The sequence below is a fragment of the Sander lucioperca genome, chromosome 8 (genome assembly GCF_008315115.2).
Source record: "Sander lucioperca isolate FBNREF2018 chromosome 8, SLUC_FBN_1.2, whole genome shotgun sequence".
Taxonomy (NCBI): Eukaryota; Metazoa; Chordata; class Actinopteri; order Perciformes; family Percidae; genus Sander; species Sander lucioperca.
The window spans coordinates 8,904,083-9,160,212 of NC_050180.1; the positions used below are offsets into that span (position 1 = coordinate 8,904,083).

The following is a 256,130-nucleotide window of genomic DNA, read 5'->3' on the forward strand; positions in this document are numbered from 1 at the left end:
ATACTGAAGGTGTGTCTGTGAGTTTGTGGCTATGGATTACTCATGATTGTTTTTGAGATTACACACACACACACACACACACACACACACACACGCATATAAACGCAGCAGTTATACCGGCCACATTACAGTAGTAGCTTTTCCTCTTCCACTTCCAAAGCAGTAAATCCACTTAAAATCAAGAGAGACTATTGTAAACAGTGGCTTCATCTATCAAACTGTACTTTTTATTCAAGAAAGTTCGCGAAACGGTGATGTGTGCGCTAGAAACCAGAAAGTCAAAATGTCTCTCAACATGTAAAGAATGTTTCACTTATTTGCTTTAAGTAAAACCAGATTTTATGTTTCAGCAACAGAGTGAAGAGCTTATTTCTTTATTTATTTCTGAAGTATGTTTTAGCTCAGTTTTGCTGTTGCCAAAACCATTTCCCTATATGTCTTTTTTAGCTCTTCTTGCTCTTTCTAGCAGATCTGGGAAGCTGCTTATCAGCAGAGGAAATAGTCGATTTGATGTGGAGTTCCTGTGGCTTCACAGATGAACCTGTATGGAGGGAGAAGCATGCATACTATTTGTAGACTTCTATTTAAGCAGCAGCATGGCATTTAATAATATTATTTATTTTTTAGTTAGGGATTGATCCCTCCACTACAATAATTAACACATCTTCTGAGTAAGCGCTCATAGGGATATCAATTTTATCAGCTACATTTTTTTTGATTTGTATGAATGCTGCTGAATCAACAATTCACACAATTAAAATTGATGATGATTTTTTAATGGCTTTTCTTGACATACTATACTATGACTTTTAATCACTTTTCTCGACATACGATACTATGACTTTTTATCACGTTTTCAACATACTATGCTATGACTGTTTTCAACATCTGTTATTTGGTTGTGTTGTATCTCAGTGGATAGCACATCTGTGTAAATTAGGCAGAATCTGACCCCTGGTTCAATCCCCATTCTAGACTTTTATTTTTTGTGTGGAGTTTGCATGTGCTTCCAGACTTTCTTTGACATACTATACTATGATTTTTTCGACATGCTACACTATGACTTTTTTTATCACTTTTTTCGAAATACTTTACTATGACTTTTTTATCACATTTTTCGAAATGCCATACTATGACTTTTTTTCGACATGCTGTACTATTACTTTCTATCACTTTTATCGACGTACTATACTATGGCTATTTACGACATACTATACTATTACTTTTTTATCACTTTTTTCAGCTATACTACGACTTTTCGATATGCTATACTATGACTTTTTATCACCTTTTTCGACATACTATAACATGGCTATTTTTGACATAGTGTACTAGTACTTTTTAATCACTGTTTTTGATACACTATACTATGGCCATGACTTTTTAATCACTTTTTTCGACATGCTACACTATGACTTTTTATCACTTTTATCAACATACAAATCATATGATTGTTTTCACCTTCTGTTTCTGTTGATATGGTGGCTCAATGGTCAGCACAGCTGCACAACTTTTTTCGACATGCTATACTATGCCTTTTTTATCACTTTTTTCAACATACTATGCTATGAAGATGTTTTCAATATACATTATTTACTGGTGTGGTAGCTCAATGGTTAGAACAGCTCCACAAAGTAGCCAGAGTTGGTCCCAAGTAGGAAGAGTCTTACCCCTGGTTCAATCCTCAGGCTGGGTGTTTCTTTTTTTTGTGGAGTTTATATGTGTTTCCAGACATTCTTTCACAAACTATACCATGACTTTATTATCACTTTTTTGATATATGATATGATTACTTTTTTTTAATCACTTTTTCGACATACTATACTATGACTTTTTATCACTTTTTTCGACATACTATGATATGGCTATTTTCGACATGCTATACTATGACTTTTTTTGGTATGCTATACTAAGACTTTTTTCGACAAGCTAAACAATGACTTTTTCTGCATGCTACACTGTGACATTTTTCGACATACTCTATGACTTTTTTTTCACTTTTTCGATATGCTATACTATGACTTTTTATCACTTTTTTCGACATACTATACTATGACTTTTTTTTACATACTATAATATAACTTTTTATCACTATTATTGACATACTATGATATGGCTATTTTATCACTTTTTTCAACATGCTATACTATTACTTTTTATCACTTTTTTTACATACTATACTATGCTATACTATGACTTCTTATCACTTTTTTCAACATACTATAATATGACTTTTAATCACTTTTATCATGCATATACTATGGCTATTTTTGACATACTATACAATTACTTTTTTATCACTTTTTTGACATACTATACTATGGCTATTTTCGACATGCTATATTATGAATTTATCACTTTTTTCAACATACTATACTATGACTTTCCATCACTTTTATCGACATACTATACTATCACTTTTTTATCACTTTTTTTGACATACTATACTATGAATTTTTTATCACTTTTTTCAACATGCTACTATGACTTTTTTCGACGTGCTATACTATGACTTTTTTCGACATACTATAGTATGACTTTCCATCACTTTTATCGACATACTATACTATGACTTTTTTCCGTGCTATACTATAACTTTTTTCGACATACTATACTATGACTTTCTATCACTTTTATCGACATGCTATACTATGACTTTTTTTTACATACTATAATATAACTTTTTATCACTATTATTGACATACTATACTATGGCTATTTTATCACTTTTTTCAACATGCTACACTAGGACTTTTTCGACATACCAAACTACGACTTTTTATCACTTTTATCAACATACTATACTATGGCTATTTTCAAAATACTATACTATGACTTTTTTCTCTGTGCTATACTATGACTTTTTTTTTTTAACATACTATACTATAACTTTTTATTACTTTTATCAACATACTATACTATGGCTATTTTCGACATACTATACTATGAGTTTTCGACATGCTATACTATGACTGTTTTGGACATACTATACTATGACTTTTTATCACTTTTATTTTAACATACTATACTATGACTTTTTATCACTTTTTTCGACATACTATACTATGGCTATTTTCGCCTTAGTGTACTAATACTTTTTATCACTTTTTTTTATATATTATACTATGGCCATGACTTTTTTATCACTTTTTTCAACATACTATGCTATGACTGTTTTAAAAAGTCATGTTTGCAGGTGTGGTAGCTCAGTGGTCAGCATAACTGCACATATTGGTCAGAGTCCCAAGTAGTAAGAGTCTTACCCCTGGTTCAATCTCCATTTTGAGCATTTCTTTTTTTCTGTGGAGTTTGTATGTGTTTCGAGAATTTTCTTGACAAACTATACCATGACTTTATTATTACTTTTTTGATATACAATATAATTACTTTTTATAATTTTTTTCGACATACTATAATATGACTTTTTATCACTTTTTTTCCACATGCTATACCATGACTTTTCAACATGCTATACTATGACTTTTTTAATCACTTTTTCAACATACTATGCTATGACGATGTTTTCAATACTCATTATTTGCTGCTGTGTTATCTTAATGGTTAGAACAGCTCCACAAAGTAGGCACAGTTGATCCCAAGTAGGAAGAGTCTTACCCCTGGTTCAATCCCCTGGCCGGGTGTTTTTTTTTTTTTTTTTTTGTGGAGTTTATATGTGTTTCCAGACATTCTTTGACAAACTATACCATGACTTTATTATCACTTTTTTGATTTATGATATGATGACTTTTTTTATCACTTTTTCGACATACTATTCTATGGCTATTTTTGACATGCTGTATGACTTTTTTAGACATGCTACGCTATGACTTTTCAACATGCTATACTATGACCTTTCAACATGCTATACTATGACTTTTTTCGACATGCTACACTATGACTTTTTTTTTTACATACTATAATATAATTTTTTATCACTTTTATCGACATACTATGGCTATTTTCGACATGCTACACTACGACTTTTTTCGACTTACTATACTATGACTTTTTATCACTTTTTTTCGACAAACTATACTATGACTTTTCGACATGTTATACTATGACTTTTTCATTACGTTTTTCGACATGCTATAATATAACTTTGTATCATTTCTTTCGACATACTATACTATGACTTTTTTCGATGGTTAGCACAGCTGCTCAAAAGTAGGCAGAGTCAGTCCTAAGTCGGAAGAGACTGACCCCTGGTTCAATCACCAGTTTGAGCAATTCTTTTTTTCTGTGGAGTTTGTATGTGTTTTGAGATTTTCTTTGACAAACTATACTATGACTTTATTATTACTTTTTTGATATACAATATAATTACTTTTTTTTATCATTTTTTTCGACATACATTTATCACTTTTATCGACATACTATGGCTATTTTCGACATGCTACACTACGACTTTGACTTTTTATCACTTTTTTCGACATACTATACTATGGCTATTTTCAACATACTATACTATGACTTATTTATCACTTTTTTCGATGTACTATACTATTACTTTTTATCAATTTTTTTGACATGCTTTACTCTGACTGTTTATCACTTTTTTCGACATACTACTATACTACCAAGGTGCTTCTGGAAAACCGTTCGCCACCTCAGGAGGGGGAAGCGGGGAACCATCCAAGCTGTGTACAGTAAGGATGGGACGCTGTTGACCTCAACTGAGGAGGTAATAGGGCGGTGGAAGGAGCACTTTGAGGAACTTCTAAATCCAACTAATACGCCCTCTATGGTAGAGGCAGAGCTGGAGGATGATGGGGGATTGTCGTCAATTTCCCTGGTGGAAGTCGCTGAGGTAGTTAAACAACTCCACAGTGGCAAAGCCCCAGGGATTGATGAGATCCGTCCAGAAATGCTGAAAGCTCTGGGTGTGGAGGGGCTGTCTTGGTTGACACGCCTCTTCAACATTGCATGGAAGTTTGGGACAGTACCTAAGGAGTGGCAGACAGGGGTGGTGGTTCCCCTGTTCACAAAGGGGGACCAGAGGATGTGTGCCAATTACAGGGGTATCACACTTCTCAGCCTCCCTGGTAAAGTCTACTCCAAGGTGCTGGAAAGGAGGGTTCGGTCGATAGTCCAACCTCAGGTTGAAGAGGAACAATGTGGATTCTGTCCTGGTCGTGGAACATCGCTGCTCTTTGCAGATGATGTGGTCCTGATGGCATCATCGGCCAGCGACCTTCAGCACTCACTGGATCGGTTCGCAGCCGAGTGTGAAGCGGCTGGGATGAGGATCAGCACCTCTAAATCTGAGGCCATGGTTCTCAGCAGGAAACCGATGGAGTGCCTACTCCAGGTAGGGAATGAGTCCTTACCCTAAGTGAAGGAGTTCAAGTACCTTGGGGTCTTGTTCGCGAGTGAGGGAACAATGGAGCGGGAGATTGGTCGGAGAATCGGCGCAGCGGGTGCGGTATTATATTCAATTTATAAGAGCTGAGCCAGAAGGCAAAACTCTCGATCTACCGGCCAATTTTCGTTCCTACCCTCACACCTCATGAAGGCTGGGTCATGACCAAAAGAACAAGATCCATGGTACAAGCGGCCGAAATGGGTTTCCTCAGGAGGGTGGCTGGTGTCTCCCTTAGAGATAGGGTGAGAAGCTCAGTCATCCGTGAGGAGCTCGGAGTAGAGCCGCTACTCCTTTGCGTCGAAAGGAGCCAGTTGAGGTGGTACGGGCATCTGGTAAGGATGCCCCCTGGGCGCCTCCCTAGGGAGGTGTTCCAGGCACGTCCAGCTGGGTGGAGGCCTCGGGGAAGACCCAGGACTAGGTGGAGGGATTATATCTCCAACCTGGCCTGGGAACGCCTCGGGATCCCCCAGTCGGAGCTGGTTAATGTGGCTCGGGAAAGGGAAGTTTGGGGTCCCCTGCTGGAGCTGCTACCCCCGCGACCCGTTACCGGATAAGCGGACGAAGATGGATGGATGGATATACTATGACTTTTTTTCGACATACTATACTATGACTTTTTGACATGCTATACTATAACTTTTTATCACTTTTATCGACATACTATACTATGGCTATTTTCGACATACTATACTATGACTTTTTTATCACTTTTTTTCGACATACTATACTATTACTTTTTGACATGCTATAATATGACTTTCATCGACATACTATACTATGACTTTTTAATCACTTTTTTCAACATACTATGCTATGATGATGTTTTCAATATCCATTATTTGTGGTTGTGGTAGCTCAGTGGTTAGCACAGCTCCACAAAGTAGGCACATTCAGTCCCAAATAAGCAGAGTCTTACCCCTGGTTCAATCCCCACACTGGGTGTTTAATTTTCTTCTTTTTTTTGGAGTTTATATGTGTTTCCAGACATTCTTTGACAAACTATACCATGACTTTATTATCACTTTTTTGATATATGATATGATGACTTTGTTATCACTTTTTTCGACATGTTATACTATGAATTTTTTCGACATACTATACTATGGCTATTTTCAACATGCTGTACTATGACTTTTTTTCAACGTGCTATACTATGACTTTTCGACATGTTATACTGTGACTTTTTATCACTTTTATCGACATACTATACTATGGTTATTTACGACATACTATACTATTACTTTTTTATCACTTTTTTCAACATGCTATACGAGTTTTCAATATGCTATACTATGACTTTTTATCACCTTTTTCGACATACTATAACATGGCTATTTTTGACATAGTGTACTAGTACTTTTTAATCACTGTTTTTGATACACTATACTATGGCCATGACTTTTTAATCACTTTCTTCAATATACTATGCTATGAGGAGTCTTTCAATATTTATTATTTGCAGGTGTGGTAGCTCAGTGGTTAGCACAACTGCACAAAGCAGGCACAGTCAGTCCAAAGTAGGAAGAGTCTTACCCCTGGTTCAATTCCCCAGTCTAGGCATTTCTTTCATTTTGTGGTTTGTATGTGTTTCGAGACTTTCTTTGACAAACTATTCCATGACTTTATTATTACTTTTTTGATATACAAAATAATTACTTTTTTTTAATCAATTTTTTCGGCATACAATACTATGGCTATTTTCGACATGCTTTACTGTGACTTTTTTCTACGTGCTATACTACGACTTTTTTTTGACATACTACACCATGACTTTTTATCACTTTTATCATCATACTATACTATGGCTATATTATCACTTTTTTCTGACTTTTCGACATACTATACTATGACTTCTTTATCACTTTTTTCGACATGCTATACTATGGCAATTTTCGACATACTATACTATTACTTTTTTATAACTTTTTTCGACGTACTATACTATTACTTTTTATAATTTTTTTGGACATGCTATACTATGACTTTTTAAAATATTTTACTATGGCTATTTTCAACATACTATACTATTACTTTTTTATAACTTTTTTCGACGTACTATACTATTACTTTTTATCAATTTTTTTTACCTGTATACTATGACTTTTTTCAAATACTATACTAAGGCTATTTTCGACACACTATACTAGGCCTTTTTGATATACTATACCACAATTTTTTTCGACATGCTATACTATGATGTTTTTCGACATGCTATGCTCTGACTTTTTTGGACATGCTATACTATGGCTATTTTCGATATACTATACTATGACTTTTTACCACTTTTCTTTAATATACTATAATGTGGCTGTTTTAGACATGTTATAAACTATTACTTTTTTATCACTTTTTTCAACTTACTATACTATTTCTTTTTTATACATACTATACTATGACTTTTTATCAATTTTTTATACATACTATACTATGGCTATTTTCCCCTCTGATCCGAGTCTGAATCTTGCATACTTCTTTTATTTTACTTTTAACTTCTTATTGATCCCCAATGGGGAAATTACAATTGTTTTACTCTGTTATTAGAACACACGACACACAGGCCTGAAATACACACACATGCTCAGGTCCTACACATGCACAAATGGAGAGATGTCAGAGTAAGGGGGCTGCGACTGCTGGAAAGGCGTCCCAAGCAGTTTGGGGGGGGGGATTACCTTTGGTAATCCAGCCTTGGGTCCAAGAGGGTTTAAGTATGAAAATGAATGTGGCAATTATCTGTCAGTAAGTCAGAAACCTCTTTATACTGAAATTATACTTACAAATAGTAGGCCTATATGTATTTAGATTGTCTGTTCTGTCAAACTGCCCCCCTAATGCACAGTAGAGAAGTGCGTCACTGCCAGCTCCCCCACACCAAGTGATCAAGTGATGTTGTTCTGCATCTGACATCTCCTCTCTCGGGGGAGGCAGGCCCCGTTTTCCATGCCCGCAGGTTTCAGCTCTGGTGTGGGATTTCCAAGGCCTCAGGAAAGCACAGTTTACAACATTCCCACAGTGGTGGCCACCGAATGACTCTCTTCCTCTTCTCCGCTCTTCTGTTGAACTTGGGTTTCTTTTTGCCCCATGTTGTTGTCAGGCAGTGGTTTGGAAAGCTGCCCAATGGTTCCTGGTTCATTTAGTGTGGGGGACAAGGGGGAGAAAGAAGAGGAGGAGACCCACAGTCCCCCCCAACCCTACCGTCCACGACAGCTTGGCTGCTTTGTTCCCCATCCAAAACACCGCCTCCCACTCCTAACCACGGGTTCTTCTCAGTGGCGGAAAATCCTTCCCATGAGCAGTCCGGCTCTACGGAAGTAATTAAACATGGGTAGTTTGGTGTAATGGACATTGTCATGCTGCCATTAACTGATCCCCAGGCTCACAAACTCAGCATAATGTTAGTAGCCCACTGATGAGCAAAAAAGACGGTGTGTTCCTAAACCTACTGTTCGACATGTAGCAGAGCAACAATCAGTCATTTTTGCTAGCAGGTTCATCACTTGTGTGTTTCAGGGCTCGATAAGCAGACAGTGTGTGAGTGATTCTTTTCACAAGCACCAAATGGGTCAGGGTTTGGGAAAAGAATCCAATACAATAATTGTCAAGTTTTAATAAATCACAAAATATTTATTTATCTATTGCACAGAAATCGATCTGCAGAAAAGTTGTTTCAGTAGAAAATGGCCAAAATATGGCTAAAAAATGGTAGAAAAGAAGTACCCCACAAGCCAATCATAACAGTGGGCATTCTTGTGCTCTATGAACCAATCAAAGCAGTGGCCTTCACATGAATGCTTGCAGTTTCTAGTTAGCTAGAGGGGAAAGCCGACTTTGCTCCCTCATGCTCCATCCTTTCCAGTTTTAGTCCAATATTTAGATGCTTTCACCTTACAATAGTAACACAACGCAACACGTCTCAAAACTCTTCTCACATCAGCTAAGTTATTATGGAGACCCAACATGTTCCGCATAAAATAGATAAATAAGACATTATGAAATGATTATCAAATAATAGACACAATATGTAGCCAAATATAAACATTAAATAGTGAAATAATCCCATCAAATTTAACAGACCGACCAGAGCTATACCGCTAGCAAGGCTAAAACTACATCCAATTTAGAAGCATTAATGGACTTTTTCAATCATCAAATATCTCAGTGTCCGGTTACATGTAGTTGCAGCTGCTTGATTAGGTGTTGAACCAGCACATTTTTCATCAAGCTGTGATTCCAGTAATGAGCTGATGATGCTTCATAAAGCCTCATTAACAGTACCTGAAGTGAATTATTATAACAGGGCAGCAAGAACAGAACCAGACAATCACAATGGCTCTGTTTTCCACGCCAGGCTCACAGTCCACTTGCTCATTTCCCATCATCACTGCTAATGAGTGATTTTTAGTCCGAGTCACCCCTTAAACTTTATACTGACAATAGCTTCATTGTTCTTGAAAGTCAGACCATGCGAGAAAAGCTGTAGTACTCCCGCAGTAAGGAAACATCACTCAAATGAGAGGGAACTAATTAAGTATAAGCGCCAAGTTACAGACTGTGACAGTAATTACAGAAGCAATGACTGACATCCTTCCTGCCCTTGCCACATTTCACAACTACCGGCTCTTTTGGAAAACAGTCAAATTAAGCCCCATTAAGCCCCTTTGAGGTATATAATTAAAACACACTTTTATATGTAAAGACTCTTTCAATGTTTCCAACCATATACTCCTTAATTATATCAATAAAGCTGAAGAAATCCCCTGTGCGTGCGTGCGTGCGTGCGTGCGTGCGTGCGTGCGTGTGTGTGTGTGTGCGCGTTAGAGCTCTGATTGTTAGGTTTATAGAGCAAGACGGCCTTAATAGAGGAAAAGTGCTTCCGGACGTGCCTTTGTGATCCACATGTGCTGCGTTACAGTATGACACAAAAATGAAACAATGATCAATGTTTTCAGACTGCTAGATCCACACCTAAGCTTTCCTGTTCAATTGATCTGACGGAGCTCAAACGGAGAAGGCTGCTTTTCTTGGACGGCAAACTCAGTTCCATGTCATCTCTGTGAGTCATGTAAACTGCTCTGTGTTTGGACAAATTCCACTGTGCTTGCTGTGTGGTGAAAAAAATGAGAAAGGAAAATAATAAGGAGCTTGAACTTGATGAATCTTGAATTGCACGGGTACAGAATACCTGTGTGCGTGTGGCGGCGGTATACACGCAGTGATGTGGTCATTGGAGGAAACTAAGAGTTCCGGAATGCCCGAGGAATGAGCTCATTCAAATTAAAGCGCGTGGCAATTACCAAATGGTAACAACAGGCTACTCAGCAGTGCAAGTCCAGGAGAGCAGGCCGCCTGACAAAGAAGCAAACACAAAGTGATTGTGGTGGAACTACTCAACAACATACAGGTGAGTGTTGATCCAAACAAACGTGACTTTTGCTCTCTTTTACACAAACAGGTTCTATATTTTGTTAAGCAAACACCACTAACATATTCATACGCACACACGCGTGCGCGCACGCACGCACACACACACACACACACACACACACAAGAAGAATTTTATATGAGAACACAAGATCCATGGAAATAAACTTTAATCCACGTCTAAAAGCTGTGGTTGCCTTATGAAGCGAGCTGCACTGCATTTAACATCCCTTGGCATGCTGGTCCCCCATTGAAGCGGAACACTGCGGTGATATTAGCTGAAGCTGTTGAGATTTTGATTGCAGTTTGCGGTGCAAATAAAGTTGGGAATGAACAACACCATTCAGTTTTTCCAAGCTCCCAGTGATGTTCAAAAGAAATAAACCTTTCTACCATCTGTTTGTTTTTCTTTGCAAAAGCATGACCAAAGGAAATCTCTTTAGTGTTAAAGTATTGTTAATGCTGATCGTGATGTAAGTTTTCATGTACAAAGCAGCCAATAGATCTGCTGATCTTTAGCATTTAGCCAGAGCCATAGGCGTAGATTTCAGGGGGTGCAGGGGATATGTCCCCTCTAGTATTTAGAATATTTCTCTTTCGCTTCCTCTGTGAAATGAAGCTGCCTTCAAGTGCAGTCGGAAATGTTTAGATCTATAAACGATCTGGCGGAAAACAGTAACTGCGTCTACTTGTGCTACATCGGGGGGGGTTAAAGAACACAACAGGGCCGTGAAAAATAAATATGTGATTTCTTGTCTTTTATGTAGATTTAAACTTTGGAGCTCATGGCTTTAACAAGGTCTCATTCTCTACAAGATTTGTTGTTCAGATGTACGTGCTTCCTAAAAACAATCATCCCGAAACACGTGTGATGTTTTGAATATGCAGAAAGTTTAGAACAATACAGGAGAAAAATAAATAATAATAATAATAATAATAATTAAAAATAATAATGTCCTTTACATAACGATATTTGCACCATATATTGATGCAGAAAAGGCACAACATGTTGCATAAAATTCACCAGAATGCAGAAAACACAGTGTTTGACGCTCAAAATGTTCTGGGAGAGGATCACCAGACCCCAAGGTTATGATGTGCCCCCCCCCCCCCAATGTGGAAACAAAACCTTCGCCATTGGCCAGAGCGAGTCTGTGAAAGACCTCTTGTGCTATAATTTTGTTCAGGTTTTTACTTCTGTAGTGATACCTTACTTTGGAATAAAACTCTTCATGCGAAATCCCTCTTATAACCGTGAATAAATTGTAACATAGAATAAGTTTGACTTGAAAGAAAAGTCTCTCGCAATGGAAACTACCCACAGGATGATAGTGGTTTACCAAACTGTCCAATCACTGCTTCACTCCGCACTAAATGCGAAGGAGTGTGTGTGTGTGTGTGTGTGTGTGTGTGTGTGTGTGTTCTGTTAATGAAAGACTTGCTTCAATGAGTTCTGAAAGGATGAGGCTCTTGAGGACACATGCTGAGGTCCATGGCTGAATCCTCTGAAGTGAACTCAGAAGAGGCTGACATAGAAAGGAAGGAAAGAGAGACAAAAGCAGAGATGGGGAGAGAAATGAGAGGAAAGAGAGTAAGGGAAGAAGAGACATTGGGAGACACAGACGTCTGCCATGCTTGAAAGGAAGACAGTGCCATCTAGAGACTTGATGTGACAATTGTGAAAGAAACTTCAATTTTCTTTTGTTGTTATTGAATTGTCAAACATTTCTAATAAAATAAAGTCTCATTTATAAGTTTAATGGATCATTTAACTGTCCCATGGGAGCCTTATTTGCTGTTTTAGAGGCTTTTCTACTCTGAAAACAAGGATCTGATTTGATTTGAAACATGTTCGCAGAAAATCTTTAATCCCCCCTTGGCTTTTTCAGAAAGTACACTGTCCATCTTCTCCAGTTTTTTTTTTTTAAGAACTTTTTGGATCGACAGCCCTCTTCTCCCTCGGCCCTTGTGCCTCCACTCAAGTTTCCCAGGCTCGGTATTTTCCATGGGGCTAGTTTGGGTTTTCACCAAATTGTGGTTTTCTCAAACTTCATGACATCTTGGCTCATTTATCAGCTTCACAACAATAACAAATGTCCCTATCCAGAGCTCTATCACACTCGTATTAAATTGTATTACTCTCTCTCTCTGGAGGACGTCACAAGTTACGAGACAATAGGGAGAATTAGACAACAACAAGACAGCAGGCGTTCGAGAAGAGAGAGATAGATGTCAATCGGTTGAATGATCAATTAGCGTGCAACACATTAGGACTGTTAGCTGGGTTAAAAAAGATAATGTGTTAGCCCATGAAAAATCCTGTCATTTGAGAGAAAGTAGCCCTCTTTTACACATTGGAGCAAGGATTAATGAACAGCTCTTCTTCAATATCCATAGAGGGGCAATCTGCTCACCTTCACTGTATCCGTTTCATTTAAGGACACATTTTTGGAAACTTAACTATCCCTGGTTATGAACCTATAAAAAGGATACATAATGTACTGTATACGAGGGGAATTTTCCTCAAGAGCTGATTAACTAATAGTGCGCTGAAGCTTTGCTGGACCAAAAGGCAACAGCATCTGCGGGTTGTGTTGCCCTGATATCGACAGAGGGGTGGTTTTCTTCCATTAAATTTAACCGAACCTATACTCCAGAGATTCGGTCCATGACACTGGCTCAGATATTTTGGACTAGAACAAATCCTGGAAGGAGTTGTTAGGAAAGTAGAGGGAATCATTCTCTCATGTTCACTGAAGGAGATGGCTAACAGAACAGGAAGCGTGGAAAGGGATCGTACTTTTGAAGACCCGCTCTGCTTTCTGAGAGGTTTTAGATGATACAAAACATACAGGAGAGAATATAGAATGATTGTAAATTTACTGCATGCAAACAAAGAAGAAACCATGCACTGACATTTCATGTTGTCCAGTAACAATGTGTGAGAAACGACACAAAGCTGTGCAAGAGACAGGCACAGAAGCCAATAGGTGCAACAGACTCACGGAGAAAGCAGCTTTTTGTGCAATAGATACAAAGTTATTCTATTCAACATGAATACATTTCATTCAGAGAGAGTTTTGTTGAATATGCTTAAACGGTACAAGTTTTTCACACAACAGTAACATGTACATTTGTAATTAGACCCAGAATGTAAACTTTTCTCCTAGCAGTGTTTCCATTGAGACCCAGGACCTTAAATTGCTAATTTTAAGCTTTTGTTCATTTTTCTTCCTTTTTTCCTGGTCTGATCAATCATTGAGGCCATTTTCCAAAACTCAATGTTAAGGCATGCCCAGCATCAAATGTAAACAGAACGACGAATAAAAGTGCTTAATGCATCATAGAAGCGGAATTACAATACATATCTTATCTAGAGGGCACTTTTTAATCCTTGCACTTCACGCTAGTGATCACTTCAACTTAAGAATACAGGAATGCTGCACATTTTGCCACATTCGCTCTGGCTGAGAGTTGGTAAAAGGGTTGCAATCCAAGTTTACATAAAACAGATAAATGAGCAATTCAAGGAGCTGGATCTGGGTAGTTTTCCTCTGCATCTGAACAGGATATTTAATACCTGGCATGTTTAAGTCATTGCTTCAAACCAAATGACATCCTTATTATGGCTCTTAAGATGAAAAGTGCTATTTGAAGCAAAACCGGAACACACCCCGGTGATTTGGAAAGTCACAAGGCAAACACTTATACATACAGTTACCACAAGTCAGTACTAAGGCTTCATGATAAGTTAAGAACCACTTCAATACATTATTACAGTAATAGGAAGATTAGAGTATTACATAACTGTTAATTTCAAAATGTTTGAAAAATAATATTATTAACGGTTTACTCTTATGGCATTTTTCCACTACATGGTACCTGCTCGACTCGCCTCTACTCGCCTTTTTTGGTTTTCCATTACGAAAAAAAGTCCCTGGTACCTGCTAACAGGTACTTTTTTTAGTACCACCTCCGTCCAGCTCCATCCAGCTCCTCCGGTTCCAAGCGAGCTGAGGCGATACCAAAAGACTACAGAATGGTCACTAATCACTGCGTCATCATTGCTAGCGACAGACGGGGGGTGTCCTGACCAAAACTGCCATTTTTAAATAGTTTAGCCAGCAGCGTTTTTTTTGCTGCCTCCAGCTTCTTTTGAAACAAATTTTGTCTTCTGACTGTGGCAACAGCCACATGCCAAGAGTAAAAAACAACACACCTTCGAAGTTCTGTGTGTGTGTCACGTTAGGTCACGGCAGTTTCGCGCGGCGTCGCTATGACAACCTGCCACGCTCGCCTCAGGCATGAGGCGGTACTAAATCTGCAATGGAAAATGGAGGACGGGGCACCGCGGCCGAGTCAAGTCGAGCCGAGTAGAGTAGAGTCCCTAACCCAGGTACCATGTAATGGAAAAACGCCATTAGAAAATAATGAGCAATTAGCAAATCGGGTTCACAAAATGCTCTATTTGGGGGATTGGTCTTGGGATTGGCTGAGGTTTTTTTTAAGGTTTGGGTTGGAAGAGCTCTGTAGAGGAGGAGAAGGTGGATGGTTGTCAGTTTTGGTGAAGCAGGAAGTTCTTGATGGGTTGTGGTAGCGGTAACGAGGGTATGTGGTTTAGGCGATTTTTACCCATCGCTCTGCGGATCCTGATGCGACAAAGGTGTGTCAGCCTGCGAGGGAATTCTGGGAAGAGACAAAGCAAAGAGCGGATCTCCTCAGCAGCTGCAGCAGAAACGTACTAGAGGGTCAGGTGAACCCCGATCACAAGTTTATAGATCTGTTTATTTCTCAATTGATCACTCAATTAACTAAATCTGAACCTTTTTACATTGTTCTTGGCCAGTCATGTTATTAGTCTTTTATTGTCTGAGCTGTCTACAAATTGTGAGACACAATGGATATAAGTATAATTCTAGCATGCATAAAGAGGTACCTATGGCATGTAAAGGCAGTTCTATTTCATTCTTACTGACCACCAGAGGCAGTGCTATACACTGAATATCTTCCATCACGCGCACGCACAGGTGGAGTACTTCTATCCAGTACTTCTATCCACAGACCTCAGGATGACCCTGGGCTCACGTATAACTTGCGGTGTCATGCACGAGATCATTCCTACAAAATCTTCTTGCGAGTTCACGAGATTCCGAGTGACTGAAAACCCTGGCGGTCATCCAGGATTCACAGCACCGTAGTTACATTCGTAACTCTCGTTATGTTTCAACTAGAGATATTTCAATAACATTTTGTCCTTCCCCGATACCGATTCCGGCACCTTAAGTATCGGCCGACAATGAGACATTAGCAAATACATACAGAGAATTAATGCCATAGATTTTCTTCGGGACTAAATTATGTGGTATTGGATCAGTGCATGGAGTCGCGTACTCGCCAGTACCGACACCAGCAATTTAAGCAGTATTGGAGGCTTTTCCGATACTGGTGTATCGGTACAACTCTAGTTTCAACTTGAAAAAAACAGATTTATTATGAAAATGTCTAAGTTTATGTTTATTGAACCAAATGGTAATACACTGGAAATGCTGTCCTATTTTGAACAACTTCTGTCAATGTGCCATATGGGCCTTTTTCACAACAGGCATTTATATTTAGTTAAAGCATAGGTGTTACTAATAACATTAGTAACATCTCTGCTCTGTTCAAGGGTCATGACAGTGTGACAGTGAGCCAGCATGCACAATATCAGGAGCCTGAAACTGAAGCTGTTAAATAGAATTCAGCCATAGTTAATTTTTACACCGGTGTCTACTGTAGCATGCCAAAATGTCTTTTTAGAAAGGACCAATGGTGCATGCTAATTAAACCACAGTTGCAACATAAGTCATTTATTAACTCAGTGAGATTATTTGCTCTTTACAGGTGCAGAGTGGGACTCACTATTATCCTGGGGGTTCAAACAATGCAGAGTGGCCCACTGATGTAGAATAGTCGATAGAAAGAAGTAGGTTGCTTTTGGCAGGAATCAACCAGGCCAATAAGCAATCAAGGCATCTCCCTAAAGGACCTCTGCGCAAAATTTGTATGTTTTTTTTTTTTTTTTAAAGTGTATATATTTGTTAGAATTCTATACTGCACGGCGAACAAAGGAGAAATGATTAGAATCAATAAAACTCAAAACACATTCATTTGACAATTAAAAATCAACTAAATTACATTGAAGTTTCTTAAAAAATGATTTCAACTTGTTAATAGTAATCGGCCTGGAGTAGTGCTCGCTGGGATTTTTCCTGAACTATCTCCTGACTACCTCTAACTGTATAAAACCCTTCCTTGAACTATTGGTTAGTAATATACAGGGTGTGATTTGTGAAAAAAGCAGAGGGGGGGATGTTTTTTGATCATGCACAACTAAACAAAACATGCACGAATTAAATCCCCCTTAATACCATGGATATAGTGCTAGGCATGCCAAAACACTTATTTATGAACTTCAATATTCAATGGAAAATAATCTCAAAATGAAATAGCACAATGTGGTGTCGACATAAAAAACAGAGCTTTCAAGTTGCAAGTTCACTTCGCGGTGAAAACAAAATACTTTCACCCGGGAAATGTGTGGTCGTTCCTCGGGAGTGTTTTAATCCAAACCCCGATCTTTTTCCTAAACTTAACTAGTCGTTTTGGTGCCTAAACTTAACTGTAATCACCGCATGACGCTCACTTTTTCTGGCTTAACTGTAATAATAATAATAATAACTCCTATGGCCCCTGAAAGGACCGTCATCTGGCTGTGCCTGTACCCGGCTCACAGTCACCTATTGGCGGATAAACAACTGCCGCTGGTAGCCGGCTCCCGGAGCTCTGTAGCGGCTAAATACAACCAACAACTGCCACTCTGATTTTATCGTTCTATGGCACTATGTGTTCACATTACAGCGCTTTACTTATATAATATATAATAATAATAGACTACTTCTATTTTAGGTATATACTGTAATATAATGGTCTGAATATATAATGGTGAAGTAGCATTGATCACTTTGAGGGGGGGGGATACATATAATAAAAATTATTCAGCAGAGGCAGGGATATGTCCCTACCATACCCCCTCTCCCCACCGCACCCTGGTATTCACAGACTTTACTCACTCCTCGCCTCCAGGAGGACCCTGAGCGCCTCCGGATCCACCTTCCTCCGATTAGGACCCTCCAGCTCTGTCCCATCACAGGGCACGAGGGCCGGGTTGGCCCCGTGGTCTAGCAGCAAGCGGATGAAGGCCACCTCACATCCGTGTCGCAGCACAGCATCCAGCAGGCAGGAGGCCAGGCCGCGGGTCAGGGCCTCCTGGCAGACGGGCCCTGTGTAGTTGAAATCAGGCTGAGCGCCGGCCTGGAGCAGCAGCTTGAAACAGTGCAGGTGGTGGTAGGCGGCGCTGATGTAGAGAGGACACACCACCAGAGTGTTCAAGGTGCGAGCACTTAAAAGGAGCCGGGGACCCAGCTGGTGGTCCATGTCTACATCAGCATTGAACCTGGACGGGGGGGAACCATGGATACAGTTTTACTTTTTTTTTTTTTTTTTTAAATCTTGATGCCCTCGGAAGAAAATACATATATGCTAAAAAAGTAAGTAAGTAAAGTTTATTTATATAGCACCTATCACAGACAGAGTCACAAAGTGCTTCACAGGCAAAATAAATAAATAAATACATTAAAATAAATCGATAATCATAAAAAGCACAATAAATCACAGTAAATCAGAGTAAAACATAAAAGCATAGGATACAAAGTAATACAGTCAAACAAACGCCTGACTAAAAAGATGCTTTTTAAAGATTTCACAGATGCCGTCACTCTTTAAACCTGTGGCAAAGCGTTCCACAGTCTAGGAGCGACTGTTTCCAAAGCTCTGTCACCTTTAGTGTTCAGCTTAATACGGGGAACAGCCAGTAAGCCCTGATTGGTTAATAGCACTGAAGATTATCTTGAAATAATATTTGAGAAGGCATTCTTTGCTACAAATGTATGGCTCACATTTTGCCAATATATTGTGTCTAGAGCAGGACAATTTTTTTTCCTTTTTATAATGTTTTTTTTTCATGTCAATGTGACTACTGTCCCATGTGGGCTGCTGTTGTTGACCTGTGGGACCCTATGATTTGATTTTGTGCATTCTGAGAAAGATGGAAGAAGCGGTCAGGAAATAGCCAAACTGCTGCCTGAAGCAGTGGAACACATTGCATCACAGAGCAGTTGATCAAAATGCTGACCTCTCGACAATCCACTGTAAACAAAAAATAAAAACAGTACTTGTTATACCTTTTTTTAAAAGGGAAGCCTTAAAGATGGACTTGTTTGGCATGGAGGATTTTGGGGCTGCAACTACCGATAATTTTCATAGTCGATTATTCTGTGGATTATTTTCTACATCAATCGATTAGTTGCTTGTTCTATAAAATGTCAGAAAATTGTGAGACATGTCTATCAGTGTATTCCAAAGCCCAAGATGATGTCCTCAAATTTCTTGTTTTGCCCGCAACTCACAGATATCCAGTTTACTGTCACAGAGGAGTGAAGAAAGCTTAATTTACCTTAACTGAACAGCTTCGGAGTCATTAGAATAGTTATATGACTTTTTTTCGGGTTGAATGGTGGTCGTCTCACTTCCCCCTAGCGCCTGTGAGCGGAAAAACCACCCTTGCAACTTTCGGCCAGTGAGCCCCCGGCCTCAGTGTCAGGAAGTATGGCGTGATATCAGGTCTCGCGATGTAACAAATTGCTTCACGGCACTGCACACATACAGGAACCGGATAACAAGGTAGCGATGGAGTTTTTCACACTATCGTCATGGCTGAGCCATGCTCTAAAAAGAAGCAGAAAGCTAGGAAAGCATTGTCGGAGGAACAGAGAAAGAGGAAACGGCAGAGTGACCGAGAGAGGAGTCAGAGACGAGTAAACATCGGACCTGCGTTTTCAGAATGGGGAGCACTGAGCACACAAGCCTGCAAATCCGATACTGACCTGGCGTTCTTGCTGTTGCACTTCTAAGTATCTTTGGGATAAACTGTTTAATCTTTGTATTTCTTGTTATTGTGACCTCAGGATGTTTGCTATTGTCTGTAAAGGTTTTTATTATGATTGCTGTCTGTTACGGGCTTACTGGCTAGCTAACTAGCTGTCTACCTCAGTGGACATGGCTCCGTGCGTTCGCCGGCTTCTATGAAAACAAATGCACATGACCAGAGAGAGAAGATGGGAGGGGGGAGAGTCGCCAACAAGTTTTTACAACAGTGTTTCCAAATATCTATTCTGAAGCTGTAGGGGGAGCTCTATAGAGAAACCTGCCAGCAAAAAGCGAGAAAACTGCGAAGAAATGGCCAAAAGCTGCATAGCGCCCCTTTAAGAAGCTGGAATCAGAGAATTTGGGGGTTTTTTTCATAACAAAATGACTCAAACTGATTAATCGATTATCAAAATAGTTGTTGATTAATCGATTAATCTTTGCAGCTCTAGAGGTTTTAGACTGATCCTCTCCTAAACTCACCTGATGAGTTCCTGCAGTACGTCCAGTCTTCCCACCCGGGCAGCGTGGTACAGCGGGGTGCTGCGGTGGTGGCGACTTCCGTTGGGATCGGCTCCGGCTTCAAGGAGGATCCGGACGCAGTCCAGGTGACCGTTCACCACAGCTACGTAGAGGGCTGTTTGACCTTTTACATCAACTAGGTCCACATCGGCTCCCTGGGCGATCAGAAAGGCCACGCAAGCAGCATGTCCCGCTGTGGCTGCGATCCGCAGAGGGGTGCAGGGCAGACAGCCACAGCACCAAACAGACTTCTCATTGATGCGCCTGGCACAGTGGGAGAGAAGGGACTGGTTATTAGTTGTATCCTTAGATCCAACGTATTGGATTTGTCATGCTCGCTCTTAGGTTTTTGATGATTTTTTGAAAAATAAGGGCATACTAAGACCTGGCCCAGTTGCCTTGAACCGTCCCCCAGCACGCCCCCTCCCCAATCCCCCGCTGGCCTGCACACACACTGCAATAAAACATTGAGGGCCACAGCACGCTTACAGTGCGGCATTACATTCCCGAACTCGCTGACTACAATTCCTGTTCATCTCTTTAGGGAAGAACCAGACCTGGGCACGTTTAGCGATTACACTGAAGCATACCTTACCCGAGTCCAACCGAACCGTGCCCTGGCCCACCTCTTTCACTGCAGGGGCGGCTGTGGCTCAGGTGGTAGAGCGATCGTCTGCCAATCGGAAGGTTGGTGGTTCGTGTAGTAAAAGTGCTTTGAGTAGTCGTTAAGACTAGAAAAGCGCAATATAAATACAGTCCATTTACATTTCAAGCGGGCCCGGGCAAGGTTTTGCATACTGTGCCCGGGCACTGCACAGAGCAGACACACTAGTCAAACGAACCGGACTTTGGGGTCAAACGTGCTCGGGCACGGTTTAACTGGGCCAAGTGTGAGTACGCCCTAAAAGCACGCCAATGACCATAAAACCACATTAAAAAGACTAATGTCTTAAAAATATCATTGCTGTGTGGTCATCACAAATTAAATATTTACAACAGCTACCTGCTAAAATGTACTGCTTTCAACACTACTGCCTCCAGCATGTTGGGATAGGCAGGGCAGGGCGAACCCTATGAAGTAAAAAACGTGTTTTATTGAAATAACAGCATGTTGTAAACCACGTGGAATGGAGATGGACTGCCCTAAGCCAGTAATAATGGGTTGGCTGGGTGTGGAGTATGAGTGCTGCATACAACCACAGTGGGATTGGGGTTAAATGAGTGCTGACCACTGTACAATGGTCCTGCCTGGTTCTGATAAGTTTCAGTACCTGTATGGACGGTATCCCAATGCCAGTGAAGTGTTTGAGTCTCACTGTGGCCACAAACTATCAACCACGATTCACACATTGAGAAAAAGATGTGTTTGGTTATAGCACAGTAAGGCAATAAGGATAGGATATGGCGTATGTTATGCAGCACAAGACTGCTTTGTGGTAGAGATGTGTAAGGGCATATTCTGTACAGCATATGTGTCTCTCAGGCTGTCACTCAGCAATCCTACCGAATAAACCCACACAGCACAGAAACCACAAACCACTTAGTGCCACACATGAACACTCTGGACAAAAGCTGCCAGTTCTGCAGTAAGATGGAGCACACAGTACAGTGTGACCGTTGAGGGACAGAGACAATGCTAAACGTCCACAAGAACAAAATAAAAATAAAAACACTTTGTTAACAATAGTGCTATACTAATGCAATCAAATTATTATATTTATATTTTAAGTATTCCTCCCTCCCACCGTCTGAAGCCGTCTTCCTGCAGCAGGTTCCTCAGGGTGTCCAGGTCTCCGACGTAGGCCGCATTGTGCAGCCGCATGTCATCCTGCTCCAGAGGTTTGTCGCAGAACTGCTCCTGGAGCCATTCCTTTAGGTTACGGCCTGGTGAGGACACACAGATAAGAAACTGCCAAACTATGGCTTGTTGTGCAATCAATGCAAAATACTGACATTGCTATTTGCTAGTCTACAAAGCACTATCATATCTTTTAAATAAGCTAATGTATGCTATGTAGTTAATTGCTTGTTTTCAGCACATATCTCCAAATGTTTTCATGTTTTAGACTGTATAGTAAAAAAATACACCAAGCATACTGTACATGTTTGAGAACCCTGCATTTCAGAGGGCTTTTCTCACTGCGCATTATTTTGTTGCATAACTGTACAAATGCCCCTGCTAAATATGGCAAGAATTAGTGATTCTATCAGAACTAAATCCAGAGCCCTCTCACACAGTCAAGCGATTTAACATAAACTTTCCAAATGTAGCTATTGCCGAGCTGTAGTGTTAACTTGCATTTTATTGTGCAGGTGTTACTATTTTTGTGTCCAACACTTGTAGTAAATATGCATTCAAGCTCTAATGGTCAAACCTTTGTCTAAATCCATTCATTATAACAATGTGTAGGCTATGACAACAAATACTCCAGACATAGTCCTGTTGAAGATGTTTACTGACTCCATGAGCCACACCTCATTACACAGGCAGGAGTCACCCTCAACAACACCACATCTGTGTTGACATCTGTGTCATAGGTGTTGCTATGAGTGCATAAAGTTAGTCGCGTGGATTGTTGTTGGGGGGGGGGATTCGAATAATTGGCCCACCACCTATCTCTATGGGCCTGGTTATTGTTGTCTTCCTGTCCTCTTACACACCCTGCACATGCAGGATACATGCTGATGAATCATTGAGCCATGGTTACCTGCAGCAGTGGCACTGGGCAGATCAGAGACAGTGATGAGCGGAGGGAAATTGATACTGGGCGGCTCGTCAACATCCGCCTCTGGACCTTCGGCCATGCTCCTGAAATGTCACACACCGTCAACCTGGAGCTAGTGCTTCGGCAGCGGATCGACACTGGTTCCCACAATAACGGAAAAGCCGACCGAATCAGAGAAGAGACATCATAACACACAAACGTGACTGTGTTGATGACGGCGCCTGTGCGAGTTCACTGCGCAACTTCCTGACTGCGCTCAGCTGGACGGGTTTAAAGGGGCGACGTCGCTTTAAATGCCCGAGCCGACCATGACAACAGTGAGGGGACACATGACACTTTTGTTTTTGGTCTGGATACTGCCACTGGAAACTGTTTTTAACGCTTTAAAAAAGGTAGACAAATTAGTTACAGATATTAAATTAAATAGATAATATAATCTGTTTTTTTTCTATAAACACTGTATTGCATGAAACCAGCCAGGGTTTTAGAAATGCTGATGTCAATTTAACAAAATATGTAGATATTATTTGTAGACTGTATTAGTATTTACCAACATGAAGGTCTAAAAGTTGTTTTTAAGACAAAATTCAGTGGAAATACTCATTTGGCAATATTTATTTGGCCTAAAACTAGTCCAAATACTATGAAATATACAAGTATAGTCTACACATTGTAGAATCAGCCTTTAAATTACCTAAGATGTGTAAGTCTTTTTTATTGTAGAATGTAACACAATTATTAGTAGTCCTAATAGTGTGGTAGTTGTGTAGTAATAACATACAGTAGGCTGTTATAACTTATAAAAGTGATAGAAAAATCTGTTTGAAAATACTGAAAATAGATACTGGAATAAAGGACAATTTGGGTCAAGTTGCACCTAAAAGTGTCCACAAATATATATTATAATTCCGTGGCACATCATGATGTGTTTACTGCTATGAATAAAGCCCACCTACCATAGGATCATATTAAAGGTCAAAGAGCAGTACCGAAAGGGATCCAGGATCCAAGGAATGGAGTTTGGTCTTATTAACTCCTACAGCTCCTACATACTGTGTGTCCATGTTTCTGTGTACACAAAGGTTAGGCATTCTGCTTAGCTGCTGGTTGCATGTAAGCAGTTTGGGTCACTGCACAACGTATGCCTAAAATGTTGTGTCAATCGTCTTTCAGACTGTTCATCTGTGGGGAGTCATTTTTGGGTGGGTAACATACACCAGGGTGGCATGCAGCCATGGCTCTATGCTGCCTGATAACAGATGAACCTTTGACACTGAGGCCCTGGTGGTGCTCTAAATTCATGGACAGCTCAACTGTGCCACGTGTGCCCATAACTGGACAGGTCGCGTACAGACTTCCAGCTTTGTAAAGACAGGTTTATTTCATGGAGGAATATTAAAGGCAATTCTGAAATTCAATTGTGGATAAACAGATTTCATTTTAGCGAGCATTGATTTGCAATTATAATTTTGAGACACACAGCCTTACTTATTGAAAGTATGCAACCAGGTTCAAACCCATACTATCACAAGACTTGGGAACATAGTACACAGCTCATCCCACTGATTGCAACACTCAGAACAATAAGCATGTAATAGTACTTTCATTAACGTAGAATATAAACAATGCCAGATTGGAGAGGATATTTCACCACTCCAAACCCTGGCCATGTATTTTATGTGTAGTTCATCTTCAGAGTTAAAGTTAGAAAAGTGACTGGGACTAGAATAATAAGTGGGTAACTGTAGACAACAACAGTGAAACATGTGGTCACTCATTAGCAGCATGATCCACTGTGAAATTCAAAGGGAAAAAAAAATCAACTGAGTTATTTTTTGAAACAGTGGAGAGGCAGTCGTGTTTTAAGTCACTTCTTCTTTGTGGAGCCCTACATTTAAAAGGGAAACGCAGATGGACAATGGAGCCTTCTTTGGATTGTGCTGTAGTCTTATCTTAATCCACCTGTTGAGACTGGGGCCAGCGTCTTTTGTCCATGCCTTCTGCTAGGGGCCTTCGGATAAATCTCTGACTTGCATAATAATGCTCCATCTTCAATCCAAATCTTGCTTAATAGTTGCTAAATGGGCTTCCTAATATGCTTTGTGTGTGTTGCAGCTGTTTCTTGGCTTGCCAGAGAAAAGCTGCTGCTAATGTTACTTGAGGGTCTTGAAAAGAAAGTTAAATGTCTTACTTCTGTCATGTCAGACTGGGCTTCAAAAGATACGAGTCTCGTCGAGTGTGACTTGGCCGTGCCAGACGCCAAGGGCTTCACATAAACTCGTCAAAATCCCAAACCAGGGTCATTTATCATTTCGCTCATAATGAAACTCAAGCAGTCCAGACCTCTCATTAATTTTCCATTATGAGGACAACTTGACTTTGAGTCTGTAGCTTTCTCTCAGCAACAGTCACTACTCTCCATTGACTCTTGAAAACAGGAATACACAAATATCTATTGCAATGTAACCATTTATTTCACTCCACTACAAAATTATATACTCATTTGAACTATGATACAATCTCCACATATACATAATGTACAGTTTAAAGAGAAACAAAGGATATTATACAAGTAGTTTACATTGTCCTTTTATATAAGACATATGAAGACACAGGTTCTCACTTTTTTCCACAAGTTTTGTTTTAAGATTTTTTTTAAATTTGACTTTTCAATAGGTTACAGTATATTTGATGGACTAAATATAATACTGATATGAAAATGGAGCTAATCAGACTAAATGAGAGTACATTGTAACTGTTGAATCTTCATAGTGAATACCTCTCATAAAGATCAGATAAATGAATAGCATTAATATAGATATTTCCCACTGAAGCAATGTCGTTTTTAAAAGATATATCAGTGTAATTTTGCTCTTTCCGTAGCTGGTGATGCCAATGATCAGTCTAAACAAACACAATTGGCCAGTCAGAAGCTATACATTTCTTCCCACTGGCAACTACTAGCTGTATTGAGATGTTGTCTGGTCCGGTCTGACGAGGCAGTCAAAGTTGAAACCCATTTTTGGGCAGATTTTTTGGAGGTCTGTGCAGAGAAGATAAAGTCTAGCTACAGTATGTACGCTCATCACATTCACATCTGGAAAAACTAGTTTAGATACAACTGGACATTATAAAAAAGCATTTAAAGAATGGATTACATTCATCAATCCAACCAAGTGTGTGTGTTTTTTGTTTTTTTTACAGTGCTGTGTAAATGCTGGCAGTCTACATGTATGTCTGCAGTAGAACTAACCAGAGGTAGCAACTGCACTTGTACAAGTTAAAATTAACTTTTGTACTATTACTTAAATATGGTAACTGCATTGTATGTGTGTATTTCACACACACATGGACTTCAGTGAGATGGCATTATTGGAATTTTGGGGAAACTGGGACAGTGGTTTCTTTCAGTCTCACATCTCTATCCAATCTCAGCCTAGTATTGCTTCATATTTTCTTATTAGCTACATATGTAAAGCACATTTTTTAAAGTCACAAAAGGAGCTAGTAAAATAGTTTTGTATTATTTTTTTTTATGTATAAAGAATGGAAGGTTCTCACAAAAAGCTGCCATCTGACCAAACATTGTCTCCATTCCAAAAAAGAAACAGTTTGGCAAATCCTACAGTATAAATAGAGTAGAGGGACCTTCCTGACGGCAGCTGTCCTGTTTGCTCACTGACTGCAGGGAGAAAGGATAAACGCTTACGTTTCCCTGAAAGTAAATTACATGAGTGTGCATATGCTTTATAAGATGGGTATGCGAGATAGAAGAAAGAATTGCAACACTGCCACTGAAGGTACGCCTCCACTAATCACTCTTATCAAAGTGCAGCAGTGCTTCAAAAGTGGAACAGTGAAATAACATACAGATAAACTGTGAGTTTTGGTTTTTACAAGATGGTATAAGGTTGTTGTAAGCACGGGAAAAGGTTTTTGTTTGTATGAAAGGTAGCTTGAAGGAGGAAGCTTGAAGAAAAAGGTTTAGAAGAAAAAGAAAAGATCAGTACGACATGTTACAGGTCCCAGGGCAAATTCAAATCAGGGCACCACAATCATGTAACATGTATTACAATCGATTAGACCATCAGGACTCCCCACATAAGTCCTAGATATCTCCATGCAAACTCAAGAAACTTTCACGTTGAATGTGAAGAATATGTATTCATTGTTGTATAGCTAGTCCAATAGCACTATAGTAGATGTAATAATCATAGTTGAAAACAGCAAATGAATCAGATTACAAGCCTGCTTATTACTCCAATCAAATTGCAAGCCCTGTGGACAGCAGTGGCTAAGTCCCAAGTCCTCAGAGCCAGGAAAAACAAGAACTGAGGCAATGAAACTAAACTAAACAAAATGTGCCACGCTCCAGGTTGCTAGCTTAATTAAAAAAAAAAAAATACAGGTTTTAAAATTTGGACCAGGGATTGCTGGGTGTACAGCAAATCAAACGTTCATGTTAATTATTGGTCATTTTAAAATAGGCGTTTGATGAATTCACCCAGCATTAAATATAACTATTTAGTCTAACTTGCAAGTCATTAACTGTGCACTGGCTCATTCCACAAAGGCACCATTACAGATAAGGGGTAAAGTTAGTGTGCAGAGCAGGATGCTTTGTATTTATTTATCTGTCAGTCACAGCAGATGCTAGATTAAAGTCAGACCTTCAAGCCATCATATAGAGCTTTTATTTACCAATATCCCACTGATATGTTTGGGTCCATCTCCTTTTCTGACAAAAAACCCTAAAGGTGCAGTGTTTGGTCCTACCCCACATAATCTCCAAAAAAAAAATGGTCTTACCATTATTCTGAACGAGACACTGTTCATCCCTAAATCTTCAGTGCATTTTTAGGAAAGTTTTATTTCGTCGACCTCGTTTCTCACTTCAAGTTCTGGCGGAGAAGTTGATTCCAGTCACCATCTTCTGGATCTTCTCTTCATTCTTCAGTATGTTGGACCTTACAGCGCAAATCTTGTCCTGCTGGTCCTTGATCAGCTGCTCCAGCTCAGCTAGTTCTAACTTAAGAGGTTCCACTGCCCTGTCTGTCGCTCTGTAGCGCGCACACACACACACACACACACACACACACACACACACACACACACACACACACACTATTTGATTACATTATACATAATATAAAAACAGGTTGAGAAATACTCCACAGTAATCAGCAATACAGTAACGCAACACTGAGCTGTTAAAAAAATCGTATCACTTCACACACACGTCACCCAATTTGTAATTATAGCCGCATACACTGTATGACCTGTGTTTTAAAAGAGAAAAATGAGTTTAACAGAAACGGTTAGGAATATTATTGTATATTAATATTCCTTTCTTTCATCATAGCAAGACAAACAAAAGTAGCCTTATTTTGGAAGCAGCACTGAATATGATATACTGGAATCAGTAAATTAAATAGAAAGTTAGCATTTTTCATGAGATAGCCTGTAAAGCTGTGCTGGAAATAACATTTCAATTGTGTTGTTTATGCGCCAACCCCACCTCTGCTCCTGCAGCAAGGCCTGCGCGTGCTCTTTGTTCTCCCGCCGCCAGGTGCGCAGTTCAGCCTGCATGGCGTCCATGTCCTCCTGTATGTAGTCCATGATCTTACCCAAAGGCAGGGTGCTGCGGCACACCGTCTGGATGGATGAGCGAAGCCGGTCAATCTCCCGGGTCACCATGTCCCGCTCTTTCTTGCGTGCTGCTTCAGACACCACGCTCTGGAAGTGGAAGTGTAGAATACAAATGGGTTAGGTTTTGGGGATGAAATCTTTGGTGCTGTCAACTTGCAAAGATAATGAACATTAAATAAAGTTTGAGGAGTGTGCATGTTGGTATTTGAGGAATGATTAATTAAATTGCATAAGCAGGTTTTTCTAGATCAAAGTCTTAACCGGTGCAGAAAGAAAACTAAGATGTTTGCATTTCATCTGCATGATTTAAACTAAACGCTGTATCAAACAGCTGTATGAACATACACAAAAATCCCACAAAAATCACTTGTGTGTCCCTAGACCAAAACATAATAAACCCTCTTTAGGAATTCTACCTTTGCCAGCAAAGTCTCACATGCCCACAACCAGAGCAAGGCTGCATTTAGTGGTTTAAGATTTCAAGGCTAAAAATGTTAGGCAGGAATTCTACCAACCTAGCTGTATATATAAAGATCAAACGTGCGGCTGAATTGTGCTGGCCAAAGTTAGGGGACTGGTTGATGAGGGCCTCCAGTGTATGGTGTGTGGTTGGGGGGGGGGGGGGGTCACCATATCCAAATTACACTCAGTCCCTCGATGGCGAAAAGGTATCAGGGAAGGACCTCCCTTGGCAGGGATAAAATCCAAGGATGTTTGCTCAGCTGGGCTTCGCAAGGCCTCGGAGAGTGTGTGTGTGTGTGTGTGTGTGTGTGTGTGTGTGTGTGTGTGTGTGTGTGTGTGTGTGTAATGCTAAAGCACTCAGTATTGCAACCCTAAAGCCACACACATACACACACACGCTCACACACACATACACCAAGCAGGGTTTCAGCATACAGTGGACACACAGAGCCCCTCCACACTCTGTGGTCTTTAAGTCTTGTTTATTTTAGTAACAGGCTGTGGCAGTGGGGTTATTTTACTACAGTATTGAGTAACAACTACTACACTTATGCCTCCTTTCAAGTTCAACTCTTGGCCCAATTTATTCTATTTGGCTCCACAGATGGGAGCACCTGCCTTCACGAGGCAGCAGGAATCATATTTGCGACAGCGTGGAAACTAAATGACAGCTTCCTCTTCAAAACACACAATCTGTCACATATGCTTGCGACAGCTGGCACATTTAGCATTCGCCTTATCAAGCCATCTCCTAAAACAAACCAAATGGCTCAGTAATTACAATTCAAAATGGCAGCTTGACTAGACAAGACCACACTGCAGAAATGACATCAAACATCACGGTTTGCCATCGTGTCTTTACAGGAAGCAAGTACACATTTCTGACAACCTCACTCTTTGTTACCTATCTGTGGTTTGTTCAAGAGTGTGAGGGTTGAAACGCCTTGGCCCAGCGGTCCCCTGACATGGTGGGTGGCTTTCCACTGGGCGCTCTGAACCCTGCAGCTAGACAAACACTCTACGGCTCATTCGGCCTGCCTCGCTGCGGTTTGGTCTGCACGGCCCAGACAGGACCCATGGCTTCATTCTACTTGCCGTCCCCTTGCTACCTCCCCCTCTCCTTCTCTGTTGGAAAATTTAAAAAAAACTTGCCGTGAAAACATGACCCCTGGTTCGTGTGCACTCTGTCCAGGTGGATATAAATCACAGCTTTATGGAGGTCTCTGACACAGGTCTACGAGACCTGTGTGCTCCTAGTTTTCCTTTTTCTCACCCAGATCATAGAACAATATTTAGACGTGGTGACCGCAGGAGTAGGAGGTGAGAGAGGAGGAAGGGGTGGAGACGGGACAGGTTTTCCCATTATCTCAGACAGTGATGAAAGCCCCAGGCAATGGGGAAGACACAGCCTCTAGCTGGCGCTAGAAAGGGCAGTTGGACTAATACGGGGAGGTTTTATACAGTATCGTCTTATAGATTGAGAGGTCTCTTTTTTGTAAAGTACATAAATAAATACTTTAATCTTGTTTTCATCAGCATTTATATTGTTGGATGGCAACATACTTCCTAATCTGAAATCTTTTATTTTAACTCTGCTTGGGTCTCCTTCACAGGAGGTACAACAGAATGAAATTAGCGTGGACATATTGCAAAAACACTGCAATGTGAAATTAACCCAGGCATCACATGCCTAATCAGCTTAATTAGGTAATGCGTGCAAATATGTGTTTTATGGACTGCTTATGAGGATTTTCGGAGTCAAGAGGAAGACATTCTTCAGTCTCCTTTGACAAGAAAATGGCGTGCATGCATGGAAGCTGTCAGCGGCAGAGCAACCTCTAGGGTATCATTAGCTGGGAAAACAATCCTTTTGACGCTAGTTGACAGCGAGAGATTATCTTCCGTCATATAAGGAGAGAAGCTTCATTCAGTCATTACTTTAATCAGCTTTACTTTGGTCAAAACCGGAGGATGAGAGACAAATGAACAAAGCTCTCATTAGAGCTGCTTTGCCCACAATCAAGTTGAATCCATTTAAGTTCACGTTATAGTGGTAAACAGTAGGTTGTGGCACAGCAAGCTCAAACGCAACTCTTTAGGAACTCAAGTCAACGGCTCTTTCATCATCACAAACACAAATTTGTCAAAGGACGTATAGATGATTGAAGACCACATGTAACAACTTTAGAGCTTCTGCGAACAATTCTACTGGCTACTGGTGACCATTTGAAGACACTGATGCGCATCCCAATGGTTTTTACAATGTGTTCCTGTAGAAGATCTGAGATGTGAGACAGGGAGCAAAGCATAGAATGAGAATTGGCTCCATGCGATGTTTATGGTCTTCCTCGCCATTTTTCATAGAAGGCCATTCAAAAGTCTAGCTGGATCATAAAAATAGCTTGGAGTCAGTGAGGTGAGCAGAAAAGCTTACAGCCACTGAGGTTACAGGATGTTGTTGCAGGGTCACTGTAGTCCCTTGGGGAGACAACTGAGATCACCACCCTGGGCTACGGGGGGGAACTGAAAGGAAACTTTCAAAGGGATCTCTGGCTTTACTGCAGTAACTGAAATGGAAACTGTATTTTTTTTTTTTTTTTTTTAAAAGGTGGCTCTAAATTCAAACATTCTCATGGAGAGAAAAAGCCACTTTGAAGGCTTTGAATATATGAAGTCTGGTCATTGCTGTTGTCAAGGTTGGTCTGGTAACAGAGTGTGGGTGCTTCAGGTAGGTACTCCTCAAAAACCTTACCAAAATCCTTTAACAAGTCAATATGACCTCTACAAAAGTAATATGACTAATGGAATGCCACAAGGCCATTTCCTAATGTTTCCACACACAAAAACGCTGGATGTTTATAAAGACACAGAGGTCTGCAGAAAGGAGTATTTATTTTCTTGACAATTCTGCAGAGTATTCAGGCCCTTCTCCTCCGTGACTCTCACTCAACAGCCATCCATTTGTATGCCACAGGGTTTATTTATACATTACAAACCTTCATCAAGGCTAATTTGATGGGGGTAAAGAAAAGAGTACACAAAAAATCTTATGAAAACGCAGCTGCTGCAAGGAGCAGATTCTGTCTAAATAAAAGGAGAACTATCTTGGAATAATATACAATACCGCCGAGGGGTCATGAGGAAGGGCATCCCCATAAATATACAGCAGATTCTTCAGTCACACACACTGTGGTGGGACATGGCAAAATACAACCATTTGACTGTTTAAGATTTCCCTTTATTTACATCAGAACAGCAATGGGGCAGCTAGGCACTGGCATTAACAATAGCTAAATGAATTCAGAAATGACAAAGAACACAAATTACAATGGGGATAATAACATTTAGACTGGATTTTTATAAAATATACGAAATGGTCCAAAGGGCAACATTTTTGTACTGAACATGATGTCGGATCTTAAATCAAGGGGGTTTGTGACTCACCCAGACACAGTGTTTTGATAAACATCGGCATTTAAGAAAATGAATAGCGGCAGCTGAAATTTCAAACCCGTCATACCACATAGAATGAGGAAGCTCAATATTTACATTATTGACCCTGCGTGTTTTACCGTGATTACAAGAAAAAAAAAAACGACTCCATTAAGCTGACCTCTCCACCCTTTCATGTCAGGAAGGAAGTCATTATAGTTCTTTATACAGCTGACGAGACAAGGCCAATAATGATGGAGAGGTGGACTGAACAGTTCCTATGTGCAGGCATACCTGTTATAAGATGCCTGTGCAGACCATACAGGATATTCTGAAATTAAGGTTTGGAACCCCTGAAAACTGAGGAGGCTCCATTAAGAAAATTAGTTTAAACTCCACAAGCCTATGCTCATGTTACACAAAGAGCTCTGCTATTTTTGTGGGTTTGCATCATTTTTGTGAAATAAATTCTTTTTAAGTGGTGTGCAAAAACTACAATTAACACAGACATGTACAGTTGGTTAAATGCTGGGCCTACAAATTCCTGTCAAGCTATTTCAGTTTACTGGTGGGTAAGCTGAGACGACTTCAGGTGTGAGTTATGAGGGATGATGTCTGAGGCCGCAGTTGGGAGGGGATGGATCAGGGGCCTTTTTTGCATGAGTGACAGTCCAAAACAGTGCATCCATCAGAGTCAGGGTGGTCAGCTAGGAAGGGATGCCGGGAGAGTATGCTTCAGTGAAGAGGACCACCCAAAGCAGACAGTGTACGCCACCTCACACCATGGACTACAGACCAAACTGTAAGCTTCACACCTATTCACACTCTAAATAATGATGAAAGGCCGCTCTCTCTCTGGCTGACAAATAAGCAAACCGAGGGGAATTGATGAGCAACACCAGTAATGTGTCACCTTGAAAAAAAAATCTAAATCAATGACAAGATGAGAAGAAAGGAGGAACTTTAGAAGAAAATCTGACAACTGTGCATTGGAGTCTTAATAGAGGACATTTAGAGACAAAATACGGCAGGACTGAAAACCTCAAACTGGTTGTGCATTGTCTCTTTTCTGGAATGACCTAAGTCCACACAAGGGGAAGGAGTGTTAACAGTCACAATAAGATTGTAAAAGCTAGTCGCCAAGATGACAGATACCAAACTCGAACTGTACATAGAACAGAGAAATCTGAAATCAAAACAAATTAAGCATACCTAAGATATTGAGCAACCCGAGAAAAAAAGGCCAATTTTGCTCCAGACATCTTGATGTGTGTCTAATTGTGTGTGTGGTCTGTTGGAGGCCATACTTGCTTGTCTGGTTATTAGCCCTTCAGCCTCACTGAAGGGTAACATTCTTGTGGTTTACAAGGCGGTGCAATTACACCTCTCTACTCCATTTGTTTATATCTTTCTTTTGAGAATAGCCAGTATTGCACTGGGCCTTTCACTGCGGTTAAAACTTTGGCCCTGGAGAGCAAACCTTCCAGGAAGAATGGCTGATAAAACTAATGGCAATATAAAAAAAGGGAGCTCTGAGTCAGTGATAAGGATGAGTTAAAGTGAACTAGGCTGACACTGCCCTCTAGAGGAGAAGCAAAAGAACTACTACTATCACTGTACATACCTGTTCTTTAGATTTGGGGGAGGATGGGGACAATTCATAGTCTTTCTTGGTCTCAAGGATCTTTTTCACAAGGCCACCTACAGTGAGAGAAACAATGAGAGGAATAGTGAAAGGTCTGTTTCCTCAAAGTCTGGCATTATTGCTCCTTCCAAAATAAAAAAATAAGGGGGAACTAAAAAGAGAAAAAAACAAAACAAATACGACCGTGTACCATGTTTGTCTTCACTGTCGAGTTCTTGTGCAAGCCCCTGTAATAGAAGAAATAGTAGATCACTATCCAATGTTTCCCATGGTATTTGAACAACATGTTGTTCAAGTCACTTACCACATCCATCTCAGGAGAATCTGAAGGTGGAGGCACCTCCACGAGAAATTGCTCATCTTCATCCTCCTCATCCTCAGACAGCATCTTCCCATCCATGATGACTGGTGCTGAGGGCTTGGCACTGGACAGCCTGGAAGACAAAGAGCTTGACTCATTTCTGACTGATGCCACCTGCTTCTATTCATCTTGTTGACACCTTTATCCAATAACTGTTGACTGGTTAGACTAGCTCTCCTTGCTCAATTATTACACAGTTACAAACCCCATCTTCATGCAGTGTGTTTACTGCTTTTTGTTTAATAATGTAAGTAGTGAGCCAACTCTCCCTCTGGCAGGGACGAGACCTGTGTTCACACTAAGAATGTATTTACAAAGAAGAGAAGGATTTTTCTGTTGTGACTATAAATTAGACTTATGACATGAGTGAATATGTGCGGTGAAGTCACCTCTCAGCTGGGGTCACATCAGAGTAACTTTCCTGTTTCTTGACTCGGGGAGGTGCTGGCCGAGCGCTGCTGGGCCGTGGTATTCTCCTGTTGCTGTAGATTGAAAGGATTTTACACATTACTGAAAAAAAGCGGTTAAACTAACCCTTTTGGAACGGAATATTTTAGCATTTTTACAAGTGATTTTTATTTTTTACTTGACTCCTTTAACAAGCCAAGTGCTCTGTTAACAGCTCTGTGACATGCCAAAATGTCTACTTTGTGACAGCTACACTGACTCATTCAGATTTCAGGATGATAATTGTTGCTTGGAACAATAAACAGTGACTATATTAATAACAGTATCACCGCTATAACACAGATGTCCAGCCAATCAAATGTCACTGATTAGTCAGTTAAAGAACAGAGCATTCATAATTATCAAAATTAAAGGCAATTATTCAACTGTGTAATCTGCTGGAACTGATCGTGGATCAGGCCCAGGAACAAAACTAAGTTTCAAAAACAAAACCACCCTGAATCTGAAAAAAATAACGCAATACAATACCGTGCAATGTAATAACATTAGAACTACACCCTCAGCTTGATCATATTGTGTCAATCCTGGTATATGTACCAGTAATGGAAAAGGAGATATTTTTTGATGTGATGAACAGTTAATGGGAGCTGTGTTTTTTTGTAAGTGAAGAATAAAGTTTGATGAGTCCAGTACCTCAGCAAAGTGTTTGCAAACTGAGTGAAGGTTCAGTGTTGACTGTACAGACCTGGAGGCCATGTCGGATGGCACTGAGGAGCCTGCAATGTCTCCATTTTCCAGGGGGGCAGGTCTCTGGGCTAACAGAGCATCTCCGTCTGTGAAAGGCAATGATTTTTAGTTAGCTCAGTATTATTTAGCAAGGATTAGACCTATCCTTAGCATGGTGGACATTGACACTTAAGTACACACCTTTATAACAAGTGCGTACCAACGTCCTTTACTCTGGCTTTAATGCTAGCACTCTGACAAAGCTACAGCTAGTTCAAAACACTGTGGCACAAGTGGAAACTCAGCCATGTAAACTCAGCTCCAGCCTCCTTGCATTGACTTCCAGCCCATGATAGTCTGATTTTAGCGTTTCTTCTAAAACTCTACACATCCCTTCACATACTTTAAATCTGACAGGAGATTTGGGATTGATCGGAAGACTTAATAAATAAATGATATCCTTTTGGACTGGACTTTTCTGGAATTTTATACTTTTTGTTCATTTCTGCCTGTCCATGTCCTTTTTCCCCACCTACTGCTCCAACACAATTGCACACCTATCCTCTGATAGGTTTAGGCTGGGTCAGGAACCGTTGCCATTGTAAGTCTGTAAAGCCTTTGAGACATTATATCTGATATTGGGCTTTACAAATAAACTTGTCCAACTTGCTCAGATTTTTTAACAAGGAATATCGTTGCCCTAAATCACTGAGTCACTGAGTGTCACTCAGTGAGGGATTGCACTCACTTTGTGACTTGATGTGGAGCCTGAACCCAAAGGAGCACTCTGACATTTTGAGAAAGACACTTTGCCGTCTCTGAGTCAGATGAGAAGATCATTCTCACGCCTTGTGCTTTCAGTACTGAGGTAGTAGAGCGCCAAGTTAAATGGCATAACCAAATATGGGTTATTTTTCTAAAATCCTGGAAATGCATTTTAGATCAAGTGCACCAACCCTCAAGTTGACACCATTTCCACATGGAAAATACGAAGTTAAAACCTTCATACTTTCTTGCATACAACTGCACACTCACCTCCTTCGCTATCAGACTCATCTGTTGGAGAGCAGAAACATATATCGTTAGTTTCCTTTCTAATACAATTATGAAAATCATTATACAGACATGTGACATGCAAGTATGGAGTATGGAAAACAGATAACCAATATCTTTGTAATATTTTTAGGAAATGTATTTTTGGAAAAACCTTAATGTCAGTTCAATGAAGCTTGTATTGCTTCTGCCAACAGGAATCCTGAAGAGTCACTCCTACCTCCCACTAAGGGAAACTATTCTGTGAATTTTTTTTTTTTTTAAGATAAGTGGAGTGCAAATAGAAAGCTGTCAACTGTAAAATCAATTTAGATGTACTTCAGAGCCCTTCTGTCAATGATTAAAGTGCAGCTATTTTAGACATCTGTATTAACTATGTGAGATATGCCTCATTGGTGTTCATTGGGAGAAAGCGTTGGGAGAGGGTTACCTTGACCTCCAATTTTTGGTCTCCGCCTCTGCCCTTTGGCAGATGAAGGCCGAGGTATTCTAGCTGGACTATCAGACTGTGAGAGTAGCAAAGACAAGCAGGAAAAAGACACACCTTTAGGACAATAAGCACTAAAAAGCAACATATTACTTATTTCCTGTTGGAATGATTTGAAGAACCCCTGGCATGTACCTCTATCTATTGTGCTAACCATCATTTTCTTTGGTAAGCTTGAGGTACATTGAGGTATGGTATATTGCCATTAAGCAGCAATAAACATGGAAAATTAACTTTTTAACCATGTATACAGACAGACCTATCCATGCAAAATACAAACATTTTACAAATACAAAAACATTGGAATTTAATGAAGAAGTGCAAGAAGAAAATGAATGAAGAAAAGTGTGAAGCGTAGAGTTAAGTTCTTACCTGGTTCTCAACTGCTTCTGCAGGCTGCACAGGCAAATAACACAGCATTACACCATGCACTAAACAGTCCCATTTATCAATTATACACAGGAAACAAGACCTCACATGTCTGCTATACACTATAGCCCAGAAATTAGCGCTAAACCAAGTAGCCAGCCACGCCAAGGCCGTTGCAATAGTCACTATATTCTAACACAGGGATCTTCAACAGGGGGTCCATGACCCCTAGGGAGTCCACAGAGTCAATGCAGGGGGGCCTCCAAATTATGGTTACATTTTTTAAAGTTTTTTTTCAAAAATTAGAAATGTCCTAAAAAATTAATCCAACATATTATTAGCAAACTAGCCTATTTATAAAATCATTCCAACAACTATTATATTATAGTAATAGCTTAGTATCCTATGCAAAAAAGGTATGTATATAAAGTAGGGCTGTCAAAATAATGCGTTCATTTCGATTAATTAATCTGAGAAAAAATAACGCGTTAAAAAAAATAACGCAGATGTTTGACCCGGAGCCGTTCTAGCCACCATTGGACTGTAAAATGAAGGAGGAAGACGAGAATGTGCTGCCTGGATCATTAATTGGAACATTTACTTGTAAAAATCTTCTTCCTGCCAACCCTGGCTACCGAAATCTGGTGCCACTGATATGTCTGCACTTCTCTCTGATGCTCTGAAGACGATACAGGCAACACAAACACCGCTGCATGTGACGCTAGTGTAACACTATACTCGACAGCAGCTAACGTTAGCCTACCGCTACCTAGTAGCTGGATTAAACACGGTTAAAATGCTGACAGCTAACGCTAAACGGTGTAAAGTTTGACTGTGTTTTACTGTAGAGGATTCAACACCGGTATGTAACAATCTGTAGCTACCGTTGGAAAAACAACACAGACGGTGCGTTCAATGAAACTGGTAAACTACAGCTTTGTGGTGCATTTGAAGTTATTGTAAATGTCCTTTTCCCATCTGGTGGTTGTTTTTGTAGTTCAACAGCAATTTACTAGTGAAATAAGTTATTGTTATTGTTATACATTATTATTAAATCATTTAATTTTGACCATATGGCCTTAGCAATAAACAAGCCGTTCTTTAATGTCACAAACTGTTGTTTAGTACCTTTTTTTCTCTTTTCTTTTTTTATTTTCTTGAAAAGTATCGGTTCAGGCACCGTTAATTATGTATGCGATTAATTTTGATGAATTAATCACAGAGTATGTAATTAATTAGATTAAAAATTTTAATCGATTGACAGCCCTAATATAAAGGCTTTAGGCAGCGCTACATGTTATTGTAGGCCCAGTTTAACATGCAACATTTTATACAATATATGTAGTAGGGGGTCCCTGCTCCGTCTCTATTCCAGTTAAGGGGTCCTTGGCTTAAAAAAACGCTGAAGACCCCTGATCTAACACTAAAATGCGATTTACTGTAAAGTTCTAATTTTCTACTGATTGTTTCTGCAGGGTTGAATACCTCGTCATCTGGGTTTGGTTCCTTGCAAGAATAAGAGGCACAATATTTAAAAAAAATAGAAAATACATTTGATATATATATCTTCTTTTTTTTTTTTTTCAAAGTGCAAACAACATCAAGTTTAATTTAACAAGTAAAATCAGTCACCAACTCTATGTTTCTTGAATTTGCTGACTTGACATACAGTCAAATTTCTGCCAAAAAATAGAACTTACTGCTGGCACATGTTTGGCTGTTTTGCTCGGCTCAGGGTTGGGTTTTTGCTGTGGTTCCTCTGATACTCTGGCCTAAGCAACAACATACACACAGAATGTAAATAATGCCATTTGTTGCTAACATTTAAGATGTGAGTGTGGTTAAGGCACATACCTTGCTATTGCCACTCTCTCCACTTTTCTTCCTCTCTTCGCCCTCTTTGTGTCGCTCTCTCTCTTTCTCCCGCTCTTTGTCTCTTCGTTTCTCCTTGTCTCTTTCCCGGTCTCTGCGAGAATCCCTATCTCTTGTCTTTTCTCTGCCTTTGTCTCTCTCTTTGTCTTTTTCCCTTTCTTGGTCCCTCTCTCTGTCCTTCTCTTTGTCCCTATCTTTGACTCGTCCTTTGTCTTTATCCTTGTCTCGCTCCCGGCTCTTGTCTTTGTCACGGTCTTTGGCGTGGTGGTCCTGTTCACTGCGGTGGTGCTTGTCAGAGCGCTCCCTGTCACGCTGGTGCTCTTTCTCCCCATCTCTGCGTCGGCTCTCCTGCTCTTTGGTCTGGTCTGGGTCCTTCTGGTCCCGGCTCCCGCTGCGCTCTGTAATCTTTTTCTTCTCCTGGAAAAGTTCATGCCAACGCATAGGGTGAGGGTTTAATGCCAGTCATGGCTATATACTGGAAAACTCGTCATTTGATCATCAATTTTGTAAACCAAGCCTGCAGCCCACAAGGCTAAATGCTAACACAGACAGTTCATTTCGCACTAAGTGCAGTGTCCAAAATCTTCTTGGCACCATCTACTAGCCAAATGCTGGTAAAATATGCAAGTGGCTGACAGATTTGCTTCACTCACCGGCCAAAAAAAAATCAATGGTTATCTATTGAGTGGCAGGTCAAATTTGAACATTCACTAGTCATTTGGCTGGTGGACAAAAAAGTTAATTTTGGACCCTAAGTGGAGGATTGAGCAGTGTGTAATTCCATTATTGAAGTGGGCTGAGGACTCTCACCTCTCTATCCAGATGACGTTCACGTCCCTCCCTATTTTCCTTGTCCTGGGACCTGGAGGTGCTGGCTTTGGTCTTTATGTCCACCTTTTCTCCTGCGAGCACTCGCTTCACTGCATCGTCACTGGACATCTGTAAATCAAGTGAAGGAGAATGAGCAATATTATCAATGAGCAATATTGATCGTTGAATTTTTAACAAGGAGGGTTGCATTTTTTTATTGGATTTACCATGAAGCATGTAGCACATATTTGACCAGTTGCCTTGTCTGACTGACTTACCCATTACATTACAGGGCTAAACGAACATTGGTGATATTCTCACGTTTCTTTATGAGATTTTCATTACTTTTAATTTTATTTCATACTGAAGAAAAGTATTTTTGCTATTATAACCAGATGTCTTCAAAACAGAGACAGCAAAAAAGATGCATACGATCTGAGAATACATACATTCTACATGACATGAAATCAAAATACTGTTACTATACTACACTCCATCTCCAGGGTTCAATTAAAATATTTCTCCCTGAGAGGTAGCTAGACAGTTTTCACAAGAGTATAATATTTTGATGTGAAAAATAACACAAAGTGAATGTTCTTTTTATGTAGTGCCACAACTATATTGTGTTTCCAGAATGGAGACTGGAAACATTGGAGAATTGGAGAGTGAGCGTTTTCAATTTCTCATTCATCTTTTCAGTGTGTGTGTGTGTGTGTGTGTGTGTGTGTGTGTGTGTGTGTGTGTGTGTGTGTGTGTGTGTGTGTGTGTGTGTGTGTGTTGTGTGTTGTGTGTTGTGTAATCTCCCAAGAACACAGACCTTATTGATGCAGCACTTGGCCATGGCCTGCAACAGCTCATTGGTTTTCTCAGGCTCATGGCCAGCCACAATGCGTGCTGGCTTTGCCACCAGGGGCTCGCCACTCACCAGCATCACGACATCTATCGCTTTCTGGAGGAAGGCTATTTTAGAGTCTTTATCCTAGAAAGAAAAACAGATGCTGTGATGAACAGGAGAGTGCACAGGAGAGAGAGACGTGTTTGTGTAGGGTAGGGTCCAGTGGGAGTTTTTTTTCCAACACATTTTAGAATGATTGAACCCTTGAGATGTGCATATCCTTACAGAGTTCAGCACCAAAAAAGCTGCTTTCACATACAGTCAGGTGGTCGGGCAAAAACGCAAGTCTTCCCATTCATTTTGAATAGGGGTAGTGTGTTTAGGCTGCACCTGTGGGAGCCGCAGGGGGAGCGGGAAAACAAAGTTCCGACATCACCCTGCGATGGCCAATCATGTAACCAGCGATCAGACTTGTCAGTTGTTTTAAGGTGGTGTGAGAGTCCCGTACACTAAATAACTAACTAATAAACCTCACTGCCTAGTACTGCCAAAAGAAAGTTTTAAAAAACTATGAGGGTAAAAAAAAAAAAAAAAAAACACAGGCACTGAACTGCCCAGGAGTGTCTGTAACAACTGATTGTTTCCTGCAACAAGCTCCAGCACAAAGCACAGTCGCTCCATCTCTTTTCTGTCTCTTTCTTTCTCCGTAAAATAAAGCTGCTTTTAAGTGAGGTGGGAAATGTCAAGATCTATAAACAATCTGACAGAAAAAACAATAATTGTGAAAAATAAAGTCAACTTGTGCTACATTGGGGGATTAAAGTACGAATGAATCCTGATTAGACCTGAGATGAAAATAGTCATGCTTTCCTCTCAGGTCTATCCAAATCAAGTCATGTATCATCAATTGATTGTTGGTTTTCATACTGATTATAAAAATCAGTTACTAGTTCATAAAGTAATAAATGGTCTTTCACCAATGTACTTGTCTTAATACTTTTTATGTATGAACAGAGAGGGCCCCTCAGATCCTCTGGCACGAGCATTTTGGTTGTTCTGAAGAAAAGGGCAAAAGTCTGTGGGTGGTTTGTCTCTCTGCTTAATACCTACACTTGTCAATAACCTTGTTGCACCTTCTAGAAAAGGTCTATGACGAAGAAGTACATTACGAAACAATGTTAAATTCTAAATGCAAAAAAAACACAAATTAACATTATTTAATGACAGTCACGTGCCTGTTGTAAAACATCCAGTTTCCGTAACAGTGACATTTATCAAAGCGTAGCATCTTTCTATCAACTATTAATTTGGGGTCAGCTCTCAAACAGCAGACTTGAGTTCTGACACCTTGGCAGGCGCTCTTAGTCATGTCCTGCCAGATACTCTCACAGGCAGCGTGTAGAGTTACTTTCACACAGACGCCCCAGACTGTCCCATGTAACACACAGGTGATCTTCCCTGCCACAGTCAGACTGATGGCAGAAACAAAATAAAACACTGAACAATTCACTGTGATTAAATAATCCTCCTACTACTCTAGGGCCGCACAATATATCGTTTTTTTATCGTTATCGCAATATCAACTGGCGCAATATAGCCTACACATCGCAAAAGGCTGCGACATATCGCGATAGGCACTCAGAGATTCTTGTGTTAGTTGAAAGAAAATATCAGTAGAAAATTACAGTTTAAAAAGAAACTGTCATTCTTTTTTAGTGGAGCCTTTTATATTCAATTCAATGTTTAATTTGTTAAATAAAATAATGTTATGTTAATTATTTCCTTTCGTTAGTTTTAAATTCAACAGGCTATTTGTTGTATTTTAGCAGCATACTGAAAGCTGCAGAAATGCAGAACTGAGTACTAGTAGTAATAGCTGTTTATTTATCACAAGAAATATCGTTATCCCGATATTCAACAACCTTGTCGCATATCGCATATTTTCCTCATATCGTGCAGCCCTATACTACTCTACTGTGAAATACTACTGTGCAATATTTGCAATATTTATGCTCGTTACAAATGCAACATCCCCCATAGTTGTAGCCTCCAGTTACAGTATTCATAATTTATTGTATTTTTTGCACACTTTTGTATCTAAGTTTTTTTTGTCTTATTTTATTTAAATGTATTTACTTGTATAATATTTTTCTATTTTAGTCGGTGTGCTTTTCTTTGCCCTAAACTCTTTTGACCCTTTTTACTTGACTCAAAGAGCCTGCACAAAAATTCCTATGTGCCTGGACTGTTTGGTGTATGCACAAATGGCAAACACAAATCTTGAATCTTATACACAAATAAGGGTGCTGCTTTGGACATAAATACATATTACGTTATAATCAAGCAAATTAACAGAGACAAATGCAGGGTTTTCCCGACCATTATAAGGCTTAGGTGCAGCACCCAAGCCGTTTTGGGCACCACCTAAGCCGAACAAATGTAACCAAAATACTTTTCTCACATGTAATGATTGTAGTTGGTCTCCAGTAGACTTCTTTAGCAAGTTTTGTCTTTAAGCTTTTTGAGTGTTAATTTGTATTATGTGATCTAGCCTTTTTAGACATGGATATGGTAATAATGGTCCAAAAGGATGTGGTATTTTTTTTTTTTTTTTTAAATCAAAAACATATTTTCTTTAGAGAGGACCCCTAAACCCCCTGCCAAATAAGTGCACCTAAGTCTTCCACAAACCTAGGGAAAACACTGTGAAATGAATATAAAGGGAACATTATTAACCAAAGAATAGTGATATCAGTTTTTAGGAGAGCAGAGGTTACAGAAGTTTAACGAGGTGGACAGCATGTGGTGAACTTACCTTAACATTATCTGACTTCATATCATTTTCTCCATACAGGCCTTTCATAAAGCCAGTGGTCCTGATGATCTGAAAGTTGTGAGAAATACAGGTTTCACACTCAGTTGGCAGATAAAGTGGCTGATGCACACATCATGCAGTCCTCAATTCTAAAACATATTTATGAGATGTTCCAGTATGTAGCACTATTGCTTTTCTAATGCATGCTAACATGCATTTTTGATAAACATGAATTAAAACTTAAGCATAACACACACAGGTGAATTGTGTACAGGTGTAATTGTACAGTAATTGTACAGGTGAATTATTGGAGGTGTGGGACAACAGACAAAGCCTATCCACATGTAGTTAATTCATACATGTTTGAAAATAATGTTCTGGCCTTAGTATTCCAGTTCAAAAGTATATGATTTAATATCAATGGTGAAAATTCTGTTGTTTGATAGTCGATGCCCGCAGTCAACACAATGCTAAGCAGAGGAAAGGAGTCACACATGCTGACACTCTTCCCTTTATCAAATATACATGAACCTAAGGTGAAATATTAGACAACTCAACAGGCAGAGAGTGAGAATGAGATCCTACTTGTTTAGAAAAGTGAAACAGATTTGCTTGACACCTCATGTCAAAGAATTCTATTGTGTGGATAAAGGTAGTAATGAAAAAGAAAGAAAATGTAGCTGAGATAAAGCTGTTTAATCATACGGATTGGATTTTGTTCTGAGTACTTCCCCAAGTTATTTTATGTAGCACTTCTAACTTTGGTACCACATCTTTTTTGATCTTGTTCTAATGCTACCTAGACTACTACTACAGACAAGTGTTTGTGTTGATAAATTGTTCATTGTTTCAAGTTCAGTCTGATATAAATTAAATGACAGTGTAACACAGTAAAACACAGAAGCGGTCAATATAAAGTTTCCAAAGATGACCAGATCATGGTGTGTTGGCATTATCAAATAAAATCGCAACACAAGTTTTTGTTTTAACCTTCATAGGGAACCACTTGTCTGAAGCATCCTAATGCCCACATGACTATACAATCTGTATCAGATATTTTCAACTAAGGGTATGTACTTTTCATATATTTTATTTACATTCTCTACCTGTGAATAACAACTTTCTTCACACCATATAACTCATCCAAGCCCTAAGTGGTATATCACCTCTTGTACACCAAGTAGATGAAAACAAATGCTTGATATTAGTAGGTAGCTACAGTAAAAGCTGACCCAGGTCTGTACCTGACCTGACAGTAACAGCTGCTGTGGCTTGCTAAACTGAACCCAACTGCCAAGGGATCAGACATTTGACTGTGGAGTCCACCTCAGACCTTCCTTAAATCACCCAGAAAGGCTTTGAGTATATATGTAACCTGCTCACATATGTGTCCCTCATGTCTTAGCAGACACAGACCAAGAACGGTAACAATGTTTCACATTTACACAGCGATTAGCTAAGTTAATTATAGTACGACGTAACCCGCATTATCAAACAGCCCAGCTGCAATAAGCTGCTCAGCATCCGTGATCTCAACGTGACGGACTCGGAACAATCAAACACATTTAGCCAACTTAATACTCACAATCATGTAACTCTAGTTAAAAGTGGACACAATTGGTTTGCCCACTGTGCGCTCAGGTCGTGCCTAGCAACTAGCTATACAACGCCGTATACACGTCTAGCTAGCTAACCCAGTATTGTAACGTTAAAGAATCTTGGCAGAATATTGGCACCCGAACAATAACATTGAAATGCTAGTTAATGTTAGCAACTCTTTCTTTTGTTGAAGGTCTACCTTGATGGTTTAGCACTACTTTGCCAACCTTATTCGTACAACGGCAGACACATTGATGGCTCGAGAAAAGCTGCGGAGGGCAGTAACGTTACTGCGGAGTTAATGTTAGCTAACTTACTTGGTTAGCATAGTTCATGCTAACGTTGGTATATTAGCCAGCTAGCTAGCTAACTAACTGATGACATAGGTCTTGCTGGCGTCAGCCTTCTCATATAGCTAGCTATATGGGCAAAAGTGTCTCATGGTGCTAGCTAGTTAAACAACCGCCAGCTTGATAACGTTATCGTAACGTTAGCATATCAGTCTCACCTCACTGAAGATGTCGTGAAGGTATCGAAACGGTGGCTTGCTTAGCAGTTTCTCCGTGAGAGGCGGTTTCTTTATTACTTTGCCCAGCGTGTCCTGGGTCTTTTTTACCACTGTCCCATTCATGGCAGCCGTCGAAAGTAAAGCTAAGAAGCTTAAACACAGTAAAAGACAGTTAAAACTCTGGTGGCTCTGTCGCCTGGTTGCTATGTCAATGTTCTGCAATCCCACAGTGCATCATTAATTACGACTGCGCATGCGCTGAGTGTTACGGTTGCTAAGCGCTGCTTGTGTCCATAGCAACAGCTAACAACCTGCAACAAAGGCTGAAAGCTGCAGTAGTCTCTTATTATACATCCATGGCAGTAGACAGACAGACAGACATCCATGGCAGCAGACAGACAGACAGACAGACAACAGACAAACAGACAGAAAACAGACAGACAGACAGACAGACAGACAGACAGACAGACAGACAAATTGTGCTGTTTGTGAAATGACCCCTGAATAAAACAATGACCCAAAACTTATCTATTCCTATAATGTTAACGTTATTGTGTTACAGCTCGGTTATCAATCAGTCTGTTCCTCTCTCTCTCAGTTCTAGCAATTCAAACAATGTGTGTGATTCAGTGAGTGATGTGTCTTCTTTATGATATACCTGTTTGGTGAGTTCAGTTAAAAGAAAACATCTGACAAAAGAGGTATAAAAGGTAGCCGATATTGAAGGGTAAGTAGTAGGCTGCACATGCTTTTGCTTCATGCTGTCAAGGTAAGACAACTAGCCTACTATATACGACTTTAGAGGACAGAAACACTTGAATTATGAATGACCTTTTCTATAAAAATTGTGTTTTCATAATAGAGTAAAAAAAGTGTGTTACTGAAAATGCTGTGAAAAATTAATGTTGTTTCCATCCTACTTTTTGATACAGATGTGTTTTTTTTTTTAAGTTATAGCAATGGTAGAGTGATGTGTTTTGTTCAAATCATAATAATAATCAGTTAGTCAGTCAGTATATCAACAGTGCAATAAAAAGTTAGCTCTTTTATTTTCATTACAAAAACCTGATTAATATGTATAGAATAATTACAACATGGTAGCAGCTGGAGCTAGGAATTGGGTGGATACAAAGACAACGTTCAGGAATTCTTTATTACTGTACATGCAGCCGTTTGAAAACCAGCATAGCGTGTTTGGTGAGTTGGTATTGCCAAGAAAACATGAACTGCAGATATCTGTAGTGTGCGGTTAGAAAACACTGTGATTGCAGTGGGTCAAAAATTGCCTTTCAAATTAACATATCTGAATTTAAATCTTATCTAATTGCCAACTGTCATTGCAGTTCTCTCAAAGGACAGGAAGTGATGCTTCGCTGGGTCTTGTTTGCTTTGTTCCTTGGTATCTGTGCCAGTGCCGGACAAGAGAAAAAAAGGAAAGCACAGCCTCAGTCCTTCTCAAGAGGTGGGTGATCGTCTTTTTTTTACGCCTTCACAGCTGTAGTTTCCATTTTAGGAATCATTGACTCACTGAATGTATAGCTGTGAGACACACACATAAAGTCCTGAATTTGAATTGTGCTTGTCATTGAAGTGATTCAGTCAGTATAATGGAACCATAAAGCAGTGTGCCACATATGTTGCTGTTGACTTCAGCGCTTTTTGTCCTGCAGGATGGGGGAATAGTATTAGTTGGGTCCAAAGTTATGAAGAGGGCCTGTCACAGATGGTGAAAAGGTAAGACTCTATACCTTGATAAGAGCCTTGAATATTTGTTGAATCTGTTTGGATATGGGTTTTGGCAGTGAGAACAGAATGTAAATGCGAAATGGCAATGTGTGCGCTTTTTTTCCTTGATCTGCATCCTAAGGGTATAGGCCGTACACATGGCATGCATATGAATTACTATCGCCTATAGCTCCTAAAAATATTGATTTCTACCTTTGAAGAGTCTTTGCTATTTTTCAACAGTTTGAATAGAAAAGCACAGCATTATGAGGAGACTTGAGGTTTGGAAATACATCTGATCTATTACTAGTGGCATATAGCAAAATAAAAAGATAAAATTACATTTTATTTGTCATTACTATTCTTTTTAAATCTGGCATTGGGGCTGTGACTTCTCAGGGATTATGTTGTGTAATACTGAGTTCCACACCCATCATTGTGCTTATTGTGTTAAGGAATGTGTTGAGTTGTTTCTCTGTTATTTTGCTCTCACAGTCAGAAGCCGCTGATGGTCATCCATCATAAAGTCGACTGCCCGCACAGTGAAGGTACTGCAGTCACTCTGGGTTATCACAAATTAAAAATATTGATTGTAAAAGGCTTGCACATCCTGCGCTGTTCTTCTAACCCACACTTGGGCTTGGTTTCATGGGGGACACAAGGGGTGCATTCGTGCCAAGCAGGGAGTGAAAATAGATCAGAATCATGTTCATTAAACTGGACATAGATACTCTACAGGTCCCACCTGCAGAACTTGTTCAGTGTATTACCTACGTTACATGGTGATCGGCACACGCCCAGTTTGGAGAAGCAGGCAGGAGAGTTTTTTTCTATGGTCTACTGTAGCTAATACACTGACTATGGAGTCAGTCCCTAAGTACCTCATACAACCCCACTTCAAAAAATCTGAACTATCACTTTTAAGTGAACATGACCACATTTACTAATCATGCATGCACATGTGTTCCTTTTTTAATCTTTATACTGTAGGTGGGTTGCATTTCAATGGTTAATGTCTTGGGAGTATAGCAAGTAATGGTCCCTTAAAAGCCAGTTATTTTAATCTCAAATCTAAGCTAAACTGAATTATTTTTAACAGCCCTGAAGAAGGCATTTGTTGCTGCAAAGTCCATCCAGAAAATGGCCAAAGAGGATTTCATCATGCTCAACCTGTTGGTAAGTGCTGTAACTAATATATATAAGAGGTTATATGACGACATTGATTTCTCAACCAGTATTTTGGTCCCTTCTTTCGGTTCAAGCATAGCATTTTATCAGTCTGTATGCACAATTTTTCAGTACTATGTCAATTGATTTGCAATGTAAATTAGTCAAATATTTTAGGCACACTGTAACAATATCAGGCAATTAAAGATTTAAAATGATATGCAAAGAGGAATAGCATCTAGAAGTAACCATCTGCTAAACACAATTGTTTTACTAGTAGTTGACTAACTTGCTGTTTATATTATATTGTTTTTTACAGGAAGAGACTACAGACAAGAATATGGCCCCTGATGGCTACTATTATCCCAGGATCCTCTTTGTTGGTAAATACAAATAGGACAGTCAATTGAAAACATTAATTTCCCCTATGGATGGATGGATGGATGGATGGATGGAATTTCCCCTATGGTGCTTTGCGATTCGTTAAAGGCTTGGTCAAAACTTACTTATACAACCCTCTCTCTTTCTTAGCTCTCTGGCATCATTCTCCCATCTTATGAGCTCAACACAACTCAAACTAAGAATACATTTGACACTTGAAACACTCAGGACAGATTTTTGCATCATTTTGACACTCAAAATCTTACAGTAGTTTTTATTTTTTTGTATTTTTAGCAGAATAATGATTTAAGCATAACATATTGCATGGCACTGATGATGAGGAAAGGAATACAGGCTAACAGACTCAGTAGTTAATTGTTGTGTTGTGTTGTAATTGTAATGGATGCACTGTGTTGGGCAAAAAAGTAAGCTGACTGGTATCAGAATTAGATTTAGAAAAGGATTTATTGCTAGGTGCATACATAAAACATATTAAACATCGATATGAAATAAGCAAACAATAAATACAGAAACAAATATGTACATATAACTGTTTAACAAATAAAAAAGAGGCTGTATGGATTAGTGCAGGATCTGCAAAAATCTTGAGGGATGTGCAAAAGTTCAGGATATTTGTGCAGGGGACAGGTAGCTATATCACTCTAAAGTCGGCCATGTCGTATACGATACACTATAACTATGTGTTATAATGTAATATTGAATAACTCCAGATCAATACAGTGTAGAGACTTACTTTTGTTCTTCGTTTAGAAGCAGAGAAATGCATCGCTTTAATGAGACTCTAACAGTTATAGGCCATCCAGAAGCTTTTTTAAATGATCGTGGAATTACAGTTTCTTTGTTGTTTTATATCTATGGTCTTTGTAACATAAATACATAATTATGAATCAAAAAATCAACTCAACGTGACCTTTCAACCCAGCGTCACGGCTTGTTTTTTATTTTAGTTATGTATTATTAATAATAGTGTGGAAAGTGTTGGGGAAACTTGGACCAGAGATTCTGTTTTTTTCCCACTCAGTCCCAAATAACCGCTCATTTGGCTGAGATGTCACCACATGGCTGCTCACTGAAACTGACACCTGTCATCGGTTTGTTTCTCTTTCTTTCTTTCGCGTCACAACTTTCTTTTACCTTCACTGCTTGCTCTCCCTCTTTGTCATTTTTTCCACTGCTAGTTGCTTTTCATGACTGTTGGAGAAACACAAGCATTTATAGTAACATCAGCCAAACAGTCATTACGATCAGATAATGTTGATCCTCAGCTGTCTGTGTATGTGTGCAACATGTCTTTCTGCAGATCCATCTAAGACTGCGCGCACAGACATTGTAGGAAAGTACAGCAACCGCAAATACACCTACGAGCCTGGCGACATGGCATTCTGTGAGTGACCGTCTACTCTCTCTAATGGGCTGGTGGGTGGGTTGCGGGGAGGTTGGGGGCACCTCACCTGTCAGCAGCATGAAGACAGACTGAGCCCCTAATGGCTTTTAAGTCTCATCTTCCTCGCTCAAATATTTTGACAGAGATGAGAAACTTTTTTGACTTTTGCAGGTTTTAGGTTTCAGCAGGCGGGCAGTTGAGGAGGTGGGAGATTGCAGCTGCCGTGCTCTTACTGCTTTTTAGAAATATTGTGTAATTGTCAACGCATCCTTGTGTCCAATTTGCAGACATTTTTTTTGGTTATAGAAACAGAAGGCAGGGTGCTTTAATGACAATCATTAATTAACAATGACCAAATTACATGGCAAACCATTCAATCGTTGTTTTTTTTGTCAGCAAGGAAAACATATGTATGGTATTTATTCTAATTTGTTGTCTCTTTTTCCAACAGTGGCCAAAAACATGAAGAAAGTCAAAGCCCTGATGCACACTGAACTCTAACATGGCTCAATCTGATATCTGTCCACCCTCCAGTCATGCTGGGTGGTCAGCACTGACATGTTAACATGCTCTTCAGAGCTCAATAAAACCAAAATAAATGAATAGAAAGTAAAGTGTCTGATTTTCTTTACACCATATTGTGCTGATAGAAACCTGGGGGTATTGAAGCCTGTTATAGCTGTAAGTTTAACTTTTCTTGCGATAAATAAACAGCTATTAAAGTGTACTCAGTTCTGCATTTCTGCTGCTTTCAGTATTCTGCTAAAATACAACACATTGCCTGTTGAATTTAAAACAAACGAAAGGAAATAATTTCCAACATTCTTTTATTGAACAAATTGAACATTGAATTGAATATAAAAGGCTCCACTAAAAAAAGAATGACAGTTTATTTTTAAACTGCAATTTTCTTCTGATATTTTCTTTCAACTAACACAAAAAAGAGAGAGTGTCTATCGCGATGTGTTTATTGCGCCAGTTGATATTGCGATAACGATAAAAAAAAACAATGCATTGTGCAACCCTAATTTTAATGATACTGTATATATTTAATTTAAATCTATTTTATAATTTATAAACATGGTAGTATTGTGCTTAGATCTTTTAAAGGAACAGTTGAACATTTTGGGAAATATGCTTATTTAGCTAAATTAAACGTCACCCATTCCCTGTTTCTCTTCTCTCTACTGTCAGTTGCCCTTTTTTTAAATTTACATTTATTAAACAGTGGACCTTTTGAAAACATAAGGAACACAAGAACCTGTCAATTGGAACGTGATACACTATAAATATATTTAGTATAAGTGAATGTTACTTTAGATAATTTGTGTGTAGGTTTTCAGAAGAACTATGGACAAAAAAATGCTGTGCTGAAGTATGTTAGTGATGTAAACAATCACAGGGGAGTTCAACCAGTAAACGTCTCACAGATAGCGGCACGTTTGAACCACTAGGTGGCAGTATAATATAGAAGTCCAAGGTCCTGTGACTTTTTCCACTGAATTCACATTTGTGCTAATTGTTGTAAATGCTATTTAGCATATTCTATATTTAGAGCATAAGCACAGCACTGCATGTAACTACACACATCACACATACAATCCACTCTGTAAGCTTCCATTCTTACAGTTTATAAACAGTATGTATGTTAAGTGTATTCTACTGTGTCAAGTCAAACATCTGTTACAAGATGAGTGTCTCTTTTTGGAGCTTTCCACTCATTATGTTGTTGCACTTGTAGTTTTTAGATAATTCATCAAAGACGTAGCCTACATTATTTGGGCTGCATCTCTGTTTCTGTTGAATGTTGTTGAATGGTCTTCCCTGAGACCCTGACAACTGCAAACATAATATTTCTGAACAACCCAGGCCTCGACAGAATTAGACCGTCTGTGCTGCAATACCACAAATAGCCCAGATGGGTTTTTTTTCATTGTCATACTGGATTAATGTAGCCTGGTCCTACCAGACTCTGGTACATTTCATTTGTACAGAGAGTCTGGCCCATGGATGTATTAAGAGAACGGTCTGGCCACTCTCCATTGACAAGTGTTAACTTCCTTGAAGGTGGGTACTCTGTTGAAGTTTAAAACCAAGACCAAGACCAGACCTCAACAGTCCCGCCCCTCGTCCGAGAGACCTTGGGTTCCGGAAGTAAAATTCCCATTCATTTTTCCCATAGACGTCTGGAAAAATCCCTACATAAAGAGTTTTAGACCATGCCTTAGGCTAACCAGATGGGACGTGACTCATAAACATACAACGTATCATTTCAAGTGAAAAAACGAACAGAAAATTCAAAAAAAGTCAAAGGTACAACACTGTGTACATATCGTCATCTCAGAGCGAAGGAACTACTCATCCAACCACCGCGCACCACTGAACAAAGGAAGCTAACGTTAGTTTAGCTAACAGCTAATTCGGCTAACCACTAGCTGAGACAGCATGTAATAACTTTAAAAGACCCTCAAAATAAAACCTGAAAATAACCGTTAACATATATAACGGCTTATGTAGCCGGCTTTACCCAGTGTTAAGTTTGAGTTAACGTTATTTTAGACTGAATCAAGCTGTCAGCTAGCGGTTAGCCGAATTAGCTGTTAGCTAAACTAACATTAGCTTCCCGGTGGAGGCTAACGTCAGAAGCGTGGAACTGATCGTGATTCGTGCAGTGTCGTAAATCCTCGTGACAGATCGTGCAGGCAGCTCCCCCTCCCCCTGGGATTGTTCAGGATTATGGGTAATGAAGTACTTATCCAAGACATCGCGAATAAAAGACATTTATCTCTAAACAAGGTTAGTGCCCCATTATTTTTGGCGTCTATATGAGCATATACAATCGCTTAGTCATGTCGGCAAGCTGGTTTTAAGTCTACCATCGACGGTTACGATTTTATGGCTTATACTGCAACTGTCAATAGAGAAATTGCATTGTATTTTTACTTCCGGAACCCGCTGTGGGCGGGACTGTTGCGCTCTATTGGATCTGCCCAGAGCCACTCTGGATCTGCCATAACCAATCGCTAATGTTTGGTCGTGACGTCGGCTTAGCATTGCTAGCGTTAGCCTTAGCCAACTCCTTCACCACTAACGGAGCGAGCTGGAAAATCAAACTTTTCCTGAACCCCGTGGGGAGGAGGGCTACAACGTCATGGCCACCAACAAAACTCAGCAAAGATTATTCTTGCTCGGGCTTTAACTTCTGGATATTCGGCAGCGTAGCCACAACGGACCGAATGGTTTCGCTCTCTTCTTTCTCTGCCGCCATTACGGAACTACAACTCAAACTAGCGCACAATCTCAACGTCATCGTTCTCAGCCACTCTGTTTGCTGATTGGACAGGTAAAGATTTGGCCGGAGAAATCCCGCGAATATACAGCGAACCCAGACGTAGTACTGAAGGAAAATGAAAATTGAGTGGAAGTACGTAGGAGGGCGGAGCCAGGCTAGGGTTAATGAGCTGTTAATTGTGACGGATGCACTGTGTTGGGCAAAAAAGTAAGCTGACTGGTATCAGAATTAGATTTAGAAAAGGATTTATTGCTAGGTAAGTAATACTTATAAGGAATTTGCCTGGGTTGTTGGTGCATACATAAAACATTAAATATTGATATGAAATAAACAAACAATAAATACAGAAACAAATATGTACATATAACTGTTTAACAAAGAAAAAAGAGGCTGTATGGATTAGTGCAGGATCTGCAAAAATCTTGAGGGATGTGCAAAAGTTCAGGATATTTGTGCAGGGGACAGGTAGCTATATCACTCTAAAGTCGGCCATGTCGTATACGATACACTATAACTACGTGTTATAATGTAATATTGAATAACTCCAGATCAATACAGTGTAGAGACTTACTTTTGTTTTTCGTTTAGAAGCAGAGAAATGCATCGCTTTAACGAGATCCTCTAACAGTTATAGGCCATCCAGAAGCTTTTTTAAATGACTGTGGAATTACAGTGTCTTTGTTGTTTTATATCTATGGTCTTTGTAACATAAATACATAATTATGAATCAACTCCGTGACCTTTCAACCCAGCGTCACGGCTTGTTTTTTATTTTTAGCTGTGTAGCGGTTAGCTCCAGCTTTCCAGCAATGTGTTTGGTGTCTTTGTAGCCTTTCTAGAAGCTTAGCTATCCAACCGAGAAGACCGCGGAGACCTTTCGGAGACTCTGATGAGTAATTTCAAAGCGATAGATCCATCTGAATGGCTATTTAGCATGCTATTTAGTCATCGACTGACGGGTCTATGGACCAATCACATGTTGGTTTTCAGATAAATGTGGCGTTTAGTCAGCCAATAGAATCCCCTAGCAGGAGGGACTTGTATAGAGCTCAACAGTCCCGCCCCTCCTCCGAGAGACCTTGGGTTCGGGAAGTAAATTTCCCATTCATTTCTCCCATTGACGTCTGGAAAAATCCGTACATAAAGAGTTTTAGACCATGCCTTAGGCTAACCAGCTACGACGTGACTCATAAGCATACACCATATCATTTTGAGTGAAACAACTAACAACTAACTAACATTTTTGAATAAAAGCGTATGGGCTTTTCTGGGAAAAACCTAAATAGTTTTATATTTTTGTTAGTTACAGAGTTTATTTTTGTTTCCCCCTGATTGCCAACACCTAGAAGAACGCTTTTCAAAAGCCAAAAGGAAGTCATAATTCTTCTCTGTGTAATTTCAATACATTTCTGTGATGTTTCATTTCCGTTTAGTCTTTTCTTTTTTCTTTATAGTCATATAACAATGTATACATTCATGTAGCATCCCTGCAGCATTCCTATCCTGATAGCCCAGGTTCTCCTGAAAGAAATTATGTCTATAACTTGATGTGCATCACAGGGTTGAGGTAATACAAGCATTATTACACAAGGAGACCAGGCGAACCAAAGACTGGAAAAAGGGCTTAGACCTCAGAGGGATATAGTCCAGGATGTAGGATTAAGAGTCAATGTCAGACACATATCAGCAGAAGTGACTGTTCTGCAGACTCCAAACCTTATTATTACTAATAAGATGCATCCTGAAAACCCATTTATTTTGCATTTCGTTGAATTCGGAGAAAAGCCGAAAACAGCAACATTTTAAGTAGGTCAGCAAGTTTCATTCCTCAATATTATTTTCTTTAACATCTACTGAAGGAACTGATCACTGAGGAATGATTAAATTATTCACATTTTCCTTTTTCCATGTGTGCCTGCTCATCTCTCATGTTTTTCAGACTTCAGTTGGACCCAAGATGATTCGTCAGAAACTCCTGAGATTTTCAACTATTCCCCCCCCCCCACTACTTTTCTCTAGAAATAGGTTTCATAGGCGTACACTCTTGGGTTCATAACAAATGTGTTTTCTACTCAGACTTATCCTGGGCCTGACAATTCCCTGTCTGGCTGTTTCAGTGCTCTGTGAAAGAAATTCTGCTTCCAAAATCCTTTTCCAGCCTCCAAACAATTGTCATATTGCTTAAGGAATATGAAGTATGTCTAACATTACTTGACAAAAAAAACTACAAATCATTGTCTGTTAGTGGAAATACAATTAAAAAAAAGTATTTACAGTTAATTACCAAGACAACGTTTCTAAATAAGAAAAGCTTGGCAGGTTATATGTTTTACAATATAGCACACATGCACACACAACCAATGCATGTGTGGAACCACATGTGTGTATTTAATAAAGATTTAAAAAAAAAAATGTTTTTTTACCATGCCTAAATTCTCTCTAGGTTCCCTCTCAAACATCCCTGTTCAACACCTACTGCAAGCCTGAAGGTTTTCTATGAAGTACTTGGTAACACTTTAGATTACAGCCCACAATGTACAGTGTAATTTTTACCAATTTACAGTGTCATATTTTGTTCTATTACCAGTACAGTAGGCCTGCATACCGGTAGGTACAAGGGAATGTGGAGATGAGATGTAGAGATAGAGAAAAAGGGAGTAACAATGTTGGAACTTTATTTCTGTAAGTATTTTTTAACAAGTTCCTGTCCTGTTATGACGGGGTACAGTATGACGTGCTGTGCAACAATCTGCCGTTTGGGAGGAATCTAAGGAGAATGTACACTGTAGGCCTAAGTATTATAGGCCTGGCACTATAGCCTGGGAAAACCCCATAGACAGTTAAAGAAATGGACCAACAGATCCCGTTGCTCTGGACGGAGACCAGTGAAGGATATTAGAAGCACTTTTCCGGTGAGGACTGAGCGTTACTGCGCAACCTCCAACTGAGCTTGACGACGTAGGTGTGACGTGAGCAACGTGTCTGAAAGTTGTAAGTCTTCTGGTAGCTGTGCCAAGAGAAATCTCAATCATTCTCAATCTTGCAGAGACGGAGAGCGTAGGTATATGTAAGGAGATAACATGGACACAGGCTAATTATTGCTAATTAAAATGCTAGTTAACATTAGTAATTACACTTAAACAGCTAATGTAAGTCCAAACTGCCTGCGAGCTTCTCCTGTACTATACGGTAATTCCTCTACTATGCGACAGTAAGTCGCGTGGTTATGACACAATCGTTAGCCTATTTTTACAAAAACGTCTGCTACGGAGCCATAACTTGAGATACAAGGTAATGGAGCCTTTTATACATTGTCGTGTTTCTTTAGAAATAAACAATGACAAATAAAGTATTTAAACGCTTCAGAAGTTATTCGCTGTCAAAGTGACGTCAAAATGAATGGCAGTCAATGGAATGCTAACGGTGGGTGAGTGCTTGTTAGCATCAAAATGGCGCCATAGGAGCATAGCTTGCCAGACACTCGCTTACCTCCTTGGAAAACCCTGACGAACTTCCGGCAAATTTGAGATTTGCTCTGCAAGTCAGTCTGGCCAAGAGCCCATTCAAGCCCATTTCCAATTTTTCCAAATCGAGGCACCAATCACAACCGTTGAGGCGGGCTTTATACGATGACGATAGCGTAGTGACGGCGAGCAGCTTTTTGTTTACATTCAACTTGACGGCTACCGAACATTGATGTATTAAGAGAACACTACCGAAGCGCAGCAACCCGTTGATGCCGCTGTCGCTGCTACGTCACCCAGATCGTTGGTCTGATTGGTTGAAGGACTATCCAATGCGCCCAGAGGCATTTGAGCGGCCCCTTTGGAAATGAGCTGTGACTGAACCTTGCCCAGACCCACTCTCAGTTACAACTGAGAAGGGTCTGGTGTCAACCAGGCTACTCGTACCAGGTATCCATTCTAATATGAGCATGAGCATCCTTGAGTGCCGCACACAGGTCACAAACAAACGTCTACCATCAGCGTTCAGTGATGAAGTGAGTGACAGCTGAAACTGTCTTCCATGGAGCTGTTGTTAACGGACGCTATAGAGATGTTTTGTAGATGTTCTGTATAACTATTGCCTGTGCCCTTGGCATCTGGACCTCTGTTTGTTCCAGAGTAAAAACAGAAATGCACCTCATAATTATTTATGAATTATGTAGTTTGCCTGTCCTTATTTTGTTATCATCTGTTATCTGTCTCTTAACCCAAACCTCCAGCTTTGTTGCCCAGTAATGGTCATACTCCACCCTGTAATAACAGAATAGGCATCCATATACCTGCAGAATGAATTCATTTTAAGTTCCCACATTGTTAACCCCTGATATCCCAACCTTACATTGTGTAGGCTGTAATTGGGAACAATTACACTGCATGTTGTGGGCTGTCATCTTAAGTGTTATCGGGGGTCTCAGCAGAGTGCCAAAACACGGAGAAGTCCTGCCCTATGCAACAGAAAAACAACTAATGAATCATTTTGAACACTAATATACAACCTTTGCATTTTTGCAATATTGTTGAATTTGGCTTTCAATAATGGAACAATTTTATAAAAGAAATGGATTCATATTGAAAAAAAGTTCCTGTAATAAATATCAAAAATATGAATAAAGTTAGCTTTATCTTATCATCACTCCATGTTACTATTTCTACTTTTGTAGCCTTGGTTAGGGGATTACTTACTAAGCGGCCTGAAATAAAGCCAACCAACGCCCTCTGGTCCTGTAGTCATCCATTCTTCTCATCTGGCCCGCAGTAAACACATTTCTTTTTTTTGTGGTCAACTCTTTTTATTGGCACCTTCAGACATACAAAACAAATTCCACAAAGTGTGACTGGTAATAGCAGACGGTGCACAGAACAGATAAACACAAATTCAACAAGAACAAAAACCCTCTCCCACCCCCCACCCTCTGCGGTCTCGAGAAAAACAAAACAAACAAACAAACAGAAAGAAACCACACCTTGCCAAGTCACTCTCCTCTAATTCTTGTGGCGCTGAGGTCATTAGGTCTGATATTTGTGCTGCTGATATAGGTTCATAGTCGATGATTTGGCTTTGTTAATCCTTGCTGTAGAGAGCTCAAGCATAACTATGTCTACAAAATACGCCAACCACTGTTTTATACAAAGCGAGTGGGGGGGGGGCAGTAGACACATCTCTGTCGTCATGGAAATCCTGGATGTTGAGTCTCAGTCTTCTGCGTCTTGTGGATCGTTACAGCCACCTTCCCCTAACTAACCCTAAAAAAACCTAACCCTGGTTTGTTATGTATTTAATGATTGCCTTTAGTAGGCACTTTCTCGTCGAGTGAGATGCTTATACTTACCTTTTCTCTCACCTCGTTTCATGGGCTTTATCAGCCCTGCCAGGGGCAAAGGTTTTACAGTTTAATAATACTGCAGCACACAGGGCTGTCAGTCCTAATCCCAGTCTCTGTCACAAGTCCACATGAGGTACTGGAAAGGATCTGTCCAGCATCTTCTGTTTGTTTAAAAAAAAACACACACACACATTTTATCTTTTTTTGTTTAATCCTACAAACTGGTAAGTGTAAAAATGACCCATTGTAGTTTTACGGGGCTTTGCGTGTCAGACTATTTCTTAGAGTAGTGAGTAAGTAAAATGTATTTATATAGTTTCTTTTCACAGATAAAAAAAATCACAAAGTGCTTGTAGGTAGGTGTTGAACTGATTTTTCAGTCCACAGAGACAGCAGACCGTATCGGAGGAGGCAGAGTGTTTCAGAGTCTCGGTGCTACGAACTCAAAAGAGCGGTCCTAACGGGTCCTAAGCCGGGTGCGAGGAACAGTCAGGAGATTGGACCTTATAGGGGGCGTGCTGATAAATAGGGTTGCAGTAGGTCAGCCACGAGGGCAGAGGTATGTCTTAGGTATGTTATCCGGCTGCAGGTATGACAGGTTGGGTTCCCACATCATTTAGGATTTCCCAAAAAGCTCAAAGAAAAGGGGAGACGCCTAGCGCACCTAACTCTTGCAGATGCCAGGGATTCACGCAAGGCATCATGGGGCCAGGATTAGTGAGGATAGCTCTAACTTGCAAAAGTTGTCCTTTGACTACTTTACTAAAAGAAGTCACACCAAAGTGGACATTATAAAAACAAAGCAGGATCCCTTGAATTTACAAAAATACTGTTACTGAGCATGCTGTTAAACACACACACACAAACACACACACACACACACACACACACACTGAGTTACAAGGTTCATCAGTTTGACTTTGGCGGTGGGGCAAAGGCACTGGGCTATTAGTCCTCGTTTGCACACTGCTTGGGCAATTTAGCTATTCAAATAGAGCCCGCTTACTGGAAAACAGCTCCTTAATGAAGAGATGGGCTGGGTAATATGCCATGAATCTATTCTTTTATTCTTTCCCACACACATAAAAACACACTGCCTGTACGCGTGTGGAACCACCTACGTGTATCACTCTTAAACACAAACTCAAACGCATAGTTTTACACACAAACACACACTCCTCCCACACACATACAAGGGCAGATTGATATTATAATGTGTTCTGGAGGAAACTGGGAGCAATTTTCGCCACGTAAATCAAAAAGGTCAAAATGCAAATGTCAGCTTTTCCTCCTCCTTTCCTTTTTTTAATTATTCTGTCAGGTTCAAAGAGTCTTCATCAGAAAGGAGCTGTTCTGACAAAGGAAGGCCTGAGCTTGCAGATAAGCTGAATCTGCGTCTCCTCTTGACACTTTCTTCTCTATACTTAGCCTATCTACTCTCCTCTCTCACACACAGCGGCACTTAGCATTACCTCAAAGTAAATTACCATGTATCAGTGTGAACACGGTGCCAAAGAGATGCTTTAGCAATTACCAGCTGACTGTGGATGTTGAGTCAATTAATTATTGGGGGGTTCAGATCATATAGAATAGAGCCAGTTCCAGTTTATAGATCTGCTCTATATTATTCTGCACAAAAGGAAGGATCCTCTGTGCTCTTCTACAAACAAAGACACCGGCCTGTGAAAATTAACTACAAGACAGAGCTTTTGTGGCACACTTTAATTTGATGCTCCCAGATGAAGGCCACAGCACGGCCAGACTGTGTTAGTTATTTTTCCCATTTTCTTTTGAACTAATTGTCTAAAATGTCAACATTTACGTACGTGAGCATCTCTTTCCAAAGGAAATTCTTATACTGTACTATCATCATTTCCATATTTAAAAAAAAAAAAAAAAAGTGTAACCTTTCAAGTTGGAAAAACATGATTACATATACAGATCTCTGTGTTATGTACAAAATCTTACATGGACCGGCTTCTCCCGTATTGAATGGTTAACACAGCACCAGTGCAGCAAGAGGTGACTGCTTTGTCCCGTTAGGGAAAAGTGCATTCAAGTGGAACTCAATTTTAAAACGTATGCTCTTTTATTTATTTATTCATTTTAAGATTATTTTTTGGGCTTTTCCACCTTTAATGTACAGGACAGTTAAGTGAGAAAGAGGGGGAAGACATGCAGGAAGTTGTCACAGGTTGGACTCGAACCCTAGACCTCTGTGTCAAGGAATAAACCTCCATGTATATGTGCACCTGCTCTACTCACTGAGCCAACCCTGCCACTAAACATATGCTCTTTTAAAACTTATATTAAAGAAGTAGCTAAACAAGTGCGAGTGCGAACACATAGGAATAGCGCATGTGTTACGTTGCACATTATGGCAAAGGGCAGGGGACATGCAGCTCGTCATACGTTTCCCCAACGTATATGTGCCAATAAAAGAAAATAGAAATACATGAATGAATTTAGATTTTAAAAGCAATAATTGCATGAAAACAGGTTGTTGACGAGTCTCGAAGCTCGAGTCCGAGTCAAGTCTGAAGTCTTTTGGGTCGAGTCGCAAGTCAAGTCTGAAGTCAGCTGTTTGTGCGGCTTAAGTGCGACTCAAATCTGAGTCTCAGACTTGAGTCCCCATCTCTGCCAGTCACCAGTCCAGGGACAGCAGATGGCTAATTCTATTGTACTTTGTATCATATTGTGTTTTTTAATGTTTTATTAGTGTGCATTGTCCCTGCTCAATAAGCACTGCAACCTTTAATTAAATCATTTTGCAACTGAACTGAGTATAAACAGACTTTATGAAGCATTAAAGCCAATGGGACTGTAATTGCTAGTTTACCTTCAGTCCATGAATTAATATTTATATTAACATAAAACTTTTCTTTTACTTGTGATCATGAACTAAAGTCACAAAATGCTGTTTTAAGTTGACCTGATTGCAGGGACCTCAAGCCTGAATCTGCTGCAGTCTGTCCTACTGCAGCTCATTATGTGCCTCTCTCCGTTTCACACCAGTCAGCATCCATCTGTTATCAAACTATATTATTTGGTATTCATTTTCCATGCATTTTCATTTTTTTGTCATTACCAAAGTTCAGACTTGGAAAGCTACAGCAGTGAAACCAGGCCGGGCTAGTTGTTCACTGTACCTATACGGCATTTCTGTAAGCAGGTCTGCCAGTGTAGTCCATGGGGATCAGCCAGGGGCGTAGCACAAAAGTCTGGACCCTGTACACAAGCATCCTCTATGCCCCCTCCCCGCATCCACGGCCTCTTCACATGAGGGCCCTGTATACTCTACATATCTCTACACTCTCTATACTGTATACTAGGGGTGGCCAACCAGTTAGGTATAAAGAGCCACAAAAAAAAACGCACCATAGCAAAAAGCCACACAACACATGCACGTCCACACTACAACAGCAACAGTGTCTTCCAGATCTAATGACAGTCATAATACATAGCAGTTTTCATAGTTTTTTTTCTCACTTAGATTGACTCAGTGGGAAACCTGACAGTCTTTGTTATCCACAATCCTTTTCAGGTCTTGCTTGAACTCGGTTGTGGCCACTCGAAGAACTCTCTCACTCATTTCTCACTAAAGGGGCTTTCAAACAATCGGATTCAGCAGTGAAAGGGTTAACGAGGAAGGTGATCTGTGGCCGCTGTTTTTCCTCAGGTTGCAGAATCTGTCCTCAAAACTCTGCTGCATTATTTTCCATTTTAAAATAATTGGCAGATGTATTGGCAGATGCATTCAAATGTGTTTTTTTTTTTTACTTATCTGAAATACTGTATGTTTCAGAAAAGTTAAAAACAACAATCAACCAATGACACAGCCCCCAGCCACACAGTAAGAGCCTCACAGGAGCAGGCAAAGAGCCGCATACGGCTCAAGAGCCACAGGTTGGCCACCCCTGCTGTATACTGTATAGTTAGGCAAGTTTCATCTTCTAATAGACTACTTGATTCTTCATTGTCCGCTTATATTATGAAACATGGATATTATTTTCCCGTTTATAAACCCACTTCTGCCCAGAGACTCTCTTTACTTGTCTCTTTGCCTTGGACTCAGTGACAATGGGCTGGATGCTATCAGTGTATAGAACTCTCAGAGACACAAGGTCACAGAGAAACTGGAGCCGGTGAATAACAGGAGGCTTGAGCCGGCCAAGGTGGTGGTGGAGAGTGGTCTTGCCATGTTATTTGCCACATACATCAACTCTGTTGAGCAGAAAATTGAAATGGAAATGTGGGCCTTGAAAGAGTGTGGCTCCCATTTACCCCTGGACCAGAGCTAATGATTAGTCATTTCTCTCAGGGGCACAAGCTGCTGTCCTCGCTCTCACACTCATGCTGCACCACAGGGCTGGCCAGCCTCACCATCCTCTCTACTGAATATGTATGTGTTTACATATTCAATTGCATATGTGTGCTGTATATGGTTTCTATTAAACATAAAATCTAGCATGGCGATTTTGTTGAAAATGTGTGAATACTTTAAATATTTATAGGAATATACTCATTTTAACAGTTCACAGCGTGATAGATAATCCACAAAATGGCGCAGTCGACTGCATTCACTAAGCACTTCAGACCCGGGTCCAATAATAACTTCAGAGAAGTCACTTTTTACTATGCTTGCTTTAGTGCATCATCAGAATAATTTTGATCAAATAAGGTGTGCGTGTCACATATTTATTAATATAAAAATGATATTTGCCTATGTTTTTTTACATGTTAAATGTCGCTTTTAAACTCCACAAAGCTGATATTTAACACAAGCCAATACAATGTCTGACACAAATAATTTACACAAGGCATACATGGCTACTGGCTATTGTAAACAATATATGGTGTTAAATGTAGAACATGTTTCCTGATCGATGTGATTAATGTTATGTAAGTGGCTGTTAAGACTCAACAGATGGGTGCTGAATTATTGAAGACGAGAGTGTCTAACATGTTTTGGTCCAGGCTGTTATGTTATGACTGTTTGAGTCTGCACTTTCATGAGCTTTCATCATGTCAATGGAGTTTTGAACACACACACACACACACTCAAACGCACGCACGCACGCACACACACACACACACACACACACACACACACACACACACACATACACACACTTTGGAAAATATTCTCTATGGACAACATGTCCGCCATGATTTCTACCTTTTACTGTTTAATATTACAAACCTTTCTCAGATCTTAATTTATTGATGGAATTTGAGGATAGCTTGAAGGTTGGTGTTCAGTATGTTATACAGTGATCGCAAGCTAGGTCAAATTATAGTGAGTCAACATTATTAAAATACATAGTCGTATTCAAAAGTACTAATTTTCTTTCAGATTGACAAACAATTAAAGATCTTAAAGTATTATAAATGTGTTGGTGATTACATCTAGTTTTTTTTTTACTCCTTACCCTAAGTACTGTAAAGACACACACACACACACACACACACACACACACACACACACACACACAAACACAGAAATCTTGACGACCTGACTGACTCCGTGTGAGTTGAAGATTAAAAGCAGCAGTAAAATGCATGAGACGCTTCCGTCTGACTAATTCAACCTTACCTTGAGTCTGATTGACACCAAACACTTTTGCAAATGGTGTCTGCTAAAATGTTCCTCTCAGCAACGAGCTTCTCTACTAAACATGGAATGTGACAACTGCAAGAAATATATTCGTAATATATATTTCAGACTATTTCAGGATGAGCACTTGTGTAATTAATTAATAAACAAATGTTCCAGATGCAGAGATCCTGAAGTGATTCTAACGATGATGACAGTATGCATTTAAATAATTATAAATAAATAAATAAATATATATATAATTAATAATAATAATAATAATAAATAATTTCTGTATCGACTTTCCTGCACCAATAGAGATCTTCAGTAGCGCTGGATGGATAACTTCAGTCAAACAGAGTGACACATCAAGCTGCATTACAACCACGTTGAAAACTCCTATAGAGCTAATTAGATTTCTTCCGATACCGATAACAGTACCGGAAATGCCTAAACCTGCCTAAAATGCTGGCATCTGTATCGGCAAGTACGGGAGTCTATGCACCAATCCAATACCATTTAAAGTAGTTTATTTATGTATTTTTCCCTTATGACTGACAATGTAGACAATAAAAAAGTTCTATGGCATTCATTCTTTGTATGGGGTTTAACCTAAGACATGCCAACAATGATAGCAACCATATCATATGCATACAGGGATAGTAATATACAGCTGTTAAAACATAATAATTATATAGATATATACTCTGTAACTGCCAATTCGCAAGTTCAGGTATCAAAATTGGTTTCGGAAAGGAAAAAATAGTAGGGGAACATCTCTGAAGCTAATGTACTGTATGTTTGAAATGTTCAGGTATGTACTGTACAATTTGTTGACGATTACTTTTTTATGAAAGCTATTTTACCGTCCTTACATTTACATGTCATCATCCACACTGGCCGCGTTGTTGATTATTGCAGACGCCAACGATCTGTTGCTCTTCTAAGTCCATGCTGTCCAGTGGGTGGGTGTGCATACAGTAAGGACGTCCAGTGGTGGAGAGTCAAGTACTGTACTTAAGTACAATTTTGAGGTACGTTCCATTTTATGCTATTTTATACTTCTACCTCACTACATTTCAGAGGGAAATGAATTCCACTACATACAATAAAAAATGTACCCAGTGGCTCCCAACATTTAAGAAATAAATGAAAAAAGTGAATGCAAATTTGTGTAGCAAATTATATTTCCTACCCTAGTAATCATCTGAGCCCTTAGATTTAGCTTGAGACCCTTGGGAGGGGGCCTGACCCCTATCTTAGGATCCACTTGTGTCAAACTACCTAACTGTATATTGTATAGAACAGTTCCACCTCAACCAGCTACAACAGTGAAATGCTGCTTTTGCATTGACGCATCAGTATAAACAATCTAATAATGTAATAATAATAACACTGTAGCATATTGAAATAGGCAGAACAAGTACTCTTCCTTTGCTATTTTAAGTACATTTTGCTGATACTTTGACATTGTTTTATTAATACTTTTACTTGAGTAAAGGATCTAAATAGCCTACGTTTTCCACCACTGAGGACATCTGCTTTCATCACATCCTTGTTCCAATCACAGCAATGGCTATTTCGGCAAACTGAAGGGAGAGAATGCATTAATTCTGTCATGATGACCCTCATAAAAAATCTTTATCTTAAAATAAAGGTTAAGTGTGGTAAAGCAGCCACAAAGCATCAGGGTGATGATGCAAATCATTTCAGTCTTCATTTAGTACACACAAAACAGTTACTATACGTGGATAAATGAAATCCCAAAGCATCTTGAAGCATTCAGTCTGCACATTTAATTTTCTCAATTCTTAACAGCCACACACACACACACACACACACACACACACACACACACACACAATGTGATAAGAAAGAATTCCAGCCATGTGCAAAAGTAAACTAAGAACTCTTTTATTCTTTTTTGTTCATTTTATATATATATCTTTAGCTGTTTTGTTTTTTCTACTCGAGTCCTTTAAAAGTTTGTCATCATGCTAGGTGCAGCTTCAGTGTTGGTAGTACATGCAAGGGGGTGGGTTTGCTTGTTGGTGGAGTTTTTCACACATCGGACAACTGGAGAGAGGGAGAACGGGGAGCGGTGGCTCTGAAACTCAGAGTGGAAGAACACTGACCACTCTGGGAGTCACCGAACAATAAAAATAAAAGAGAGAATCCACTACTGCTGCAGGGCGGGGGGTGGGGGGAGGTGGGGCACTGGCCATCATCGAGGATTCACAAAGGGTTAAGCGGAAGCAGTTCAGTTTCTTGCTGTGATAGTTGCCATCCAATCCATAAACGGGGACGGTTTTTTATCATGACATCATCAGTTGACATCTTTAGTGCAGTCAAAAGAAGAAGAAAAATCTCTAGAAGCAGGCAGTCTTTGGGGTGTGTGTTGGTGCTCAGACAGCTTTGCAGAGAGAGGGAACAGGAGAAGAACAAAGACTGGAGGGGCAGAGGGGGAGGGAAACTTCAGACTCCTGTTTGTGACGGGGTGACATTAAAGGACACATCAGGAGTATTGCTCATGACTTTGGTCTAGGTCTACCTGTTGGGGGGGAGGGGGGGGGTCTGTGATCCACATTTCAAATATTCTAGTAATTCAACTCTGGTGGAATCCCCTTTCCTGCTTATCTAATACTGACTGAAATAGAAGTAAAAAAAGAAAAGGGTACATACAGTATATGACATCACATGTGCCAGCTTGTGGATGCCACTTTTAGCTGAGGCACCTTACAGTGCATTTTCTTTTTTTTTTTTAAACATTGGTGGCTACAATGGGGATGAAGCCTGTTAACCCCGGCAGTGTTAGTGCCATGCTTTATGGTGCCCAGTGAGTCACAGAGAACCACTAATACTTTACATCAACATCTTCACAATCCCAGCAACAGGGAAAGAGTCAACACTGTTGTTAGGATGGGATGAACTGATTGTACAGGGAACAGACTTTTTTGTTGTTCCTTATATACAGAGAACTACTTTTACTGCAGCAATGATGATCGCAGGTCACAATATACACGTGGCCACTGACAGCTAGAGATGCACTAAAGAAGAAGCCTGACAATCAAATGTCCCCTGTATCGAATGGAATACACAGTTTCTGTAGAAATCAAAAGTAAATAGTGGAAAAATACAGGGGCAGAAACACACATGGACATCATCTTTGGTGAAGATTCCACAGAGTATAGACGTCTGAGCACACACATACTGTAGATTGCACACACAAACGCACATACATTTCCTACTGCTGGGAAAAGGAATTAACTGCAGTTACTTAGAAACATGTCCTGTCCTCATTTACAAATTGCAAACACGAGGACATTTATGCACTCAGGGTGTAAAGGTCAGATCACAGAGGTGCTCTTGAACTACTAACATGTTCCTGTAGATGGAAAAGAGAGGACGACTAAAATGGCATCACACTGTAATACATTTGGTTGTAACCTACTGGTAAGAGTTTTTCGCAGATATTAGCATACGTCTGTTCGTGGCACGTCACTGTTCCTCTCGCTGAGAATTATGTGGAGGGGTTACGACATGTTTAAATTTCAGACTATCACTACAGACTGGCATAATGTGGCATCCAGTGAATGTAACTTCACGTACTGTCTGTGGCACTACAGCACATAGACCATGCCTTCTACTAATAGTTCAATTGACAGCTATCATGGATCCCTGCCACAACAAAGTGACAAGATCTGAGAGGTCTGTGTATCACCATTTTCACTGCAGTAGTATCCCCAATCCTAAAATGCCCAACTTAAAGAAAAACAAAAACTGTCCCCATCCCTCCCCCCTAAAACAAATAAACCAACAATCACAAGAAATCTAGAAAATAGAGACAAAGATTCAAAGCTGCCTGTGGAGGAAGATGCTGGCATTCATTCAAAATCATTCACTGATGGGCGCACAGGGCTCTCCACTGTGTGTTTTCTGCTCTGTAGGCCTCTCAGTTCAGTTCCCATGCAAAGCCATGGCTTAAGATCAAGGAAAAATACAACGTGCAGCACCTCCCAAAGCTTGTCCCAAGACCCAGGCGAGGGGAGGAGTCGGAGAGGGGTGTGGGGGGATGAGGCTGCGATGCTCTCAACATGACACTCCCCCCCATTGTTCAAGTATGAAATGAGAGTGACATAATATAACTTACAGAACATATGCACGAATTAATGAACAAGACAAAAAATCAACAAAAAGTGTACTAAACTTCTATGACTCCTGGCCTGTACGGTATATTCTTTCCAGTCAGTGAATCAAACAGGGTCACAATATTTTGGAACATTTTTCATCTTTAATACAGGATCTAAGAACATGTAGTCTCATCTAAGGAACGGACCAAGTAACACACACTAAAAGTTATATAACTATTTTATGTTCTCTTACTTTTTTTCAGCACTAGATTTACATCCTGAAGATTTATGCATCTTTAAATTAAAGTTCGTCAAAAGTCATTCATTTTAGCAAGTAGATTTGTTTTTCCAGGTCCATACACATTGCTTTTAGTTAACAAAGATCATGTGTTTTCTCGGCTACATTTCACCCTAAACTGGCTACACTCGTTGATCCAGAAAATAGACACAACTGCATAATTTTAACTTCCACATCAACGGCATTAAAAAACATGGATTCCAGTTTTAAAACAGAAAACAAGTAAGATGAAAAAAAAACACCATTAAAACATCCATTAAAATCAAAATGGACAAAAATCAACATAATGAGAAAAGACATGGTGAGGCTGAGGTCCTCTGAGGAATAAGAATGATGAGCTATGAACGGTTTGTGAAACTACGCACGTTTGTTTCCACGAGTACAAAGTGCACGTGCGCGCCGACACACCGGACGGAAGTAAGTGTCTCTGTGGGCTGGTTGTTAATAGGGGGCTTTCTCGCTTTCAGCCCTGGGTTGGGGGGTGGGGGGTGGGAGGAGTGGTGGTGGTGGTGGTGTGGGGGGGGGGGTTTAGGAATCCCGGCTTTGGTCACTTGACTCCCTCAGGAGCAGAGGGTGAACTGGTCTTGCTCAATGGGCTTTTTGACCCAGGCCCCCAGGCCAGCCTTGTGGAAGGCCTTGATGAGCGCCTGCTTGGCAGAGTGGTACTCTGTGGCGGCCTGCTTGGCTTCATGGTAAGAGCTGGGCTTGAGCACTTTGATCCACAAGATGGATGACAGCTGAAAAAGGGAAAGAGGGAAGAGAGGTTAAGCTCTGGCTGATTTTTCTAAGTGCGTATGTACAGCTCATGACATTGACTGCAGCTCGGTCTAATCGCTATTAGTCTACATCGATGACGTTTAATTTCCGGGATTGTTCAGGTGCCGCCGGAACTTATGCCGGATGTCCCTCATTTGGCAGCGGCACCGTGGCTCTGGCCGGCGCTTAGCACCGCCCAAGATGATTGTGATTGGTTTAAAGTAGGGCTGTCAGCATTAACGCGTTAATCGCGATGCTATTAAGGGCCGAGCATAACGCGTTCATTTTTTTTAAATCGCATTAATCGCATGCCGGCATTTATTCATTTATTTTACACTTCACTCGGCCTCGCGTCATGCCTAACAGGCTACTATTTTGACCCTTTGCCGCACCGTTACTTATCATCAAGCTGCGATACTTCCTCCTGCTGCAGGCTGCAGGCATGATGGAGAAAGACAGTAGCAACACAGTTCTGAATGGCGCTTTTTATTTTCCAAACGTTTCCAGACGTTAACTTTCACCTACAGTGTCAATTGTTGACGTTTCAGTTCATATTTGATTAAGCAGATCTCTGTATGGGGTCTGGGAACAATCATGTTTTTTTTTTCTAGCATGATATCAAGGTAAGTAGCCATGATATGCATATTAAGACCCACTTTTACAAGATTCTTTATTTGAAATGAGTCAGCTGGAAACTGTCATGTTTGTGTTGTCTTCCCATAGAGTCTATGGGAAGACAACACATGTTGTGTGGTCTATGGCATAGACCATGCAACCTTTAGTTTTTCTGGGTCAAAATTTAAAGTTAAAACCTCCAGACACTTTTGTCACATTTCCCAAAGTTCTTTGGACATTTTTGTTGTTGTTTTGACCAAGTTTTTGAAGATTTCTCTGGCATTTTTTGTCACTTTTTGATGTTTTCTCACTTTTCCCGAAGTTCTTTGTCACTTTTTCCAATGTCTTTGGTGTTTTTTTCTGCGTTTTTTTGGGACGTTTTTTTTGGGAACATTTTTCCCCCTACATTTCTGTCACTTTTTTCAGTGTTCTTTAATCAATTTTTCTTTTTCTTCAAATGATATAAAATGAAATAAAACACCCAAATTCAATGAAAATAGTGAACTGATCAACATCCAAAAAAATAACGTGGATGGTTCCATACAACGCTATTTTTTTTTGACAATTTGGTTGAAGGAAACCCAAATTTCTGATATAAAAACTTTTTGAAAATGGCTCAAATTTGACCCCGAGGACAACAGGAGGGTTAAGTCAGCTGGTAAGATCTGCCAGCGACATTTTTCATTTCAGTAGGCAGGATTGACGGTGGCCGGCTATATCGGTGCGTTTAAGAACCAAATGTGATTTAATGCAAAAAGTTGTTTTAGTTGTTTTAGATCTCGGTATGTGGTCTAGGAACAATCATCATGCTACTGCTGGAATTCAACGTCCTGTTTGACCTAAAAGATCTCTCAGTGATGCCCTACAGGTGGGTACCCCAGCTCCTTCTACTTAATCCAGCTTTTCAAGGAAGTACGATTTGAAACTTCAGGTTTGCTTCAGGCAGCTTAACGTGACATGCTGCAGCTGGGTCACACAGGAGCAGTTTGCAAATTCTTCAATTGTTATCCAAACATATGATTGATTCAACAAAACCTGGGCTGGATGGTAAGCCAATGGAATGTGACCAAAACGACAGCAGCCCACATTACTGATGAATATGTCTGGGTGTAAAAGTGCTTTAGAATATGGACGGAAACTAAAATGCTTCGTAACACCCGAGTGCAGTGTATCTACCTTGGAGTGCAGGCGCACCCAGCGGCTGTAGAGGGCGTGCTTGCAGAGACGTGAAGCGCGACCCATGTCGTCCTTGCCTGTGGTTGCATTGATCACCTCCAGGGCCTGATCCCCCACCGTCCAGTTCACACTGAAGTTGGGCGCCTTGCCCGGCTGCCTGGCCTCTGCATTACTTATACCTGGAATCAAAAACAAATGAGGGTAAAAGACTGAGCAGCACAACGAGCCAAAACTGATTGCTGCCGTCCAAAACAAAAACATGTATCCATCCAAAAACATGTAAATAATTTCATGATTTTAAGGTAATCGGATAAGCTTCAGCATTCCTTTATGGGTTGTGAAAATCCTGCTTCTTATTAACCTGAATACACCATGTAAATACTCAATAAGATTACCAGAAAAATACATTGCCACACAGCTGAAAACAAGTTGACATGTTGGAGGTTATCACAGGACAGCGATATGTTATCCCAGACTAAAATACTGGATAAAATGTTTTCCTGTCGCAGCACTGTCCACATTTTAAGAACCCTTTTCCCAACGTGTTGGGAAAAGACCCTAAACACATAAAATGTCTTCAAGCTTTCAAGCAGAAAAAGGGACTGTAATACGATAATTATTTTCTTTCTCTGTCCTCCAAAGCTTCTGTGGGAGACACACAGGAACTTAACCACCTGCTACCCTACTGCATGGATGTATTAAACAATGGATCAGGTACCAAACATGGTAACCCATTCTTTCAAATGACAGCTACTCCCACAGCTCTAACAGCAACTTTTTCCTTGCTTTTCTTTTGTTTTTGCTACTGAGTGGAGACAAAATACGATCCACCCAGGGGGACTATGAGGTCAGAGCCTGCTTTCTTTCAGCACACTACTGGGCATCAGCCTCCACTGTATCTAAAGCATAAATGGAAGATATATGGATGCTATAAATCCCGGTGTCTTGCTCTTTGTGTGTGTGTGCGTGTGTGTGTGTGTGAGAGTGTGTGTGTGTGTGTGTGTGTGTGTGTGTGAGTGTGTGTATTAAGCTTGTCGGTTCCATTTGGCAGCACTTGTGGCAGAAGATGATTTAAAGGGGATGAAATCCTCAGCGCTCTAACGCCACAGCCCTTCACCGCTAAAAACTCTCTAAAGCGGAAAAGGTTAATAACCCCATACTATTATCTCTTTTACCCGACATTTAGAGAGCAACCAGGGAGGAGGAGCAGGGGGAGCTGCATATAACTCCAGGCCCTGTGAGAAGCATCACTTTATGATTTATTTGAAGTAGTTTTTGCTGTTGTCCTGTGCTGTTATTCTTATTTGTTAAAATGTATGACTTGCGAAACTCTAGCAGTTAAAGGTGCTCTAAGCGATGTTGAGTGACGTCACTTCTTGTTGATGTTCGAAGTATTGTCTAGGGTTGGGCGATGTCCCCTAAATTGGCAGTTGACGATGCTTACAGTAAAACATGGCGATGGACGATGATATCGTCGTCGGGGGGGGGGGGGCTGGTAGGGGCAGTTTTTTACAACTTGACCTACTTTCACTTAGCTAACTATGGTGCAGTAAAGTCAATCAGATGTCCGTGATCTGCATAACGACAGTACAGTGGGACCTAATATACCATCATTACTGAGATTAAACTACATTCTTGGTTATGTTTGCACTGAATAACGCATTCAATAAACAGAAACATAACTCTTGCAGCGCACATGAACAGATGCGCAATATTAACTCACACATAAAATAGCACCCTCGTGAATTAGCTAGCCTACTGTTGCTAACGTACATTCATAAATCCTGTATAACATCGTCCTGTACCTACAGGACATCAGACTTACTTATTGATGCACACACACAGTAGTGTCGACAAACTTAGTCCAATGAGGGGAGAAAGGAAAGTGTGATAGCGTTCCACGTTAACCCTTTATTCTCTCTTGCTCGAGACCGCTGTGTCCGACGTTACTAGCAGGTAGAGTGAGTAGAGCAGGTAGAGGGGAAAAAAGTAGCTTCCACTTAAGGGGCCCATCTTGCACCCTGCGCAGCACAGCACAAAGCCTGACGCAAATGTCTTTGCTAGTTTAAGACCGACGCATTTGTTAATTTCCCGTCCAGCGCCCGCGACTAGGATATTAGTGTGTGTCTGACAGGGTGGGGCGCGTGGCATCACGATGGTGGCTCTCCATTGTGATGTCGGCCAGCCATCACGATGGACGATGATATCGGCACAACCCTAGTATTGACAAACAAAACGGAGGCTAGCTCGCCCCTCCCTCCTCCTCATCCCGTCCCCTCCCACCCCCTTCCGCGCACTAATCCCACAACCCCCACCCCCAAATCCTTCTTGTCGGTTATTGGCTGGAACACTGTTTGTTATGTTTGGTGGTGCAGGTTGGTGCAGTTTGTTTTTGTTGGCGTTTGTGGAGCCTGGGCTATCTACAGAGACCACGTTTTTTTTTTTTACAGTGTTCAGGGGACAGGCAGCTAGCGGATAGTGAGGAGATGTTTGCTGTATGTGACAAAAAATGTTGTAGCCTAAAAAACACGTGACATCGCTTAAAGCACCTTTAACACAAAAACTGACTGCAATGACGGCATTGCGCCGTCTTTTGTTATTGTTTTGATTGAGAGACCCCTATGCGGCAGAAAATTACATATCGTGCATTTAAGAACCAAATGTCATTTATGCAAAAAAAATTTGACAAACCTAACACTTCTTCTTCTGAACAACCAGAAGACAAAAAATGAATGCTACATCTAAAAATAGAAAATACAACAAACAACAACAAAAACAGCAGGAGCCCTGGTCTATATGGCCTTTTTAAAAGGACAAGCCAATGCTGGAAATTTACACAAAATGATAAAGCTATTCAAATTCCACAGGAACTAGGTAAATGTCAGCTCAGCTGTCTTTATGCTGTGGACTGACCAGTGAGGAGGATGAATGTGTTTACTGTCTTTCTCTCTGATATTTAGACAGCTAGAGTTTGATTGCCGAAGATTACCAAGGAGATCCCCTTAAAACATGACAATGTGAACATGATCATGCTTTTACCTCAGCCTGAGGTCTTGTTAAGTTTAGTCTACAGTATATCATCGACGTTTTATTTCAGGGATTGTTCAGGTGCCGCCGGAAATTCTGCCAGATGTCCCTCATTTCGTCTGGATGTCCGTTTCCTTCCGCTTTCTTTGTGTTGACATTTTAAACTCCGGTGGATTGATGAGGACTATGGTTAACTGCTCCTCAGATCTCTGCAGGGTAAAAATCTGACAGCTAGCTAGACTATCTGTCCAATCTGAGTTTTCTGTTGCACGACAAAAACAACCTTTGGACATACACATGTTCCACCAAAACAAGTTCCTAGGCTATTTTGCAGAGGCACCGTTGCTCCGTCCGATGCCCAAGATGACTGTGATTGATTTAAAGAAATGCCAATAAACCTGAGCATGTTTTTCTCCCATCCCATGTGGACTCGCCAGACCCTCTGCCGCTACGCTGTGGAGGAAGGTCTGGCAATGCGCAAATAAGTTAAGTTAACATGTCAGCATCTTTCAGCAGAAATCTGATGTTATTTCCCCATCTAGTCCACATCAAAGTAGGCACTCACCACTGAGAAGAGGCCTGTTGAGGGTGAACTGCTGGGGCAGGTCCTCGATATCTGCGATGCGCTGGTACATGGCCCTGGAGAGGTGGTCGCCATGGTAAAGGCTGCCAAGGATGATGCTGGAGAAGTAGATTGGCTCTGTGAAGTAGCTCATCAAAGATCCCTGGATGCCTACCACATTCCACCTGCAAAACACACACACACAGACAGACAGACAGACAGACAGACAGACAGACAGACAGACAGACAGTTATTCAGAAGACAAATAGTCTCATCAGACCAAGCCAAATACCTTGGTTTACTTCTCAACACTTTATACACATTCATAAATATCAGAAAAACATCTAGTTCACACATTCAAACAAGTTGCATGAAGCACACCTAGATTCCACAGCAGCCAGTTGCATTAGCATTAACTGTTAAACACAATATGTATCTGTAACACCAGCTTTTCTACCAATGTTTTTTTCTCCTTTTTCATGGTTATTACAAACTGTCCTATTGTCCTGAACATGAAAATATGCTTTACAAAAATCCGGATGACTTTCAATGGTTGACATTAGACAGTGAAAATTATTGTAATCAGCCTAAAAAGTGCCCGGAGACGGTATGACAAACATGAAAAGGAGATTAAGTTTCTTCAGCATCCAAAGCGTTCGGGAACTGAGTATACAAAAAAAAAAAACCCTGTAGGATAATGTGGTACGTGCATAAGTGGACACACACATACAGCCGCATAAGCAAAAATATATATTGGTACATAGCCAGCCAATGCAATCCACCACACACACAATCACAACTCTACAGTTGTATACATTCTGAGGTATCCAATTTCATTTTCCACAAACTTCTTTGTATTTCTATGCTGTGTCATTAGCCATCTCTTCCCAGTCATTTTCCCATTGACATGCTCTGTGAAGCATCGCCTGCACCAACCCACTCAGAGAGAGAGAGAGAGAGAGAGAGAGAGAGAGAGAGAGAGAGAGAGAGAGAGAGAGAGAGAGAGAGAGAGAGAGAGAGAGAGAGAGAGAGCAGATACAGACAAGAAAGAGGGATGGAGGTGGAGAAAATATGAGAGAGAGGAAGGGAGAAAGATGACAGAGAGGGGTAAGGAAAATGAGAGAGTAGACCAAGGGAGAGAGCAAAAGTTCCATAGAGATGAAAGACTTAAAGACTAAAGGTTGGTGTATGTTTCCACTGTACCCTCTGTGTGGCATTCAACTCCAAGCTCATTTATTCCTACAGTAACAGTACAGTAACAGTACACATCTTCAAAAACAAAAGCCACAAATAAATGTCAACATACAGACGCTTGGTCAGGACCCCTTGCCGTCACTTCCTAACTCTCTGGGTCCAGCCCCTTTGATGTCACTTTTTGACACTCAGTTTTCAACATGTAGGATAAAATCATGTTTAGGGTTAAAAAATGTACATTTAAGTGAACCACGGGACAAGAACGGGACACAAACCCCGGTCAAACCCCAGGGTGAAAGTCCTGTGCTGTTTGACCTATCCACCACCCAAACCTACCTCCTTCAGCGGATTTTCGGTCTTAAATACTACTCCCTACCATAATTGCTCTTCATACTACGCCATCTTACAGCGCTGTGGTCGAGCAGCTGCTCTGCCTGGTGCGACCTGTCTATATCCACGACGTTCCATTTCTGGGATTGCTCCGTTGCAGCCGGAAAATCCGCCGGAATTCACAATTTTCAGCCGGATGTCCTTTACTAGGTGCGTCCCAACAGACGCTAAAGGGTGCCTTGTGTGTTGGTATCTGACGCTGAGGGCCAACGACCAGGCATCAGGTATGTTGACAAGGTGGGAGTGAGAAGGGCTTGCACAAATACACAGTTTATATTTAGTTTTTGTTTAAAAAAAAAAAAAAAAGAGGCTAAATCATTTCCTATTTTCAAGTGCGATTAACACACATTTGGTGTATTTACCAATTTACGGCAACAGGAAGGTGTACTGTATATGGGATTGACTCTAAAAAGCTATAGGGCCCATGTTCATGGTAATTAAAAAAAAAAGTGTCACCCAGAGCAACAGTGTTGCTCAATGTCTTTTTTTATTACTTTTTGGACAACAAATAGAGCTCAATGGCACATCAGAATGAGCTATATGAGGCTTCGGCTACACATGCAATAATTTCACTTTCACAATGTTTTTATTCCCCTCATGGACACAGACTCTCACAAAGTTTTTTTATAAACAATTTTTCAAGCACCTTGCTTTGCTTGCACAAATTGTGAAAGCAGAGACACTGGTCTATAGTTGGTCAGGCTTTATCTCCCGTTTTAAAAAGTGGGATGACCTTTGCTGTTTTCATCTTATCAGGAACTATACCTGTACAAAAGGAAAGATGGAAAATATAACTAAGAGGTTTCAGTATACAGTCAACAGTTTTTTTCACTACAATCACGTCCAACCCATCACTATCAGTTGATGTCTCGTTCTTTGGTTTGTTTTGCTACAATTGATCTTATTTCATTTTCACTCACTTCTCCTCAAACCATGCACTGCACCACTTTACTGTCCCCATTCCAGCCACCTTCAAGTTGTAGATCATTACTTTTATTAATGTCATGGTTTTGAGTTTTGAGTTTCTGTTCTTGTTTTCTTGTTGTGTATTTGTTCTGTTTTCTGTTGTAGCCCGTATTTCCTCCCTTGTCTTGTCTAGCTGTAGTTCCTGTCTTGTTTTCCCGTGTGTGTCTGTATGTTCTGTTTCCTGTTTTATTTTGATAGTCTGGTTTTCTGTCTTGTCTTGTCTGGTTTTACTTCATGTGTTCCCGCTCTTGTGATTGTCCTGCCCCGCCCTGAAGTGTTCCACCTGCTGTGTGTATTTAGTCTTTGTGTTTCGCTTGTCTTGAGTCAGGTCATTGTTTCTGTTTTGGAGTTCTGTTTGTTAGTCTACCCGGTTTGTCTCAGTGTTCTTGTTTCCTGTGATTCCTATTTTTGACTGCTACCACCTTTTGGATTATGTTGAGAAATAAATCTTTTGCTCAACTTACCTTTGCCTGCGCTCTCTGCATTTGAGTCCACCTTTCCCTGAAGATTGTGACAATTAATAGAGTTTGCCAAATTGGGCCCAACATTTACAAAATAGGAGTTCAATTCATTTGCCACTTCTTTCCTGCTTTTTATAACCTTATTGTTGTCATTGATAAAATTATCCTAGAAGTTAGTAGGATGAATTCATAGTTTGTTGGATTCGTTGAAAAAAATATAGATTAGCCTTTATCTATTAAGGACCACTAAAAAAAAACCCAAAAAACAAGACACTGACAGCGTGATGATGAGCTCTTCCCGTTCTCCCTTTTCGCTTCAGGCAGACTGTTGGAGAGTGTGTGAAATTACCAACATGGACCCAGAACAATGAGGAATATGCAAGCATAAGACCCCAGGCTACTCAGAGATGCCATTGTCTCCATATGCAATATTCTGTGTGTGATATAGTGTGAAAATGAAATCTCGAAATTGCATAGCTGCGAGCATGAAGCACACATTCAGCACACATTCAGCACACATTCAGCACAGTCAAACAGCCTTATAAAACTGTGCAGTAACTCACACACATTTTTTCATCACAACAGGGTTACACAAACACACCTGAAAACACTCTAAAAGGCACACGCAGTACATAGAAAGAACCACAAACAAGCACACACACATTTGGAGTTATGTTTTCAGAAGGCATTCAATTTCATTCCTGTCAACCATCTCTGTATTTCTTTTGTTTTTATCTTATTCAAAGAACAGGGTAAAAACAAGTCAGTAGGTTTACGTGATCAGCTGTTAAAAGATATACAGACAGGAGGAAAAAGGACAAACGGAGAGAAATAACCCATAAGAGCTTTGGCTGTTTGTTAATGAGCTCATTCAAATAGCACTAAAGGCAGAGAACTGCTTGTTCTCACTGAAGCTGTGGAGTTGGGCATGTAATCAAAGGAAAACGAGAGGAGAGAAAACATTGTGTAAGCAGGGAACATTATACGCATGGTCAAAGTGTGCCATTCAGTTGCTGTATTAAATAGCAGGCCCGCAGCTAACAATCACTCACACGAGGGCAGAAGCAGGTGGGCAGCAGATTTCTCACCTGGTTAAAAGCTGTGTCATGAGGGCAGAAGGAGACGCCTTGCATATAGCAGTCTTTCCCTCACAGTGGAAGAGATATACTCATAATACCAATCCCTTATCTTAACTGTAATGGTTTGATTTTCTGATGCTCTATATCAACTCCAAACCGCAGTCAACTTTAAAATATATCATGTTTTTCTGTGTTTTCTAGTAAAGCTTGGCCAAAAAAAAAAAAAAACACGACAAAATGTAAGACTTCCAACCTATTTTGTCCTCTACTGACTTGGATTGCTCCACTTTGGACAACCGCAATCATAAACCTGAATTGCTAGCACCAGCTCTGACATGCCGAAAGGGCAACAAGACTTCTAACACGGTGCAAACAGCGTCCGCTACTCAATCGACATCTCCCTCATCAAATACACTCTGTGCGTTCAATCACTCTGTGCGTTCAGGCAAGGTATTACAATCCTGGACGGATGAGGAGGAAGAGGAGGAGGAGGAGGAGGAGGAAAAAAAGGGGCTTGAGAGAAGAGTTATGGAGAAGTTTTATCGTTCGTCACAAGGGAGGCACAGTGTTGCCTTGAACATGGACAGAGACTAAAGACGCTATGATCTGCCTGCAAAAATGCCCCAGGGACAGAGGATCCATCAATTCAGCTGTCCCTGAAACTCCCTGAAGAAAATGATAGGCTTGAAATGACAAAGCGAGGATATAATGCAATTTATTGCAGTATGAGTAAATAAAATGCATACAACGAATATCATGAAACGATATGGCTAAGTGTGCTTTAGGTATAAAGTTATAACATGAGAATGAAACATATTAATGTGTAGTATATACAGCAAGTACATTTCGCTTATTTTAAGTTGAAAGTTGCAGATTTTTGAACGGATTAAATGTGTTAATTAATGAGCTTTAGAAAGGCTGCTAGGTAGGGATGTAACGATTACCGGTGTAACGGTAAACCACGGTAAAAATGTTTTCATTTAAAATATCCTTATTATTGCGGTGGATTACCATGGTGTGGAAACCCTGTGTTTAATCCTTCCCAGCTTCAGCTGAGAGAGAGAGATTATCGCCTTGATAATATTGCTGTTGCTGTGTTTCTTATTGCCTAGCTGATAGATTTGCAGATTGTTTAATATTATTTGTGCAGCCACGTGTTGATATTCAGGTTGTGTTTGCTAGCAACGTGCAATCTCCAGTAAACAGCCTAGCGCTGTGGAGCCACGTGCTTAGCTATTAAAGGTGTATTACACTGTTTGCTCCGTCATGGATATGTGTGCTTTAATAGATGTGGCTTATTCTCAGTTTTTGTTACTGAGGAATATGTTACATTTATGTTAATTATTACAGAGAAATGAATGTAATTCTTAGTATTGTTTCTGTTATATGCTGGTGGCTATAACATTTAGTTATGGTAAATAATGTTCATAGTAAGTCAGATGCTTATTAATGTGCATTATTATTTGCTTATATTTCAGAACCACATCCAACTTCACATGTAACGTCATATACAACTTCATAGTTAACTTCATGTTGGAGTAGTAAATAAATCTTCCTGGATCTCAAAGTCAGACATCTCTGGTCCAAGTTCTTACCGGACCCCCTACAGCGGGCCAGTGTTTCAGCAGCCAGTTTTCAATAGTTTTTACAAGCCTATTGCCTATATATTTGTAATATAATAAACACTGTTACACTTTTTGAATCAATTTCAGCTTGTGTAGGCCTATCAGTGCTTTCTGAACATATTGAACACACTTTTAAAAATACCGCGATAATACCGAAAACCATGATAATTTTGGTCACTATAACCGTGAGGTTAAATTTTCATACCGTTACATCCCTACTGCTAGGTAGATTTACCTGTGGAGAGAGCCAGACTAGCTGTTTTCCCTCGTTTTCAGTCTTTATGCTAAGCTAAGATAAATGGCTGCCTGCTGTACCTTTATATTTAGTATATAGACACAAGAGTGCCAATCTTCTCTCTAACTCTAATGCAAGAAAGTGAATAAACACATTTCCCAAAATGTTCAAGCGTTCCTTTAATGATTTTCTGTGAAATTTGAAGAACAACACAACACAAAACAGCTGCTGTTATTCAAACCGGTCCAGCTGCATCCTTTTTATGGAGCTTAGGCAGTATTGGTTTTATTTACAGGGCTAGTTGCAGAGATGATTCATGTAGGATCAAGTCATCGGCCAACGGGGAAGACTCCATAAGAAAAGATCTGAGCTGCCACCCCATCTATGGAAACACACAATCTTCTTTTGATTTGTTAACTGGAGTCTGTGTTCTAGTCCAACAAAGGGCTAGAGAACAAAACAGCTGCTGTTATTCCAAAAAACAACCCCACTCAATCACCACTCAATAACTAATGTACTGATTGAAGTGATGTGGCTGTGTCTGTATCTGCAGAGACCCTGCCCTCAGCCTGTATTTTTCGATTTTCTTTTTATTTGTCTGTGTGTGGGACGTATATGGGCGTCAGCAAACCTCTGGGCCTTACGTGGGTGTGTAACCCCTAGCCAATAACAACGCACGAGTCTAACTCACACACACACACACACACACACACACACACACACACACACACACACACACACACACAAACAGACAGGATGAAGCTCTGCATTCACTCATAATCCAGCAATGTGGCACCTTTCCGCAGAGGCGTGGGAGTGTTCATTTATGCTTCAGAACATAACTGCCGTGAAACAATCAGAAAATAAAGTTTTTTTTCTCTGATTCACTGCTTTGTTCGGCGCTCCCTCTCTTATTCACTCTCTAGCTCGCTTGACCACAGCTGCACTCTCTCTCTGGCTCCAAGCCGGGGAGGAGGGGCCAACTTTGAACGCTGTCGCTGAGGGTTTACAATACTAACTACATAGTATTTTTACTATAATAGAAATCACAAACAGTGTCTGCAGTCACATTTTGTAAGGGCTATAACTGAACTAGGTTTGAACCAAACTACCTTGCGATCTTGTCACTGCAGGACATGGTGAGTAACCTCTCCCCCTGCAGCACCCCGTCCCAGGTCTGGATGGTGTTGCTGGACCTCACAGGGATGGTGCCCTCTCCTGACTCTATTTTGGTCCTTAATTGGCCCCGTGCTTTCCGGTTGGGATGTCTGTCTCCTTGGTCTGAGTGAGACAAAACAAGAAGAGAGAAATATAAAAAAGAGATACATACATAAAAGCATAAAAGTGTAGAATAAATCATGGATTATTAATGTGCAAAAATCTACAAAACGCCCCTAAACATAAGAAAACAGATTCCAAGAAAAGAAAAATGGAAAAATGGCTTTCTACAAAAGCATGACCTATTATTTATTATTATGTTATCAATGTTTTCTGCTGTTCCACCAGCAGGTGCCATCTATTCAGTGACTAATTGAATGTGGCTGTTTTCTATTCAGTCTGCCATGTGCAATGGAAAACACTTTGACAAGAGTAAGAGGGAGGTTAATCAGACAGACAGTGTGGGAGAAAGACTGATAGAGACAGACAGCAAATGACAAAAAGCTCTAATTACTAGAGCCTTGTTTAAATGTGTCAGTAATGCGTATTTGGATTCGGAATAAAATTCTAATTAAATGAAACCAATGATAAAAGGACAACCTACAAATTTAATTAAAAAAACCCAACATCGCTGTTGCTGAAACTGAATTCTGAACTAAGACAAGACCAAATTAAAAACATGTCGGCTGAGCTGAGGCTGTTGTGAGGCAGCGAGCGGATGCACTGCGACCGCCGTGTACCTTCAACTCCGGCCTCGTGTGGAGAGAAGATCCTGGCGTCTCCACAGGGCGAGGTGCTTATGTAGAGGTGGAACTGAACGTTTTCCTTTAACCGGTAGCCTCCCTTGTCACACTGCATGAATATCGACTTCTGCTGGTCCTCTTTGCTGTGGTTGGGACGAAGATTCAATAGGCACATTTAATTCGGGGCTAACAAACAGCAATATAGCTAATTTAACTGCACTTAAAATGGATAGAATTAGATACAGCAAAGAGCAGTCTAAATACAATAATTAGATTATCAATAGGACTGAACGATAAATCGTTTTCAAATCGGAATCGCGATTTGAAAGAATTTGATTAGCTAATTGTGAAGGCCGCGATCAATCGAATGTGCAATATTTAGTTGAATGTTTGGTCTAACATTTGGGTTAACATTTTTTATTCCTCTTTTTATTATTATAATTACTGTTTGTTCGTAAGATAAATGCTGGAATAATAGTTACATATCAGTTATTGCTGGAAAGTCATATTTATGTTCCTCTCATAAAGATACTGAGCAGTTTTGTTGGTGTCTCATGTTATAATGTTCCATGACATGTTTTATCTGTTACACAGACAATATTGAACTTAAGCTAAACTTTAAAAAAAAAAAAAAAAAACGCAAATCAAACCGTAATGGCAATATCTGGCAGAAAAATCGTTCAGCCCTAATAATCAATACGAGTAACCTCCCGACACTAGAAACTAAACAGAATTGATAGCGTCCACTGACCTGAGGAAGAGCTCCAGCTGAGTGTAGAGGTACCTGATGAGCGAGCGTCGGGCGATTATCTCAGCGTGGCAGTCATTGAGTGCCAGGCCGCGGTCGCTCATGTACTCACCGTTGATGCATTTGGTTCCCGTGGAGACACATATTACCTGTGCTTCCTTCACATCTGTCCCTGTTGGGGGAAGAGGGAACAGAGACATATCAGGTAGTGGACACACACTCTTAAAGTACATACTGGACATATGCCACTGGTCCAAATTGTGTTTTAATGGCCTTGATGGGACAGAGTGCAATCCTTTGCAAACTTGTCTGTCACATTGATCATTTTCTTTTCTTTTAAAATCCAACCTCTAACTATTGTCCTTGTCTAACCCTGCAGGGTGTCCAGACAGAGTGACTGTTCTCACATTCATCTGCTGAAGGGGTTTCTCTGTGCTCACCTTAAATCTCAGTTCAACACGTGTACCTACAGTATGAGCATGATTTTGTGACATCACACAATTTGTAAGCCAATTGTGGTCCATGATGCAGCTTACACAAATGTGGAGGTGGAAACATGAAGCCACTTTTCAATGAAGTAGGAGAAAGGAGGAGTAGGAGTCTTGTATCCAGCATTTTAAAAAAAATTTTTTTATCAAAGATATTTAGCACTTTGGCATTGACTTTTCAATGAAAAGTGCTCTACAAATAAAATGTATTATTATATGATAGTTTGAGTTTTTGAAAAATATCTACATAGATTGTTTCAGGCTTTTTCAGTGAGGAAGAAAAAGTTATTTTTTACTTCGGTTTAAAACTTTTTGGTCAAACAAACTATTCATCAAAGCAGAGTTTGTCTTAGTTATGTCATAAAACATGTCAGGAGGAGATATTAAACTAATTCATATACTGTTGTGTTGTCTAATCTATAACAAGGCATCATATTTTCTAAGATTATCATATTGTTTTGCGTGCAAAATCCTAATTTAGACACTAAATTAAGATTGTACATGCAAACATATATGATGAGCTTATAAAAAAAAAAACAGTGAGGTATAAAAAGGCAAAGTAATGAAATTAGGAAGTACAAATACCTAAAATACTTCAGTACAGTACTTACAGTAAATGCATTTCCACTACTGGTTATAGAATTGAAAACAAAACAGTGGCTGTTGTTTAACTCATAACTGTTGTTGCATATGCTGAAAAAAATAGGCCATTCATTTCTCAGTGAAACATTATCAGACGGAGCAAATTTATACGTGAACTGTAAACATTGTCAGCTTTTCTCTATGAGCCTTGCAACCTACATTTTCCTTTTAGTAATACTTGAGAATTGACTGTCAGTGCCGTATTTTGGAAGCATAAAAGCACCAACCACCTTTCCCTCTCGAATCTACCTGTTGTCATGACGACCCCTGCTAGGACTTTTCGCCGTGCATGGGGGGAGGTGAAGTTTTCTGTCAGCTCACTGAACTTATCCACCACCAGGCGAGAGACTGCATCAGCCAGAACCTGGAATCACACACACATACACATACACATACATACACACAGCCAGACAAAACGCAAGCTTGTGTCAGATATGTCAGTTTACAAAGCGCGTCTGATGTGCACCATGTACCTGTCACAGTGTTCGCATTCAGCTCCAAACAAGCGTCGAAGCGCAGAAACGGCAACAAGTGAAACTGGGTTGACCCCCTGAGGTATACCAAACCCTCTTTTAAGCAACACTGTTGTTTGAGTTTGGCTTGACAGTTATAATTTACCATCTCTCTTGTGACAGTGAAGCAAAAAACCAAACAAGTAAACCTGAGCATCGGTGTGAACAAAGTGTTTGTCGACATTTCACAAGGTTTAAAACAGCAGGCTAAACTCCGGGGGAACCTCAAGTGAACTTCACACTTCTTTTGTTATTGGACAGCCGCCTTCTCTTGCTGGCTCTTTATCCATTGCTAATGTGATGGAAAATGACGACAACCGAGAGGAGAGATGACGGCTGGATGACCACGAATTAAAGAGATTAGTGTAATATTACTTCCCTGCTATACTTTGGAGTCACGCACTCGAAGCCAGATCATTTGACTTTCCAATGCCAAGGTCTTCTCTGGTGTAGAAATGACTTGATTGAGATTGAGTTAATCTCTACGGGTACAAAAAAGTGGAAGTACCAATCACTCAGACAAAAAATACGTATGTCCGGAAAAATATTTCCTTTTGGGAGTGAGTAAAAGAACACCTCATTTTCTCAATATGCGCCAAAATATGTTTTGGTTACTTTTATGGTTTGAGCGTCAACAAAACTACTCAAACTATAAAAAACTAAGCTAAAGTTGACATGTTTTTTGCAACAGCAATTGACTCCGACCATTTGTCCCCATTAGTTCCTTGCCAGATGGACACAGGCTGCAGAAATCAAATACCAGGCGACAGAGAATAAATAGAGCAATTAGTGGGGGCACTGTTGTTAAAATGGGGTTCTTGTCGGATAAATCAGTTGACAAGTGGAGAGAGTGAGTAAAGAGAAAAAAGAAGGCTTCGGGGAGGGGACTGCTGACAGTGTGCTGTGCTGATTAGCTTTGCCGACTGTGTTATCTCTCTCCACACAGTGGCGTGGCTCTGACAGTCACCTCTACAGTGGCATCAAAAGCAACAACCTAGCGTCCCTGCACACCTGATGTAAATGAGGTTTTAAAGCTACAACAGCAGAGTTTGACAGGTGGATAAAGACTATGTTAAACAACAATGCTTTCTAGTTTAGTTCTGGCCACATCTTCTGTCAAGTCTCTGAGCAGTAACTGACCAAATGATACTATGATTATATAATATCATCAGCCTTTATTTTTTTAGGAAGAGGGGGTACAATTTTGTGCTTTACCAAGATTTAAAATGAACATAACCTATGGAGAAGTAAGAGATGGAGCAGGCACTGGCATCTTGAGTATCTGCGTGACAATGATTATCTGATCTGGATCAAATGTGTAGTGTTAAAAAAAGAATGTACAGCACCCTGCACTTCTAAAACCCATCGCAGTCTTTGTGATTTCAACTTCTGTCATATTCGACTCTTCTTAAATTCTAATTACTGTTTCAAGCCTACGGATGATTGTCAAGATCAAGTAAATGATCCAAAGGCAGAATTTGATAGTGAAAATGAAAATCTGTCTGAAATGTCATTGCATCTTTTTAAAAGCAAGTTGATGAGATCTGCCGTTACTCCCCCAAAAATGAAAAGAAAATTCTCACAACTTTGGGAGTTACTTCCAGTGATTACCATTTCGGTGTCTAGAATCTCTTACAAGCCGAAAGGTTATTTCAGTGTGTCCAAGACTATTGAATGTCTTCAAATTTAAAAGCCTTACATTGCACATTTTTGCTTTTAAGGGCATTCTAACAAAACTGTATTATGAAAAGCTTTCAGGCATGATGCATCCTATAAAACCTTATACATGCTGTAACTTAAGATCACAACCCCTTTACATAGGTTTCTTTGGCTTATTAAATTCACAAAAGAATGTGGCCACTCATATTTGATTCATACTTCCAAGGCCTGTAAAACTGATGTTGGGTCAACCAGAAAACTCAGTGACTTCACAAAAGAAAATGTAAAACAAGGTAGACCTTATTCAATACACCGCTACTGAAGAAAGCATGTGGCTGATGCATTGTGTGGTCCCAATTGTTCAACATCTTGGTGAAATAAAATTTCATCAGTTTCTGATCTGGTGAGAATCTCTACAAGAAGAGAAACATCTTACCTGGGGTAGGTGAAGCTGCAATCCCTCTCTTGGTATGGGTTGCCGGGATGGAGTCTGGTCTAGCTGCATGTTGAAGAGAGCTGAGAGGGCGGCCTGCGCTGCCCGGGCTTTAGCCAGCTTCTTGTTGCGCCCTGAGCCTTCAAACGTCTGTGCATCCACCGTTACTGACATCACAAAATTCTTGGCATGACTCTCCCCGCTCTCTGAGACAAAGTCATATTTGAGGCCTGGCCTGAGCTCATTGAGGATCATGACTGGGTTTTTGCCACTGGAGGGCGAGCTGAATGTCGATGGAGGGGGCAATGGGGCCTGGACAAGGTTGCTGCCAGGTGGTGTGGGCAGTGGATACTCCCCTAGTAAGTTTAAGGAGCTGCTACCATTAGAGCCTAGATAGAAGGATTCTTCAGGTGCGGCTGGTGTCTCGAAGCCATTGAAGAGCATGTCTGGGAAGTCAGCTTGGTCAGATGTAAAGTCTGTGTTCACTGTCAGTGTTCGACCCATTGCCAGGTGTGCCTCAGAGGCATTGGGGAACTGGACGAAGGAACGCAGTGCTTTCTCAGCTGCATTTAGTTTAGCCTTCTTCTTAGTTGGGCCCATGCCCTCAAACATCTGTCCATTGACCTCCACAGTCATGACAAAAACTGGGGCATGGACTGGTCCTGTCTGAGACAGCAGTTTGTACTGTAGACCCGGTTTGATTTCGTTCAACTGCATCAGAGCATTCTTGGGCAGGACCGGCCCCGGGGTTTTCTTGCGCTTCTTGGCCCGGAACTTGGAGTGTGTATGTCCATTGTTCCCCTCTTCCAGGGGGCGCTTTCGACTGCCCAGGCCACTTCCATTGGGGAGCTGTTCAGCCACTCCCACCCCGTCTTTGCAGGACACGTTGTCCAGGTTTCGGTTTTCCTTAACATCTGTGCTGCTCGAACCTGCGGTGCCCAGAAAGAGTAACTTACAACGCCTTCGTTGCAGGATCTTGTAAATGCAAAATTTATAGATTCCTTTATCACTCTTTGGAACTGAACCAATGATTTGTGTTCCTTTATCAAAGCAATAGAAGCTGGCTTTTAATTTGATTGAACATATTAACCTATAGTCTATTGATATTACTACAAATAGTAGAACATCATCAGTACATCTACTGTTGTTAAATGTATGCCAAGTTCTTAGAGATGGTCAACATTTAAAACAGTAAAGGGATTTTTCTGGAGTTATATTTTGGTTATATGGTATTTTATTTTAAAATTAACCTCTTATATATCTTTATAATTAAAGTTGTACTTATGAAGGCTTGCTATTCTCATGTTCAGGGTAAAGTGGGAGAAATATATTTTCAACAACTACTGTACACTTCAAAGGTCGCACAGTGTTATGGGCCTCACACATAAATGCACAACACTCAACACAGACGCACACAGAGCTATTCCTCATCCACTCTATCAATATTAATCACTTGAGTGCCCACAGAGAAATTAGGTACATTTTAAATGTTCAGCTTGAAACTGCGAGTCCTGAAAAATACTCTACTGGGGAACACATATCACTGAAACCAGTTAGCAAAGTGGATGGAATATTGGCAAAAATTTTCATTTATAACATCCTTCAGCAAAGGCTTGATAGGTTACTCCTTGCGGTACTCAGGAGAAAGAGAGGCCGCAGTGTGCATGAGTGGGATTGTAGGTTGGGTTGAGGGAGTGCAGGGGAGGAGTGCAGGGGGAGGAGCTGAGAACCAGGCAAACAGGAGGATACATCAAAGAGGCGGAAGGAGAAGACTCCACCTACTGCAGGATCCTAAAGTCTTGACTGGTGACACGGTGGGAGGTTAAAAAGCTGTTTACCCGTTTTACATAAGATTTTGAAAGGAATGACTGTCGTATTTAAAATGAGGAAAATCTGAATTAGAAATCTGTATCTAATGAGGTGCCATTCATAAGACCCTGCGCCTCTGAGATCCCCCCCATGGAGCTTGTCAGAGAACACAGCGTTTTAGGTTGCGAAATGTGCTGACATGCCGTTACCATCTGCATACTACAATTGACATGTCTAAAGGCAACAAGAAAGACACTTATTAAGATCAAGAACACAAACTGCATATCCTTCAATTCATGAGCAATATCAGCACTGAAAACATGCAATATATTTTGGTGTTTGCATGCATTCTGCAAACTGGTGATTGGCAAATAAACAAGGGAAAGGAGAGACAGCCTAACTGTGCACAAAACAGCCAAGAAGAACTATCACCTATCAAAATGCTGATGGGTGAAATGTGTGTGTTGGACAGTGACACAATCTCAGCCAAGAACCTTTAACTACCACAGATGCTGCAGCATTAGTTGAGAAATCTTAGCTGTGGTGGAAAATTGTACAAGTTGAACGAGGACATGGACTTTCTAAATGAATTGTTTTGAAATATACAGCATGTAGTACTGTAGCTCATTACATTTCTCTACAAAGGATAGAATTCATAACACTTTCAGCTACTGCAAATTGAGGAGTCCACTGAATTAAATGCATAATAGTCTTAAATACACATGTTGAGCAAGCGATCAATACCTCTCCTAAAACAGTCATATTTGTGGGGTATAGGGACCAATAAGCCAATCACAAAAATGTAATCACACCCTAAAAAACCCTAGCATGCTGCTCAGACAAATACAGTGAATACAATGGCACACAGGAAAAAAAAACTGGAGCTTTTTTTGCAGGATGATATCCAGTAGTACTCCAGAGCCTAAGACCAGATCAGAGGACAAAAGCCATAGAGCAACAGCCACGACACCATGCATTGAATTATTGCACACACATGCAGTTGTGGTTGTTATCATGCTAGCGTCTGTGTAATCAGCACCCATTATTTATGCAAAGACAAAACATCCCATATGGTTGGATCTGTCAAGAGTTTAAATTCCCTGTGAGGGTTGCGTGAACCACATAACGCAAAAAAACCCAACTTTTAATACAACTTCATTTAAACTTGTTTGTTGGGCTTTTGATATGGAATGATTCATGTGATTAAAGAATTTCAAGAACGGCAAAGGTTGTCACATAAAAGTTAAAAATTCTTTCATGTTTTCCTCTGGTCTTCCCTTGGTATTAAAGAAATTGCGTGAGCTTGGGCTGTGTTTTATCTTCAAATATATACTTTGACTGGCAATAGAAATGTAAGAAAGATGCTTCAGAGGCTTTGAAAGACAACAGAGACCATTTTGTAACTCTTCTTATTTGACTTAACACAACAAAAACAGAGCATAAACACTCAGCATGACACTACACTAGGAACTGCTTGTTTGTATTGCGGGTTAGGGCACTGCTAGGATGACAGCTTTCTTTGATTGTGAGTTCATAATCGCTAAGGTGTGGAGGAAACACATTCAATCCTGTCGTTCCGTGCCTTCTGAAGCTCAGTTACTGAGTTCAAACCAAAATGTCTAATTAAAGTTCAATAAGCTGGAGTGAAGAGGATTTTATTCAGAGAGAAATGGAGGTAGAGGGAATCTGTAGTATGACCTGAAAACTCTCAGATGTAATGATTAGTTCTTCCTTAAGAAGTTTCCGTAAAATCAGCTGTGTGTGTTTGTGTGTGTATGCTCTGTTCTGTGTCTTGGTTCAGGTAAGGGCATATGATGGCTGGTATCATGCTCATGGAAGGGCAACTATTGGAATTTAACTAGCGACAACACAACATATATAAACAGTAGTTTCTGTTATTCAGACATACCTTTTGGAAACATATTTGTATGTACAGGTTAGATTTGCATTACGTTTTGTGTTGTATTGCACTTTTTTTCTATGAAATGTGGGCTAGGCAGACACTATGCTAATACTTGTGTAACATAGGTGAGCAAAATGTGTTCACACTGATTACACATCAGAGGACAGGAGGCCACACAAGGGAAGACATGCGGGTGCACAGAAAGGAGGGAAACTAAAACACAAGCAGACATTTAGAAGTAGAGACTAGCTATTGCTCGGACAGGAAGACAGACAGAAAAATGAGAAAAATCAGAGTCAACTCACTCATATTCTCCTCCTCATCCACATCCATGGCCACAGGTTTGTTCTGACCTGAGAGAAGGCTTGCCCCCACTGCACCTGGGGACCAGAGGACATAAAGGTGGACTGCATAAGCAGGTGCAAAGTGACACACATAAACACATTCAAAGACCTTGAGTGGCTACAGCGGTGATACATATCTTGATGCACCGGCACGCACACAGAAAGAAAATTGCACATATTGCACTGTGTAAGTAGGCCGTGATGTAGGCTTATAAATATTCAGAAACTCAGAGATATCAAGGTGAGAGAGGAGGCCAGGGCTGACAGGCCTTAATAGCAGGAGCAGTCTATTGTGACTTTAATATCCCTCCGATTAGACCTAATTTCCCACTGCCTGCTGAGAGATATACAGCTAGTGACATGGCCAAGTTACTCCATTACCGCACACACATACACACATGACTTATCCCAAGGTGGAGAGTGTGATTAAAGCTCCATTAAGCAATATTTTTCACACCAACACAGAATCAAATGATTTCCTGCAATCTGAGATATTCGCTCATACTGCCAATTGCACTGATAATGAACACCCAACTCTGAGGCCATATATGTTTTGTTTTTTTGCCATTTTACATGTATTTGTTGAATCCAAAGCAGCAAATGAGTGGCTCATTAAAAAATCCAAACATACAGCAAACGTTTTCCTCTAGCCTTCTTGAAGCTATTGGTCAGTGTTATATGGTAATATAACACTGACCAACAATGACTGGGGGATACGAATGTCAACTTGGTCATCACTCTCCGGATGTGAAATGCCAGGGGGTTAAAACCACATCCGTCAAGGCTGAACTTTTAAAACATTCATTCTTTTTTTTTTGGCCATTTGATAGCAACAAGGGAACAATCATTTCCACATCCAGCAGAGGTGGAGCAACATTCATTTTTTGAGTCTTGTTTTTTGGCCACTTCATGGATTTAAGTCTGATATTCCCTCTCAGCTCTGTTTTTGGTACCAACTTCTGAGGGAAATATCTGGCTCTTTAGCTGCTAAATTCTTCCCTGTGTTCACCAGCTAGTTGCTGACTGTGTCTGTCTGTTGTTTGGTGCTGGGCAGGTAGTGAGTGGCAGTAAGCGCTATCTATATAAACGTATCCATTTACCATCCATTTAACCTATAACAAAGTGTTCGAGTTTGTGTCAACCATAAGGTTTAGGCTACTTTTGATAATCATTACAGCCTGCTGGTTTTCAAGTTTCAAATTCAAGTTTTCATCATCATCATCTCATGCACAGGAAATGCAGAAGCAGTCGTCACTTAAAGTCTTGGGTCTGAATTTAATGATCTCCAAAATGATCCCCTTAGAGAAGGGGCTTACTTGGAAAAGTTGCACCATTGGATCACCCTACACTGCTAATTACAGAATAGTTGTAAGAAAGTTTCAACTGCACGACTGCCCCCATTGTGCTCCCCCACCAACCACTTGAAAAGTCATGGCGCGACAAAAAAATATTGCTGAGAGCAGGGCAGATGAGTGCCGACTGATGAAACAGACTAACAGAGTAAGTTAGATGAGAGAAAGAGAGGGTTAAAGCAGCAAAGAGGGAAAAGGCAGAGAGGCGACCGACACAAAGAGACAGAGAGAAAGCAGGAGAAAGATGGCATTGTGATATAGACCAGATTGTGCTGATTCTACTCCTCTCTCCACCCGTCTTCCATCAGTGGCCCCATTCCTCAGCCAGACACTTTCTTAAGCTAAACTAAATGAGCTAATTAATCTGGGCTAATGGTGGGTGACAGCAAATATGCTAGCACAATTATCACCCTATTAAAGATTCATATTCCAACCCATAATTGAAAATGAAAAGGTGGGGTGAAGGGAGGATGGGTGGGAGTAGGTCCAACAGAGTGGAAGATGAGAGTCATTTTTCTCAGGTAGCAGGAGGCAGGTGCCCCCGGCCCCCGCACACACTCATCCAGCAACTCACAACCCCTAGCACTGCACGCACGACAAGTCACACTACTTACAGGTTGTTACTTCTGCAGTTCATGGTTCTGTATGATTTTATGTTAAATTATTGGATTTAACTTGTTGGCAGTGAATAGTTTTAACATCTTAAATTGGTCTTTCATTGGTCTTTCACTGTTAAATAAAGCCTATTGTCTCTTCATGTTAATGGTGTGGTCAGATGTGGGCAATTGTGGATAAAAGAATTATATTCAAAATAACTAAGTGTAAAAGTAAATATAAAACAAGACTGTGCTTTTGCTCGCATACTCCTTCCTCCTCCTTTACTTCCTCCAATACACACTGCTGTGTAGTCTCATCAGCACGCAATGCAAATGTGGCTGTCAGTTTTGATTTTTTAGATGAGACCGCCTTGGTCATAAATCTGTAACTATTCCTGAAATCAGGTGCAATCAGCAGGGAGAGTCCCACAAAGGATTTGTAAAATGAGTGTATGAGTGTGCGTGTTTGTGTATGTGTGTCTTGAGAAGTAATTCTGGAGGTAAATGGATACGCAGTCCTAAAGGGCACTGTGCTTCAGAAAAAAAAACAAAAAAAAACCTGGTCACTGCATTCTGTTATTAAAAGTGAAAGCTCATATTTCTGTGCTGCCTGAGATTCATGCTCCTTATTAAAATCATTCTAATTTTTTTTTAAATACACCAGGGTCAATGAGAAAATCAGTATAGTTCCGGAAAATTGGAAAGACATTGTAATGGAAAATGTACTACAGATTCTGTGAAATATTCTGCAACCCCCCCCCCCCCCCCCTGTTTGTCTTGTTTGACTATATTGTCTTGTTTGTATTCTGGAAAAAATAAAAAATAAAAAAATATTTAAAAAAACAAATGGAAACGCGTGATGTTTAGGCAATGTGAGTGTACCTCCAAGGTCAATCCAGATAAAGTTCAGCCAAACAAGTGACAAATAAGAGAGATCTAAATCCGGACTTTAAAAAAAAAAATCTATCAAGTTGACTAATCGTTAATAAAGGAAAAGAAATTACAGTATGCATTGCCTAAAGGAATACTTATTAGGCTTAAACAGCAGTAACCTTATCTTCAATATGGTCCATTGCCTGATTCCCCCGAGGTGTTATTTTAAGATTTGTAATACGGCCATCAAAAATATTCACAGGTATATAAGCTGCTTTGTTGAAATGAAAATGATTTCAGAAGCATTGAGTTGAGCTATGCATATACTTTTTGGAACAAAGGTATGTATTCTACTACTGATATTAGTTAGGAATGTCTGCAATGTCTGAAGTAAATTTCTCCACTATTAGTCGTAGCAAAATGGTATCTATGCACTTTGAATATTCAGGAATGACAAGTTACCACTGATGACAAAGATGGACATTTTCTGAACTCGCTCCAGTATTTTTCATTAAAGATCAGCCAATTTTGGCCATTAAAGCCTGCAAAACTAATTTGGACATTTGCATGCATGGAATGTTATACAACAGGATCCTTAATAGATTTTGGTATTGACCATTTTTTTAATGCACACAACTGAAGCAGTAGATTTAAAAGTGAGTCACAAGAATCACCGGTGAGCGCTGACGACTATCTCCCATCACACATGCATAAATGATACTGCGTCATCAAGTTGTGAGACAGCTTGGTTCCAGGTAAATCTGAGTGGACGCCAAGGGAGGCAGGGAAAGGAGAAAGATGAGAAAGAAGATGAAAAACCTCAAATTCAATCTGGCACGGTGAGAGGGACTGAGGGGAAATAAGGTGGTTTTGATTTGTCTCTCATCCCTCGCTTGCGCTGTGACGGAGCGATAGAGTATCGCCACCACCAGCAGCGGGCAACTGGCGGGAGGAGGTGGGGCGGGGTGGGGGGTGGGGGGTGGGGGGGGATGGAAAGGTAAAGGTGAGGGAAGAATAGAGGATGAGAGAGATAGAAAATGCAATCTTATTCCAAGTGAAAGAGAATCATTATCTCCTCTAAAACAGAAGGCGATGGAAAGGTCTGCCCTTGGCAGGCCGTGGGGTTCAAACTGTCTAAAACAAACTGCCTATGAAGGCTAGTGTAGGACGTAAGATTCTCAAATCTCAAAATCATTTCAGACCAACTGCAGACCTTATAGAAAAAAAATGAATGGATGAAGGGCTAATCCCTTAATAATTAAAAAAAAATATATAAATAAACGTAAAATCTATATTGCTCCCTCTGCAACTGGATTGTTAAGAGTTCTAAGCAAAAACCTGAAAGGTAACCTGTCATGCGAACGTCACTAGCAAAAAAATATATTGAGTTGAAAGGTCCACTGGTGCAAAGACTGACCATTAGAACTGTAGCTATTGCTGAGTTCCCACAGAACGCATTCTCTCAGTGCGTTTACATTAATTACATGTTATATGCCTCGCTCACTGTCATGATGTAGTTATTTGGGATGCTCACTGTGCTTTACTCATAAGGTAATGCCTGCTTTTTCTAGTCTCTGAAGCACATGTACCTGACCTTTCACTGCAAACGGTAAGAGACAGCTCTTAAAAAGCTTAGGACATGGATCTGCCTTGACAAGGAGGGTAGCTTTCACAGAGTGCATACCTCAACTCTGAATAATACTGAGTTCCTCTTTTTAGTCTCTTGTATTGCTTCAGATTCTAGGTTTCTTTCTACATTCAGCCTTTTTATTTGGTGGCCAGTCAGCCTTAATTTGTGAAGCCGGTTTCATCCACTCCAGACTGGTGCATCAACTCCTGATACTGTCACTGGTAGTTTAGTGTTCTGGCTTTCATAAGACATTGAGTGCTGTGCTTGATTTCCAACAGGCAGTGTAATGTTTTCAGCATGGCTAAAAACTCCAGGGTCTCGTTTTTAGCTAAAGTGGTTGAAACAGATCTGCCCCCACTGCTGAAAAAAATCCTAAAGGAAACACTGATTGACTGTTGTTATGTCAACTTCCTGTATACATGCGAACAATAGCTTAGGCAACTTTGTAGTGCAAACATTTTAAAAAAGACAATGTATTTCAGATATAGCAGGCAATACTACCAAAAGGGACAAAGTCAACACAATTGTAATTTGTATCAGTGATAACATGGCAATTTTCCCTCTGATTTTATGATGGCGTCTAATTGGTCCTTTGACAAGATGATAGCCTGTGATTGGCCTGACTGTAACCTCAAGTTTCTAGTGTCATCTGACGTAAAAGGTTTGCTCTTTGGTGTGATTATACAGACACTGGGGAAGGCACTTGGGCTTTGAAAACACTATCTTTACTTTCACTTTGGCCTTTCACTCAAGCTATGCAGGGTCCAGTGCCTTTGAAAACAAACCTGTTTTAACGTGTTACGGCCACAACCAAAGAATTTGGCTCAACCTTGTGACAAGCAACATATTAGAAAAAACACCATGGCAGTTTGGTTTTTAATTTAAATTGTTTATTGCCAAACAAAACAACATATGTTGACCTAAACTAAGAGAGTCTGGAGGACTGGAAGACGCCTGGGCCAACCCAGAAAGGTCCGTAGGACTAGGGCTGCACGTCATGAGGAAAATATGCGATATGCGATAACGAAATATTATTGAATATAAAAGGCACCATCAAAAAAGACTGACAGTTACATTATAAAGTGCAGTTTTTTTTACTGATACTTTCTTTCAACTAACACAAAAAATATCCGAATGTCTTTTGCGATATGTCGCAGCCTTTCGCGATATGTATATTGCGGCAGTTGGTATTGCGATGACTATAAAAAAAAACAATATACTGTGCAGCCCTATGCAGACCCATTGTATAAACTATCTAAGAAATAAAGCTGTGAAAACTCGACTACCAGACCTCCATCCTCAGAAGAAATACACACAACAGAAGGAGAAACAAAAAAATACACTAAAGGGTAAGAAGGCTGCTTTAGTCTGAGAGTGATCCTTAAGTACAGGGGCACCCACTAATGAGCAGGTCAGGAGCACCTGAGAGAAAAGCGCCGATGGGGAAGAAGGGGAAGAAAACAAAAAGGGGGGGGGGCTCATTATACTCAACTCTAATGAAAATAAACCACTTGCATTTAACCTTTTGGATGGAATTACTTGTGTGCAATTCATTCAGCACTTCCTGCCTCCCATCATTTTTCAGTCTACAGGGAGTGTCAGTGACGTTTGGGCCAAGCGAGAGAATCTACCACTGTCACCCAGACTACATTAACAGCATATTATAAAAGACAACAGCCTCCTCCTTTAAACTTCCAGAAGCCTGACATGCTGCTGTGTTGACAGGACCGAGACAGGCTCTAAAAACAGCTCCCGCTTAGCTCCTGTCAAAAACAGGCATAGAGAATAAAACAAAGCATGCATCGTTGAACAAATACAGCCATGTACATACTTATCTCTGTGATCTTAATGTTCCTCTCCATGCTGCTGAAGGAAACCAAAAGCCCAACTCCCTCATTCCCGGGTATTGTACTGTTGCCTAGACACCTTAATGATTTTCTGATATTTTTTACACACACTGAATCTGATTTTGATTCGGATTGAGAAAAAAAAACAACCTTTTTCATAATTCACTCATTTAGCTTTGTCAACTAACTCAGCAAAGTCAAACAAACTGAAAATCACAGGAACAGGTTGGCACATTCAGCATGGCTAACCTTTGCTGTAATACCAAATTTTAATAATACATCATTTTCAAAATAAGGTAGTTGGGGACAGAAGCCTCGTGAATGAATAACCAAATGAAGATTTCATATAAAGAAAGCATGTTAGATGTAATAAAGTAAAAACAAAAAAACAAATAATAATAATAATAATAATCAAAGCTAAATCTGATTTGGCATTTACCTTTCAAACCTTACTCTGAATCGACACTACTATGAAAGGAAATTACTTTTCAAAAAAAATCGACAGACTTGAGTATCGCAATATTTTATTTTGCAATAGTGTATCGATTTTCAAAAATACAATATCGATTTTATATATATATATATATATATATATATATATATATATATATATATATATATTATATATATTTTTTTTTTTTAAGTTTATGTGCAAAAATATTCATGTAAGACAGTGGTTGACGTTTATGTTGTGTTTAAACCCCCTACCGCTAGATGGCTATGCTGAGACACACCACTAGTGTCCTTGCCTAACAGTGCCTAGCAGGGCCTGACTTTTTGCTAGAAGCTAACAATGTAGCTATGGCTGAACTTTGGCCTACTTTAGCATATAAAAATTTGCTCACTAAGAACCTGTGAACCACAATCCCAGACTGAATTAGTTTTTCTAAAATTATACTTTAAAAAAATCCCAATATATCGCCTTATGCACAGTATCGAAATATATTGCAATATATTGAGTCGTGACCCATGTATTGTGATACATATCGTATTGCCAGATTCTTGCCAATACACAGCCCTAATATAGACAGGTCATAAATGGGTTATAACAAACTAATAATTTAATGACTAATTAATTAAAGTTTTCGAAATGTGTATCAAAGCCTATTTGAACTAAAATTTACCTTTTATTTTTTGGAGTGTACCGTTTTATGTTAGAACCCTTAGAATAAAAACTAAGCTTATGCAAAAGCTGTATTGATATTATTAAAAAGTGAAAATGCTCCACTTAAAGACGCAAAGTGCCAGTCATTATCACATCCACAGCATCAAGTCCTTGGTCATTTGCTGCAGATGACTTGCTCGGGCAACAGTCTGCTTAACTGACCGCTTGGTCTGCTGGCTGGCTCTCTGGGGTGGTACTGAGGTTTGCAGTAGAACGCCGGGACTCACTGGGTAATGGACCAGTACTGAGGCTCAGCTGGGGGTTAAGATGGAAAAAATGGGCAGTGCCCTCACACACAGACTATCCCTTGAGCCCCTACGGCACAGCTAATTCAGTGGTGCACTGCTCGGATTTAGCCTTGGAGTGTGTGATTTATCTTACAGAAACTGTCCTACAATGAAAATACAAAACCCCAACACAACTTGTATGTCACTTACAATTAATTGGAAGAAGGGCTGCAACTAACGATGATTTGGATTGCCAGCTAATCTTTTGATTATTTTCTATATTAATCTTATATTTAGGCTATGTTTAGACGGACACGATCTGAAGACAAAACGCAAAAGTGGCGTTGCGTTCTCACTTTTTATTTCGCGTTTAGACGAGCGTTTTGGGGGGGGGAAATCTGCGTGCATATGGTGACGCAAAAGTGTGTGAAATGTGATGTAATATGCACACCAGGAGGGTAGGTGGTAGTGTGAAGCACTGCCACACAACACCACCGCGCCTGCGTAGAACCTTCCTTCTACTTCTCTCCCTAGTAGCGCGACGCGAACAACAAAACAATTTTGTCTGGACAGACGAGGAGGTGGAGTTATTGCTCCAAACAATGCACACACACATGTGGCACGCACGCACGCACACGCACACACACACACACACACACACACACACATGGCGCACACACACACACACACACACACACACACGCGGCACACACACACACACACACACACACACTCGCACAGTGCGTTTTTACCCTTTAGACGGTAACGCGACGGTGGAGTGTTTTTAAGATTTCCACTCTGGAGGGTGGTTTCACTTTTTTGCGTTTTTAAGCCCCAAAAATGCTGTCACCGTCTAAACGAAAGGCACATCTGATAAAATATTTTTACGTTTTCACCCACAAGCATATTCGTGTAAACAGGGCCTTATACTTTTCCGCCCATAAAACAATTAAAAAATAGTGAAAAATGCCATCATAATTTCTCAGAGCCCAAGGTGATGGCTTCAAGCTGTTTTGTCTGACTAACAATCTAAAACTCAAAGTTCTGTAACTTACTATCATATATGACACAGAAAGAGAAGCTGGAATCAGTTTTGCTCTAAAAAAAATAATGAGGATTACTCTATGATCAAAATACTATGATTTAAACTCTGATTGAGAATCACAGAATGGATGTTTAACATAAAGGCTGTAAAGTTTAATAGCGAATTGCACTTTTATTATCTCACTGTGGATGAGAAGCTCGGCTGAATGCCTACAATTCAGATGTAATGCACCTATATTTAAAGAAAAAATGAAAATTTGTCAAAACTGAGAAAAAAGAATTACACGGATGTAGAGGTGTGGAAAGAGGAGAGAATCAGTCTTTTACTGTGTTCCAGACTTTAATATCTGACAGTGGGTCGTTTATCATCATGGACCGCTGATGGTGAGAGAAGGGAAAAGGTGGAGAAAGCAGAGGCAGAGAGTATCAATATGAATTTTTTATTTGATGGGTTTTATGGGGAGATTGCATTTCAGAAGGCTGGCAGAGTCAAGGTTCATGGAAGAGTGAGAGCAGAGAGAGAGCGAGAGGCCAAGTCTTAAAGGATAGGCGAGAAATAATGGTGTCCCTGCACATGAGGAACACACACTTACAACATACTATACCCTACTCCCTGCTATGTGTGCATAAAAAGCTCTAAATCAAATATAATTTAGCTTGAAGCTGAAAACCCCCTGATGCATTTTCTTTAAACACACCCCCACACACACACACACACACACACACACACACACACACACAAACACACACAAACACACACACCTTTTTACTATCATACTTATATACGTATCTATCTCTAACACACACACATAGTACATACAGTACAGTAGTCTTTGTTACTTGTCTTTTTCTCTTTCCCCGCAAACACACACACACACACACACACACACACACACACACACACACACACACACACACACACACACACACACACACACACACACACACACACACACACACACAAAATTCTACAGCTGGCTTCAGGTGTGGTCATAAATCATCAGTGAGTGATTCCCCCAGCGCCAGCAGAGCCAGAGCCAAGGGGTTGGAGGGGGGTGGAGGGTGGAGAGCAGGGCTGGTGGGCCAGAGAGGAGGCTGCAGCTAAATGGCTGCCCTCACTTCCTGTGTCCATCAAGGCCAGAACGAGTGACTGCTCAGCCTCTGGGCGCGACACATCGCAGACGGCCGACCTCAGTGGCACAAACACACATAACGGTGTGAATAAACCCTTTATGATGGACACACACAGACAGACAGACAGACAGACAGACAGACAGAGACACACACACACACACACACACACACACACACACACACGAGAAGATACAGAGGTAGCCAGAAAAAAAAAAAATTAGATACTTGCTATGACATCTCCTGACTTAAAGGAACACGCCGACTTATTGGGAATTTAGCTTATTTACCATAACCCCCAGAGTTAGACAAGTCCATACATACCCTTAAGGGCTGTCTGACGGCTCCAGCGGCAGCAGGCCAGCACAGAACATGCAGGTGAATGGTTCCAGCAATCCTACTGCTCCCAATAAGTGACAAAATAACGCCAACATGTTCCTATTTACATGTTGTGATTTGTAGAGTCACAGCCTGTACAAAAAACAATGTAACATGAGACAGCCATCTTCTAACCGTAAACAAACCGGGAACTATATTCTCAGGCGGAAGAATATAGTACTTCAGCGGAATGATTTGCTTTGCAGCAAACCTGTCTGAGAATATAGAATATAGTAGTATACGGTGAATAAGCTAAAGTTGGCGTGTTCCTTTAACTTCCCACATACAATGTATACATTTTTGAAGAGAGCCATTTAACTGCTTCCCAACCCAACAATCCCATGCACATAGAGTCTGTCAGCTATTCTTTTCATCATCCACTCTATTTAAAAAGAGAAACGCAGTACGACAGACTGTGTTTGAGGTGGAAAATGAGGTAAGGACCGACAACTTCCACCTCCAAGGAAACCAGATCAAACATCTGCCTGTAATGGCTTTATATGGTCTGGTTTAAGCTGTGCAGTTGCAACTGGTGTGGAGTTTGACACATAGTAAAGTGAATGTCAGAAAGATTAGATAACTGTGTTGTCTGGCATAAGACTATCGCTGGAACATATTTGAAAGTTAGCTGAGTACATATCATATTTTCTCTAAACCTATTATGGTATTTAAATCCAAGTAGAAAAAAACTTTTTCTTTTACTTTTTTTGACTCAGGCCTGAACCCTGACATTCCCATCCCTGGTTCTGATATAAGGGTCATATTTTTGCATTAGAGGTAGCAACGGGTATCTAAACAAACTGGTTTATTTATCAGAGGACATACTTTGTATTCTTGGTTGTGTGAAGATATTGATTTACTGAGCTGAGTTCACTGTTTGATTTATTTGTGTATTGACTGAAGAGTTCCTGTGTTACATATGCATTGTTCATCTGGCCCAAGGCTTTTTTTTTTTTAACCTTTATTTAAGTAAATAAGTAAGTACATCGATTGAGAACAACTTCTCATTGCAACAACGACCTGTCACATTCACACACTTCCGCATTCGTACCTGGAAGCTGCCCAGTAAACCACACTGAGCACCGAGCAGCTCAGACTTCTGAATCTGTTGCCGTGCCATATATATATATATATATATATATATATATATATATATATATATATATATAGGCAGGATTAAAGCAGCTCTCCACCAATTTACACATAGTAAGTATGTTTGTAGATCTTGGGAAGTACTACTACTTACTTACTACTACTGTACTATGTAAAGAAAAAGTTGTATAAATATGATATTGGACCTGTATTCTGTCACTTGAGATAATACAAAAATCTGGAGTGTGAAGTCAGAAAGAAGTGAATGATATGATGAATGACAATGTCTGCAGGATCTCGCACTCAGAAATAACAAATGGCGGAAATTGTTGATTAACCAATCACAGTTGAGTATTCAACAAAATTGGGCGATGAACAAAACACCGACAAACAAACAAAGCCGGTACGAAGTGTCTTTCATTAATTAGTCAATGACTACTTCCCATTGCCAGAGGAAAAACAACTCGTTTGCCAGGAGGAATAGTCGGAGTAAAGAGAGGAGAAACAGATCGAACAAGACTGAGGGTCCAAAATGAGGAATCGAAGATGAGGGGGAGAAGGAGATGAAAGGAACACAGAGGGGGTGAGGAAAGGGAAAGGAACTGGACAGAGACAAATGGCCATTGGAAATGGCCGGTGCAGGAGAGCCCGCCTATGAGACAGCCCTCTCAGCAGCCCTAACACAGACTGATAGGCCCACCGGGCTGTGCTACCACTCCAATCCATTCCGGTCCTGTCTGATTCTTCCTTTATTTAAAAAAAAAAAAAAATAATATATATATATATATATATATATATATATATATATATATATATATATCACATTTCAAGCCATATCAGGCCTACCTAACTAACAAGAATGTAGTATTAAGCCATGTGTTGTCACTGTTAGCAGGAAGGCTGCAGCCCTATTTGTTATTAATGTGAATAGTTCCATTACCGGGGGATAGGAACTTTTTTTCGCCGTGTGATCTCGTCTGATGAGTCTGTATAGTGATACAGAGCCATGAGGACTTCTTGCTTTCACTGACAAACAACAAATCAGCAAACAGGCTTTCAGTTTTCCTTTCTGTTGCATGCCGTTCTGTGGTTTCAACAGAAAGACAAGCACAGGAAAAAAAAAAAAACATTGCTACATCCTCCTCTATTTACTCCTTTGGCTTATCTTTCCACTCTAATGACTCCACTCACTATTTTGATTCATTCTGATACATTTCAGGTCATACTTTTATCCAACCCAGAAACTGTTTGTATTGGCTAGAAGAGATTGGATCTGTATAAAAGGGCTAAAACAATTACATTTGGACTTTTTTCCCCCTCTACTTCTTAAAAGCATGCATTTGATAATCCTGTGTGTGCCAACATGGTCCAGACAATTTCAGATGTTAACCAGCTATATGATCCACAGTCATGCACATTAAAAGACAAAGAATGAATAGATGGGTGAATGCTGCCGATGCAGCTATGAGACATACAAGTTGAGAAGGAAGGAGTGGAATAGGAAATAAAGACAGAGAGAGGGATACAAGGAGGAATACGGGGATCATTCTTAACTGTCCATGTATGCGGTTAGGTAAGTGAGTGCTACTTTCGTCATCCCACAATCCCATTACTTTCCCCAATAAAGCTTTGGCAGTCCAGTGATTACCTCGAGAAGGCGACAGAGAGGAAGAATCTTAATAGAAATGGGATCAGGGGTTTTCTGTGAAGTCAGAACCTTCCTCGTCTCACTCTCCCTCTCTGGTGCTTCCTCAGGTGATGTCTCCAGGCATTGACCAGGTAATGCACCGTAATAGAGTACACGTGTGGGTGCCGCTGGCCTAATAGAGAGGGGTCGTGGCAGCGAGGGGAGTGCCTGTCGTGCTGCCTGATTGAAAATGATGGGCCAAGGTAAGGGTGCCATGGAGTAGGGCCACCCAACATGGCCCTGCCTGTCACACACACACACCCACCCACTTCAGTCCATTATTCAATTTGGCCCTTCTAATGACCAGTGAATTACGCTGCCAGAAGCGATTTTCCGTCTGAGCCCTACTGCTGGACGTACATGCTTCTCCCCACTCTGCATATTAAGGAGCAGCCATTTTGACACTGACATCCAATCAGTAACTTTAGCTGGAGGAGGAAGGCATCTGAGACAATGAACACTAGCAAGATTTAGAGGTATGGTGTATCATCTGAGATTGAAGCTAGAACAAACACTCTACATGAATCCCCCTTGCTTTTTAGATAAGAATCAAACATCCATGTAATAGACGTGTGAAGCTGTGTGGTACAACTGACAGGACACAAATATGCCTAATAGAGGTCGACCGATTAATCGGCCGGCCGATTAATCGGCCGATTTTTGGCAATTTTTTACATAATCGGCATCGGCCAATATCAAGCTGATTAATAAGCAGGCGCATCTGCGGGCAGCCTAGTGTTAAAAACATGAATAGGCGACATTTTTTACAGCGCGCCCAGACCAGCTGCCTCCAGCCCCTCCCCTCGTGAATTCTTGCGCAGTGTGTCTCGCGCAGCCACTTCAGGTTCAGACGCTACCGTTAGCAGTAGCATCTTGCTGGTGCTCTTGCCTTGGGATTAACTGTACTAATAAAACCGTACAAAACGGCCACACCGCTGTGGAAGCTCCCCGAATATCATTTATCAGAGTCTGGTTGTTACCCCTGTCCGTGGCAGTCTCATCCACTCCTATAACGGAGTTAACTGGAGCTAACCGCTAACGGAGCTAATCGTTGCTAACAGAGCCTTCAGTTCTCCGTTCCTGTAGGCTATCCATTAACTGCATCTATGGACTCGAGCACGAATAAAACCCTTAATTTTATTAAATTGGCTGGATGAGTTTTAAATTACAACTAAGAGTTGTTTGAATGACAGAAATCTGCTCAGATAAGATCCTAATGAGGTCAACAGGACATGTAGCTAGGCTAACAGTAGGGTCCCCAAAACACAGATAAAACACTTACAAATGAACAATGATCTAACAAACAAGGTGAACAAGAATTGACTTTAGAGAGCCCTAGTCTTATGTGATTCAACAGGAGTTAGGAGGAAATAGTGTTGAGATTAATAATATGACACTTTGTGTGAAGCAGATTTGTATTCTCAGAAGTTTAATAAATGCTGATAAGTGCACTAAACTTTATTTTTTCATTGAAAGGTTTATTTGACAATGTTTATTTTCTTCTTACCGGTTTCGTTTATTTTATATATTTTTCATACATTATAAAATATAGGCTACAGTATGTTTTTACATTATACATTTTTAAATGAAGTATAGGCTACAAGTGTAGATTGGTGAAGTGTTCAATAAATGTTTTTGTTGAGAAATTCTGTGTATATTAGTGTTACATTTTATCTTTCAAATAGAGGTTTAAAAACAAGCACATATCGGCCAAAATAAATCGGCAGCATTAATCGGCAATCGGCTGACCCTGATTTCTAAAGATCGGCATCGGCCAGAGAAAAACCATATCGGTCGACCTCTAATGCCTAACATTATGGCTTTCATCATAAACCTGCATTGCCCTTACAATAAATGGCACATAAAACACTGGCCCTTGGCTAAAACTAATGGCCACCACTGTTTCAGGTCATTGATGAAGCAAATCTAGACACCTGCTTGGTATTTATGTTTGCTATAGACAGTGAAAAACATGAGCTTAGTGTCTCAGATGGAGCAAACAAGTCCTTAATCAATTGCTTCTACAAGGCTAAAGTACAGTGTCTTGTTAATGACTTAATAACCATATAGCAACAAACAACTCCACACCAATTTGCATACAAGTAGGGAATAAAATGAACTTGTTATCAGTTGTGAGGCCGGCAACACAAAGCCTGAGTCGCTGACTGGAGCCACGTTATGTCATGTAGAGACAAAGGACGCACGTGGAAGTTAGGACCGAGTCTGGTCAGCGATACATTGGCAATCAGAGTCCTGCTAATGCCAAGAGACATAAAGAAAGACTGGCACCTACACCAATCTGTTCTGAACTCCTAAGCACAAAAAAAAAAATGATACTTTTTCTGGCTCAACTTTCTTGCATACTGTGCTCAATCTTGCATCATATCTCACAGCAACAAAGCTACACTGCATCTGTACAACATAACAGTCTGAGTCATGATGAAGCCAATATGGACAGAGAAACATGTCAGGATGGCTGTTGAATCTAAAGAAAGGCTAAATAAAGAAGCCTAAAACGTCTATGCTCAGTACACAAGTGTTTTTGCTTCTTCCTCCTTCCTGTAGATTCCCTGCTTAACTGCTGACGCCTGCCTCACTTTTGCATTTAGCCCGAGAACAATACTGTAGTAAGATTAGAATTATTCGATTGTCAGGTCAGTGCAAATTGTGCCATGAGAATGAAACAACAAAAAACATCAAAATTCCTATCATATGGCCTTATTGTAAACCAAGGATTGTACTGAGGGGCTGGTCAATGCAGTTCCACATCACCCCACCAAGAAAGTGAAAAACTGTCCCCTCATTCTTTATAGATTCCCTAGGTCCAGTTATCAAGTTTAATAATAATAAAACTCCTCTACTTTTGCTTTCTTCCATCTTTTCAAGGTTGTTGGGTGGCTGCCTCTCGTCTTTTCACTAGGAGCTGTAAAATCTATTTGACAGCTCTGATTTATGACACAGCATAGGCACTGAGCGCCTGTGGGGAAAAGAGAGTATGTTTGAGTGTGTTTGGAAGTGTGTGCATGTGTGTGGGTGTGTGAGCATGCCCGGCTCAGAGGACCACCACTGCTGCGCTCAATGTTCAAGCGCCCCACAGCGCACACAGGTAGGGAACTTCTGAACACTTGCATGTGCACACAAATACTTAAAACACGTGTGATCGCATGCAGTGATGGAAGAAGTATTCAGATCCTGTACTTAAATAAAAGTACCAATACCACACTGTAAAAAAGTCCTGCATTGAAAATGTTACTTAAGTAAAAGCATGTATCGTCAGTTAAATGTAAAAGTACTCAATGCAGAAAAATCCTCACATTTTAGAAACTGGAAACGTTCAAAACAGTTCTGTCCATCAAATGTCTGTCCATCGATGTTTAATTTATAATTACACGTCGTATTTCATAAACTACATGTGTTTTGTGTGGAAAAATCTTAATGTGTAAAGTAACTTGTAACTAAAGCTGTCTGATGAATTTAGTGGAGTAAAAAGTGCAATATTTCTCTCTGAAATGTAGTGGAGTAGAAGTAGAAAGTGGCATGAAAAGAAAAGACTCAAGTAAAGTACAAGTACCTCAACATTTGTACTTAAGTAACATAATGAGTAAATGTACTTATTTACATTCCACCACTGATCTCATGCACACACATCAACTGAACTAGCATTCATAGGCAGAGCGCAGTACATATTAAACAATCTAAGAAAAGCTACTGTATGTTCACTTGGAAGCCAAAACAGCCTAAAAATATACATTTTTATATTAAGTTTTCTGATTCAGGTAACTCTGACAATGTCCTAAAAATTATGCATTTCTTCCTAGTTTGTGGATATATATATATATATTTTTTTTTTTTTTTTTTTTTTTTTTTTTTACAAAGGGCTAAACAGTGTTGTTGTGTTGTTTGAGAATATCCACAAGAGCCTTGGGAACTCTTGGGTGTGCATGCATGGGGCCTTTTTTCAATGCAGCGGCTTGGTTTTGGAATTTGAAAGTGGTTTAAATCCCCCCCCCCCCCCCACACACACACACACACACACCCACCCACACACACACAATCCTCTCCTCTGTCCTCCTGTCCTCCTCGCCTGGATGCCCAGGGTGCTTACAGCTGACACCGTTTGTCACATTCAAGGCCGGGTTAGACGCACCGGGATCCCGCTCTGCAAGGAGAGGGATGTGTGCGGATGTGTCTGTGTGTAATATATATGGGGGCGGGGGAAGAAAAAAAGAAATGCTGCGCAAGCACATGAACGCATCCATGTAGATTGGTGTGCGCCTGCACCTGTGAAACTGTCATCTAGGAGTTGAATTTCACACTTTGTGCCTTGGACAGCAGGGGGAGGACATGACAGGGTGGGGGTACTTCTGCCTGATGAAAAAGGTTGTGGCAGCTGACAGAAGAGGGAGAGAGAAAGTGTTCATACACCCTAAGAGGACGAATGTCAAGAAGTGGGAGGGGAGAGGATGGGGGAGGACAGATGTGTAGTCCGAGACTGAGCAGAAGAACAGTGAGGGCTACACTATATCACAAAAAAGCAATATGAACTGTAATGGAGCTCTTTCTGTGCTGATATTCTAAAGTTTGAATTTAATCTTGCCTCTGTATTACTGGCAAGGGTTTCATATTTAGTTGGGAAAATCAAATATTCATCACTGTATGTCCTGTTCCATTACCTTGAAGGAAATTCCTCTCCACGTACCACATGGAAGCAGTGGAATAACCAGCGCAAATGGCAAAACATTTCAATATCCATTTGGATCTACAGCGACTATGAATACATATGAAGTTTATCTCCGCGGCGATGAAGGGAGCCGACATTAATCCCTGCATACATCTCCAGGGCCATGGAGTGTGTCTCCGCCAGCTAAACGCACCTCGGCGGTTAGTGCATTCTCGCTCTGTCAGCCTGCTGCAGCCGTTAGCAGCATGCTAATCAAGCCTAATTACATTGAGACAGGCAGACACAACTCATTTCTTATCATGACAGAGTGCCGCTGTGCCTGGAAATGTTGTGACAATAAATAAGGCACTGCTCATAATCAACAGCCTTTTTGTTGCTCGGTAAATGAATGTGAGCATGTTTTTTTTATTTGATTTCCATGGTTACTGTTGTCAAATGTTAATCGGTCTGTCTGAGCTTCTTCAGAGGCTGTAAATCAATTTTTTGTGTCTACGTGCATTAGCTTAGATTATTCTAATCTACAGGGAAGGAAAACGGCAACATCATTTATGAAACCGTATCAAGTATTGTGCTGCAGATTATTCCAAATGCTAATGATGATTTCAAAATCATTTTAAGTCAACCAATGTATGAATAAGTGAATAAGAAAAGTGGGAAAAGAACAGAAGGATTTGGAAGAAAGGGGAAAGGAAAGAAAGATGGTGTGTGAAAGGAAGGATGTAAGGTTATCTGAGAAGAGAAAACGCGAAAGCAGAGTCTTGTTGTAGGCCAAGTCTCTTCCACTCCGATGGATTGTGAGCGTCTGGTGGTGCAGATCCCCCTCTCTGCCCCTCTCTGCAAGTTACAAAAGCTCATTTTGGAGATTTTGCTGGCATGGCAGAAAAGGCCTCTGTTCCCCATTTTCCATATTTCATATACGGCCCATTGGCAAGCATCGTCTACGAGTGTCATGGCTTGGCACATTTATGAGAGATGCATTGAAGAACTTATCACTTGGAAGATATGCTTAAGTTCTGCATTTTGAAAGTCACTGTGCACTCTATGAGAATTCACTCATATAGCAAAGGTAAACTTTGATCCTCTACATGGTTATGCCATCAATAAATACGGGTCCTACAGTATATACAACTGAAAAAGGTTACACTAAAAATAATACAAAAGACTAACTAAAAGATTATTCAAAAAGCAATGTAACAAAATATTAGGACAAGGCAAACAATAAACTAGGGAACAAGGATAAGATAAAATAAATAAAGATACGTTTTTGAATGCAGTATTTGTACCTGTAACAGTTGTTTCAAACTGTAGTATTGTAAGTAAAGTAAAAGGTCTTAATACTTCTTCCACCACTGTGTAATACGACATGCTAGGCAACATCACAGAAAAAGCTCCATCACCATGTGATTTGAACCTCAACTGTATTGACAGTACCATGCATGTCCTGTCAACACTAAATTGGATTCAAAAAGGTAACAGCCAACCTGGTTTAACAAAGCCAACATTTTGGGGTTATGTGGAAAACAAATTGGTAAGAAATGTACGATGTGAAACTGAGCTACACTGTCTGAGTATGGTCTTGCTACTCCACCTATCTATTCTGGGATAGGGGACAAAACGCTCTGGCTTGTTTTATATTTCTTTAAACTTATTACAAGCGTCCGGAGCGGTGCTAAGCCCCGGATGCAGTGACGGCGCCCTTGCAAAGAAGATCCCCGCACTGTACATCTGTTGATCAAGACTAAGGCATAGGGATGTAAATACATAATAACACACTATTTCTGAAGATGCTCTGATTTTGCCTAATTAGACCTCTCAGTACAGTGTCCGTGTGTACAGATATTGCTTGATTGACATCTAACACAGTCTCCAGTTAGCTCTGTGGCAGCTGTTAGGGCAAAATAAAAAAATGACACTTGAATCCATAGATATATTATGCTTGTATCATTCTCATTAGTCCGGTGACATCACATAATTCCCAACATAGCTCCACCCACATTTAACCTGATCTAATTAAACAAAATAATTGAAAACACCTGTGCTAGTGTGCAAATGTTCCTAAACTGGGTAAAGAATGACTGAACCCCTTTTGCATGTAAGTCGTTCCATGTTATCAGCGCAGTAGCCATGTGCTTGAGTCAAGTTATTCAGGTACTTGAGTCAAAATATTCAGGTACTTGAGTCCAGTTATTCAGGTACTTGAGTCCAGTTATTCAGGTACTTGAGTCAAAATATTCAGGTATTTCAGTCAAAATATTCAGGTAATTACTGTAAGTTTGAATGAAAGGTAGGACAATTTGCACAAGCAGCTTAAGGATCATGTTCTCTTTGTGTTCATATGTGCCATTCAACAGTCACAGACACATGCAGACTTTCCAACTGAGCTGAATTACCATAGCATTTAATCAAACGGAGCTCTGTCAGCGGGGCTACACACGTAGTATTTTAGAAGCTCATGCACATTAGGAGTTGTGTTCAGGGCTGCAGTGTGGATTAGTGGTTCATGGCACAGACTCAAACAGCTGACTGTGGTCAACCCCCTGCATCGACATGTTGAAGTGTCCTTGTGGAAGACACTAATCCACACCTAATGGACTACCCAGTCCAGTGGCGCTGCGCTGACTGTGACCTCACTGACAAGGAGATTTTTCTTGAGACATTATTTTACCGAGGATTGTCTTAAGTAAGTGCGTGACTTCGTCCTCACAGCTAGCATTAGCTGCTAACTCCAACGGGCACCAAAGCAAAAGTACTATCAGGAGGTGTTCCAGCCCGGGGCATTAAAGCCGACTCAGAGATCAGGTAGAGCAACGTTGACCCAAAGTCCCGCTTTGTCATCGCTTCTGGCAGTATGGTGAAAAAGTCCCACTCTCACTCCCGTGGTGATAAGGGAGAGTTAAAAAGGCCGGAATCAGACCGGTGTAATGCTGATGGACGTAGTCGGTACCTGAGTGAGCGGGTCTCGAGTGCGAGTCGAGGGGCTAAAAATGCAGCATCAGCAGTGGTGGATTTACGAGGATGAATAGACTCGGCGAGGAGGGTGGCGAGCGGGGTGGGGGAGGGGATGGGTTGGAGGGTGGTGGGTGTCAAAGCAAGTGGCTGAGACATGGCTAATACTGCCAGTGAGCTGTGGCCACCTAAATAAATACCTTTGCTGTTGGGCTAATCCCCCAGAGCCGAGCAGCAAACTCAGACTCAGGAGAGAAAAGCTTAGAGGCTCTGTGGGGCTCCCGTCCCGTTACCCGACATCAATTACACAGAGACATGGACCTGACTCACTCAGAGAGAGAGAGATCACCTTTACTCAATAGATACATAATTCTGAGGCTTAAAAAAAACACAAACAATGTTTAATCAAAACAGATTGAGTAAATCTAGGGCTTCAGACTTTCTTCTTTTTTTTTTTTTTTTTATAGAACTGCAGCTTCCATCGTCCATGGATTATAGAATGGAAATGCATCCAAGAGTCACATCATCGAAAAAAAATAATTTGTAACCTAGTCTTTCCAAAACTGATTGACGTTTTCAATACACATGATAACACTGGAGTCAAATTGTTACTGTTTTCTGATGGTGCGTCCCGTTAGTCTACTGGTTAAGACACAGTGATTGTAATGTCCACGGTGAGACTCCATCCCCATCTCTCTCTCTTTATATAGGTTTACATTTTTTTGTGTACGTTCATATAAGAAAAACAAAATGTGTATTTTTTTAAATTTATAGCTATGTTTCTTCAATTATATATGTGAATTACACATGCATTGGGTCGTCAGCTAGCAGGGGACTAAATATCGTGAATATATGTTTCCTAATTTGTGGAATAATAATATAAATCTAATTATATTAAAAAGAAATATATAAGACTCTCTCTGACAAAACACAAACATTAAAGGATTGCTTATTGAAAAACCACATATAAACCATATACTGACTTCTTTTTTTTTTTTAAATCAGTGATTACCCGGGTCAAGTATAATGTCCTCTGTAACAATTGTCTTCTACACATTATTGACATTATTATTACATGTCATTTAGCTGACGCTTTTATCCAAAGTGACTTACAATTGCTATGTATCAGAGGTTGCACACCTCTGGAGCAACTAGGGGTTAAGTGTCTTGCTCAGGGACACATTGGTTGATGTATCACAGTGGGAATCGAACCCAGAACCCCCACACCAAAGGCATGGGTCATATCCACTGCGCCATCACCACCACCAAAAGGTAACGCCATTTTGACACATTTTCGATGCACATAAAAAACTTCAAATTGCAACTTAAAATAAACTGTCCATTTATAAAGTCCATTTATAAAATATGCTACAGGTTCACTACCCACACAAAAAAAAAAAACATACTGTGAAGAATTAAGAGCTTTTTAACTTTAAAGCATCGTCAGTGTTTCAGAGCAGTCTGCTGCTGTTAACAACTTCAAACTTCACAAACAAGTGAAAAAAAAAAAAAAGATTTATCACAGCCTATGCACAGCTCTCTTCTCTTGCTAGTTACTAAACATTACAAAGTCCACAGAAATCCAGCTCAGCATCCCTCTCTCTGTGTGCGAACAGCTGCCGTGAGGGGTTACCTTTGCGTTCCGAGCGTTTCTTGCGCCTCCTCTTGAACCTGCGTCGGATCAGGCAGTAATAGGAGCCCAGATTCTGCGCGCCGTTGGTAAGAAGGGCCATGGCTTGGTCAGCACTTACACTGTTATTACAAAATCAACTGAACAGCTTTCTGACAGTGACTACACTAACCTGGAGCAAACACAACTTCGGCTGCTGGGATCTCACTGTGAACACCTGGTCTACCCTTCACTCTTGTCCAGTTTGTGCAGTCAAGCTAATGCTATTCAGAACTCCACACACCTGCAGCGTTTCTTTGTTTCTACTTTAGTCCTTCCCTTGTATCCGAAGTCTCTTTCCCTCCCTCCCTCCCTCCCTTTCCATCCTCTGTTGACTCCATGTCTGCCCTATCAGTAGTCAGAGAGGGGAGGCGATGGGGTGGAGTGTGAAAAAGGAGGGGACTAGCAGAGGAGAGAGACTCGTGTTTTCATGCGGTTGTGAATTAACACAGGGAGCAGAATTAAACTCTCCACCTGTCTAATCCCGTCTCAAAGTAACCGACGTCTCCGACAAGCAAACACAACCTCTCGCAACCTCGCCAGCGAAAACACAGGTGTGTGTACACTGAATACAACTCCACTATCCTTGCAAGCACACACACATTTGCATGTGTTCACACATACCATTGAAACCTGCTTGCCCCTTCAAGATTTATATTTCTTGTACTTGTATTCCATCTCTACTCAGGTACCTCACCGCAGTGTAAGGATGAGAGAGACATCTCAGAAAGAAACACTCTGCCTACCTCTAGTGGTAATCTTTTGTAATTACATCCATGATGGAACCACATCTTCCAAGCAGCACATTTAAAGCCACAGGGAACTCACTAATGCTTAAGACAGTGATCATTGTGGCTGATTGATGATTCTTAAAAGATATGGTGGTTCTGTTAAAAAAAAAGTCTATATTAAGCCACTTCCACCAATTGTACAAAAGTCCATATTAAGCCATTTCAACCAATTGTGCTATAAACAAAGCCAGAAAGAAAAAGAAAAGAAAAAAAGTAAAAGAGAGAAAAAAAAGAAGATGTTCCAAGTAAGTAATCAGCTGAGCTGCTGTCTCTGTATCTGGATTAGTGACAGTAACAGTGTGTAACAGATGTGGTGAAACCAAGTTAGTGGTAGATACAGAGGGCAAGTAAAGGTACACCCAACAGATTCACGCTCCATTAGTGGGGATTATTAAGCCATGGTTTCCACAACAGCTGGTCTTTCCCGGCCATACACTGGCTGAATTGTTCCAAAATGTGGCCGGTTGCAGCCATTGTTGAAGTAATGGCATGCAGGTTTTTCCACCAGTGTGACTGGATCTATTAAATTAGCTGGAAACTGTTATTTTTTCCTAATTTATTCATTGCAATATAACCTGAGTGCAACAGTGCTTCCATGTAGGCTGCATCTGGCAAATACAAGGCACTTATTAAGAAATGCAGTGGTTTATGTAGCCAACCGTGACATAGAACATTGATTCCCAACCAGACACAATAAACATATTACTATTATTGTTATAAAATGTGTTCCCTGAAAAATGTAAAGGCTAAAGGGCAACAAAAGTTCCAGACATCAGCATACCCTAACTGTCAAAGCTATCCGTGAACATCAGACAGCTTAGTTATTTTTTCCTACTAACCGATGCGACTTCTAAGCCTCATACAATTTGACCAGCCAACTAGAATTTTAGACTAGACACACACCGGTATTCCTATTAAGTGATTGATTGGTTGACAGTGTTTATTTTGAATATGTGAAGACTTGTCATTACTTATAATTTCTCATGGGGGCGACAGAAACTACGCGCTAAAGCTTTAAAGCTGTGGTTAGAATGCAAAAACAAAAGACGGAATTTAAGGTAGAGTGAGACCTCGTCCTGCAGCTCTCCCTGTTCCCTCTCTGTCACACGGCCATATGCAGGCACAGAACAGCCAACAGGAACACGCTCTCGCTCTCTCTGAAATGACCTGTGATTGGCCAAAGTCTCCCATGACGGGTTAGATTATTGATTGATTGATATCTTTTATTTTGAACATGTAAATAAAATAAAACATCAGAAAAAAATTGTAATTAAAAAAAAAAGTTCAAAAATAAAATAAAGTGCCTTTAACACTCTATAGTCTTTCTGTTAGATACAGCAGTTGGGGATAGAGATGATGGTAAAAGAATGAATTGAAGAGGGGAGAAGAAACAGAGACATAAAAGTTTGAGAAGAGTAAAGGACGTAGAGGGGAGGATATAGAGAAAAAAAAACTTGAGTGAGAAGGTAAGATAAAGAATGAGGAAATGAAGAGTGGGAGATGAAGTTGGATTGAAGTGAGAAAAGGTAAGATGAGGTGAGGTAGAATCTTTCCATATGAAAGCGAAGAGTTTTCTCCAACCACTGGGGAAGCTTAAGGTCAACGAGGCTGTCTTCTCTACTTCCCAACTCCACCACAGCTTCCTTCCTGCTGCTCAATATCAGATGTTCTTAAAAAGCAAATTAAGAGAGCTTTTGGCTAGAGCTTTGCCAATTAAGCACATGAAGTTAAACTGAGCAGAAAGACAGAGAAAGGCAGGAAGAAGAAAGCGAGGCAGCGACTGAGAAACGGTCAGACGGAGAGACAAATTGAAGATAATAAGGCAGATGGTTAGAGTAAAAAAAAAAAAAAAAAAAAAGAAAGCCAGCCAAAAGATTCGGGATAAGAGTTGTGGTGCAGAGAAATTCAGCCTGAGAAAGCAGATGAACTTAAATGTTCTCCAGATGCAAATTCATTCATGCTTCTATGCGCAAGCCAATGATAACTATGGCTGGCCAAGTCTCACCACAACTGCCTTTGGCTGGGTGACTTGTTTTTGTTTTGCTTAGTTTTCTGAAAAGGGGAGACTAGTCAGTCCACTTCCCTTTAGTATTTGAAGTTATGGAGCCAAAGCTGCAGACATGGGAGAAGGGAGTCAGTGCATGGTCACAGGCAGATATTTTACCCACTTCTATCCCTCTCTTGGCATTTTCAACACTGAAAGGACAAGAGGAAAGAGGCTGTGGTTACACAGGCAACACTCAGTGGTTATCCAGCTTGAACGTGTCCTGCGATGCCTGAATACCTGAACCTGAAGGCAGATGAAAAATGTCCCGGAAGAAGTGGAGTTTCATTGCCTTGTGAGGAAGTCTTCACACGTTCCTCGAGCAACACTCACTGAATTTCGTGTGGTGCACAGAGTTTGGCAAAGACTTACAGAGAGGGAAGGAGAGACTGTGTTTGAGAGATTAGAGACATAGAGGAGAGCCTTTTAGAGCTTTGGGAGTTGAGGTTAAGTGTAGAATATGTGTGGGGTGGTCATACTAGGGTCTAATAGTCTTTCAAGACTAGAGTAGAGAGTTGGGGGGGAGGGTCCTCTTATGAAAGAGATCCAAAAGTCAACTGCGGGCGATAAGAGGAGTGCGTGACTGTAAACCTCGACTCCTGGTCTTCAGCCAAAAATTAGGCCAATAGCTCGGTAACAACTAGCCACACACACACACACACACACACACACACACACACACACACACAGCTAGCCAGTGTCCTGAGAGCCATTTAACGCTCCCCGTCTTTGTGACCTAGTTTTTTTCTCACACATGCATACACAGGGACACAATTTTAATTAATCCATCATTTAATTAACTGTGTGTGATCGTTCTGTGATTGATTGTTTGTGTGTGTGTGTGTGTGTGTGTGTGTGTGTAAAAATGCAAGGGATAGAGAAGCTGGATCCCCATGCACTATTCTTCCTCCCTTGTGAAGGTCTGACAGTGTTGTTGTTCTACTGACACTCGTCCAGCAGAGGGCAGCACTGCTACAACATGATTAAACATTATGCAGCATGTACAAAGAGAACTGTGAATGTTTTTCATTTGCTTGCACATTTTAATCTAATTTCCATGCGTACTTCTGTTCTGTTCTGTTCTGCTCACATACATTTATATATATTACACTGCTCTATCCTTGAAGGTAAAATCCGTGATTGGTAGGGAAACGTGTCTATTTAGTAAAGTTTTCAGTGACGGTCATGGCCAACATGGGGATGCATTGTGAAGCACAGTTTTGCACAATCAGTGGAAGTGTACTTAAGACAAATTTGAGTTTAATAGGCCAACAGAAGGTGCTGACTAAGAGAACACATCAGATCAAGCACTCTCATCACATATACACACTAAGGCCTCGATCAGACAGAGTGCTTTTTTGCAATTGTTTTCAATGACAGTGAAGCTTTTTGCTTGCGGTTTTCTGCTTTATGCGCCTCATGTTTTGGCATGAGCGCTCTGAACACCCAATCGGATGATTTGAGAGGTGGTTACCTAGCAACAATAAAAAAATAAATAAAAAAAAAACATTTTCAGCAAAAAAGGCAGGGCAGTGCACCTCACATTTTGCAAGCTGCAAAAATCGCTGTCTGATCGGGGCAGAAGTTGGTTTTAGAACGGCTGCCAGTGCTCTAAAAAAAAAAAAAGATCACTGTCCTGGCAGTTTTGTCTTTTGAAATAAGAAGCCAACAACCCACATACTGAATGTATTGGACAAAAATGGACATTTTTCATTTTTTTGTCCTTTGATTAAAAAGATGTTTTATAACAGGCTATCAGCGAAGATTTTAGTAAAACGTGACACCTACTAGACATTTTAGATTAGATTAGATTCAACTTTATGGTCATTGCACATGTCACAAGTACATAGCAACGGAATGTAGTGTAGTGTCTAACCAGAAGTGCTTAAGCAGTGACTAAATAACATATTAAATAGCATGCGATACAGTATGATTAAAGAACATATTTACTTGGCTATATTTCCTGCATGCTTCTGTGGTTTCCCTGCAATTCTTTCCTGTATTCATATCAACATTCTGTGCACCGTTTTAAGGGAAATATTTTGTGATTCTAAAATTCCTGGGTAGTCCATGTTGGACTGCATACTGTATTTCAGTGCTGTAATCATTTATGTGATGGGTTGAATTCACAATGCAAGGGATTAGAAGTGGCTACACATTTCTAGTCCTATTTGATAGTGCAGGGCTCTAAGGATTTGGTATTGCCAAAACCATTTTGGTTGCAGGAAATTTAAGAAGTGGCACGGTCTCTAGAGGCTGCACTGCTTTGTTAAACATAAAAAATGATACATTTCAAGGTTTACGATCACAGAGAAAACTGTATTCAATCCCTGACAGAGAGGCTCGTAGCTTGGCTGGGCACTCAATCAAACACATTTGGCAGTGTGGGAAGCCAGTGAGGGACACAGCACTGGTGGTACCAATTGGTTGGTTAGGGCTCTGTGAAATGAGGTGGAATCTGCAGGGGGACAGTGTGAACCTCAATATTTGTTATGCCCTCTTGATGATGGTGACAGTGGCAGGTGAAGAAGCAGCTGGTGGCTCCATGTGTATCAGAGGGGCCACATGGCTGTCGACAACCTCACCAACAGTGAATGGCAGTGATTGCTTTGTATGAGGAATAGATATTCAAAATTCGGGAGAAAAACGGGAGAGAATGCCATGAAAATGAGTAAACAAATACCTTAAACTGTAAAAGTGCACCAAGCTAACAAGTGGCATTGTGAATTACCCCGTTGTGGGATTAATACAAGATTTTGTATATTGAATCTTAGAGCTGTAGTGTGTATTCTATGTTGTCTCATTGCAGGTAGTAAATATTGGCTGATATTTTCAGCGTTAGTGAGGCTAAACAAGGTGGGTTGCCTTCTGAAAAAAACACATATCTAATGTGAGGCAACACACACACACACACACACACACACACACACACACACACACACAGTACCACACGACCATCTAAGAATGATCTATAAACAAACCAGACTGGCAAATAACCTTGTGACTTCTAGTAGCTTCCAAAAATCAGATTATCCACATCATTTCAGAAACCCCATTGCTTATTTTGCATCATTTACCAGCCGCTATATTTTATTAGTCTCTCTAAACAGAAGCCTGCTTCTGTTCGAAATAAACGAGGGCCTGTAAATAGGAATGACTTAATTCTTCCTATGGGAGTTCCCTTTTAGTTCCCAAGCCTGCCATCAGCTCCCACTGCTGGGTGTGGTCCCCTCCTTAACAAGACTCCGGCACTCCGCCTGACAGATCTGCTTCACTGCTTGTTGGCTTTGGGTTTTTTTGGCTGGGCCTTGACCAGCAGTTGTGGTGTGCGGTGTACGTATGTGTCTTGTGTGCATGTGCGATCACGTAAGCAAGAGGGGAACAATGGGCGGCTCTGTGTTAGCCCCTCTGGAAACAAAGGCAGGGTGGGATACAGTAAGGGCAGTGGAGTTCAAGCCACACAATCTACATTCCCAGTGCAGGTCCTAATGATTGTTTATGAAGTGATGCACTCTATTTTATAGGGTTTAACCTATATTTCATACCTAGATATAAACCCACAGGATGGAATTACACACATGCACAGAGTGCCCATAACAAAATGCATCACATCCCTTCAAACTCCTGTGCTTCTCCAATTTTCTTTGAGATGTGACCAACAACCTGAGGTGAATACCAATCCAGGTGAGCTGCTTTGATTTTGTTTCACACTTGTCATGTTGTTCCTCATGTCAACTCTGGCTCAGCCGGGCTGCTGCAAACAACACATTTCGACATCAAATCCTACAAGATTAGCATGTTGTCATGGCAACACAGACAATATCTAAGTTGGTTTTCACAGTCCAGTTGCAGGTAGGCTGCATGGATGGAAGTTCAGGGAAGAAAGCACCATTGAGATACTCCAAGTTACAGTGTGAACATAACACATACTTTGGCCAGGAGATCAAATCACATCAAATGACCTGACATTGTAATTCAATAATTCAATTGTAAATTAATATGATGATAAATACAGTGTGGCTGGCAGTATCCCTGAATACTGTGTGCCCCCCTCCTACACTAAAACACACACATAACGCATGTTACTTGCTCATAATCTACAACAGGATTAGCCTATCCTGCTTTCTGTCATGCTGAACCACGGTACAGCACGTTCTCCTATGACGAATGAGTCTCTTTTCTCAGTCAATTTATCTTTCTACCCTGCTGTGCGTGCCCTTGTTGACGGCACAACCTTCCATTTCCTGTGTTATGGAGAGAGAAGAGGGGAACTTGAGGTCACAGGGAAAAAAAATAGTTCTGGTCGCAAAGGGGGGGGGGGGGGAAACAGAAAATAAGGGGTGTGTAATTAACGAAGCAAGGACAGACGTACTGAGGTGGAGTGAGATGGACAGGGGAATAAGACTGACAGGACAGTAAAATATTAAAGATGCCAAATAAAATCCCAACTCCATAATAAGCTGCTCACTTTAAAATTCCAGAACTATCCTCAGATAGTGAAATTCAAGCCAATGGAAGCCTGCCCTGAAACTATTGGATTGACAACACAACACACACACACACACACACTCAAAAGGTTTTTACTGCACTGCAATGCGGTGTGACATTGAGGATAATGACTGCACTCACGCACCCACCCACCCACACACACCCACCCACCCACACACCCACACACACACACACACACACACACACACGAGACTGCAGAAAAACACCTCTGAATCACAAAGAAACGTGGAAGTGGTCAGGCGTGGTCATCCATAGTTTAAAAAGACATTTCAGTCCCCACACTGCTGAAGACCCCCATTACCATTTCTCAAAATTATGTATGTGAGTGTTTTCCATGGATGTATGATGAAACCTGGTTACAGCGTTCGAGGCGGAGCCCCGTTAGTTCCTATGAGAGTTGCTCAGTGGTGCATAAAGCCATCATGGAGCCAAAAATGACCCGCATGATCAGGTGCTGCTTCCGCACTTTGCGGCCCATGGAGCAGGCCTGCGCACAAGAGACCTCCGCCGGTTTAGCGCTCTGCTAACTCGAATGGGGATTAAATGATTTGATCGATCTTCTAGACTTTCCACCATGTTACCGAACTGAATGGATCAAATTCTGGTAGTGAAACAAGTGATTTCGCAGGGGTTGGGATGATCAAAAAAAAGTATCACACAATGTATCAACACACACGTGAGCCCCGTCTCTGCGCGTAACGTAGAGTTTTTCTTACCTCTACGAAGTGTAACATTAGCCAATTACCAGCATGATTAGATCTTGGTAGAAGCATGGTGCATGCCTATTGGCTCACTGACACTGATGAGTTTTACTCATTAGGTATCAAAATTTAGTATTGAATGAGGAGGAAATTTTCAATCCTCAAAAAATGCAGAGTTAAGTCGACTTAACGTTTTACTTAAAGTGCTCATATTGTGCTTTTTGGCTTTTTCCCTTTCCTTTATTTTGTTATATATCTTTTTGTGCACGTTATAGGTTTACAAAGTGAAAAAGCCCAAAGTCCACCCCAAAGGGACTTACCATCTCCAACAGAAAACACTGTTCACAAACTGCTCCAAACAGCTCTGTTGTACTCCAGCCTTTACTTCAGAAACAAACGTGGTCACTTTGTAACACACGTTATAATGCTCGCCTAGCTGCTAGCATGGCACGCCCTCATACTCTGCAACTGACAAGCTAGCAGTACTTACTGCGCATGTGCGACTCCCAACAAAGATGGAACAGAAGTGAGAGGTCTCACTCTGTAGCTAAAACAAAGAGCTCAACACACAGGGTGAAAAGAGGAGCTGCAGCAATGTGCAGTACAACAAATATATGGTGTTTTCTGAAAATTAAATCATATAAACCTATTCTGGTACAACCTCTAAATACAATTATGAACCTGAAAATGAGCATAATATGAGCACTTTTTACGATTTAATAAATGGTAATAAAGACTGGTATGTCTTTAAGAAGGTGCTATTTTTTGTAAGTTACGGTCACACTTTATTTTACGGTACACTAATAAGATGTATAAGTCATACTTCTATTCTATACAAATAATGTGGTCTTTATTAGACAGTAAACAAACACAGTTATACCCTAATTATACACCATATACCTTAATTATGATGAAATTTGAAACTGCATATAATGCCGTATTAGACCCAAAATATACTATATTTAGTAGAGATGCACCGATAGACCGGCCGGTGACCGGAATTGGCCAGTTTTCATGTGCTCGGCCATGACCGGCGACCAGCAGGTCAGTCTGACATATGCCGATTTCATGCCGGTCAACGCTACAATTAGCTGACAACATAAGTTATACGAGTTACAGTTCTCAAGGACGCACGCACACACGGACGCGACAGCACAGTCTCTTTCTCCTTTCTCTCAACTTTTCCGCCGTGTGTCGCGCATACCCGCTTAGGTTAAATAAATATTTGTGTGTGCTGTAAAGTGGTTAGAAAAAATTTAATCGGAATCGGCTAAAATCGGTATCAGCCGGCCTAACTCAATGAAAATCTGAAATTGGAATCGGCCTAGAAAGTTGTAATTGGTGCATCTCTAATATTTAGACACAATTATACAACATTATTGATTACATTTTTTTTTTCAACTTCATGTTCAGAGACTTTTATTTTGAAATTGAGGGCTTACTTTCGCTTCCCTTCCCACTCCGCAGAGTTTCCGCTCATCTTTTACATGCAGAACAATGACTATATTATCTGTATTTCATAACATTGCAATGTTTAGTCGATGTTAAGTGTATTCATTGTGCCGCGGTAAAGACTTATTTCAGTAGTTAACCTAACCTCGCTGGGTACTAAGCTACCTTTTTACTTCCTCTTGTTCCCACTCAGTCCATGAACTCGGTTGTTTACTTTTCCATCGAGAGTAAATAATTCCCATGTTGGCTAACTATTACAGATTGGGGAGGAGAAAACATTATTAAAGTGATATTGCTGATACTTCAGTATTGAACATTTCTTAGCAGTAGGTCTAATGATTAAAGTCCAATTGTGAGAACAGGAGGCAGTGTATGAAATGATGGTCAGGTGGTTTAGACTTTTTCAAACTCTGGTTGCCAAGTCCCAACTGTGTTTGCCTGGGTCTGAACAACCATTACTGTCCAGCCCTGCATATATTATGGACCTTGTGCAATATGCAAACTGTTGTAAGACTTGGAAGTCGCTGAACAAACGCATAATATCCGATTATTGATGTGTAGTACGCCTTTAAACAACAAAGAGCCACACTCTGATGAAACTTTGCTGCATCAGGAGAGTTTGAGGTCATCCCAAAAATAAGCCCATTTCTGGCTTATTTTTCTCCCTCACCTGCTCTGATGGTGCTGCATGAGCATCCCTGTGCGAAGGGTGCCCACGCAGGTGTACATCAGAGTGTGTGTGTGTATCAAAGAGAGAGAGAGTGTGTGTTCCTCTCCTCTAGCTGTTACTATCTGGGTCAACCACCTGGGGAGTTGCCAAGGCCTTGGTAAAGTGGGCAGCTGGCCATCACAGCTGGCCAGCAAACGCAAGCGCACGCACACGCACGCGCACACGCACATGCACACGCGCGCGCGCACACACACACACACACACACACACACACACACACACACACACACACACACACACACACAGAAAAGCGTAGAGCCACCAGGTAACATCTGCATTGCCACCATCCAGCGCTGCCACCTGAACCCCCATTATGTTTTCTGGGCGTTAAGGAGTGAAAGTGAGAACTTTGTGTGTGTGTGTGTGTGTGTGTGTGTGTGTGTGTGTGTGTGTGTGTGTGTGTGTGTGTGTGTGTGTGTGTGTGTGTGTGTTAGGACAAAATGATTGAAAATGACTGTAATCATAGGGGAATGTGTGAGTACATGTGTGCGTGTGTTTATGAATGTGTGCATACATGGACATGTTCCTCCGCCACTGGGTTCATTCTCATTGAACAGGAATGTGGAGTCCCAGCTAATTAGCCACTTCCAAGATGAAGACTAAATCCAGCCTGCAGAACCGCTCCAGCCTCCTTTTTCTTTCAGCCTTGCTGTTGTACAATGGTGGTTCAGGCTTTCCCACACTGCTTTTATTCAGTGGTCGCAGATAGGATTACAACAGCGGTACTCAAAAAGTAGGCCACAACATGGTGTTATTCACAATTCTGAATTGTACAAAGTGAGTGAATGGGAGAGTATGAGATGACAAAACAAGAAATCAGGGTATCCAGTTAAGTAGGCACCTGGTAAAATGAGAACCATTTGTGGGAAGCCTTTCTCAGTAAGGCGTGTTGCCGAAAGACCGTACCATGGCCCTGAGAGCTTAATGCACCGTGAATTAAGAAAACACATGCATATGGACACAACGCGAGCAAATCAAGAAACATCTTCAACAATTTGACAACAAAAGAAAACATGAATTTGACACATAAGCAGCATTTAGAAAAAGCGCTACAAATAGAGAAGCTCACAACACAACGGAAACAGTTTCCAGGGGGCAGTAAAAAGTGATGCCCACGGCTAGGACACGCTTGTTGTTGCCATGGTTTGTGGCATATTAAGTTATTGAAGTCGACCATCCGTCATTGTGATCGAATGATTCAGATAAACCAAAAAAACAAACCAAAAAAAAAAAAAACCGTAACAACATTTTAGCTCATTTTACAACACCACTGACGGATGGCCAGCTTCAATAACTTCATAATCCACAAACAGTAACAACAAGCGCTGTGGCAATACTGTATCGATACACAGACGCCAAGTATAGATCTATTATTATATATGTGTTGGTCAGTTTGTCTGCTTGACAATTCCATTTTGCAGCAATAAAATTGAAGTGAGATGGACAAACAGAGAAATGTATCTTTTTAGATAAAACAGATGTTGACAAAGTTTCCTTTTGGGGACATCATTTGAAATTGGGAAAAATTTTAAGTTGGAAAAAAGGTAATAAATTGCAATATATCGCAGAATATAAATCGCAATAATATCATATCGTGATATAAGTATCGTGAGGCCCCTGCTGATTCCCACCCCTACCGCACACATCACTTTTTAATGTTCCCTGGAAACCGTTTCTGTTGCGTTGTGAACTTTTTGCAGCTTTTTTTTTTTTTTTTTTTTTTTTAATGCTAGTGTCCTCAAATTGATGTTTTTGTGTGTCGTCAAGTTGGTGAAGAGGTTTCTTTATTTGGTTGTGTTGTGTCTATTTGCATGTGTTTCTTTATGTGCAGTGTGTTGAGCTCTCAGGGCCACCGTAGGACCAGCTAATGTGTGCTTCCAAAACCAATAAATGGTCTTAAGACATTTTATAGCCTCTTTCATGGGCTTGACCTTGCAATATGACATTTTTTAGTTTGTCTGTAAAAACAATTAAAAGGAAAAGTGCAGCATTTCCAGGTGAAACTGGAAGAACTGACTGGAAAAGGTTGTGACTGCTCTGCATAGCCAGCCAGTTCCACATATAGGCCAGGTGCAGGATAAGCACAAACTAAAGCACAAATGGAATAATATATTTAGACACTTACAACATAATCTTTTATTACAATTGTGGCTTTCATCTGGTAATCCCTGACAAATTACTTTAGAGTTATGTTTGCTCCGAAGAATCAAGAGCTAAAGTCCAGCGCGTGGATGTATTTTTTTCACAGGTGTTGTATATAACCGCCAGCTGGTTTTCCTGTAAAGGGACTGGGTTGCATGAGTGACCCCACATTCATACTAATAAAGTCTCAACAGTTTTCCAGCTAACACTCGGGGGAATAAATAAAGCAAGATCTGTAGCAATATGGCAAAGCTACCAGACAGTTTTAGTAATGCGGTCAATTCAACAACAACTCTGTAACAGTCTCCCCTCCCAGAAATAAAACCACTGAGATGTCACAGAATAAGGCCTATTTAACCCCGTAACTGCTCCAGTAAGTCTGCCAACCACTGCTCGTTTGGGCACTGGCTAACCTTGAGTTAATGTGGAGCAGAACGAGGCAACAAAACCAAATAATTAGAGGAACTCAAGCTAAAGTATAATACTCTTTTGCATAAAAAGCCATCAACAATCCCACCCCTGAAAGAACTTGGTATTGGGAAAGTAACAATACTACTGTAAATAAAAAGAAGTGACAGCCTCCTGGCATACATCAACCAATGTGTCCCTGAGCAAGACACTTAACCCCTAGTTGCTCCAGAGGCGTGCGACCTCTGATATATATAGCAATTGTAAGTCGCTTTGGATAAAAGCGTCAGCTAAATGGCATGTAATGCAATAAAAAGTATGCAGCCTCGATAAAACACACATGAGCTGTAGGCAGTGAGTCAGTACAAATGCGATGGGATGGTGGGACATCTTTCTGGGATTACCATCTGGCCATAGCTGCCTTACGCCTGCTCTACTGTGGACCAGTGAACAAAGCCGGCCTGACAACAATATGATGGTCGGTACTATGCCATCCTTCCATCGAATGATGCAAATTATTCAAACTGAGAAAAAGTTCTAATGTAACACCACTTCAACACGACATACTAAAGCTGTGTTTCGAAACCATTCCCTACCACAGAAATAGTGCACTATATAGTGTGTTTGCCATTTTGTAGTGGTGTTTGATAAAATACCCCCAATGCACTGCTAATTTGAGTTCTCCCGGAGGAGAAGAAGTAGGAACACCTGCGAAAACTGAAAAGGAAAAATGGAGCAGGCATTCGTTTCTAAACAGCGTACATGTAACATGCAACATATATAGTATACAACATTTTACTATCCTCCTGGGTGCTCGGTTTATTTCAGGGATGTATTAGAAGTGGTTTGGTTACATAATGCTGGGCGCACCGCCTCAATCACACAAATAACCGGCGCATCTACTGACGCAACGATATTTTCAGTGAGTGTCCAAAATCTGGTTTGATCGTTCCCTATATAGTTTACTATTTAATAAACACTATATAGGGAATAGTGAGTGTGGGAATGAGGGAACAGTTTAAAACACAACTTTAGTCTCTCTTCATCTCTTACTCAGAGGATCATATTTTTTTTATAAATAAACAAGACCATTGTCAGCCAAATTGTTGGCGTTTTTTCTCTGATGTTCTGTTCTCTGCTTGTTTAGTTGTTGCACTCGCAGAAAGCGTTAAAGCCATCACGCTGCAGAACTGCATTTGCCATCACCAGGCAAAGGCCATGGTTACATAAGGGTTACAGCTAATGGCCACTTTTAAAGTGCACTCCAAACAAAGACTGCTGAGAGACAATATGCAAGATTTAATCATCCGGATATTCTTTCGTTTTATTTATTGATTTCATACTTAATTAAGTGTTTCCCAAAGGAGTTGTTTAGACTGGTGGGGGGACCTTGGGGGCATGCTCCCCTGAAGAAAATGTACATTTTTAAGTTAAATGCATCAATCTGATGCAGATTCAGAGCAAAATTAAAATGCTAGATCTATGAAGAAATGTTAGCATTTGTAAACAAGTGTGTGCTTTACTAAACAATTTAATCAATAGCATATTGGTATAAAATCGACTTAAGGCGGGCGCCTGGGTAGCTCACCTGGTAGAGCAGGCACCCAAATATAGAGGTTTATTCCTCGACACAGCAGCCGCCGGTTCGACTCCGACTTGCGGCCCTTTGCTGCATGTCATTCCCCCTCTCTTTCCCCTTTCATGTCTTCAGCTGTCCTATATAAATAAAGGCCTAAAAATGCCCAAAAAAGAATCTTAAAAAAAAAAAATGAAAAATCGACTTAGGCATGTATTTGGAATATGTGGAAATGGCAGTATGAGTAAATATAGATTTAACGTAGAGAGACAATTCACTACATTCTTATTATTGTGACCCTTTCGCTTTGGTTTGTTTAGTATAAAAAAGAGTGGGACTTAAAAGCAGTGACCAAATAGGTACAACTATCATTAGGACATCTGGACTTACAGCATCTACTACTGTTGGTTCCATGACCAGATAAAGCTGCCATCGATATAAAAGACACAAAGACAATGTATGTTTTTAATAGCTGATGTTACCAGGGATTTCACGGGACATGCCACACCACTATGTATTGAAAAAAGAAAAAGAAAAATACTGCAACCCGGTGGTTCCCAAACTGGGGAGCACTGTAAAAGCATAAAGGTGCCCTGTGGGCTTCTCTTGTAAACAAACATTATGGGTTATGTTTACATTCAGTTGTTACGCACCAAAACGCATTGTGTCTACCCCTTAGGTCTTACAAACAATGCATTGGATTTGCAAAGCCTATTTTTGGAAGATTTTAAATCATTCATTGTTAACATCTATGGTTACTAGCTTGCAGTCTTCTTTCCCGCCTTTGCTGGTGCACTTTAGTGCCTTTGAGTCAATAAGCGGGATAGTGTGAAACCTGCAGCAGATATGTGTACTGTATCACGTTGCCAGCCTGCATGTGGGTCCTCAAGCATGATACAATAAAAACGGGGTCCCATTGTAAAAACATTGCTCCGTAACGCTACAAGTGATCAAAAAACCCCACAGGGTACCTTAACGCCTTGACAACACTCCCATTTGGGAACCATTGGCTTGCATTACTTGCATACTTTTTTGTCGTCACTTCTTCAAACACAGTGGTGTGTCCTCTGAAATCTCTGGTAACATAATCCTGTTTTTTTTTTTTTTTTTTGTCTTTTATATCAGTGGCCACTATCTTCACTAAATTTCAGGAAATGCACGCTATGGTATTTTGTAACTTTTTAGTGTTTTGTGCCCTTTTTTGGTAAAAAAAGAAATATTTAAACAAAAACTTCAGCTTTGTATTAATTTCAGGCAATATTGCAAATGAATTGTATGTAGGAGGTTGCAGCAAAGGTAAGTGTGTATTAATGTGTGTATTTTGGGACAAATATTTCTATTCACAGATTTAGGACCTGACAAAAGAAAGTTAGGCTACCGATGTAAGCCAAAGGCTCGACTGCTTTGAAAAAAAAAAAAAAATGAAACGGTCTTAATTAGGGCTGGGCGATAAGGAGAAAATCAAATATCACGATATTTTTGACCAAACACCTCAATGTCGATATTGTAAGGTTGACAATTGGGGCTTTCACAAAATATCTTCCACATTTAGATTTTAGATAAATAACCATCATAATTTGGATATAATGATTAAGTGGTTAAAGGCAAATAATAGAACAGCTAGAACAGTCTGGTAAGTTCAGAAAATGACATCACTTTACTGTAATGCAGCCTTTGAAACCATGAAAAGACTATTACTATTATTAAGATATTACAATTCTTCAAAATCTAAGACGATATCTAGTCTCATATCACGATATCGATATAATACTGAAATATTGCCCAGCCCTAGTCTTAATATTTCAATTTCAATGTTAAAATCAACACTGAAACCCGACCCATCATCTTCTTAAGCGGAGCCTGTTCAATACAAATGGCAAATACATGTCTTGAAACCTGCAAATTGCACCTTAAAAGCTTCATTAGAGCTATAATGGAGAAGCTCTCCCCTTCTTAACAGTGTCGCTGGAGATGCGCCCCATTTGCTCCAAATTCTTTTGTCAGGCATGGACGCTTCGTCCAACAACAGGAAACAACACATTAGAACACATGAACAGCACCAACGCACGTTTCTACACTCACCTAGGCTCAATCCTTTGCCCTCGTTCTCCTCTCCAGTTTGCTTTGGTACAAAGTGATATCATTGATATTGAAATATTTCAGTTAAGTGTTTCTGTACAGTAAAATGACACTGTATATTTGTCAAATATCTTGTCTCTCTTCATCTTTCAGTTTTCATTGTGTTTTCACTGCGCACATGACAGCATACGGATTCCACTGGAATAGTCATTTGAGCCCAATTTGCATGCAAGCCAGATCCACTGGATTGATAGAACAATCAGTTAGAGACACTTCCTCCATCATCTCCGTTTAAGCACATCATCACTTCACTTATGACAGTCTAATCAATTCAAACAGACCATCTCTTGGCTTTTGGCGCTCATGTGTATGAGTATAATAGCGTGTGTGTGTGTGTGTGCGTGCGTGTGTGTGTGTGTGTGTGTGGTGTCGGGGTATTCGTGGCACGGAGCAGCAGCAGATGTGAGAGGTAATTTGGAACCCTGAGAGACGCTCTCTGATGTGTTACAAAGCATTATGGGTAAATGTGCTGTCATTGAACTTGAGTGGACTTGAGTGACAATGTTCTGTTCTCTCCTGACACACATGAGACACATTTCTTTTTTAGCTAGCTTTTGACTTCTGGGTCACATGTCTGCGCGATGGTCAGATTCACCTTTACTGAGGCAAAAAGCTTTGTTGTTATTCACTCGTGCGTTCACTGTTTTTTTGCATTTGGTGTGCACTCACTCCTTAACTTCTATTCTAAATCCCAAATTCTGAATGGAAACTGACACAGAGGTCGCACTGAGTGTACACACTGTACACTGTGTGGGGCACAGGCTGGCACTTGTGTGGTAAAATGCTCGAGGCCATGCTTATATAACTAGTTTCCTAACATGGGAATGGGTCACACACACTGCAAATTACGACACATAACACAGCAGAGAAATAGACACAGAGGGAAAGAGAAATACAAAAACAATGTGTACTTAAAATGCTAAAATGAACAAGGTATGATTTGGAGCATAAATGAAGAGTGGGCGTGATACACTGTTGATATCATCACACACAAATGGTGCTTGTAATTACAATAGTGAGTGAGAGAGAGAGAGAGGAGAGCATAGCAGAGTTGAAATGACATAATGGGACAAACTAACATCTACAAGGTGGGCAGGGACAGATGCAAACAGACTGATTTTTGACATGAACAGCCAATGAGGTCATGGGTCACAGAGGCTGTTTTTTGTTGTTGTGCTCACCCAGGGCTTTGACGGCACCCATCCATAGCGTAGCTTTAGCCTCGATTGACAGGCCCAAACGGAATATGCATATTTCTTTTTTTTTTTTTACAGTTTTCAACGGTGATCCAGAATGAAAATCTGCAGAATTCAGCGGACTATTTTTCTGCTTCTGAGTATAATTTAGATTTTTTTATTTTTAAATCTGCGGAAAATTCTGCGTTGGCTGATTGCGTGTGACCCTGCATATTGGAAATGGCTTACTACAGGTCGTTGATACCAACTTGTATTTCAGCTTCTCTCGATGAATTCCTCTTTCACCCAAAGAGACACTAAGGTAATGATGTTCACTCCATATCACATGGAACTATGCACAGACAAAAAAAAACCACCAGCACTGGCCTGGGGGAGGTACAAAAATGGGGGCAGGGGGGGAAGGTGCAGTTACATCCAGTGTTTGGCAGGGACAAGAAAGATGATTCTCTCCACGGAAACAAAGGAGTAATGCACTTTGTCCACAAAAGAAACTTCCCAGTGAGGGGTTTGTAAAGTCAAAGACAGAAGATCATCTCCGCCGTTATATATGTATTATGATCGTGTTTCCGTCAACAGTCACCCAATGGTACATAATGTCATCTGACTGCTTTGAAGTGCACTAACACATGCCAGCAATTTCTGTCCTTTTCCTGCATGCACACTCAAGAAGAGGCCATTTGTCATTCTATCACATCAATTTTTCATGTATCGACTGAGCAGTCACAAATGGCTTGGCATTCAACTACATCACGACATGTAGTGCAGTACAGCACATATGTTTTAAAGTGAGCCAAGAAAGTATGGTGGCAAGGGAAAGTAGCCATGCACTGCCAATCGGTTAATATAAAATAAAAACAGATAAAATGTTCAAAAGAAAGTGAGTTAAAGCTATAGTGCGTAGTTTCTGTCTCCCCATGAGCAATTCTAAGTAATGACAACAAAACTGTCGGCGCGTGCACATGATACAAGCTTTCCGTGACTGCGCACACCCCTTCCTCCACGCAGTTGCTAGTAGCCAAGGAGGACACGGATGGTTAAAAATACATGGACTCTTCAGAAGAGGTCATTATCTTCACTCGAGTTTCTGCGCGGTAAAGTCGCCGAACGACACAATCTTCTGAACATAGTTATACTGAGACATACAGAGAGAGTTGTGTGGAGCTGATAGTCTTAATTAGCTTTGTAGCAACTCATTTGGCAATGGCTTGAATGTAACGGACGTTCATTAATATCAAGTTACGCACTAAAGCTTTAAGAAAATAAAATGTTCTTCAATACTTCAGGTGTTTCCTCTGAAGGACAGTTTGATCCTGGCATTGACATCTGGAAAAGTGATTCAGCCAATGCAATTTGTTTTGCAATTTTCATTTATTGCAATTCTAGAAGTACTGCGATTTTCTTTTTCATCTTAAACAAAAACAAAAGTTGAATAATACACTTCTAGAGACAATTTATTAGACATTTCTAAAAATGAATTGTTTTCTAAGAAGAACACACATCACGTTAGTAAGTACATAACATGTATTTTCTGCTTTCGGTCAAAAAAAACGTCGGCGGTACAGTATAAACAGAAAATATTTAGGTGAATCATTAGTAAGAAAATAAATAAAAAAATATTGATTCTAGGGAAAAGAATCCATTTAAAAAAATGGTTGCATAACAAATCACGACACATACATATTTTTTCCACCCCTATAATCTGCTATATAAATATCAGAGCTGATTTTTAAATGAACTGTTCTGTAACAGCTACACAAAGCCTGACTCACTTTGATTCTTTGTTTATTGTAACCCATCGGGCTCTAAAAACGGCTCCATGATGCTCTGTTAAAACCCCCCAAACATTTTCCTGATGCGCGCATTGCAAGTGTGGAGCGACATGAAGAAATAAACTGCAGGAGGCACTTTCAATTAAGGATAACCGCAGCCAGCAAAGTAAGCAGAGCCGCTTTGAGAAAGAAAGTAGTCGTCCCACTGTGTTTGGCTCTATTTCAGTGACACTCAGCGATGCAGCATGCCTCTAAAGTGCTGCTGTCCAAACCTTAATGCAACAACACCTCCAGAATGACACTCCTCTCCCCATGGACACAGTACAAAACACTATAGGAAACCAGAACAGTAAAGCTGGCTCTATTTGCTTGATTCAGAGCTACTCAGCTGTATCATATCCTATATAAATTGCAAATTAGCTTCACCAAAAAGATAGCAGCAGCTGAAAAACAATTGTCGTGTTTGTCCAAAAGAAAACCCCAACATTTTTCAATCAGTGTCCTGATTTTGCTTTACAGCACTCTGACAAATGCAGCAAACTTGATGTAGAAAGCTGTGAAAAAGAATCATGACCGCACAGCTTCTGTTCATCACGACAACAAACTGAAATCTCACACGATTATTTTCTTTGTTTACAGCATTTGCTTTCCTGTAAATAGAAGACCCGAATAAGCAAAGCAGCCCACAACAAACCACCTCCTGCCAACATACACCAAGCTGATAATGAGTGACTCATCAGTGCTAATATGCTGTGCTAATTTTATCAGCGAACTTCACAGGCTTGGAGAAAACCTCGCTATGGCAGAATGGGCGAACAGCATGAAGTTAAACACCAACATGGTCACACCATCAAAGCGCTGCCGTGTTGTGCGTGCGTGTGCTGCAATGTCGACGCCTAAGTGCATATCTTTTGTCATCGCAACACCACTGGTCATTGTAAGGAAGAACACAATATATCTGTGTACATGGGATGCTTTAATTCAGAGATCTTCAACAGGGGGTCCTCAGAGTCAGTGCAGGGGGGGCACCACATTATTGTTAAATTTTGAAAGTTTTTTTCATAAATTTAAATGTCTTGACATGAATCCAACATATTATTAGCAAATATAAATCCCACTGATGATAGGCTTATTGGCATATAGGTAAGGTAGTCACTAAGGTAGCCACACACAGATACAGTTAATCCTAAAGATTCACTGTGCCACAGGTATGTTTAACATTAAAGGATGACTTATAAAATCATGCCAACAATTATTATTTTAATAGCTTAGTATTCTGTGCAAAAAAAGGTATGTGTAAAGGCTTTAGGCTGCCCTACACGTTATTGTAGTTTAATATGCAACTTCATTTTATACAATGTCTGTAGTAGGGGGTCCCTGCTCCGTCTCTCTCCAAGTTAAGGGGTCCTTGGCTTAAAAAGAAACGTTGAAGGCCCTTGCTTTAATTCAAGTTAGCGGATTGTGAAAGCTGTTGAACCAATTACAACCGAGCTCACCTACTCTTTCTGCGATCCACATTAATCTGAAAATAATGAACTTGGCTGTTAAACTTGACATATTGGCAACCGTCTTGTCCAAGGAGTATGGCTCTGACTGCAGCGCCAGCCAACCAGCTGGAACGTTTGGAAATATGCGTGTGCATGTGTGTAGCAGTATGTCAGTATTTGACATAGCTGTTCTGCTTATTTCCGTACTTATATCATTTCTGAAAATGCGAACTCATGCCATGCAGGGGGGGGAATACACTTTGAACTCTCCCTTTATAGACTACTGAAACAACTGAATCATCTTTGGAAATAATTCCAGATGGATGTGGAGAACTTTGAAAAGGTTTTCTGCGCTTGTTGTTATCTGAGCATTCACTTTGATTGTGCTTCAGTCACAGACTGATTGTTCTTACTTTTTTAAAGTTACAAACACTACTCAAGGGACACCATGTACAGTATACTACATTACAAGCCTAATGGTGCATTTTTATATTATTAACTTTAGGCAATGTTTCTTTATTTTCAGCATTTCTCCAAGGTGTAAGTTTAGCATTGCAAGACCTTCCTCCACAGCGCTGCGGAGGAGAGTCTGGCTAGTCCCCACAACATTCTGGGATGGGAGAAAAACGTGCTCTGGTTTATTGGCATTTCTTCAAACCAATCACAATTGTCTTGTGTGGTGCAAAGCGCCGGACGGAGCCTTGGTGCCGCTGCAAAATAACCCCCTGGAAGTAACTTGTTTTGGTGGAAGATGTGCACGTAGAAAGGCAAGCTCTGGAATTAAAAAGATAAATTTGATTGTCAGCTCTAGCTCGGAGAATGTTTCCTGAATCGACCGGAGTTTAGAATGCCGACACAAAGAAAGCGGAAGGTGAGGGACATCCGGCACCGGAACTATCCCGTAAATGAAACGTCGTAGATATAGACTGCCAAGGTGTGAATAAAGTGACCAAAGGACAGATTAAAAGTCATTACCTTAGGACGTTAGGTGAAGCAAATGTATTTCTTTTGTCCAATTTGATCCATGTTTCTTTGTTTTCTTCCTTCTCAAAAAAATAAAATATAATCTATTTCAAAAGTGTCACACTCAAGTTGAACACTGCCGCTGCGCTGCAGTGCATCAACAGAAGACCACACAGCATGGGATATGCCATTGTCTTCATAATGATGGAACTGTGGGTCGGATGGCCCGGGATAGAGCTGGGCAATGTATCAATTATATCGATATCGTGATATGAGACTAGATATCATCTTAGATTTTGGATATCGTAATATCGTGATATGGCATAAGTGTCTTTTCCTGGTTTTAAAGGCTGCATTACAGTAAAGTGATGTCATTTTCTGAACTTACCAGACTGTTGTAACTGTTCTAGTATTTGCCTTTACCCACTTAGTCATTATATCCACATTACTGATGATTATTTATCAAAAATCTCATTGTGTAAATATTTTGTTAAAGCACCAATAGTCAACACAACAATATCGTTGCGGTATCGATATCGAGGTATTTGGTCAAAAATATCATGATATTTGATTTTGTCCATATCGCCCAGCCCTAGCCCTAGAGGTTGGAAATGTTGGTGGTGTGAAGTGTGCCCCTAGCGGTGTGGGGGTTATTTTGTTTTGACAAGCACTGTACGGCGGCGTAGTATTTTGGCCTTTAGGGTTTTTGGCAATAAGAACTGGCTCACTAAGCCCCAGAAATATTTAGCCATCTCAACTATACAATTTAAAAAAAAAAAAAAAAAAAAAAAACTGGGCAGTTTTGCTGCATGTTCAACAGTTAAATATCCTCCGCAACAAATAAATTGCATTGGAAATTCTCCTAAACACTAGCAGTACTGCAGTAGGTAGTGTGAGAGAAACAGGGAGACAATGACAGTGGGGGACGGTGAATCATATCGTTTGAGGCACTGTGTGTTTTAACATCACCTACTGTATGCGTGAGAGTGATCTGCCACGGTGTTAGGCTGGGGTTTTCCCTGCCAATCTAAATGGAAGTTGGCTAAATCTGAAAAAAAAAATGTGTTTTCATGTTTGTTTGTTTGTTATTAAATTCATTTTTAAAAACTAAAAGCTCCACATAAAAAGCTAACAACAACAACACTGAGCACAAGCATAACACGCTAGATATTAGCGAAGTTTGACTTAAAGTGAGAAAAAAACACAAAAAAAAAAAAAAAAAATCTTACTAACATTATTAACACTCAGGGGTTTTTGCAGTTAGAGCATCACTTTTGGTCTGGTATGACCAGTAGCCTATGGTGGCTAATGTTAACTAATGTATGTTAGAAATGTAAGACAAATTTTGACGTGCTACTGAAGTCAGTTTGTGACTCTATGATTCTTCTTGTTACTTTTTCCACTACGTTGTACCATTTACCATTATCCCATAATTGTCACAGGCAAATTCTATGGAGCAGATTATGCATTAGTATTAAGAGGTTAAACGTGCGACATTATCCAAAACATACTGCACCTAATAGTAATGTGTTGAATAAAAGACAAAGTAAGGAGTTAGTCAATGGAGTGCTAAGATGAGATGTTTTGTTATTAGTTTGTATTTACTTTTAAGTGTATTTTTTGTATTTCAACGTATGCCTTAGTTTGAGGTTGCTTTTGCATTTCAGATGTTTTCTTTAAAAAACAGAATGTAATATGGCACTTGAATGCACTAAATGGGTTCAGTTTTTTGACAGATATTGTATGCAATTTAAGCAATAAATATGTTGTTTTTTATGAGAAGGAAACCACTCTTTTGAATAGTTACTACTGCTCTTCAATAAAGCAAAAGTATTTCTTATCCGATTACACGATTAATCGATGGAATAATTAGTAGTATACTCGATAACTAGCTTGAAAATTATCTTTTATTTCACACGCCAAGCTATAATAAAGAACATAACCTGCAGATCATGTTATATTTAGGACTTTTTGAGAAACAGAAAGGATATGATACGTCACAGCTCTTGTGGGCCCGTGACAAAGAAGTTGAGATAAGGTAGGGTTTGGCACTATAAGCCCTGCCACCGAGGTCGCTGTAGCATCTACGGAATCTATTTAAGACATCCTGTCCATTTAACCTGCTCCCCCATTCTGCTTGGCTACACTTGGTCACTGACTAAGAAGTTTGCTGTGTGGAGGTAGGGGGTGCTTAGCTTGTTGAAAACCTGGAGTGCACACAAATAGCTCATGCATGCACAATGTCTGATATACACTCCATCTCTATTAATATTTGAAATCCTGCAGTTGAATCTCTTGTCGCTTCCTTTCTCCCCTTCTACTGCTGCTCTGAGAACAGCTCCATGCTATCCATCTTGTATGTATCGCCTGCTCCCTCAGTGATTCATTTAAATGTAAGTGGAAATCTCAGAATATGTCATCATCCATGGCTGCAAAATTTTTCATGCTCAATTAGGACAGAATTTATATTCCAGGGGTTCGTGGGAGGTAAGCCATGTGGCTTTGTACTGTACCTGCATGAGCAGGGAATTGTAATTGCCCTTACCATCATATGGACGCTCCTCTTCGGGTTAGAGATGGATAAAAAGATGCAAACAAATTGGACACTCGGGAGAATGCAACTGATGCCATTTGGCAGCAAAGTAGGTTCGTAGCAAATGACAAGTGACAGCCACCAAATCTTGATAACACTGTGTGTAAGACTTGCATGCAGACGGTGGCAAGCAGCAATGGAAACACATTTCCATTCCCATCTGAGAACCATTCATCCACAAACTGCTATACGAATGAGCTTTTCGTCAAACTCAACTGACAAGTCCGAATCCATCCAACTACCAACAATTTGTAGACATTTGGAAAACAGTGAAATATTAAAGGAAGAGTGCGGGGTGAGAAATCTGTACTTGTACATGCAGTGAAATACACTCATGTTTAACCATGTGTGTAAAACCCTATCCCTTCACGTACATCTGAGTTAGTACCTACATACCTCAAACAGTAAATGCTCTCTCCACTAAACTTTTTTGTACGACAAATTGACAAAGACAGAATATATTGGGGTTTTTTAGTACACAAGTCAAATTCCTCTAGTGTACTTTTGTTTTACTGCAGCATGCTAAAGATATTTAAGGGCACTCTTATTTCTGCTATATAATCTGTGTAACAGTGTAACATGTGGCTGCTTTTATAATGTGGTTGATAATGTTTGTATGAAGTATCTATTATAAAAGTATTGCTTCTATGGGAGGAATTTTTTAAATCATCAACTGTAATTACTAGGGGTGTGGCGAGACACCCAGTTCACGAGAGGAGACAAGACACCAGATTGGGTTCACGAGATCGAGACGACATTTTAACACTATTTCACAGAAAACTACAATGAAGAAATAAGACTGGAAAAAAAGTACTTTATTCATTTGAAAGTCACAAAATGAAAATCGAGCACTGAAAGGTTTTGCCACAAACTCAAATGACTGGCTTCTCTCCTGTATAACCAACAGTTACACCGTTACTTATTCTATATGTGTGGTGGAGAGAGAGTCTCTTCACTCAGAGAACCAAGGTTACAACATAACCAAGAGTTTTCTGGCAGTAGTTGAGACCAAATGTGTTGTACTTGAATTTGTCATTGTACAGTAGACAGAGAGAAATAAAGCTGATTTTACTATTGTTTCACATTGATTATCTTCTAAACCACAAATAAATTACCATCAAACATTCAACAGATGATTTTTGTGAAGACAGATGCTCTTTTCTCCTCCTCTGCATTTTAATAATTGCAGTACTAAACAAGGAAGTAGGCTACTCTAGTACTGATTTGTGACCATCATAAGACAAACGTAGAACATTTTCTCTGTTTAATATCATTAAAAGTAAAGTTAGGTTTTGCTGTCAGTTTCCCGACTCATTTTAACAGAGAAAGAGAGTGGTCTGCGCGAGACAGAGAGAGAGAGAGAGAGCGGCGGTACTCTCTAACGTAGGGGGTGGCTGTGGCTCAGTGGTAGAGCGGTCGCCTGCCAATCGTTTATCTGATGAGCAGGTAGCAGCAGGAGAAGCGCTATATAAAAACAGTCCATTTAACGTTCCAACGCTGGGTTTTACAGGCAGTTTTTTCTTCCGCTATCGCTCTGAAAAAGTTAACTTGGGAGTCAACTTTGGAGAACCGGAGGGAGATCTTCTATGCTAATTTCAAGGCTGCTGCTCTGCACTTGTGTACTGATATCGCAAGACACTTTTTACCTCGACGAGAAATCTTGTCACGTTTAATCTTGCGAGATCTCGTGGGGACGAAATCTCGTCACACCTCTAGTAATTACGCAGATGACACACACATTTACCTAGCTCTGTCACCTGCTATACTATAGCTCCATAGAGCCTTTCCGCAATAATTATGTTGTTATGTTGTTAAGGTTTGTTGATTATCATCTTAAAAACATAACAGCAAGTCAAGAGTCATATATAAGTGTGACATAAACAATAACTTCTCCATGCTTCTACCTTCGACTGAATCTCACCAGCACTCATTATTATCCATCTTACTTATATATTATATTATATTATACTTACCTTTCATTTGTTTGTGTATTTCTAATTTGTGTTCTAATGCAGTACTGCTCTTTGAATGCTTCTGTGTTATGTACTGTAAAGCACTTTGACTTGCGTTTGTGTATTAAATGTGCTCAATAAATAAAACATTGCATACAGAAGTTTAATTGAGGTATAACATGTGGAGCTATGCCAGAGACAGCAATATCCCTTTGCACAGCTGATATTAATGGATGGTGATTGATTCAGTAGGTAGGCCCGAGAGGTTAAAAAGATTAGCAATGAAGTTATTGCACACTGATGAAAGCTTAGGCCAAAGTGTCCATGTGAATTACACTCCCCTGTGTATGATTTGAGTAAAGTTAATAAAATAATAAAATCTCAGTGTCTTGAAGCTGGGTTTCCCAGCTCTGGTGTGTATACCACTCTGCTTCTTCTGATGTTCACACACTGATTCTCTGAGGATTTTAATGATAATAAGATGAGTATTATTATTATTTTTAAGGCCTGAGTCGATTTCACTTTCAAACCACTTCAACTACGTCTTCTTTATTGCTGTTAAACACACACACACACACACACACACACACACACACACACACACACAAACAGTCTCCCTATATCCAGAGTGCTAATAATAGCTTGCCCATTAATCAGCGACGGCTGTAATTATACTAATTCCAGTGTGTAATCTGATCAAGGTGAGGAAGATCAAATCACAGCCTTTTCTCTCTTGCTAGGCTTAAACAATCTGATTCGACTCGGTATGGTGGCTGATTAGTGTGGCATGTGTGTAAATAAAGCTATCTCTGTTGTCTGCAGGCCATTCGGGCTGCTAAATTGCTTTTTATTAATTCAACAACGTTATACTGTTAGAATCAAACAAGACCTACGAGGAATGGTTGGCTACCTACACGAAGACAGCCACTACAAGGTTTTTATTGGCTTTGACAGGAAGCAGGAGGTCCCAGTGTTTTATGAAGAAATAGATTGCATTTCAGACGTATTTTATTCTCATCTATGCTGCTTGTCTAGTCGGAGACCAAAAAAAAGAAAATATAATTAAATACATATCTCTACCAATGCAAGGGTTGATATAAAAAAAAGAAGAAGGCAAACACTACACACAAACACAGGGCAGCGGTCCCTCAGTCCATAGGGACTTGGCCTGGGAACCGGAGGGTCGCCGGTTCAAGTCCCCTTGAGCAAGGCACCAACACCCCAATTGCTCGGGCGCCTTTAATGGGCAGCCCCCTCACTCTGACATCTCTCCATTAGTGCAATTTTAAGGTCCTGTTTGTGCATGTGTTTGTATTTCAGGCCTATGTGTAATATACATCAACAGAGTATAAAAATGCAATTTCCCCCCTGGGGATCAATAAAATATCTCTTCTTCTAACTGCAAATGAATATACTCATTAATTTTGTTTTTTTGACTGGAAACTACAGTTGATCTTGTGATGAGCCTGACAGAAATGGTCTGTTTCATCAGTAGAAAGCTAATATGATATTCCTCACTCTTATGTTATGTGGTTTGTGTTAGTTGAGAGGCTGTCTGCTATTATTCAATGAATAAATATGAGAATTTCAGTGCGCTATGTTCAAATGTGTGTGCGTGCAGCTCTGTGTGCTCACATCTCTCTGTGTTGTTTGTGTGTGGCTGACTGAAGTTCGTCTTTTATCTAGACTTGTAATGATCTCCTGGCGATAATCCTTTGGGGTGCTTCCATAAGTAGCGATGCACGGTTTCATCTGTGTGTGAATATTGTGCGACCTGGGTGTCAGATCAGATGGTCTGATCTGAGGTAGACACATCTGTAATCATCTTGCCAAGCTGGTGTTAATTGGCTTCAACACATTCTGTCGAAAGTCGATATGCGTGAATGTTTATTATTGCAATATAGAGCAGCTTAAGTCTACACCAAAAAAAGAAAAAAAGAAGACTCAAATTAGTAATGCCCCGATCAACTATCTTTGGCCCCGATCCAGATCTGAGTCCTTTAATATTGGGTATTTGCCGATACAGAGTCCCATCCGATGAATATATATACCTAAATGTTGATTAAATATGCAGCTCACACACTGAAATAACTAAATCTAAAATATAAATATCTAAATTCTGCCCACCTTACCTTTCACAAGCTATTTGATCCAAATACTGGAGGTCCACTCGCAGCTGTACAACAGTGTTGAAGAGTGATGCTTTCTTTTTTAAAGACAATGGCTTGCAAAGAGCAAACACACCCGACACACACTCCCGACAACAGACCAAGTTGCCGCCCGCAACGCTTGTCATTTTAACTGGTGAAAGTGGCGGTCAGCGCCGGCTTAAAATGAGAAGCTGCTAGCTGACTGTTGTGTAAACCGCTGTTTGCTAAGAGTGAATCCAAATTATGTGTCACATCTATACACTCTAATATTCACTTGCATTTGGAGTGAAATTCCCACAGTGTAGTAGGGCTGTCAAAATTGGCCAAAATGACGTTCGAATATGCGTTCTAAAAAAACATAAGGTCTACAAGAGTTCAAAAACAATACAAAAGGAGACGTAACTACTTGTGCAATGTTAATCCTCTCTCCCTCTCTCTCTCTGGAGTGTGCAGGAGGCAGGACAGGACGCGGATTACACCGCCGTCCCGTCCCGCCTCTCTGCAGTTAAAGATGTACATTAGCGTCACCCTCGTTGTTTGTTCACTTACGGTAGCCGCATGATAAAAACGCAATCAACACGCTCACTCACTCGCTCTTCCGGACTGGCTGAGCTCAATCAGACGGGAAGCTGAACGTTAAGGCAGCAGCGGCCCGATCGCGCGAGGCAGAGTGCCGCGGTAGTGACGTTTCTTTTTACTTAAAATTTTATAATTTCTTATAATATACATTTTTATATTTGAATTTCTGTTTCTTTTTACTTTTCGAAGATATATTCAAATTTAGAATATCCATTGACAGCCCTACAGTGTAGAAGTCTTGGTCTTGTAAGTGCTATGTTAGCGTTACGACTGTAGTAAGCAAGTTAGCCGTGCAAATGTTTTGCTTACTTTAGAGTTGCTTGGATTTTTGCTGTAAGTGCTTTTACTGCAGTTGTGATAGAGCGGGGGCGATATGGAGAAAATCAAATATCACGATCTTTTTGACCAAATACCTCAATATCGATATTGCTGTGATATTGTAGGGTTGACAATTGGTGCTTTCACAATATTTTCACAGAATAAGATTTGTGATAAATAATTATAAGTCATGTGGATATAATGACTTACAGTAAGTGGGTAAAGGCAAATAATAAACGTAGTAATAAATGTAGCAGTGTTTTGCCATTGAGAACGAGCTAGCATGCTAACGGTTAGCCCCCCTAGGCCCCTCGTCTCGGCTAGTGACGTAGAAAGCCGTGCAGATTTTGAACAGCTCACCCGGAGACTGAAGGCAGGACACATTCAGAAACCGTATCTCACTCTAAACAGCATGGATGTTTTTTTTTTCCAAAGTTGGTATGCGTGTGGAAGCACCAGAGACACAAAATAACACCCCAAATCCCAGAAAAAGTGATTTTTTTCATAATATGGGCACTTTAATATTGGAATTGGTATGGAGCTTAGACATGATGTATCAGCCAGGCCCTGCTGGACACCGTGCTTGTGACATACTTAAAATGCCACAAATGTATAATCACACTCATACTGTATACACACACGTCAGCACCAAATAATGACACCTAGGGTCATCATTCATCCAAAAAGTACACAGAACTGATGTTAGAGTACAGAAACGTAAACACAACCCTGCCATTGCAGTAATAGGACGTTCAAATACTGATCCAGATGCTGCCTCAACTCCTATCTGTAGTTTGTACAGAGTAAAACAGATGTCACTGAGACAGTAAGCAGACTTACTCTGCTGGGCCAAATCTACTTTATCAGTGGTAGCAGCCTCTGTTACGGCGAAATGACTACATTGTTTTCACATCTGGTCACCGCTTCCACTTCCTGGTTCCAAAACAAATGTGGGCTTTGATACCGGCTCCACTCGTGTCCTATCCGGTCACAGGCATGGATGGATGGAAACCAGTGTACATGTACGATGCACTTTTCTATGGCAGCTAGCAAGGGTAAGGAAAGAACTGAGAGAGAAAGTGAGAAACAGATCATAGTGGCATAGTGTGGGTGCCAAGTGTGAAAGAACGCAGGTGGATTCCTCTCGTATAAATACATGCTAATCAGTGTGATACAGTGCTGTGAAGCACTCTGGCTTCTGGATCATACAGAACATATGGTGTTGGAGCGCCTGAAGAGAGAAGCCAAACTACAGTAACATAATTCTATTAAAACATAACACACCATCTATTTTAAGATATTTAATAATGCTGACGTTGATTCACATTAGACTACATGACTACGTGCTCACCAGAAAAGAGTCAAAATTAGCAGCTTTCCAAAAGCAACATTAGAGTGCAATAATTTATGAGGATGAACATATTAGAAAAGATGATTGACGTTAGGAGTAACTCTTTAAGCGAAGCCGAAATAAGGCAATTACGTCTCTTTTCTACCAATAAAACTAATGCCATTGTAGCTTTGCTTCACATTTGATTCACCTTGATTTTTGGTGATCACATATCAGCTTCATCGACCAAGGCACACCTCACCAGCTGCTCTGAGTGAGGGCTTCAAGCCCAAAGTGGGAAAACATCTCCCGCTTTTGGACTCCTGGGGAAATTCAATCAACTTTATATCCTAACTGAACAATGGAGACCACGCTTGCTTTCTGTTTGTAATTTGGGAACCTATAAAACACATGACCATCTGTTACATCTGATCAATGCTGGAGGGGTCAGAGCCCCTGGTGTGGGACAGAGATTTTCAAACTATGAGCGGGGAAGAAGAGTTGCAAGGGGGTTGTGAAGGGAGAGACATGAGGCAAAGATATTGTTTGCCGGTGTGGTGGAAATAACAGGAAGTTAATTATTGTCGTACACACAGCTCATGAAGGAAATAAGGTTCTTTAAAACCTGTAGCGCACGCTTCCTCCAATTCGTAACTCATTCAAATCTGAACATGCAAGCATGGTACACATATTCTTAGGTTCAAGGTGACTTACACTTTCCAAGGATGCCATTATCCTTAGAACTCTAGAACTTGTTTGAGAATTATCACGTCCCAGTGATAGTTGTCCGTCCATGGGTACAATGCTAATAGCTAATTCAGCATACTTTGAATGGTGCCAGTGTGGTGGCCAAAAAGTACAGGTTGTCTGAGGTGAGACCCATAGTGTTCAACTTTAAATACCACTGTTGTGGGACATTATTTGCAGGTACTCATTAAATGTCAAATATTAAAAAAAAAAGGATTACGGAGGGCAATATAATTTGCTACTGAACATTATTAAAATCTTTTAATCATTTTAGAAGGCTGGAGCCCAATAAATGCTTCAGTAATAGAATCCCAAGCAATGTGGGGGGCAGTTTTAATGGTCTTTCACTAATGTGGGTCAGTCCAGCAGGTTTGCTATCAAAATGTCAACAGAACCTCCATATTACGTGACAGAGGGGTTAGCCTAGGCATTAAATACAGTATATAAGCTAAAATGTTCTCTGGTGCAGTATTTTAAAATGCCCCAGCTTGAAATGCTTGGACTAAAGTGAGAGACTGAAACAACATTAGCTAACAACTTGCCTAACATTTTAGCAATGGCCCTGGTTGCTGCTGATTGAGCAAAACACCGTGGTAATAGGTTCATAATATGTGGAGCTAAACATACAGTAAACACAGTGTGTGTGTGTGTGTGTGTGTGTGTGTGTGTGTGTGTGTGTGTGTGTGTGTGTGTGTGTGTGTGTGTGTGTGTGTGTGTGTGTGTGCCAATGTGTGTGTCTTCAGACAGGGGAAAAAGTAAAGATAAACTCAGATCTCAATTCAGACTTGTCCAGCGACACACAGTAGCAGCCCATCTCTCAGCTTTATACATGACACCTCAACACACAATCCCGAATTATAAATCCTAGCTGTGGGACTAAGGTCACCTTTCCAGCAGTTCGCATTTCATTGGTGCACTGCTTAGAAGCACACAAAAAAACTCTGGCTCATGACACGATGAAATATTACTGGCCTAGTTCCTGGTGGTAGAAAGATTAAATCATCTGAGGCCGCCGCCTTCGTAGCAGCAACAAGAAGAAGAAAAGAAAAAAAAAAGATCAAATAAGGTGTGTTATTATTGTACACGGCTCTCATCTTCCATCACTCAGTGAGGACCTGACACTAGCGTATCACAGTCATCAATGTAACCTGCAACAATGACACCAAGCAAAGTGTACTCAGGGCTGCGTACATTACCAAAAGCTGTTTTTACAGTGGATTTATGAAGTGGATGCTCTAAATGCTCAAAAGTACCACAGAAACTGTTGAGGGATTGGCCGCTTCTCAGTTTTCCTCTCCAGATTTCCCCAGCTGTTTTTGCAAAAATCCTGTCCAACCAAAAAAATCTGCCTCGTCTTAATACATTTATAAAAATATACCACTGGAGTGCCACAAGTTTGTCCAGTGTCCGTCTCACTCTACTACCCAGCAGCAACACAGCACACTGTGGCTGGATGAGCGCTGGCTGTCTCGCCAACACTGCACTAAATATTCATTACAATAATGGAAGCGAGGTGGACGCAGGAGGGCAAGATGCCATGTGCGGTGTGTTTCGAACCACACAGGCCACATGAATGCCGCTGCCTTAAACACACACAAATGTCAGCGCACACAGAGAACAGGACATTGGCTAAAAAGTCAGCATAACAATTAGGCCCTAATGGAAATTAGCAGCAGGATTGGCTCGCATGTCTCCATGCGAAGGGCTGTTTTGCAGTTTGATGATGTAAGCAAACAAATGTGGGGTTACATCGCCAAATGCAACATACGTGGTGTGTGTGTGTGTGTGTGTGTGTGTGTGTGGGGCTGATACAGAAGCTAATGCTGTCATGCTGTCTGTGGTTTAAGGATGTCGGCTTTCTACAGGAGTGGCGGATGAGGAAGACAGGCTGAGCTGACCACTGAACTGAACACTGTTCTATGCCTTTTTTTTATACTTTTTCTCTACCTTTACCCTGGGAGAAATAAAAAAAAAAACAAAGAAAAGTCCTAACAAGGACGGCATGGTGCCATCACCTGAGCGCCACTGAGCACAGCCCCCATGCAGCAACCTACGGTGATCAGAATCATCTCAAGGCGGCGCTCCTTCTCTACCTGACAGTTCCTTCCCCCGAGCACCCAGCAGGAAAATGGAGACTATTTAAGAGGACTGCGAGCAGGGTGATAAATGTCTCCTCTTGTCAATAACACCACAGGTGTCTGAGCTGTCCCTGGCTCTCCATGAACAATAACTGCTCCATTAAAATGTTAAAGACTCAGCCAAAGGGGTACGCGAGGGATTTAGTATTGCACTTTCTTAAAGTTGAGGGGCTTGCGAGAGACAGAATAAAAAAAGAATAGCCAAAGGTGATGCAGAAGAGAGCTAGGGCTGGGCAATATATAAATATTTTATCAACATCAATATATGAGGCTAGATATCGTGTTCAATTTAGGATATCGTAATATCGTGATATAACAAAGTGGTGTCTTTTCCTGGTTTTAAAGGCTGCATTACAGTAAAGTGATGTCACTTTCTGAACTTACCAGATTTACTGGCTGTTTTATTATTTGCCTTAACACACTTAGTCAGTGTAGCCACATTAGTGGTGATGATTTATCAAAACTTTAATTGTGTTAATATTTTGTGAAAGCACCAATAGTCAACCCTACAACATCTGCGCAATATCGTCATCAATGTATTTGGTCAAAAATATTGTGATATTTGATTTTTTTCCATATCGCTCAGCTCTAGGACAAGACATTCTGACTTTTGGTGCCTAGCTTGAGCAAAGATTCTCTATAACTAAGGACACTTATACACTGTATACACTTCCTGTCTCCTAAATGGCCGTGGCCTCGTTTGTAAGAGTAGTGAACGTTGTGTGGATGGATGAAAAGTTATATTTGCATAATTTATTTCTATTTTCTTTTACAAACATTAGATATTTACGCAGCTAAAAGCCACAATCAGCATTACAAAAATTTGTTTGTCACAAAGTTTGCTAACGTTAGCTGATGTTATCTTATCCATGTTGCCAGATCTCACAAGAGTTTGTCCTGACAGAAAGAGGTCTAAAACTAAGGCAATTTTCTCTGTAATTTGTCCCCCTGAAAAATGCTGTTTTAGTGTCAGAATGTTCTGGAAATATGTAGGCTTGTGAAAAATGGGTCGCTTATTTACCTTGGTGACTATGTGGCGAAAGAATTGGTCATAATCTGTGTCCACGTTCACTTCTCCCATTGGAATCGATACACTCAGGACCTGCTGCTAGTCTCCTAAAGAGGCGTGGCATGACACATGACACAGATACAGGAAAGTACTCCGAGTTGGGGCGTCTCGGTTCTAAAACGTCTCTGGTTCAAGCTCCAAAAAACACAAGATCCTACACACGCCATATTACAACTCTATAGCGCCTATTATTATACCCACCCTACCTGATAAACACCCACGTCTTTAGAACTCTACAATCACAGTTTGTGACTTTGGCGTTCGGTTAAAATCTCAAGCCCAAGCTAAGATAAACATGATGACATCCCTATGGATCATCAGGGTTCTTTTTTTCAGACTTTAGAAAGCTCCTCCAGAGCCACAGAGGATACAATATTATACAACCATGTTCACAGGCCGAGTAGTACTCCCAGTCATGAGTAAACAGATCGTCATCAGAATGAGTCACTATATGCACATGTATTTCCATACCCCATAATCAATCATCCATACACAACAGAGCAAGGGTTTTGAGTAGGGCTGTCAATCGATTAAAAAATTTCATTGAATTAATTACATACTCTGTGATTAATTAATCTAAATTAATCGCATACATAATTAACGGTGCCTGAACCGATACTTTTTAATAAAGTAAAAAAAAAAAGAAAAAAAAGAAGGGTACTAAACAGTTGGCGAGATTAAAGAACTTGTTTATTACTAAGGCCATATGGTCAAAATTAAATGATTTAATAATAATGTAATCACTATAACAATAACTTATTTCACTAGTAAATTGCTGTTGAACGACAAAAACAACCACCAGATGGGAAAAGGACATTTAACAACAACTTCGAATGCACCACGAGGCTGTAAATTACCAGTTTCCTTGAACGCACCGTCTGTGTTTTTCCGACGTCGGCAGCTACAGATTGTTACATCCCGGTGTTGAATCCTCTACAGTAAAACACAGTCAAACTTTACACCGTTCAGCGTTAGCTGTCAGCATTTTAACCGTGTTTAATCCAGCTACTAGCTAGCGGTAGGCTAACGTTAGCTGCTGTCGAGTATAGTGTTAACTAGCGTCACGTGCAGCGATGTTTGTGTTGCCTGTATCGTCTGTTTCAGAGCATCAGAGAGAAGCACAGAAATATCAGTGGCACCAGATTTCGGTACCCAACCTTATTCAGGAAGAAGATTTTTACAAGTAAATGTTCCAATCAATGATCCAGGCAGCGCATTCTCGTCTCCCTCCTTCATTTTACAGTCCAATGGTGGCTAGAACGGCTCCGGGTCAAACGTCAATATGGAATGGATTAATCTGCGTTATTTTTTTTTAACGCGTTATTTTTTCTCAGATTAATTGAAATTAACACGTTATTTTGACAGCCCTAGTTTTGAGATTGAACCGAATTGGGGGTAAGTGGAGGAGACAGGCAAAGAGAGACAAAAAGAGATGGAGGAAGAGCCCAGGATCCCCTGATATCTCAGCCAATCTAAAAATAGCCACACTGGAGCAGAGGTATGAATTGTACTCCTCAAAGTCTTCAGACAACAAAGGAATGTCAGTTGGCATCAGGTGAATGTATTAGTTACACCGCTGTTTATGAACTCTGTCTCATACTTAATATGAACCCTCTTCATTTCTGAGTGATTGGTAACCTTACTCCTCATTTGGCTCAACTGTCACTGGAGTACCTCCAGGGTTGGAAGAGTCATGTAGTCAGCACACTGCAGCTTAGGCACAATTCTGACTTTGTTTTGCATATGAGATAGCAACGGCTCTCTGTTGACAAGACTAGATTCTGTTCTCAATTATCGGTTATCCTGTTGTCAAGTGTGCACAGTATATCAGCAACAATGTCCCTTAAAAAACCTCTTCAGCACATTGTCTTTTTTCCATTATTGTACTTTTCTCTTCTTAGATCATACTCCCTGAAATGCATCCATGTTACGATTTGTCTGCAATGTTGCTCATCTAGTAATCCCACGGTTGCACTTGTTCGTCACATTGTTGTATACTGTGAGGTAAGTGCAGCTAAATGCCTGAAATACCGCAGTTCTGAACTCACCGTTCCACTGAGTAGTCGAGGGGGAAAGCTGTTTTATTTGCCAATCCTTTAGAATCCCCAAAGGCAGCACACTGCACCTGCAAGAAAGAAAGTAGATCATTAATATATGTGTGATGTGGCTCTATATATAAAAGTATTATGAACTAGGGCTGGGCGATATGGAGAAAATCAAATATCACAATATTTTTTACCAAATATCTCGATATCGATACCGCAACGATATTGTAGTGTTGACTATTGGTGCTTTCACAAAATATTTACACAATGAGATTTTTGATAAAAAATCATCAGTAATGTGGATATAATAACTAAGAGGGTAAAGGCAAATAACAGAACAGTTACAACAGTCTGGTAAGTTCAGAAAATGACATCACTTTATTGTAATGCAGCCTTTAAAACCTGGAAAAGACAACACTTATGCCATATTACAATATTACAATATCCAAAATCTAAAACAATATCTAGTCTCATATTGTGTACCTATGTATCTATATCACGACATCTATATAATATCGATATATTGCCCAGCTGTATTCTGAACTAGTTCATAGAGTATGAAGTCTATGGAGTACGTTAAGGTCTTCAAAATAAATATAAATAATAGCTAAATATATATCTGAAAAAATCTTTCTTCGAATATGGCATCAAAAAATAGTGAATTAATGTATATGAGTCTGGTTTAGAGTCATTCTGCATAAAATCCTCTATACTCAGACACCCTGCTTTTAACTGTAGTGCTGAAATAAGGCTTGACCAGTGTCAGGCACAGGGTGTGTGATTTCTTAAAAGGAGCTGACATAATGACTTTTTTGAGGCACATTCGACCCAAAGCAGCAATGAAACAAGGCCAAGAATCTCCGCAGGCAGTCAGTCGGACGTCACGGCTCACCACTACATCAGAAGAAACCGCTGGCCAACACCCTCCTGACCCTGCCCCGGGCAACTTGACTAAAACCAGCACCAACCACATCAATACCACAACAGAACAGAGTGGCAGTAAATGACCAAGACAACCACAGAGGTGTGGGGGAAATGAAGCAGATGCTGCCCCGTTGTCCAATCACATTAGTGATAGTGATCCACTGTCACAGGCACGAGGACAGAACACTAAAAAGGGAGGTGACACTGGCAAGGTTTAGCATGGAGTGAACCTAAGTCGGACATTTATGCGAATACCAGTAACAGTAACAGTATAAGAGCTCATCAGTATTATCATTCAAAAAAACTCAGAACAAACTGAAAAACGTCACGATACCAATAAATCAAGATTCTCTAAATCAATACCTTATACTTTACTTTAGCAGGTTTACACTGAAAAGAGTTGGCTTGTCCCTTTGAAATAAAAAAACCCTGTGGGGTGATTGTTGCAGACCATATGGTATCTGCTTGGGCATATGGGCAACTTGGTTGTAAAAAAAAAAAAAAAAAAAAAGACACTGTCTCCCGCATCCTCCTATGTCCTGTGGATGTGTGTGTGTGTGTGTGTGTGTGTGTGTGTGTGTGTGTGTGTGTGTGTGTGTGTGTGTGTGTGTGTGTGTGCGTGTGTGTGCGTGTGTGTGTGTGTGTGTGTTTATCATCTGTATTCAAGACATCCACCAAGGTGCTCTACACCTCTCGGAGCTGCCACAAGGATCTCTTGCACAGAAGTCACCTACTTAAAAGTTATCTTCAATTTACATATCTTGCCTTGCAACATGTGCATATGGCTTTCAAGTGAGTTCAGAAACTATAACCAAGAGCATATAGGGCTTACATATTTTAATCATACAGCGCACACAGCGCTTCATGTTCACACTCATATCTCTTAAAGGTATCCGGCTCACACATCCTAGCTTTGATGTAACATAGCTAAAACTGGCCTTGGAAGGATATACCAATATATGACGAACGTCTTTCTTTTCTACAATCTTGTTTCATTTTCTAACCCTACACAGCATGTACCAGCTTTTGCAATTAATTTTTTTCTTTACCATCGCTTTCCAGTTGTATGGCTTGATGTGAGCTCAAGGCAGCAATGTCTCTGGATCATCTACGTACTGTATTGTTGGGACCGTCGAGGAGGTTAAACATAATCTTTTTCAAGCAAAGGGTTTTCAGCCAACATGTGACTCAAAGACAAAAGACCCAGAGACCATGTGGTCTTTCAGACAAAGGATCTTGGCCTACAGTAGAGTCCACATCCCTTGCTCCAAACTTCTAAATGAAGAAAAGGAGAATAGAAAGACGCAAAATGGCGTCAGGGAGGGGCCTGCAGATAAGGTTCGACACCTTCAGCTTCACTTTGACTCTCCCATTGGTTCAGAGGTACCATAAACACAGCTAGCTCCCTTCCTTCTGCTCTTTTTGGAAGGAAAGCTTCCTCTGATCTGCTGACGAGCAGACACGGACCCCCGTTTCTTTCGTGGAAACCTACGGACAAACGGACTGAACACACAGTAAGAAGGCTTACGTCTGGGCAGAGATAAATAATGTGTTTTATTAATGAGTAATTTGCTATTGCTGCTACTTTGTGTTACCATTAATGTGATCTGATTAATACAGCGCTACTGCTGCGCATGTAATGTATTAATCTAGGATTGTGACCGCTGAGTCAAATCTATTCTGTGAATGTACTCTAATCACGATGCATTGTTGATATGTTGTGTTGAATATAATGTAGCTAGGGTAACTGTAAATGCTATATTGCTAGCTCCTTCCACGGAGTTTAGGTGCTGTATACCGGAGTGGTTATAATGAACATCCCCTCAGTCAGACGAAATTCTCAGAGTCTGCGCCTAATTCCACTTTAGTCCAGACGTGAGTTGACTGAGAGGGTTGGTCATTATCGGTAACCAAGATCCAAGTAAAAATATATCTCTTTTTCTAACCTTTCTCTCACACACACATGTATGAACACATAGCTAGTTACACACACGCGCTAAGGTGAACAGCTGGCCAAACAGTGAGTCACATAAACTGCAGAGCGCGCACCGCTCCACAGTTCTGCGCTCCTGTGTGTCCCTCTTGTCAACCACACGTGTGCAGACATGTAAGCTTAGCAGCTAGCCTATTGTTGGTAGCACATAGCTTAGCCTGAATGAGCTAACGGCTAATCTTGGGCCTAGCCTATCAATACCGCCCTCTTGGGGTGAAACAGTTTTGTGTAGCTCACAAGAGTAGCCATTTTTGTAGTCTTTGGCTAGACTACACCTCGTCAACCCCCCCTAATCTTTCACACACACACACACACACACACACACACACACACACACAAAGAGGATCTCCCCACATGCTGTTTTGTTTTTGCTTTGTTTTGTTGTACTTAAAAGAAACGTATATTGGTTTTAATTGATCAAAGGATTATTGATTGGCCATTGATAATTTTGAAGTTAATAAATTCTACTATACGTTAATTAGCAGTTGTTTGTGATTATTTGTGTACTTATTGTATTAATTGCTGGTTAAACACAGGTCAGTGCTCGGATTTTACCCTTCCACTGACAAATGAGACTATTCCACAGTTCAATATTGGCCCCTGAAGTTTCAGGGTGGTGCCCCGTTTTGATTGTTTGTTGATTTGATAAAGTTATTAATAACCATATTCATAACTTTATGAATATTGATAAACATCTTTGATAATATGCCAATAATTGAATCTGTACCCCTACGAGTACCCAACAGTATGTACAAGAGATGTGGTTGGTTTTTGTTAATAAAATGTACATTTGTTACATAAGTCAGCTGTGAGTTGTGCTATGACTTACCTTGTGTTTTCTCTCTCTCTCTCGTGTCTTGTGACCAAGTAATGCAACAGAAGAGGAGGACGGGCTACGCTAACAGTCATGCAGCCTAGTCTTTAAGGGCATAAGCGTGCACTGCTAATTAAGCAGTAGTGAATCCACATCCATTTGAGTTTAAGAACATTCAGCCACAACTACTATCTGCTCTGGGGACTCTGCCGTGCCTCCCCCACTAACTATCAAGAGCAGAGGAAAAAAATGAATCCAAGGGGCTAGTGGTGACAGCAGAGGTTGCTTGCTCTTAAACTATAAGAAGGTCTGAAGTGAAACAACCCTGTAACAAGGTGAAATCTCATTATAACACTGCATCAAGACGCACTATTTTGCTGAAATGGAGGGGAATGACTCGTGTCCCATAGATGACATTTGCTTCCCTCCAGCAGTAAGCAAAGAATCTGCATTATGTGGTTCATCCTGACAGTCGTTTCCACTGTGCCTGCTAAGTCTGTTTAATAAATCTAAAAATCCTCAGCAGCTGCAAGTCTTATTGAATTCAGCCCCTGATTCAGTGGTTTTTACACAGACTCTGCATTCTCTCTAACTACCGCTGCTCTTCCACATGAGCAGCCAAACACGGTGGCAGATGTCAATCACGATACATTAAAGACAACAGTCGGTAAGCAATTTAACGTTGATGAATCAGGAACAAAACGCTTGGGTTGCCGATTCTTAAATTAGCTCTGCACGTCACGTTGCTTCTTAATTTGTGAAACCTGAAGACAAAACTGTTGTTTTTTTTCCAAAGTGTCGACTGCTGTTAATGGAGCCTGCCCTAAGCTAATCCAAACTTTCAACACAGCGCAATTAACCCCGATTCCAGAGAGTGAGAAAAACAGTTCACTTGCATTTCTGTTCTGCCATCACATTTCCCAGGGGAAGAAACCCAAAACATTGTTCAATGATCTGTGTTTCTCGCTTTCAGTTAGTTAAGAAGAGCTGCTATTGCTACCAATTAGAAAACAAAATTGCAATATCGGTTCATCAATGGGTTCATTGTAGGCTACATCCTCAAATCATCTGCAGTCTCACTTAAAGTGCTCATATTATGCTTTTTGGCTTTTCCCCTTTCCTTTATTGTGTTATATCTTTTAGGTGCATGTTATAAGTTTATAAAGTGAAAAAGCCCAAAGTCCACCCCAAAGGGACTTACCATCTTCAACAGAAAATACTGTTCACAACTTCCGTGATGAACGTGCGTCACTCTGTAACACACGTTATAATGCTCGCCTAGCTGCTAGCATGGCACTCCCTCATACTCTGCTTCTGACTGGCTAGTAGTCCTTACCTAGCTACTGTCAGGGCACGCCCTCATACTCTGCTTCTGACTGGCTAGTAGTCCTTATCTAGGTACTGTGCATGTGCGACTCCCAACAAAGATGGAACAGAAGTGAGAGGTCTCACTCTGTAGCTAAAACAGAGAGCTCAACACACAGGGTGAAAAGAGGAGTTGCAGCAATGTGCAGTACGACAAAAATATTAAATTAAATTAAACCATGTAAACCTATCTGGCACAACCCCTAAATACAATTATGAACCTGAAGATGAGCATAATATGAGCATTTTAAGACTGTGGTTAAGCCTCTCTCTTGTTTTGTTTCTTTCTGTAAGGTTGAGAAAATAAAACAATGATAATATCTCACTGAGATCCTATTATACCACTAGACTAACTGTTTATTGACTCTTTACACCATCTCAGAAGTGATATGGACTCTCTGTTCATGTATATTGCACATCCATCGACTTACTTACACCTCACTACGTGCCGGTATTGGTAATGCCCACTTATTCTGCACTTTATGTAGCATACTGTATTCTGTATTCTTGTACTGTATTGAATGTGAAAGTATTTCTTGTCTTGCACGCCTACGCTTTTCTTGGCCAGGTCGCCGTTGCAAATGAGAACCTGTTCTCAATGGCCTACCTGGTTAAATAAAAAAAATACCATGTGGTAATAATAAAAAAAACTAAATAAAGATGCATATTTTACAGAACACTCTGCAGACCAAACTGATAAAAAAAAATGCAGTCAGTGTTACACTCCTCTCTTCTGACATTTTGACAGTACGATTCAGTGAAGGAAGACTTGCAGTATATGTATGTTGTCTCTGAAGCATTATCTCATTAATATGTATACAGGATCTTTTTTTGAAGTCAAAATGTATGTTTGCCCTTTTTACAAAGTTGCTGACTCCTCCCTCTGAGTGTTACACGCTTAGGGTCAACACTGGTCTAACAGCACGTATCTCCACATCACAAATCTTAATATTCTTGGACAATTATGTACAATAATTACTTAAATTATCAGCTACGTGTGCAAAGCATGTATTTATTCACTACTGCTACTTATATTCACACTGTACTTATTCATGTTTGTACTGTATTTATGTTGACACTGCACTACAATAGAATTTGTACAATCCATTTGAAGCAATCTTTTTAACCTAATCTCACTTACTTCTACTTAACATTTTTATTTATTTCTTACTGTAGCTATGTTACTTTATACACTTATTGACCTGCTCTTTTCTTACTCATATTTTACCTTGAATCAGACTGTGAGCAACTGCAACTAAATAATTTCCCTGAGGGGATCAATAAAGTATTCTGATTCTGATTGCTTGCTATAATTGGTTAGGACTTGCTATTATGATTTTATGTTCAAATAAAAGAATAAAAAAACCATAGAGGTGCTCCAAGGCCGCGCCCAGATGTCCACAGATGTTCCACAGCAACAACAACAAAAAGTCATCCGCAATCTGAGGTATTTCTAACTGACTGGTATTGGCAGTGGCTCTGTAGAGCTGGTTTTATTCCTGATCCTTAGTTTATGGTGTCCTGTTGCACTCTGGGTGCACCAGCGATCAAAAACACAGTGACCTTCTTTAAAACACTGGATCTCTTTCCTAACAGACGGTGTTAGTGAGCTGGCAAATGACTCGTGGAGCGCACAAGTACAAAGGCAGACTTCAATTACAATTAATGATGAATGACAGTGTAAGCTGGCCAGCGTAAACTTCCTTTAATTTTATATGACCTCTTTCAGTGACATCTCAGTGACCCTGACAGTTATTATCCACTGTTGCATACAGATGTATGTGTGAGAATGATCACCCACTAAATGTTGTATCTACTGTTCTCCTTTCAAATCCCTCTGAAAGATGCCACTTATTTTGACATCCTACATCAAGATTCTGTATTGAAATTAGTGCTAAAATTCTCTTTGTAAAGTGCAACATATTTCAGCAGTGAAAGTGTCGGGCCAGATGATGCTGTGATGGTGATGGATGACTGCAACAAACTTCAGCACACTTCTATATCATTATGCAGATAGCGTGACAGCTGATGGCTTTTTGGGCCTGTTGCCTGCCAAAAAGCCTTCACTTCTAAAAAAACTGAAATCGGGGATTAGGATGAAAGTCACATACTGGGGAGGTTTGTGAGGGAGAGAGGCGAATGACTCACTCTCGCTTACTCAAAATGCTGCAAAGGTATCTTTGGGGAATTAACATCTAGTCAATCCAATTGAGCTGCTCAGCGGCCAATATCAGAAAGCTATAAATGTGAGTGGCTGCGGGAATGTAAAGTGTGCAAGGCGGTGCTACGAATAGGCCTGCATGGTCAGCAAACCTTTCCTGGTTAAAAAAAGTTTTTAAAAGAAAGGTTGCAGCATAAACCCCTCTGCAATTTGAATTAAAGGCTTGTGATCAAAGGTGCCCTGTTAGTGTCAAAATGTGACATGAGCGCAATACCGATGCAACACTAGTTTGAAGTGTGATGTGTCAACTGAGAGTCATAATGAAATACTTTAAGAACAAAGCACTAAGCCAAGTCATTTTTTACAGGAATGAACCATCCTGAGGATGAAGGAAATGAGGGATTCAAAACTCAAATGCATGTTTGCAACACTTTTTTCTGTAGCCAATGCAGTTAGCACCCCAATGCCTATCTTATTTCTTTCTCCTTTGCGACTGTCTACCCATGCACCTTTCTTTTTCCTGACCCATCTTCTTTTCTTGCTTGCTCCAAAAAACATTTGACTCTTTTGACACCTCTGTTGACAGCTTGGTGCATCTTGCCAGTGCACAAGGCAGCAAAAGACACGTTTCAGCCCAACCCCCACAAGGAGCTACAGAAGATTCGGTTTCAGCTGATGCTTTACTAAAAGCCAAAAGAAGGCATTGACAAAATGTAGGGCCAATAGTCTAAAAGCTAACAGCCAACACTATATCAACCATTTTATTGACTTATAAGAAAGTGAAAACAACCAAGAAGGTCCCTTTTTCATTCACATAATTAACGTTTTGCATTTTTGATTGTTGATTGAACAGAGGCTTAGCAATGCGTATCCACGATCGAAAATCGGCAACTTTCCCTCTTTAGCATTTAGCTTAACGCAGCGCCACTGCAACCCTAAAAAACACCGGCTTGGCTGCTTCATTCTCCCCATTCTCCAACCTCCCATCAAAACTCGTCACGTCCGGTTTCAAAACCGAGATGCCAAATGCAAAGCTTCAAAGCGGCAGTCCACAAACCAATGGGTGACGTCGTCGATGCTACGTCCATTATTTTTACAGTCTATGCCAGTAGCGTACGGTGGCTAATTTTAGATGGTGTTAGCAAACTTTTGATATATGTTAGTTGCTGTGTAACTGACACCATTGAGTTAGTTTGTTGACTTTATAAATAGTTATCTACTCGGGCTACTATTACACTACGTTTTAGCAATTTTTCTATTCCTGTATTTGCCACTTGTGGCCACAGTGCTACTGATGACACAAGTTAATATCATCACAACTAGCTCTTTTGACCACTGAACACCTCTTGCATTTTATAATCTTTGGTATAACAGCTACTGTTGTCATTGCACTATTAAAGTATTGTCACAACAATAATAACTCCACAGTATTTCCTCGAAAGCACAACTGTTCATTACACCTTGTTGTACACCTCGATATTGAAGAGCAACTCTTGACATTACTACAAAAGGCTAAATGTTGTGGAGACACCCCATCAAGAGAAACTACGTATGTCTGAGAGCCACTTTGCATTTTTTCAGTCTGACACGGACTACACATACTGTACACACACAAACGCAAACACACATTCAGCCTGATTAACCCTGCGGCTTTGGTACACAGTATAGATTATGAGTCACAACCACTCATTAGAAGAGGACTAAACAGAGCGGCTGCATTAAACGAGGTCACTCTTGGTTGACTGACTCCATCACATACATTGTGACCCCACATTGTCACCGTGGGCAAAAGTGTTCGTGCATCTGTGTTTGCGTGTGTATATCTGTTAAGGCCATGCATAAGACCCATGTATTTTGCTTTGAGCCCAGGCAATGAACTTTTTAAAAATATCTGGATATCAGTAGTCGGGTATACGCCTTTATTTTGCCCTTCTGTGTTTATTGCAGATTCTGCAATAAACCCAAGCTGTTTTTATTTTAACCGTGACTGTATGATAGATAAACTAGGCAACAGTAATAAAAACTGCAAATGGTTTGTCGTTATGTCGTATTATTTATTATTGCACAATTAGTAGAATAAGTTTATTTTTGTTTCAGAGTAGGTCCTGCTGCCAGTCATGTGATGGTGACACTGTTGAGAAAAACAAATATCTTCATCATTGTCAATTAAACTCAGAACAAGACAGAGTCTACAGCCACGCTTGCTCTAAAGCCCCTGACACACTAACCCGACGGCCGACCGTTGGCAGAAAAGGCAGTCGGACTGATCAGTCGGCTCCCCAAGGTCCAAAAAGTGCCCCAGAACACACCGAAGCTTGAGCGTGTAATACGTCTCCATAACAGCAGGTGGCGACAATGTGTATTGTCGGCCAAAAAATTAAAACCGGCAGCTGATAGGACGAATGCGTCACGTGGGTCTGGTTTCTCCGGAAATTCAAAGCCAGACTGTCATGGCGGCTTGTTCAGAATACGATCTCATATTGTACTAACATAGTTCACCGAAACGTGTTTCTGAAAACATTTTAAGCGAGAAATAGGCCACGCAGTTGCTGAATCTGTCTTCATTTCAGATCGACAAAGGTCAGTTTAAAAGATTTTTGTCAGATTTTGAGAGGCTCTAGTCACGCTCATCCTGCTCGTCATTTCCGGGTTAGCACTCCACCAATCAGATTGGTCATGGAGTCCGACTGCCCGCCCTCCGACGCAACATGTCAGGTCGGCCAAAATGAAGGCCGACAGCTCCTCGGACGGATGACGGCACGGAACACACCGAACAGACTAGAGTCACCGACCTCGCCAGACTGTCCGACGGCCGATTATCGGGTTGGTGTGTCACTAGAGCTTAGATCGGTCCAAAAAATCAAGCCCGAACCTGCCCGAGCCCGAGCACGTTGCGTCCGAGCCCGGCCCGGCCCGGCCCGACACATTAACTGTAATTATGAGCCCGAGCCCAATTTAAACCCGACAATTTTTTAATACGTGGGCCGTTATAACTGACGTTCTCAACTACAATTCAGAGTTGTTTGAACTACAGAAATCTGTTTAGAATAATACAACAAGGACTAAGCCTGTAAACTGCGCTGTTTGTTTAGAATGGAACGGATCGCAAATGGATCTGAATGAAGAAACGTAAAAAAAAAAAGAAACAATGATGAACAACATATTGTTGTCACTGCCCACGACTTGTTTAAACTGCTTCCATACCTCCGACTTTCCTCCACACTTGCTCAAAGTTAATTCTCCTGTTTTTCTTTTTTTCTTTACATCTTCAAGCTCCCGGTGTGATGCTTGCGAGAGGAGGAGACTCTGCGCATGACACGACGCATTTTGTAACTGCAGCCTTGCAGACTTTTGTACACATTTGTTACTTTTATATAGCCTATATATATTTATAATATTTCTGATTATGGCATAGCTTTCTCCCCACCCAAATAGGATAATACGGTAATGGATAAAAAAAAAAAAAATTGCTTGATCAAGGGCCCGGCCCGGCCCGAGGATGTGGCGAAAAATAACGGCCCGAGCCCGACCCGAGGTCCGGTCGGGCTCGGGCCGAGAATCTAAACTCTATGTGTCACTGCCTTAAGAGGCTGCACTTAGGCCATACAGTGCTTTAAGCTAAATGCTAATGTCAGCATGCTAACATGCTCACGATAACAATGCTGACATTCTGATGTTTAGCAGATTTAATGTTTACCATGGCCACCATCTTAGTTGAACATGTTAACATGCTAACATTAGCCAATTATCACTAAACTCAAAGTACAGATGGGAATGTTTTGCAGACATAGGGTCGTGAACATAAAGTATTATGAATAAAATTGTGACCTGATGATGGAGCTAGAGCTAGAGGAAAAGTTGATGAATTTGTGTAAAAATCTTTCATGGCAATCCATTTAACAGATATTTCAGTCAGGCCCAAAGTGGTGCACCAAACAGCTGACAATCCCATCCCTAGAGCCCTGCTGCTAGCATGGCTAAAAACAATACCACTCTATGACAAGAATGGAGGCAAAAAACCAAAGCATGGAACCTGTACTTTCCACTTTGAAATTTAAATATTGAAATTTGTTCTGACTCAAAGTAAACAACTTTCTGATTAGCATGGTATACACTTGGCAAATACAACAGATGGGTTCAGTTAGCCAACATCCTCTGTGGCCTGGAGGGTTTAGCACTCGCTCTTCCTGCACAAATACCACATGTAAACACAGACAAATAAGGTCCTGAACTAATTCAAATATAAAACTCATGGGCTCAATGGATTAGTGTGTCTGAGAAAACATTAACATCATAATCAACAAAACCAAGAATACAAAAGATAATGGGCTGAAAGCAATATTTGTTGAAGGCAAAATATGTCGAACCATTCTGAATGAAGTATTGTGGTGCTGCAGAAACGTGAAGAAAAAAGCTGTTCGGTACAGATCCTCGCAAAAATCACACTATAATTATTTTAATTTTCTTTTCATTTTAATAATTTTCAATGAAAATCATCATTCCCTCCAATATCGTGAATCATACCATTATTGCAATATCAGTCAAAAATAATCACAATTAGATATTTTCCTAATATCATGTGGCCCTATTAAACAAGGTTACAAACAAGTCTACAAACACATCAAATGTTGGAAGGGCTAAAATCCCTTTAGAATGGCTTTTATTAGGACCCATTTCAGTCATGGTCATCAGTTTTTCCAGGTGACACAACCTTTCAGACTATACAATACTCATTTCACTATGACGACCCATCGACCTAAATTTATAATGCTGTTTGACAGCAGTGGACCGCGTACATAGAGCTACCTAGAACACAATTGCTGGGTGTTGAACAGGTGAGCTAACTTTAGAAGAAAGTCAAAAAGATATAATTCACAGAGCGGAGACAGGGTCAAGTCTCAATTTGATGATCAAGAGGAGGACGGAGAATGAGGAAGAGAGGTATACCGTAAGCAGTGAGGCGACAGAGTTCTGTGCAGTAGAGAAATAATGCTTGCATAATACATTCAAGCTGTAAAGCTACTTAGGGCACATTTTCTTTACCCCTCTCTTTCGTCACCTTGACTTCTTTTTTTCTTATATATCATATTTTGCATAGGCGTGTGTAATTTCAAATTAACAAATGTGTTTAGGAATCTGTCCATTGGAATTTATGTGCTCATACAGTATGAAGGTCCGAGAACATCTACTGTTGTGAACATGTACATCGCTCCCATCCACGTCTATTTAAAAGAAGCAGGAGTTGCCTTTGTATACTGAAATAGTAAAGTAGTTACTTTTACTGACGGCTTTTCTAAATGCTTGACTTTGGGTGGCAGCCAAATGCAGAGAGCATCAGTTGGGATTGAACCATTTCCTAAAGTTAAAGGTCAGCACAAATGTCAGAGTAGAGGGTGTAGGTTGGTGTTTTATTTTTGTCAAACTTGGACAATCTGACGATGCCAAGTCTAAAAACGTATTATACGTGACTGAACAAACAATGAATAAATTAATCTTTACTGTCCGTATAATACAAGCTATACGAGGCAGACATAGACACAGATCTGAAACATTGTAAAGAATGGCCTCAACCTAATGGAAACCACATCATATGAAAATCTACATGTAACCACAGTATTAATCATCATATCATATCAATCCTATCCCCAACTGGACCATCCCAACAAACACTAGTAATGAACATTCTTTCACAACAATCAATAGGTAAACGTTAGCGAAGAAGCTCACGAATAGCGGTTCAGCCTGGCTGCTGGCTTTTGCAACTGACCAAACATAATATGCTTTCATAACTAATAAATCTGATGACAAGGCTCAGAGTCTACAGCCGAGCTAACACCTCTGTGAGGCTGTACTTAGGCACAGTGGTGCTAGATGCTAACATCGGCATGCTAACATACTCGCAACAGCATGCTAATGTTCATGTTTACAATGTTAACATGTTAGGATGCTAACATTTGGTAATTAAGACTAAACACAGAGTACAGTTGATGCTGATGGGAATGTCATTAGTTTTGCAGGTATTTGACCATAAACCTAAAGTATTAGGAAAATTGAAATTTCTACCTGATAATGGTGCTAGATGAAACGTTTTCTGAAAATTCATCCTGATGAGGCCCATTCGTGTGTGTATCAACTTCATGGCAATCCATTCAATATCTGTTAAGATATATTTTGGTTCGGATGAAAGTAGAGGACCAACCAAGGAAGTGACTGATAGACCAAAGTTGCTTTCTCTAGAGCTGCTAGCATGGCTTGAAAATGGGTTCTACATCTTGTTAAAAAATGGCAAATCAAATGTCTAATTATTGTAATTATGAAACATTTCTTCAGATGTTCCAGGCACTGAAAGTGAATTTGTTTTGATCTACATGCAAAACTGGGAGCTGTGTGACAGCGTAGAGCATGGTGCCAACGGAACATATGGAAACCAGTAAGGAAGAAGGAGCAGGGAGTTGTGATGTGGCCTGGCTGTGGTGACGCATCATGTCTGGGAGACTATTTTCAAACAGCTTCCATTTACAACCCAGCCCCACCCTTAACATCCTTGCCAACTGCACTGGCCACTAGTTAGTGACACAGATTCCTTTGACTAGGGTCTCTCACCCAGTCAACAACAGACCCTTTGTCATTATTATCAGCTTTACTGTGATTTCACAACTGCCAGCTATAGGAATGGCATCCCAAAATGTGTCAAGACACAGAATAGAAAAACACTGAGTGTTTTGCAGGTGAGAGGGTAAGAATATAATCTGTGCATGTACGCCACCCATAAGGCATGCCAAAGGCGAAACCATGGCTAGTAATGAATAATGCAGAAACACAAAAATAAACGTGAATGTGCACTACGGGTCAAGGGGGTAAAGAAGAGGGTGGTGGAATTGAAGCAAACACAGGAACCACGAGTATCAACTACAAATAGGTGGAGCTGCACAGATTGATGAAGGACAGATTGAAACCTGGAGAGGTTTTATGTTTTTGTCCTCATGTCCACTCTCAAACCCTGAAGAATTCTCACTGAGATAATTCCCTTAAAGAGAGTGTAATGCAGCAGGGTTTCCTGAGCCATCAGCTTTTTCTCCCCTTCCCTCTCTTCTTTCTTTCTTCCTTTCTTATTCATTTGATGTGCTTCCTCCTAATCTTCCCTGGGCTGCTGACCTCACAGAGACAGAGGACACACTCAACCATTCAGCCATTGCTACGCATTCTCATAGCAGTGAAAGCTCTCCTTGTTCACTGTGCTTAAGTGTTTGCCCCTGTGTGTGTGTGTGTGTGTGTGTGTGTGTGTGTGTGTGTGTATTTTTAACAGTATAATTTGCTGCATGATATCAGAGTCACCAGCTACTATGGGAAGATTTTCTACATCCAATCCAATGCGGTGCTGAATTACAATTCTGTAACTGTGTGCAGTGCTCTGCCCAGCTATATTTTGCTACTCATGAATGGGAAACATAGTGATTCAGCAATGAGTGTTGATGAGTCAATAGCTTAAAGTGAAATGTCACCCTATTTCTCAAACAAATCTGTTTCCTCCCCCCCCACCCCCCCCTTGGGACCACCTGGCCCGGCTGGATCAGGTGAAATGCGTGTGATGCGTATGTGGCATGCTCATCAATGCAGTACACAATGAAATGGCAACATGACAACAGAAATATGAAGGCACCTTATTTAACAGCATTTAGCCCAGGGAGCTTACATTTTTTAAGTAATGCTTTTTTTTTTAAGAAAAAAAAAAAAGTAATTATGACTCACAAAGTTCTACTAATATTCTGTTTAGCAAGGATTTTGTGCTATGTGCACAGGCATCTCCTGCCATCACCAAGGTAGCATTTATTTTTAGATTATTTACCCCAATTTTTGCAACCTTGAGTGTCTGAACTCAGAAATCTGTTAAACAAAGCCCCTTCTGCCTGAGTCGTGAGCATTTAGTCTTTCCCTAGCAGCCACATTTTTCTGTGTTGTCATCGTTATGGTTGATGTAGCATATGTGCACTCATTTTCATCCCCTGCCATGAAGTCTAACTGAACTCTGAGTAAGATTGGTGGCTGTTTGTGAAACTCAAAAAAGTAGTCAACAGAAATTATTCGAGTCACCTGAATGGAGACAGTCAAGCTCTCAATTTGCATCATATTGCCTGCTTGGTGGCTGTTAATGACATTAAGAAAAGGTGCATAGCTGCCTGTGATCTGACACAACTAGGCAATTTTGCCTCTGAAAATGGTACAAACGTCTTGCCTATAATTACAATACTCCTTGGTTTGGTAAAAGGGTAAGCAGTATTAAATGTAAGTAAAGCAGACACATAACAAGTGGTTCAAGTCGCAGGACCAGCAGAGAAACTCCAGATTGGAAAGGTCAATCAGCAATGCCTTGGTGGCCTTGAATGAAACAATTCATACTAACTGCTACAGAGGAGCAGGTAGAACATTCTTATGCGTGGCTCTATGCACTAACAGTTAATGATTGTATGAAGAGAGTTGCTGGAAAAGAACATGCACATGGTATAAGAATGTTGCAAAGCCTTTTCCTATTCTGGCCACAGGCTTCTGTAAATCCCCGATATGCAACGATAAAATGCATCGTTCCTCTAAGTGCTTTTAAAGTCCAGTCAGCCATGTCTGAGAGATCACTTGTGACACATGGACAAACAATGGAGAACACCCTCGGGCCAACTGGTATAATTATAAAAATGCCAGGACAGAGTGGTAGAAAATAATCAGTTCCCATGGGTTTAATTAAAACATGATCATTAAGATAGCGTGTCAAAACAAAGTAGCATACAGTAATTTAGTTCCATTCCTTAAAGAACATAACTGTTGTGTTGTGGAACAAATGCTGTGACGTGACTATAATATACTGTAACCTACTACTGGAAGAGGAAGTTGAAAGTTGTAACACGAAAGAGGCAGGGAGAAGAGAGGCAAGTGAAACAGCAAGTGACTGAGCCCTCAGAGGACAAACGCACCACTGCAGCGCCAAGCGCTACTTGTCATTTATTTCCAGCAACCATAACCGAGACATGTTCCCCAGCTGTGGGCTTGTGCCATGGGGACAACCATTCAATCAGAATTACCATCCAACAATGTGTAGTGCCTTGAGTGTAAAACACAAACATGATAATTAAATCAATTAATATCAATTAGTGAAATGCACTGTACACCCTCAGCCACGAGCCAATCACATATAGAACTTTAATTTGTACCTCAAGGCAACATCTCGGCATGAAAGGACATGTTTAACATGTGCGTTAACAGTATCAATAAACTGTAGCTGTTGGATTATGCTGCAGGGAATCATGAGCCAAGTCTATAGGCTATAGTCTGGGTAAATGGGCTTCTCAGAGGACAAGTCAAATGAACTATACATGGCTTTCTATTGTTCTTGCTGAGCCATTACCAGTGGCATTGTTAAAGGTGCTGTAGGTAGGATTGTGAAGATCCAGGACTTAGCCAAAAAATTTGAACATCGACAACTTCTCAGTCCCTCCCCCCTTTCCGCTAAAGCCCAAAACGGTCTCCTAAGCCCCTCCCTCCACAAGGGAGAATGAATGCGTGTGCATGAGCAGTGATTGACATGCAGTTAAGACACCCCCCCCCTTTTTTGCTTTGTCTTTTGGATCCTTTTGTTTAGGCACTGGAACCATTTAGTCCATGTTAGCCGTTACAGTACCTGTCTATGCGGAGACATGTCTTGGGAAATTCCACAACTTTCATCTGTTTTGGGTCAGACCAGTAATCACAATAACACCAAACCAACAGACAGGAACAACATCTTCAGCTGAAATTACAAAAAGTTGTGTGACTACTCTCTCCACAGTTCCTGAACTAGCCATCATCCCAGACGTTTGCTTTGCAACATCCCTGCCCTTAGGGATGTTGTAGGGATGTTAGACTGCAATCTGGATTTGTTAAAACTGGAAGGGGTTGGACATTCCACATGGACACACACCTGACTTGTGTAAGAAGATGAACTGTATTCCTTCATTTAACACATTACATTATGCCTGTGTACCTTGACTAATTCTTCTGTCTGTACAATGCATTCAGAGTGTACTATGACCATCACTTCTCATGAGTGAAATTACACATCACTCCGGGCGGTGTGTGTTGCACGTTATCCTTTTAGACCTTTTCCATACAAGTTCAAAATATACGAGTTATCTTTCGATTATTGAATCAGGGTCACACTGTGTTCGTCAGTATAAACTTTGGGGTCACACGGAGGTTTTGTGCTTATGCTAAAAACAGCATTACTCCAATATTTACTGTGGATGGATCCTGTGCAATAGGAGGGAATAAAACATATAGAAATGGCCACTGAACCTGATTTACAATTGCAGATGAACCACTGCGGCAAAGGAAACTGCATCAGGCACACACAGAGGAACAAACATTTAAAACCACTTGGTGTTTAAAACAGAATTGCTGTAGCAAATTAGGTGATGTGTGTAAAGTGCAGGAGTACAAAAAAACGTAATTGTAAAACCAGTGGAACATCCAAAATGTATTTATTGGTTTCTTCAACTAGTATTTCGAGTTCGGTGGCAGAAAACACACCTCCTAATTAGGGCTGAACGATTAATCGCATTTGCAATAATATCACGATATGTTAAAACGCGATTTCCTAATCGCAAAGGCTGCGATTTGGTTACGTGACTCGCGAGAGCAGACTGCACTCCGCAGAGAGAGCATCAACTTGGCACGCTAACGCTACGCCGTACCTTGACCTGTTGTACAATGGCCTCAGGCTATATATACAGTATATATATAATTTTTTTTACTTATTTAACTGTCTAGTAAAGTTCAAAGACAGTGTTTAAAAAGTGCAATCCACATGTTTACATATGTTTATTACAGTAAATAATAATTAAATAATCTAAATACTACTAAGTGTGGTAAAGCCACATATTTGTTTTTATATTTCTGCAATCTGCACTTTAGTTTATGTGATTTGTTCACCTAATGTCATCATCACATACATGCCTGGCCTCCAGGAAAGAACAGTTTGTTTAATCTATCTAATCTTGTGCTGTTCATACTATACAATGATTTATTGCTCGTCTTTGTTGAATAATACAGAAGACAAAGAGCTTAAAAAAGAATCGCATATTAAATCGCAATCGCAATATTAGTGAAAAAAATCGCAATTAGATTATTTTCCAAAATCGTTCAGCCCTACTCCTAATGGGGAAAAAGTTAACACAGTCACATATACACTGGCCGACTCCAAAGGAAAGCCAGCTGTATCATGAAGGACCCCACTCACCCTGGATATCACCTGTTCTCCCCCCCTACTCTCTGAGAAAAAAAGATACAGGACAATCACAGACTGATCTCATGAAATGGCGTATGTATGACACGCCAATTTGTATGCCATTATTGGCATGTTATAAAGATACATACTCGCTTTTTAGCGTATTTATCAACGCCGTTTGGCCTCCGTTGACTTACATTACCTTGCGATTGCGTGCGAACTGACGCCGTAGGGAGTAGTATGAAACGGCGAAAATTTTCTTTTCCTAAACCCAACCGGTTCTTCTTTTCCTAAACTCAACCGTAGCTTTCTTCTCGCGATAACGCGGCAAGATGGCGATAACTCGCCACGTGGCGTGTATGTTTACGTCCGCTGTATACAGCGTAGACATACACGCGGATAGCTCAAAATGCGTACAGATAACACACCACTTGGCTTTAGAAAGTCGGTGTGTATGTTTACGCGAAGTCATGATGCCATGTTGACAATCAGATCCAGAACCAACAGACTGAAAACAGCTTTTTCCCCCAGGCAGTCAAAAGCACAAACCCTCCTCTCCATCTCCTCCCTCTATTAAGACTTGTGTGCAATAAATCCCAATAACTGGAAGTGCAGTACTATTATGTGTATATAGTGTTTATTTATTTATCTTGATTGTTATATTTTACCATTTAAATTTAGTAAAATAAGTTTGTCTGTGCTTTACTGTCATATTGAGAGCTGCTAAACCGTGTTTCGTTGTTGAAAACAATGACTATAAAGATCTATTCTAGTCTATTCTGTATCAGGTCTTACATAGCAGCACTGCATACAAATTAGGTGAACTGCCGCTGAGCTTACTGACATCATCATTGCTACAACTTTAAATACCCCGTTGAAATGAAAACATGTGGTGGCATTAAAATATTGCAGCCATGGCGGTGATTTGCGATTGCAGAATCAACCCCTTTGCATCTTCTTTTCTTGCCTAACAAGCTATTTATTTCCCAGCAGAAGGTGTACGAGTCTTTCCTGCACACGCTCTTACATTGGACAAGAACTTGTTCTGAAACAGTCTTAGGATGGTTATAAACATGCGTTGTCAAGCCCCCGTTGAATTGTACTCTGGTGTGATTTCCCTCTCGGTACAATTTGTTTGGGCAGATCTGAACACAGCAATGGTACTGGAGTCGGGGGCAGACCTTTATAGCTGCAGTTGTACAGATCAGAGGTTTTTAAAGTGTGATTAGCACTTTCTGTGGATACCATGTGGAGTCATTAATTCCGCTTAGAAATCGTAAAAGATGCTCTTATTGAATCCAGAACTTGATGTCTGTACATCCATGGGTAATCTGCAAACACTAACTGCTTATTTGTATTAAAAAAGTGAAAAACATGATCTGATTCCAGCTTCTTCAACGTGAATATTTTCTAGTTGATTTACTTGTCTGTGACAGTAAACTGAATATCTTTGAGCTCTGGACAATTTTCACCATTTTCTAACATTTTATAGACCAAAGAAACTAATCGATTAATCAAGAAAATAATCGACAGATTAATCAACTACTGTATGGAAATAATCATTAGTTGCAGCTCTACATGTAGCTAACGCATTCTGGTTATTTGGGCAGATAGGACCTTTCTATCACTCCTACCTCAGACACATCTAACCAATGAGCAAAGTGAACGTTCTCACGTGGCTTCTATTGAAGCGTTATTGTTTGTTATAGTTTTTTTCAGTATGAAACGAAACAGAACCAAGGAGAAAGCTCAACAAGTTAACCAAGTTATCCAGTGATGATTCAGACCAGAGCAACGCCATACTTCAATGAAACTGGGTTTTCCCTGAAAGTTGCCTCAAGGACACAGAACTTACAGCAGTGTCGTGATGAGAGCTGCTCTGCCACACCTCTCTGATTTATCGGCATACCAATAATCAATCATCGAGCAACGGCCAGCTCACTGATGACACAGGACATATAACTGTCACTAAGTAATCAATCAAAAGCTTTTGTCTTGGAGTTTATGATGGCTATGCTGAAAGGGTCGTGTTTGACTGCAGGAGAGGGGGGGGATGCATTCGTACGGAAGTGCGGATACACACATAGAAACACACGCACACAGGACCCAGCTCGCTGGCTCACTAACCACAATCCCATTTATCTCTGCCATTGAGCGATCAAACAGTGGCCTCATGAATCATAAAAGCTGTCATTGTCTGTGCTCCTGTTAGCTGCCCACAGAACACAAACAAGTGGAAGGAAAATGAATACTATAACAGATATGAGATGTGGTCACGAGTCGGACCTCCACCAGCATTGCCGAGATAAATATTTCATCCTCTGTGGTCTTTTCACCAATACAGCGGTGTGTCCGAGGTCTGGAAAAACAATGGAAGAACGACATGCCAAAGGTCTAAAGTGCAAGCAAAGAACTCATTTGCATCGATTTTGTGGAGGGGAAAAAAAGAAATCAATGTTTATTGAACTTCCAACATTTCAATATCTAATTAATATAGGAATAAATCAATGGGCCTCATTCATGACGCATTCATACGCACAGACGAGAGACCGCAAGTGACACACTCGTTCGGCCAGGCTCGATGTTTCTCTGGGCCTGTCTTTCCACTGTTTCCACAAAAAATGAGCACTTCAGCGGCAGTTCATACTTGTCAGTTTGTCAGGGCCGTACAGAAGCAGGGCAGCCAACGTGACCTTTTCCGTTGGAACTTTCTCTAGCTTGTCCTTGGGGATCTATGTGACTATGTGAGTGTTGTCCTCCCTTCAATGCACAATTATGAGTCGATTTCTTTCTATATTCTGATGTATACTTTCCACAAGAAGATGGTTTGGACACAGAATAAGGAGAATAGGTATACTTTTTTTTTTTTTGCATGTTCTTACATGATTTAATACTGTTATTAAAACAGTTTGAGTTGAGCTGTTTGGAATATACCTGTAGGATATACTTTAACTGAGTTATCTGTTACACGTCATGGTCACAAATCTTTCCTGAGCTTTACTTTAACATCCACTCCAGTCAGATGAACAGACGCCCATCCTCATTTACAAGGCGCAGGCAGCAGACGCAGAAGCACTTGTCTATGAAAAATGTCTCCTCAATTTAAATGGTCAGAGCAAATTGAAAAATACAACCCTTGAGAAAAACTCACAAATCTGCATGACAATGCATCTTAGAGGAAATTCAGTTTTAATTTTTGGCACTTAATCTTCATCACAATTCATCGGGTAAAAAAAAAAAAGATCTGTGGCCGTGGTATGGATGAGCAAGGTCTGTCCTTGCATGGAGTCACGATGGTGAACTATTGAAAGGGTGACACGAGGAAGAGATGGGAAGATCAAGATGAGTACGGCCTGCCAGAGGCGCAGGTTAAGCTCCAACGCTATTCCCCTGAGATCTATATGAGGAGTCATCCTCCTTGCTAAAAAGGTCACTCTAACTCCATAGTTGGTTCAAGTTGAGCAATGAAGACAGGGTCAAATGGCGGACAAATGGCTTCAGTTTGACTGCAGCTGAAACTTCGGTTGAACTGACTGCCGGATGCAAGTATTTGATTTACAGCATGCCATCGTCAAACAGACAGCAAAGCCCCCGAGGGTGATGAGCGTACTTCCACAAGATTGTACAATGAGTCAACACCAAAATTGATGAGTGCCAAGGAATTCTCCTGTTAAGTCTGATTTATGGGTGGGGGAAGGGTGTGTTTAGGCTTGCCAGGCAGCACCAGTGTTTTCCCTAAAATAGGCCTGGGCGATATGGCCAAAATCTTCTACAACAATATAGGTAATTTCTTATCTTGATAACGATCAAACTTAATGGTATGTCCTTCTATGGATATAGAACGACATACCATGTTTTTTGGTAATTGAATAAATGAAATAAGCACATTATAAAACCTATTTTTGTAGAACCCTGTGTGAATTAAATACTTCACAAATGAAAAGTACTTTTCTTATTTTATTAAGGACTTAAGTGCAAAATGAACATAACGTGCAAGGAATGTAAAGAGTAACGCAGTTCGGCCGCTGGTTTTTACATTTATTAGATTTTTTTTTTTAATGTGCACAGGTAAAAAAGAAATGCATAGTTTAGGATTTATTCAAGAAATAAAATTCCCCAGCTTGTGGCACATAAAATCAGTTACAGGAAGGCTGATTACAGCCTTGCATGAGCTGTATCTGACATCACAATTACTTGATGAACTTGCAGGTTGTTGTTCTCTTAAAGGGGAACTATGCAGTTTTTTTAGCTTAATTTACCTTAACTGAACAGCTTCGGAGTCATTGGAATAGTTATATGACTTTTTTTCGGGTTGAATGGTGGTCGTCTCGCTTCCCCCTAGCGCCTGTGAGCGGAAAAACCACCTTTGCAACTTTCGGCCAGTGAGCCCCCGGCCTAAGCGTCAGGAAGTATGGCGTGATATCAGGTCTCGCGGTGTAACAAATTGCTTCACGGTACTGCACGCATAAGGCCATTCAGGAACTGGATAACAAGGTAATGATGGAGTTTTTCACACTATCGTCATGGCTGAGCCGGCTAAAGAGAAGCAGAAAGCTAGCAAAGCATTGTCGGAGGAACAGAGAAAGAGGAAACGGCAGACTGACTGAGCGAGGAGTCAGACAGAAATAAACATCGGAGCTGCCAAATGTCTATTCTGAAGCTGTAGGGGGAGCGCTATAGAGAAACCTGCCAGCAAAAAGCGAGAAAACAGTGAAGAAATGGCCAAAACTGCATAGCGCCTCTTTTATTTCTTTTCATTTTGTGTTGTTTACATACTTTTACTGCTAGCTAGGTAAATATTACGACTGCCTTCGGAGTTTCCTATATTTGCATCCATGTTGTCAACATAAAACATGTTGCGTTAGTGCTCTTTTTGTACCATAATTTTATTGAATGATATGTGATGTTAAGTTTTGCTCCTACGAGATGGGTGGGTTTTTGTTACATACAAAGCTAACTGGCTATAGTTAGCCTGTATGTATGCTAGCGGAATTAGCTAGCTAACGTTGAGTAACCAGCCAGCAACTTTGGCAATCGGCAGTAGTTTCGGTGAGCTAACCACGACAGTATTGTCGCCCACAATCAACCTCTGCTGCTAAAAGCAGTCAACCTGCAGTGATGTTTGAAATAGAGACGCTTGTGGATGTGTTAGCTGTCGTGGTTAGCTCGCCGAAACTACTGCCAAAGCTGCTGGCTGGCTACGCAACGTTAGCTAATTCCTCTAGCATATGCACAGGCTAACTATAGCCAGTTAGCTGTGTGTGTAACATAACAAAAACCCACCCATCTCGTAGGAGCGAAGCTTAACATTTCATTCAATACAATTATGGTACAAAAGGAGCACAAACGCCACAGGTCTTATGTTGACAACGTGGACGCAGATATAGGAAACTCCGAAGGCAGTCATAATATTTACCTAGCCGTCTAGGTTAACGCTGTTGCGCTAACGTTAGCAAAACGTTGGCGTAGCTTTAGCTAGCTGTCTAAACTTGTGAAAAGCCGAACAGCATCCCCATCCAAGTAATAAATAAACACTAGGCAAATATGTTGTTACTGGAGCTAGTAGGGTCCATCAAAACGTGAGATATCTAATCGAAAATGTGTTTACAACGTCGGGGGATTTCACAGGTGGGACTGGCAAGTTAGCCCATAGCTAACATGATGCCTTCTATTTCTAGATCTAGCTAGATTACCAGTACTTATCTGAACTAACGACATGATCACTGTCACTATATAAAGAAAACATTGACTTTCACTCTGTGCTATTCACTGACAATAAAAACACCTCTTCCACCTCTAACTCATCCCAGTCAGTCACCATAGTTCTAGTACCAGGCTGAGGCACGTCTCCCCAACGGGACGTCATCACCGAATTGCGTTAAAAAACCCAATAATACCAAAAATGACAAAAACTGGCCTTTAACACTATTTGGAGACATTTTTAACAATGATATACATATGTTGAGTGCTTTATGTACCCATTAATCAATAGTGGTGGTTAACCTGCAACATGGGCTTTAAGACTCAGTGAACGAATGATGGAAATTCAATAACGGGAAATGGCGCTCTTCGCATGCAAAGTGAAAGAAACAATGTGTCTATGTGGACAGGACTTTCATTATCCGAATACCAATACTATTGAGTAAGCTCTATTACTACCAACAAGTAATTCACACTGGGCTGAGGGGGAAAAAACATCCTTCAAACAGCCCTAAGAGGCTGCTCTGCTCTCAGCAGAACTAAGATGTTTCAAACTCACCAACTTTGTCAATGCTGTCCTTTTTAAAGCATTACTTGGCAGGCACGCCGGAAAAAAAAGCTCTAAAAAATGTCATTCAACTCTACTTTATTTATCCTGGTTTACTCTGCCGTGAATCCATCTCTCCTGTACAACCCAACAGCAATCATTCTGTTAGAAACAGCATGCTCTAACAGAAACCCCAGCAGAAAAAAACTAAAGCGGGGAACTAATGGGCACTTAGATCCAAATTAATTTTCCACCAGCGCATACCGCAATATCACACCGTCACGGAAACAACAAGCATTAGTTTTCTTTTGGGACAGTATGCCTTTGTATCCTTGGGCTTGTTTTACCTGACCTAGCTATATTCACAGAACCAAAGACTATACAGTGTGTACAACGGTGCAGGTGGTAGAAGATGCTGAAATGGTCTAACTCACTCCTGTTAATTTAATCTGATTTATGGATTATGGAGGGTAGCGTCGACTTCTGAGCAGAATGGCATGGGCAGTTTTGTTGCACTCTGCAGAGCACAGAGAAGGGCTGGTGGTCAAAGCCAGAACTTTATAACTTAAGCAGTGTTTCCTGCCAGGCCAACGGGAAACCCCACCATGCCAGAATTGTATAATATACATTATCTATTGTGTTTCCCCTGCATTCATTCAGCGTCGCACTGCAGTGAGTCGAGGCAACTGTCTGTGGTTAGTTCACGTCTGTAACAGCAGGACGGTCAAGTGTGTTATCTAACCTTAATTGCTAAAGTCAGTAGAACAGGTGAAACGAAGATAATGTTGTCGGTAACGGTTACAAACAGGCTCGGTTATAAACGACACGTTCACGTGCTGGCGGATTCTGTGCTGTGTTTTTAGCTGAGCTGGACCAGAGAATATTCGGTTAAAACAGTTGGATGACGCCGTTTTGCCCTGATTGTTCACCGTGAAGTTTGCTGCAAGTGATGTAATGTAGCGTTTTATGTGGAGCGAGCACTGCACCGGACTCCGTTTTAAAAACAGCCTTTTAAATGCTACATTGCTTGTAAGAAAATATCGGGAGTAAAAGTGACGTATTTTCTTTTTAAATAAGTGCTGTGCGGTGGATCCAATTCAATATGTATGTGAAGGGTGGTTCATGTGGATTTGAAAATTCCAATTAAAAAAATCACAATATACGCAGTTGGCAGTGAATGAGACACTGTCTATGAGGGACTTGACACTCTGCATGAGCAGTGGATGAGCTGGATATCAGCTACAGATTAATTCCAAAATTCTGAAGGGATTACCTGTTCTGAGCCCAGCCAGCTCCAGACAGTCAAGCATGCAGGGAACTGTAGGCAGTGAACAGGACTGTATCCTCTGCAGATCAAGTTCCTAATTCTGAGAGCTCGGTTCGGTTTGACTTCTACATTGCATGGGCTCATGAGAGAAATATATTTCTTTATATACATGAATCTTTTGCGTGGGTTTGACTCAGACGACAATAGAACAATCTATGGCCTTCACTTTATTGTCAGGCTTTGTAACAACTACCACTAAACAAGAAGTCAAACTATTACAAACAATGACCTTTGTAACACATTGTGCTCCACCCTGGGCACAGAACTACCACAAAGGGAGCATGGGAGGATAGGGGAGGGTGCCAAATGTTCCCACTCTTCTCTGCCTTATTAGTAATTAGGGTTGGGGTTCGTTAGCATTCTATCAATCTGAATCCAGGATTATATCCATTCATCAAATCTGAATCCTTTTGAATCCTTTATTGAATCTCATTAAGTTCAGCTTTCATCATTTGCAAGTAACTAAAGTTATAAATAACTACACCTCAGATTAAAACGGGCAACAGTCAGCGGTGGCTGTAAAAGAGAAGCTGCTGTCATTACCTTTTAACATTGGTCTTTGCTAACATGAGAAAAGATAAACGGTTCGTTAAGAGATTTGTTAGCATTGGAGCTTATCAGAACCTAGTCTGGATCGACAACAGTTCATTTACCGGATACTGTAATTGCCGGAAGATCCGCCGGATGTCCGTTGCCGTGCAAAACTCTGTTCGTTTCAGGAGACAACAACAAACCTCGAGCTAGCAAGCTACACGCTGAAAATTTGAATAGTGCAACAAGGCAGGCTTGCTTGGTTCTTTAGGGTAATAATTGTAAAGATTTACAAAGAATATTCTTAACGTTACAGCATTTATCTAACTGGGACATTTTGGGCCTGATTGTGGCAGGATTGCTGTGGATGAAGTAACGTTACACAAGGCGATACACTGGTAAGGGCAAATTACATTTAACCATGCATCCAGCTACTTCAAATAGCTCACGTTGCTGTATTGGGTGAACAGTTAACATCATTTAATATTGTATGTGGTGTTTTCTTTTATCAGGGTGCAAAGGTTCCACCAAAACAAGTTCCTTCCAGAGATCATTTTACAAAGCCACCGTTGCTGCGTCCAGCTTTGCGCCGGCCAAGACAACTGGGATTGGTTTAAAGAAATGCAAACAACTAGGGGTGTGACGAGACACTCAGCTGACGAGACAAGATAGGGTTCACGAGAACAAGACGAGATTTTAACACTAGTTTAAAGAAATCTTAAATGATGAAATATGCCTGGTCTTTAATTCAATCGAAAGTCACAAAATGAAAAATGAGCACTGTGAATTGTCATTTTTTAAGCTGGTTTTATTTTCATGACCGTTTTTAATTGCTCTTTAATGTTTTATGTAAAGCACTTTAAATTGACTTGTTGCTGAAAGGTGCTATAGAAATAAAGTTGCCTTGCCTGTACAACCTCAGCCTGTCAGTCTCAGCTTTTGTCTCGTGCCTGTCAGTCAGTCACCAGTGCCTGTCTGTCTCGGAAGTTAAACATTACCTGCACTGATCTCGTTATTATATTATATATATATAAATGCTGTCTGCATGAAGTTTTAAAAAGTGTGACCACACTTGCGCCCTCATTACTGCCATTGCCGTGTCTCACTGTGACCTGAACAGACTGGAGAGGCGGCGTAATAGTACGTGTCCATTGTCAGCGTCATTTCCCTGCTTCCCATTCATTTCTATGGGAGCAGCCGTGCAATGCATTCTGGTAGCATCTTGGGGACTTTGGAGAAGCGGGGCATCGAGTTGCCCTTCTTCTCATTTGCATGAAGTTGAAGCCAGCCAACTTTATGCAAATGAGGAGCGGCCGGCTCGGCCGGCTCGGCTCGCCACCTCTCAAAATCTTTTAAACTGACCTTTGTTGATCCGAAGTGAAGACAGATTCAGCAACTGCATGGCTTATTTCTCGCTTAAAGTGTTTTCAAAAACACGTTTCGGTTAACTGTTTTCGTGAAATTCCAGATCGTATTCTGAACGAGCCGCTATTATGGTCGGTTTTGAAATTTGGGAGCAGCCAGCCGTGTTCGTCCTATCAGCTGCAGTTGTAGGAGGGCAGAGACTGTTTTCTTTGCTTGTCAGTGGTCGGAGGAGAGAAACTGGTGGCGAGCTCACTAGCGTGCAATGCTGGGAAGCGGGGCGATCCCATCTGTGAAAACAACGCATATATGGACATGTACCATAACTTTTGCTCCGTCTGCACCGCACCTCTGCGTGTGTGTGTGTGTGTGTGTGTGTGTGTGTGTCGGAGCTGAGTCCCGCTCTCTGTGAAAGATGCAGAGAGGAAGCTTGCGCTCTCAGGTACCGCATTTTGGCACCGATTGATTTACCGTGAATTGATCCTCAGTAGTACTGACGTAATTCTGCACTTGTGTACCGATATCGCGAGACAACTTTTAACCTCGACGAGAAATATCGTAACGAGGGACAAGAACTCGCCACACCTCTACAAACAACCCAGAGCATTTTTTTCTCCTATCCTGCAATGTGGGGCTGCACGATAATTTGTTTCATCGTCTACATCGCAATGTGTGCATGCGCGATAGTCACATCGCAGGACATTGCGATGTTGACGCTAAAACTTTTTTTCTGTTTGATAAAAAAAGTTAACTTTCGCCGTTCTCTTTTTACATGACTGTTAGCGGCCGACCCTTCCCCTTTAAGACAGGTGGCCACTTCACGTGTGTATGTGACGTAACGTTAGTCTGACGGGGTTAGTTATGGGAAGTGAGGCTCTCCCGTGTGTAGAAAAGTACCGTAAGCAGCAGCTGCCGCTCACACAGTGATGCACATGCTTTTCCATGGGTAGTGAAGCTACAGTAGTCAGTGTTTTATGTTCACTGCAAAGACGAACTAAATCACCTGATAAATGCAACGTTATCACGACATCTCCCGGCCATTTTTCACCGCAGAAAGCTGCTACCAGCCACGCTAGGGCTGCACGATTATGGCCAAAATGATAATCACGATTATTTTGATCAATATATTGATCACGATTAATTATCACGATTATTTGTTGATTTTAACCAAAACACATTTTACTGTCAAATAGGCTAATTATAACTGCTTTCACATCCATATTGTGCTACATTTCTCCTTTGTTGAAGGATACTATGAAGGAGTATGCCATTTCAGCGGTTGTGCGACCGCTTTCCAAACATGTGCGTTTGCTGTGAAAAGATACAGGCAACGCAATTTTCTGTTCACGTTAACGGCGCATGTTAAAATCTGGTGCCAATAGGGCACCGGTGCCCGGTATCTACCAGACGAAATAGCAACGCGGATTACGGGTCCACTTAAATGTCTGCGTTGCGCTCTGATGCTCCAAAACAGACGTTAGAGGCAACAGAAACATCGCTGCATTTCACGCTAGTAAACACTAATAACACGTTACACAGCAGCTAACGTTAGCCTACCGTTAGCTACAGTAGTAACTGGATTAAACACGGCTAAAATGCTGACAGCTAAACGGTGTAGTGTGACTGTATTTCACTGTTAGAGGATTCCAACAGCGGGATGTACAACAGTCTGCCGCTAAAGCTATGAGCTAACAGACTCAAAACTAGTACTGGTCACTGCTGTTGTCTGAAAAACAACTCAGACGGGACAAAATGTTGCGTTTACTGGTAAACTGGTAAACCTCGTGACGACTTATGACTGACTGCTATCTGTTGTGGAATTTTTCTCACGTTACTCTGTCCTCTGTGACTGTCTACATCTAAACTAAGCTGCGCGGTGCAGGGAACCACTCTGATTGGCTCATGGAGGCACGTGATCAGACAGTGGTTTACAGAGCTTGGAAAAAAAAAAAAAAAAAACTTTGATACAGAGCGTTCTATGAACGGAATGAAGCATTTTAAATATCGCTCGATCAGGTGAATTTGATCGTAGGAAGCCAAAATCGTGATCGTGATTAAAATTTAATTAACTGTACAGCCCTAAGCCACGCTAAAGCTTATATAGTTAACCTAAAGAAACAAGGCGTCTGTCCCAACTAACGTTACAGTTCGGAGCCGCGACACTGGAAACGTAACACTAATCTACAACAGCAGTCTATGTCTGATATAACGTAATTCACACTGATTTAAGTGTTCTTGTTGCTAGTGTGTGACATGCAGGTATGCATGCACAGCCAACCACCAATCACAATCAATGTTGATCAATTTATCAAACAAACAAGCATGCATGCATTATTACTATCATTCACTTTAGCCTGGATTGATAGTATTTTATGAATACAATGGCGTCATGTCAGTCAACCAGTGTATTTAACTACCGAATTTCCCTCTCCAAAATCATTTCAGAAGAGTAGTCACAGCTTACTTGCTTTGGTGTTTGTAAAGCATTAAAGTTCAACAAAGAATGGTTCACATTAGAAAATGTCCTTTTTCATTTTTATTTTCTATGTAGATGCACTCCCTTACAAAATCACCCCAGTAGTCGAGAATGAGAATTTGTCTTTTTTCATATCGCAATATATATATCGCAGGAAAAAAAATATCGCAATGTCAGTTTTTTTCCAATATCGTGCAGGCCTACTGCAATGTATGTTTGGATGAACCAGACCTTACTCTGCAGCTCTGTGGAGATAGGTCTGGCAGTGGGAGACTAATCACAACCAAACCCTATCAGTAATAGACAGTCATCAAAGCTGACTCTCTAGTGAGTGGCAGTTAGTCCAAACCAGTGTTTGGAAACCTCTCAAGTGGTTGTTTGCCTCATGCTGTCTCTAAGTACCAAAGCCAGCTCTGATTTACTTGTACCCAGAACCATAATTTGCAGTTCTTACAGCCCTGAGAGATGCTCCTGCTGCAGCAACAACACTTGATACTCAATGACACACAGCAAGTCCCCTGAAAATGTCATTCCCTTTTTTTTTTCTAGACTTCAAAAGGCAAGTGGCTGCCACTTGTACAGTTTAATTAAATCAGTGGGTTTCAATGGTCTTAGTCAAACACACGAAAAAACATATCTGACAGGACCTTGTAAGTCAGTACATATATAAAACATGCTTGAAATTGCGAAACCCCCGCTGATCTTGTACCTGTGGCCTATGAAATTCCATCTGTTTGTTACAGATACGTGTCTGTCTGCTTCCTGTGTGGTGCTGAGTTTTATCTGGTGTTATTTTTAAGTCATTAACCTAAATGACATAAGGACCAAATATAGATTCAGTTTCTGTTTAGTTTGACTTTCTTACGGAAAAAAACTTACTTTGTAAATTAAATGTACATCCTAGTTTTACCTAGGAATGGCTAAACTAGACATCGATTTGGTTTAAGGTAAAGGGGGAAAAATACACAGAGAACCAAGTCATACACGATTTATGGACAAGCATGTACCTGCAAAATATCTGCATTTTGTATGTGTTACCCTATGGTGTTAACTTATTTTCCAGTTTGCCCACTGCTCTAGCGTTAAGGTGTACATAAGGTTCGGCAAATTGCTTCACAAGAAAAACGTTTACCACGGGGGGTGTTTGGCCTCTGGATTAGCTGACCCAGAGTGGCAATTGGTTGGATGACCCAGTAATAAAACATCTTTACGTAGTGTCACCTTGACCTCATGCCTCCTGCGTGACGTGCTCAAAAAGGCCCTGGCCGCTAATTGGTCTGTGCTTTGGTGTATGTGCACATGATCTGTTCTGCTTGAAAAAAACATCAGTGAAGTCACCCTTGCAAGCTGGTTTTCAAGTAGCAGGTGATTCATGTATCCTCTGTCTTGATCTACAATCAGTATTTAAAAAAAACAACGACAATAACAAGGAGAGACTCGAATAAAAGGATAGGATGTTATGTTATTAAATTAAATTAAGATGTCGGTGAGGGGTTGTCTGTTTTTGCAAGCTATCATCCCTCTACAACTGAAACCTGGATCAAAAGCTTTTCTATACCCTTGACAGGGGATGTTCCTCAGCTGGCATCTCCTAGACAGTTTCAGTATAAAGAAACTGTGTAACGTATATAATAACTGTGTTTCCCCACATAACATTTTCTGGGCGGCACATCCAAACAGATTGCGTCATTTGGGAAATTGTGCTTGTATTTCACGGAAGAAAGGCTATGATCAAAACGCCACAACAAAGTAGTTAAAGTTTATAGCTTGTCTTTATTTTACAGGGGGTAGTGTATTTTCCCAAAATCTGTATTCAGTTATCAAGGCCAAAATCCTCCCCAAATGCCACAATGACACCATCATAACCCATTGTTGTTTACTACATGAATACTCCAATTACGTAAATTGCCTTTGGTAGAGCTCACTGTATCTATTTGTCTGGAGTCCTTCAAAATGCAATATGTCTGCTTCTTGTTTTGCTGCCCCTTCTCACACATCCATATTAAGTAGAACTGCACTCAAGTTATCTGTAAACTGGAGAGCCAAATTTCCGAGGTGCAACAGTTTTATGTTCCACAGTCCTTACAGGACGAAGCTTCAATAAAAGCTGGAAGGCATTAGACCTCTGCTATTCCATTGGTGGTACAATATTTAAAACTGCCATGGGGTCAAAGTCTATCTCCATGCAAGCACGTTTGGCCATTTGCACATAACGGCTTCAGTGGTTTCACAAAAGAGTCACAATTAGCCCACCTACAGAGAAAGAAATCAATTCAACGCATATTTAATCCCAAAAAGGAGAGGAAAAAAGGCTTCAAAACTGGTTTTGATATGTATACAAGTTGAGTTATTCTGTTTATGAAGCCAGCTTTTCTATCTGTTTGAATACTTAATAACTGCCGCTTATTTGCTGCAAAACTTACCAAGGCAAAGGAAATGTATTTTTTTAGTTACAATGTTTTTTTTGGTATGTACGTGGCCAATCTGTGCCCTCATTAGACATAGCATTCAAATATTTTATTATTTTTCAATCAAGCATCAAGACATTTGAGAATCTATTCAGGTTCTAATACAGTTTGTCTGCTGTGTTATTAAGGCCCTGTTTACACGATGACGCTCGCAGGTGAAAACTTTTTTTTTTTTTTCTTTTTTATCATATGTGCTTTCCGTTTATACGGCGACGGAGTTTTTGGGGCTTAAAAACGCAAAAAAGTGAAACCACCCTCCAGAGTGGAAATCTTAAAAATGCTCCACCGTCACGTTACCGTCTAAAGGGGAAAAATGCAAAAGTCTGAAGACAGCGGTGTGGAGAGAGACGAGAAAAAGGCGTCCAGGTAGTCTGTTGTTACGGAGTAGGCGAAATATCGTTATCGCGATATCGAACGTTATCGTATTTGGCATATTTTCCTCACATCGTACATCCCTAATTCATGCACATTTTTCCCAATTTCATATTACCATAACACGTTGCTGGAGGGCTTCAAAGCAAACAATAAGCGCCGCTAACACAGGAGCTGATAAGCATTAATGTGTGGGGACACAAATTCATCTGTATGCCAAACCTCTGCCCTGCAGGAAAAAAATATTTAAAGCCTATAGGGGTCAAGAAGACCCAGTGGCAGTTTCTGAATATGTTTAATCCAGCCAGTTCCGGTGATAAATTTGGAAGCACAGCCTGCAAGAAAGAACACTTCATACTTGGAGCAATCATATCCATCCATCATTTTTGGAACCCATCCCTGTGGCACACTGGCTTTACCCTTCACCTCAAACCCAGTAGGAAAGATTACATAATGCGCATCGTTTTTAACTCTGAAGACACAGACACTCTGGCATTAGGCATATGCATCAGCAGACCTGACAATATGACAGGGAAGACAAGGTGACACTAGAGGACGAGGAAACAGATCGGGGGAGCATCGCAAATAGCGCGACACAAGGGCAACACGAATAGAGACTGACTGCAAAAGACGAGGGGACAAGTTGGAGAGGGGGAATGAATCAACAAAACTGTGCTGTCAGCATCCCCGGGGCCGGCAGGGAGCATTAAGTGAGTTGACGTGGGACGCTGAGTCTCCCCCTTTTCTCCTTCCTCCTCCCATTGCTCCCTTTGTCTTTCTCTCTCATCCATATGGCAGATTCCACCTCTTCCCCTCCCCCTGCCCTGCTGCGCACTCTATTGAAATGGCCTCTCTCCCACACACACAAAAACCCACGCTTGCTTGCACAAGCATCCCACATCCCCTGAGCCACGTCTTATTTACGGTTCGATTACGGCCGACCGCCCTCCAGGACGAACGTCCTTCTCCGCCTCCTCTCTTCCTTGTGCCCAGATGTTGTTCAAAAAAATTAGGGGGTAGAAAAAAAATTATTTTGTCCACTGGGGTCATAACAACATCTGTGACGAATGTAGCAAAGAAACCTGCAGCAGCATCATCACAGCGCTGGTGTCGGAGGAGGGAAAAGGAGAAAAATGAAGCCTGACATGCATATATGACCCGTGGCAAACACGCAGCTATTTATCTAAAACACACAGACACTGTAAAACACTGTTTGATGTTGATACGTACAAGAGAAAAAGCACCTCAAACAGCACAAATGCTACTGCAAATACAGACAGGCAAATCCCTGTGCAGTACATAAGTTAAGAGCAGAGGGCTCTGCAGCAAGTGTACACACTCCTCCACAGAACAAGGTAAAGTGTGCGCCAATGATTAAACAGAACCTTCTGGGAGGCACCACACAGCACTATCCCTGCTACAGAGGTGAGTAATAGAACTGCTACATCTTCCTCCCAAAAAAAAACCACGAGCGCCTGCTGACGCATTCCACTGGAGTCTGCAACTCTCTGCTCTGCAGCCTGTAGCAAACTGTGAGGATGCAAAGCCTCTCGGTGGGACCCAAACACTACCTTTATATGGGCTGGTGAACGTAGCAGCCAGTCTTAATGTGGCCCGCTTTGGATGAATATTATGAGGTCTTTTTACTGCAGACTGTGGGTGTCACATCAGGTCAGGGATTATAGGTGTTGAACCCTTTTTACAGATACTTATTAACAATTCTATTCTATTTCTTATTTGTATCTTATTGCTGTTGTTTGGTGCATTTTATTTAAGATCCTATTTTACATTAGCTATGGTATCATATCCCTGTTTTAATTTTACACTGATTCCCTGTTTTCATGCTCAGTTTATGTTATGTATTTTCATTATTGTAAAGCACTTTGTGCTGCATTCTTGCATGAAAGGTGCTATACAAATAAATTAGAGGTGCAACGATGAATCGATTAATCGTTTGAGTCATTTTTTTATTAAAAAAAAAATACGATTTCTCTGATTCCAGCTTGTTAAATGTGAATATCTTCTAGTTTCTTCTCTCCTTTGTGACAGTAAACTGAATTACTTTGAGTTTTGGACAAAACAAGACATTTGAGGACGTCCTCTTAGGCTTTGGGAAACACTGATCCACATTTTTCACCATGTTTTGACATTTTTATAGATCAAACAACTAATTGATTAATCGAGAAAATAATCGACAGATTAATCGACTATGAAAATAATCGTTAGTTGTAGCCCTAAAATAAATGTAGGCCTATTATTATTAAACAGAGCGTATTCACAAGTTACAACATATCATAGGCCAAGACACAGAAAACCAGCCCATATTCACATTTTAGATACTGGAGCCGGTACATTTCTGGCATTTTTGCTTTTAAAAAATGACTTAAATGATTACTTGATTATGAAAATTGTTGCCAATTAATTTCAGATATATTTTTAAAAGACCAAACGTGAATTAAAAATGTCATGGCCAGTCCTATGTTTTGATGTGTATTAAAATTACTCATGTGCAATCATTCAATGCTTTTGTTCATCAAACAAAAACATGCAATGTGTCAGCTCTAGCAGTGGTGATAATTCATAGCGGGACTGCAACTAACAATTATTTCCATAATAGATTAATCATTTTGTCAATAAACTGACAGAGAATAGTGGGGAAATTCCCATTATAAATTCCGAAATGGCAGCTATTAAAATTGCTTGTTCCATTAAAAACAATGGTCCAAAACCCAAAGCTATTTGGACATGACAAAGGAAAGTATCAAATCACATGTGAAACGCTGTAAACAGGAATGTTTATATGTTTGCATGTGGCTGGCATTTATGCTAGAAAAAAAATGACTTAAATGACTTATTGATTTTCACAATAGTTGAAATGAATCTTCTGTCCATTGACTATTGATCTTGACTATTGATCTTGAACCTAGTGACTGAAAAATGAGTTTGGTTGAAGGATAAAATGACCCTTTGTCCCCGAGAGGTGAACAGACAGGGTCACATAGCTGTGGGTGGAAAGTGTTCTGTGGCTAGCGATCAAATCCAAACAAAAAGCTTTGTGTTTAGCAGTAGAAAAGGGGACAAGTTGCAACAAAAGCTACTCGCAGCACAGCACAAACACATAACTGGCCAAAAAAAACCAAGTGGCACACATTCCTTTACTTGAAACTTGAAGAGCATTCTTTCGCAACGTGTGGATGTCCCATTAGAGTGGCAGATGTAATATCATGCCATGTTGCCTGTTCAGTTTTCCATCCTAAATTTTAAATCTCTTCTACCCCCTTCCCCCTTTTTTTTTTTTTTTTTTTTTTTTTTTTTTGCAAAAACCATTTAAGCAACAGAGGATTATTTGTAACAGCAATGCTTTGCTATGGCTTTGACCCCCTGCTCACTTAAGTAATGGCTGTTTATGTTACTACCGTCTCTTCAGACAAGTGGACGAGCAAACTGCCAAAAATGTGATTTAAATGGAAGTGTACGGAGAAGCAGCCATCTGCCCTGCTAATCCCCAACAAACTGGAGTGTTACTGAAAGTGTTGTTCCCAGACTTTCAAATGGCCCTTGCTATTACACTGTCATTTAAAGGCAGCACAACACTTTTTCTCCATGCGTGCGTGGGTCATTGTTTAGACCCCATCTGCTTAACAGCACTCTTCATTGTGTCGATTTAGGCCATCGGGTTGGATTAACACACGGCTCAATAGTTCCACCTAATTAAAGGCAATCATCCTGGTAAATGTATTTTGTCTGCAGTGGTCACTGTTTTTAGCACAATGGGCATTACACAATATTCTGTATGCTATACAAACAAGGCTTGACTCGGATATAGTGTCAGATCAGAAAGAGTTTCTATTTTGTCTTTCACAAAGCAGCACTAAGAGGGATAACTTAAAAAAAAAGTTTGAAAGAAAGTATACACACTAAGCACTGAGCCATTCCTTATAGGAACTATGCTTCTCTTATGACACGACGATAGCCTGCCAGAACTTCATGTATTTGGTCCGAAAGTCCGAACCATCACAGTAGAAACAAACCAGACCATGGTTCAGTTTGATCCAGACCGAGACCACCTCTTTTCGTCGGACCAAATATCGGCTGTTTGGAGGTTTCACACCCGTAACTTTGGTTTGGATCAAACTGAAAAGTCCTAAAGTCCGGACCGACGAGGTACGTGTGAAAGCCGCCATAGATGAAGTATTGATTAATGTTCAACAACTGTGAAGCAGGTACATTTGGAATAAAAGCCTGTCTCCAATATAAATTCCAAGTAAAGGCCTGTCTGCCATTGATCAAAGCTGAAATTGTATCCAAATACTTGTTAGATTTGGGCCATGAGGTTGAATGCCAATATTTCTCACCATTAGTCTACTCTTCCACGTCATGACGTCAATAAACAGACCACTGACTCTGTGCTTCAAGCCTGTGGGATAAGAGCACATCTTTCATCACCACTTGGTCGGAGTGAGAGAGGGTGACGCCTGGGGAGAAAGAATTCTCAACCCTGGGAATAACAAGGAGCGTGTGTGTCTCGGAGTGTGTGTGGGTTTGCCCATGGAGAGATGTCTCTTAGGCATACACGCAGATGAAAAACTGACAGAGGGAACACAGTCAAACATAATAGTCAAAAATAGTCAAACAGCGGGGATGGGAATCTTTGGGAATTTTATAATTAGATTTGAATTATTGGGGGTCATGTTCCACTTCAAAATGTCATATCTTGACTGCAATTGACATATTTCAGAGTGGTCCAAAGTGGTGGTCCGACCTATCAACCTACCAACATTGCCATCATTAGAAAGTACCAAAAGAAATTAAAAAAAATAATAATAAAAAAATATATATATACATACATATATATACATGTGTAAGATGATCTGTTTTGTCATTTGATCTTTCCCACTGCTCTGATCATTCAGAGAGGCTTACAGGGGATGAAGACCTATCCAAACGTTTAAAGATAAGGAAACCACAGATTCTACAAGGGACAATAACAAGATGCAATGAATAGGCTAACTGTAACGAAATTAGTCATTATTATTGTAAGGAAATATACTCAAGTAATATCTTGGAGTAGCAAGTCAAACTTAAAAACAAATCAATAATCAGCAAAGTAGGGACGCAACGATACCGACGCCAGGATCGGGTATCGGTCCGATGCTGTGCGCATGTACCCGTACTTGTAGTCATAAAATGACTCTGATACTACCATACCCGATACCACCTCATAGCAATGTGACAATAACTTCTCCGTCAAGCAGGTATAGGCGACAGAAGAGGAACAATGCCAGCCCTTTGATGATTTTTGGCTGTAAAAAAATAACTAGGCTCTTGCCCAATGCATGATTGCACTTGACGACCAGCCATTGTCAGTCGTTAATAATACTGGGTTTCGAAGTCTTCTCAGTGTACTGGAGCCCAGAGATTCCCAGCCGTCACCACATCACAGAAACCGTGTTTCCAAAGCTGCTTTGAGAAAAATACGTCAGCAGCCTGTTGCCCGTAAACTTCACCACTGATATTTGGAGTAGCGGTGTTAACCCAATGTCTCTCATCAGCTTAACGGGCAAAAACATGAAAGCCATATTTCAATCTGCTCTGTCTGCATGCAGTTTCTACACAGCACTGTTTTAACAACCACAGTGCTACTCTGTAAATAGCGATTGTTTTTTCATAAACAGGCTCAAATGAAAGCTCTCGGAGTGTAGTCTAATTGTTTTAACTGTTATAGTTTGCCACAAGTCTGTAAATCAAAATCTTGTGAACTTAGCTGCTGGCGTAAACAAACCATCCTCTCCGCTGGATCAGTAAATCCACACGGGTGCTTAACATGCACGTGACTGACGTCTTTGGACTTTTTGCGTTCTTCATTCTTTCTAAACTTCACTCAGTATTTTGAGATCAGGAATTATATGATTTATTTTATTGACACTAGCCCGGGGAAATGTCCAGGCCCAGGCACTGAGCTCTGAATAGAAAAAAGGCATGGCACTTTGAAAATCCTGCTTTGTTGTAATTGACAACAATATCAGAGAAGGCCAACATCATCTGTGTGTCTGAAAACACCCTTAAATTAAAACCAGATATCAGTATCAGTTTTTATCAGACTGATTGTCTAAGAGCATACATACCCACTGCTATGGCCTATTACAGTTTTTTCCCAAATGAGGGTACTAGTACCCCTAGGGGTACTTTGGAGTACTGCAGGGGGTACATGAGACTTTTTTTATTCCTAAAATAATTATATTATAATAATAAATGAATTTAGGGATGGATTATAAGGACGTAAGTGTTTTTCAGTTACAAGGTTGTTGTTTAGTAAATCAGACACTGATGCCGGAGCGCTGTATTGTACCTCTGTATAATGGCTTTTATTTTTTATTTTTTTACCTGTTTGGGGTTACTTGGCTGAAAACATATTTCAAAATGGGGACACTAAAAAAAAGGTTTGAGAACCACTGGTCTATTAATTAGAGGTAATTCCCTCCCAGTGACTATCACTGAAACTAGGAAACAGCGAGGGAACTGTGTGCATGACCAAATTTCCAAATATATTTTTAAAGGAAAACCCTAGCTAACATAACAGTTCTGTAAAAAAAGAAATCATGTAATCAATCCTGCATGAAATTATTGAAATGCAGCCGTTTTCTTTTTCTTTCTTTTTTTTTTAAATGGATACATAATTTGGTATTGAGGGAAATAAATGTTGTGATTGTTTGCTTTTGCAGAACAAACGATCAACAATTTTAGGCACATAAAGAAAACCGAGAACATTCCGCTGTGGCGCGCACAGATTTTCCACTTCTGAAAGGCCAATGCTTGCTTTCTGTCGCAAAAGCAAGCTGCATGCAGAAAAAAAAAAAAGGTTACACTTTAATTGTAGGTATCTACATAAGAGTGACATGACACTGTCATGAACGTGTCATAAAACATTATAAACAAGTCATAAACGTTTATGACATAACGCTTCTTTTAGTGTCATTCGGTTTTGTCATGACAAGTTAGGGTTAGGGTTAGGGTTCATGTGTTCATGACAGTGTCATGTCACTCTCATGTAGAAAACAAGTAAAGTGTTACCAAAATAAATCAGCAATTGAAGGACATGTCGAAAGTATTCTCAAAATATAGATAAGATATTACCTAAAAACAGAGTGCGTGTTTTGATGATTGTTTGTGAAAACGCATGAAGCTCCTGCATCACTGTAGCGGTTTCTGTACAAGAACTGACACAAATTGCCCAGGGGTAGAACAAATCCTGACCTGTTTTATAGAAACAAAGGGATCAAATTAAAATGTTCCCACTGAGTGAGCAGAGTACACAAATATGCCCTAATGGGCCAGCAGCACCTGCTAAGCTCTGCTCCCAGCAACCCTCCCAATTTCTTTGCATCGTGTTTAGATCCACTGTGGTCTGACTCACTGGTTGTAGACTGTGGGTATAAGCCTGCCAGGACAGGACTAAAAAAGTCTTAGGCTACATCTATTCAAATACGTTTTCATTTTAATACGAAAACGATCTCCGTCCTCATGAGTGTTTTAGCACGATTCAGAAATAGCCAAATCTCTGTCCATATTAAAGCGCCTGAAAACGCATATCACAGGCCCTTTCAGGTACACTGAGCATGCGTGTGCTGGTGTAAATGGTGTGTAGGGCTGAAAACGCCGCGGTACACGGGAATTGTCGTGAATCGCTCAAATAATAGCTTGCCTCCTTGCGCGTGTAGGCAGTAGTAACATTATAAAATGCAGACTGTGACTGCAAAACAGCTGCTAGCATTGACAACAAGGTCAGTAATGCCTGTCATTCGTTATCCTTGTTGAATTAACCACCACTAGTCAAGGCTGATGTCGTTTGTTTTCTTCTGGAAAAGGAGGTGACAGGGCCATGATAATTCAGGGAAGGACACGTCGTGACTGATAGGACCCAATCAGGAACTAAAACGAGGTCAGCAGCATTTTCAAAAGTCTTCCGTTTTAGGGGTTTTAAAACACTGAGGTAGTGTATGTATGTATAGGGCCAAAGTGAAAAAAATCAATCAATCTCATTGTAGCTGATAACCCATTTACAGGATCTTTACTAGTGGTGTTCAGAGACTTCAAATGGGCCTCAAGGGAGTCCTCCACTACCAAACAAACAGATTGTGCTGAACTTTCATAGCCATAATAAAAAAAGGAAGCAAGGAGATGAAAGAGGAAAGGCTGTTCTTTTACAAATTACATTTAGCCAGAAGGTATTGTTGTTAATTGAGGAAGTCTATCTCAGACTGCTGGGGCTTTACCTCTTCACCCCGAGTCACTCCAACACAGACAAAAACTATCTACATGGCCAAATCTGAGGATCATTAACCCTTTCAAACAGGAGCATTGAAGCGAGCTCCCCAGGACAGCACTAAGGCACTCTATTCTCCTTAATCGTGCTCCTCCTTTTCCTTCTATATATAGCCATATCACCAAGGGCTCCGTGCAGAGCTCCATAGAATATGGAGGACGAGACGGAAACGGAGAGGGTTGATGAATATGAAAAGGACAAGCAAGCGGAGGAGAGGGGCTCTTCATTCATTTATCCAGCTACAGACTCTCTTCAGACATTCAAAAGTTTAAAGAACAATGCATTGCTCGCAGGTAGAGGATTTACTGTCTGCCTGTACCTTCTGTAAAAGCACGAGGCCAAGGAGCAGAGTAGAGCTTATAAAACAAGAAAAGACTGTTTTCACAGCTTCTCTGTGTGGCCGTGCATTATTGATGGGTTTACCCTAATCCACTGCGAATACATGTACGGTCACATCATGACACAATCCATGTTTTCGGGGGTGATACACACACATAGGACAGCTATGACGTGAACATTTGTGGCGGTTTCTATTCTTGTGCATATGTTCATAAAGCCTTAAAGAGATTGTGTTGAAAAAGCACCATAGTGGCTATACAGAGCGACATGGCAGCCCCCTAGCCATACCCTAGGGCAGTGTGGCTTTTCCCCCAGTATGCTGGAGATCTACTGCAATTTCATGTTAAGGCGAGGACAGCTACACTTCTGTGTTACGTAAAAAAAAACCCATCTTTCACTTTTGTTGACTTACTAATTTCAGCTGGTTTCAGTTATTGACTTTATTGAGCTTTTGACTTACCACGCACAAAATGAAGGAGAGAGGATGTGGAAGTGAAATATATATTAACTTGGGAAAACAACAATAATCAGAGATCTCTAAAGGGCTTTTTGTGTTTTCACAAGTTTTTTTTTTCTGTCTTTAATGATGGTCCTGGCAACACGTCAGTATATTAGCTGTGTACGGCTATTAGTTCAGCAATTAAGACACTGTGGAAAGCAAGGCTGCTCTTAATCATTCCTGACAACTTCAAAAATTAAACTGATACATGATTTGGTCAATATCATAGATGTTGTCAAGGATGATAAGGAACAACTTATTTTCATTGTCCCTGATAATCTTACAATAAAGGCCAACTTCAACTGTCATCTTCCAAAAAGGTGTAATATGTAGGAAGAAATTGGGGTTGCCAGTGCTGCCTCAGGGCAAGCATGCTCAGGGAACTAACAATATAGATGCTGAGTCAGGTGCTTGACAGAAAATAAAAAGTCAATAACCAGCAGCAAAGACTTCTTAGAGCTAGCATTTACCAATATTATCCTTTACAATGACTAACATCCATCCCTACCTCAAACACAAAAGTACCAATTAGATGGCCTATACTGTTGCATTTAACCCCCTTACCTACTCTAGTGGAGCAGCTTTATGTCCACAGAATTGTAGTTGGAGTGGGAAGCCTGCAGTTATGAATGAGTGCAACTATTTAAATGTGAAGTAGAGCAGTGAGGGAACATGAATATTCAGCCAGAAGTACCTCAACCAACAAAGTTAACAGAACATAAATAAACTAGGGCTGTCAGCGTTAACGCGTTAATCGCGATGCGATTAAAAGCCGACACTTCACTCGGCTTTGCATCGTGCCTAACAGGCTACTATTTTGACACCTTTGCAGCACCGTTACTTATCATCAAGCTGCCACTTCCTCATAACACATCCTGCTGCTGCAGGCTGCAGGCATGATGGAGAAAGACAGCAGCAATGAAATGGCCCGGACGGCTCGTAGACAAGTCGAAAGCCATATGCACATTGTGTAAAGCCGAATTAAAATATTACCGAAGCACGTCAAGCTTGAGCTACCACCTACGGAGCTAAGCATAGTAGTACAGTTAACGTGATGCTAGACCACTGGCCCTCGGGGGGCGGGGGAGAAATAAATGTACGGAAAGAGGTTGCCGTGGCCCGCCGTACAGGTTAGTTTGACCAGCGGGCAGCAGCGGTGGCCAGAGCAAGCAGCTGCAGCGGCCGTAGCGGGCGATCACGGGGGTACATCCTCAGCGGTGAAACGCGAACGGGGGCTGGAGTATAACCTAGCTAGGTGGAAAGCTAACGCTAGCCGGCCACCTGTTCCATCAATCCTGCTTGCAAGTGTCCGCTCATTAGACAAAAACTGGACTACATCCAACTTCAACGAAACTCCCAACGCGAGTTCAGAGACTGCTGTGTTTTTGTTGTTGTGGAAACAACAGTGTACCGGACTATCCAGCCTGTTTCTCTGTCGCCGGGTAAGAGTGGAGATGGGCTGTGTTAAGACGGACTTGTGCAGAAATGAGCTGCTCATTAACCGGTGATCACTGGACGTCAGTGAGTAATCATCATTATTTAGGAGTTACTAAACACAATATTGACTCTAGTAAGGATAGGGATTTTTAGTTTTTTAGTTAGGTACTTGGAGGAATTGTGCAATAATGACAGATTCACACATTTTTCTTTTGTTTACAGTAAATAAATAATTACAAATCTTAAAATCAAGCTCATAAAGTAACTTTCTTTGCATTCATTTGATTCCCAATCAAGATACACTGGTAAAAATTGCTTTCGATTATTAATATGTACTTAAAAACTGTTCTGAAATGCAAAATTGAATTTTAATCATGTGATAAAATATGCGATTAATCGCGATTAACTATAGAACTTATTAATCGTTTGACAGCCCTAAAATAAACATGATGTTCATTTAGCCATATTGATTTCATTAACATCACCTAAAAGCAGTTACTCCTTTTAATGCCGCTTCATGACAGAATTCAGAGTGAGACTCCCAAAAATGGCAACGCCGTCATGGCAAGTTAGAAACGTACCCAAACAAGAATGGTCTCATACTAGGCTTATGCTGATTGGCGATCGGAGCGTATTTCAACAATTAAAAGGGATGATCGACGATGTGGTTTTACTACACCAATATTAAGGTATTTTGAACTAACTTACTAACAGAACTGAGGTGTTGTAAAAACTGCGCCCCATTAACTGTCACAAGTGAATTTTGAATCCTTAATTGCAAACCTTTTGCCATCTGACCACGATTGGACGATATGAAAATTGAAATGATCGCCCAACCCTATTTCATAGGGCGCACACACCTGATTTTAACCCAGCAGGAAGACAATTCTCAGAGTGACTCAAGCATTTTCTCCCTCTGCAAATATTCTGCACCATATGCATTTTCTTGCTATAGGAATACAATAATATTGCATTTATTTCTTCTTCTATTTTTTTGCATTTAATGAAAACTTGAAGATTATTAGACATGCACGCTCAAAGAGTAATAACAGACAAGCAGTAATATGTGGGCTGGTCTGCGTTGCAATTTTGCCAATGAGTGGACCAGTTAACTATGACCTGGTCCTGGTGGTTTTATGGAGGCCTTGTACTGCCCTTTGTAGTGCTAACGTGTGAGTGTGTGTGTGTGTACAGCATTGACTGTAATGTCACATTCACGGTCTGATGCTAACCTCGTCTGGCATATGCGTTAGCCCTTTCTTCTTCTTCTCCAGTAAAAGTAAAAAATTGATACAAAACCCATTCTTTTTTTTTTTTAACATGGTGCAGACTGTTATCGTTTTCCCCAAAGTAAAGATTAATACGTTATGCACTCACGAGTGTGTTAATGCAGCCTATACTGCATAAATAATGGCCACTACATGCAGCTTGTGCTCACCACAATTTGGTGACAGGGGTGATGGGGCGGCATTGATGCGGCCCCCCCTCAGCGAAGTGCAGAATGTCTCAGCCATACAAGCTGCTTTATTTGCACAAACCCCTACCCTGCACCATCATCACTCCATCTTCTAAAATTACAGCCTGTTGTCCCCTACTGAAGTATGGTTATCACTAGGCCAGACAATCTGATTTGAACAAAAACCATCTATTTGGGCTTCCAATTCTGTACCTAGTGAAAAGATCGGACCTACTCGGCCTACAGGAGCTTAGTAGTTTGATGTAGCCCCATAGCGGAGTATGACATGAAGACAGAGGTGTGATTCCCACGTGATCCACAAAGTCCATGAGACTGTATGGTAGAATGGGTAAAAAGTATATTTGGATTATTGTAGTACTGCCACGATTAGTGGACTTAGTCGACCATTAAAATAAGTCGACGGCAATTTTTTTAGTCGACGTCGTCGTTTTACTATTGACTGCCTATTTATTTTTGGTCTCCTGTCTCAAACGGCTCGCTGTAATTCACCTCAACACCAGTCTGTGCACCGTGCGCGCACTGCTGGTTAATCTGCTCTCCTTTTTCTTCCCCCTCCACCCCGCCATCACTGCTTTGATTTGAAAAATGGCGGAGGCTGGTAAAAGAGTGGTCTGTAACTTCGCTGTACGAGTTGTGCAGAGGCTGCACAGTTTGACTAGCGGGCAGCGACGCAGCCGCGGCACACCAGGCCGCCGGATGATGTTGCTAAGAACTTGCAATGTATAACTATTATCAGACCGGCCCTCGCGGCCTCGAAACACTAGCGGCCCACCGGGAAAAGTCCTGACTCCGCCTCTTAACGTAAGTATATGATTATTAATGAAAAGGCGAGCAAGTCTGTACTGTTTATTAACTCTTGACAAGTACAATGACTGTATGTATGTGAATACTTAAGACTTTTGCAGTAATGTTTTAAACCCCGTCATGCATGCAAGTGTAAACGCGAGCAGCTACACACTGCCCGCGTGGTGTTTCTGTTGTGTGTCAGCTGTGTGGCGGCTGCGTCGATTTTTGTCTTCACACACCAGAAAGGTGTCTGACGCGGCGCTGCTGCTGCTAGCCTTGTCTGGACACATGTATGTTTCCCATTGATTTACTGCACTCAAGCCGTAGTATACTTCATGTTAAACATAAATATATACTGATTTGATTACAGCAAAGACAACGTCGGCAGTATTGACGGGAAAATAGGCTACAGAATATTTTGTTCTGTATTGACAGGTGCAATATTTGAAAATCGATAATTATTTATTATTTTTTTAAATTACATTTATGTCATTTTTTTTATTTGGTAACATTTACGTTATTTATATTGTTTATGGCACAAGTGACATTTTATGTTTTGGCCCTTCAGTTGAGTTCAAAATAAAATGGACGAAATAACAAACACTTGATTTTTTTTTCACTTGACTTTTTTTTTACATTAAATCGTTAAGATTAGTCGACTAATCGAAAAATGAGTCTAAAGATTAATCGTTAGAAAATTAGTCGTTAGTGGCAGCACTAGATAATTGTTGGTCTGCAAAGCAAAGTGCACTGAACATGACATACCTTTCACATCAACGGGAACTCAGAAGAAGAAAGGAGTTGCTCTAGTACACTCTGTACCGACAAATGGCACAACAGACGGAAAAGGAGTCTTGCTAAAAAGAGATTGGCATGGGGTACTTTCCATAAAATCATCCCTCAATGCAAATCAAACCAGCTATTAAGCTAACTGAAATAAAACCATGCCAATCTCTAGGTATGTATCCTGGATACTATTCATCCTGAAAAAAAAGATGATAGAGAGATGATTTTATGAAAGTACCCCATGCCAATCTCTAGGTATGGTGAAGGCTATGTGATGATGTGGGGCTATTTTAATTCCAAAGGCCAAGGGAACTTTATCAGGATGCATAGTATACTGGATCCATGAAATAACTGGCCTTTAAAAATAAAAATCTGCCTTCTTCTATGGGAATTTAACATAGGGGTGTACTTACTTACACCCCTGTATTTTAGGGAAGAACATTTATTTATTTAGGATACATTATTCATTCACAAAGAAAATTGGTGTCCTTAAAGATTGGATTTTTCCAATTTATTTTAATTAAGGCATTAAGATCAATTTCCAAAAGATGATTTTTTTATTCCTCTTTTTAGTCATCTTTAGCATGGGTTCATAAACTTATGACTTATTTGTAATTAAAATGAATGACTGCCAAACAGACAGTCATACAATACTACGATGTAAACACATATATATAATATGGATCTTTTTATCTCTTTTACACAATCTTTGATGCTAACATACATAGATGGATATTTCATATCACCCAGTTCATGCCTCTCCAAGGCTTTGACACTGGTCTGTAGCTTGTATTTAGTAACACTAGCCTTGAGCCAACATTATCTATGACAGTATGTTTTACACAGCCTGATTGAATTGATTGAAACTGACCAGTCATGTAAAATTAAGTCAAAAATCAATATTGAGTTCTAATTTGAACTGGGTGGGGAACAACAGCTTTGTAAGACGAATTTTGAAAGTCGCAGCAAAACTGCAAGGTCATCCGCAGCCTCATTATCCTGTGGCAAAGATGTGAAACCTCACACGCACTGCATGGCATGCGGACTGTATTTACATTGTGCTTTTCAAGCTGAGTAGGACAAAGCACTTTACAAAGTCTCTCCATCACCCACATATCCACACATATCACTGTCAGTTCAGACCTTAATAAGATAACAGAACATAAAAGATAATAACAAATCAAAGGAAAATGATTTATTTATTTATTTTCTGACCTACTTAATTGCAGAAATATCAGGGCACATGACTGCTGGACGCACAGCAAGTAGTGCACAAGGTGCCACAACAACAGATTTTAAATAACTCCACAGTTTGACCACATTATGTCAAGCACCTGAACTAGGGCAAGGCAATATATCGATATTATATCGAGACTAGATGGTCTTAGATTTTGCATATCGTAATATGACATAAGTGTTGTCTTTTCCAGGTTTTACAGGCTGCATTGCAGTCAAGTGATGCCATTTCCTAAACTTAACCAGACTGTTCTAGCTGTTTTATTATTTGCCTTTACCCACGTAGTCATTATATCCACATTACTGACGATTATTAATCACAAATTTTATTGTGAATGAGATATCGAAGTATTTGGTCAAAAATATCATGATATTTGAATGTCTTCATATCGCCCAGCCCTACCCTGAACACTTGGCTTAAAGTATTTTTACATAACATACAACAGTATTTAGCCTATGACAATATTTGCGACAAAAAAAGGTTTAAAAAAACATTTTTATTTAATAAGAATGACATTCTCAAAGCTCATCTAATCTAGCCTGCTTAATAAGGATTGACTGGTTGACGCAATGCCATGAAATGCTAGCTGCATTTTACTTAAATCAATAACTGAGTGAGAGAAGGAAACAGGATGCCCGTTGTGTTTCAGGAAGAGTACACAGGACAAAGGCTGAATACTTGTAAGCCAAAAACGGCATGCAAGTGGCCACTGATAAGGAGCACAAGGGAAGTCAAGAGAGTTCCCTTAGGAAATGTATTCATGTCAAACTGTCCAAAAGTGCGATTGGACAAAATGTGGGACTCCTGCTTGTAATCGGAACATTGCTAATTGGAGAACCATGCATCCCTGCAGACAGGTGGCTTGTTATCATCCACATCACTGTTTATGGAATTGTTCAAGACACTTGTATAATTACTCCTTAGCTAAGGGAAGTTAAATTAGCTAAACTTGGTCCGATCAACCTTGCTGACATTTGTTTTTGCAGCGCTAATCCTGCTGGGGACAGCAAATATGTTTGGAAAGCAATCCAGAGTGGAAGGCAGCTAGAGCGATTTCATTTCATGCAACCGATGCGTTCAAATATTTTGCATGCAAACAATTACTGGCCAATCTAGCAGGTGCTCTTCTCGCCAAAAGGGACAACTTGCCCAAATTTGCAGCTTGGCAGGTTGTTTATTTGCTCTGGCAAACACCAGAATGCCTGACAGTTTTTCTGACAATCATTGGAAACACCAAACTAGCTGCTATGGTCACTGAGAAGGGAAAGCAAAGCTATACAAACTGTCAAACAAAACATGCCCTTTCTCCGAAGGTTGATTACTTCGGTTGATTAGGTAATCAATCATATTTATTTGGGCCTTTATTTGCTGAAAATCAGCTAAAATACTTGCATTGGAGTAACAGGTGATGTTTATCCAGCAGCTTACCACAGTAAGAACTGACAATGAGCCCCTGTGGTCTTCGTCAAAAGTGTATGCTCATCAGCCCGCAAATCCTGAGGAAAGGCATTGTCTTTTCATAGTGCCTTATCCCCATGATGCAGCAATGGTGTATTCATCAGGGCTCAAACAACAATGTCCTCAGGGCAGAGAACACAAGTGTAGATCACAGGAGCAGCTATGTCCACATGGAGCTGTGTGAAGGGGATGGCTATGATTTTTGTAGCCTGCAGTTACGCATTATAGGAGTATTAACGGACAGTCCGCTGACAGCCAGCAACAATTTATTAGCACGAGTAGCAGCAGTGGCAGCCCCTCTGCTGTTGCTGTTGTTGTTGCTGCTGCTGCTGCTGCTGCTGCTGCATGGGTCCACTAACACAGAGCCATACAGCTTTCCTGGGATGGCACAATGCATCAGAGCTGAGTGAACTTTGCACACGCACACACAGATACACACACACACACACACACACACACACACACAGTCAGTTTGTCATGGTACTCTCAGTGCTTGTTCTGAGCTGTTTTTCCATCTTTAAAGCCATCTCAGCAAGTGGAGCAGTACTGCATCAGTTGTGTGAAATACACAGTAATTGGGATTTTGCAAAACCTCCATTACTCCCTTAACTCAGCAAATCAGCTTTTCCCACAGCTGCGCTAAAGATTCAATCATTCTCCGTTATTTCTTTAAACGAAAGCAAGAGTTTGTCAGCAAAACGCTTGTCCTGCATTGCTTTTCTGTTAAATGATCCAACTATGCTGCATTGTTCAAAGGAAAATGTAACTCTTTGAGTCTTCGAAATGACTGTGCCAGGGCGACCTCTAGCTCACATGGTAGAGCGTGCGCCTGCTATAGTTCTGTGCAATAAATCAAATTTTAATCACGATTACGATTTCGGCTCCTAACAATCACAAAAACCATGTAATCGAGAACAACATTTATGTAGCACATTGTGTTTTGGAAGTAAACTCTTATTTTGTCTCCAAAACAAGTTCAAACGGGAAATTTCACTGTTGAAGGTGTTTCACTGTTTTTTTAAGTTAAATAAATGTTGTTGTTTTTTTCCAAAAATCAATGAGTTATCATGTTAAATGTGATTTCAATATTGACCAAAATAGTAGTGATTGTGATTTTTTTCCATATTCGAGCAGCCCTACGTGCACCCCATGTGTAGGCTGAGTCCTTGGCAGGGGCCCAGGTTTGACTCCTACCCACGGCCCTTTGCTGCATGTCATCCACCCCTTTCTCTCGCCCCCCTTCTCCTGTCATTTAATAAGTCAAAAATTATAATAACAGAATAAATGTGTAATAATAAATAAAATAGAGGCTATGCCCCTAAATGTTTAAATGTGTGGAGCCCTAACAAAAATCTGAAACATATGTTTGAGGTAACATCAGTTTTTATTTTTATTTTAACACAAACCTTTTTGAAAAATGAAAAATGTCTTGGGATCTGCTTCAGTTTCACTGTGTGTGTCTGCATTCTGCTGGCCTCATTCGACATGATAAAAAGACACGCAATAATGCCAGAGCATGCACAGGTTAAGGTGCATTGTGGGAAACTTCACTCTCTGGATTCATTACTTGCAGAAATACAGTAGTATTCACGTTTATAGCAACATCATATTTCTTTTTAATATTATTTTACTTGTGCTGAAAGCAACAGGGGAATCAGAAGGTGTATACTGACTTTTCAATCATGCAGTTGTTACACTTTTAGGCAGGAATTACTTCCTTACTAGCTTTCACAAAACAGCAGTCGGAAAAGAGGCACGTCTAAAATACCATTGCATTGTACTGCAATGTACAATACTGAATGTATATGTAGCCGATATATTGTTTAATCTTTTTTCTCTAATTGCAGTCCGACAGGGCTGTGCAAACGTGTTTACAGCGACAAGAGCAGATTCGAACACTTCAACATATACCTGCATGTTAATTCAATATTTTGTAGCAGCTAGCATAGCATCATAATTACTGTATCTCTGTGTATTGTACATGATGCGGTCTCCCTGGTAGACCTTCACAGGCACCACTGACATGGTAAAGCTGAGGGGAGATGACAGCCATATATCCCGCTGTCGCACTGCATACACAAAAGGTTATTTCGCAACGCCTACAGAGGAAGAAGTACATCTTTTTGGTAAACGGCTGATGTGATTTTGACCGGTGAGTCCCCATGTCTGCGCTGTTCGAGGATTACTAGCCTATTATTACATAAACACAACCGGAACCCAAATCAGCAACACCGTTTTCATCCTCCGCAGCCCCAAAATAACAAGCTAACAGCCTACTCACGGTTCGTGCTGTAACGTAAAGTTAGGGTTTCTGGATACGTTGGAATCTTCTCCGCCACTTCACTTCACAAAACACAGATGACTGTTTTCATCCGTGTCGTCGCTGGCGTTGGAGAAAAAACGAACAGAGACTGAGAGCGGTTTGTTGTACGGTCGCATGTACTGCAGTGTCCACAGACTGCTGTCGGTACTCTTCTTCGTCTTGATATTTTTGATGTGGTCGGTAAAGGAAATGGTGCATTGGCGCCGCCGTGTGGTGTGGAGTCAATGCAGGCCGGTCAGGAGAATCCAACTATGTCCATGCAGTACCGGAGGCTGCATTTCCAGGACCGCATTTCTAGGACCTTAGTTTTTCAAGGGTTAAAGGTGCCCTGCCACACATATTTCATTACTTTGTGGTAATGTCTGAAGTTCTACCATGGACTCTGTAACATTTTTTGTGGAAAAAATGCCTTGGTTACCTTGTTTCAAGCCATTCTTGTGGTATAGAAAGCCTGCAGGAAGACTCAGCTCAATTTGTGCCAGTTCTCATTAATATTCAATAAGCTAAACTGCTTGACTCTGATTGGCTAACAGCTAGCCAATGAGAGCCTGGCTATCAGCATCCTTTACCCAGCGCAATAGGCTCTATGCAAGCATCACTTCCGCATTGGCGTAAGGATGCTTGGACATTTCCAGTTACCGGAAGAAAACATTACAGTGACAGTAGACCGTTATGATGGCAGAGATGAGGTTTACAAGGTGTTTGCTGGAGTTGCCTAAAGTATCTGTTAATAATATACGGAGGGTCGTCCGGACATCCAGTACGACACCACGTAGCAAATTGGATAAAGGCTTCAAATTTTACATTTCTTAATTTCTTTGCAACTTTGAAGGTGATTTGCTAATGCTAGGTTCAGGTTAATCATGCTTTAAATAAAATCTAATCATGTGTATATACCTCTCACTTCATGTGTTTGTACTTTTATGAAAGTATCAGGTAAAAACAGGGCTACAAATGAGATCTCTGTGAGAGCCCAGCATACTCCTAGCTAACTATTATGTAGCTGCATGCTAACACGACATAGCTGTAATCTTGGCCAATGCTGGTCATTTCTCCCCCAATCCTTTATTGGTGATTTTTCACGGTACAAAGTCCTGTTATATACATACAGTGTATAGCTATATATACTCTGCTGCTACCGTGAAAAATCACCAATAAAGGCTTCTAAACCAAATACTACATAACCGGACATGTCCTAGCAGTAAAGTGACCGGAATATGGGGAGAAATTACCAGCATTGGCCAAGATTACAGCTAAGATACAGCTATGTTGTGTTAGCATGCAGCTACATAATAGTTAGCTAGGGGTACGCTAACGTTAGATTGTAGTGGAACGAAGTAGCACTTTCTAACGTCAAAAATCACAGATAAAGGGTTCTGAACCAAACATTACCCAATCAGGCATGTTTCAGCAGGAATGCGACCCGGAATTGGGGAGAATTTAACAACATTGGCAGCCAAGATGACATACTGCCGTTAGCATGTAGTTACATGCGACAATGTTAACACCGCATGTTTTTTAAAAAAAGTGTTGGCTGCAGACTTGTGTGCTCGTTATAAGAAAGTTCTCATCGGATGTTAATCACCCACCGTTTATGTAATTCATTGTCTTTGGGAAAAGTAAAAAAACTAACAGAATTGCATCTTTCAGACACTACATTGCGGCACACAGCAGTGGTGGCTGGAGCTGTCATCCCATCTTTGAAAGGACACTTTCGTACGTTTATTCATCGTGTTATTAGTCAAGACAAAGTATTACAAGTAAAAACATTAACATAAACAACACAACAACGACGAAAATTAACAGTTTTGGATGTTTTGACGACAAGCATTCAATGGTAGCATACGGTAGCACAGCATTCTACGATAACCGGAAGTTTACATCCATCCTGAGATTTAACCGGAAATACGTCATGCTCCCCTGTGCATATCGCCTATTGGGCGAGCTCATGAATAGTAATGAGCTCAGGCAACACCATGTCAGACTGACCAGCTTTTGTAATTGGCCTGGTTTCTCCACTTATTTCTCTTCAGTGGCTAGAGCTGACAGAGGAGGTAGCAGTTCATTTTCACATTCACGACATAACACAAACACATATGGACCTAACATATTTCAAAAAATACAATTAAAAACGTTTTTGTGTGGCAGGGCACCTTTAAAAGGTTCATTCCACCAAAAAGCTACTTTCTGTCAAAATATTAAGTTTAAAAAGGTTTTTCCACCCGGATACTACTTTCTGTCAACTTGGTTGCTAAGAGTTACATGTTGGGAAATTTTTGTTATTATCATGTGGCATTTCCACACGAAATACAGACAAACAGGATTATTTCTTGTCTGCCATTTCTGTTCTTCACATAATTGAACACTTTCAACAGTCTCAAAGATTCCTGCAAGAGAGAGAGACAGAGAGAGAGACAGAGAGAGAGACATATATATATATATATATATAATATATATATATATATATATATATATATATATAGACAGAGAAAGACAAAGAGAAAGAGAGAGAGATGCAAGAAAACAATAGAAATTACATTTTATATTAACATTTGACTTTTCCTGACCGTGCAATATTGAAACCGACATTATGAAGTAGGTAAGAGCACTACCTTTTAATTGAGTGGTCTTCCTTCTTTTCTCATTTGTTTTTCCAATCATCTGCAGAATTCTTCCACTTCATTGAAAAAGTAAATGGACAACATAATCACTGCTGGGTTATAAAAATATTGGTAACACTTAAAAAAGATGCATTCATTACTACTTCTTAATTAAGGTATTACCTAATATTAGTAAATAGTTGAAAAGTTTTCATGGCATTGTGTAAAAAACTGTGAAATACCTGTGATGATGAAGTGTCCCAGGTATAACAATGAACATTAATGTTAAACATTTCACATAGGCCTACACTGAAGACAGTGAAGACCAACCATAAGGACGGGCTTTTATCATCTTTTGAAGTTGAATGTGCTGGCTATACTTAATTATTATAGTCATAAAGTTAACAAGTAATATAATACCACCCGGTGATAATACACCTAGTTGCGCTCACCAAAGATAGCTAAAACATTACGGTTTCATTAAACAAATACTTTAGGCTAACAGTTAGCAAGCTATCATAAGCTAACGATGATTGTAACATTAGGAACTGGCTGCTCCCAAATTTCAAAACCTCGGCTCGTTCAGAATACGATCTCGTATTTTACTAAAACAGTTCACCGAAACGTGTTTCTGAAAACATTTTAAGCGAGAAATAGGCCATGCAGTTGCTACAGCTGTCTTCATTTCGGATCGACAAAGGCGAGCCGGCCGCTCCTCATTTGCATAAAGTTGGCTGGATTCAACTTCATGCAAATGAGGAGAGGGCGAATCAACGCCCCACCTCTCCAAAGTCCCCGAAACGCTACCAGAATGTATTGCATGGCTGCTCCCATAGAAATGCAGGGAAATGACGCTGACAATGGACACACAGCATCAGACTTTTAACATTAACGTTAGTTAACTCACTCACACTTTGGCTAGACAGCTAATGTTACTTTACTCTCCAATTCAAGACACCAACTCTTTTCACAGTTAGCATTAAAGAAATAAAAATAACATTATTCACAATCAGTAATGTTACTCACACTTCACTTGACGAGCTCTTCTTCCATTTTTGGTGGAAATGTGGTCCTATCGCGTTCTTATGAATCCCACACGCTTTCTTTGCAAGACCCAACCTATAGCTAGGGTCCTAGAACTGCAATCCTGAAAATGTGGTCCTGGAAGTGCAGCTTCTGCTGCTGCAGCTATATGCTCAGGAGGACCAGAGCATTAGTTCCCAAAGTGGGGGCCGGGAAACCCCAGGCGTCCTTGAAAAGGTTCCAGAGGTTCCGCAGCAAAAAGCGGAATCATTTATTTTCACTATATGCAAGTCTGCTTTATTTTTATAGTACCTGCCAGCAACCAGGTAATACAAAGTGCTTTACATGAAACATGAAAGAGCAGTTAAAAAAAAAACATGCATTAAAGAGGATATAAAGGCAGCTAAAACAGAATAAGACAGGTAAAATTACAAAAAAAGAAGTTAAAAGAAGCAGTGTAAGAAATGAACAATTACTTGGTTTAAAAAGGCAGCATCAAAAAAGAAAAGTCTTGAGATTCCATAAGTAACACAATGACCGAATGCATGACTATTTTAGTCATGGGTTTCATACACTTTCTATAATAAAACATCTAAAAGCTAAAATCCTTTCAGATCCAGGGACCCTGAACAAAATCAATAAAAACTGGGGGTCCGTGGTCTGATTTGTGTTAGTTTAGGAGTCCTTGACATGAAAAGGTATGGGAACCACTGGCATAGAGGACTCTCCCTCCATTGTTAAGTATGGCCTATGCTATGAGTACAGTAGTATTGTATATACACCCAAAATAGGCATTTAGCACTTTCAATGGAATACAGGAAAGAGAGCAACAATTCCACACACAAGCGAGCGCACATTTAATTTAATAAAATGCAAGCTTTAGTTCAAATCATGTTAAGCAAACATCTGATAATATGTAGGTTATGTTTGCAGGATTTATTCATTCATTCAAATCCATTCTGCTTTGCATACAACTTAAAAATATACACTCATTTTTTTTCATGCGTACAGCATTACATGAGACCAAACGCATAGCGAAGACTATAGCTGACAATAGAGACACTTGAGCTTCCTTAATTTGTAATAGAATAAATTAAGTATATATATTATTTATTTTTAATATAAACAAAACCCAGAATTCTGTTTTGAATTTTGATCAATTTAAAACCATAAATGAGCGGATTCATAATAGGAGGTATGATGAAAAATTCTACTGCATTAAAGTTTTGAAGAGTTTGAGGTAAATCGTTGGAACCATATCTTATATGCATTAAATCAAAAAGTATAGCCACAAGAAAAGTGAGCAAGGAGGTTAAATGTGGAACACATGTTTTCATGAACTTTGCCCTGTTTTCTATAGAATTCACACATGTTTTGATGATATACATGTAGGACCAAACCATAAAAATACCATGAAATACATACATGATTATTGTAATGTATGCAGCAATGTTGCTAACAATAGTGTCAGCTGGGAAACAAGCAAGTTTAACGATAATCCAGTTCATACAAAAAACTCTGGCAATAAAGGGGCTGCATAACTTTAATCTAGATGTTAGAATAATATTTGCGCCTATAATGCAAAAAGGTGAAACACACTAACTTTAAAAGTCTTTGCTTTGACAATATAGAGTGGTACACCAGGGGTCGACATATAGCCACATATCTGTCATATGCCATGACTGCAAGAATAGACAGTTCATTGCAGGCATACGAGTTCATTACTAGAGCCTGAACAAGGCATCCACAATAACCCCCAATTTCCACCAACTGCGGAACGGCTGCGGATCCGCTCCGGAACCGCGGCGGAGTCAATAGGTTTCCATTAAAGTCAATGTGTGTACTTCCACTGACTGCAGAACGGCTGCGTTCCGACTCCGTCCCAGCTCCGGCGATCCGCAGTCCTCTGGAGCAGATACGCAGAGCTTCTATTTTTTAAAAGATTTTAAAAATCCGGTTAATTTTCAAAATAAAATACACCGTGCCAGGGGCGCCGCCAGGAATTTTGGGCCCCATGACAAAAAATCAAATTGGGCCCCCTCTGCGCAGCTGTTGTCACCACATCTCTAGGACCTAACTGTCCCATCAAAAGCTTTACATAACTCTAATTAAAGGCTTGCAACTGTCTTGCTTCTTGTAGTTCAATACTAGTACTAGCACAATATTTACTGCTGGTGATTTGTACATGCATGCAAGTCTAGTATGCAGTTCACCATTTGATGCAAGATTAAAAGCAACCATAAAAAATGTGCTGAAGGCTATCTTTTACAGTCTCAATGTATTTTTATTGTAAAATTTGACAAAATGGAAAATTCTCTTAACAAAATTATTATTATTATTATTATTATTATTATAATTATTAATGAAAGACAGATAAATCCCCCACAGACTCCCTGCAATGATGCTAACTGGCAAGTCATTGAACACAATGTTGCTCACCTTCTTCACTGGGACAGGGAGGGGCACAGTTAGGGGGAGACTGGGGTGCTGCTGACTCATCTGTTGTTAAGTCTGCTAAAAGGGGCAGGGACAATGATTTAATATGAATATCTTGCTAAACGTTTCCCTGCACTGATTAAATGGTGATCTGTAGCTAGCTAGCTTATTTCACTATGGACATTAAGCCAACAGGTTAATACCACTCACAGACTACAGGCTACCCACCTTTCTTGGTGAAAAACTGGGTTACAGTTTGACACCCTTTCCTTTGTCTTTCCTCTCTCTCTTTTCTCTTTTTCCTTTTTTGAAAACCAGATTTTAATTTAACGTTACTTGGTAACATCGTGGTCACTGTAGCTAGTTCTGGCGCATCTACTGACTGCAACTAAACACCGTCACTGAGTGCGCTACGGCAGGACCAAACCATTTCATGCAGATACAGGGGGGTGGTCGGTCAATATGGATGTTTACTTTTTGGTCAATGGGGATATTTAACTTTTACTGCCAAAAACAAGTAAAAACCAAGAGATCATTAATTTTATTATTATATTTGAAATATATACTTAATGATGATGGTTTAATCATTTTATATTAGTTTTACCTATTTTTTGGGGCCCCTGTCAGTCATGGGCCCTTGGAATTGTCCTAACTTTTCCCCCCTATATGGCGCCCCTGCACCGTGCTTGTCGGTACACGATCCGTTCTGCCTGCACGATCCGTTCTGCACATGCGCAAGATAATACTGTTTTACGTATCCATACGACCTGCACGATCTGTTCCACGCTAGCCTATGGCTAGCCTCCACCGGGAAGCTAACGTTAGTTTAGCTAACAGCTAATTCGGCTAACCGCTAGCTGACAGCTAGATTCAGTCTAAAATAACGTTAACTCAAACGTAATGGGAAAAGCAGGCTACAGCTAAATTAAGACTTCACAGTAATAACAATAAAGACAAGTATTGAGTGATTGTATTTTAAATGAGCACAAGTAAAGTAGAACTGACGTAACAGCTGTTATATATGTTAGGTGTTTGTTATATATGTCAACGTTTATTTTCAAGTTTTATTTTGAGGGTCTTTTAAAGTTATTACATGCTGTCTCAGCTAGCAGTTAGCCGAATTAGCTGTTAGCTAAACTAACGTTAGCTTGGCTGTCGACCGGAAGCGTGGAACAGATCGTGCAGTGTCGTAAATCCTCGTACAACCGCGCATGCGCGAACATATTGCGCATGTGCAGAACGGATCGTGCAGGCAGAACGGATCGTGTACCGACAGTGCTCACGGCGGATCATATTTCCCTGCACTACACCTTGAAAACGTCATAATGGGCGGAGAGAGAGGCCTGAAGTCGGAATGGAAACAAACTGTTTGTGGTTTTGTGGTTCTGTTTATAGAAACTACATCCTGTTATATCGCGCGATCATACGTGAATTTGCGAGATCTCGTGGGTCCTAGTGACTGCAGCTGTCAGTCAAGGCCGCAGCCGTTCCGCAACAAATACAGACCTGGGGTCTCATTTATAAACGTGGCGTATGCACAAAAGGGGCTGAAAATGTGTGCAACCACTGAAAATGAGCGCATGCAGGAGGAGGGGATAGCCCGACTGCATGGAATACAGGATAGCATAAAATACCCTAGCATTAGATAACGGCAGAACACAGTGTAAATAACTAAATATCTGTCTTTAAAACTGTGCATATATCATCAAATGTCAAAGTCTGGAAATACAGCTGTTAAGCTCTCGCGCAATCGTTACACTTAATGTCCTCATTATCGGTCCTAACTTTAATATTGTTCGTGACAAAACCTGCATGAAGAAAAGTGTGTTTGCCTATTAGACTTTCTTTCGTCTTCAAATTGTATATCGGGGTGGGGATACCACTAGTTGATGCTGTGTTGGCAAGGTGTTAACAATCACAAATTGTTGTAAACAAATACTGTGGTGAACCCGTGCGTAATGCTGCATGATGGCACTGCTGGCACTGCAGGAGGACTACGCCAATGTAAGAATCAGGAGAAAAAGAGACTTCAGGGACCATGACGATGACTGGCTAATATGCCGATTTAGATTCCCTAAAGCTGAGCTCTTGGATCTATGTATTGAATTGGGTCCAGTAGGGCAACGTGCTGGAACCGTGCTATCCCGGTCCAAATACAGGTCCTCGCCATTCTGGGGGAAACCGTCTGTTTCCAGAGGGAAATGTCAGACAGCTAAGTGTTTTTTTTTAATAAATATTATATATAATATTCACCTTTATCACTAAGGCTTGTTTGGATATAATATGTAGTTCTGTGAAATCTTATACGTCTGGTATATCGAAGCTGTCCCCGAGTGCCGTAATGCTTGCCGTTTTGGACGTATTTTTAATACATGTAGTTATAGATCAGGTTTCCCTACACTGTGCAAGAACTGGCCGAAATTATGATTCAATTTGCAGCAATTCCTGAACGTCTGAGAAGTTTTTTGCTTTTTCTCCGCCAGTCATCATGATTCGGTCTAACAACTGCCAGTGCCATTCATATACTGATCAGCATTCACAAGGTGCTTTGCATTGACTATTTATGGTTAAAAATGGGCGTGTACAGGGCGGGATAAGAGGCGGATTCAAGTACGCACACTTGTAGGTAATCTCTGATTTATAAAGGGAACTTTGCTTACAGGTGTGCGTACACACGGTTTTATAAATCAGACTTTTTTTTGGCATACGCCATTTTGGGCTTTTGGGCGTACGTACACTTATAGTAAGGATCCTACGCACAGTTTTATAAATGAGACCCCTGGTGGGTATTAAAGGACGGCAGAGCCGACATGTAGCGGAGCCGATCCGCAGCCGTTCTGCAGTTGGTGGAAATCCGCCGTAAGAGATAACATGAACAGGAGAGAGCAGATCCCAGAGAAACTTGGGGTAGAAACCTGGTATAAAGTCTATTTATACAGACAGTGCACAATAGAATTCATGCAGGTTTTTATCCAAGATGATGGTCACAATAAGAGAAACATTTACCAGCACAATGAAACAGTAACACAGTAAAGTGAGAGAGAAGACAGCAACTCGGTGGCTCTTTGTTTCATTCAAACCTGAAAGAACAAACAATATTATTATAGAGACATTATCCATCATGATGAGAAAACTTATTTTTTCTCTGTGTTGTGTACCTCCATCCCTAACACAGTGACAGTTCCCTAATCTCACTGCTATTAATATATTTTCTTACTACAGCAATACACAAACGGGAATTCAAACCAGCCAATCAACGTTCAGAAAGAACTTCTCTTTTCTTTTCCCAGCGTGCTGCAATCTAGTATACGAGCATTATTTTTTAAACATTTTTATTTAATTTTTTTTGTTGTTGAAAATTGAAACTAGCATGTTTTATTTTTTATTGTGTTGCTCAAGAATAAAGCTAGCACTGGGCGAAAAAGTAGCTGAAAGTTGTATGTGTCAGTTGAATAGGTTAAAATATAAGTTTATTTATTTGTTCTATTATTGCAAGTCTTGCTTTTCTCCATGTTTTATTATTTGTGTATGTGCAGTGCATTTGCTCACTAGCAAATATGTCACTGACAAAACGCATGATTGAGCAACACTATAAAATGGCCAATTGAATTAATAGGCTATATGGTGCAAAGTCTGCTTTTGATTAATCCTATGAGATATGCACGTGCTAAAGGCAGATAATGTATAGACCCTTTGCATGTGACGTCAGGCTCCACTCGCGCAAATTATGAACGCCATGACGGACCGCGGAAGAGCTATGCTGTAGACGGACGGCAAGCTAAACGCGTACGTTTTCGTTCGTGTTTGTCTTCTCACATTTACAATCTGCAGAGTAATCCTCACCAACACAAGCATGCAGAGTAATCCTCACCAACACAAGCATGCAGAGTAAGCCTCACCAACACAAGCATGTGTATGTATTGCCTTTCTGTTTTAAATGAGTGATAAATAAAAGTATCCTCAACCAGCTAGCTAGCTAGCTGCCGTGCTAACCAGCTGTTCCTGCTAACAGGTCCAACCTGATGATGACCCACAAAACTAACATCAGTTATTCACTGACCAAGCTACATATCCAAAAAATAAAGCCGTTCCCTTGACCATTTAACTTAACACACATACAAAAAATATCGATTAAATTAAAGATGACATGGCACGGAAACTAGCTTCAAAAAGGCCAAAAAAAACGTTAAAAGCGGGTCTGCGGAGCTCCTACCCCGGCTAGATGGACTGCTAGCTAGCTGCTGCCCATCGCAACTGACCATGTCCTCTAAAAACATGGGCTACGTGTTATATAAGTCTTTACCTAAGTAAAGAATAGATGTTAATACAAAATAAACCCTAGATTGATGTCTTATCTTTATGTCTACATATGACAGTGTGATATAACAGTGTGACGGTTCTATAGACTAGTTTTTATTATGCTATTAAAGCATTTTTAAAAAAACCAAAGATACATTTTTACGTGCAAGTAAGCATTAGCCTCACGCTAATTTATCAAGACTAGGCCTACCGGCTAAACTAACGCTAGCTTCATGGCTACCTCTACACCTGGCAAGTCCCCACTCCCCCACAGGATTTCCTCGTTGTTCAATAATACAAACAAAGAAATTGCTGACATCAGGGAAGATGTTCGTCGGCTTTCCGAGGACTTAAAGATGCTTTGTTAACCGCCTGCTTGGACGTGGCTCATAATCAGTTGCTCCGGATCTCATCTCTCTCGGCGGCCTTCCAGGATACCGCGCCATGGGACCCAGCTGCCTGCCCATGTCCACCTTTCTGCTCAACACCGGTTATCAAGTCATCCTGGACTGAGGTGGTCTGCGGCCGAAAGAGAGCCTCGGGTAGGTCTCCATCGCCTCCTGCCCTCAGCCTCTCCAACCGTTTCAATGCCTTGTCGGAGTCGGAACCGGTAGCGGCTGATGCTGTTCACCGGGCTCGCCCCGCTTCAAAGCAGACTGACCAGCCGTCGTCACGGAAGAGGATTGCTACCGCATGGAGAAAGCTTCTGAGGGATGCGGTAGTCAGACGGTCCGGTGGCCTACACTGCCTGGATCGGCCAAATGACAACGTTCCTCAAAAACAGTCTCCCCAACCGAACGGTAAGCAATCTCCCTCTTCTTTTCCTTGTCCATCTGAAACCGACACTGACTGTTTTGTTCCCGTCACCGGCCATCCACACCCCCCCACTCCTCGTCTGCTCTTTCCCCTAACCACAGTAATTATTGGGGACTCCATCACTAGAGATCTACGGTTTCATAATGCTGTCACACACTGTTTTTCTGGAGCCAAAGTTGCAGACATCCTGGCTAAAGTTGTGGACCTGATACCCTCATTTCCGACCTCTATCAAACGCATCGTGGTCCATTGCGGACATAACAACATGTCCACTCGGATTCAGGACTGTGGGCGCACAAGGCGAGACTTTACCACTCTCATTGAGGCTTTAAAAAGCAGTGGGAAGTCGGTTTTTATTTCGGGCCCACTTCCATCTCTAGGTCGCGGATCATGCCTTTTTAGTAGACTACTCTCCCTTAACACCTGGCTCCAGCTCACATGCAGCATTCACAAGATAGGTTTTATTGACAACTTTAATCTGTTTTGGGAACGTGGCTCCCTGTTCAGCAGGGATGGGATTCATCCCAACACACGGAAGCCAGATGCTACGTGGAAATTTGCACCACGCCCTGCATACCCAGACCTTTGATTGATTGTTTGTATCCCGTAAGCACTCTCACAAGCACACTGACCAGACACACTCTCCCAAAAGCTCTCACTCCTTTACAAATAACTCTGTTAACCCACAGACCAGCTATATCTTTCTAATTGGAATTAAAACAACCACTGCAATGATAGAACAGAATAGGAAAATCAAATGTGGACTATTAAATATCAGATATCTGTTGTCTAAAGCACTATTGGTAAACAAATTGATATCAGATAACCACATTGATTTATTCTGCCTCACCGAAACCTGGCTGGGCCATGAAGAATATGTTAGTTTAAATGAAGCCACTCCTCCCAGTCATAATAATACCCAAATTCCACGAGGCTCAGGCCGAGGAGGGGGAGTTGCAGCCATATTTGACTCGAGCCTGTTAATTAATCCTAAACCTAAACTAAATTATAACTCGTTTGAAAGCCTTGTTCTTAATCTTCAACACCCAACATGGAAAACAGTACAGCCAATTATATTCGTTGTTGTTTACCGAGCACCAGGTCTGTATTCTGAATTTTTATCTGAATTCTCTGAGTTTTTATTATGTGTAGTCCTTCAATCAGACAAAGTACTTATTGTAGGTGATTTTAATATCCATGTGGACGTTGACAGCAATAGCCTTAGTACTGCTTTCAATTCACTGCTAGATTCTATTGGTTTCAGTCAGAGTGTGCATAAGGCCACACACTGTTTTAACCACACCCTCGACCTTGTGCTAGAATATGGCATCAAAATTGACGATTTAATAGTATTTCCGCAGAATCCTTTATTATCAGACCATTTTTTAATAACTTTCGAATTCCTACTACCAGACTATACGAAATTAAATAAATGTTTCTACACTAGATGCTTATCTGACAGTGCTATAGCTAGATTTAAGGAAGATATTCCAACAGCATTTAACTCAATGTCATGCCTTAATATAACAGAGGACCCTTATGTTAACTTTAGTCCCTCCCAAATTGATAACTTTGTAGACGTTGCTACGGCCTGCCTACGGACTACTTTAGACTTGGTTGCTCCTCTCAAAAAGAAGATGGCGGTGCAAAGGAAACTAGCACCTTGGTATAACTCCCAAACTCGCAAATTAAAACAAATCTCACGAAAACTTGAAAGTAAATGGTGTTCCACCAAACTGGAAGAATCTCGTGTAGATTGGCAAGATTAATTAGAAAAATTATAGGAGGGTCCTCAGAAATGCCAGATCTGACTATTACTCAACACTAATAGAAGAAAATAAGAACAACCCAAGGTTTCTTTTCAGCACTGTAGCCAGGCTGACAAAGAGTCATAGCTCTGTTGAGCCATCTATTCCTATAGCTCTGAGTAGTGATGACTTCATGACCTTCTTTAATGATAAAATTATAACAATTAGAGAAAAAATTCATCACCTTCTGCCCACAGCTTCTAACGGCTCACCATTGGGCGCAGGAGAGCTGGAGAGAACGATAAGACCTGATACATACTTAGACTGCTTTTTTCCTATGGACCTTCAACAATTAATGTTAAGGGTCTCTTCAGCTAAGCCAACTACCTGTCTCTTAGACCCCATTCCAACGAGGCTACTTAAAGAAGCACTACCCATGGTCAACACCACATTACTAGATATGATCAATATGTCTTTATTAACAGGTCACGTACTGCAGTCATTTAAAGTAGCTGTGATAAAACCTATTCTGAAAAAACCCACCCTCGATTCTGAGGTCTTAGCCAACTATAGACCTATATCTAACCTCCCGTTTCTCTCCAAAATCCTTGAGAAGGTAGTCGCTAATCAATTGTGTGACTTTCTACATAGAAATAGTCTATTTGAAGACTTTCAGTCAGGATTTAGAATGCATCATAGCACAGAGATGGCACTGGTGAAAATCACTAACGACCTTCTAACTGCTGCTGACAAAGGACTTGTCTCCATACTTGTCTTATTAGATCTTAGTGCTGCATTCAACACTATTGACCATACCATCCTGTTACAGAGACTGGAACATTTAGTTGGAATTAAAGGAATCGCACTAAGCTGGTTTAAGTCCTATTTATCTGAACGATCCCAATTTGTTAATATTAACCATAAACCATCCAAATACGCTAAAGTTAGCCATGGCGTTCCTCAAGGCTCAGTGTTTGGACCAATTCTATTCTCCTTATATATGCTTCCCCTAGGCCTAGGCAATATTATTAGGAAACACTCAATTAACTTTCACTGTTACGCAGACGACACCCAATTATATCTGTCAATTAAGCCAGACGAAAGCGGTCAGTTAGCTAAACTTCAAGCGTGCATTAAAGATATAAAATCCTGGATGACCCACAATTTTCTGATATTAAACTCAAACAAAGTTTTCTCGAAGTTATTGTGCTGGGACCCAAGCACGTCCGAACTTCGTTATCTAAAGATATAGCTACCCTAGATGGTATTGCCCTGGCCTCCAGCACTACTGTCAGAAATCTAGGAGTCATTCTTGATCAGGATTTATCCTTTAACGCCCACTTAAAACAAACCTCAAGAACAGCCTTTTTCCATCTTCGTAACATTGCCAAAATCAGGAACATCCTATCTTAAAACGATGCTGAAAAACTAGTCCATGCATTTGTTACTTCCAGGCTGGACTACTGTAATTCCTTACTATCAGGCTGCTCAAATAAGTCCCTTAAGACTCTCCAGCTGATCCAGAATGCTGCAGCACGTGTTCTGACAAGATCTGGCACCTCTCTTTAGCCTGCCTCTCTTAGTTATGCTGTTGTGGTTCTAGACTGCTGGGGAAGTTCCTTCCTATGACACAATGAGCTGCTCTCTCTTCTCTCTTCTCATTTGTTTCCTTTTGTGTGCATCCTTGTCCCAGAAATGCTTGTTACTAACCTAGCTCTGGGGAGTTTACTCCCCAGAGTCCCTATGTTTCTTCTTCACCCAGAATATCGCCTTGGATTAGGGTGGCACGAAGACCTGGGTCTTGGGTGCAGCTGTCGCTGTGGACCTGCTACACTCTGCTACGCTCTGCGATTCCCCGCAGTGTCCGGCTGCTTCCTGCCGCGTCCACCCATGCTCTGCTGTGCCACACTACACCCTGTAACGCCCTGCTGTGCCCTACTATGACATTAACTACTATGACTACCATTGTTGTCACTGTTCCATTATCTTTATTATGACTATTATATATATTATACTATATTATGATTGAAACTATGAAACTTTCCGCTCATCTAACCACACTGTTTAGCTTGTTATTGCCGGTGATTTGCTGCCCATGGCGTCGCCAGGTGGTCGTGGTCACGTGTTTGCAAAGGGTCTATACATATGCCCACCATAAAGTGCACTTAAGAGTAAGAGCAAGGCAAGGCAATTTTATATAGGCCTAGCACTCAATGCTATAAACTTAATGTGTTTTACACCAAATGCATGTGCAAACATCCACCCAACCTACCAAAGAACCCACATCAAACCCACAGACAAAGACCACAGACACACATGGTCTGATGGTGGGTGTTCCATGTACATGTACTTGGAAGTTGAAAGCCGGCTATGGGAATGACCTCCCACCCAAGTTGACTGTGTTCCAGTAAAACAAGTCGGAATTCAAAGTGGGGTTTGCTCTGCCCAGGTTAGCCTTTGTTAGCAATACCAGTTGATAACAACGCATTATGCTGTTTTATGTGCATGCAAACAGCGTAACAACATGTCCAAAGATAGAAGTTGGACAGGACTGTATGTACGACTGATTTAGTGAGACACAAATAAGACAGAAATGCTTATAACTGTGTATGTTACTACAGCTTTCACGACCAGTGTTGGGAGTAACGCGTTACAAAAGTAACGCAATTACAGTAATGTATTCCTTTTTGCTGTAACGCAGTAATATAACGCATTACTAATTACATTTCGGTAATATTATACTCGTTACAGTCTCAGTAACGCGAGTTACAACGCATTTTAACGCAACATTTAGTGGTGCGTTTTTTTTAAGAATTCACCAACACCGCGACACATTTGCCGTATTATTTTCCTGTCGCTGTATTCGATGGTTGAGATGACTGCAGAGACAGATACATTTGCGAGATGGATATTATTTTCAGGAGTTATTACGCTGCGTTGAAGTGAGCTGTCCTGTTTCTGTTCCCGAGGTCAGAGCTAGAACCAGAGACGGTAGGGACAGCATGTATGTCCCAACAGGTGACGGTACGTCAGCGGCTGACAGATATAAACATGTCGGGAATTAATGTTGAGGCTTGCTACACGTAAATATCATTGCATTTTATCAGCCGTGGAGAGTAACTATGCCTGTAGTGGAATGGCTTCGAATGACGACCAAAAGCGCATTTCTTTTACTGTGACCATTTACTGTTCAATATGTTGCAGTTTTACAAACAAGAAAGTGAACAACTTGAGCCTGACGGACATGTTGCTTCTCAGTAAGCTAGCAAGAGTAGGCTACACAACAGACAACTCGTGTAGCCTACTTCAAAATAAAAAGCAGTTCCTGTGACGGTTCGCAGTAAAACTAAATTACTGTTAAATAAGGTTGTGTAGGCTACCTTTTCACAAATCAGCTGTAAATCAAGTACTGTAAATAATGTTAATAGTGAGTTTTAATCACACTATAATTGAACATTTCCTTTAGAGTGTTTTAACCTAAACAACATGAATTTCTTATTCAAGTGCTATAAACATTTTACAACAATGCCGTACTTTTAATTGAGTATTTTCATTTTCTCCTAATTGCCTATTATAAGTTTTACTTATCTATTTTTTTATAGCTTTAGTTACTTTGCATATTTATATTAATTATACAAAATATGAATAATCTATGATGTATTAAAGTGGATAAAGACGAGACTTTATTGATCCGGTGGTGAAATTCACAAGCTAGCAGCCAAATCAAACTTCCCCTGTTATTTTGGTAAAAGTAACTCAAAAGTAATGCAAAAGTAGTGTAACGCATTACAATTCAGAGACAGTAATATTGTAATATAACTAATTACTCTCAAATGACAGTAACTAGTAATCTATAATGTATTACATTTTGGAAGTAACTTGCCCAACACTGTTCACGACTGTTGATTCACGGAGCAGCCCTATTGGATTTTGAGGTCGGGGTATTGTGAGGTTCTCCAACTTTCCGAGTCAGAAATCTGACTTCAAGGAGCGTTCCAGTTAAAATTTCCAACTTGGAACTCTGAAATTCCGACTTCTGAGTACAAATGGAACACACTATGACTGTGAGCTGGTCAGATATGTTTAGCACCTTAAATTTTAAAGGTCCAATTGTATGCTTATTTTCAGGTTCATACTTGCATTCTGGGTTTATTCTAGAGCATTACATACATACTTAATTTTTCAAAAAACACATTATTTTCCACATACTGTCTGTCTGTATATACCTGTATTCACCCTCTGTTTGAAACACTCCGTTTTAGTGCCTGTCTCTTTAAGCCCCCCTCGCATCATCATTGAAGTCCTGATGGCTCGTTTAAAGGCACTGCTGAATACTGGGATTTAGCATTTTGATACTTTAACAGTACTTATATAGCACCTAGACCTGCTTTATAATTAAAACAAGACATGGAAATCTCACTTTTTACAATATGGGACCTTAAAGGATAATGAACAGAAATGACACAAAAGGGAACACAAATTGGAATTTAATAAAATGCCAGCTTTCCATTAGAAAGACAATTTTAAATCAACAAAATATTTGGTGAGAATTTAGTGTACAGTGGATATTTTAAGTGTATGCATTAGAAACAGGGGAGGCACTGCCTGCATCATGGTTGACGCCATGATAGCCATGGTTGACGCCATGATAGCCCTAAGTGGAAAAAGAGCCACGTTAACATATCATTCTGGGCCCTTATGCAGCCTATTTATCTGTGATGATGGAATTAGAGGGGGTTTGGCAACCAGGTGGATTTGATCCTGTTTTTATTCCATATTAAATACCAGATCTAACAGCGCATCATCTGCCGTCTAGTGTGGATAAGACAGAATGAGTCATGAAGAACTCAGACACATCACGCAGATAGAAACAGATGAAAGGGCACGGAGATGCCCAAGATGCCGCTGTGCAGATGTCAGCTACTCTTAACCCTCTGAGGAGGGCTGTGGATGAGGATAAGGCTCTCGTGGAGTGTGCCCGGACGCCCTGAGGGGGGCTCCACTACTGCTACACAGTAGGCTTGAGTGATGGCATCACACAGCCAGTGAGTCAGACGCTGTTTTTAAAGAGACATGCCTTGGGAGTGCTCTCTGTAACGAACAAACAGCTGCGGTGTCTGCCTGATATTTGCCATGCGTAAAACATACTGACAAAGCGGGCACTGGCCAGAGTCCGTAAGACACCTCTTCACTGTTATAAGATGGAGGAAAGAACCCTACAAGGGAAACAATTCTTGACCGAAAAGAGCTTGTTATCACTTTCGGTGTGAATGACAGATTGTGCTGTAAGGTCGCTGCGCCCCCGTCCACAGAAACGGAGGACGGCCAGACCGACAGCACGGATAAGTCAGTCACTCAAGGGACAGCATCTTGAGAGACATGACTCAAGAGGGGGACCCACCCAGAGCCCGAAGCACCGGGAGTAAATCTCTTTGTGGTGCAAGAGAGTGTACAGCAAGTTTCTGTCATCTGACTCGCTTTGCAGTGATCAAGAGATGTCCAAAAACCAATCTCTCTCCATAGCCTTTGTGGCAAAATGAATTGGCTGCAGCATACGCTTTAACTGTAAATGGAGCCAAATCATTATCCACCAATAGATCTGAGTGTCTTTCCACACACCAGCACTGAAAAGCGGATCATCTATCCACGTAACACACTGTAGTAGGGGGAGCTCTCGCACCATGGATATTATGCACTACTGCAGGAGGGTCTGGCTAATACACACTGCATTCCAGCATGGGAGAAAAACGTGCTCTGGTTTATTGGCATTACTTTAAACCAATCACAATCGTCTTGGGCGGTGCTAAGTGCAGAACAAAGCCACAGTGCCGCTGCAAAATAGCCTCAGGAAGGAACTTGTTTTGGTGGAATGTGGACGTTCAAAGGTTGTTTTAGTCGTGCAACAGAAAACTCAGATTGGACAGATAGTCTAGCTAGCTGTCTGGATTTACCCTGCAGAGATCTGAGGAGCAGTTAACCATAGTCCTAGTAAATCCACCAGAGTTTAAAATGCCAACACAAAGAAAGCGGAAAGTAACTGAATTTCCATTGGCAACGAAGCAATCCCGGAAGTGGATCAAAACGGTGATGGAGTTCAAGTCACCAAGTCTCAAGTCCGGCGAATGGATATTTGTTTAGCCTTGCTAAAAATGTTCGTGCTGGGAAGCTCAGCTGCTCTCAGAGACCCTCTGTTGTCAGAAGATGTCAAAAGTATGCTCTGTCTCTCTTCTCGCTTCCAAGCGGGCATTGCACATCTGAAGTCACTGATACTGCCTTCAATGTTGGATGGTAAAGAAAGACGCTTTGAACAGTTGCGGTTCTCGACCATTTAAAATGGAGGGACCAGGCCCACCACATGCGATTTTAGGGGTACCAAATATATTAGGCACAAGTGTTATATACCACTAACCCTCCATAGGTTTGGTTCTACAAAAGACTAATGATAAACATATAACGATAAACACAAGAATACTCATTCAGTGTTAACCTATGTTTTATTTATCACTACACATTAATAATATCCCCTATTTGGGGATTAAGGTGGGGTTAAAAATGTATGAACATTTTTGCCACAGTTACACCGGGAACACACTGCAAGCGTAAGTGGCGCGTATAGCAGCGTAGCGCAGCTATTTTTATTTCGGCGCCCATGTTATCATCATTATCATCATGTCTAGCCACACCGGGCACATATGCCCGCGCGCTGCAGCGATATTTTCGGCGTATGTGTCAAGCCAGGCAGGTAATCACAAACAGGAAGACCATAGTGCAGCAGACTATTTGACCAAAATAAACACATTTCAAAATACTGTAAATGGTTGTTATGGTGATTTTTGGCTGTCTTGACTTCTCACAGTGAGACATGCGATCAGACACACGGAGAGAGAGACGGACAGAGAGAGTCTCTCACACACACACACACACACACACACACACACACACACACACACACACACACACACACAGCCACATATAGGCTACAATTACCACAGTTTCCCCCAGTCATCCTGTCTCTTTCTATCGGGGAGAGAGAGAGAGAGGGAGAGGGAGAGAGAGAGAGAGAGAGAGAGAGAGATAAAAGGATCGAAATAAATAAGATATAATAAGCCTTGCTTTCTATCAAATTAGACCAAAACAAGAAATTATTTGGTCTTTATTAGACAGAAAACGAACACAGACGCTAATAAGAAACCATACACCTAAATTATGCTGTAACTAGAAACGCACATATTATTATATACATTATATATATAATATATGCAGTATGTACACCTACAAATACGACGGGACTCCGGAGCGCCTCCAGGCATGAGTGACTGAAGTTGAGGCAGAGCAGATGTGACGACGTGGTTTGACATTGCCAATACTTTTCGTCTAATAATGGTATCTAATGGTATCTAAATAGAGTGTAATTTGGTATGATATATTGTCTGGATATTTTGAGTATGATACGGCAATATGTGCATTTCTAGTTACAGCATAATTTAGGTATATGGTTTCTTATGTGTCTAACTGTGTTCATGTTCTATCTAATAAGGACCAAATAATTTTGATAGAAAGTAAGGCTTATTATATCTTATTAATGTACTAATTACAGGATAATTGGCCTTTAAAGGCGTTTGGCCTTTAATTAGGGTATAACTGATCGGGTACAGACGCTAGCTACAAAGCTACGTCGTATCAGTGACAGTTGGTAGTTTAGTCACCCGAGAATAGGGGCCTTTGAGCCGGGTACAGGGCACCGCAAGCTGCCGGTTGATGCGGCGGACATTACAGTTTAGTTTAAAAAAGTTAGTGTTGTGCGGCGACGACAGTTAAAGCTATAGTGCTTTATAGTTATAGTTTCTGTCTCCCCCATGAGGAATTCTAAGTAATGACCACAACACTGTCAGTGCATCCACTTGATACAAGCCTTCTGTGATCGCGCACGTGCCCCCACCCCTCCTCCACACAGTTGCTAGTGTGCAAGGAGGATTAAAAAAACATCATGGACTCTTTAGAGCAGTGGTTCCCAACCTTTTTTCCTTGGCGCCCCCCCTACTCATGTCTAAGAAAAGTTGAGCCCCCCCTGAAACCGAAGTTGAGGTAACTCTCGAGATAGAGCCTTACTTTCTTTTTTGATATAGAGGAGTTATCAGCACTTTTACATTTCTCCGCCATGTTTCATTCATAAAATAGTGATGCCGTGGCGGCAGGACAAACGAGGATGATAGCAGCTAGCAGCTGACCTGATGACAGCAAGGGCCACAGGTTAAGAGGTCCCGGAGGTTTGGCCTACTAAGTAGCCTGCCTAAAATTTTAAGTGAGAACAAAAAATATATAGTTTTTATACAGACTTTTGTATTAATTATATATTCTAGTGTATTATCCTAATTTGTTTAACATGTGCAAATTTTTTTTTACCTCAACCTCAAACTAGATAAAGACTGGCGCCCCCCCTGTGATCTTTGCCGCCCCCCTAAGGGGTGCCCGGACCCCAGGTTGGGAACCACTGCTTTAGAGTTTAGACACGAAAACGATTAGTTAAGTTCAGGAAAGAGATCAAGGTTTGGATTAAAAACTCCCAAGGAACACGCATTTCCGGGGTGAAAGTCTTTTGTTTTCCCCTTAAAAGCAAACTCCGCTCCCCGGCTTAAATGCGCTGTGTTTTTTCTTTAAGTGATGAATGGAAACCATTAAAAAAAATTACATTGTCCCCCCTTTTTTGTGCTGGTGCTCTAGTGCAACATCTAGCAGTTCTGAATATCATATGTAGAACCTTTAAAAGTTGTACTTATACATCAAAATCAGGGTGGTTTCTGGTGCAAAATCCCTTAGCTTGTCTTTGGGTGACTGTTAAATGTACAGCAGAAGAATGAGAGTGATTAATTGTGATCTTAAAAAGTTTCCATGGTTTTTGGTTATTTATGCGTGCTCACTTTGTTTCCCTATCCCTTTAAATTATTACTTGCGTGCAAAGTGGCACAGTCTATTCATGCAAAACCTATGAGAGAAAATATATAGAGACCCATGGTGTTCAGACTTTCTTATTTTACAGCTGATGCAGTAACAAGGTCTTGATTCATATTTGACCAGCCTAGTTTTACAGTTTGATCAGAGTTCACAAGCAGTTATTGACACTCCTTTAGGCAACACTAGAGCACTTTTCCCGCTTCGGTCCCCCTACAGGTTGGAAGCGGAATTGTCCATTACATTACATTATACAAGTTTGCCAGATCGGGTAGCGGATCTGTAGTTCGAATGAGATATAATGAGACATTACGACAGATGGACAATTCCACTTCCAACCTGTAGGGGGACTGAAGCGGGAAAAGTGCTCTAGTGTTGCTTTAATGTCCCTGACACACCAACCCGATTATCGGCCGTCGGACATTCTGGCGAGGTCAGTGACTCGAGTCTGTTCGGTGTGTTCGGTGCCGTCATCCGTCGGAGGAGCTGTCGGCCTTTATTTTGGCCGACACGACATGTTCAGTCAGAGACAGGGCAGTCGGGACTCACCCGAAAATGGCGAGCGGATGAGCCTCTCAAAATCTGGCGAAAATCTTTTAAATTGACCTTTGTCAATCTGAAATGAAGACAGATTCAGCAACTGTATGACCTATTTCTCGCTTAAAATGTTTTCAGAAACACGTTTCGGTGAACTATTTTAGTACAATATGAGATCGTATTCTGAACAAGCCGCCATGACAGTCTGGCTGTGAATGTCCGGGAAAAAAAAGACCCACGTGACGTGTTCGTCCTATCAGCTCCTGGTTTTCATTTTCTGGGAAACAGTACAGAGAAGCGCCGCTTGCTGCTATGGAGATGTATTACGTTTTGTGCACGCGCAGAGCATATGCTCAAGTCGGCATCGCCTCAGTGTGTTCTGAGGCATTTTTTTGGACCTCGGGGACCCGACTGATCAGTCCGACTGGCTTTTCTGCCGACGGTCGGCCATCTGGTTGGTGTGTAAGCAGCTTAAGACTCCTCAACTCTGGTAGGTAGTTTTCTTAATGCCATTAGGAGCTCCTGGAGGAGGCAGTGGAACATATTTTTTTATTATTAATTATTATCTGATTCATGTATACTGTCAAGATATAGTGAGAGTTTGAGCAAATATGACAATAAGTATTTTTTTTTTTTTAAGTTGCCAACTTTAGCTTTAAAATAGCTTCTGAAATAAATTACCCAATAGACAAGATATGTAATATAACCATTAACTTGTGAGATAATCCAAAACATTTTTAAAACTCTCAAAGCTCATTATTTTGAAATGTTACCCTGTTTCTTGTCACAATAACAGTTCATTTTAGTAATTACAGCAGTTTTTATTTAAAAATGTACATTATCCAAAGTTCACAAAGGCATTTTTTTCAATGACTCTTTCATGTCATACAATAACCCCACTTTTTGTCACACACCGTTGGTCCGTCCATCAAGAGTGTCTGAAAAATATTTGAACACCTTTGTTTAGTACAACACTAAATACAGTGGACGTGATTATGTTTTTTTCAACAACAAAAAAGACTTAAATATCAAATTCAAAATACATCTCTACACATTGATTTAAATTACAGATTAAAACAAATCCATTGTATCACAGTAGTCAACCTCTTTACTATGACACACATCACTACTGCAGCCAGTTTGAACATAATGATTAAATAACTCAGTCTAGACAATTTTCAGACAACTTATCTTTTCAGCACATGCTACTCTTATTTCTAAGGTCTGTCATGTTTCGAACATGATAACATCCTTGACAAACATTTTCTAATTTCTGGTAACTTCAGGCCATACACAACAGGATTCACAATGGGAGGAATCATAACAAACTCAAGTGATAAAATGACTGCTAGAAATGGATTCAGATTTTCAAGATCGATTCTGCTGAGCGCAACATCACAAAACGCAGTAATGGAATAGTTGACGAATGTAATAATGTGTGGCAGACAGTTTTGTATCACTTTGCTCCTGAACTTTGAAGAGCGTTTCCTACAAAGGAGAATAATTCTTACATAAGTATACAGGACAAAAGCCAGGGGCAGAAAGACTGTGCTTATGGACACAAACCTGCCAACAAGGTCATTGATCACAATACTGACACATGACAATTTTACAACAGGCCATGTGGCACAGAATACCTTAGGTATCGTATTGCCACACAATGGAAGTCTGGAGGACAGATAAACACAGGCTGCAAGAGAAAAGACTGGATAGACATATGCAAAGGCAATCAACTTAGAGACCATCTTGGAGGTTATTTTGATGTGGTAATGTAAAGGTTGACATACAGCAACATAGCGATCATAAGCCATAATACCTAAGATAGTGAGCTCATAGGATGCATAGGTGTAAATGACGTAGATCTGAAGGAAACAAGCTGACCTTGGGATCAAATGAGTATCAGACAGAAGGTCTCTCAGAAATCGGAAGAAGAAGCCGGCGGAGCCGTACAGAGAGTTAATAGAAAGACACATAACAAAAATATACATGGGCTCATGTAAGGTTTTCTCTCGTGATATCACCACTATGATGACAAGATTAGCTGAGATAATACAAGCATACAACAGGAGACACAGGACAAATGCTGGGTAGCGGTAGTTGCCTATGTTCCCAAACATGGTGAGGTTAAAATAAGGAGGATAAGTGTAGTTTTCCATTTTCCCCATAGACAGTAGCAGAGATTGTTTTATAAATAAAGACAATTTTAAAGTTGGATCTTGTCAACAGTTACAATGCATCTGCAACTCCTGCAAATTGAGGCAGTGACATTTAGAAAGAGCTAACCAAACAAAAAAACAGAGTAATAAATGATGCGGAGAGGATTACAAACATATGTAAACATATTTCTAATATTAAACAATATTCTTAATCAACACCAACTTCAAAAGTAAGTATGTTAGATTAGAATGGCTAGAGTCTCAGTTCGATTTAATGCATACATAGTCCTCAATGGTCTTCATGCTGTCTGTCTGTCTGTGTGTGTGTGTGTGTGTGTGTGTGTGTGTGTGTGTGTGTGTGTGTGTGTGTGTGCCTGCTGTGGTTTCACAGGAGCAGCTGAGAACCTCTTTACTTGTCACACATAGTTATATCACTGCAGTCATCACTCCATGGGGAATCCAGAATGGAAACTTTGTGTGCAAAACACATTAACCCTTGTGTTGTCTTACCGCCGACCATGCAACGTGTTGTCCTTCTGGGTCAAAGATGAACATCTTTTTGACGTATTTAGTCACTTTTTTCGACGTTTTTTGAGTTGTTTTTTAATTTTTTTTACTACCACTAAAATATACACCACTAACACCAACTTATTGCCACTAGTTTTACACTTATTTTTGGAATTCATGATCAATAAACCTCATTTATATGAAATTATGCCTACATTTTGAGTACAAAAAAATGAAATTATGAATTATTTTGACTAGTTAACATCAGAGGAACATATGTTGATGGATAATCACAGACTGTCAAAGTTTAGTCACTCTTTTGAAACTTTTTCTATTTTTTTTCTCAAATGCTTTAATGCCGGCAGCTAGCAGCTAGCAGCTACTACCGCAGTACTGCTTTTTTTGGGGGGGGAATAAACTTCAAGACGTGACATGACCTGTCCTCTGGAGGACATAGCCACACCACCGCTGCTCCGTCGATTGTTGTCGGGATGATTATCACAGAAGCCTGGCTGAATACACTCACCGGACGGCAGCTACCAGCTACCAGCTGTTTTTAATAGTTTTGGACAACAGTAGGGCCGTGTGGCACAGAGGAATACTCTATATCAGACTGTCATTACACAGACAATATGCCTACTTGCTATCAAGATCAATTTATTTGTTTTCATGGGATTTGTTGACATTAAGAAAAATATCAGACTTACTTAGCATGGGCGATTTTAGACCCTTTTTGGCTCAAGCCAATTTCATCTCAGCCCCCCTAAAAAATAGAATAGTAAAAAACTTTTTTGTGCTTCAAGTTAGAGTTGCAAACTTGTCTGTTAGTGACAGAGGACAAACAATAACAGGTTCAAAGGGATTGAAACAGGTTTAATATCCTGTGTGTCTGTTGCTAATGCTATGCACCTGTAAATTGTAACCCAGTCCAGGAAAGGGTTAACAGAAACATCGTTTTGGCCAATCAGAGTTGGTTGTGCCAGACTCCCGCCTTTGGCTGAGTCTCGCTCTATCTGATCTGTCTGAGGGAGAGCAAGAGTGCGCTTGTGAAGTTTAACGTTGATAGTCCCCAGAGAAGAAGTTGGTAATTTCATGGCGCAGATTAGAATACAAATTGAAACGTAAGCAACTAAAATTACTGAATGTTAGAACGTTGTGTCAAATTGGTTATTACTGTGACTTAAAAAGTGTCAGGTTTAGTACCATTATAGTATTAATAGTGTCAAAAAACGTCTGCTGACGTTGTTGTTCAGTAGCTAGCTCAGAGATTATCAGATAATGAAATTACTGATTTAGCAGGGGGGTTAACTCTTTTGCAAGGCACTGTATCCGTGTCATATTCTCATTAGGCGCTGAGCCCCCCCTAAAGGTTGGATCCTAATCGCTTCTGTTCTTTAGCAAGCAAATAAATGCGGAAACCAGTCCAATAGGTTCTGAGATGATCTCTGTTTCAAATAAAAAAATACTGATAAAACTTCTCCTTGAGGCAAACCAGCTCTTTTCTTTTTTTTTTTTTTCGTTTTAAGCATTATGTTGATTCAAGTCACTTCTTTATAATCCATGAATGTGTGTTTTTGTATACCTATAGTGGTGTGCAAGGATTGTTCATCTAATAATGCAACCAGGCAAACAGGCATTAGGAAAGGCTGTTCTCTAGAAATGATTGATTAGAAAAGAATTGCAAGGACCTGTAAACTTTAACAATAGCTTCTGTACACACCCGTGTATAAATCTTCAGGTTTGTGGCTGGGTTAGCTCAGTTGGTAGAGCAGGTGCACAATACATAGAGGTTTACTCCTCAAAGCAGCGGCTGCATGTCATTCCCCCTCTCTCTCCCCTTTCATGTCTTCATCTGTCCTGTGAAAATAAAGGTCTAAAAATGCCCAAAAAAAATGATCTTAAAAAAATAAAAATCTTTAGGTTACTCAGAGGGATCAGAAGAAAAACAAAGCACCTGATGTAATGTAACACACACACACACACACACACACACACACACACACACACACACACACACACACACACACACGTACACACAAAGGCCATAAGTGATGTAAGGTTACTGTAATGATTTGTATTAGTCCCTCAGTCCTCCTTCCTCCTTATTGGCCACCATTGGCCTGACATCCCTAATGTATTTCCACCAGGTGTTGAAACACAGAGCGTTTTTGTGAAAGAAAATGTGAAAAGACATAAGATGTGATAAATATGCAATGGTTAATGATGTCAACACTAATGAGAGCCCATGGGATGGTAGTTTATTTTTCAAAGGCTATTAATGTAGAATAACAAAGTTGGAAATGGTCAACAGGCCATTATCTCCATTCTCCCTCGCGTGCAATTAAACACGCTTTGCTACCCTGGAGGGCAATCCTGGGTAACCAGACCAAAACAAAGAGACTTTTCAGTTTAGCAAATGGTCAAGAGAATGAAAAACAAACTTTGACAAACACACAGCCAACAATATGTTTAGTCAGTGGTTTGGAAAGACACAGATGACTGAGCTTGTGACCTCACACATTTGTAGACACAGTTTTGATGGTCTCAAACTTTCATCGCCACTTTTATTCAATGTACTTTGCACTAAAAGTGACATGATTTCTAGAGACACTGCTGGTCACTGAACTCGTGCAGTGTGATGAATGACATGTCCGATTTAAAACCTAGTCAAACATCGCACCATAAATGCGTATTTATAATAATAGGAGTATTTATTTATTTAGCCTATTCCTGCTTTTTCTTTTTCTTTATAGTGAAATACTTTTTTGGTAACACTTTACAATAAGGTACACAGAAAAGTAGGTAGTTAAAGATTAACGAATGAGGAACGAATGAGGAATGAATGAGTAACGAATGGTTAGTTAAAGCTACATTGTGTAAGAATTACTCCCATCTAGCGTTGAGATCATATATCGCAATCAACTCTCTCTCGCCACGCAGTATTGCAGCTACGGTAGCCGTCACGGTTCAAAAAGCGAAGGTGTACAAAAGGCCGTCTATCAGCAATATCAGCCGTGGTTGTTGGAGTTCATGGATGAGTTCACGTCGGAGAGTGGCGCGGACGCTCGCTTCACACCACAAGCGGGCACGCGCGCTACCTGACGGAAAGGAGAGAGAAAGGAGACTGCAGCGGTCCGGAGGATAATTCATTAGTTGGGATTTGGTGTGTGTGTGTCCGAAGCAGCTCAAATGTTCACTCTTTTTTTCTGATAACGCCGGTCTATTGCTCTTTTCAATATCCTTTTTCTTTTTCTGGGCAAAGAAGAAGACTCCTGTTCCTGAAATTTGGATTTTGAATACTTGTGGTCCTCCATGTTTCCTTCTTCAAACTTGCCGGGGCCGGGAAGCTACGATACCCATTAGCAGCAGCTGTGAGTCGAAAACGCGAAAGGCGGAGCAGTATAGCCTGTATGTCCCTTACCGGTGTTGTGCCGAAAACAGACTGCCTGCCGAAATACGACTGCACGCCGCTAGAGGGCAATGTTGGTCATGTTGTCCTGATATCCAAACCAAGAGTAAATAAAATGTTATTTTAAAAGTTACAGTAACGAGTTATGGGGGTGCAGTCCTTTTTTGGCAGGGGTAGCCTATATGGGACCTGCCGAAATGTGACTGCCCCCCCCAACTCAGGAAAGCAACGTCTGACAATCACAAAATTTGCTATACTTGCATGTTATGAGGTCTACTAAAAGTCCTGAAAGCTTTGTCTTTGTCAGCCTTTGCAATCCTGAGTTATGGGGGTGCAGTCCTTTTTTTGGCAGGGGTAGCCTATATGGGACCTGCCGAAATGTGACTGCCCCCCCCCCCCCCTAACTCAGGACAGCAACATCTGACAATCACCCAATTGGCTTCTGTATTCTTTTCAAACTGTATTTTTTTCAAACTTTTCAGGACTTTTAGTAGACCTCAGTCACATTTATTACATTTACATTATTACATTTTATATACAGAACAGACACAAAGCGACGCACGGGTCTGCTCCAGAGCTCTGTGAGTTTGAGCCTGAACCATTTTTAACGTCACGTCACGGCAACACGGGAACTTAAACTTTGTGTTGCTTAAAACAACTAGGCTAATGACATTCGGGGCTACAATAAAAACATTTGGGGCTGAAGCTCTTCAAAAGTGACCTGGTTAATATTGGTGCACATAACTATTTAGACTGACCAACATTGCCCTCTAGCGGCGTGCAGTCGTATTTCGGCAGACAGTCTTTTTTCGGCACAACACCGGCTAACGTATTTCAAGATGACGCATCATTCTGGAGCGTCTACCACAAGGGGGTAAGCCATTGACATATATATAATGGAGCAACAGACCCCGCTGCTCTGGACGGAGACCAGTGAAGGCCAATTAGAAGCACTTTTCCGGTGATGGCTAGGGTTAGTGCGCAGCCTCCAACTGAGCTCGAAGACGTAAATGTGACGTGAGCAACCTGTCTGAAAGTTGTAAGTCTTCTGGTAGCTGTGCCAAGAGAAATCTCAATCATTCCGAAAATTGCAGAGATGGAGAGCGTAGGTATATGTAAGGAGATAACATAGGCACAGGCTATTTATTGCTAACTAAAATGCTAATTAGCATTAGTAATTAAACTTAAACAGCTAATGTAAGTCCAAACTGCCTGCGAGCTTCTCCTGTACTATACGGTAATTCCTCTACTGTGCGACAGGAAGTCGCGTGGTTATGACACAATCGTTAGCCTATTTTTATAAAAACGTCTGCTACGGAGCCATAACGTGAGATACAAGGTAATGGAGCCTTTTATACATTGTCGTGTTTCTTTAGAAATAAACAATGGACAAATAGAGTCTTTAAACGCTTCAGATGTAAAGTTGTTCGCTGTCAAAGTGACGTCAAAATGAATGGCAGTCAATGGAATGCTAACGGGGGTGAGTGCTTATTAGCATCAAAATGGCGCCATAGGAGGTTCGGGTTGTCCCCCTTGGTAGCTCCTATGGCGCCATTTTGATGCTACCAAGCCATCACCTCCCGTTAGCATCCCGTTAGCATTCAGATTACGGATCATCTACAGTCTGTTTATTGACATCAGCAACAGATCGCATGTAGATCATTTTAACAGCTACTCTGTCATAATACTGGAGACTGAGTACAGGCTGATATATGGGTCTGATAGCATTTTATTAAATCGGACCAAACATGATTTGAGTGTGTGACTTCCTGTTCAGCCTGAAGGCTGCTGGAAACGGCTGGAAACTGTCCGACTTGACAGCGGATTTTTGTCACCGCCGCCTGCTCTCTTCCACTTTACTGGCAAGGCGCAGTTCATCTTGGACGAGCCTACTGACTGAAAGGCACAGGCAAAGCATGATGCTTATATAAGCCTATCCTACCTTCTCATTAAAATACCCTCCAGAAGTAAAACATAACAGTAATAATGAAATAAAAATCTGCTACCGTCAACAAATAGCTTTATAAACTATTCTTTTGAAAACCAAAAGTGAGTTACACATTCTTATATTTATGTTAGCATTGTTCTATAAATAAACCCCAACAATAGAAATATATTTTCTTTCAATACATTTTTTACATAGCTCTTCTGTGAATTCACAAACATCTCTTAAATCATATTTGCGTTCATGTAATAAAAAAAAGCCTTTGTACACAGTGACTTTGTTTTAACTCTGAACATTATTTACATTATGTATAATATATCAATTCATTAAATGTCATGAGATTTTATAAACAATGGGTTTGTGTGATCATAGCAACCAGCCTTATTAACAATACGTATAGCTTGTTTCTGTAATACAACTGTTGAATTTATAGTCGTTTTAAAGATTAACCCCCACAGTCCCAAACAAAGACATGTTTATGAGCACCTGCAGATAGGTGTTGTAACTAAAATCCAATGTGTTTTCCACTATGTAAATACATAATATAATGTATTTATGTCAATATGCAGCTGTTAAAATACAATCTGCAGAAATTCTCTGGCCATGAAAGGGTTAAGCAAGAGGCCCGGCCTCTGTTAGGCATTGTTTCCTTATCTGCAGCTAAGCTCCGGAATCAAGGGACGCTTTCAACTAGTAAGGAACATTTTTCTCTAAACAAAAGAATCTGTTTTACCTTCATCTGTGCAGCGCTTACTTCAAAGTTGTAGATGTATTTGTAGTCCAATCGCATGTTTAAAACTACTGCTTGATTTACTCTGTAACTGACTGTTTGTTTTGCATGTGTGTCACTTTAGGAAGTGTGTGAGGAGTTAAATGCTGTAGTCCAGTGTGTGTAGGCAGAAAATGGCAGCAGGAAGAAAAGAAGGTGCAAGATAAGAGAGAAGACACGTAGAGGGTAAAAGAGGCTAAAAGCAAGGAAACATAACAAAGGCAAACAAGACAGGAGACTGAAAGAGAACAAAGACGAACAAAGGAGGTTGTTTTGGAGCACAGGCTCGGAGAAAGCTAAATTGGTAACGGAACAAAAACAGAAAAAAACAGACCATCATGACATACCGGCTGTTTGAGGGGAAGGATCATGCCTCCATCTACCAAAGATATCGCTTTACACCTCCAGATGAGGTCAAGAACATTATTCTTCAATACCTAGATAAAAAGGTAGGCCATGGCCAAATACACTGTAAATATGCACTACATTCTGTTATCATAGTGCAATTATTCTGCCTATTTGATACACAAAACTAGAGTTTATGATAGAGATGTTCCGATACCGATGCCAGCATCGGAAAAGACTCCGATACTGCCTGAAATGCTTGTATTGGTATCGACAAGTACTGGAGTTTATGCACCGATCCAATACCGCGTAATTTAGCCCCAAAGACAATCTGCTTTAAAGTAGTTTATTTATGTCCTTTTTCCGTTATGACTTGACTGTCAAACTGAATAATGTAAGAATGTTCTGTGGCATTTATTGTTTCTGTTTGTTCATTTTTCACAAAGAGTTTAACCTGAGCCAGCCATACAACAATGATAGCAATCATATCACATGCATACGGGGTTAGTAGTATACAGCTGTTAAAACATAATCAAATAGATGTATTTTTTACCACGCTGGTATCGAATCGGTACTTCGTATCGGCCAATTTGCAAATTCACGAATCGGAATCGAGTAGAAAAAATATAGTATCGGAACATCTCTAGATTAAGAAGCAAAAACCTGCATCATTCAGCATATTGACAACAATTACTGCATATCTGTTCCCATCCTCAGAAGGGACAGCCACATGTGCTGGCAGTGGATCTGGGATGTGGGACAGGTCAGAATTCCCGGCTACTGGCACCGCACTTCCAGGAAGTGGTGGGCATCGACATCAGTGAGTTTCAACTGGAGGAGGCCAGAGCTGTGCCAGGGTACCCTAACATCACATACAGGTAGGAGTGTGTGAGTTGCTCTACATGTGTGGATGTAGTTTCTCTTTGAAAATAAAGAATGACGTTGAAATGCAAACATTCCAGAAGGGTTTGGAAACAGGAAGTCTAATTTTCCAAATGATGTAAATATGATTTATTTAAAAGTGCAAAATAAGCAGTGGTGGAATGTAACTAAGTAAATTTACTCAAGTCATGTACTTATTTACTTACTTACTTACTACAAATTTGAGGTACTTGTACTTTACTTGAGTCTTTTCTTTTCATGCCACTTTCTTCTTCTTCACTACATTTCAGAGAAAAATATTCTACTTTTTACTCCACATACAGCTTTAGTTACTGGTTACTTTACAAATAAGATTTTTTGCACACAAAACACATGTAGGCTAGTTTATAAAATAGGATGCTTAATTATAAATTAAACCACCCAACGACATAACGGCCTTCAAGTCCAGCTGAAATAATTAGACCATAAAACAATTTTGATCGTTTCCAGTTTCTAAAATGTGATTTCTTTACATTGAATACTTTTACTTGTAATACTTTAAGTACATTTTCCTGATGATACTTACATAATTTTACTTTTCAATGCAGGACTTTTACTTGTAACAGAGTATTTTTACCGTGTGGTATCAGTACTTTTACTTAAGTAAAGGATCTGAATACTTCTTCCATTACTGGAAATCAGTGTGACCTGACTGTTTCTCCTGCAGGAAGGGGACAGCAGAGGAGCTTCCTTTTCCAGGTGGTTCTGTAGACTTGCTCACAGCAGCGTCAGCAGCCCACTGGTTTGATCAGACAAGGTTCCTGGCTGAGGCAAATCGGGTTTTAAAACCCCGGGGTTGCATGGCTCTGCTGGGCTTCAGTGACTCTAACACCAGACTTACCTACCAGGACTGTGGAGAAAGACTCAATCACGTGTATGAAGATGTGGGTGTCTCTAGTTTCATCAGTTTGATCAGCAATGCAAAGCTTTTGTGAATAGCTGTATCACTAATGCAATGATTCTCACTCCCATGGCGTAAAATACGGACACTTGGTCAGGTGCCTTTGGCATTGTTATTAACGCTAAAAGTCTCCTTTAGCGCCATATCTAAACGTGCTTTATCTAAATGCGCTCGGTTGGGACTATTGGCGTCACTTTTGACGCAGTTAGGTTAAGGAAAAGGTTGTGGGTGGGCTTACGTTTCCATGACACACGGGAAGAACGGGACGGTTGGGTTTAGGAAAAGATGAACGGGACGGTTGGGTTTAGGAAAAGAAGAACGGGACGGTTGGGTTTAGGAAAAGATGAACGGGACGGTTGGGTTTAGGAAAAGAAGAACGGGACGGTTGGGTTTAGGAAAAGAAGAACGGGACGGTTGGGTTTAGGAAAAGATGAACGGGACGGTTGGGTTTAGGAAAAGAAGAACAGGGCCGGTTGGGTTTAGGAAAAGAAGAACGGGACGGTTGGGTTTAGGAAAAGAACGGGACGGTTGGGTTTAGGAAAAGAACGGGACGGTTGGGTTTAGGAAAAGAAGAACGGGACGGTTGGGTTTAGGAAAAGAAGAACGGGACGGTTGGGTTTAGGAAAAGAAGAACGGGACGGTTGGGTTTAGGAAAAGACGAACGGGACGGTTGGGTTTAGGAAAAGAAGAACGGGACGGTTGGGTTTAGGAAAAGACGAACGGGACGGTTGGGTTTAGGAAAAGAAGAACGGGACGGTTGGGTTTAGGAAAAGACGAACGGGACGGTTGGGTTTAGGAAAAGAAGAATGGGATGGTTGGGTTTAGTAAATTAAGAAAGCGACGGTTGGGTTTAGGAAAAGATGAACGGGACGGTTGGGTTTAGGAAAAGAAGAACGGGACTGTTGGGTTTAGGAAAAGATGAACGGGACGGTTGGGTTTAGGAAAAGAAGAACGGGACGGTTGGGTTTAGGAAAAGACGAACGGCACGGTTGGGTTTAGGAAAAGAAGAACGGGACGGTTGGGTTTAGGAAAAGACGAACGGGACGGTTGGGTTTAGGAAAAGAAGAATGGGATGGCTGGGTTTAGTAAATTAAGAAAGCGACGGTTGGGTTTAGGAAACGTGACACGCGGGACACAATCCCAGGTCTCCTGGGTGAAAGTCCTGTGTTGTTTGACCCATCCACCACCCCAACCAACCTCCCTATGCAGACTTTCGGCCTTTCATACTACTCGCTACCATAGTTGCTCTTAGTGCTACGTCATCTTCAAACCCTGTGTAGCTGCTGCTCTCCCCGGTGCGTTCTACAAACACGCTGAAGGGCGCTTTTTCCGTCACTTCAGACGCTTACAGCCACTGTCCAAACGTCCGTATTTTACGAGTTCGGAGTGAGAACAGGTTGCTGTTAACATAGAGCTAATAGAGTACTATGTGCACTATGCTAGATTTGTGTTGGCCACATAAATATAATTACCTTTATAGGGTTTAAAGTTAAACATTTTGGGGAAAAAACTCAATTTCTGAGTGTGTCAAGTACATCGCTATTCTCAGGATGTGGTCATCTTAACAACATTTCTATACATTCACTTCCAGGTGAGGCAGGTGCTGATGCCTTACACTAACAATCAAGTAGCTGTATCTGAGAGTAAACTGAAGGAGCTCTACTCAGCCATCCCGTTTCCCGACAAGGACAGGTATTTACCATACACACCTACAATAAACACACCTCTGTGATAGCTAAATACAATACCATTGTCTGCTGTCCCTACGAAGACAGATAGAGGATTAAATTGTTACACCTTTGTTTGGCTAAGATAACACACAGAGCGCTCAGAGCTGAAATCACGTTCTATCCTTGTTCCATAAAACAGAAACGCAGTTATTATTGCTGTCTTGAATCTATAAATGCACAGTTAAATGATGGGAATGAAAGTGTGTTTTATTATGCCACTGTATTATTTAATTGTCGTTATATATAATAAGTCAATAAAATGGTACAACAGGATTGAACGTATTCGGGTGAACTCGACACTCTCGGTGAGGAACCTGGTGGGTTTCATTGAGTCCTGGTCCATGTTCCAAGATTACAAGAAGAAAGATCCCCAGGCTGCTGAAGACCTGCTGCTTAATACTCAGAAGAGGTCATCTATCCACACACACACACACACACACACACACACACACACACACACACACACACACACACGTCTGTTATTATAACCATCCATTTTGTAAATATTAACTGTCTGAATGTTTTACTTTGAGCACTGAGCAGAATAATCAATCCGTGCACTGCTTCACAGGTTTCTGGAGGAGATGGGAGTCACGTCTCCTGACACTGAAATAGAGCATGAACTGGAATATTTCTGTGTCCTGGCATCAAAACCACAATAATCAACAATGTGGCATTGGGGTGTGTGTTTTGAGAGAGGGTTTTTTTTTTTTTAGTCTTAGATGACCTTAAATACTTGTATTCTTTATTCTTACTAGAACTCTTTGATTTCCTTGCAATTGTCTTGTGTAATGCAGGTGCATAATTAAGCTGACGAAGGCCTTTCTGCCAGACTTACAACATAATCATTAACACACCTTTTGGTCGTACAGAAGAGTGTTCAGGCCAGTTTAGATGATCTGTATTCTAGTGGTATGTTGAGATATCTGTCAATAGAGCATCTACTGTATTTTGCGTCACTTGTCTTTCATTTTGCAGTGAAACTACCTCTCAAACGGTTTCCCAATAGAACAGCTGATCCCTTACAGCCTTAAATGCACACTGAGAGGTTACATAACTGGGCATTCTTTTGAAATATACCTACCACTGTTGTTTCACAGTATGGGTGCTTAGATGCTTTGCTTTAAAGCGTTCAAAGTCTTTTGAAGTTTTTAGCCAAGCTCTTGAAAACATGGCATAGTGTGTGGCCCATTATGCTTCTCTGTTCTTTCTCAGTAGGTAAAAGGCAAACAGAATGTACAGTAGATAACAATAACAAATAATGAGAAATAGATTGTGAATTTTCTGACTTTTACCTATTGGTTTTGCAATAAAATCTTTTAAGAGTTGTATTAAAGTAAAACGGCAAGACTCTTACTGATTATCAGCATTACTGGTTAGAACTAGATTATTATCCAGTTTAAAAATCAGCATAAAACCTGCACGAACCCTTTGTTGATAATGTGACATCACATCCTCACACATAGGGGGTGAGTTATGCAAAAGTTGTATTCAATGTAATCAACTAGCAATAAAACTTAGCCTTCAATCCATTGAACTTAAGGGTTTTGCAGCCTTACTTTGTCTGGTATGACAAAGAGATCATGGCTAATATTAGCTATTATTAGATAACTTTAAATGGGCATTGCTATATAAGTGACATTATTGAGTCATTTGGCCAACTTTAAGAATATTTTCTTCTCTTAGCATGTCACAGGCAAACATTTCAATGTTTGTTTCACAAAGGTAAAACTAAGAATCAAAAACAGCGTACCTTATCGGGAGATAAGGATGTTTCCTATTTGTGGTCCCATTCCACTTGATTTGAGCCAGATTGCCTAATGATGATGTCTTTAAAGAAACTGACAAAAGAATATTGGAAAATGAAGGGAAAATTAACGTGCCTTTATCTTGCAATTGCCTCTTTTTGCTGCTGTTTAGCAAAAGTTACATCTCACCTTAAATAGGTTTACTTGCAATATAGGAAACATTTTGATATCTTGACTTCCTGGAAAAACTAAAACTTGTGATATTTGTTGTGTAAATAAAAAGAAAAACTAGCATTGTCAATGGATGAAATAGCAAAACTAACTTTACAGCAATGTTGTATAACGTGCTCAATATTTGGGCAGAAAGGACATATCTTCGAGCGGGCAGTGGATGTTGGTTGCGGCTCAGGACAGGGAACAGTCGTGCTGCTGGCCAAACACTTTGCCTCGGTGGGAGGGACAGATGTGTCACAGAATGAGCAGGAGTCAGACTGGTGGTAAGTGAAACGAGTTTTATTCACAAAATCCAACTGGAGGAAAGGTGAGCTGGTCAAACACAACATAGAACTTAGCTAAGATAATAGGAGTCTTAGGATTGCAGCAGACGGCAGGAGGATGATGGCAGGTAGGATTCTCGGATAGGCAAAGGGTAAGTAGCAGGAGAGCGTCTTGGCGTCTTGCATCGATGTGTAGCGATGAGACCAAACAAAGCGTGAATGAGCATGTGCCGAATATAAAGATGGTGGACTAATGAGGTGCAGGTGGCGAACTGATGAGTGGCCTGATGAAGTGCAGGTGTGAGTGATCAGTATTGAGGAGATAGTGAACGGATGAGAGGAGTGAGTGATGGGGAATGTGAACGAGTGGGAGGAGTGAGTGCTGGTGAAGGTGGGACCCTGACAAGATGTTAGTCCTGCCCAGGTGGAAGTGGCGTTGGAGCATGCTAAAGAGCCACACATCTCATATAGGTAGCTAAGCATGAACCAGCCAGGAGTCCCAATTACTCTTTAGTTTTAACTCAAGTCTGTAAACAAAGATTTTACAGAGGAAACGTATAATACATGAATACATTCGGAAAGCAACTTGTGTCCTATGATTTTTTGCTGTCATAACCGTTTCATTTATTTCCTATAAATCCTTCACAATATAAGTCCCCCGTTATTTTATTATTTAAAAGCTTTTATTATGGAGCAGCAACATCCGGAAATGGGTAACACTTTACTTGACAGTAGACTTTCATTCTACATACTAAATACTATCTAATCCCAGTGTTGCCAACTCTTTTCCAATGAAAGTCGCTAGCACCAGCTCCAAAAGTCGTTAAAAGTCGCTAGATGACGTCATACGCTCATTTGCATATTTTTGATGTCATTATGCAATCATTTGTATAAAGCTTAGTGGTTGTGTCAGCAAGGTAGATAGAAAGAAATAGAACTCTTTAGCCAAATAATCACAAATTCAATGCAGGAATTTATTTTACCTTATAATTATTACTTAGGTAGCCTATCTTTGAAGTAAAAAAAAAATGAAATTTTACAAAGGGAGGGAAAAAGATCGATAAAGAATTCTCAAAGAAGGCTGGCTTGCCCAAGGCCAGGCCAGCTCAGCGGCGTCTTTCTCCCGTCGCATCCCGCTGTCTCTCCTACCTACACCAGCCCCCGCACACCCTGTCCCCCTCCCCTTCTAACTACCTGCACACTGTGCGCAGTGCTGCTGCACATGAGGAGAGAGGTGAGAGGCTGCTCCGCTGCTCCTCAAGTCACAGAACAGAAGACTGTTTTGGCAGCTACAGGAGAGAAATACGTTGCGTGTTCGCTGGACAATACTGACAACTTTTCTACAGAAAGTCGCCAGATTTGTCGCTAGTCGCTTTTTTGAAAAAAAGTCGCTAAGGGGGTCTGAAAAGTCGCTAAATCTAGCGACAAAGTCGCTAAGTTGGCAACACTGTCTAATACTGGCTATGCCTTGTTGTAAATAGAGCAAAAGAGAGCTGTGTTTGAATCCACTGTCGTCACGGAGTTAAAAGCAGCAAAATGGTGAGTCACTCCTAGCATTAGCTAGGCCTTGAGTTCGCTAGCATCCATGCTAATCGGTGCTAATAGCACAAAGCTAACGGGTTAACTAAGGTGCTGCATTCATATGCTAATAGGCTAATTTGCCTCAAAAGGCTAGCGGACTACTGCATATTGTCTGTGAAAAGGCTAATGATTCTATCTACTGGTTATGGAAAGTAATGTTGCTTTTCAACACTATTGCTAGCTGTGGGTTTTTTGTTGAATGAATATTAGTACAAATTGTGAGTTTAAGGTCCAGTCCACAGTGGGATATTGAATCACATCGACTCTTCTTACTTTCAACAAAGATTTTTACATCACGTGATAATGTCTTAGGAAGGTAATTTCGTGTGCGATGACATGTCTTATCCTTCATGATATCTTAATGACAAATCAGAATAGTACCACTTTACTTGAGGTCAAAGAATGTATTTGTTACACTGTCATAATGGTGTCATGATAGCCAGTCTTATCCTTCATGATATCTTAATGACAAATCAAAATGGTACCACTTTACTTGAGGTCAAAATATTTATTAGTTACACTGTCATAATAGTGTCATGAAAGCAAGTCTTATCCATGATATCTTAATGACAAATAAAAATGGTACCACTTGAGGTCTAAGAATCTATCCATTACACTGTCATAATAGTGTCACGACAGCCAGTTTTGTGAAATTTCCTGTCACACATCTATCTGACCAAGTGCTGGAATTGGTCTCTAACCTTGCACATCTAATTATAATAATCATTATGGCAACATGTCATGAATACAAAAAGAGGTGGATTTTCTTTTATGTCAAGTTGTCATGACAAAGACATCCTCTGGTAATGTCATCCTGGTGTCATAATCAAGACAAATTTAATGTCAACTTGTCATGACCAAGACAACTTCTGGTAATGTCACTTTGATTAATGTCAAGTTGTCATAATCAAGACAACCCAAACAATGTCAACTTGTCATGACCAAAACCGAATAACACTTAATGACAGAAGTTATAAACGTTTATGACTTGTTTATAAGGTTTATGACACATTCATGACAGTGTCATGTCATAGTTATGACTGTCATGTCACGATTATGTCGGTACTGTCAAGTAAAGTGTTACCCGGAAATGTTTGAATTCTTGAACAAGTGAACACAGGTGAGTATATATACACGGGGGAGGGGAAGACAACTAGACACAGGTGAATAACATTAGGGCGGAGACAGGTAATCAAAAAAGGCGGGAAACAAACAAAGGCATGAAGACAAGTGAAGTGAATGAAGACAAACAGTGGATTTCATAATAAAACAGGAAGTCCATGAAAACAAACAGAAAACATGAAACCAACTAAAACAGAAACTTGACACAAGGACAAAACCATGACAATGTTGGGTTTTCATCAGCAGTAACTTTACACGAAACATAGCAGATATAACGTACTGAGAGCGGAACACACTGAGATGGGTGAGTTACCCATGTGCCCCATCTTAAAGCAACACTAGAGAACTTTTCCCGCTTCAGTCCCCCTACAGGTTGGAAGTGGAATTGTCCATTACATTACATTATGCAAGTTTGCCAGATCGGGTAGCGGATCTGTAGTTCGAATGAGACATAATGAGACATTACGACAGTGGTGATCAGGGGCGGATTGGCCATCGGGAATACCGGGAACAATCACGAATGGCCGGTCCATTTCAGGCCAAACCGGCCAGTGGTCAATACGTTTTTTTTTTCTTTCATACGCGACCGGCCTGGCCGTCCGTTCAGCTGCAGTGGAGCGCTGTGTCTGTGTGTGTGTGTTTCAGACCGGGCCAAACCAATACTTTCAGTCTTGAGGGGGGATACGAGCGGCCCCTCCTAACTTGGACTGATCCTCGTTTTTCCTGACATCCGATTGGCTCAAACTTAAGCCGAAAAAAGAGTTTACTTTCAGTCAGGTTTGGATTTGTATGAATGCAACAGAGACAGACGTTAAAAAATGGTGAAAAGAAGGAAAGAAGAGAAAGAAATGGGTGGGGCCGAAAAAATAAGAATGAAAAAGAAAAAAATGTTGGCACAAGAGGCAGCTAAATGCGCCAAATTAACAGATCTTTTCCGTGAAAAGGGTGCTGTGGCAGGAGGTAGTTACAGATGAGGAAGGAGGACCCAGCAGCATGGACAGGACAGGTGCACGATTAGTGATTTACACTGAAATTATTTATATTTGCATTTAAATATAGGCATATATATTATATAAGGGATAATGTAGAGCGAGGCGGTTTGCTATAAAAACGATTGTATTAGAATTAAAGTACGGCCATGGTGGTGATGGACAATTCCGCTTCCAACCTGTAGGGGGACCGAGGCGGTAAACGTTATTTAGTGTTGCTTTAATGTTAGCATGAGCAACCTTGTTAAAGCCCATGTTGCAGGGTTTATTTTCTAATGAATTTGTGCAATTTGCTTGTTGGTAATAAACATTTAAACTGTTACCCAACAACATCAAATACAATGGATATCACAAAACGGAATAAAATACGAAAAAGTACTACTATTTTACAGCGGTTTGCAATGATTCTCTTTTCCCCCACAATGCATTGCACTACGTCACGTTGGGGAGACGACAGACGAAAGCCCCGTCTCTGTTCACTGTCTATGGTCTCGGTCTCTGCCACTGGTGTTGCAAAATATGGCTTTTGGTCTCAACCGAGTCCATGTGTCTTTATTATGTGTATAATAATATTGGAGGGAAAGTGAAACACAGCTTGGACGGGGATGCTGTTCGGCTTTTCACAAGTTTAGACAGCTAGCTACACCGACGTTTGCTAACGTTAGCGCAACAGCGTTAGCCTAGACTGCTAGCTAGGTAAATATTACGACTGCATTCGGAGTTTCCTATATCTGCGTCCACGTTGTCAACATAAGACATGTTGCGTTAGTGCTCCTTTTGTACCATCATTTTATTGAATGAAATGTTAAGCTTTGCTCCTACGAGATGGGTGGGTTTTTGTTAGCTACATACAAAGCTAACTGGCTATAGTTAGCCTGTATGCTAGCGGAATTAGCTAACGTTGCATAACCAGCCAGCAACTTCGGCAATCAGCAGTAGTTTCGGTAGGCTAACCACGACAGTATTGTCGCCCACAATCAACCTCTGCTGCTAAAAGCAGTCAATCTGCAGTGATGTTTGAAATAGAGACGCTTGTGGATGTGTTAGCTGTCGTGGTTAGCTCGCCGGAACTACTGCCAAAGCTGCTGGCTGGCTACGCAACATTAGCTAATTCCGCTAGCACAGGCTAACTATAGCCAGTTAACTTTGTGTGTAACGTAGCTAACAAAAACCCACCCATCTCGTAGGAGCGAAGCTTAACATTTCATTCAATACAATTATGGTACAAAAGGAGCACTAACGCCACATGTCTTATGTTGACAACGTGGACGCAGATATAGGAAACAACGAAGGCAGTCGTAATATTTACCTAGCCGTCTAGGCTAACGCTGTTGCGCTAACATTAGCAAAACGTCGACGTAGCTTTAGCTAGCTGTCTAAACTTGTGAAAAGCCGAACAGCATCCCCATCCAAGTAATAAATAAACACTAGGAAAATATGTTGTTACTGGAGCTAGTAGGCTACCATCAAAACGTGAGATATCTAATCGAAAATGTGTTTACAACGTCGGGGGATTTCACAGGTGGGACTGACTGGCAAGTTAGCCCATAGCTAACATGATGCCTTCTATTTCTAGATCTAGCTAGATTACCAGTACTTATCGAACTAACGACACTGTCACTAAATATAAAGAAAACATTGACTTTCACTTGGTGCTATTCACTGACAGTAAAAACACCTCTTCCACCTCTTCCTCATCCCAGTCAGTCACCATAGTTCTAGTACTAGGCTGAGGCACGTCTCCCCAACGTGACGTCATCACCGAATTGCGTTAAAAAACCCACTAAACGACTAAAACGGCGAAAACTGGCCTTTAACACTATTTGGTGACATTTTTAACAATGATATACATATGTTGAGTGCTTTATGTACCCATTAATCAACAGCGGTGGTTAACCTGCAACATGGGCTTTACACTAAAACTAAAAAAACTATTGTACTGTTATATTTGTTTAGTTACTGTGTCTGTTGCTCAAGTGGTGCTCAATGCAGAGTCAAACAGGCAGCGCTTGACCAGATTTTAATGAATTTACGGCAAACGCCACGCCACCTGCTGGATGTTAACATTAATGCAGCTAAAATTCTGTTTAGATCAGATTAATTAAGGTTAGATCGGAGAAACCATTTTTCTCTGCATTTATGTAATGATACCACTAGCATAGCTAATTATGTTACTTTTCTCTAATATTTTTATTGTCTATGGCCTATTTATTTAATGATAACACTAGCATGTTGATAAAACAATGTGCACCTGATTATATATCTGATACATAATATAAATGTAATATAGTTTTGACCTAGGTTACCTGGTCTTAATCAATACAGTTTGTGAGTAACATGGTCCAGTGGGCAGAAATAAACAAATAAATATGAGCGGGCCATATGGATAAAATCCTCTCTCTTTTTATATGTTATAAAAGTGTTGTGCATGAAATGTTTTTTTGTTTTTTTAAACATTTTACATTCATCAAATCTCCATAAGGTAAGTGTATTCATTTCACCACTACAATGGGTATGCATAAACTATCACTTCCATTTTTGTTGTTGTTGATGGAATCAGAAAACAAACAAAACCGTTGGTGGATTGAAATCATCCTTGAACCAAACAGGCTACTATTATATTAATCCAGAGGTTGTTAATTTCACTAAAACCTAAGCATAGGAAATAACACAAAAAGCAAGCGATAAAACAAAACAAATGCAAGTGGTCAAAATCCTTTCTCAAAATACTATCAGAGCTGTAACATGTTTACAACAATAATATGTTGAAACAGGAGGTGCATAGAAAATTAAATTATTTCATTGTTGCAAAGCATCAGGCATAGGGCTGTCAACGAATATTCTAAATTTGAATATATATTTGAATAGTTTTTAAAAAATGAATTTCGAAGGTGAAAATTAATATTCGAATTAAAAAAAAAAAAGTGGAAAAAAACGCTCGCGGTAGCAGAGGCTGTCTGGCTGTCTGCTTTGCGAGTGGGCACGCTAGCGCGCCAGAGGGTTCAGGGACAGGTCACAGGAGTCGCACTGTCTGGCACAGCGTCACTGCTGAAAGTTGACTTGTCTTGCATGGAAGATGGCAGAAAGTGCAGAGCCCAACTCGACCGCATCAGAGAAAGCGATTTTAACCCCCCAAAATCTAAAAAGCCATGTCTGGAAGTACTTTGGATTTTGGTCGGTAGGAGGTAAAATAGTTGAGCCGCGAGATAAAGTTGTATGCAAGCTTTGTAAAATACAGTTAGCATACCATTCGACCACTAGCAACATGAGGTCACATCTCGAAAATGTGCACCCAAATGAGCATGGCATAATGTGTGGAACTCCAGCTAACCAGTCACGTCTTGACACGTATTTTGCACCGCCTGCCACAAGCTCTTTGTCTGCAACACGACAAGAGGCCATAACGGAGAAATTAATTTCGTTCATTTGTAAGGACATGAGACCAATCATTGTCGTGGATGGGGCAGGCTTCAGGGAGTTCTGTCAAGCAATGGAACCGAGGTACCGTATCCCTATGCTACGACTGAATAGATATGCATGAATAAAGGTTAAATACACTGCTTCCACTGGTTTGATTATTTACCGTTTCATGTCAAGGAAAAGCTCCATGTTTACCACAGCACAGCTCGCTCGGCACGTTCAATGTTGGTTCTATATAGGCTACTGTGAAACTTCAATTAATGTTAATAATATTTGTTTCAATCACTGAATGAAGCCTGCTATATTTGGGACAATAGTCTTGATCAGCACTCAAAATGTGTTTATTGTTGTTCATTTTAAACCGTTATGCGCACAGCCGCACATTGCGCAGAGAGCGTGAGGGCGAGAGAGAGAAAGTGCTCGAGTGAGCGAGCGAGTGAGCGTGAGGTCTGCGGTCTTGGCCATCATTTGATTTACTTGTTTTTGTGTAGGTAATACGTTGTCAAATATGTTTAAATTTAAATAGACTACCTATACAAGTAGTTATGTCTCTTTGTATTAATTTGTCCTGTTATTGACGTAATGCGCGTCATTGACAAAATGCGCGTCATTGACAAAATGCGCATGCGCAACCGGATTCGAATAGTTCGAATATTATGTGTTTTTTTAGAGGGAATATTCGAACGTCATTTTTGAGCAATTTTGACAGCCCTAATCAGGCATAAAGTGAGCTGAATATTTGGTCAAAAGAAAACCTGCACCCTTCAATGTTGGTGTGATTGCATCTTGTGTTTGTTCATATATAAATCTTTTGCAATTGCCTATCACTGTGTAGTAGCATTTACAAAAGTAGTAATTTAAAATATAAAATTTTGCATTTTGGTTGGATGCTTTGCTTCAAACACCAAATTCGTAAGTTTAGTGCATCAATTTAACAGCATTGTTGTCCTCACTGATAACAAATTAAGAGGATGGTTAATTACAACGGCAGTCAGGAAACTGGAAATACTCAATATTTTCAACGTGATATCATGACTTCGCGTAAACTTTCTTAAGCCAAGTGGCGTGTTACTTACGCATTTTGAGCTATCCGTGTGTATGTCTACGCTGTATACGGCGGACAGCGATGTATACAGCGGACGTAAACATACACGCCACTTGGCGTGTTATCGCGAGAAGAAAGCGATGGTTGAGTTTAGGAAACGTGACACGCGGGTTGGGTTTAGGAAAAGAATAACGGGGTTGGCTTTGTAAAAGAAGAAAGCGACAGTTGAGTTTAGGAAACGTGACACGTGGGACACGATCCCCGGTCTCCTGGGTGAAAGTCCTGTGTTTCGCCCTTTCATACTACTCGCTACGGCGTAAATTCACATGCAATTACAAGGTAATGTAAGTCAATGGAGGCCAAACAGCGTTGATAAACACGCTAAAAAGCAATGTGTCTTGATAACACGCCAATAATGGCATACGAATAGGCGTGTCATACATACGCCATTTCATAAGATCAGTCTGATATTTTAGGGAGATATTATTTAGCATTGATGTAGAAGTTTTTCCCTATAATGTGAGAGAAAGGGAAAAAGCCCAACTAAAAATCTAGGTCAGTCAAGCTACGGTTAAGGATGTTAAATGTTTAACTAGAGCATCCTTTCTGATGATTGTTGGAGTGCAGTAGCAAAAGTGGAAATGAGGAGTGTTGGAAGTTTGACCATGATCATGAAAAAATGTGAAATGTAGAAAGAACACAATCAATGAATTTACTTGTGTACAACATTTACATAACATTTACACTACACTACCCACAATCCTATCACAGCGACGTCTCTGATTGGTGGAGCGGCTGTTACCATGGAATTGTTTACTGCCCGCACCATTCTTAGCTGTCGGCTTCTGTTCTGTGTAACGTTAGTTCAAGGTTGTTTTTATAAACTAACGTTACAGAAAAAAAACAGCAGAGAAAGCACGTTTTCCCTTCCCAACATGCTCCGCTTTTTTAGTGATGAGGACAGTATGTGTTACGGCTGCCGCCGGTGTGCCAGTTTAGCTGGTGATCATGTTAACTGGTGATATTTGCATGAAATCAGTGAATATTCAACAAGGCCCTTCCCTGCGTTCTGCTCTGCCTCCGCCCCTCGAGTGCCAGAGGCTCACATTTTTAGTGTTTGCAAGTGAGACAAAATAATGGATATCGCTGAAAACGTCACCAGTTTATGTGTAATACATGTCCGTTTAAGCATTATCCACACAAATATGACACGTACTGTATGAATGGAAAAAAATAAAACAAAACAACGCACTAGAGATCTAGCTGGGATTGCCACTTTCTACTTCTACTCCGCTACATTTCAGAGAATAATATTGTACATTTTACTCCACTTCATTCAAATTAAGATTTTTGCACACAAAACACATGTAGTTTATTAAATTTAATAAACTACATGTGTTTTGTGTACAAAAATCATGTATATATATATACTACAAAAATCTAACCGCAGTCTAAGCTACCACGAGCTAATTTTAGCTAACGTTAGCTAGCATGTCAAACGGGGCTAGTCAGTCTTTCAACGGCTCTTTCCAAGATAGAAACGCATTCCTGTCCTGGCTCTGTTCTGCCGGTTCCGGCTCCATCTCTACCTCTATCAGTGATCGCACAAATAGCTAATTAACACAGTTACTCATAATTTGTATTCTGAATACGTAACGTATTCCGTTACTCCCCAACACTGGGTGTGACGAGACCTTCAGCTCATGAGACAAGACGAGACACAAGATTGGCCTCACGAGAATGAAACGAGATTTTAACACTATTTTAAAGAAAACTTAAATGATGAAATATGACTAGGAAAAATAGTCACAACATAAAAAATCAGCACTGTGAAAGGTTTTGCCACAAACTCAAATGGCTTGTATAACTGACCTCTTCTGACCTAATAACTGTGGTGCCACAGTCTCCTCCCAAACCCGTCCCTACAACCTATTAATCAAAACATGATTAATTTCTTACACTGCACTATAACGTTTATTCTTGTATTTGTATCTTATCATTTTTTTGCCGGTTTTATTTTAATTGCTCTTTAATGTTTTATGTAAAGCACTCACTGGGACTTTAACACCTGCAGAGGTGGCGTAATTATAGCCTACCAATAACGAACGTTCCAGGACATTAAGAAAACATTCCTACATAACGATAAGGGAACGTTCGCTGTTGTGGGTCTAGCAAACGTTCCCCTACCCTTCAGGCATCGTTCGTGGACCAAAAAAACAAAAATTGTTTACTGGGAACTTTCTCTCCGTCTAAAACTTCTCTACGAAGAAAACAAGGGGTGTGGTGAGAGCGGCCACTGTGGGCCTATAGAAAATTGACTTTTATTTTGAAAGCAAAGAAAACAAGGGGCGTGAGCGGCTACTGGGCGTGGCGTGAGCGGCTACAGGCCGCAGCTGGACCTTATTGGTCCAGTTTGTGTAAGCTACTGATATCGCGAGACAACGTTGAACCTCAACGAGAAATATTGTAATGTTTTAATCTCGTGAGATCTCGTCACACCTCTAATAATTACCTTTATAGGGGTTAAAGGAATAGTTTTATAACATTTATAACATTTAGGGGAAAAAACTAAATTTCTGAGTGTGTCAAGTACATTGCTACAGTCAGGATGCGGTCATCTTAACCTGGCATAAAGATTAAATGTGCAGTAGGTAAGACTTATAAAACTAACTTTCTGTCATATTTGCTAAAACTGACCCTATGTTCCAGTAGAACTACATGAAGCAGCTAATTTAAAAAAAATCCAGCTCCTCAGGCACCACCTACAGCCTGTAGTGTGATTTGCAAAAATCCACGGCTCCCTGTTCAGATGAACCAATCAGGGCCAGGAGAGGGGTGTCTAACTGCGTGTCAATCACTGCTCATGCACACGCATTCATTCTCCCTTGTGGAGGGAGGGGCTTAGGCGACCGTTTTGGGCTTTAGCAGAAAGGGGGGAGGGACTGAGAAGTTGTTGATGTTCAAATTTTTTGGCTAAGTCCTGGATCTTCCCAATCCTACCTACAGCACCTTTAAAGCAGGGGGAAACACCTAGTCTGGTCCTGTCCAGAATTAAAAAATCTGCCTATACCAACACTTATAAACCTCACTATGTAATATGTTGTTGCCTATAATTGTGCAAATAAACAGAAATTTCAAAGTACAAGTTGCAGTTATTAGACAGGCAGTCATCAATCAATCATTTAATTTAGTATTTGTCCAGAGGGCAATTTGCGTCGCAGCAGGCATAAAGCATAAAAACATACAGTAGTCAAGTCAACTTTATTGTCAATTCTGCAATATGTGCCAGACATACAGAGCAATTGAAAATACGTTTCTCTCCGACCCATGGTGCAATAAGTACACGTACAACAAGTATAATATAAAAGATAAGAAATATATACAAATAAAGATAAAAAATATAAGTAATATGTACAAATAAGATAAAGAAAGATAAGTAATACATACAATAAGGTAATACATTCTAAATAGTGCAAATGTAAGGCAAACAGTACAGAAAACTAAAGATGAAGATATTAGAAATAGATACAGATATAGATATAGATACATGTATATACAGACACGATATACATGCAATATAAATGCAATACATGATGGAATAGTTATACATTTCTATACATTCACTTCCAGGTGAGGCAGGTGCTGTTGCCTTACACTAACAATCAAGTAGCTGTATCTGAGAGTAAACTGAAGGAGCTCTACTCAGCCATCGCGTTTCCCGACAAGGACAGGTATTTACCATACACACCTACAATAAACACACCTCTGTGATAGCTAAATACAATACCATTGTCTGCTGTCCCTACGAAGACAGATAGAGGATTAAATTGTTACACCTTTGTTTGGCTAAGATAACACACAGAGCGCTCAGAGCTGAAATCACGTTCTATCCTTGTTCCATAAAACAGAAACGCAGTTATTATTGCTGTCTTGAATCTATAACAGCACAGTTAAATGATGGGAATGAAAGTGTGTTTTATTATGCCACTGTATTATTTAATTGTCGTTATATATAATAAGTCAATAAAATGGTACAACAGGATTGAACGTATTCGGGTGAACTCGACACTCTCGGTGAGGAACCTGGTGGGTTTCATTGAGTCCTGGTCCATGTTCCAAGATTACAAGAAGAAAGATCCCCAGGCTGCTGAAGACCTGCTACCTTTAGGGACTGTTCACTATTTAATTAAGGGGCCACCGGAGGAGTTTTGTGGCCTCTAACCTAAAAAGACTTGACCCTCCCCTCGTCAGTAATAATTTTCCTATGACCCTCCCTTTGCGTGCAAGTTTGCACTTAGCAAAGATGTACAGATGCCATTTGATTTTTATAGCCATGATGTACAGGAGTTAACCTCTGCATTCTCATCTTACACATCCCACTCCTCTGTTATGGTGTGGTGGCCATTTCAGTAGATTTACTCACTAACACTGTTGTGGAAACACAATAAGCATGGAAACTAAATGCACACTTCATGCATTACTGCATTACTTCAAATACTAAGTTACTCCTCTAGTAAACTAATATTCACATGAAATAAAACAATAAAACATTGAGACTATTCAGCAAAGGACAATGGGAAATAACAATTCAACACTGGTTGCTATGGACTTGTCACTAGGCTTCGTCATTGTATATTTTAGAACATAGGTAAAGCTGCCGAAGCTGAACATTATATTCCAAAACACATATGTTTATTTTTAAAGCAGATTTTAAATTACATTGTAACAATTTAACAATTCGCCCTTATGAAATCCAATCGCGGCACGGCTGTTTTGGAACGCAATAGACAGACGCTTAAATTCAACTAAAATGTAACAGTGAACAATCAGTGTTGGACCTCCAGTCTGTTGAGATGCCTCTCCAAACTCACCATAAAACGTTAAGACGCGTTGAGAAAAAAGATCCGTATTTTGCTGTAATCTAATGACATGGAAAAAAAGTAATCCACAGCGATCAGTAGATCCACAAACAGAGTCACGGTGTATCCAGCAAGGCCGATACGAGCGTCACATTCACCAGCCAGCTCCAAACAGGTGAACGAGGCCTCTCCACTTCGCCGTTTAAACAAAGTGGAATAAACGTATACAAGTCCAAATCTACACAAAACCCGCAATCAATTAGTAAGCTGACATCACATGTATATACATGGCATTTAGGAAACCTTTATTGCAAGGTTGGCACGGCAAGACACCAGACTAGTGCAACAGTAACTTTCGTTTTTTGCGTCCTGCTGCTCCCATCGTCAGCCAGGTCATATTTTTTTTACTAAAGCAGTATATGAACTCTGATGTATTACCTATCACCATTTAGTTGTTTTGTGTTATTTAAGATATTTATAAAATATCTGGTTGTAATTATTCCACTCATTTTTTAAACAATGCAATTAAGCGTTTGAGCCACTAGGGGGGCAGTGCCCCCCCAGCAAACTCCACGTATGCGGTCAGAACCATCTGCTAGGGGGCCGAGACTGAGAGCTACATGGATAAATATGCACCAAACAAGCCACTTTGAAATTTTACTCTTTTCATGAATAAAAAAGTTGGGTGACCCCCCCGCCCAGACTAAAAAATGTTGGATGACCCTCCCCTCAACAAAACAATAAAAAGACATGACCCTCCCCTATTTTCCTCTGGTCCCTTACTCTTTAATCTTACTAGAACTCTTTGATTTCCTTGCAATTGTCTTGTGTAATGCAGGTGCATAATTAAGCTGAGGAAGACCTTTTTGCCAGACTTACAACATAATCAACACACCTTTTGGTCGTACGGAAGAGTGTTCAGGCCAGTTTAGATCAGGGGTGGGAGAAAAAATTGATACAGCATAGTATCGTGTGGGTGCTTCCTCACACCTCTTATTGCTGCTGTTTGGCAAAAGTTACATCTCACTTTAAGTAAGTTTACCTGCAATAGGAAACATTTTGATATGTGATGTCTTAATAGTTTATATACTAATTAAAAGTTCTTGGGGCTTAAATTTGATTTGGAAAACTAACTAACCCCTAAGTATGATGATTTGGGATCACAAATGTATGGTGACTTACTTTTCATATTGACCAATAAAAAAAAATGTTGAAATGTCTTGAGTTGAGTTGATCACTGTCACATTTCAACAACACTGACACTAATGAACAAACAGTACTTGGTCAAAGAGTAACAAGAAATCAGCCAACAGATGCAGAGGAGAGTCACACATAGTTTGTTATTATGGTAACACTCGTGATATTCAGGGGTTTTGATTGGTTCTGACAGAAATGCTTAATATCACAACATCACATAATAATAAGCTGACTCTTACTCACACATACCTTTGAGCTTGGCCTTGATTACTCATGGATTATATTCAAAACAAAGCATTGTTGAACGTATTATGCTCAGAAAAAGTTAGTTTTCGAGCTGTCCCTTTAAGGGGCTTAATTATCAAACATGCCATGTACAAGGGGGGAGAAGGGACCTCCCTGTTCCCAGTTTCCCCCTTTTGTGAGTGTGTTTGTGTGTGTGATGTGACTGACCACATTGAAAAGACCGTGTAGGCTCCTATTCTTTTCTGCCGGTGTTATAGCCCTACTGGTTTCCACACTAACTGGTTTCCGTATGTTGTGTTTACCTAACAGCTGCCGATGTGGGCCGCCTCTGTCACCAGATTCGTCACACAATCACAAACATATTACTGCCGATTTTCAAATCGTTTCCCAGATCTACTGTCGCGAAAATGTTTGCCTAAGTAAGCACCACATCACAGCCACCTACAAACAAAAAAAGATCTAAAAACAATATAATCATTTTAGTTCGGGTCGAGCTGGTTTCGATCTTGTGGCATAAATATAATAACTAACTCCTGAGTCCGCAGCTCTACACAGTGAGCTATCGTCAGCAACCAGGTCACATTTTGTTTTGAGCTGATCTAAAACTGGTTACCTGGGCTTAGTTGAGGAAATACCCGATGATAGTTTTCACGTTTCTTTCCTCGCATCTACGGCCATATGGACTACTACTACTTTATCACAGCCACCTACTAAGCTACACGTTGTGACTGATACATATTTTTTAACAGTAACGATAACTCGTGGTCTAATATTGTCGATATACACAAGTGTTACCACCGAGTCACAGAAAAGTGGTAAAATAAAATAAAACACCAGCATATTACAACAATGGAAGCCACTTCCAAAAACTAATATAGGCTACATAATGTGATTGTGGACATTCAGCTATAGCCTACATTTAAAAAGTGTTGATAGAGAAATCACAACAGATATGTCGGGTATTTTTCTAAGATACGCCGAAGGGAGGCTACAATTACAAATTACAATAGACGCGAGGAAATGATATAGGCCTATTATTGTTTCAGATCAACCCAAAACAAAATGTTGCTTTGATGTTAGCAATCACTGTGAGGCAATTAAGGCATATACAGATCAACTTTCTTTTTCACCTTTCTTGCAATTGTACTGATTCATTATGAATGCGTTTTTGGAAGTGGCTTGTAATAATTAAGGCTATGAATGGGATGTTTCTCATGTTGTAATATGCTGTTGTTTTATTTAGTCCACAAGGGGCGCACTTGGTTAAACCCAGAGAGAAACTCATATCACTAAATA

The 256,130-nt window shown here is 40.5% G+C and overlaps 6 protein-coding genes, 1 long non-coding RNA gene and 1 pseudogene across 12 annotated transcripts; 3 read left to right on the forward strand and 5 right to left on the reverse strand.

Moving 5' to 3' along the window:
* The first annotated feature begins 10,191 nt into the window (after positions 1–10,191).
* LOC118495635 lies at positions 10,192–16,829 on the forward strand. The gene is made up of 2 exons (XR_004898121.1): positions 10,192–10,766; positions 16,670–16,829. It is a non-coding gene; the product is annotated as an uncharacterized LOC118495635 (long non-coding RNA).
* Positions 13,650–23,316, reverse strand: asb1 (ankyrin repeat and SOCS box containing 1). Its single transcript, XM_031291548.2, has 6 exons — positions 23,041–23,316; positions 22,078–22,216; positions 20,294–20,596; positions 17,899–18,281; positions 15,210–15,472; positions 13,650–14,644 (listed from the first exon to the last, which is right to left on the reverse strand). The coding sequence occupies exons 1-5, from the start codon at positions 23,135–23,137 to the stop codon at positions 15,342–15,344; spliced, it is 1,053 nt and encodes a 350-aa protein (XP_031147408.1). The 5' UTR covers positions 23,138–23,316; the 3' UTR covers positions 13,650–14,644; positions 15,210–15,341.
* Positions 23,317–25,511: 2,195 nt separating this feature from the next.
* Positions 25,512–50,105, reverse strand: traf3ip1 (TNF receptor-associated factor 3 interacting protein 1). 3 transcript variants are annotated; one of them, XM_031291518.2, is made up of 18 exons: positions 50,102–50,105; positions 46,090–46,269; positions 43,983–44,051; positions 41,150–41,311; positions 40,333–40,461; positions 39,505–39,939; positions 39,351–39,422; positions 39,136–39,156; positions 37,654–37,677; positions 37,225–37,300; positions 36,777–36,797; positions 35,761–35,848; positions 34,997–35,089; positions 34,551–34,680; positions 34,437–34,473; positions 34,226–34,302; positions 28,577–28,794; positions 25,512–28,118 (listed from the first exon to the last, which is right to left on the reverse strand). In XM_031291518.2, the coding sequence occupies exons 2-18, from the start codon at positions 46,210–46,212 to the stop codon at positions 27,953–27,955; spliced, it is 1,941 nt and encodes a 646-aa protein (XP_031147378.1). In that variant the 5' UTR covers positions 46,213–46,269; positions 50,102–50,105; the 3' UTR covers positions 25,512–27,952. The 3 variants fall into 3 exon arrangements, with proteins under 3 accessions (XP_031147378.1, XP_031147389.1, XP_031147397.1); XM_031291529.2 differs by lacking the exons at positions 39,136–39,156; positions 50,102–50,105 and having other exon boundaries at positions 46,090–46,328; XM_031291537.2 differs by lacking the exons at positions 37,654–37,677; positions 39,136–39,156; positions 50,102–50,105 and having other exon boundaries at positions 46,090–46,329.
* Positions 46,722–51,381, forward strand: agr1 (anterior gradient 1). 2 transcript variants are annotated; one of them, XM_031291560.2, is made up of 8 exons: positions 46,722–46,858; positions 47,433–47,551; positions 47,760–47,823; positions 48,310–48,362; positions 48,914–48,990; positions 49,301–49,364; positions 50,684–50,767; positions 51,219–51,381. In XM_031291560.2, exons 1-8 carry the CDS (start codon positions 46,848–46,850, stop codon positions 51,266–51,268), a joined length of 522 nt encoding a protein of 173 aa, XP_031147420.1. In that variant the 5' UTR covers positions 46,722–46,847; the 3' UTR covers positions 51,269–51,381. The 2 variants fall into 2 exon arrangements, with proteins under 2 accessions (XP_031147420.1, XP_031147426.1); XM_031291566.1 differs by lacking the exon at positions 46,722–46,858 and adding an exon at positions 47,268–47,286.
* A 15,877-nt stretch (positions 51,382–67,258) lies between these two features.
* Positions 67,259–203,210, reverse strand: adarb1b (adenosine deaminase RNA specific B1b). 2 transcript variants are annotated; one of them, XM_031291590.2, is made up of 11 exons: positions 202,998–203,210; positions 151,087–151,163; positions 91,899–91,973; positions 87,885–88,810; positions 85,527–85,641; positions 84,151–84,319; positions 83,397–83,542; positions 82,611–82,779; positions 75,552–75,733; positions 71,960–72,138; positions 67,259–70,149 (listed from the first exon to the last, which is right to left on the reverse strand). In XM_031291590.2, exons 3-11 carry the CDS (start codon positions 91,924–91,926, stop codon positions 69,973–69,975), a joined length of 2,091 nt encoding a protein of 696 aa, XP_031147450.1. In that variant the 5' UTR covers positions 91,927–91,973; positions 151,087–151,163; positions 202,998–203,210; the 3' UTR covers positions 67,259–69,972. The 2 variants fall into 2 exon arrangements, with proteins under 2 accessions (XP_031147450.1, XP_031147440.1); XM_031291580.2 differs by lacking the exons at positions 151,087–151,163; positions 202,998–203,210 and adding an exon at positions 114,220–114,491.
* Positions 203,211–207,768: 4,558 nt separating this feature from the next.
* Positions 207,769–212,221, reverse strand: LOC116044588 (annotated as a pseudogene).
* A 14,443-nt stretch (positions 212,222–226,664) lies between these two features.
* LOC116044596 (olfactory receptor 51I2-like) lies at positions 226,665–227,603 on the reverse strand. Its single transcript, XM_031291925.1, has one exon. It carries the CDS (start codon positions 227,601–227,603, stop codon positions 226,665–226,667), a length of 939 nt encoding a protein of 312 aa, XP_031147785.1.
* A 6,828-nt stretch (positions 227,604–234,431) lies between these two features.
* zgc:162396 (uncharacterized protein LOC555292 homolog) lies at positions 234,432–254,589 on the forward strand. Of its 2 annotated transcripts, XM_031291622.2 has the most exons (8): positions 234,432–234,682; positions 235,296–235,456; positions 236,167–236,383; positions 237,992–238,092; positions 238,402–238,539; positions 238,702–238,810; positions 254,170–254,186; positions 254,554–254,589. In XM_031291622.2, the coding sequence occupies exons 1-6, from the start codon at positions 234,572–234,574 to the stop codon at positions 238,790–238,792; spliced, it is 819 nt and encodes a 272-aa protein (XP_031147482.1). In that variant the 5' UTR covers positions 234,432–234,571; the 3' UTR covers positions 238,793–238,810; positions 254,170–254,186; positions 254,554–254,589. The 2 variants fall into 2 exon arrangements, with proteins under 2 accessions (XP_031147482.1, XP_031147492.1); XM_031291632.2 differs by lacking the exons at positions 254,170–254,186; positions 254,554–254,589 and having other exon boundaries at positions 238,702–239,617.
* Positions 254,590–256,130: the final 1,541 nt, after the last annotated feature.

Excerpts from the sequence above, each read along its gene's own strand:
- agr1 (XM_031291560.2), top strand. Across the intron at positions 47,552-47,759 it reads GCCTCAGTCCTTCTCAAGAG|GATGGGGGAATAGTATTAGT; the intron begins GTGGGTGATCGT and ends TTTGTCCTGCAG. Across the intron at positions 48,991-49,300 it reads TCATCATGCTCAACCTGTTG|GAAGAGACTACAGACAAGAA; the intron begins GTAAGTGCTGTA and ends TGTTTTTTACAG.
- adarb1b (XM_031291580.2), bottom strand. The coding sequence starts at position 114,319 with ATGGCCCTTCTTACCAACGGCGCGCAGAATCTGGGCTCCTATTACTGC. Across the intron at positions 91,974-114,219 it reads GAAACGCTCGGAACGCAAAG|GTGCAGTGGGGGCAAGCCTT; the intron begins GTAACCCCTCAC and ends TCTGGTCCCCAG. Across the intron at positions 70,150-71,959 it reads GGGTGCGCCTGCACTCCAAG|CTGTCATCCATCTTGTGGAT; the intron begins GTAGATACACTG and ends TCCCTTTTTCAG.
- LOC116044596 (XM_031291925.1), bottom strand. The coding sequence starts at position 227,603 with ATGGAAAACTACACTTATCCTCCTTATTTTAACCTCACCATGTTTGGG.
- zgc:162396 (XM_031291622.2), top strand. The coding sequence starts at position 234,572 with ATGACATACCGGCTGTTTGAGGGGAAGGATCATGCCTCCATCTACCAA. Across the intron at positions 235,457-236,166 it reads TACCCTAACATCACATACAG|GAAGGGGACAGCAGAGGAGC; the intron begins GTAGGAGTGTGT and ends TTTCTCCTGCAG. Across the intron at positions 236,384-237,991 it reads TCAATCACGTGTATGAAGAT|GTGAGGCAGGTGCTGATGCC; the intron begins GTGGGTGTCTCT and ends ATTCACTTCCAG.
- asb1 (XM_031291548.2), bottom strand. The coding sequence starts at position 23,137 with ATGGCCGAAGGTCCAGAGGCGGATGTTGACGAGCCGCCCAGTATCAAT. Across the intron at positions 22,217-23,040 it reads GCCCAGTGCCACTGCTGCAG|GCCGTAACCTAAAGGAATGG; the intron begins GTAACCATGGCT and ends TGTCCTCACCAG. Across the intron at positions 18,282-20,293 it reads GTACTGCAGGAACTCATCAG|GTTCAATGCTGATGTAGACA; the intron begins GTGAGTTTAGGA and ends CCCCCCGTCCAG.
- traf3ip1 (XM_031291518.2), bottom strand. The coding sequence starts at position 46,212 with ATGAATGGGACAGTGGTAAAAAAGACCCAGGACACGCTGGGCAAAGTA. Across the intron at positions 41,312-43,982 it reads TGAAGTCAGATAATGTTAAG|GATAAAGACTCTAAAATAGC; the intron begins GTAAGTTCACCA and ends TTTTCTTTCTAG. Across the intron at positions 34,681-34,996 it reads GATGTGACCCCAGCTGAGAG|GCTGTCCAGTGCCAAGCCCT; the intron begins GTGACTTCACCG and ends TTTGTCTTCCAG.